The following is a 259847-nucleotide window of genomic DNA, read 5'->3' on the forward strand; positions in this document are numbered from 1 at the left end:
GTCCCAATTCCCTGGGGCCCCTGCCGTTTCTGGTGAGCGGGCTCGTTTCCGGTGCCTTCCCTGGGCTAACCCTGCTGCTCACATCTTCCCTCGCCCTTGGGCTCCCGCGTGGCCCGTGACTCAGACTCCCTGGCCGCCTCTCCACTTGCGCCTGCCGTCTTCTTGGGTAGCTCCGGCCTCTTCTGCTCACTTGCTCAGATGCCAGTGGGTTCCTGGGCAGAGCAGAGGTGTCCTCCCTTCCTCTGTCTGCTGTGTGGAAACCCCAGCTGGGCTCCCAGCGACCCCCATCTGGTGCCAGCAGAGCGCGCCATGGCCGTGGAGCCCTCTCATGGCCCCTGTGTGAGGCTCCCAGTGTGGCCAGTGCTGACCCAGCGGCCCGGGCAGCACCACAGCCACCTGCCTGGCCACCTGCGGACACTCTGCTGGCTCCTGTCTCAGCCGGCTCTTCCCTCCTCCTCAGCATCTAGAGATTTTATTGACTCTTCTCTTTCAACAGTATCAGAAGCTCACTGTAGTGTGATCTAGAAGGAAGACAGGACTTCTGGACCCAGAGGTTAGTGTTTAGGACACGGATATGTCTCCTTTTCGTTTCCTGATAGGCTGATGTCTCATTTGTAAATCGGGATCATTGAAAGATGAGATGACAGCAGAGAATTTGCTTCCTTTCTCCCCTGGGGTCTGGGTCTTGCCCTCCTGGCTGGGTTTCAGCTTGGCAGGAACCGCATAGGGTCTCTCTGAAAGCCCCCTCAGGCTGTCTTGCAGAGCTCTGGGCCCTGATCCTGGTACTCTGGGGCTATTTTCTACCGTAAATGCCACCTGGGTTTATATCTGAAGGCCACAGCATCTCCCATCTGGGTGTTGGTGGCAGATTTGGCCCTGACAGCACATCTCAGTCTGCCTTGTGGTTGCCGTTCAGGCCTCTTGGAGAGCCAGTGTTTCCTCACAGAGACTCCCGGGGCCTGGCAACAGGAGCTGCCTGGCTGCAGATACCCCTGGAATTCATATGTGGAGACTTACTCCACAGTGTGGTTGTTTTAGAAGCGGGGGACTTTTGTGAAGTGAGGAATGAGTGCCCTTCTAAGAGTCTGGCCAGAGCCTGTTGTCCACTTCCATCTTGCGAGGTCCATAGAAGCCACCAACCACAGGAGCAGGCCTCACCTGACCCGGAATCTGCTGGCGCCTTGATCTTAGGCTTCCCCGCCCTGTGAACTCTGAGCCATAGACTTGTGTACAGATGACCAGTGTAAGGAATTTTGTCACAGGAGCCTGCCCAGACCCAGACGCACCTGAAGAGAGGCCCGGCGGAGGCCTCCTAGGTGGCCAAGAGCGAAGAGGGTGAAGCGGTCAGTTCGGGCTGGCTTTCCCTGCCCATCATGCAGAGAATCTAGACTGTCATGGCCAGTACCTCTTCTGGAAGCCTCTGAGGAGCAGTGGCTGCTTGGAGGTCCTGGGACCTTCTGTCACTCTCCTCACCATGGTTACCAACTGTCCCCTGCAGCATGAATGGTTCAGGGGAGCATGGTAGGTGGACACTGCCATGTCCAGTTCACCCAGTGTCCAGTTCACCCAGTGTCCGGTCCATTCTGATAGACCCAGCGCTGCAGTTCCTAATTCTCCTTGATCTTTAATTCTCACATTTTGTTTTGGTCACTTTCTGTCTTTATAAATCAGCATGTTTTTCTTGGCTTGGGGAAACCACATCCATTTGTAATGTTTTAAAAATGCAGGAGAGACCCGGATGCCTGCCAGCAGTGGAATAGTAATCCAGATGGGAAATCACCTCGACTGTAATATCATTGTTTTTACTGTGACACTTAATCCTACATAAAATTTTGTTCAAAATAATCATAAGGGAGATTAGGATCGGATAGTGTTATTTCAGTAGAAACTTGGTTTATTCTTCAAATAACCTTTAAAACGACCCTGAACCAGAAATATCTACTTAATGCCCACCTTCTGTATGATGTGGGCAGTACCGTTCACATGTTCTTTTTAAGTGTTAGGTTTTACTGATGGGTGGACTAGGAGAGAAGACAAGTCAGACTCCCTCCCTGGGTATTTCTGCCTCTGGGCAAAAAATCCCAGCTCCCTCCAACCAAGGAGAGATGCCACCTGACAGGCGGGGGGCTCAAGCTGCAGGTTCACGCAGAAGCCAGAGCAGGATGTGACTGGGCACGCCCAGGGTGGCAGAAGACCAGGGGATGCAGGTAGGCGGGAAGGGTCTGTGAGGGTCTGGGCGGATGAGGCAGCTTGAACAGAGCCCCCAACCTGACCTGAGATGGGTTTGCAGGGGTCATCCCAGGCCCTTTAGAGGTGGTGAGGAAACTGGGGTCCATTTTTTTTGCCAGGCTCAGTCAGCTGTTTCTGCCTGACCCTGGCAGGAGGCTGGGGGGCCCTGGGTTACTAGTCTTGCCTATGTTTGGCAAGATGCAGTGTTGCAAAGGTCTAGCTCAGGACCCTCAGAGCTGAGGCTTGGGCTAGACCAAAGCCTTCAGGGACCCTCACTGGCCAGTGCTATCTCTGTATCTCTGTTTGCACGTATAGCTAGCACCAAAAACTTCATTTGCAGAGATAATTAAGGGACGCTAGTTACCTAAGCAAGCTATTAAGGGCTGCTTTGCTGAGACTTTTTATTTGTAATCTAAACTGAGTGCGTTTTTAGAGTTCGAGGGCCCTAACACAGGACACTGAAGGAATCTGGATTCCACTCAGTCACTGACGATGCTCCCAGCTCTGTCTGCCCACATGTCCCTGCAGTCGGGGGATGTGTGGGCTTTGGGAGACCCCGTTGTCTTGAGATGGTTGAAGTTTTTCCTCGCCGCTCTTCTTGCTTTAAATTCAGAAGAAATCCCCATTGGTTCAGCTCCTCTGCCGGCGCGGTTTGGTGAGGGCTGCTTGCCTTGGCCCTGTTTGCATATTTTGTCTTATCATTTGCTACAAATCGGACTGGAACCTGCATGTACGTCATTTGAACAAATCGCACTCCCACCCTCCCCCGCCCCACAGTGCACCCTGGCATGACACTTGGTCTTCACAGAGTCCTTTGTCACCTGGGTAGAGTTGGGTGACCTCAGTGCTTCCTTCGTGGACAGTGGTGTAAAAAGATAAATTAAAAAAAAAAAAAATAAGGACACAGGAACCTGTGCTCCTGATGAGAGACGGGGGGCGGGGGTAGACTCAGGAGGGAGCAGGGGCCACCGAGGAATGCGTCCCCGTTATCCACAGCCCAACGGCGTGTGTTGACGTGTGCCCTGGGCTTCTCCTCGTGCCCTCGGTAGCTCGTGTCTGGGGCCAGGTGTGTCTTGCACGGGGCGTGGGACTCGGTTCCACTTTGTCAGTTACCTGTTCTTTCCCGTGTCTCCTGGGCAGTTGGGATTCTTCTTCGTATCTGGGCGCCGGTCTGTCACGTTGGCAAAGCTAACGGGGCCTCCGGTTGGCTCCCCGGGGCTGCTGTCCCCGTGCCCCCTCCCCAGGACTTGCTAGAGCAGATGGGGTCCCGGGGTCCGGCTGTGCTGGAGGCTGCCACGCGGAGGCTGCCCTGGAGACTCGGTGGGGACCCACCTGGCAAGCCTGCAGGTGAGTCCCCGGCGCCTTTGGAGCCCTGACAGCCTTTTTCTTAGCCTGGTGAGGATCCGTAGGGTGGGAGGCGTGTGTCCGTCCTCATCGCTGGCTGTGACTGCTCAGCGTGGCACTGGGCACAGGGACCAAGCTCCGCCCCTCTTGCGGTGGGATTCACAGGGGGTTCTCCGTTGCTCTGACGTTGAGGCTGGTGTGGAATCCCTCACAGTGGATCCCCCGAAATTTGCATTTGGACCATCTGTTCTCTGGATTCCACAGTAAATGAGCCCCTCCTGCTCCTGCCTGGCTTCTGGTGGTATGGGGAGAGCCGCTGGCCACCATGAGGAGCCGCCGTCTGTGACTGATTGTGAACCATCATGGCCTGGAGTTGTTTGGGTTTCTGTCTTTGGCTGGGAGATGAATCTGAAAGGAGCCAAGTGGCTCGCTTGGCCCCTGCTCGGGAAGGAGGGGCGAGCTTCCTGCAGGGCAATAGTGCCGGAGCCCCCGGAGGAGGAGGCCCCCGACTGGCATTGAGGGGTTATTGGTCTTTATTTTTTGCAGTGTTGGGGATCAAAGCCAGGGCCTTGCACAAACCAGGCCATGCTCTGTGGCTGAGCTCCACCCAGCCCCCAAGAGGGGTGTGTGTGTTTTGAGATGGGGTCTCCTATCTTGCCAGGCTGGCCTTGAACTTCTGGGCTCAAGTGATCCTCCTGCCTCAGCCTCCCGAGTAGCTGGGATGTACTGCTAGCTGGTTTCCAAGGGGTTTCAACTGAAGCAGCAGGAAGACGCAGGGCAGGGGCAGGAAGGAGAGCCACAGGAGGAGGCTGCCCCGGGGCCTGGCACGCACCAGGCCCTGGGTCCTGGCCAGCACTGCCTGTTTCCGTTGATACCTCCTGCTCCTTTCTGAAGCCTCTCAGGTTGTTAGAAAAGGCCTTTCGGCCTCAGCTCTTTGCTTCCTGGGACCCACCAGCCTGGGGCTACTTGGACAGGTTCCCTCCCAGCCCCGCCACCTGGATCAGCCTGGGCCATCCCCTTCCTGATGCCTGCCAAGGTGGGGAGGGGATTGCTGTGGCCGTTTGGACACCCTGGGTCTCCCGCCCTTGGTGGGAATCCCAGAGAGATGGCCTGTCTAGCCTGCCTTCCCCTGGGGGTGACCCCCTCCTTCCACCCTCAACCCAAGGCCTGCTTCTGTCCCAGGGTGAGATGTTCAAGGTCACGGATGTTGATGATTTAAATCTGACGACACACTCCGTGACTGCAGCCTTTGAGGGTGATCAAGCATCCTGCTTCGGGGGATTCTGGCAAGATTTAGAATCTTAATTAACTATCGTCACAGTCTGTGTGGAGCCTTGTTAGAGGACGTTTAAATGCCAGCGCTCTCGGGCGATACCTGGGGAGAGCCTTGCTAATTTATTCAGGCTTCCGTTGATCTTAAAATGCATTTTCGGTGGTATACTCTGTTCTCTAGATGCAGTTTCTTGGGAAAAGAACCCTCTGCTGATTTCACGCACACCGAGTTAGAAATGTCATTCTGTAGGATGTGAGTTCCCATCGGCCGGCTGAGGCAGCCTAGCCTCACCTTGATCTTGACACCTGCTTAGGGCAAAGGATTTCCCATTAGGCAGGATGGATACAAGGAGCTCAGATCAGCAGCTCCCAAATCAGATCTCCCTCCTCCAACAAGGACTGAAACCCCATCTGGATAGAAGAGAATTTCCTGTTACTGTTACTTTCCAAACGCCAGGTGTCCGTCACCTAGGGAAGAAATCCACGCTTCGCAGCATTGACTTGTAAATGAAGTGTTGCCCGTATCTTGATGGAAAGCCGCCCTGTCACCTTCCGGTGCCGCTGTGAAATCCTGGAGCATCTTTGGTGATATATATGGGCCTTTATGTTGGCAACCGACTGGGCTGGAACTCGGGGGCCACCAGTGCTCTGCAGAAGGAAGGAGCAAGGGCCGTCCCTCCTCTCCTGACCCAGCACCATCTCAGGGAGAGATTGCATGGGATCAGGTGATGGAGACAATGGCAGTGGAATTTATGAGCTGCGTCAGGAGCGAGGGCTGAACACAGGCTGGAGGAACTTTGCAAGATGTGAACTTGCTTGTTGGGGATTGGAGGGTGGGCGTGGGAGGGGCAGGCGGCACCCGTGGCCATTTTAAGCGGGTACCGACATTAGAGTCGGCCATGGTCCCATCTGCAATCACGCGCCGAGCAGCCAGTCCGAAGGCAGCTGACCGGGGACAGGAGGCTCCGGGGCCTGACCGTGAGACTGCCGCTCTCCTACCCTTGACCTTGAACCCTGACCTCATTATGTGAAGCTGGCGGAGCATCAGGCAGGATAGCACTTGGCCTTGTGACGAGGTCACGTCCTGCAGCAATGGAAAGTCCATTCGCTTGGTTTCCCTCCTGGGCCCTGAAGGGCCTGGGCACGGGCTCTCCCGCCCTTGGTCTTCCCCCATCTTTCTGTGGGCAGGGTGTTTACTGAATGCAAGGTAGGACTTTGGACAGTGCTCTCGAGGCCTGGTGTGGACAAGTGACCAGAGAGTCACTGACCAGAGGAAGGAGATACCTCTTGATGTAAGGGCATCTGGGAAATGGGAGAAGGGACTGAGAAGAAATGATTCTATGGCCGCTCTGTCCACGTGATCCAGAGGAGGACCCTTGCACGGCACCCAGCAGCCCCACAGCCCAACAGCCTCGCCAGTAGGCAGAGACGGGGCGGAGCCCACAGCCCCATCCCTTGGTCTCGTAAGGAGAGGCTGAAAGCCCTGCCTTCAGAGCTGAGTTCTCCAGCAACGTTGCAGTCAAGCCCATGGGAGTGGACTGCACCCCGCTGGCTGCTGGGCTGAGCGAGGAGCTGGAGCACCAGTGTGAAATCACAGGCAGGTTTCTCAAGGAGTGTGTCAAGGTCCAGTAACAGACCAGTGCAGCTGTGCAGGGTGTGCACTGCACAGCCCTAGAGGATGCCATTCAAATCACAGATGCGGATGTCTCTCTCTCATAACAACATGCCAGCAGATGGAATCACAATGTCTTGAGGAGAATTTCTTTTCTAATTCCAAAGACTGCCAGGGCTCGTATGGCCCAAATGTAAAGACAGAGAAATAATTGCAGTACAACACGACCAGGTCCAGAACAGACATGGGTTAGAAGCACAGAACTTAAAGGGCACCTCGTGTGCTTCAGAGAGTCACGAGGGCTTTGCAAAGGGCAGCCCCTTGGAAGACCTTTGTCCTGAGCAGAGGGAGACAGGGTTACGCAGTGACAAAGAGACTGCGTTCAACACCCAGGCAGCCCGAGTTCAAATCCCAAATATGCTGCTCACTGTGTGACCTTGCAAAAGCTACCTAACTTCTCTGTGCTCTGCCTGTGCTATTTCTGTAACAGCCTGTGTTCTGCGTCTGCCCAGCAGTAGGAAGCCTCCGGTCCCAGGAGGACAGGTAGACTCTCACTCCTCCCCACAGCGCTCCAGCCTGTTCCTGGGGCCCAGACCAGACCAAGACCAGGTACACAGATGACCACCCCACACGTCCTGGTCCCCTCTGGACTCCAGTACCCATAAAAGTGAGAGAACCCTGAGACAGGTCCCCTTTCCTAGCGGAGCCACGGCGGCTATGCTTGGCCTGGCCCAGCTAAGGTGGTGGAGGGCCGCGGGGGCCCAGGCCTCTAGACCCCGCCCTCTGGGACAGGGGACTTCCCAGGAAGGAGGGAGGGTGGGACACCTGCTTCTGGGTCACTGGGGGGCAGAGGTGCCACAGGGCAATCTTGCCCGGTTGGCCTGGGCGGCGCCCACCCCTCCTGCCTCCGCGGTGGCCAAGCGCGAGTCCCTCCGTGCGCCCACGGAGCTGGCTCAGTGTGGCCTCGGAAGTGCTGTCCCAGGACTCGGGAGTCGGGGGGAACGGCCCCGCCCGGGCATCGTTCAGCACCGACTCGCCCGGCTGGCTCTCTTTCTTCTGTAGCCTGCCAGCGCGCGTGGCTGCAGGTTCTGCCCAGAACCGCCCCTCTGGCACCGTGTCCCCACCGGTCCACGCAGGCGGCGTTCCTGTGCTGGGCACCTCCTTGTCCACCAAACCGGTCCTTTCAGGGCTGTGGACATCCAGTGCTAAGAGGTAAAGCCGATGGGTCTCATTTATACTAACGTGGATCGACTGGCTGCCTTTTCTCTCTGGGAAATGATTGCATTTTTAAAGGAAAATGTTTGTACACGCTTCTCTCTGGGCTTGCAAGAGCCTCAGTTCAGCGACCGTTAGAAAGGAGTCTCGTGAATTTAAACACAAAAAGAATGTCAATTCCCCCTTTTGGAAATCTGCAAAGCACTAATTTAAAAAAACAGAACTATGAATAAATAGCAGGAAGACGAGTAGCTTGAAGAATGGGAAGGGGTTGGGGAGGGGAGGGGGCGACTGGGAGCCGCTGTGGAGCAGGTTGGATTCCGCTTGAGCGATGGTGTCAGACGACCTGATGTTAGAACAACTGTAACGCACCAATAAAACATTAGAAAAGGAAACTGATAGAACAACATCACTGTCCTTGGTGCTATGGGTCCTGTGCATGTCCGTCTCCCTGAGAAGGCAGGCCGTACTCTAGTGACCAAGTGCTGACTGGGTACAGACCCCAGCTTTACCACTTGCTGTGTGACTGGACAAGCCACCCAACTTCTCTGTGCCTTTAACTCAGCTATTGCAGGAATTTCTGCAATACTTCAGGGCTGGCATGTCTGTTCTGCCGGGCAGGCCACGTAGATTCTCTAACTGGAAGTCAGATCCCTTCCAGAGGAAGGACAGGTCCCTCTGAGGACAGGCCACCGGTGCTGTTGGTACTGGTAGCCAAGTGGCAAATCTCAGCCGTGGAGTAGAAATGATTCTGTAGGCGCCTGACCCTGCGTCTCTGAGGGCTGGGGGGAGCCATCCAGCAGGGGTCTCCAGCCGTGGGATCCAGCCGCAGGGATGGGGACACAGGGGCCCAGTGTGCACAGCTTCATGTCCACACGGGATGAGTTGGTACAAAAGCGAAGAAGGAAGTGACTTGACCGGCCCGGGACTCGGATCTGTTCCTCACTCGTTGTGGTCAGTGCCGTCTTCTGGGTTCCTTCGTTAAGGAAGCAGCCGACCCCATTATCTTCCTGATTGGCCCAGAAGAGCCAAGAGTGCAGGAGACGCCAGGTCTCCCTGGTGGCCAGCAGGTGGGTTCTTTCCCCTTTGGTCCCCGTCATTGGGCCGCCTGCCTCGGCACAATGAGGAGTGGGCCCGTGGGCTGGAGCCGGGGCCCCCCTGGCTTGTGGATGAGTCGGGCTCTATGGCTAGCGGGCTGGGTGCCCCAGGCAAGGCACGCACCCTCTCTGAACCTCAGTTTTCTCAGCTGCAAAATGGAGATGACGAGATCGCGCCTTCAGGTAGCAATTAGGATGAAGGGTGGTACTTTTCGAGGGTCAGTTCCTTCCGTCTCTGCCGGAGCGGAGCCTGCTTGACCTTCCCCTCCTTTCCACTGGGAGCAGTGCGCGGAGTGGGGAGATACGCTCACCCCCACTTTGTGACAGGCGGCTTTGCGTCTCGGGTCTGGGGGTTCAAATCTCCGCTGTTGGTGCTGCACGCATCCTTGGGGCAGGAGCTTTCTGGGAGGAAGGAGGATGCAGGAGGAGGAGCCAGGCCAGGCCTGCAGGATGACAGGTGGGCACAGGTCGGGGCTCCGCAGGCTGCCCAATGGGAGCACCGTCATTGAGGTGCTGTGTCCAGCAAGCCGGCACCAGCAACTCCAGGTGGGAAGGGGAGGCAAAGGGGAGAGGCCAGATGGGGGACCCAGGAGCTGCCCGGAGCAGAGCCCAGCGAGGGTGGAAGGCGCCAGTCACCCGGTCACAGGGGACGTCCTTCCAGGGAGCCATGCTGCCCAGTCTGTCTTGACGGTCCAGAGAAACTTTGCCGTTAGAACTTTCTACAGTACGTTCTTACAGGAAAGCACCCTTGACAGGCGTTCATGAGCTCAACACACCTGTGTCACCGGCACCCGGGTCAGGAGATGAGCGGTCACCAGCCCCGAGTGCCCTGTCTTGGGGCAGCCCCTCCCCTGACTTGGCAGCAGCAGTGAGTTCCACGAGGCCCCTGTGAGGTCAGGACTCTCCCGTGTGCTTGATCCACAGTAGACGGCACCTGCCAGCGCTGGCCTCCTCCTCACCGTCCTCTGGGTGGACCTGAGGACCAGGACAGGTGGTGTTACAGATGGCCAGAGGCACAGCCCTGCGAAGGGCCCGGCCCCAGGCCACGCTGATCAGCTTGGAGCCCGGATTTGAACTGCAGGATGGCCAGCCTCGCCTCAGCACCCCTGAGTGAAGGTCAGGGTTGGGGTCACAACTGAGAAGACAGAAGGATCCAGAGGCCAGCCAGGTTGGGAATTCAGTTAAGAACTCAGAAATTTCCCGCAGGCGAGCGTCTCTGCACTGCTAGGCTTGCACCTGGAGATCAGCCCCTCTGCACAGACCCTGAGCTCTGCCCTCGGGGAGAGCCACCTCTGGACCCAGCCTTCCCCCCAGCGGCTGAGCCAGGGCCCTGAGAGGGGCCTGGGACTCAACTCGGCACCTCTCCCAGCGGAGCCGTTCTGGTTGTTGCAGGAGACGCACACGACCCTGGGCCCCGGCCCCGTCTCACAACGCGCTTGGCTGGCGAGGACACAGGAAGCCCATGTTTCTTCAGAGTTTCCCAGAGCCCAGGTGTGGGTTCCTGGGATTTGGTGCCTTTATTCTTTTTCTTTTGTTTTGCTTCGTTTTGTCTTTATTCTTATACCAGTAATTACAGAACCTCTCCTGTGTATAGGGTCACCTTCTAGGGACAAACAAGGCAGATGCAAAAACTTTAAGCTGCCCATCAAGTAATTCTCTAAGACAGACACTGGGTCACGCACACTTCAGAGATCAAAGCCTCTGCCTGCCCACCCCACTGCCCAGCCAGGGCCTATCCTAACAGCAGCTAGACAGGTTAGGAACGTGGGTAGCAAGTGACAAAAACCTAGCCTGGAAAGGCATGAGCAGGGGAGGAGAGGTGATTGGTTCCTTCCTGAACTGAGAAGTCCGATCTGGCTTTAGGTGGGGCTGGATCCAGGTGTCAGTGGCGGCATCAGGATTGGCCCCGCTCTCTTCCTGGCTGGTTTCCTTCCCAGTCAGTCTCTCCATAAAGGGGTCCTGGAAAGTACAGACCTGCGAGGGGCCACTTTCAAGAGTAGCAGAAAGGGACCTGTGTCTGTCTGCAAAGGTCAGGCCTGTAAACTCACCTTTGAGCTGAATACTCCAGAGAACCGGGGTTTTCGGACGCTGAGCAGTCAAGAATGGAAGCTGCCAGCGGTCCACAGCCCCAGCACCGAGTGTGACTCGTGTGCCCTGGGCGCTCTCAGGACAGACTGACCTGGGCCACTGGGGCCGGACACTGTCTGCACGCACCCAGGCGACCCAGCAGCTTCTCCAGAGCTCTCCGTCCCCTCCCCCCAGTGCTGCCGTGAAGGGTCAGCACAGCCCCTTCTGTGACCCTCTGGCTAAAAACAGTGTCTATTTTTAAGTGGTTGGAGAAAGTTTTTAAAGAATGCCATTTGTGGCCCATAAAAGAGCCTAGAAGTCAGACTTCGGTGAACGTGAATGAGGCTTCCTGGGCCCCAGCTGCGCTCACGGGTCACCTGTGGATCGCGGGCGATGGCTGCTCTCACACCAGAACAGAGCTGAGTCCGGCAGAGGCCCAGTGGCCTCCAACGCCCCAGTATTTGCTGTTTGGCCCTTTCCAGGAGAAACTTTGCCAACCACTGGTGTGAAATATCCAAGCCTCCAAGTTCCGGGGCTCAGAGGTCGAGAGCTTGCTGGTGTCCTTGGAGGTGGCAGAGCCCTGATCCTGTCCCTGGAGGCTCTGCTGTCTGGGTCCCTCCTGGCTCCTTCCCCTTGCAGACTCCCTGCCCCCCACCGTCCCACCCAGCACCAGTTGACTCCTTTGCCTGGCAAGTCTCCCAGTTCCTGGGCCTCCCCGGAATCCTTGGGAGCCCAGCTCTTCCTGAGTCACCTTTGCCAAGTGGAGTGGACGCCTCCCTGTTCTGCCTCCCACCCAAGCTCTGGGTGAACCTCCCCCGCGGCACCGGGCCTGCTCCAGGCACCCGCGTCTGTCCGCCCCCAGCAGGTGGCCGACCTTGCTGGCTACCCCTCCTCTCTCTCAGCCCTGAGCGCACACTCCATCGTGCGGTGAGAGGGAAGGAAAGTCGAAGCCGGGGCTGGGAGCCCGCAGTCCCCAGGACAGATGTGCAGGCGGTTCGTGGGGACACGCGTTGAAGGGCTGCAGCTGGTGGAGTAGAGAGCTGCACCAAGGAGGGGCACAGGGCCCACGCCACTCCACATTGTCACAGCAGTTCATCTCTGCAGGCGGGAGACATGCCACAGATCGCAGCTGACGTAATGAGACTCTAAGAAGACGGGGCAGAGGGACACAGTGGGGATCAGGGAGTGTCCTTGCTGTTCCCAGCCTCCCCGTGTAGGATGGAGAGTCCTTTGAGGAATGGGAGTGTGCACTTTGACAACAGGCAGACTGAGAGAGTGAGTGCAGGTCTGCACAAGGGGGCAGAGTGAGGCAGGCATCGGTGTTCATTGGCAAGGACAGCAGCCATCATTTAAATCTGCTTTATTCCCTAGACCAGGGTTTCTGCCCCTGACCTCTATTGGCCTGTGGGGCTGGATAATTCTTTGTCACAGAGGTGCTCCTGTGCTTCGTAGGATTTTTAGCAGTGTCCCTACTCACCCTCCCCAGTTGAGACATCCAAGAAAGTCTCCAGGTGCTGCAACTGAGGCAGGACGCACTGTCGCTTCTGGCTGGGAACCATCTCCCCACGTGGCTGCTTCCCGTGCTGTTCTCTGGTAAAAGACCTGTTTCTTTCTCTGACTCATATGCTTATAAAATACTAAAGAGAACATACCTAGAAAGATGAGCATGCGCTTGGCAGTACCAGCACCTGCTTTCCCCGGGTTTAAGAGTGAGTTCTCACCCCGTCCTTTTCCCGTCTCGGGCGGGCAGTGGAAGGTCCGTAGCACAGCCCCGGATGCAGAATGAGGTCAGAGAACACCCTTCCTGGGTGGAGGTCCTGGGGTTCTTGTCCTGATCCTCTGGACATAAGGTCTTCATCATCTTCACGCGTGACTCTTCCCTGGGGGCGTGCATGCGTGTTGGAGGAGTGACTTGCATCCTGGTGGCAGGTGGGGAAGGCCACTTCCTGGTCACGTACCTCTGCGTCTTGGTGGTGCTCGGGCCCCTCCCGAGGAAGGGCTGGAGCAGAGCTACCCATCAATCTTCCTGTGATTCATTTCTCCCTCTGGTCATTCCCCAGACGGGTGGTTTTGCTTCCTCCTGCTGGAGCTGGAGGCCAGTCCTACTGGAAGGAGGTCCCCTGCCAGCCCAGACTGGACACAGAGCAGGGTATAGTGCACGTTCTGGCCCAAGAGTGCAGCCGGCTTCGGCAGTGCTGAGTGATCATCTGGGAGGTCTGACATCCGTGCCTTCTCTCCTGTGGCCCAGAATGAGCTCGGGAGTCGAGGGAGACTCGGTGGGAAGAGTGCCTGCATCCCGAACTGAGATGATGGACCCCAAAAGACATCCGGGGAGGGAAAGGCCCCTGGAGAGGTCAGCGAGCGAATGGTTCTTCTCGTGCTTCATTCCATGATGGCGATGCATCCGGCTTAGAGGTCAGGACTCTCCTCCGGCCCCAGCGCGCCTGTGGAAAGCCAGGAGCGCCAGTGTTTCCCACCAGCTCAGGGAGGAGACGCGAGGACGAGATTCAGGTGCCAGCGACTTTTCACCGGAAATGTCATCAGAGCCAAGGACCTAGAAGGAATTAGGCTCTCTCTTGTTCTGGGATTTTAGAAAAAAGGGGGTCACATGTCCACATCACACCCACGTTGTTAAGCACCTGCTGAGGGAGCATCGAGCCTGGAGCCTGCCGGTCCTTCCTTTCTACCTATTGTCTTGCTTGATCCCATTCCTGGGCCCTGGTGCCCGGATGGTCTCATTAGAACTGTAAATATTTACAGGGTTGGTGTATTTGCTCAACTGGTGATCCACCTGCTCTGCACCGGCCATTCTGCAAGGAGAGAAGCTCTTCCATCCTTTCCAGAAAGATCTCAGTGGGTCCTCCCAAAAGTAACGAGCAAACTCCACTCCTCTTTGTGCTGAATCCTGGCTGGAGACCTCTTGCCTCCAGGCTGCTCGGGGGAGAAGCAAGGCTCAGGTGTGGGAGGAGGCGGATCAGGGCTCAGGAAAGAGACAGCCAAGCAACGGGGCCAGGATGGAAGTGGGGAGGCAGGGTAAGAGCTGAGCGCCGAGGGAGGGTGGCCCTGATCCATAGAGGTGGCCTGCAGGAGGTGATGGTGGCCTGCCAGGTCCCTCCCTAAGGTGCTTGTCCCAGTGCCAGCTGGCTTCCTGGTTCTGCCTTGTCTAGGAAGTTGTGGCTTCTCATTCTTCGCATCCCAGCTCCGACTTTCCACACCTGGGTGTAACACTCAGGGTTCCAGAGAAACAATCAGTGGGAGGCACACGCACATTCACCCTATGTCTCTTTGTGGATATATAAAGCCATAAATCCATAGAATACATATGTGTGTGTGTCAGCTTTCTGTCACTATAACAAAATATCTGAGGTTATTAATTTATAAAGAGGAAAGTCTCACTTATGGCTTACAGTTTTGGAGGTGCCAGTTCAAAAAGTGGCCCTGTTGTTTTGGGTCTTTGGCAAGGCTGGGGCATCGCAGTGGGAGCTCTTGGCAGACCAAACCACTCACCGCATGAGCCAGGAAGCCAGAGAGGGAGAAAAAGAGGAAGAGACTGGGGTCCCACAGTCCCCTCCCAGGGCCTGCCTCCAGTTACCTAAGGAGCTCCCTCTAGGCACCAACCCTTCAAGGTCTGCAGCACTGCAAATACTACTACCCTGGGGACCAACCCTTTGACACGTGGACCTTTGGGTGACACTCATCCAAACCTTACCACTGTGTGTGTGCATGTATGTATCCATAGTGAGATTTATTTTTCCCAGTTCTGATTTTTAATAGCCATTTTAACATGTTTTATGAAATTCTAGAAGATAGGGATAGAGATAAATTACATGCTGGACTAGATCATTTGCATAATTGTTCATACATAAGGAGTTAATTTACACAGTCGTGGGAGGACAAGCCCGAATCTGCAGGGCAGGCAGGAGCTGACCCTGCAGTCCTGAGCAGAATCCCTTCTCCCAGAAACCCCAGTTTTGACGCTGTGGGCCTTCAACTAACTGGCGTGGAGGTGACTTCACACCCGCGCTATCATGAGCAGTCTCAGGGACCTCAGCTCAACCCGCTGGAGACGTTAAGCTCATCTATAAAACGCCTGCCCGGCACCTTCTAGGTTCCCGTCTGATTGCGTAACTGGGAGCCCCCCTCCAGCCGAGCCCAGAGGGCACGCGAAGCTCCCATCACTCTGGCCCACAGCCGGCCCTGGCCTCGGGTCAGCGCCTGTGGGAGGGAGGGGTGCCTCCAGCCCCTGTCCTGGCAGTGGGGAGCCTGGACTGCCGGCCTCTGCAGGCAGGCCCCTCCCAGCCCAGCCCCGGCTCAGCACCAGGCCTTCCCCGTGCCCTCCTGCCTTCTTGCACTTGAGGCTGCCCAGGGCAGGGAAGGACCCAGCGTCTCTGGGTCACCACTCTGAGATGATCGGTATTAACTTGTATCCAGGTCATTGTACTCCTAATGAGTCAGTGACCATGAAGTGTATTGTCCACACTCTGAGATTGGAGGGGATGCTCTTGATTAGAGTGGGCAGCAGGTGCGCGTCAGGACCTTGGCCCCATTGGTCGTAGGAGCTCATGGACGCAGGTGTTTCTGTGCCCGTGTTCTGTGACGAAGGGTTTAGTCCCGCCAACAAGACTCAGCGTGGTTCTAGGTGGAGCTGCTTCTCCAGAGACGTGAAGCTCTACCTCCCGGTACCTGTGAACGCCGCCTTACTGGAGATGGGGTCTTCGCAGATGTAACTCGTCACCACGAGGTCACACTGCATGAGGGTAGCCTTACCCCTGAGGACTGGCGTCCTTACGAGAAAGCCACATGGAGACATAGAAAAGAGAAGGGCAGAGGTGACCGTAGAGTGACGTGTCTGCCAGCCAGGAAAGGCCAGGACAGCCCGCTGTCACCTGAGGCTAGAAGAGGCGGGAGCAGTTTCTCTGTGAGCCTCAGAGGAGCCCCTGCCAGCGCCTCAGCTTTCAGACGGCCACGCCTGGGGTGGACCAGGCTTCAGGGGTTTCCGTGCGTGCGCTGTGTGACAACCATCCCAGGAGGCTTTTGTTGCAGCCTGGACCCAAGTGCTCCTTAGGCACCAGGTCTGGACCTACGTGCCGGGAAGAAACCGCTGGTTCTCATGAGTGCCCCCAAGTCCACGCCTGGGACTTTCACAGACAGCCAGCCAATGTCCTGGTCAGACCACAAATAGCCATTTCTGCGGGATCACAGGAATGAACACGTGGCCCGATGAGCTCTTGTGGCCAGCTTTGCCAGGACACATAGGACCCTGCACCACATGGGGCCCGACCCCCCAGGAGACCAGGTTCCCCCTGGCCAGACGGCTCAGGTGGTCCTGCAGTCCCGTTGTGGGGGGGGGGGCAAGACTGCCTGATGACGTGAGTGACCTGAGCGAGGCCCGTGCCAGGCACCACTGCTTCCAGGCTGCCACAGCTGCCCCAGCCCCGGTACCGAGCTCGGCAGCAGAGGACCAGGTCCAGGCCCGTCCGTCTTTACCAGGGGGTCACAGTGATGGCGGACGCACTCCACTTGGACGTGCACGAATCAGGTGCCCGATGCTCATGCATCCTCACCAGGTAGGACGAGGCTGGGGGCGAGCCCTCTGTGGTCAGGGGGACGCACCCTTTTTTCTGAGCCATGAGACAGTAGCTGTGTCAGTGAAGCACTGGTTTTTAAGTGTACGGTGTGAGTTTAGGCGAATGACCACCACCCCGTAGCTACCCCCTGGATCAAGATCTGGAACCTTCCCGTCACCCCCGGACGTTCCTGGGCCTTTCCCACCAGGTCCCTCCCCAGCCCCCGCGTCCTGGGTCATCTGGACGGTGCTGGGCGCGTCCCTCGGCTCTGTTTCTTCCGCACATTACTGTCAGGCTCAGTCTTGGGCGAATCATAGATGGACTCACATGTGTCCCCACGGGAACAGGGGAGCCCCCTGCACAGTGGCGGGTGCAGCGGGAGGCCCGTCACCCCTGGCACGGGCGGCCCCACTTCCTTCCTGTCCCTGGCATTTGCGTCTCTGTTCCCAGCAGCAGACAATCCGCAGGTGGACTTTGCGCTGCGACTCTGCGCCTGTGCTGACGTTCTTTCCACGCCCAGGGTCTCAGGTGGCCCTCTGGGTGGCATCTGTCTAACACGCCAGGAGAGCAGGGGCTGTCGCCACCTGCACGAGAGTCCCCAGAATCAGGAACGGTGCTGGGCCCTGTGGAATCTGTGTGGAAAGAGTCAAGGGAGGGATCACCACTGTGATCCTTGGCCCGGCGACGGAGTGGCTTCCGAGGTCCCAGCTAGAGGTAGCCAGCATCCCGCGTGTGGGATGACCTTAGAACAGACATGAAGAATGGTTGTGTCAAATTGTCCAGCTGAAGTTTTTGGCCCTTGACAACAGCCAGAGGCCCCTGAGGACTGGATCACCCAGATTTGAGTTGTGGCTCTGCCTCTGACTGGTTGTGTGACCTGGGGCAACTTACTTGACCTTTCTGTGCCCTAGTTTTCCCATCTGTGAAAGGAGCTGGTGAGAGCGTGGCCAAGGCTGGTTGTGAGGATTAAATGAAGTTCTATGTGAAAAGTACTGGCTCCTCAGTTTTCTATAATGAAATACCTGAGATAAGTAACGGACAAGGATAAAAGGTTTATTTTGGTTCCCCATTTTGGAGATTCCAGGTCATGATAAATTGGCCTGATGCTTTGGGGCCTGTGGCAAGGCAGCCCAAGATGGAGGGAAGAGGTGACAGGGCGGAACTGCTCACCTAGGAAGAGGAGAGAGGAAGAGACTGGGGTCCTCCAGTCCCCTTCAAGGGCACGCCCCCAATGCTCAAAAGATCCCCCGCTAGGTCCCACCTTTTAAGGCTCCATTCCCTCCCAATAGTGCCACCCTGGGGACTGAGTGTTCTTTACCCAAACCTTTGGGGGACACTTAAGATCCAAACTATAGTAAGTTCTTTGGGCATTTGGCATTTGCTAAGCCCGTGTGTGTGTTTGTGTGTGTGTGTGTGTGTGTGTGTGCTATTTATTATACACAGAACATTCTCTCATGCTAAAAACACATTGTACCTGTTTTGCAAATAGTGAGGTTTTCCTTAATAATCCTGGTCCTCTCGATAAACAACAGTGCTGTGTTGCCCATGGGTTCGGGGCTGCTGCACAGTGGGCGGGAACCTCGGTTGGTTCCCAGTTCCCTTTGGATATGAGCACATTGCATTCTATCTGATGTCCTGTGGCAAAGGTGGGAACAATGCAGGGATGAGCAAATGGTCACTGTAGCCGTCTGAGGGCACGTAACCCAGTGCGTGGGCAAAGCTGATGAACTGAAGAGCGTTGTGCATTGTGGAAATAAACAGAGGCCATCCTAAGGAAGACAAATCTAGGTGGCTAATCAGGGTCAACAGGGTCGGCTACCATCACCTATACTTGGCAGGCATTCATGGCAGGTGAGGCAGCAGGGAAGCTTCTGGTGGGTGTCATGGTTTGATATGAAGTGACCCCAAAGCTCCTGTGTCGATGCAGAAGTGTTCAGAGGTGAATGGTTAGATTATGAGAACGGTAACCTGATCAGTCCAACCTAGTTTGAATGGACTAACCCGATGATAACGAGTTTGAATGGGCTAACTGGGTGGGGCGTGCCTGGAGGAGGTTTGTCTTCCTGCAGCCCCTTCCGCTCTCTCTGCTTCCCAGCTGCCATGGAGAGAGCAGCTTCCCCCATCATGCCCATCCGCCATGATACTTGGTCTCACCTTGGGCCCAGAACTATGGAGTCAACCGACCATGACTGAACCTTTGAAACTGAACCAAAATACATATTTCCTCTTCTAAGTTGTTCTTGTTGGTTATTTTAGTCACAGAGATGAAAAGTTAACTGACGGAGGGAAAGGAGGCTTCAGGTGAGATCTGATGGGGAGCTGGGGGCGGGTGAACTAGAAGGGAGCCTTTTGTGTCCTTGGTGGTGAATGTGTTCCCTAGGCCAGTCACAGCAAAGGCCCACCAACTAGGTGGCTTGAAATAGCATAACTGATTCTTTCCCCGCTGAGGAGGCTCCGAGTTGGAGATGGGTGTTGGTACGGCAGGTCTGTTCCTCCAGGCTCTGAGGAGGACCTGACCCCGCTCTCTCCCAGCTTCTGGTGGCTCGGTGTCCTTTGGTTTATGCAACCATCACTCCAGTCTCGGCCTCTGTCATCCCGTGGCCTTGGTCTGTGTCTCTGCATTCTCTCCTCTCCTTCTGAGGCCACCTCACCAGTCCTTGCAGTTGGGGCCCACCTACTCCTCTGTGGCCTCACTCTGACTTAGCTAGCTATATCTGCTGTAGACTGGGTTGTGTCCCCCAGGTTTAGTGTTAAAGCGCTAGTCCCCAAGGTGATGGAACGTCCAGGGACATAGTTCAGGTGGAATGAAGTCATAAGGTGGGGGCAGGACTGGTGCCCTCATAAGAAGAGGAAGAGACCCCAGGAGCACTCAGAGAAGAGGCCAAGTGGGGATGCCTGAGAAGGTGCCACCCCCAGGCCAGGAAGGGGACCTCACTAGGAGCCAGCCCTGGCAGCACCTTGACCTTAGACCTGCAGCCTCCGGCACTGTGAGAAAACAGCTGTAGTTCGAGACACCCCATCTATGGAGAGCAGTGACAGAGGATGGGAGAGCAGGGACTGAGATTGGGCGTCTCTGATGATCTCATGGCTGTGGCAGGCCTGGTGCCTGGGAATGTTTCCGTGCAAGGGCACAGGATGCTCAGCTGCTGTGGCAATGCCCTGCATGAGGAGGCTCTGTGCGAGAGTCCTGCCAGCTCTGACCTTGACCTCAGGCACCCGGGAAGGAAGGAATTCTTATGCTAGACAACCATGATGTGTCACCAGCTGTGCTTCTCCTGTTCCTGCCCGCCTTACAGTAACTTTAAACAATGGACTTTCCTGAGAGCTGCACAAAGCTAACGTTGCACTTTGCAATTGTGGAAAAGCTACATAGATGTCCAAGTTTCTGTAACTTTCCTGAATATGAAGAATAATGGTTGCATAGTCTTTAAACTGATAATGAGACATGTATAAATAAAGATTGCTGGCCTAACTCCTTAGATCTGCATCTCCATCAGAGAGCAGAGCTCCACCGGATCCCACCTTAATCTTCAAGATCTGTGTCTGTGGATATTTATTTTCCAATCCCCCTTTGCCCCTCGCCGGACCTGAGAGTTTGGTAGTACTGGTCACAGCACCCGCCTGCAGGGTCTGGTCGTGGGAACCATAGCAAACGAATCCAACTGATTTACAAATCAGCTCACATTCCAAAATTCCTGGTAGACTTGAATTCGGGGAGACACTATTCAGTTCCTTACAGGGAGACTATGTATCTTTTCTGGTTGGTATGTTAGTTAACTTTCTGTCACTTTAAAAAATACCTGAGCTAATCAGCTTATAAAGAGAGCAGGTATTTTATTGGCTCATAGTTCAGAGATTCCAACCCACAACCGATAGGCCCCATGTTTGACCCAGTGCCAGGACAGGATACCACGGCAGGAGCTTGTGGAGAAGCAAAGCTCTCATCTCGTGGCCAGGGACTGGGGCCCCACAATCCCCTCCAGGGATATGCCCCTGAGGACCTGAGGACCTCCCACTGGGACCCACCTCTGAAAGACCCCACCACTTCTCAGTACTGCCACCCTCGGAACCATGCTTTAAACACATGCACCTTTTGGGGACATTCAAGATCCAACTGGCCTAGAGTTGGAAGGGAGGGAGCCTGTCTGTCACTGACCAGGCCTGGCCATTCTGGGCTGGCTGCTGCAGAGAATGGGCCAGAATCCCACTGTCCTGTCAGGTGCCACAGACCTGTGGTAACTACCTGTGGTGCTGAGCACAGCATCTGACCTCTCTGGACGTTGGTGTCTCCCTATAAAGTGGAGGTCAAGGGGTCCTTGGCGGTACAGGACAGGATCTTTGGCATCAGAGCCAGGAGAGAAATGCAGATGACCAGACCCACTTAGAAGCCACTGCCCAGGGACAGTGATGAGCCCGCTCCCCTCCAGTGTGGAGAACAACTGGGGCACATAGAATGGGGAGCTCCATCCAGTTGTAAAATCCCCTGGTGGTTGCTTCTGGAAAGAACAATCCCATGGCCGAGACCTCTGATCATATTTTTATTTTTTGCCTCACTTAATCTCTTGGAATATACAGAAAGACAGGATTTTAAACCCCTTTTTCATGCTGGTTAAGCATGATTTGATCTAATTCTATTTTCTCCTATTTGGGACAGGAGGTGATGGTCTAAACTTCAACATGCCGACTGTTGTCCACGAAAGGCATAAGATTCTTAGCAAAGTTATTTTAAACCAAAGAATTGGGGAGAGGAAAAAAAAATATCACAGTTTTTTGCTTTGGGCTCCTGGTGCTTGGGTGGTTTCTCAACCTCATACCTTATATAAGTGGAAATGATAGAAATTCGAAGCTATTGAAATGACTTCCCAGCCCTGCAGTCTTGTTTTTGTGGTTTCAGAATAAACGTCAGGGCTTCGAGTGTGAGGTTATTTTTAACCAGAGTAGAAAGCAAAGGGAGAATGACATGTTTGGAGGCAGCTTTTAAAACAAAAAAGCAACCAAAAAAAAATTCAATTCACAGTTTGTATTCCCTAAAGAGGATCGACTAATTGAACGGTTGAAGAAAGATCAGCATCTTCCAGAAAGCACAGCTCTGTCAACAGCTTTCTGTCTGCAGAGTTGTGCAGCCGCTGAGCAGCCGTCTGGAAGCCCTGCTGCCTGGGCGGCCAGTCAGACGGGCCCAGCACAGCCTTCCGGACCGAGTGGCTTCACCTGCTCTCGAGTTGCAACTGAAGGAACAAGAAGGCCAAATACTCATTTGCTCAGCCTGGCCCCACGGTGTGGTGTAGGAGGGGCCTGGGGAGGTGCTCAGCTCCCAGGTCTGCCTTCTGTCCTTACAGGAGATGCCCCAGGGCTGCCTGGCATGCGTCCCTTCCAGCATGTGCCGACACAGAGGAGGCACCTTCTCTGACCCAGAGAGCGGGGCCTTAGTCTTGGCCTCTCAGCCTCCAGAACCATGAGAAATGAATTTCCATTGTTCATAATCCACCCAGTTTGGCCTCTTTGGTTATAGCAGCCCAGATGGACCGGGACAAACAGGAAATGGAATGATCAAAGAATAAAACATTCTGCACAAACTAAGGGAGCGGGCACTGCTGCCACGGGAGCCTCCAGCCTTCTGCATAGCCCTGGTCACCAGCAGCAACTGCAGCAAGAAGAGCACTCTGCCCCTTTCCTGCCCTCAGGGTCTCCTAGGTCAGCAGACCCAGGGCTGCCAGGGAGCTGAGGGTCCTCAGAACAGGATGCAGGGCCGTGTGTGTGACTGTGCAGTGCCCAGCCCGACCCTGTAGCTATGTCCCCCATGGCAGGTTCCCATGAAGAAGTAGGAATGGCCCTTGTGTGCCTCGTGGCCCCTCTGCCCATCCCGTGGTTTCCCTCCTGCACACTGAGACGGATGTCGGCCATTGCCTGGGGCTGGGCTTCCAGTCTCTAGGATGCCAAGGAAGGATGTCCAGCGGCTGCTGGGGTTAGGTCCTGAGCTCAGCAGAGACTAAAGTTTGAGAGATGTCTGTGGAGACTAGGAGTCAGAGCCCGGAAGAGGGAGAAGAGGGCTGAGGACAAAGCCCCAGGAGCACCAGCATTCGGGGACTCTGCAGGAGACTGAGGTGAGGAAGGAGTGTTGGGGTCCCGGCAGCCAAGTGAGGACGTTTCACCAAGGTGGGCTCACACGACGCTGACGGATGTCCATGCATTTTGCTAAGTGAAAGCTGCCAACCTGGAAGGCTGCACATGATACAATTCCAGTAATAGAACCTTCTAGAAAAGGACGTGTAGAGACAGCAGACACACCGCTGGTGGCCAGGGTTGGGCAGCAGGAAGGGGTTGACCACAAAAAGTCAGCACGAGGGCATTTGGGGACCGATGGGATGATTTTGTCCTGTGCGTGTGGTGGTGGGTGTGAGGGTCCATGCAGTTCTCAAGCCCTTACAGCTGCTCACCACGAGGAGTGAAGTCTGTATGTAAAATGGATGGACAGCTGGACAGATCACAGGTCCTTTCATCCATTCGTATGTACATTCATTAATATGTAAATAGGAAGTGGTTTGTTCTGTCAGATGTTCCAAAGAGATGAAGGAAGGGGAGCGACAGGGACCCTGGAGCCAGGGAATGGCATCTTAGACCTCTGTCTGAGTGAGTCCCAGGCTGTGGGCAGAACTGAGCCAATTCCTCCCTCCAGGAACGTAGCTGCTGGCCATGTCCAGAGCTCCCAGGAAAACAGAGCCTGCCTGTGCCGGACTGGTTGCGTGACTGTGGACATTTACTTTAACCCTTCAGGAACTCTGTTTCCTCATCAGTAAAATGGGAACAATGGGCTTCTCAAGATGGCTTGAGAGATCAGGGGCTTTGAAACGTGAGTAATACAGGCTTTGGAACCAAACATGGGTGCCCTGTCTCAGGGGCTCCCTGCATGCCTCCACCTCCCCGAGTCAATAGCCACCGGCCCGGTCCACTCCTCACCATCGCAAAAAGCTTCCTGCTCTGTCCCTCATGGGTCTACTGTCCACCTGCTCCAGGCGGAGCACGTGGTGAGGTCACATCCAGGAAGCTGTACCTGGCTTAGTGCCTGGTGCATAGTAGGTGCTGAAGAAATGTGTATTGACTCCGCTCTTTCAGGACAGGGTGTCTTCCATCCTTTGGGGCAGCTTCGGTGCTCTCTGAAAGTCAAATCACCTTCCAGATGAAGCCACTGTGCTCAGGGATGCTCAGGACACAGTCTAGTACTAGTGCGGAGGGTGCTGGGGGCATTAGAGGTGCTTCTGCCCTGTCCCTGAGGGTTCCTCCTCTGATGCTGGGAAGGCAGCTGGCAGGAACCACCTGCCTGCAGTGCCCTGGGTGCTGAGCACAGTCCAGGGCCATCCTGTGGAGGGAGGCAGACTTCTGACCTAGAAGGACACCTGGGCATGTCAGGACCAAGAGCGATGGAGAAGTCCCTCTAGGCACCAAGGTACAGAGGCAAGAACCTTAACGGGGGCGGCGGGGAAGGGAGCAGCTGCCTTCCCTCCTGTCCCCTCTCCCCCCTCCCAGGGCCTGGATCATCCCTGCTTCCCTGAGCTCAGTTCCACCTGCAGACAAATCTCCCTTCCCCATCCCACCACCCCCGGATTTCTGTAGCTTAAAGGCTTAGGCGCAACCTCAAAAGCCATGTGTGCGCCCCCCTTATTCCTCCCTCCTAGGGTGGGGATCTGAGCGGCAGGGACAGGCTCCACCCCTCTCGGACCCCTCGTGTGGGGGGTGGGAGAAGTGGGAGGAGGAGGAAGGTCTCCTTGGGAACCTGGGGCCACAGGGCTCCAGCATGGCTCCTCTGTGGCTGTGGAGCCGCTCTCCTGCCCTCTGCTCCCCTGTCGTCTGCTCTCCTCCAGGCTGGTCTCTCTCTTTCCGTACACCAAAGCTGTGTCCCCTGGAGCCGTGGGGTCAGCGCGCCCTTATGAGCTAATGATCCTCTGAGTCCTTGCACTGAGTCCTCATGACACCAGGTCTGCTGTGATCCTGGCTCCTATGAAGGTGCCACCCCTGGGGTCTCAGCTGCTTGCCAAGGTCACACAGGTCGTAAGGGGCAGAAGCGCTTCCCAAAACCTAATTCTGTCTGCTTCTGCGGACAACAGACGTGCCAAACACAGAGCACATCCTCAGTCCAGAGTTATTGCTGTTAGTGGCCGGGGTGGGAGGGACAGGGATCCCCTGCCACCTTACCAGCTGCGGGAGGATTCAAGTCCTAAAGAGTGGGGTGGACTGGTCCCAGCTACCAGCCACCAGCTGGGGAGGTTGGAGTGGTCCTCTGTGGGCTTCGGTTCTTTGACATCGGGGCCAGGGCATGCTCAGTAAGGAGCAGCCGATCGCCCCTGAAGAGGAGGAGGGCGGACAGGTGAAATGGTTCAGCCGATTGAAGCCCATGGGTGGTCAAGCCAGTGATCCTCAGAGCAGCAGTGACTCCCAGTCTTGGCTTGTGTGGCTGGGAGCCCTGAGCTGGTCACGTCCCTCTCTGAGCCTTACCTGCATAGGGCCACAGTGCCGTCCTTCTGGGTTTCGGGTGTGTCAGAAGACTCGGGTGGGCACTAAGAATTGGGGGTCAGAAGTGCCCGGGCGCCCCATACCTGCTGCCCTTGGTGGTAACGTCAAGACCACCTGTGTAACCTTCCAGAAGGGAGCCGAGCAAGGCAGAGGGCTGAGTGGGAATTCTGTTCCTACCAAGGACAAAGCCACTTATAACCCACCTGTCCACCCTGCTGGAGGCCAGGTGATGTTATCGCGTTCCCTCTGGCCGCAGAGAGAGACACGACAAACGTCTGAAGCTTTGGAAGTTTATTATGCACAGTCCCTCTCCTATACTTCTCTTACTCCCAGCTTCCACGCACTCCCAGCTTCTCTTCTCTCAGCTTCTTCTCTCAGCTTCTTCTCTCAGCTTCTTCTCTCAGCTTCTGCGCACTCCCAGCTTCTTCTGCCCCCAGCTTCTTCCGCCCTCCCAGCTTCAGCTTCTGCCCTCCCAGCTTCAGCTTCTGCCTTCCTTACTCTCCCACCCACCAGGCTTATATACACTTCAACCAATCAGGGGAGAGCACACGAGGTAAACCGCGGACAGCTGCAGGCATAGAATAGGTACACGAGGGGGGCATGCTCTAATCACATCGTTAACTAGCCAATCATTGGAATTCGCTGGTTGTTTACTGTATAGCTGGCCGCTTTTGGCTCAGCGTCAGGCGCCATCTTGACCGTGCCCAAGGCTGGGGGTCCTGGAAACCCTGACAGATGTGTCCTCAGCAGTGTGACTTTATTCTGATTCTCAGAGACATCCCAGGATTGGATTAATCGCCAGCTCTCACAACACTCGTTTGCAGAATCGGGAAATGCCTCAAATTCTCATGGCAGAAATGTCTATTGATCTGCACTGAAATGTCCCGACAGCTCCATTTGTCCTGGAAAGAAGACCCAGGCAATGAGACTGCCAAATCCCTCCCTTAGTAATTCTCCACCTCCGGACAGACAAACCTTGAAGCAGATCCATGCCCTGGAACTGGCAGTGCAATTGTATTTACCAAGTTTGATTCCAAAGAGAGACAGAGAGAGAGAGAAAGAGAGAGAGAGAGACAGAGAGAGTGAGTTAAAGGAATCTATTCTTTTCTAGGTGCCTGGGAGCTGTCGTCTGTTCTTATTGGTAGAATCTGATGTTCAAATCACAAAAGTTTCCGTATAAGGGGGAAACCATGATTGTCAGAGCTTATAGCCAAATGGTATTTATAGAGAAGGAGTTTCTGTCCTAGATGTCCATTTAGCAAGCATTTATTGAGTGCCTTCTGTGAACCTGTTGTCACTCCAGGTACCTGAGGCTGGCGAGGGTGATAGCATTCTCATAGGATGAAATGACATAGATTGTTATTTTGCTTATTTAATTGATCGTTGAGGTCTATTGAGAACCTGTGTGCCAGGCCGGGCCTGGGTACTGAGGATGCAGTGGTGAACTGTCTTTTGGATTGTAGCCATCCTAGTGTTGTAAACTGTTTCATATAGTTTTCAAAATATCTCCATGATGGATTCTAAGGTGCTAGAATAGCTGGGTATAATCCAGTATCTAGCACCTTTTCCTAAGAGCACTGTTCTGCCCTGGGCTGAGAAATCACTGGCCCTCTCGCTGGTCAGCCCAAAGCCAGTGAGCTCCCCAATTCCTTGCTGGACTCCCAGGTCTCAAGTCAGGTTTTGGGGGGCCCATTAATTCCTAACACTCTGCCATCTCCTCTTGTCTTCCAGCGATCCACGAGTTCCCCACAGACCTGTTCTCCAATAAGGAACGACAGCACGGAGCTGTCCTGCTGCATATCCTCGGTGTAAGTGGCCCTTGTGGGTGCCATGTCCCTCACAGAAACCCTGCCTGCATGGTGTGGAAGAGCCATAGCACCTGCAGGATTCCATTTAGTCCTTGCAATAGCCCCAAAAGGAGAACAGATACTGGACCATTTTGCCCACTGAGAAATAATATCTCCAATGTGTTAGGCGACTCCCTCAGTGTCCTGAACCAACACAGGAAGTGGTTCAGTCCTATGTCCATTCCCTGGTTTTTAAAATAGGCACAACAGCACCTCTTCCTGATGTGCAAACACGGGTCACAGGTGTCAAATATCACATGGCCCTGTAGGTCTTCTGTAAATGCTCACTGTCTTGACGCCACAACACACAATTTGCCCACCTTTACATAACTACAGTTGAAAATCTTGCACTTCTTAAACTTCCCTCCATATGCAGATGGGCCCTGATGACACATGGTGAAGTTCAAATAGCAATTCAAAAAGAGAATAATGGGTCCAAACCGAAATCATAGGTCATGCCTCTGTGATGGGGCAGGCAAACTCCAGGCCCAGCCATACCTGGCTCACTGCCTGTTTTTATAAATAAAGTTTTATTGGAACACAAGCCCTCCCATTCATTTCTGTGCTCTCCCTGTCTGCTTTTGTGCTTCAGTGGCAGAATGGAGGTATTGCATCTGAGTCTATGTGGCCCACAAAGCCAAAAATATTTATGGCCTTTCCCAGAAACCATTGGTTGGCTCTGTGGAGTGGAGTGGTGGAGCAAAGCTGGGGAGGCCTGCTTTGGATCAGCGCGGCAAATTTCCCTCTGGTCACAGCCCACCCACCAGCATGGTCTGCTTGCATGTCTAACTCCAAGCAGGCACCAGTCTTTGAGAAAGATAATTAAGAAAGTGAAATCTGGGATTCACATAGATAGTGACAACAGAGAGTAATGAATGAGTGAAATTTTAATTAATAGGCTAAACCTCTAATGAAAATGAAGGATTAGCATGAGGATCCAGGCAGAGTTTGAATGACAGGCGTGTATATTGTTTCTGTAATAGAGTTGGTGTCTTTCTAGTGACTGGGACTCTATGCTCCTCGGAGTTTGGCTAACTGTCTCTAGGGTTCTGTGGCCCTGCCTCACAAAAGTCTTGGCATAGCTAAGACAAAACTTTTTATTGAACCTGAGCGCATCTCAGGAATTTTGCAGGGACTCTGGAACAAAGGTTACCAAACCGTGGCTGGAGGGTCAGATCTAGCCCGAGACCTGTTTTTATCAACCAAGTTTTATTAGACCATGACTGTGCCTGTTCTAGGGCCGCTTTGGTTCTCCAAGAGCAGAGCAGTTTCAATAGAGACTCTTGGATCGACAAGGTCCAAAATATTATTATCTAACCCTCTGCAGAGGAAGTTTGCCAGACTCTCCTTTAGAGCATGAACACCTCGGGCATAGGAGCCAGTTGGTCTGTAGTACTAGAAGAGTTCTCAGCCCTCCCAGCACAAGGGATGGAAATCATGGCGCCATCTTGGCCCTTCTTTCCTCCCCTGTTTCTGTGGGTGTCACAGGAGAGACACCCTGTGGCCCCACAGGTGACACTGTTGTGGGTGTGAAGTCAAGTCAGACTCCCAAGGTCTCTTGGGTCGCCCTCCCCTCTACCCACATCCCACTATTTGTTTCTTTTGCTTCTGCCCAAAGATGAGTCAAATCCAGGGACTGTCCTAGGTGGACTCCAGTAGGTAGCTGCCCAGGGGCCCTGCCCAGGGATAGCCTATCTTCTACTTTATTTTATCACTATTACTTGTGAGGTTGTTGGCTACTGGGCTGTTGGGCTGGAGCACCCTGGCTCCTCTCTTTCTGCAGAAAGGGCATCCCTGCCAGAGCAGAGAGCAGCACCCCTCCCCTCTGCCTGTGCCCTGGGCCTCGCCTCTCCCGTCCTCCGCTCCCGTTTCCTCTCTCTGTTCTGTTCACACCTTGACCTTGCCGTCCGTAGAGCTCTCAGGCCTCAGGGCTCTGTGCTTGCTGAGGTACGTCCAGGCAGCAGAGGATTTCCTGGTGCTCTTGCCACCGTATCCCTGCTGGGGGCAACCACACCTGGCACGTAGGATAAGCTCAGTTAAGCTGTGCTGGGTCCTGGAGAGCTGGGCAGGCAGGGAGAGGGTCCGGCTGGAAGACCACTCGAAGACTACCCATGTGCTCATGTTATCATTAAACAGAGAAGAAACTGAGACCCAGACCCAGACCTGTCCAAAGTCATCTGGCACATACGTCCCAGAACCAGTGTTAGGACCAGGGCTCTTTTGGCTGTGAACCTCCCCTGGCAAATGGACCGTGGATTTTAAGGTGTGCAGAGTCCAGCAGGACCCTAGGAGACGCTGGCTCACAAGTGACCAGAGTCGCCCTTTCTTTTGGCAGACAGTGGACAGTCAGCAGCCAGGACACAGCTCACCCTCCTTCTTGGTTTCTAGATTCCATCTTGCCTCTTGAGGGCAGCCTCTGCCGCTAGGAGAGACCCGCTTCTTTCAGAAGAGGTGTCTGGATTGGGAGAAGCAAAGCATGTCTCTTGGTGTGTCCCAATGTGCACACTGTCCTTCACCTCTGGTCACCAACGTGTGTGTGTTGCGGGGGGAGGGGTGGCGGTCCCCACACACCAAACAACAGACACCAGCTAGTATTCCATAATTCAACTCAGTCCCAGCACTGTCCTCCTGGGGGCGGTCAGACCCTCAGGTGGGGGGCTAGGCCAGCAGCGCGTCCTCCCTTCTGACGCTTTTCAGTCCCTGGGGGCTTCCCTGTGCTTCTGATCAATGCTATAAACAGGGGCTCCTGCGTCCTCCTGAGATTCAAATAATTTGTAAGAACGGCTCACAGAGCTCAGGGGGACACTTGGCCTATGTTTCCTGTGTGTTACGAAGGATATGCCACAGATCCAGATGGAGAGATGCAGGGAGGGGTCTGGGGAAGAGGTGGAGCTTCCGCCATCTCCCAGGTACACCACCCTCCAGACACCCCCACATGTCGGCTGTCCTGAAGCTCTCGGGACCCCGTCCTTTGGGGTTTCTGGAAGCTTGGTTACATAGGCAAGTTGATTACATCAACTCAGTCTTCCACCCCCAGGTTAGGGGAGAGGGGCTGAAGGTCCCAAATCCTCAATCCGTCCCCCACTGAGAAGTTACCTAGGCCCCCAGTCCTACCATTAGCACACAAAAGACACCACAGACCCCAGGGCTCTGGGGCTGTGTGCAGGAACCAGGGACAGAGACTGAATATTTCTTACTGTGTCACAGCATCTCAAGAGAAGAAGCCCGAGCCCACGCTCCTCCAAGCCTCAGTTTCCCCCTCTGTCAGGGAGGAGCTGGGGGTGCTGGGTTTTCCTCTGTGCCCCCTCTGCCCCTGGCCTCTGCTGGGCTGCAGGAGGGGCCCTTGCTGACCCTGTGCATCTTCTTCCCTCCGCAGGCTCTGTACATGTTCTACGCCTTGGCCATAGTGTGTGACGACTTCTTTGTTCCGTCCCTAGAGAAGATCTGTGAGGTAGGTGGCAGGGACAGGGATTAGGACACAAGGCATGTGACTGGCAGGGTGAGAAGTCCCGCACTGGGCTGGGGAACATTCTGGTGGTAAAGACCGTCACTTTAAGCAGCTGATGTTGGTGCCACGGTGACGCTTCTCTGCAGCCACCCAATCAGCGTTGGCGGAGGGCACCCTCTTCCAGAGCTTGGTGGAAGCCGCTGCTGTAGGAGGTGGGGCTGCAGGCAGCCTCGTGGGTCCCACCTGGCAGGCCAGGGCTCCCAGGCAGTCTGTGCCTGTGCTGCTCGTTCCCTGTGCGGCAAGTCCCAGGTGGGGACCTGCGCCCGGGAGGGCTCCCCGGGGACACTGGCAGGCGGGAGCACAGTTATTAGGAGCAGGCGCTTGCCCACGATGTGACCCACTACCAGGCACAGCTCGGGCAGCTTGGTGTCCCTGCAGAGCCGGGAGAGCAGAGCCTTTTCTGTGAACCCCTCCTCTTTGGCGGGGTAGAGATGCTGGGCTTCCGCCTTGGGGGTCAGCACCATGACTCCAGGCTGCATCGGGCCCAGAGTGCTGACCGCCTGAAGACCCCGCTACAGCTGGTCAGTGGGGAGGGAGCATGGCCCGGGACTGGTGTGGGGGCCCCAGAGCCCAGGACTGCCTGGGGTCCTTAGAGAGGTACTCCAGCCCCAGCCCCACATTCTAGGTCACAGGGGTCCTCCACGGCTAGAGCCTGGCCTTCCCACGCAGAGTGGGCCTCTGCAGAGCTCCCAGCCTTGTCTGGGGCCAGCTCGATCCTGGGGACAGGGCCTCTGGGTCTCTCTCTGTAAGCAACTGGGTGTCATCAAGAAGGCTTACCATGGAGACCGTGTCTCCTGACCTCGAGACCAGGCTGCGTGTCGGAGCCCCTGGTCCCAACCCCGACCTTCTCATCTGGGGCCTCAGTGACGTTTTCTAGGCTGGTGGGCTCCTGTTGAGCACCACTGCATACCCCATCCAGTTCTAGGTGCTAAGGATCCAAAGGCAACGCAGGCCAACCTCTGCCCTCCTGCTCCAGAGGGCAGGTCCCGGTGCACTGCAGACCCTCGCTGTGTGATCCACCTTTCAGTAATGGAGGGCAAACCATGCCAGAGTCTGGGGGGAAAGGCTGACTCTGGAGGTGTCAGAAAGGCTTCATCAAGGGGCAGTGCTCAGTCAGGGGCCCTGGAGATGAGCAGAAAGTAGACAGAGGGGCAGGGAGGAGGGGCTTGTGTCCTGAAGGCCTGGCAGAGGACAGAGGGCAAGTGCTTGGGACCCAGGGAGGAGAGGCTGCCAGCCGGGAGCTGGGCTCACCCCAGCACGAGTCCCCTGAGCTCCCTGTCTTTTATGTCCCAAGTTGTGTCCAGGCCCCTGTCCCACCCTGAGGGCCTGTGGTCCCTTGTGTTTCAGAAACTCCATCTGAGCGAAGATGTGGCAGGAGCCACCTTCATGGCCGCAGGGAGCTCCACGCCAGAGCTGTTTGCCTCTGTCATTGGTGAGAAATTCCTGGCAGCCCGAGAGGCAGGGTCCACAGAGCCAGGCTTGGGGCCCAGAGCAGCAGGGTCACATGCAGACCCTCGCTGTGTGACCCACCTTTCAGTAATGGAGGGCAAACCATGCCAGAGTCTGGGGGGAAAGGCTGCATTCTCATCTCTAAATCCAGAGAGCCAGAGGGACAGAAGGGAGATTGGGTTGGTGGCTCTTAGGGGTGCTGGCGGGCCTGGGCCCCCTTCTGGGGTTGAAGGAGATGTTCTAAGATTAGGCTGTGGCTGTGGCCACATCGTTCTGTGACTGTTCTGAGTCAACACATCGCCTTCTTTAAGTGGGAGGATTCCGTGGCATGTGGATCACATCTCAGTAGAGCCTCTCAAAAAGAGGGGGAGCATGGGAGCCGCTGGTCCGGGGCCTCCCCCGTGGGGCTCGGCCATGCCCACTCATGTCTGGGTGCGGCCGGGCAGTGCGATCCCTCCGCTGCCTGCGCAGACGCGGCCAGGGCTGCTCTTTCCTTCCCAGGCGTCTTCATCACCCACGGGGACGTCGGGGTGGGGACCATCGTGGGTTCCGCCGTGTTCAACATCCTGTGTATCATTGGAGTGTGTGGACTGTTCGCCGGCCAGGTTGGTGGCTTTGAGCTTGTTGGCTTCCAGATTCCCTCTCCCTTGACGCTCTGGGGCCTGGGATGTGCAGGGTCAGCGAGCAACTGTGGCTAGTCCAAGGACAACTACTCATTTAAGAAGTGCCTCCTGTATCCCTGTCCCGGAGCGAGATTCCGGAACTAGCTGGTCTCCCCGCAGGCCTGAGGCTGGCCTGCTGTTGATGCCCCATTCAGTGTCCTCAGAGTCCTGGAGGGAAGTTAGACTTGATCTTTGAGAGGGAGGCCCATGGGCAAGGCCCTGCCCTGCTGGGTGGGCACGTGATTCCCCTGAGGGGACAGGATGGCACCTCTGGTCCCCACCATGACAGATGGCTTCTGCTGTGAAATGTGCATGTCCGCTACCTCTGAGGAGGTGGTTTAGCCAACACTCCAGCACATTCCCTGGTTCCAGTCTCCTCCCCAGTGTGAGGGAGAGCGGGTGGCCTGGGAGGAGCCCCAGGGCGTGTCCTTGTGCCTGCAAGGGGCCTGGGCCCTCTTCCCCTCCAACCCCAGCCAGCAGCGGCTGAGGCCCTGTGCTCGGCAGGTGGTGCGCCTGACCTGGTGGGCCGTGTGCCGGGACTCCGTCTACTATACCCTTTCTGTCATCGTGCTCATCGCGGTAAGTCCCCCTCCTGCCCTGGTGTGGGTTGGCCAGGACCCTGCAGGGACACAGACCCCCGCCTGGCTGTCCCTGACCCAGCCATGACGTGTGCTACCCTCCCTGTCCTCATGCCTCCACCCACGTCCTCCCTCCCCAAAAACCTCATGCCTGACACTCTGGCCTTGAGCAAATCCACAGACTTTGGAAAAGCCAGAGCATGTGCCAGGGGTCCCTCGAGCCCTGCACCCTGCTGAGCCCTCGTCCCTGTTCTGTGACAGACCCCATTCTAGGAAGCAGAGCCTCTGGTTTTGTCATCACTAAGACAAAAGGAAAAGGGCCACCTGGAAGCAGAGAGGACAGGTGGGAGGCTGGGGTCCCTGGGGTCTGCCAGTGTGGCCTGACCCCTGTGTCTCCATGGGCTGGGACATGGTGCGTGATAGTGAGGTACCCTGCCGAGGAGCAAGTCCTCTGCAGAAGAGCAGTTCCCACCCAGAGCTTGGAGGTGGTAGGAGGGAAGGAACGCGCCCTCACGTGATAGTCTGCCACCCTGCCGTACCTGGAGCCAACTCTGCACGGCTACTGACCCTCGTATTAGTTATCTGTTGCTGTGAAATTTCCCCCAAGCTTGCAGCTTGAAACAGCAAGCATTTGAATCTCCGTGGGTCAAACATCTGGGAACAGCTTAGCTGGGCCCTCGGGGCCGGGGTCTCTCACCAGCCTGCAGTCCAGGTGTCAGCTGGGGTCGGAGCCTCTCAGGGCCCGTCCTCCTTCAGAGCCATGGCTCGGCCGCTGGCTGACCTGACGGGCCAGGTTCCCACAGGGCCTCCCGCAGGCTGCTTTTCCCGGAGCAGGGGGGCAGGCCCAGCGTGGAAGCCCCGTCTTCTGGTAGCCCAGTCTCGAATGTGGCACCCACCACTTCTGCCACATTCTGTTAGGGCCCACCAGGCCCAGCCCATGCTCAAGGGGAGCATGAACCTGGGGTGATGGGCTCCTCGGGGCCGTCATAGAGTCCACCTGCCACATCTTGGAAATGAAACTGATAGGTAGAATAATCTACCTACTATACACAAGTTCCAAAAAAACAGTCAACACAGGGCCTGTAACACAAAGGAGAAGTCGGAGGAATTCGTTTTAAGAGAACACAGCTTCCTACAGGCAAATGTTTTGGCGTGAAGGTGCTGGAAGAGCCAGACACCCCACATGGAGAAGCTCTGAGCCCTTCCCTGATAACCCAGGCCAACACCAATGTGCAGACCCCAGCCTGGGGGGCCCCCCGCAACCTGGCGTGCTTTCCAAATAACAAATGGTGCCTGACACAATGCTAAACAGGCCCGAATACAATCATCCTTCAGTTTCCCGAACAGTAAACTTACTAGCAAATGAATATTTACTAAAACCTTTTAAAACTACTTTGATTTATAGAATCAAGATTTATAGGTTCAAGGCTCCTTGCTTTGCTGCAGTGGCTAGAACATCTATCAGGACATTTCAGACTTGTGCCAAATAGGGGAAACTTGATCCCCTATTTGTAGAAATGTATTCCGAGTGTCCTGTTCCCTGTCCTCCCTTCCTGTCCTCCACTGCTCCTAAATGCCAGTAGCTCTCCTTCAGGCTGGAAAGACTAAAAGTGTCCTATAAATGTCCCCAAACTCCCCAGGCAGTGGTCCCATCCTGCCCTTCCTCTGTTGAGTGCCCCTTCCTTAGCACCTTGGGTTCCGAAGGCTCAGGATTGTGCCTGGCTGGGGGTGACCTCCTCAGAAATGGCTTCCTGAAGCCGGGCGTGTCTGCTGCCCACCATGATGGCTGGGAGGGAGGACGCAGTGGGCCCAAGTCTGGGCAACAGCCTCCAACCTCTCCTGGCACCATATGTAGGGACCTTTGTCCCCCAGATCAGATTTGTGGGAATATCCCATCCACTTCCTCTCCACACTGGGCCATGCTGGGGATCCCCGCCCCCCCAAACACAGAAGCAGTCTTCATTTGTGCCAGAGATTCTGGGGTGGGGGGAGGGCACCGTTGGGTGTATTAATCTGGGTTTTCTAGTGAAATATAATGAATAGGAGCCAAAGAAATGGGTAGGTGGGTGGATGGATGGACGGATGAATGGGAGATTTTTTAGGAAATTAGCTCAGGTGATTTTAGAGACTGAGACGTTCCATGATAGGCTGTCTGTAAGCAAGACCCAGGGAAATCAGTGGTGTGGCTCCATCTTGGGCCAAAGGCCTGAGAATCTAGGGAGCTGCTAGTGTGAGTCTGGAGTCTAAAAGCAGAGGAGCTGAAGTCCTGGTATCCAGAGGAAGGAGAAGGGTACCCCAGCTCTGAGAGAGGGAGAGGGTGAGGGTGAGCAGGCAAGTGCAGATTTACCTTTCTTCTGCCTTCTGTTCTCTCCAGCCCTTGGCTGATTAAATGGTGCCCGCCATGTTGAGTGAGAGTGGACCTTCCTTACTTAGTCCACTAACTCAAATGCCAGTCTCTTCCAGAAACACCCTCATAGAGATACCTAGAAATAATACCGTACCAACAATCTGTGCGTCCCTCGCCCAGTCGAGTTAACACCTAGAATCAACCTTCACATGAGTCAATGTCATCGTCCCCCACTGTCCCCCCTTAGCTGCCTTCAAAGTACACAGGCTGAACCTCTCCCTTGGAATTCTGAAAGGGTAACTCTATTTGAGTAGACAATGCCCCACCCTGTCACACACACCTTATGTGGAGACATAGATATGCAGGTAGCTTTTGGTCTTTGAAATTCTTTGACTTTAGCATTTCTGTTTGCATAATGGCGGGGAGGGGCTCCTGCCAGGTCAGCAGCTTTAGTGAAACACAGGCCACTCCTCTGGGGACAGCCACATGACCCTGGACCACATGTGTCAGCTCACCGTTGGCCCAGGTTCCAGCTAAGGCAAAGTCACCGGCTATCATGGAGACACAGGAGCAGAGCCTGCTTCCTACAGAGCACGTCACAGACCGCCGGAGTCGGCCCTGGTGTTCAGGGGTCCACAATTGTTTTTCATTTGGAATAAATACACACCCCACCTTGTTTCTTTTGCCTTCCAGTTCATATACGATGAGGAAATTGTGTGGTAAGTCTTTATTTTTCATTTTTTGGGTTTTCTTTCATTTTTGTTAGTTTCCCATATCCTCATTGGTTGGATTCGCTGAATCATTTTTTGAATTAATTTTACAAACCTAAGCTTGTGAAAGTCATCTTGGCTTTATCTTTCCAAAGTGAGAAAAGTTGTTTCCCTCACTATTCCCACCCTGACAGAGATCAAAATATGTTATAAAGCTAAAATAACACCACTGTGGTGGTTTGCCCCAGGACAAGCTCTGGCTGGTTTGGAGACCCGTGTCGGGGGTGGGCATGTGACAGAGGTGTCATGGCAGCGAGTGAGGGGTAGTGCCTTAAGTGGCAGTACCCACGACCACACATGAAATCTTCCCTCTCACCTCAGGCAAATTCAAAATCTTACTATAAAAAGCAAAATTTTTAAAATGAATTCAGAAGAAAATATTGGAACTCGTCCTTGTGACACGGAGGCAGGAATTGATTCCTCCACTGGGATGCGCAAGGCACCAAAGTCCTAAGGAGCAGGATTTCTGCTCCACTCCGTAGGCACGGTCCCTCCTGGGTCATAGCCCTGCCTTTGCCGGCTCCTTGGTGGGATCGGAATCTGCACACTCTCTGTGTGGGGGGTGTCCTCAGATAATCAGCCTCGGGGTATCCGCGTCCTGACGAGAGCAGCTGTGTGCTGTGGGTCCAGAGAAACCGGCGGCCAGTCCCCTCCTGGCCCCAGCCCACCGTGCAGCCCTGGAGAGTCTCTCCACTGCTGGGTCTCGTTTTCCTCAAGTGTGGAAGGAGCTGGGTACGTGGTCGGGTGGTCTGCAAGTCCCTTTCTGGCTCCTTTGGCCTGTGGTCTCCATGTCTGCAAAGGAAGTTCCCCAAATGACAGCAGCCCACGCCTGGCTCACAGGGGGCTACAGCTTCTCAGGGTCTCAGGGTCAGAGGTTCAAAAACCACCCCAGCCCCTGGGTTTGGACCATCTCTAAAGAGGGCAGCGATAGGGCATTCCAGAAAGACTCCCCCACTACCACACCACGTGCCCAGTGGGTGGCCCACCCCTGCCCTGGGGACTTGAGGCCCTTCTTCCTAGGGTCCCTGACCAGGCTCTCGAGTGACCGTAGGTTCTCTCAGAGCAGAGTCCAGGCCACTAGCTCCTGACTCCTAAGATGGCGGTCCTGGACCTCCTCTTCCCAGGGCGCTAGGAGGTGGGCTCCGGCGGGATCCTGTAGACCCCTGTGCTGGAGATGATCCCTCAGGCTTCTCTCGTTCCTTCATGAGGACCCCCCCCCCCCCCCGGCAGGGCAGCCTCAGGTGGGGACGTCCCCCCTGTGCACCCGAGTCCCGGGTGGGCCCTGGGGATGGGGAGGGAAGGACTCTCCGTTCCCTGGCTGCCCGTCCGTTCCGTCCCGGGCTCCCGCGTGGCCTCCGCTCTGATGGCATTCTCCTTGTCTCTTTGAGGTGGGAAGGCTTGGTGCTCATCGTCTTGTATGGGTTTTACATTCTGATCATGAAGTAAGTACCCTCTCTCCTCCTTTGGGCTGTGGGCACCTCCTTCCAATCCTGCTCCCCGTTTGCTTAGAGCAGGGGACAATCTCCCTCCACTCTTTCAGTACCTATGGGGTAGCCAGAATGAGGGGAGGATGCTCGGGCGCTGTTCTGGGGGTGCCATACTCACCCCGGCCAGGGCAGTCACGCTGGGCGGCTGGCGTATGGACGGTGACGCTGCTTCCAGAATGGGTTGCCAGCAGGCACCTCTGTCCTGCCCACTCCTCAGTTCCCCGTGGGCCCTGGGCTTCATGAAGCACTGCCTCTCAGGCCACTGCTCTGCACATCTGCAGGGCCCCCATATTCTGGGGGTGCAAGAGCCATGTTCTGGGTTATGCCACCCTGAGCCCCTCTGGAAGCAGCCTGGGCCCGAACCACCTCCCAGCTGCCCATGAGGGCCACTAGTCAGCCCTCAAGAGGACGTTCTGATCCACGCTCAGCACGGAGGTACCCCCACGCTAAGCGGAAGAGGACAGCACAGCAGGACTGATGTTTGATTCCGTGAGCACGAGGGACCTAGAAGATTCAAGTTCATAGCCACAGACGAAGAGCAGGGTTCCGGGAGGGGCTGGGGCTGGAGAGATGGGCTCGTTGATGACGAGGATAGAGGGCTGTTCAGGATGACGAAGAAGTTTCAGGATACTGATGGTGGCTGCATAATGATGTGACTAATTAATGCCACCGAAGGGCACCCTTAAAAATGACAAATGGTTATGGTGACAACTTTCATTATGTATGGTTTTTCCCACCAACATAGAAAAATGAACCCCCAAACTGTGAATGAGCTGAACCACCTTCAGTTTGTCTCCCCCCTCACGCCTCCGTGGGTGTGCTTTGAGAATCCTCACATTTATATGAAGCATTCGTGACGTTTTATGAAGTGGGAGATTGACTGTCAGACTCAGGAGCGTCTCCTCGAGTTGTCTCTTCAGTTAGTGCTGAAGAGGACCCAGCCTGGGGACTTGGAGATGGAGAGAGACTCCTCTCTCAGGGGATGGTACTGCTGGCTCCAAGTGACGTGGCATATGTGAGCAAGAAGGGACAGACGTGGCAGTGCCTCCATTGAGCCTGTCCCATAGGCTGGGCCGGAAGTCTTTCGCTGGGGCAGGCTTGTAACGTACAGCTAGGAGCACTCAGTCCTTTTCTTGGGCAGGAGGTCTCTGACATGCCAGGAAGCCCCCCTCAACAGGAACAGGGGCTCCCAACCTGCACATCGTTCCAAGGTCCTCCCGGGGATCCCCATCAGTTTGGGTGAAGCGCCTCCCGAGCTGCCCACCATGGCCAGCACTGTGCTGACCACAGCAGAAGTCCACCCACCTGGTCAGTGGGACTCCCCTCTGCTGCTCTGACCTCCTGTCTTCCCCCACCTCCAGGTACAACGTGAAGATGCAGGCCTTTTTCACAACCAAGCAAAAGAGCATTGCCAACGGCAACCCGGTCAGCAACGAGCTGGAAGATGGTAATGACTTCTATGACGGTAGCTATGATGACCCTTCCGTGCCATTGCTGAGGCAAGGTAAGGCTGAGCAGACAGGAGCGGAGGAGCTCGTCACCCAAGCGCGCGCACGCACGCACACACACTCACACACACTCACACACACACACACACACACACACACACACACACACTCACACACACACACACACACGTCCCCAATACCAGCACCCTCTTACCTTTGGTCACGTGTACCCGACGCGAGGAGGGACAGTCAGCATTTGAGATGTCGTTCAGATGTCCGTTTGCGTAGATGGGAGAAGGATGGAGGGGAAAGTGGACCAGGAAGGGAAAGTCAGGAGCCACAGCCACAGTGTTTTCCCAGCTTCCTGCGGCAGGTGGGAGCCTCCTTGGCCTTTCCGACAGGCCACAGTGTCCCGACCGATGTCAGGGCCTATGACAGGAAGCGGAGGCCTTGGAGTGCAGAGGCTGGGCCTCCCTGGGTTTCTCCGGCGCCAGGCCCAGGCCTGCAGAAATCTGTTCCCGAGACACGGCCAACTCTCGGCCCAGGGACAGTTGCCCAGAGGGAGAGCAAGGCTGGGGCAAGGGCAGCCCCTGGCCAGCCCCGGAGAGCCCTTGGGGGCCCTTTCCCCAGGGCAGCAGCCTGGCCACCTTTGACTCCCCCCTTTTCTGGAGCCTGGGGGTTCTGGACCCAGCCCCAGTCATCTTGGTCAAGTCCTCCAGACTGTCTGAAACTTGTCTCGGGGATCTTGTCTCCGTCTTAATAACCCTGCAGTTGCCAGGGTCTGCCCAGCTGTGGGGTAGCCTCCGCGAAGGCCCCACTCAGAACAGTGCGGGGCCTGGTACCAGGTTCCTGCCATTGGGATAAGGAAAGACAAGGCTCAGGGGTCTCTGGCACCGCCCTCGCTATGAAAGGCGCCTTGACCAGGTGCCGGAGCCCTGCCCCTGGGGTCTGCCCCCGCCCTTTCCACGGGTTTTCATCCAGCAGAATACCCCAGGGGAGCCCGTCTGCAGGATGCGTCCTCAGCGGGCAGGACCATGTGGGCGGCTGCTCGGGAGTTCAGCTCCACAGTCACGGTGGCCCTGAGCTGCCTGTCACAGCCTCCACGGTCTGGCAGCACAGGCTGGCCCCTGCCCAGCACGTCCATGGTGATTCCTGGTCCCCTAGACCTTTGTGGCAAAGAGAAAAACCACATGGAGAGTCGCTCAGATCCGCGGAACGCGCCCACTTCCTCGGGTGCCAGGCCCCCGGGGCTGCCCGCTGGTCCTGGGGCTGACGGTAGAGGCCTCCCTGCGCCCTGTGAGAGCCTCCTCAGTTGCAATGCCCAGGAGATCCAGGCTCCCTAGACTGTCACCCACTCACGGGGTGCCTCTCCTGCAGCCCGGTCATGACCGTCTTGACCACTTTCATATCTGGAGCAGTAGGGCTTCCCCATAATCTTATTTCCCCCAAGTCTCTCCAAGTTCAGGGTAATTTCCAGGAAATTGGGAGACTGGTCATAGGACTACCCTCAAGCTCTGGGGAGCAGGGAGGACTGGGTCTCAGTAAGGCCAAGGGGATGAGGTCCTGGCCCCCCGGTGCAGGCCTGCACCCCTGTAACTGAAGAGGGAAGGCTGGAGATGCCGACTCTGGGCTGGTCTTAGCCCATAAAGTGTCCCTGGGCCCCTCTGGGGGAGGCTGCTGACCAAAGAGAGGGCAGGTGCCTCCACGCCAGGGGGACCAAGGATCTCAAGGACTGCCAGCTGGTGGCTTTTCTCCAGAAGACCTCTTGGGCTGGGGTGCAGCTTGGTGGGAGAGCACGTGGCCAGCACCCCGGAAGCCCTGGGTTCCATCCCAGCCCACAGGAAGCAGGCACGAGCCCACTCTCTCAACCCTGACTCTGCTCTTCTCCACTGAGCGTTTCCCATATAGGATCAAAACCTAGCCCCAGGGGAGATTTTCCCGCCACTCTTGCAAAAAACCATTTTGCACTTGTTTTTAGAGGTCAAGCAGGTCAGCACACTGGGTCAGTGTCCTGCTGGTTGTCAGGTGACCTTGCTCACAGCCTGAGAGCCAGGGCCACCTGCCTCCCGGCTGTCGTGCTGTGCCAAGCCGGCCTTGCTCAGAGAGCTCTCCAGGGACCTTCCAGGCTGCCCCAGCTCAGGCATAGCTTGGGCTTGGACCAGGAAACGGGAGGCAATACCTGTGCTTCTGAGCTGCCAGGAAAACAGCTTAAATGGAGTTACCTCCATTTTTGGCTTAGCCATGCCACCTCGTGCTATCACTCGGTGGTGGCCCCAGGATGAGGTGTCCCAGGGACCAGGGTCGTGCCTCCTGCCTCACAAGTCTCCATGGTCTCCCCTCTGAGCCCCGTCCTCTCCCAGCAGTGCCAGGGCAGGGCTGGTTCTGCAGAGGGAGCCTGGAGCCGGCAGTGTTCTGGGTGACCCCTGCCTCTGGGAGGGCAGCCCGAGCCCCAAGGCTCCCTGTGTAAGGAGCCTGCTACTAACACCTTCCTTCAAATAACCCCCTGGCATCTCCGCCGCCATCGAGTGCCGCCCCAGACTCCACCGCGCGCTTATCACCTCTGCCCATCTCTTGGCCTCTGCTCCCTAACTCTCCTGAACTGTAAGTAACCTGCTGCCCCCACGCAGTAACACGTGCCTCTAAACACCAGTAAAACCCTCGCCAGCCCACCGCACGCCCCTCGGAGGCCAGTGTCCGTCACCACGACGACGTCTGGGCCTCACGGCTGTTTTCTAACCCACACGCCTCCTGTCTGCTGAGCCTTGCTGCCTCTCTGCGCGTGCGTGTGCGTGTGTGTGTGCGGGGGGCTGGTGTGCACTTGGTGTGTTTTTGTGCACTGACTTGCATGCTGGTGCTCACCACCTGCTCCCTGGAGCGCCACAGGGTGTGGTACCAGTGCAGGTGACAGCTGCCCATGTCACAGTCCCTCAGAGGGGACAGTGCTGCTGCTTCTGCATGCTGTGCTCATGAGCGGTCCCTCCCAGGGACCTGGAGCCCAGGGTCCGCTGCCCCAGGATTCTGGCACCGAGCATATCTGCAAAGGTGGCAGGAAGAAGCCCAACTGGGGAGCTTTGTTCAACCCCGAAGTGGACGGAAAGGGTCAGAGAAAGGGAGTGTCAGGCTTCGCCCGAGAACGGGGCCGGCCAGCAGCTCGTGGTGGGAGCTCCTCCCGTCAGCCTCTGCGCCTGGTCTAGGATCTGGAATCCCGTCCTTGACCTCACAGCTTCCCCGTGGGAACAAAGTTAGAAGCACCCTGGACAGTTTGTCAGTCTCCTCTGGGCAGGAAAAGACGGGAGGAAGGTCCTGCCGTGGTTATGGTGGCAGGCACCGGGACCTGTCTACTGCAGGCGGGCGGCCCCAGTGAGGCTCAGCGGGGCCCGAAAGACCCTTGCACTTGGCCAAGGCCGGGCCCAGAGGGCGGGGAGACAGGCCTCCACGGACTGCCCCAAGCGTCCCCTCCAGGGCCCAGCTGGGTGCCATCAAACCCGCTGAGTGGCTCTTTGAGAACCAGTGACCCACCTTGACTCATGGGAGGAGCTGCAGCCAGGCCCCCAGACCTCAGGTGCCGGACCCCAGCCCCAGGAAGACCTCGGGCGAGAGGGAGTGGGTGGCCCCAGCACCTAGCTGTCGTCCTGCGGGAGGTCAGCACTGATCCTGGCGTTGTGTCCATAGTGAAGGAGAAGCCACAGTACGGCAAGAGCCCCGTGGTGATGGTGGACGAGATCCTGAGCTCCAGCCCCCCCAAGTTCAGCTTCCCCGAGGCGGGCTTGCGCATCATGATCACCAACAAGTTCGGGCCCAGGACCCGGCTGCGGATGGCCAGCAGGATCATCATCAACGAGGTGCGTTCTCCTGACGCAGGCCCTGGCCCCCGGGACCCTCCCCTTCAGCCGCACCTGTTCTGGGAAGGAAGCCTGGGGCCTCCAGAGGCCCAGTGCCCCAGGCAGCCAAGGGTCCCTCGGCAATCCAGGAGGGCCCAGGGCACGTCACCAAGTGCTTCTGGAGGGATCCACAGAACAAGAGGGACAAAGGGCCATCTGAGGACCCATCAAAAGGTCACTTAGAGGAAAACAGCCTAGGAGAGGACCCAGGACAATGGCCAACGGCCCCTGAGGGCTTCCTTGGTGCACCTTGTGCACTTGGGTTTTGTGTTTTGTCTTCTCGTTTGAAAAAACATTTTTAAAAAATATTACTTAACTGGTGTTTTAGAAACAGCAGACAAGGGTCTGACCGGCGTCTGCAGGCCTTTGCTCTCTGTGCGCGTGGGAATTCAGGTCCTTACTCGGAGGCGGTGGCAGGGCTGAGATGAGCCCCCAGAGCCACCTGCACGGCGATCGGAGGTTCTGTGCTCAACGCTGTGTTTTGATGGAATACCTAGTGGCCCTCTCTGCGCAGAGTGTGTTAAGAAAGGAAAACACTTTGCCAAGCTTTGAATCATTTGATCCAAATCAGTAAAATGCGTATGGCATCGTGCCCGTTCTTCATGAGCACGGGGGTGCAAGTTAACCAACTCTTCAGGGTTTGGGGATTTGTGTTTGTAGCATTTCCTTATGACACATGTAGCCAGGGAAATCGTAGGTCTTGATGAGCTGGTAAATTTCGGTCACCCCGCAGTTAGAGGCTGCTGGGGAATGTTCTTTCCCCTTGCTGGGATTGGCCAGCCTGGGATTGGCTTGGGAGGAGGGAATTCTGAGTTTTAATCTCACATTGGCCGCAAACTCAAGCTGCCTGGGCCTGGGTGCCTGTCGGGGCTGTTGGACAGGAGGCTTCCAGCTCTGAGGATTTCGGGGTACACGCTTGGCAGAGCACACCTGCCGCCTAAGCTGAGACTTCTGGGATTCATGGTGGCCTGGCGGGAGGGAGAATAAGAACCCCACGTGCCGGTTTCAAAGTTGTGTATGAGACACTCTGGGCTCATTTCTTCTTCAGTCACTTTACTTCCAGAACATCCCGGAGAGGTTTGCAAAGCTCACATCATTAGTGGCAGCAATGCCTACGGGACGCAGGGAGGGGACACCAGGAGTGTCCTTTACTTACTCACAGAGGGTGGGTACTCAGGGCGCAGGGAAGGAGGGCTTCTTCCAAGGCCATTCTGGTCTGGCTGTCCTGGCCAAGGCCACTGAGATGAGCTACCGAGGGGCCAGAGGCCCACTCGCCCTGGTGTCTCCTCCCTCCTGTGAACCAGCCGTCTGGTCACCTCCTTCACCCCACAGTGCCACACCTGGATGCTGACCATCTCTAGTAAGGCTGGCCGTAGTTTACTGGGCCCCTGCTCTGTGCCAGGGAGGTGCTGGTCATTCCACCTGTGACGGAGCTTTGGTCTTGCCGCCAGCCATGACGGAGGCTCCGGCGGTTCCGGGGTGTCTGTCAGGTGACGTGATCTGCCCAGGCCCTCAGGAGTAAGGAGCCTGCAGGGATTCCAGTCCAGTCCCAGTCTCACCGAGAGAGGGACCTGCCTGGGTTCCTCAGGTCAGCCCAGGCCCAGCCTCTCCTTCCTCCATCTCTTTCTAGAACTTTCTCTTTTAGTAAGATGGACAGAATGCCTCCACGTGCTTATGTTACGTGGTGCTGAGGATCAAACCAGTGCTGCGCACATGCCGGGCCAGCGCGCTGCCACCGAGCCTCAGCCCTGCCCCTTCCTATATCTTTATTCTCTCCCAACACCTAGACCTTTCTCCAGTTGTCTGTTATGGTCTCTTCCATGTGGCTGCCCTCCAGGCACCCTGCAGCCGTTGCCACCCCTGATTCTCTCCTTGAGTTCCACCATCCTTACCTACCCTCCCTGCCAGAGCAAACTCCCTCTCCTCCCCTTCTCATTTCTCTGCTGTGGAAACCTGGTTTGTCTCTCTCAATATGTGGATGTATCACCTCCCTTGTATTGTAATTTGTGCCTTTTTTTTAATACGACCTTAGCTATCTTTAGATGTTTTTTCCAACTACAACCCTCTGCTGGTTCCTTTTAAGCGAGAGCTATGACCCTCCTGATTAACACCGTTCACATTGCTGTTAAGCGACGCCCCACTCGTTATAATTCTGTGTGGCTAGGTTTTTCTTTTTCTATTTTAGCTCCAAGGATGACCTTCCATGTAACCTCCTGGAGTAGCAATTCTTGTGCCTGCGTGGGCCTGACCCTCTGACATAGATCCCTTCGCCCTTTTTGGTGGTCTTTGTAGAAGAACATTTGAAAATCCCCACCCACCCTAGCGTGATGATTTAGTAGCCCCGGCACCGAGGGGCCGGCAGCCCGGCACAGGGCTCAGTAGCATCAGGGCCGGGGAAAAGCAGAGCGTGATGGGAAACCAGGGCGCACACTCCAGAGCTGAAGGCAGAGCCCGGCTGACAGCGGGACGCCCCGGGGGGGCCGGGTGTGCCTGGGGCCCCAGCGAGTGTGCCCCTCTGTGTCACCTGCCTCCACGTCTCCTTGCCTTCCTTCTGCCCACACAGCGGCAGAGACTCATCAACTCGGCCAACGGGGTGAGCAGCAAGCCGCTTCAAAACGGGAGGCACGAGAACATCGAGAACGGGAATGTTCCCGTGGAAAACCCCGGAGACCCTCCGCAGGACCAGGAGCAGCAGCCGCCGCCCCAGCCACCACCCCCGGAGCCAGAGCCGGTGGAGACCGTCTTCCTGTCCCCCTTCTCCATGCCTGGTAAGCTTGGAAGGGAGCCGGCACTCAAGCCTGGCTTCTGTGAGCTCCATCGGGACCCAGCCGGGGGCTCCTGCAAAGGCCTGGACCACAGAGGGAGGCAGAGGGCTGTGCCAAGGGCCATGTTGGGTCACCAGCATGCATTGGAGGTCCTCCAGAAATACGTCATTGCCTTGTGGCACACTGGTCTTCTGGCTGCCATTCCTGGCACACTGGTTGTGTTGCTGCCTCAGGGCCTTTGCACTGCACTGCGCTAAGATGGACCATCCCCAGTTGCCCACGGCTCATCCCGCCCCTTCTTTAGGTCTGTACTTAAATGTGATCCTGTCACTGTGGCCTTCGCAGGCCACCTTATTTTAAATACTTTATTTTTTCTTGTGTGTCTCCCCCACTAAAAGGCTGGCTCCACAGGGGCAGGCACCTTTGTCTGGGTTGCTCACTGCTGAATCCGTGTCACCACGCTTGCCGCAGTAGGTGCCGAGTGGCTCTCTGTGGACGAGTGGACTCGGGAGCTCACGTGCAAGAGGACCCCCGCAGCCACCCCTCACCCTCACTCTGCCCGGCCTTCTGTGAGGGCCTCTGCACTGAGATGGGAAGTGGAGGCCAGAGCTCTCAGCCCCTTCTTGGAGGCTCTTTCTTGGTGTCTTCCATCCCGAGAGGCAGCAGAATTCCAGAACTTCCAAAACCAGAGCTTGATGGGGTTTTTTCTGGAAAGAATTCTGTTTAACATCAGGTGCTCCCCGCACCTGGTTCAGGAGGTGCCCTGGAGGGACAGGGGCTGCCCTGCCCCACCCGTGGGGGAACATTCCTGCCTCCGAGTAGACGGCCCAAGCCCCCCAGGCTGGGTCACTCTGCCGCAGCTGCGCCTGGAAGTTGCAGGCTCCCCCGGATGGCGAGGTCCCAGGGTCTGCACCTCGTAGCCACTGGAAGCTCTTCCCAAAACCCAGGCCCGGCTCTGAGTGGGCACATTCAGGGATTGGTGCAGGGGCCTGGGAACCATCTCACTTTTTTTTAAATTTTAAATTTTAAAAAATTTGTCCTAATTAGCTATACGTAACAGTAGAAGGCATTTTGACACATCATACATAAATGGAGCGTAACTCCTCCTTCGTCTGGTTCTGCACCATGTAGAGTTACTCAGGCCAGGTAATCATACATGCACACAGGGTAATAGCGTCCGGTTCATTCTACTATCCCTCCTACCCCCTCGCCCCTCCCCTTCCTTCACTCCCTGTCTAGTCCAAAGTACCTCTATTCTCCTCCCTCTGATTATCCATTAACATTTGCATATCAGAAAACACTCAGCCTTTGGTTCTTTGGGATTGGCTTATTTCACTTAGCATGATGCTCTCCAGTTCCATCCACTTACCAGCAAATAACTTCATTCTTCTTTAAGACTGAGTAATACTCCATTGCATCTAAGTACCACAGTTTCTTTATCCATTCATCTGCTGAAGGACACCTAGGTTGGTTCCATAGTTTAGCTACTGTGAACTGAGCTGCTATAAACGTTGATGTGGCTGTGTCACTGTAGTATGCTGATTTTAAGTCCTTTGGGTATAAACTGAAGAGTGGGATAGCTGGGTCAAATGGTGGGTCCATTCCAAGTTTTCTGAGGAATCTCGATATTGCTTTCCATAATAGTTGCACCAATTTGTATTCCCACCAGCAATGTATGCGTGTGCCTTTTTCCCCACATCCTTACCAACTTTCATTGTTACTTATATTTTTGATGATTGCCCTTCCGACTGGAGTGAGATGAAATCTCAGTGTGATTTCAATTTTCATTTCTCTAATTACCAGTGATGCCGAATGTTTTTTCATGTATGTGTTTTCCATTCGTACTTCTTCTGTGAAGTGTCCGTTCAGTTCCTTTGCCATCTGTTGACTGGGTTGCTTGTTCTTTGGTGTTAGGTTGTTTGAGTTCTTTATATAACCTGGAGATCAGTGCTCCCTCTGAGCTGCAGGTGGTAAAGATCTGCTCGCGCTCTGCAGGCTCTCTTCACGTTCTTGATCGTTTCCTTTGCAGTGAAGCTTTTCAGTTTGATTCCATCCTGTTTACTGGGAATCTTCATTTTCAATGCTTTTCCAGGTGATCCCTGGAATCAGCTGAGTTAGGGATTGTCGTCAGCACCTCCCGCCTTCCCTAGGAGGTCTGGCCTTGGGGTTCAGCCTCCTGAGGCCCCTGGGCCTGGCACCTCACCCACCCCAGGTGCATCCTGCAGCCAGCACACCTGTCAGGGAGCCCTGTGAGGACCAGGGCCAGCCTCACCCACCTCGTCTGGTGGAGTGAAGGCCACGCTGGACTTGGGTAGACGTGGCCCTGGGGCCATTGGGACCCTGTGCGCTGCATGGGGTGGTCTTCTCCAGATCCTGCGTCCCTGTACCCAGTGCCCTGTCTGGGCACACCAGGTGAAGGGAGAGTTCCACATGGAGGGTCTGGGAGGGCAGCATGTCCACCCGCTGAGGCAGGAAGGGCCTGGGTTCCTGGCAGGTGCAGACATGGCCTCGAGCGCCCCCCTGGCTACCCCTGGCAGCCCTGGCTTGTCGTGCCGGCCGCCAGTCCCTCTGTGTCTGTGGGGCTGACGACAGGCACCCGGGCCTCAGTGCCCAGAGGAGTGTCCATTCCTCTGGGCCTGGACACCAGTGCCGAGGAGGGCCGTGGCCACTGCTGTGGAGACGCAGCTGCAGGCAGACCCCAGGGCTGGGGAGGCCCCCAGCCCGGCCCCTGCTCTCCCACGTCCTCGTCCTGGGACCTGGGGCTCCTCAGAGACACCGCCATGGAGTCTTGGACGAGTTGCTTCCCAGGGCAGAGTCGGAAAGAGCCGTCCCCGGAGGGCTGGGACCCCACCCCCAGGCTGGGCCTCCTGCCCCAGGTCCTCTGCCTGCCCATCCTCCGGGGAGAGCAGCCCTTCCTGCTGGACTTGACCCACGGACACTTCCGTCCTCAAGCCGGAGGCTCCAGACGTTCCCCTGGCCCGTGCTCTTCAGTGAGCCCCAGGCGGGGGCTTTAGGCCCTGCCTGACCCCCTGCCCTCAGGACCAGGCCTGGCTTCCTGGGCCCCCATCCATGTGTCTCCAGGCTTGTCCTTGGAGACCCCAGGTCATTCCTCCTCCTCTCCCTGCCTAGTGCCGAGCAGGGAGCAGGGGCTGCGTTGCTGCCTGAGCAAGGCTGCTGCTGATCCGGGTGCCGACAGAAGCCAGGGGACGGGGACGCCAGCCTGGGCAGGGGGATACAGGCACCAGAGCCAGCCAGCGAGACCCCAGGCCCAGGGGAGCCCGCATGTCCGACTCAGGACTCCCCAGCCCCGTCTCTAGCTCGCCTATTCCACCTGCACAGCGGCCTGGGCCTCCGCGTGTCCACGGGCAGGCGGAGCTGGGTGCTCCAGGTGGGGCCTCAGAGGAATCCCGGGACCGGGAAGGAAAACCAGGCAAAGGGGAAGCTGCACCCTCTGGGCCAGCTGGGAGCCTGTGCAGCATCAGGGGACCGAGGGACAGACCACAGCCAGACCGGCGTCAGCTCTCCTGTGCATTTGGGGACAGGCGAGGGCAGGCGGGGACAGGCTCCGAGGTCACGCATCCTGGATTTGAATCTCAGTTCTGCCTCTCACCCCATGTGACCCTGGGCAGCAGCGTCATCTCCCTGAACCCCTGTTTCTCATCCAGAGGGGGTGATGTCGCCTAGGGCCCCAGTGGACCTGAGCGGCGGGTGCGATGACGTAGCTGAGGTCACTGTGCACCGTTGCGTGACAGGCGCTCAGCAGGTGCCCACTCAGACCACAGTGGGCCTTAGCCACTGCTCAGCTTCTTGTCACTGCCCTGCGTGGGCCACAGGCTGTGTTCCAGAAAGGTCACAGGGGCCAGACCCCGGGGCCCTAGGTCAGCTGGGCCTTCCAGGCTGGGGAGGGGATTCAGCACGTGCCAGGCACCTGGGACGAGCCAGGTCCAGGCGCCTTGCCGACAGCGACCCTCAGGGGCGAATGTGTGGGTACAGCCTCCTACAGACCCAGGTGGGGGCAGCGTGGCTGGGTCCCTGTCCTGTGGAGCTTCCAGGCCTGGGAGGCAGGTGGGGCAGGTGACTGCGTGACATGCTCTGTCACGTCCCCGGCCCTTGCAGGTGGAGGAGGTGGCAGGCCACGCCTGGGGCTCTGTCTCTCCGTCCACCTGGACACACGCCATTCCTGGGGCAGACCCGGGGCACCCAGGGCTCTCTGGCTTGGGGACCACCTGGCCTGAGGCTGGATTGCTCTTCCCCCATGGGACCCTGGAGGCTGGGAGTCAGGCCTCCTGGGGAGGAGGAGGCACCTGTCCCCAAGGAAGCCCCGGTCTCAGCCCCGGTTCTGCCTGTCGGGGGAAAGCCCTCTGCAAGTTGCTTGGAGGCCCGTCCTCTGGAATATCCTACAAGCCCGTGGTGGCCACACCCTGGCCTCCTGCAGGACCTTCCTCTCCTGTCCTGGTGGAGGGAAGCAAGCCTCGTCCTGCCTACCAGGATGCTGGCCGTCCTGTCCCCGGCTGTGACAGAAGCCAGCGTCTTGGGGACTTGTCACATGCCAGGTGCCAAGCAAAACCCGATTCTTTAGAGCGTGTGGCTCAGCCGGGGCTGCCATGGCAACAGCACGGTCCAGGTGCCGTCACTTTCTCATGGTTCCAAAGCCAAAGGCCCGGGACCGTGCTGCACGGTCAGGCTCTGGGTGGCTCAGCCGACAGGCAGCTGCCATCTCACCGCGGGCTGGCGCAACCTGGCCTTGGCGCGTGCGTGTGGAGACAGCAGGTGGATCTCGCTTCCTTCACTCTCAGCATCTCATTTAACCTTAATTTCTCCCAAAGGTCTCTCTCACACTTGGGGTTCCAGCTTCAACATAGGAATTAAAGTGGCAGGGGACACGATTCAGCCCGTAGCACGATCTCTCCGGGTTTCTGTAGGCCATGTGCTATTCCAAGAGTTTCATGTGTGTTCCCTCATTTAAGCGTCCTCCCAACACAAGGCAGGATGATTATTAGCTGTATTTTATAGAGAAGGAAAGTAAGCACAGAGAGGTTAAGTGATTCATGCTTGGACACCCAGCAGCTGAATGGTTTTTCCCCAAGCAGCTCACGCTAACCACTGTGCGGCCTGTCTCTAAGAGCGGAATGCTTCCATATGATCTTCGCAGCTGCCCTGTGCGAGCACTTGCTGTCATTATCCCTGCATTCAGAGAAGGGAACCGAGGCTCAGAGAGGTCATAGGGCACCCCAAGTCACACAGCCATCACGTGGGAAGCCTTTCTCCCACTCTGCACTTCCCAAACTGTGAATACTGCCAGGGGCTGGCCCAGAGGGAGAAGGACCCAGGTCACAGGGCCCGGGACCGTTGCACAGTGTGGAGAGGCCTCGAGATGCACCCGGGGTCCGTGGTGCAGTGCGGCTCATTTCAGAGGAGAAACCCAGGCCCGTGGCGGTTCCTTGGGTGGTAACGCGCGGTGACACATTGAGTGCTTGCTCGGGCCAGGCAGGTGCTTGACTCGTGTTAAGCTGTCCCCTCTCACAATGGCCCTGGGAGTGGCTGTTGTCATTCTTCCCGTTTCCCAGGTGAGGCTTCCCAATGCCACAGGGCAGGAGGGGGCAGGGCTGGGATTACCCCTGGCACTCCGACCCGGGCAGGCCTAGCAGCAACCTGCGCCCCAGCAGTGGGTCCTTTGGCTTGCCCCCATCGCAGCCTTAGGGAGTGGGTGGCGCTGCCCAGGATGCAGCCTCGCCCAGCCGCGCGGGGACCAGAGAGCAGGCGTCTTGCCGCGTGCCGTGGTGAACTGAGTGGGACTTGCCCACCCTCCCGAGTCTTGTGTGGCACCACACAGCCTTGCTTCTGAATTACCATAAACTCCAGGACAGGTAAATAGAAGATGTGCTCATCCGCCTCACCTTCCTCAGAGGCGGATGGCTCCTGAGAGCCGTGCTGGCTGGCAGGAGAGGGTCTTTGGTCCTTCTGAGCCCAGGAAGCTGCAGGCTCCGTCCACGAGCCCGTTCCTTCCTCCCACCAGGGAGAACCTGTGTGTTCCACCCTGGCTCCGCCTGGCCCGGGCCCCAGAGTCCGCTTGGTGGACAGGATCTTGTTCCTGCCCTGCTCAGGGGAGCCACCAGAGAAAGCGCGCCTCCAGCAGACAGCCCGTGCGTAAGTCAAGGTCAGGATTCCACAGAGGATCCTCTCCGTCCTGAGCCCGGAGGGGGCGGGTCACGAGGCAGCTGGCACAGTGGCCAAGCCATCTTTGCGTTTCCGTTTCGTGGCTTCATTGAGATGCTAGTTACTTATGATCATGTTCATACCTTCAAGTGCACAAGTGGTGGCTTTTAGGGTACCCACCACGTCGTGCAACCACCTCCACAATCAATTTTAGGACATTTTTATCATCCCCCCAAAGAAACCCTGTAACAGCAGTTACTGTCCTTCCATTCAGCCCCTGGTCGCTACCGATCAGCTTCCTGTCTTGTTGGATTTATCTTTTCTGAATATTTCATCTGAACAGAATCATGTGACAAGTGGCATTTGGTGACCGATGTCTTTCAGTGGCGTGCTTGCCGGGTTTTCCCACAGTGTGGCGCTGTCGAACTTTGATCCCGCATAGCTGTGTACCCTCCCGGCCCTGGGCGGGCCACCCCTGGTGGGTTCCTCCGTGGGTGCCTTTGTTCCACTCTTTCTTTGGCTGTGAGTAGTTTTTGAAAGAGCCAACAGGGCGTCCTGGAGAAGGGGGTTCAGTGTCTTGTCTCAACGGGAGCAGTGTTTCTCCAGGGTCCCTGTGCTTGGCAGTGTCTGTGAATATTTAAGTCAACTTTGAGAGCTTTGGGAACATTGAGACTGGTCGCCTCCTATTCCAAAGTGGGAGCTGAGGCCTAGAGAAGGCCCCAGCTGGCCCCACCCACAGACCCAGGCGTCCCGGCCACCTGCCCTGGACGTGGGCTCCAAGAGGCCCCTGCAGCCAGGCCAGCCCGGGACTGTGTCCAGAGCCACCAAGCCTCTTCGGTGCCCCAGCAGAAGCCACACAAGTGCCTTTGTGCCAAGGGGGACAGTTATGTTTTTCAGGGCTGTCAGAAAGCCCAGCTTGCTGCCATCCTTCACGGTAATGCAACCAGAGCCACAGGATGGCGGCCCTGCCTCGTCCCAGTTCCCCTTTTCAAATTCGGGAACCTTCTTTGGATCTGCAAATGCTGCCTTTAGCTTTCCTGGCGGCCTCTGCAGACGCCCGGGAAGAAGCTGCACAGGGTGCTGCTGAGGGCCAGTGCGCAGACCCCAGGGCCTCCAGAGCCCACCAAGGCCAGGAGAGGCCGCTCCACGGCGGCACGGACGCAGCTTCCTCGTGCCCGCTGCCCGCAGCCCTGGTCAGCACCTACATCTGAACTTCAAGCCTGCAGAAAGCCCGTTTCTGAATGAGGGAAGCGCAGCCCAGATGAGACCCCCGCAGGGTCCGCCTGTCTCCCGCTGGCTGTGGTCACGAGGTCAGGTCCTGAGCAGGACCAGGTCGGAACATGAGGGGCAGCCAGAAGGGAGGGTGGGTGAGGCCAGGAACACCAGCACCCCAGGCCTTCCCTGCCGCCCAGGGCCTCCAAGTTCAAGGTGAGCCTGCAGAGGTGCTGGTGTGCTCTGGATGTTTAGCTCTTGATCTGCCTCAGGTTTCTTGAGGTGGGACAGTCATGTCCCCAAGATGAGGCTGTGGAGGTGGAAGGTCCACTCAGTGCCACAGTCAGGAATGACAGGCCAGGACAGCTGTCTTCACCAGAGCCCTGAGGTCCCTGTGGTGTGGTGTAGAGCTGGCCCTAACCTGGGGTCATCTTAGGATGGAGACACTTCCAGCTTGGGGACTGTGTCCCTCCAGTCCCGAGTGGACCATGGAGCCTCAGGGTGGGGTCTCTGGGAACATCTGCAGGGTTGGTCAAGGGTCTCTGGGATGGACACCAGCTGAAAGTACTCGGGACCTGACTTCTCTATGACTGGGAAATCCTGGTCTGCAGGCCTGGGTTGTCCTCCCTGAGGACAGTGGCTTCCGTGAGAATGGACCGAGTCCCAGAGGCCTGTCAGAGTTCCCTCACTGTGTGAGGGGAGACCAGGCCGAGGCTGCCTCTTTCCAGAAGGTCTTCACAATCCCCAGAGTTCTCCCAAACTCTGTGCTGGGCTACAGGGGAAGGGCTTTTCCTGGGCTTTGTGTCCCTGCCCACCAGCCCGACTCCCTGTGTGTGTGCGGCCTCTCTGTGGTGCATGCCTCTGCTGGTGCCTGGAGCCTCCTGTAATCCTCCCTCAGTGCCTCCTCCAGCTCGGGCCTCAACTTGGTTCCATCATAGATCCCAACCTCCTCTGCTCCCTCTGGGCCCCTCTTCTGCACCTGGTGCCCTCAGGATCACAACCCACCTCTTAGGCCCCAACCCGGTGCTGGGCAGTAGTAGGCCCTCGGTAAGTGAAGGCTAATGGGGTTGACATCAGCAGGGTCTCTAAATTTATTCGTTGATGTCAAGACCTTGAATGCATAGACAATACTAAGGAACACACACACACACACACACACACACACACACACACACCTATTAGAATTAGCAAACTTTCAGTGTACAAGATCAATATACAAAATTACATTTTATTTCTATATCTTATCAGTTAATCTGAAGATGAAATTAAGAAAATTTCATTTATAATAGCATCAAAAAGAATGAAACAGGAGTAAATTTAACGAAAGTAGTAGACTTGTACACTGAAAACTACAAAATATTGTTGAAAGAAATTAAAGAAGATATAAATAAATGGAAAGATATCCCATGTTCATGGATTGGAAGACTTAACATTTTTAAGATGATAATAGTCAAATTGATCTAAGATTTAATGCAGTCCCTAAAAACCCAACTTGTTTTTTTTCCCCCAGAAGCTGACAAAGTGATCCTAAAATTCACAAGGAAACACAAGGGACCCAGTCTTGCTAAAGGACAATGTCGAGGACTCACATTTCCTGACTTTAAAACTTACTGCAAAGATACCATGATCAAAACTGTGTGGCACTAGCATAAGCATAGGCATATGGATTAATGGAATAGGTGGATCTTGAAACACACCCATATATTTAAGGTTGATTGATTTTTGGCAAAGACACCAAGACTATTCAATGGGGCCAGAATCGTCTTTTTAACAAATGATACTAGGACAACGGGATAGGTGCTTTTTAAAAAAGAAAGGAGATTGACCCCCCAGTTTTTACCACAAACAAAAGTTAATATGAAAATATAAGAGCTTCAAGGTAATAGCTTAAATTGAATGGCTGAAAATATAAAACTCTTAGAAGAAAACGTAGGGATAGATATTCATGGCTTTGAATTAGTGGAGTTTTAAGCGTCACCATAAACAAGCAATAAAAGAAGAAATAGGTAAGTCATACTTTACCAAAATTTAAAACTATTGTGATTCATAGGACATTTTCGAGAAAGTGAAAAAAAAATCCTACACAAAATGGGAGAAGAAAACATGTGCAATTTATCTGAGAAGAGTCAGTATCTAGGACAGAGACACAGGTCTTCCAAGTTAACAATAAAAAGACAAACTGGTTTGAGCTGTGCCTGGCAGCACACACCTGGAATCCCAGCAACTCGGGAAGCTGAGGCAGGAGGATCACAAGTTCAAGGCCAGTCTCAGCAATTTAGGCAGGCCCTGAGCAATTTAGCAAGAGCCTGTCTTAAAATATGCAGCTCAGTGGGAAAGTGTCCCTGGGTTCAATCCCCAACCCAATTTGAAAATGAACAAAGGGTTTGAACAGACGTTTCTCCCAGGATGTATGAATGGTTAGCAGCCCTTAAAAGATGCTCAGCATGTTTGATAATGAGGAAAATTCTAATTAAAAACAGTGAGATATCCACTAGAATGGCTATAATCAAAATAGATGAACAATATCAAGTATTGACCAAGAGGTGGGAAGACAGGAACCCTTGTCCACTGCCCTTCTGGACATAAGACCTTATGGCCACTTTGGAAAACAGACAGTTCCACATGGAGTTCAGCAGGACACTACAGGACCCTCAGTCCTACCCCATTACATATGTGGGAAAATGAGAACATGCGTCCACACCCTCACTTGTATTCAGTTAACAGCAGCACTGTCTGCAATGGCCAGAGTGGAAACAACCCAGATCCACTAAGTGGGGTGTGGCCAAGCCTGACGAGGTGCACCCAGGGCTAGGGTGGGGCTCCCCGGGAGACCGCTGCCCAGCACGCACCGGGCCCTGGGTTGAATTTCCAGCACCACACACACACACACACACACACACACACACACACACACACAAGCACACATGCACAGTCACACAATGGAAGGTTTTCCAGATATAAAAGGAAAGTACTCTCACGGGCTACACCACGAGTAGGCTTTGGAAACGCTGCTAAGGGAGGAAGCCAGAGGCTGAAGGCCACTCCTTGCGATGGCCTTTCTGTGGAATGCCCAGGGCAGACCAATCGGTGGGGCCGGAAAGTCAGTCAGTGGTTTGCGGAGGCTGGAGGGGTGAGCGATGTCTACTGCTAAGTGCTGGGTTTTCACTGGGGGTAATGAAGTCATCTAGAATTTCCTAGTGGTGATGGTCACACCACTTTTGAATGTACTGAAAGCCACCAAACTGCACATTTCCAATGTGTGAGTGTTATGCTATGGCAATTATATCTCAGCTCTTTCAAACGGAGCCCACCTAGAGCTGCACTTCTTAAAGTGTGGTCCAGGGCCCAGCAGCCTCAGGAGCCCCTGGGAACTTGCTGGAAATGTGAATTCTCTAGCCGAGTGTGGTGGCATGTGCCTGGGGTCCTAGCTACTCAGGAAACTGAGGCCTGAGGAGCCCAGGAGCTCAAAACCAACAAACCGAGACTGTCTCCTTAGACATAAGTAAGTGCCAATTCCTGGAGTCCTGTTCCAGGCCTGCGAGTCGCCAGCCCTGGGGGTCTAACCCCTCCGGGGGGCTCTGATTCCAGGGGCTGTACTCTAGGTGGTGCAGCTTCTCTCCCGGACCTACGGGCACCTCCGCCTCACCTGATGGCATCAACACCCCACGTGCCACAGGGCAACCCTGCCTTGGTTGGAGTGTCTAATCTGTTAACTATCCAGATTAATTTGAGGTTTTCCATCAGCAACTACGTCTGTTCTTACTTTTTTCCTCCAATGTGATCAGCCATCTGCTTTGTCATTTTAAGTACTTTCTGTCACGTAATCACATTGTAATGTTCTGCTTCTAAAGAGAATTCCGAGCGCTTAGGGAAGGTACCCTCACGCTTCCCTCTGTGCCAGGAGTCTGGGATGAGCCTTTCTCTCTTATGCTGCGTCTGAAGATATGGAATGGAGGACCAAGGGGCTTCCAGGAGCACCAGGGGGCTGTCCCCTGAGGTGGACATTGTCCCTTACCCCTGTGGCCCTATAACACTTCTATCACACATGTGTCGGCCAGACTCTTCTAGGGTTGGGGAAACCCAATTCAGGCCGCTTTAAGCCAGAGCCCCCATCACGGTGGGACACACGGGCTCAGACGCGGTTGCGAGACGCTTGTCGTCTCCTACCTTGCAGGTTGGCTTCTTCCCCAGCAGCTTGCCAAGATGGCTTCCGTCCCGCTGGGTCAGCCCGGTGCACAGACGGCACCTGTGTGAGAGAAGGAGCCCATTCAGCCGCGTACCTCAGGAAGCTCCCAGGCCAGAGCCTGAAGCTCAAGAGACTTATTTTCCTCATAATAAGGAGCCCTGGATCAGAGGGTCTCACAGCTCTGGCCACATGCACCTCGGCCATCTGCCGCAGGTAGCTTTGTCTCGGGGGGTTTGCAGGGGTTCCTGAGGCTCCAGTGTGTCTCAGTGCCAGGGAGGAACAAGGACAAAGGGCAGGAGGTGAGACCCAGACTGGCGTCCGACCCTCTGCCTACAGGAAGATGCTTCCTGGAAGCTCCACCAAGTGGTCTTGTATCAACCCATTGTCCTGAACCGTCTGTCACCATCCCTACCTGCATGGAGACCTAGAAAATTAAGAACTTCAGATAGGGACCCGCTGTCCCAAGCGAAATCGTGTTCTGTTGGCGAGGAGGAAGGGCCCTGGGTAGGAGAAGCGCTGGTCCCCAGCAGAATGCCCAGGACGGACTTGTGGAGTCAGGTGCCCAGCCCAGAACCTGGGTACACCCGCAAGGGCAGGTCAGGGTGCCCTCTGCTGGCTGTCGGAGCCCCAGTACCGAGAACAGGGTTCAGGACGGAGACTGAAGGCGCTCGGTGTTTCTGGGGCTCGTGGTCAGTCAAGCGTGAGGCTTCCACCCACGGGAGGGTCAGTGTGCCTAGCCCACGTGGCAGGGGGATGGAGGGCTGGTTCCCTGATGGGAAACAAGCAAGGTGAGGGGTAACCGTGCTGCTGGCCAGACAAGAACGGCAAATGCCCTCTGCAACCTGGAGTTGCTTGAATCCTCGACGGAGCAACTTGCGTTAGCAAAACTCCAGGAGCTGATGAAAAGACTCAAAGCCATTTTATGAAGTTAGCGGCACGTGATCCCTGACGTAGTTCCTTATTTTCCGATTGCTTCAGGCTTTGACATCCGAGGCCTCTCTCTCTGGGAGGCTGCCCCTCCCGGGTCTGGCTGGTCCTCAGAGCCAGTGACCGGCTCCCCGGAGCCTGCCTTCCATCTGCAAACCCACCACACAGCCTCCTCTGCTGAGCCTCCACCCCTGTCTGGCGGTTGCCTGCAGGGATGACAATCCTCTGTCCTCATCATCCCAGGGAAAGGTACCAACCGGAGGCCCAGCCTCTCACAGAAACCACTCAACCCTAAGCCTCCTGGCTTACTCTGTGCTGCCATGGAGACCACCAAGGCCAAAGCCGAAGCTGTCCCCTGCCACCCGCCTCCTGGCCTGCACTGGGGCTTCCCCTCGTGGCCCTGCCTGGTGCCCCATGCCCCCTGCTTCTAGAGACCAGGGGCATAAACCCGTTTTCCTTCACGACAGCCACTCCTGTGTCCACGTGTCTTGCCTGATCAAGACAAATTAGAAGACAGGTGTGGGTTTGGCAAGACAATGTGCCTTTGAGCGTAACTGTGGAACTCGAGGACTTGGAAGCAGACACCTTCGAATCCCAATAGGGCTGGGAAATCTACGTTAGCAAGCCCCCAGCCTCACGGTCAAGCCAGGAGGCCAAATCCTGGGGCAGGACCTTGCGTGGGGAGTCAACCTGGAATTAAAGCAAACAGGAAGTTTTCAGCCGGGTGGCAGATGGAAATGCCCCTCTCTGCTGTCTCTGTTCTTCGTAACTCTTTGGCTTGGGACCCTTCGGTTACCAGGGATAAAAGCCAGCCAGAGTTGGCCTGAGCAGAAAAGGGGACCTTAGGAAGGTGTTTCCTGGAGCCTGTGAAGGTGGGTGTCAGCATGAGCTGGAACCAGGAAACATCCGGGTCCCTGCCCCTCGTTCCTCTCTTGCCCCTTAGACCTGCTGCTTCTGCTCCTCCGCTCCTGACTTCACAGTCCGAGACGCGCACACTGAAACTGGTCCCAGACTGGTTGACCCAGTCTGACGATAAGCCCCCTGTGCCGTTCACGTAGAAGACGCCCCTCATCCGGGGCTGGGCACGTGCTGCCTGAAGTGTCCAAGATACTCCCAGACCCAGATGGCCTGAACTGGCACCAGCGAGACCTGAGGCAGAGTTTCCAGGCTGCCCTGCCTCTCGCTCGGTCAGGTGTAACTAGGTTCGCTAATTTTTCCATTTCAGTAATGTTTCCTGCTGATGTTCTGGTCTCTTGGCACAAGTTTAAGGAATATCTGATTTCATCCATCTAGTATGTGGAAATTCTTTGCCCGGAATGGGCTTTCAAATGGCGACTCTCTCATCCATTATGTGTGATGTTTTTTAAATTTGCTTCTATTTCCGATGATCTCTTCCTGATCTCGTCCTCACTTCCTGGAGGCCCTGACAGACTCCCTTGCATTTAATTAATGTTGAGTTCTGCTGGGGCTGGACCAGGGGCTGTGTGCTCTCTCACAGCTGTGGAAGAATCCAACAGGTTCCTGTCTGTGAAGGGCTGACCATCTAGCCTCAAAACTTGTACAAAAACCGTGTTCGTCAGCTTTCCATCACTGTGACAAAATACCTGAGAAAATCAACTTAAAGGAGGAAAGATTTAGTCTCATGGTTTAGGAGGTTTCAGTCCACGGTCACTTGGCTCCATTGTTTCTGGGCCATGGCAGGGCAGAACATCATGGCAGGCACCTGTAGGGGAGCAAGGCTGCTCCCCTCATGGCAGCCAGGAAGGGGGAGGCAGGGCCTGGAGAAAAGATGCACCCTTCAGGGCTGGGCCCCAGGGACCCGCCTCCTCCATCTTGGCCCCACCCTCTGAAGTCTCTCCCAGGGAGGGACCAAGCCTTCAGCCCGTGAGCCTTTGGGGGACGTTCCAGATCCAAACTATAACAAACTCAGAGAGCCACGGGCTGACAGCCCCGCTTGAAACGGTCTGTGTTAGCACGCTGCCTCAACAGCAGCATGAGGTCGACAAGGGGCGTCTCCCCGCAAGCCCCAGTGTGTTATCATCACCCTATTATAAGGTAAGAAAATGAGGCCCGGAAACTGCTTGCCCAGTGTCCCCAGCTGAGGAATCGCTCAGCTGAACTCAGACAGAGGCAGACACCAGAATTTTGCCATTACTTGTGCCGCCCTTGGCCTCTGACCACTGAACGTCAATGTTTAGAGCAATTAGGTCACAAAACAGCCAATGAAGTGCCAAATTATGCAGAGCAGACTCTTAGAGAGCAGGACAGTGTATTGCCTCCTAGTCGTGTGGCCAGGCTGGTGCAGTAGCCCCGGGAGCTGTTACCAGCTGTGTCTGCACCCAGCAGGGAGGGTAGGTTCATAGCTTCCAGAAGAATCGGAACAACGGGGAGGCTGAGGGTTTGCCAGATGAATGGAAGTGGGGCCCAACCTGAGCAGCCCAGCCCACAGCACCATGACCCACACCCTGACCATGACCCACAGCAATCTCTCTCTCTCTCTCTCTCTCTCTATAGCTATAAAAAGAAAACAAGTTTCATGGAATAATAATCAATTTTCACTGCATATGACAACCCTGATATTTTCCATTTCTTTTTAAGAAAATGCTGGTTGCCATCCACTAATTGTTTTCACAGTCCACCAAGAGATCTCATTCAACACAGCATTAGAAAGGGTCCATTGAGCCAGGCGCCGTGGCTCATGCCTATAATCCCAGAGGCTCGGGAGGCTGAGGCAGGAGGATCACAAGTGAGAGGCCAGCCTCAGCAACTTGGCGAGATCCTCAGCAACTCAGCAAGACCCTGTCTTAAAATATGGAAAAGGCTAAAGATGCGGCTCAGTGGTGAAGCACCCTGGGTTCAATCCCCACTACACCTCTGCCCCCCACAAAAAAGTGTCCATTCACTGATTGGAACATTGTTTCTTGGGAAGCAGGGGTGGGCTGTGGTGCTGGCCCCTGGCAGGGCCAAGATGGTGGTGCACGTCAATACCAGATGCAAAACCCTCCCCAGGCAAAGGGACAAACACCTGATGCACTTCGGTGTCTGTGAAATGAGAAACTTGGCTGTGTTATTGTGTCCATCTGCAGAGAGGCCATTGAGGGGCCCAGGGTCACGGTTCCCCAAGGCGAGTCCTACCCCTGTGTTCAGAGTCTAGGTCAATTCTAGAAACGCCTTAGGCCTCGCAGCCCAGAGGAGCTGCACTGTGGGCTACGAGGGCCTGAAACACGGCTCAGGCCAGTCAGGCAGGGAACTGCCTGTGCTGGGATTGGAAGGTGCAGAGCAGGGTGTGCAGAGGAAGATCCAGGCAGGCCAGCGTGTCCGAGATGCCCGCTCTAGAACAGGTTCACTGACCCTCTGCTGAATTCAAACTGACCATGTTCTCTTGGCTTATTATTATAAGCCAGCTGGGGGTTTTCTTACTAACGTATTTTTAATGATTTAGAAAGATTAAAAAGCACAGGTGTTCAGAGCTGAAGCAGCCTCTGCCAGTCCACTTCGCCATTTTAAAAATTAAGATATAATTCAGATACCATAAAATTCACCCTTACACATTTAGGGGTTTTCTTGCTATTTTCACAAAGTTGTGCAACCATCACCCATGTATGATTCCAGAACACTTTGATGATTCCAAAAAGAAATCCCACACCCACAACCAGTGACCCCCACTCCCTCCTCCTCCCTGTCCCTGGCAACCACTGATCTATATTCTGTCTCCTCGGAGTTGCCTATTCTGGACTTTCCTAACAATAGGCAGACTTTTGTGTCTGGCTTCTTCCCTTTAATAATGATTTCAAGGTTCATTCTTACAGCATGTGTCTGTACTTCATTCCTTTTCCTGGGTCAGTAATATTCCATTAGATTTACATACCACATTTTGTTTATCCATTCATCACTTGAACTATTAGGGCTGTTCCATTTTAGGCTCTTGTGAGTAATTCTTCTGTGAACACTTGAGTACAAGTTTTCATGTCAACATTTTGTTTTCATTCCTCTTGGATATATAGGAGTAGAATTGCTGAGTTACATAGCAATGCTCTGGTTAATGCTTTGAGGAACTATCAGACTGTTTTCTAAAAAGACTGTACTATTTTACATTCCCACCAGTATTGCGTGAGGGTTCTTATTTTTCCATATCATTGGTAATATTTGTTATTTATCTTCTTTGTGTGTGTGTGTGCCAGGGATTGAACCCAAGGGCCCTTAACCACTGAGCCACATCTTCAGCTCCCTCTGCCTTTTTTTTTTGAGACAGGGTCTCCCTAAGTTGCTTTGGGCCCCGATAAGTTGCTGAGACTGGCCTCAAACTTGTGATCCTCCTGCCTCAGCCTCTGGAGTGGCTGAGATTGCAACTGTGCACCAATATACGCACCCCGCTGTTACTTAGTTTTCTTTTATCATAGTTATACTTGTGAAATTGTTTTGAATTGCATTTTCCTGATGACTAACGATGGCAAGCATTTTTAATAGGCTTATTGGCCATTTATGTCTTTGAAGAACTGTCTGTTCAAACCCTTCTGCCTGTTTTTTTTTAAATTAGGAGATTATATTATTTTGTTTTGGTCATTGATGAGTTGTAAGAGTTCTTTATATATTGTGGATACTACGTCCTTATCTGATGTATGAGTTACAAGTTGTGTATTGGGGGGGGATCTCTCGCTTCTTTGTTATCATCCTATAAATCACCAAAGTTTTTAATTTTGATACATCCAATTTATTTTTTCTTTCATTGCTTGTGATTTTGGTGTCATTTAAGAAACCATTGACTAATCTTACAGCATAAAGAGCTGTGCCCAGGTTTTCTTCTAAATGTTTTATAGTTGTAGTTCTTATATTTAGGTCATTTTTTTTAGTTGTACATGGACACAAAAGCTTTATCTTATTTTTAGTGGTGCTGAGGATCAAATCCAGGGCCTCATGCATGCTAGGTGAGCTCTCTACCACTGAACCACAATTATAGCCCCTTGAGTCTTTAAAAAAACAAACTGAATTTTATGTATGGCGTGAGGTAGGGAACCAGTTTCATCTTTTGCATATGGAGATTCAGTTTTCTCTGCAGCATTTGTTGAAGACTAACCTTCCCCTATTGAAATGCCTTTTTTTGTTGTTCTTTTTAGTCATACACAACGGTAGAGCGTATTTTGACATGTCATACGTTCATGGAGGGTAACTTCCCATTCTTGTGGTTGTACATGATGTGGAGTTTCACTGGTGGCGTGTTTCATATATGAACACAGGAAAGTCAGGCCCCATTCATCCACTGTCATCCCTGTTCCTACGCCCCCTCCCCTTCCTTCATTCCCCTTTGTCTCATCCAAAGAGCTTCTATTCTCCCCACCCCGCCTCATGGTGTGTTAGCATCCGCATATCAGAGAGAACATTCAGCCTTTGGTTTGCGGGGACTGGCTTATTTCATTTAGCATAAGAGTCTCCAGTTCCATCCATTTACCAGAAAATGCCGTAACTATGGAAACATCTTGACACCCTTGCTGAGTGTCAGTTGACCTTAAATGTAGGGCTGATTTCTAGACTTGAAATTCTAGTCCCCCCTCACTCACGCCAGCAGCTCGCTCTTGGTTTCTGCAGCTTGGTAGTGAGTTTTAGAATCCGAGTGTGTACATTCTCCAGTTTCGTTCTTTTTTTCAAGTTTGTTTTGGCCCTTCAGAGTCCTTTGCATTTCCATGTGAATTTTAGGATCAGTTTGACAATTTCTGTAGAAAAACTGGTTGGGCTTCTAACAGGGATTGCGCTGCCTCTGTAAATCAGTTTGGGGAATATTGCTTTCTTAGCAATGTTAAGCTGTCCAATCCACAAACAGGATGTTTCCCCATTTATTTAGGTCTTTAATTCTTTTCAATGATGTTTGGTAGTTCTCAACTTATAAACCTTGTGTTTTTGTTAGACACATATAAGTAGTATTTTTTTTTCTTTTTGGTGTTGCTATCTGTGGAATGGTTTTCTTAATTTCATACCTGGATTATTCCTTGTTAGTGTATGGGAGTACAGCTGAATTTGATAGGTTGAGCTCATTTCTTTCCACTTGTCTGAGCTTGTTAATTCTAATAAGTGTGTGATTGTGTATTCCTTACAGTTTTCTAGATACAAGCCACATCACCTATAAGGATAGTGTTATTTCTTACTTTCCAATCTGAAGAACCCTCACTTCTTTTTCTTGCCTAGTTTTCTTGGCTAAAACCTCAATGTTATGATGTGGTGTCCCCCAAAAGCTCACTAGGGAGAAGTGATTGGGGTATAGCCTTAACCTAACCAGTGAATTGATCCCTGATGGGATTAAGTGGAGGCAGGTGGGGTGGGTGGGGTGTGGCCAGAGAAGTGATTCACTGGGGGGCGTGGCTGTGGGTATTTATTTTGTATCCGGAGAGTGGAGTCTCTCTCTGCCTCCTGATCACCGTGTGAGCTGCTTCCCTCCACCACACGCTTCTACCATGATGTTCAGCCTCACCTGAGGAATGGAGGCGGCTGTCTATGGACTAAGACTGAAACCATGGGCCCTCCCATTCACTTTTCCTCCTCTAAAATCATTCTGGTCCAGTCCTTAAGTCACAGTTACCATGCTAAAGAAATGGTAAGGGCAGAACTTTTGTTTTTGTTTGACCTAAAGTATTTTTTAATTGCCCTTGTGATTTCTTCTTCCAGCCACAGTGATTCAGGAGTGCGCTATTTTCCTCCCACACATGTGTGAATCTTCCGATCACTGGTCCGTTCCACAGTGGCTGGAGAACATGCTCCGCATGGTGTCAGACCAGATGCATTGGATCTTGTCTTGCAACCTGACATCTGGACTGGCTGCAGAATGTTCTGTGTGCATTTGAAGGAGAAGTTTCTGGAGACTGTTTCAAATGCATATATTAATGTTCTCCCTCAGATTTGGGAGTTCTCAGATGGGAGTTCTCCAAGTTTCTTCCTGTCATTTCTCCCTCTCCCATTGGCCACCCAAGATGTGTGTTTAGTCTGGTTGGTGGTGTTCACAGGTCTGAAGCTCTGGTCATTTTTCTTCTTTCTTTTTTCTCTCTGATCCTCAGGCTAGATTATTTTAAGGGACCTGTCTTCAAGGTTGTTGACTATTCCACTTGCTTAAGCTGCTACAGAATCCCTCGAGTGAATTTTTCATTTTAGTTACTGTACTTCTCAATTCCAGAATTTCTATTTGTTTTTTAAGTCACTTTGACCTCTTTATTCATATTTTCTAGTAATAAATCATTCTCATACTTTTCTTTAGTTGCAGTAGACATAAAAAACTTCTTTATATATATTTTAGAATAGCAAGCTAAGTTTTTGTCTAATAAACCCAACCTTGGACTTCCTCTCTGAATGTTTATATTGGCTCTTTTGTTCTGTGTATGGGCTATATTATTTTGCAAGTCTCATAAGTTTCATTATTGTTGTTAGAAACAACATATTGTCATCTATTTAAAATAACATAATGTGAAAACTCTAGAGATCCTAGGCTTCCTGCTTCCCAGGGCGTGGTATTGTTTTTGCTACTGTTATTGTTGTAATTTGTTTATTTAGTGATTCTTCTAAACTAATTCTGTAAAATCTGTATTCTTTGCTGCGTGTGGCCACCCAAGCCTGTGCTTGGTCACTCGAGAGGCCAGTAACCAGACAGACTTCTTAGATGCCTGAATCCCGCCGTCCTCCGTCTTAGCCGAGGGGCTCGCATGCATCTGGGGTAGCCTTCAACTTTTAGACAGGAAGTTGGTGGCTCTGCCTGAGCCTCTGCTTCTCCCTGTCACAGAGCCTCGGGGTCAGGCAGAAGTGAGAGCTCAGGGCGTCTGAGTCTCCTGACCATGGGACAGCCCAGTGCATGCCCTGGTCCTTTAGGTCTCCAGGAACATGCAGGAGCTTTGCAAAGCCCCAGTCAAGAGCTCATTCCCAGATTTTCCTTTTAAGATTTTTGCTTAGGCTGCTGTTTTCCTCACTGGGATCTACCACTTCAGGCGCACGATTTGATCATGGCATCTTACTGTTTTCAACGAATACCCCAAGGAAAAGGCCCTTCGCGCTGGGTGAGCTCTGGTTCAGAAAACGTAGACGTCTTCAAAGTGGCGACTTCCAGGAAGTTCCAGAGAAGTCAATGACAACACTTCTGCGGGAGAGGACTTCCCAAGTGCTCCACAGAGGTTTCCTCACAGGACACCTGTGGGCTCTTGGGAGACCCTTTCGACAGGTTCGGAAACATCGTTCACAACCTGCCCCCTCTGGTGGCCATGAGGCGGGACTGCAGGTGACTGGTTGGCAAGGCCACAGGGACCTTGGAAGCCCGCGCAGTTCTTCCATGATCCCGCTGATTTCTTCAACAGACTTCCGGGTCTATTTTTGCTACGAGCCCTTGATTGAATTCCAGAATTCCGAAGAAGATCATGACCATTTTTGCCATTGTTCCTACTGCTTTTACAGAGAAGAGGATTTTCAAAGTCCCTCTTGCACAGCCATCGACGTCCCTAGCCGGCCACTCTCAACCCGTGCTGGGTGTCTTATGAAGGACCCTGCTTGCACTTGGTGACTTACTGAGGCCACTTTTCCTTGGCTGAATTCCTCGGCAGGGTCCAGAGCGAAGGGGCTGCCAGCCAGGCAGCAGGCTGACTATCCGACCTCGGGCAAAGAGGCTGAGATTCACAGAGCACCGACCGCGCTGGGCCGTGGGCCGAGGTTGTGGATGGACTGTGTCACATCGTCCTTGCAACAACCAAGAAAGAGATATTGTTCCTATTTAACAGATGAAGAAATGAGTCTCCCACCAAACGGCCGGCTCTGTGCCTGCTGCCTGTGGCAGGCGCCCCGTGCTGACTGCTGCCACGTTGTCGAATCAGCACGACTGCTGTCGTCAGAGCAGGACGCGGTGCCCAGGGGACCACTCACAGCGGGCTGAATGGCAGCCCGCCTGTGGGATTCCAGAGCTCCTCCGTGTGCACGTCCCCAGCCCAGCTCCCTGGGCCTGGTTCCTCCTGCTCTGCGTCCCACCTCCCAGATCCTAACAACCCAAAGTTGTCCTACTTCCAGAGTGACATTATAGACGTCTGTGATTCTCTGAGGCCAGTTGCTTGGTGGCGTTCTTTGGTTTGGGTTGAGAAAAATAAACCAGCGGGTGGCTAGCAGGCGTCTAACCCGTGTCTCTCTCCCCTCCCTCCTTGCTGTCCCCGCCCCCTACAGAGACACGAGGGGACAAGGCCAAGTGGGTGTTCACCTGGCCGCTCATCTTCCTCCTGTGCATCACCATCCCCAACTGCAGCAAGCCCCGCTGGGAGAAGCTGTTCATGGTCACCTTCATCACGGCCACGCTGTGGATCGCCGTCTTCTCCTACTTCATGGTGTGGCTGGTGAGTGGGGGGCGCGGCGGGTGGACTGGATGGCCCCTGCCCAGCAGAGGAGGAGGGCCTGGGCTCAAGGCCACCTCGGGGTCAGTGGCTCAGTGCTCAGTAGGAGAGCGTCTTCACGCAGGTGCAGGGTGCCGTGCTGTGTGCCGGGGGCTGGCCACAGCCTGAGCTCGCCTCTGAGGCTGTGTGCAGGAGGGACAGGAACGTCACACAGGTGAAGGGCGGGATGGCAGACTCTGACAGGGGCTGCTGATCACAGCCCCCTCACTTCCAGGGTCCCCAGGGGAGCGTGAAGGAAGGAGGCCGGGTCCATGGGACATGAGGTTAGATGCAGGTGACTCTCCCCAAGCCTGTCCCTGTGCTCCTCTTCCCGTCCCTTGTGCCCACCTCTGCTGTCAGTGCCTCATGTGAGTTCACTTCTGTCCTCATGACCAGGTCATGGGACAAGTACTTTTATTGTCCCTATAGTACAGATGGGGAAACTGAGGCACAGAGAGATTGAGGGTCTCGCCCCAGGTCACACAATAGCGAGCGAGTGCTGGAGGTGGGATTAGAGCCCCGTCGTTGACCCCCACCGCATCCTGGACCACCTCTCAGCTGTGCCTGGAGTTCTCCCATGCCAGGGGAGGGACACTCTGCAGGCCTGGCATCTCACCTCGGGCCACAGGTGACAGCTCCTCGTACAGGCCCTTCGCTGGCTGGGCCAGGCTATGCAGGAGCCCAAGGTGTTCCTGGTGCGTGTGTCCCAGCCGGAGGGCCCCCTCCTCCTCGGTCTCAGTGGAAGCCCAGGAGCGTGGAGAGCAGTAGTTTCAGTGTGGCCACTTCCCACAGGTGGTGAAGCTCACCTGTTGACCACTCGTGCCTTGGTGGCCTTCTGGGGTCACTGCATTCTCCTCCTAACCCCCACTGCCAGGGTGGAGGAAAGCAGGGCTTGACTGAGCGATAGCAGAGCCCGGTGCCCACCGGGCCCCCTCCCTCATTCCAGAGGAGCCAGGTGGCAGTGGGAGAGAAGGCCCTGGGGTCACTCGAGAGCAGCTCTGAACGCCAGTCCTACCTCTGAGGGTCCCTGGCCTGAGCAAGTGACAGCGCCCGGGGCCAAGGTGGCCCCTTCTGGGAAGGCAGTGGCCCCCACTGTCTTATTGGGTTACTGGAGCCTGTTTTAGTCAGCTGCTGTGACCAAAAACCCTGACAAGAACAGTCGTAGAGGAGGAAAAGTTTATTCGATGCTCACGGTTTCAGAGGTCTAGTCCTAGACGGCTGACTCCATTGCTCTGGCCCAGGGTGAGGCAGAACATCATGGGAAGGGTGTGGAGGAGGAAAGCCGCTCAGGATGTGGCCCCCAGGAGGGAGAGAGAGCGTGCCACTCACCAGCAAGGAAATGCAAACCCAGGGACCTACCACCTCCAGCCACACCCTGCCCGCCTAGTTACCACCCAGTTAATCCCCATCAGTGGATTAAGGCCCTGATTAGGGTAAAACTCAAAACCCAGTCAGTTCACCCTTGAGCCTCCTTGCATTGTCTCAGGAATGAGCTTTGGGGGCCACCTCACCTCTAAACCGTACAGAGCCTGCCGCTCACAGGCCTGCGGGCAATCCTGGTTCTGCTCCCGCCAACCCCAACCACACCCTCTGTGTCCTCCCCAAGCACAGTGCAAGCCCAGGCAGAAGTCAGGATTCTGAACTGTGTGCGGGCGCCCTTTTGCAGGACAGGAGAAGGGGACTTTCCTGTGTTGGTTTGGGGAAAGAGCTGGAAAGAGCTACTCTGCAAACCCCCCAGGACAAGGTGACAGAGATAATAAACACTATTCCTTGAGTTTGCACATCTTAATTTTTCAGAAGCAAAATTACCCGCCAGCCCATCTTTACTTTTTAAATCCAGCACAGCATCACAGGTAAAAGCAGTCTTCCATGGCATTTGGGCAGATTTGAGAATTTGGAAGATCAAATTAAAGAAGGTGTGAAAATCTTCCTTCTCTAGTTACAGGAAAGAGCAGCCTAGTTGGGTCCCCTCTACTTAGCCACGGGCTGGCCCTCCCACCCTCACATCCTTGACCTACTAATCCCACTGCTGTTTCTTAAGCCAGAGACGTGGCAGCTTGGCTGGGGGCCAGGGAGCCACCCTCTTACCTGTGGTTTGAACTTCGGATGGCCTGGTTGGGGGGCACAAAGAAAGCATCACCGTGATTCTGCCTAAGCAAGGTTGCTGGCCTTGGTGCGATGCACTTGCCCTTCTGTGTCCTGGTGAGGGCGCCAGGGAGCAGGGAAGTCCCCTCCCCGCCTTTTCCCTCTCTGGCCTCCAAGGCTTCAGGGAAAACAATTCTTGACTGTCAGCATCCAAAGGGAAGGGCCTCAGCAGTGGATCGCCCTTCTCCCCAGCACAGTTGGGGATACTGAGGACGAAGGTCACGCAGGCGATCAGGGGCAGAGTTGGGACCTGTCCCTGGGCTCTAGACATGGCTCTTCTTCCCTTTCCGAAGCCTAAGCGTCAGAAGACTCAGAGGGCGCAGGGCCGGAGCTCAGGGTAAAGCCAGGCTCGGCAGCAGCCTTGATCCTGAACGTGCTGGGTGATGTGTCACACCGCAAAGCCTGCCTTCCTTCCACCCCTCTGTCCTTCGACATCGTAGCCACATAGTTCAGTGGTTAAGGAAAAAAAGAAAAAAGCAACAACCAGCCCTAGGAATTCCAAGGTAACCCAGTTTCTGCACTTACCACGTCTGGAGTCACCAGTTCAAAACTGGTCAGCGACTGTCCGGTCTGGATTGCAAAGACCCCCTTTGCGGCCCACATGGATTAAGCACCGACGGATCATTCCTCCTCTTTGTCCCCTACTCTCCCTCCTGCATGGCTGAGAGCAATCTTGTCAGCACGGGGTGATCTGAGAAAATGACATCTCGCTCAGGATTCGGGAGGGCTGCCTGCCGGGTGGTGCTGAGCTGGGCCTCCTTGGTGGGCTCTGGCATCTGCAGACACCTCAGCAAAGCTTCCTCCTAACAGGGATCTCTCTCTAGTCCAGACACTGGCTGCAGGTCGGGCCGAGCTTTGCACTGGAAAGCGGGCCCAGTCCAGGGCTCTCGGAGCCCGTGGAGCCTAGACCCTCAGCCTCTGCCCCCAAAGATAGCAACCAATGACTGAACCAGAGGGAAGCATGCCACAGCCAGGCACTGTGGCCTCGCGTCTTCTCATTTCATCCTTGTCAACAAGCCCGTTTGACAGGTGAGGGGCTGAGGCTCAGAGGAGCAAGCTAGCATACCCAGGGTCACACAGCCACTGGCTGGGAGTGGGACCAGCAGCTGAGACGTGAATGGCTCTCAGGGGCACCACTGTTCCTGATCTCCAGATGGAGAGGCAGAGCAGAGCTGAGGGCTGTTGTGGGCCAAGGTGGTCCACATGCTTCCAGAATTTTCCATCTGAGCGCTACTCAAGACCCCAGCCATCTCCTGAGAGTCCGACACTCATTAGTAGAGCACACGACTGTGCACCAAGAGCGTTAAGAGCCCGTTGAGCCTTTCCTCCAGAAGTTTTAGCTCTTGGAAGTTACCCTAAGGTGGTAAAAAGCCAAAGATGCTGCAGAGGACATCATGATGGAAAGGCCGGGGCTCCATCTGTGGGGTCAGAAACCCTTGGCTTGGAACCCCTGCTCCATGGGTAATCAGCTGTGCGTCCATGGCGATGTGGCTTAACCACTCTCACCCACAGTTAGCGTATCAGTAATGCTTCCCTCATCGGTGGTGGTGAATACAGAGTATGTGAGATTATGCAAACACCTTGTAGCACACCCAGTACCCAGTAAGTGCTCAGTAAATACTGTCACATGCAGTGATATGGTAAGAACCAGAAAGGGACCAGCTAAATACCCAGCGGTGGAAATTGGCTAATGTTTCACAGCCATACAGTGAAAGGTAAGCATCAGTTCAAATGTGTTACGGATGAAGATTCCAATGGAAAGGGGTTCTCGATGGTTCTTATGTGAAAGTCACAAAATAGATGCTGATATTATCATTTGAATTCTTTCTTCCTAACATGTATACACACCAAAAACAAGATCCTGGATACCTTTTTAAGCACGCGTGGTTCCCAGACCAGCAGCCTCAGGGTGCTAACACGAGGTGGGGGAGGTTTCTGGGGTGTCCGGTGGGCTCATTTCCCGTCTCTCCTGCAGGTGACTATCATCGGGTACACACTGGGGATCCCCGACGTCATCATGGGTATCACCTTCCTGGCCGCGGGCACCAGCGTCCCCGACTGCATGGCCAGCTTAATCGTGGCGAGACAAGGTATGGATGGAGCGCGGTCCCCACAGCCACCAGCAGCACCTTGCTGGCCCCGACTTCTGCCCACACAGAGTTGGCCAGGTTGCGGCTCTGAGGGCGGCCGCTGTCCAGTGCTGCTATGAGGGGACTGTCACATCCAGGAGCACCACATATTAGCTGCCGTCGTGGGGAGAGTCTCCAGGAGGAGCTCCTCGGGTGTTCGGAAGCAAACACTCTGTGGTTTTCAAAAAGTGAATCCAGCCTTGCCCTCCACAGTGAGGTGGAGCCCAAGCCAGCCTTCCACAGCAGTGAGCCAGCCAGGGGCTGTGTCCCAGGGCCAGGAAGGGAAAGTGAGCATCCTGCTGGGCGCAGCGGCACACGCCTATAATCTCAGTGACTCGGGAGGCTGGGGCAGGAGGATTCCAAGTTCAAAGCCAGCCTCAGCAAAAGCGAGGCACTAAGCAACTCAGTGAGACCCTGTACAAAATAGGGCAGGGGATGTGGCTCAGTGACCCAGTGCCCAATCCTGGTACCTTCCCCACAAAAGAAAAGAAAATGAGCACCCTCTCCATTCAACTGGCTCCCCCTTCCTCTTCCAGCTTTAGAAGATGCGTAGCGTTTTGCTTCGGTGGTTTTCCTTGTAAGCAGACTGAGCGGCTGGGTCGGGCAGGGTGAGGAGTGGCCGTGTGGCTTTGAGGGCGGAACCAAAGAACTGAGAAGAGCCTGGCTTTTATCTTCTCCTTTTCTGCCAGTGAGTTGACCTCCTAGAGTGGACATCGAGTTGATCTGGTGGACTTAGTGGGAGGTCAAGAAGGCAAGAGAATGTGCATTTTAAACAACTGGCCCTGGGGTTCATGCTAGCGAGCGATGGGTCATGATGCTAGAAACTTAAGGGTCTGAGTGAGAGTCCCGGTGAAGTCACTGAGGGTCCCCTTTAGAAACTAGGGACAGATGGGGTTCTGAGGCAGGGCACCATCACAGAGTAGCTACAGGGGACTGTAGGAGTATATAAAAGGGGGCAGCCTGAGGCTCGGGCTGGGGTACATTGTCATAGGGTAACACCGCTGTGATTGACAGAGAATTCAACAGACATGGTAAGATTAGGTAGCTTCTCAACAACAAAGGGCGTAGAAGCCATGTTCAGCGTGTACTGCACCATGCAGGAGGCAAGCCACGCGTTTGGAAGGGGAGATTCTGCACCCCGAGCTCCCTGCAGGCTCCCAGCTCAAATTGTGGACCTCTGACATCAACCCAGCTTGGGAGACGTAGGGACGCTTGGGCCTGCCTCTACTCGACGGGATCTGCATGTTAACAGAACCTCCTTCCACCCCGGGCCACATGCATGCTCATTAAAGTCAGAGTCATTGCCCTAAGAGTCCTCAAGCAGTCCCTCCAGAGGCCGCAGATACCCATGCAGCCCCGGGACTCCACCTGCCCGGAGAAGCACCTGTCTCCTCCTGGCCAAACTCAGGGATCTTTTCTCCTCCCGACCTGTCTGGAGAGTGCCTGCACCCTCACCAGGTGTAAGTAGCTAGTCCAGAACAGTCCTGCATGTTCCTAAGTTTTGCCAGACTCCGATCCTGGAAGGCCAGGTTCCCAGACGTGGCCCCTCCCAGCCTTGAGCTGCCAAGACTCTGAGGTCACTCAGCACAGCACCCGGCAGGAAGGAGCAGCAGTGTAGCCCAACCCCGCAGGCCTAAAGGAGGCCTTGAGTGCTGGAGTCGGCAGGTGACAACACAGGATGAGGAGATGGCCCTCGTCCAGCTGTTGCTCAGTTTCTGCCACCAACTGACTCTATGGAGTAGGCACTGTGTGCCAGGCTTGCTCCTGCAGAGCTCGCATTGTGCCAGGTGATGACAGTCACATCAAGTTAGGGCTGACTGGGAAGTGGGAACCGACTGCAGCCAGCATGGGTCTTCTTTAGAAATTTACTCTCTGCCTTTTAAGACCCCTCAAGGGGCTGAGCCCCTCGGCCTGTGTCGCTGGTATGAGTCCGGACAGTCGGCAAGGAGGGGCAGACCGAAGGCACAGCCGCCAGCCTCTGAGACGCTTCCGGTCTCTTTGGAGAAAGAAAGTTTACCCTTTAGGAACTACCTGGACACGAGATCCGATGCCCGGTTATCCTGGCCAAGGCCATGGGGGTCACTGCCTGGGCCACAAGCAAGATCTTGATGGCTTGTTATAAAGGATGCTGGACCAGGGGTCGCGAGAGTGGGCCACTCACAGACTGTGCCCTTCGTCATCTGCCACGTGAGATGCTCTTGTCCCCCAACTTCCCAGCACAACTAGGCTCCTTAAGTGAGGAAAGCTCATGCTGGGGCCTCAGAGAAGGTCCACTGAAGGCCAGAAGTTCAAGGTCAAGTTGTGGGCAGGGTTGATCCTGAAGCTGAGGGGCATCCTGCCCGGGGCCCTGTCCTGAGGCTCCTGGGCTGCCTTCGTCCTCAGGCCTTCTCCCGGTGCTGTCTGGGGCCAGAGTTCTCCAGTTCCATTGGATTCAGCTCTCCCTAATGACCTCATCTTAACCTCTCACCTTGTCAAAGCCCTGCCTCCATTTAAGGTCACACCCTGAAGACCTGGGGTTAGGACTTCGAGGTGGGAGCTCTGAGGGCCACAGTTCAACCCAGGACAGGGTCCTCTCAATTTCTTGAGGGGAGAAGATCTTAAACCTCACAGTAACGGGCTTAGAACACAGGGTCTCTGAGGAAGGGGTTCCCTTCTAAGGAACGGCCCTGAGGGTGTTGGGACTAATGACACGTTAACTAACTCAGGGTGACTCCTTACTCCCTGGGAGTGAGCAAGATCAAGGCTCAAAGGCGGTTTCAATAGTTAATGACGATAAACGGGACCACCGTCAGGGATTGGTTAACAACAGTTCTGCGAACGTGATCAGCTCGTGCTTGCCATATAGTCCAATGGGACTCTCGCCTGCGTGAACACCCCTGCCTTGCTGACCTTTAAGCCGATTGGTTCCCACCTAGCCCCCACCCTACATAAAAGCTGTGGGATTTCCTCAATAAACGAGTTCCTGCTGTGACGGGTCTCCCTGACGCGTCTGATTGTCCTCCGCCTGGAGGGCTGGGAGCAGGCGATCAGTCGGCCCTACCTATCCTGATCTGACCTTGTTGGGGAGGGTCCCCTTCCCTTGCCGCTGATCGAGAAGGGCAAGGGGGCTTAAGACCCCGGCATGAGGGAACAATTATGAGAGAGAAGGTGGGTTTCTGGAGACCTGCTCTTGATGACAGAAACGTGTTGGTGTCCCCAGGCCTTGGAGACATGGCGGTCTCTAACACCATAGGAAGCAACGTGTTCGACATCCTGGTGGGGCTCGGCATCCCGTGGGGCCTGCAGACCATGGTCATTAGTTATGGATCCACAGTAAGTTCCTGCTGTGCCCAGGGGGACGAGGTGGGTGTGTTTAGGCCCAGAAGCGCTGCTCTCTCCCTTTGCCACCTTGGCACCTTAACATCCACCTTCTTTTTCCTTTCCGTCCACGTTTTCCTCCCGGTGCCTTACAGTCGTACGTAACCATGGGATTTGTTGTTACACATTCGTATTTGCACACGATTTGGCCAGCATCACCCAGCACTGCCCCCTCCCGCTTCCCTCCCCAGGTCCCTGTCCTCTGCTGACCTCTCTCTGATTTTCAGGAGATCCCCACCACCCACACCTTTCTCTTCCCTTTTCCTCTCTAGCTTCCACACGAGAGAAAACATACAACCTTTAACCTTCTGAGTTCGACTTATTTATCATAACAGAGTCTAGTTCCATCAGTTTTCTTACAAATGACAATTTCGTTTTTTTCTTTATGGATGAATAAAACTCCATTGTGTATATTGATCACGTTTTCTTTATCTGTTCATCCATTGATGGATCCCGAGGCTGGCTCCATAGTTTGGCTGTTAGGAATTATGCTGCTCTAAACATGGGTATGCAGGTATCGCTGTAGTAAGATGACTTCAGTTCTTTAGAGTAAACGATGAGGAGTGGTATAGCTGTGTCAGATGGTGGTTCCATTCCTTGTCTTTGGAGGAACCCGCATACCAAATTCCATAGTGCTTGTACTAATTTATATCCCACCAACAGTAAAAGTTCTCCTTTTTATCCACATGCTCTCCAGAATTTATTACTTGTATCCTTGATGACAGCCGTTCTGAGTGGTGTGAGATGAAATCTCAGCGTAGTTTTGATTGACATTTCCCTGGTCGCTAATGATGTTGAACATTTTTTCACATATTTGTTGGCCATTTCTATTTCTCCTTTTGAGAAATGTCTTTAATTCATTTGCCCATTTAGTAACTGGGTTGTTTGATTTTTTTGAGTTCTTCATATATTCTAGATATTAATCCTCTGTCAGAAGAGTAACTAGCGAAGATTTTCTCCCATTCTGTGGGTTCTCTCTTCACATTCCTAATTGTTTCCTTTCTTATGCAGAAGCTTTTTAATTTGATGCTGTCCCATTTATCAACTCTAAGCTTCAGGGGTCCTTTTGGGAAAGTCATTGCCTGTGACTAAAAGCTGGAGTGTTGACCCTACGTTTCTTCTGGGAATTGCATAGTTTCTGATCTAATTCCTAGGTCTTTGATCCCTTTTGAGTTGATTTTTGTGCAGGGTGAGACATAAGGGTCTAATTTCATTTTTCTACATTAGGACAACCAGTTTTCCCAGCCTCATTTGTTAAAAAGGTTGACTTTTCTCCACTGTATGTTTTTGGCACCTTTGTAGATGTGTGAGTTTGTCTCTGTGTCTTCTATGCTGTACCATTGGTCTGTGTGTCTGTTTCTATGCAGTGCCATGCAGGTTTTGCTACTATAGCTCTGTAATATAGTTTGAAGTCAGGAATTGTGATGCCTACAGTGTTGCTCTTTGGCTTAGAATTGCCTTAACTACTCTGGGTCTTTCATTCTTCCAAATGAATTTTATTTCCATTTTTTTTCTAGTTTTGTGAAGAATGTCATTGGTATTTTGATGGGGATTGCATTGACTCTGTATTACTTTTGGTGGTATGGACATTTAACAAAATCAGTTGTGCCTATCCATGAACATGGGAGATCTTTCTGTCTTCTGAGATCTTCAGTTCCCTTATTGGATGTTCTACAGTTTTCATTGTTGAGGTTTTTCACCTCCATGGTTAGATTTTTTTATTTTTGGAGGCTGTTGCAAATGGAATTGATTTCCTGATTTCTTTCTCAGCAGCTTCATTGTTGATATATAGGAAAGCTATTGCTTTTTGTATGTTGGTTTTATAACCCCCTATTTTGCCAAATTTATTTATTAGCTCAAGTAGTTTTTTGGTGGAGTTTTTTGCATCTTCTAGTAAACAGTGATCATTTGACTTCTTCCTTTACTGTTTTTATCCCTTTTATTTCCCTCTTACCTAATTGTTCTGGCTAGAATTTCTAGCACTATATTAAACAGGAGTGGTGAGAGTGGACGTCCTTGTCTTGTCCTGGGTTTTAAAGGAAATGCTTTCAGTTTTTGCCCGTTTACTCTGAGGTCGGCTTTGGGTTTTTCATGTGTAGCCTTTGTGACGTTGAGGTGGGTTCCTTCTATTCCTAGTGTCCTCAGTGTTTTTATCATGAATGGGGCACCCACCTTTTCTGATGGCTTCCAGAACAGCCTGGAGGGCTCTGAATAAGGAGGCCTAAGTTTGCCAGGGCTGTTCAATGCCTCAACCTCTTTCCTCAGCCTGTCCCCTCCCAGGCCCCCTTGAACCCACATTGTCTAGACTCCCCAAGGCCATGCGCTTACCGGAGGACCCCTGTGTTTTCCTGACCAGTGAATGACGAAACCAGAGCACCTGGGCATTCACAATGGATTGCCACACAACCAAGAGGTTCAGGGCACATGTGTTTGGTTTTCCAGGTCAAGATCAACAGCCGGGGTCTGGTCTATTCTGTGGTGCTGCTGCTGGGCTCCGTGGCACTCACCGTGAGTTTTTACACTTCCCAAAGAGAAGCCTCACGCAGGCCTCATTCCATCTGCTTTGCCTTGTCACTTGCATGACTCCAGACACCTCCCTGTCACCTGCCCTGGCGTAAGACAAGTGGAGGGAAGGTGTACACACACACATCCTCCAAACCCCGTTTTTCCCAAGAGCATCTACCAACGTGCTACACGTTTTCCTGAGCAGATGAGATGTCACAGGGGAATACATTTCCTTTCTTTGTACTGCATTGTCCAGTGTCCTCTCTAGTGCCAGAGGGACAGAAATTCTTCCCTGCCTGGCTGAGCTGACAAGAGGGGGTACTGCAGGCCTCGGGGCGACACTTGGTAGCCAGGGCTTCCCTATTCCGTGTGCTAGCTGAGCTGAGCACTGTACTCCTGCCTGACTTCTCTGAGCTTTGCCATTACCTGATGAGGGGAATGTAGTTACCATTCCCGTTTTGCAGAAGAAATCAGGGCTCATGGGCTAAGTAATTTTCCCAAGGTCACAGAGTGAGGAAACAGCAAATCTAAGATTTGAACAGGTTGGTCTGATTTACAGAGCTCTACGCTCCTCAGAGGTAACTGTGGTCCAGCCCTTGGAAGCCTCGATTCAGTCATCAGAGGGAAGAGAGTGGGGGGAAGCGTGCCCCACCCCCACACGCAGTGGGGGGACACAGGCACGCAGATGTGGATGGCCCAGGCTGCAGTTTGCCAAGAATGGTTCCCTGGGAGCCTTGGGAAATATGCCAAGGAAGAAAGACAAGGCCGAGTTCTGAGGCCAAGACAAAGACCTGCTTGTCTCTAGAGAAGGCCTGGGCTGGGCGGGGGGGGGGGGGGACTGGTGCACCCAAGGAAGTGGCCCGCCTGCCTGGGGAGGTCAGTGCCACGAGGGTGGCTGCTGTGTATCTCGGAGTCAGCAAGACCAGGCCATAGACTCACCCTGGCTTGGGATAGGTCTACACCAAGGACAAGCCCAGCCGGGTCCATTTGCCCTTGTCTCTGTTCTGCAGCTGCAGGGTTTGTGACTTATGCATTAATTTTTGGTAACAATGCTTTCCATGTTCCTGTTCCCCGAGCCCAACTCTTACCTTCTGCCCCCTCAGGTCCTCGGCATTCACCTCAACAAATGGCAGCTGGACCGGAAGCTGGGCATCTACGTGTTGGTTCTCTACGCCATCTTCCTGTGCTTCTCCATAATGATAGAGTTTAATGTCTTTACCTTCGTCAACTTGCCCATGTGTCAAGAAGACGATTAAAGCTGAGCCACCACCCGCAAGCCGTCCTGGCCACCCGCCATGCTGGCATCCTCCTCTCTCTCTCCCTCTCCCACCACAGGTCTCTCCTGCCTCGGCCACCACCATCTGTCCTTTCATGAGCTGGAAGGAAGGGCCACCATGGTCTTTGTCTGGTCCCAGGCCAGGCTGTGAGACTACTCCTTAGAGTCAGCCCGCAAGGCAGGGTCCCAGCGTGACTTGAGTTGAGCAGCTCTGCAGACCCCTGAGCTGCCAGTCACGGGGACATGAAGCCTCTCATCTCTTGCACACTTCACTCAAAAGGACTTCTGCATGCAGTTTGTCTTTCTCTTCCACAAGCAGCCTCAGAAATGAGGCGGTCGTTGCACGTGAGGTCTCCCTGGGCAAGTGCAAAACCAAAGTGCCACTCTCCAGCATCAGCTCTGGGCCGGAGGGGAGAGAGCCTCAGGCAGCCTGTGCCACCAGGAGCTTCTGACTTCTGCCAGAAGCACTCACGGTTTGGAAGAGGCAAGGTGTCACCCTGCTGGGGGTTTGAGACCATGACAGCAGACATTCCACTCCTTTTTTCTGGAAAAATTTGAAGAATGGAAACTTTTCTTTCACAGCAGAAGAGAAAAAAGCAAGCAAATACTCTTATCCTTTTTATTGATGTGGAGAATGAGCAATGAAATATTAAAACATAAAGCATCATACAGATCATCATACTTGAAAAATATCATTCTACACAAAAGGATCATAATGGGGACCAAAAGGTCACCCCTGTACAAAAAAGAGCCCTCTGTGTACCATCTTGCATTGACTCTAAGATGTTTGGTTTGGAATATAGAAAAAGGTGAAGGACCAACGTGGAAACAGGTGCTAACTCAGACACGGTGAGGACTGTAGTTTATAGCTCGACATTCCAGACCTTCTGTATGAGGCAATGCACTGTCCGTTCAGGTTTGTCATTTCTTTGTTAATGTTTTAGCTTCAGAACCCCTCTTTCGAAAGCCCAATTGTTAAAATGCCCAGTCAATTTCAGAACTGATGGTTAGTGACAAGAAGAGGAATTTCCTTAAAAACAATGAATTGCTTTCTGGTTAACAGGAGGCAAGTGTGAAAACCGAATCTTGGAATTTTTAGAGCTAATTTTCTTGAAACGTACAGCTTACTACACACGAAAGACTGGGGATAGGAGACTGATTAAAAAATAGAAAAGTAGGAAATAATGTTCAACTGCTTCCTAGCTCTAAAATAGATATTGAAAAGATTTATGAACACAAACCTCTCCTGGGTTCTCAAAAGCAAGCACAAATTAATTTTATATAGAGTGTTCTTTTATTTTTTTAATGTTTCTATTGCAAAGTCTATCAACTCTGATGCACTTTTAATATGGTGATATTTTGCACGGGAGAAGATGTGGGAATGACCCATGTCGATGTCAGAGGAAAGATTTTTAGCGATTCACCAGAAATCGCTTTAAACTTGGCAGTGAATTTAAAACCAGTAGTTAGCCCCTTCCTGAGACTCAAAGCTCATGACCCACATTGGAATTTGTGACTGTGCTCTTTAAGGCCTCCTGAATTCCAAAAAGAGGAAGTGTTCAAGCCTGCCTCCCCACCCCCAGTTCCCTTAAGCATGAACCTGTGGTGGGACTTGGCTCCCGTCCCCAGTGTCCATTCAGGACTCACGTCAGTATTAGGACGACACCACATCAACGCTTCTCTTTCTGTTTCTCTGCCTAGAAACTGGGCTCAGTGGTCTTCAGATCGAAACCAGAAGGCTTTTCCTAAGAAACTGGCTAAGCAGGATGGAGCCTGTGGGTTCAGCAGTAGAAACTTAGCTGTGAGAGTTTTCAGAGCCCCTGGGGACCCCTCTGGGCCTGAACAGCTTAGTTCACCTAACACACACACACACACACACACACACACATGCACACACCAACTCAGCCCAGGTTCCAAGTGCTTCCGTCTCTGTTTTGATTCTTCTAACTGCCCTGTGATAGGTAGGGATAATTCTTCCCACATATTAGACAGTTTAGTCTTGGGCAGGTCAACTGACTAGAGATTAGTGGCCAGTGAGCATCAGCGCCTGTCCAAGCGCCAGCCCATGGCCCCTCCCCAGCTGAGCCAGTGCACGTGGGTTGGCCAGCCTGGGGCTGCAGGCGTGGGTATGACTTTGCACTTGTGGTTGGTTCTTTTTGTTTAAGTCAAAACCTCAGCAAATATTTAATTGACTCCTGATTCCCCAGGTCATATCCTAATACCTGTTCTTATCTGATGTCCCTGTTTTGTTTTGTTTTTTCCTAAAACAGACCAAAAATTATTTTCAGATATGACAAGACCCAGGGCACATGGCCCCTGAAGATGTCCCTACTGGCTTTCAAATTCTCCGAGTCCTTGTGTAACTTTCAGAGAATATATCCTAATTGCCCTCCTCTTCTCTGCAGAATCCATTGGAGGTTATAAAGTATACTGCAGCTGCAGTTAGAGACTATGAAATTATGTTTTTAATATGTAGTATGCTCCTCTTGGCTAGTGTTCTTTGGACTTTAATGTGCCAATGTAATGTCCTTAAAAGGCTCTATGCATTGTCATACCTAGGATACTTTATGTACAGTGTAGGTGAAGAATTCTTGTTTTTTAAACTACATATATTTCCATCACAAGTTTAAGAATTGCTTGATAATTTAGGCCTCCGTTTTTTTAATTATGCTTTCAGCCCATGCAGGATCTCTCCCTTTATTTTATCTCCAAAGCTAATTAGCATGAGGTAATTATTTCTGCTACAAAAAGAGACAAATAAAAAATACATTAAGCTCTTCTCTTGGGGACAGAAAAGCAAAAGGAACCATTGCACTCAGGTAGAAAATGTCTTCAGAAGCAGGTGCAGCTGAGTCCTGCTTCTGGTTTGGAATTTGTCCTTACTGGCCAAAGGATAAGGATGGACAGTGTGAAGCATCTTGGGAACCTGGCCCTGGAGGAAGGTTCTGGGTCAGCTGCTGTGAGAGACGGAAGATTAAGGGCACTCTGGGCAGTTGCTGTGGTCCCCTTGCTCCTATAACACGGTCTCCGGCCTGGCAGCCTCTGCGTCTCCCCCTGTGGCCCGCCTCCCCCTTGTGCGCACACCTGGCTACGTGTGTGCGCGCCTGCTCATTCCCCTCCTCGCCTGTTCCGGCTTTTGCCCAACCGCCCCTGCCTTTACAGACCCAAGCAGCAGCTAGGCACTCACCTTCCTTGAGCCAGGTTGAGCCAGGTGAGATTTGCACATCAGCCAAGCGCAGTCCTGCAGAGGGGGATCAAAGGCCCCAGCCTGGGCTGCTCGGGGTCTAGTTTCTTCTACCTGCTCTTCCCGTAAGGGGGATTTGCCAGCTCAATCGCTGCTGCAGCAGCCCACCCTCAGAGGACCCTGGACTCCCCAGCAGGCAGGAACTTGGAAATGAGCTGGGGTTGGGGCTCAAGGCACATAGATGATCAGTGGGGGCTTTTTGCCACCTCATGGGAACTTCCCCCTGGGGGTCAGCAGTTGTCAGTAGTTGACATCTCTTCCCTGGCTGGATGTCTGTGCTGTGAACACAATAGACAGTCAGCACATGCTTTTGCTTGAATAGCAAAGGGCTTGCTTCTGAGGGTTGAAATCGTCAGGAGATGAGCCATGCTCTGAATATGTATCCAGCTCTCTCAAGTGCCCTCCACAGTTTCCGTGGGAGTCCCCCTTCCCTGGGGGCAGTTAGCAGATGCCTCCAGGATACCTGAGGTGGTTCATGTCTAGGGCAGCTCTGTTGTCACATCGTGTCCTTAGAAACTTCTAGAAATTCCTAAAAATGCTCTCTGGTTAGCTCTTGGGTGGCAAGAAGTCCCTCATCCCCCATGCCTTGGACCCATGGCCCTCTCTCTCCACATGGACCCATCCAGAGCATCCGTGCACCCTTTGCAGCTCCTCATGTGGGCCCCTCATGTGAGGTCTCTCCAAGCGTGGGGGAGGGGCCCTTCCTGTTCTTTGGGTAGCTTGGCCGTTGTCAGTTGTGTGAGAACGAGAGGGAGGCTGTTTCACAGGCCAGCTCTACCGGTCGGAGAACAGGCTCCCGCCAGGTCCGTCATGGGGAGCCCTGACCTCGTGCAGGGCGCTCCTCCCTGAAGGGCTTGCTCCGTGGGGTACTGACTTTTTAAAGGCATTTTTATTTAGGTTGTTGTAGTTGCTTGCTAATAAAGAAAACTAAAACCGGACACTAGCTGTGTGCTTCACCTGGAAACTGGCAGCTAGCGAGTAAATTTGGGGCTGTCACAGTGCCACCCAGCTCCAGCTAGTGAGTGCCCACGTGAGACCAGTAGGAGGGCCGTTCTTCCCAGTCTGCCACCGGGTGGAGCAGTCTTTTCCAGAAAGCCAGCTGAGTGGTATCTGAGCTTCGATTCTTTCATGGGAGTTTTAAAAAATCCAAACTTTTCAACCACGAATGACTTCCAGGTTCTACTCATTGTGGCCAAGTCCCCAAACACCCTAGGCAAGTACTGCTAGGGACAGGTGGCCCTGCCTGTGTCCTCCTTGACCTTCGTGCTTCTAGGGCATTGTGTCCACTCTTAGGGAGTCAGTATCCAGCTGTCCAAGTTGTGTATCTTCATCCTGCTTCGTGCCAGGGGCTGAAATCCCAGTCTCTCCCAGGCTCAATGCTGTGGCTGGGTACTGGGGGCTCCCTGGGGCATCTCTGGAGGGCAAACCTTGACCGTGTGGCTTTTCCATCCATTGGATTTGCGGGGCTGGAGTTGGTTACTCCTTAGCTAAAGCCTGGGTGTGGCATGATCCACCCCTGTCCCACACAGTTGTCAGAGTTCAAGCTGCTGTCCTTCTGCACTTTGCTGGTTGGGACTTTTCCCACGTCTAAGGCCAACAAAATCCTTAATCCTGGAGGGAGTACGTACCCTCCCCACCCAGTCACTGGAAAACAAAATTTTAAAGCTACCAGAGGGAACGTGCAGCCTTTGGTTTCTAGATGCAGGACTTGGTATGACCCGCGTTTGTGTACAGAGGGAGGGACGCAGACAGCACACCAAATTCCCAACAGGGGAGTTCCCCAGTCCCTCCCCAAGGGGACAGGAAGGCCTCTCCTCCCCCTGAAAATGCAAGGCCGTTCTGTTTTTCCAAATAAAATCTCCTAGGGTTTTTTTTTCCTGACCACTGGGCCTCCTGCCTCACCTTTCATCCCTGTCCCTCTACGTTGTAGACCCTGTGACCACACTGTCCGCACTGCCCAGGGATTGTGTCAGGGCATTTGGGGACCCAGAGCTGTGACTGAGCTGCTGTGGGGGATCCCTGTGGGGGGCTGCTAGTCTATGAGTCCAGTTCAGAGCGCTGGCTCCCTGGCAGCGTGCCCGCTGCCTGGATCTCCCTTCCAGCTGAGAGTAGCTGCCGGCATCTGAACACAAAGAGAGCTTTGATTACCTAGAGAGGAGGAGGGCAGCTGGCCACTTGAGGCCCAGCCCGTGGGCAGATGCAGGGTCGCCAAGGCAAGGACCCAGCCTGCAGGGGCCAGGCGCATACAAGATGCCAAGAGGTGGGCAGGGCATGGCTTCCTGGGGTATTTGGATCTTCCTAGGGCACAACCCTGACTTACCAAGTAGCAGGGAGATTGATCAGGGTCATCTTGTGTCCTGAAAGAACCTCGTTAAAAACAGCCCAAACCAAGAACGTCTGGGGCAGTCCACGTGTGGCCTGAGTCCCCCAGGGGATCCTTCGAGCATGCTGGGCTGCACCCTCGTCTTCGTTCATTCTCTCAGAGCAGGAGCAACGGGTTGGAAAATTGTAAATAATAAATATATTTATGCCGCTATTTATTTTTTCAGTAACTGTGACCTCCTGCACTGTGAATGCTCTGTGACATGAGATTCTTAGTTGAATAAAACTGTCATTAAATTTGAATGAATTGACATTCTTGGTTCCTAAACACTGGCATGAGTTTACTATTGTTGTAAAGAACAATCTAGAGTAAATACAAACTGAACCTTTATGAGAAATCTAGCGGTCAGTATTGTAATGCAATATATCAAAAGTCTGTACACTGTCAATAAAACAAATGACCACGAGTTGTCTTTCCCTACATAGAACTTCCATTCATGTTTTCATAGACATGCATATTTGTATTTTTTTGAAAGAATTACACTGGAATAAGAGCCATTGAAAACCATTTCTATTTGCATATGGAGAAAAAAATAAATGTCAAAAAAGGATGAGAGGTTGGAGCTTTTAATTACAATGGTTGGAAATGAATAAAGCAAATGACGGATCTGGCTAGCATGGCTGGGTCCAGAATGACCTTTTCTACCTCATCAGCTTCATGAGCACGGGACCTATTCGGTCCCTCCCACCCCTGTCAGAAGGACTCCCACTCGCTTGCCACCATCTTGAAATTCTTAAGACCTTTTAAAAAGGGACCCACATTTGCATTTTGCACTGGGCTCTGCAAGTTATGTAGCCGGTCCTGCTCACTGGGAAGAGTTCCGTCATCAGCTCTTGTCATAGGTGATGGAGGCTGGGAGATGGAAGCTCTGACTGATTCCTTCACCCTACAAAACTTTCCTGAGTCCCAGCCACCCTGGGTGCCACCATAAACCTTAACATACCTGTGAATCACTTGGGCAATCTTGTGAAAAAGCAGACTCTGGGTCAGCAGGAGAGGGGTGGGGCCAAGGGGCTGCAGTTCTAGCAAGTTCCCAGGATGCCAGTGCAGCTGGTTCACGCCAAGTAGTGAAGAGAGAGGTCGGATGGTGGCGGGAACGTGCAGCAGAGGAGGCAGCTAAGAAGATGAGAGAGGGAGAGGAAGGGGTAGGGGACAAGACATGCCCTTCTGGGACACGCCTCCAGTGACCTCTTCTTCCAGGTGGGTCTCACCTCCCAGAAGTTCCCTCAGCCATCAGTGGATTCACCCACTGAAGAGGTCAGAGCCCTCGCGGTCCAACCACTTCCCCAAAACCCACCTCTGAACCCATGAGACATTGGGGGACATTCAAGGTCCAAACAGCATTTGTAAACAGTCTCTAGCAAATTTTTTTTTTCCAGAGCTTTCCCGTGGTTGGTTTGAGAAGTTCTCTGAGAGTTAGAATCCTCTTTCTTTTTCACTCATTTCCTGCTTAGAGTCAGTCTGTGATGTATGAAGGACTTTGGTGATTCCAGTCATTGTTAACTTTTGGGATCTGCTGGTTCAAAAGTCTGCACGCCCCAGCGTCCCTCAGTCTCTCTAACTCTTCGTGGTTTATAAGAGCAGTGAAATGCAGGAGGGGTGTTGTCCCCACTGCTCAGATGAGGATGATGGGGCAGATGGAGGCGGCGACTTTGGGGACCAGCCCCAGGGGTCAGGTCTCCTCCCGTGACCTGGGCTGCCCAGCCCTGACCAGGGGACGGAGTTTGACTGAATGTGACCGGCCTGGGTGTTCAGTCCCTATTGGTTTGTTGGTGATGTTGTTCCAGTCAGTCGGTTCCAGGTTCACCAGGGTTCCTGGCGCAGGTAGACTGTGGTCCACTGGCTCGAGAAACAGGCCTTCACCAGGGTTTTTGTCACCCACCTCTGGTAGCAAGTGTCCACCAGGAAGAGCAAAGGGCAGCATCCAGGTCTGGGTTCTGACCTCCCTCTGTCCCCACCAGTGAGGTCTCTCCTGAGACCCCAGCACACTTGCTGCCTGTGAGTCCTCACGTTCTGCCCCCACCCTGCTGTGTCCTCGGGCGTGCTGGCCCTGGGCTCTTGTTCCCGGCCCCTTGCAGGCTTCACTGCTGTGGGTGTGGTCCTCCACCATGAGCACGCTCCCTCTCCTGGTTCTCTTCCCCTCCTCGATGTCTCCATCTCCCGCTTCCTCTCTGCCTGCTCCTTAAAAGCACGTGCAATCTGCCCCGAGCCTCTTTCTCCCACCCAGTAGTTCTCAGTCTTGGCTGCCACAGGCGTCCTCGGCAGAGCTTTGAAACAGAGACACCCAGGCCCCACCCTGGAGGTGACCAGTGGGCCTGGACATCCAGATCTTTGAAAGTTCCCTAGGTGATTCTAACGCACGCTGAGGTCAGGAACCAGTGACCAGTTCAGCACACCCCGGAACCCCCCAAGTGGAGCAAGGCCCAGCCCAACTGCCGCTGTCCCCCAAATTGATACTTCTAGCCCCAAGGTTCAGAGTCCCTCCGGAGACACTCCCTACCCGTCTAACCTCCGGGCTCTTCAGCTAGAGGCCTCCCACGCCCTGCTAAGTCAGCATCATCAGAAATAAACTTGTACAAACTGATTTTTTTTATGAGAAAATGTTCTCAAGAGCTTATTCAAAATATCCAAAATTTTAAAACTACTCGAATGGTCAAAGGTGAATGGAATGAAAGAGAACAAATTCTAACAAATGCTCACATTATCAGGAAAAATAAACACCACCTTAAAAGACAAGTCTTGATGAGCTCTAGTTAGTGAAAAAGCCCTTAGGGGTGGAGCATCCGGGTGCCTGCGACTTACTCTGAAATGCATTATTACCATGGATGGGTGCAGATGGAGACAGATGTGTGGGGAGGCAGGTCGATTGCGTCTCACTAGAAGAGCGGGAGAGGAGACGGGGGTTCATTGTGCAATTTTCTTCGACTTGATGTTTAGAAATTTTCACTTCGTACTGGGGAGAAGTTGATTCAAGCTCCCAGCCCAGACCCACTCCTGTTGTACGTCATGGAGTCATTGCACAGCAAGACGTCAAGCCTCCCCCGCCCCAGCATCGGGCGTGCTCCGTCCTCCTGTGTCTTCCCCTGTGTCTTTTTTGCAATCTCTCACCTTCTGCTCCTGCATCGCTGTCCCCGTTAGTGCTTGCTGAGTCTGTGCTGTCGGTTCCTGGCTGGCCTCCCTGCCTCCACTCTCCTGGTTCTCCCAATCTATCCTCCACCCAGCCAGAGGGATCTTCAAAGCAGGCAACCCATTTGTCCCTCTCCTGCTCAGAAACATCAATAGCTCCCAGTTGCCTCAAAGGCCACTGAGGCCTCAATGTCACCTCCCCATGCCATCTGCATTCTGCACCAGGTGTCCTCATGCCATTCCCTCTGCTTGCGACCCCTGTCCCTGTCCACGTGTTTGGGGGGCCTCCCTAGACCCCAGACCAGAATGAACCACTTCCTCTGTTCTTGTCACCACCATCAGCAGCAGCACCACCATCGGTTTGTAAGCTTCTAGTATTTTTAGGCAATTACTCATTCAGAATGTTCTAGAAGAGTCGCAGTTTGAACTGTACTCATTCAGGTGCCTCTGCCAGCTACAGCAGGGCATCAGCTGAAACTTAGACGCAGCATCACATACCTTGCCACTCACTGATTCATGCAAGGAACACTGAAGGCCTACTGCATTCCAAGCATTATAATAACCGCTGGCTGGGGAGATGGAGCGAGCGGGAGCCCCCGAGACCTGGAGGCAGTGAGCTCAGGAGGCTGCGGGAGGCTGCCCAGAGAAAGAGCACCTGCCCTTCCTGGAGCTCAGGAGAGACAGCAGCTCAAACTGGCTTCCAGAAGGAAGGGGTGGACAGGTCAGGGACAGGGAGTGAGGCATGCGGAAGGCATGAGCCATGATAAGGAAACACACTGAAATCACACCAAATATTTTGGGATTGAAAAATAGACCATGAATAACCAAGAAAACACAATGGACATAGTCAATGACTTCCAAGCAGCTCAAACCGGAAGACCCATGGTGCCTACAGCAGGCAGGAGAATGGCCCCCAAAGTTGTCCATGTCCTGGTCAGTAGAAGCATGAATACTGTCTTGTGTGGCAAAGGGGAATTTGCAGATGTGATAAGGGAGGGATCCTGGGCCATCTGGATGGGTTCCGTGGAATCACGGGGGGAGCAGGGGGCCTGAGGAAGCAGAGGTGAGGGGGCAGGGCTGCTGGTCAAGGGGTGCAGGCAGTTCTGGAGGCTGGCAGAGGCCGGAAGTGGATCCAACTCAGGTCCCAGAAGGAAGGCAGCCCCACCAACACCCCAGCCTTAGCCCTCTGGAGCCCATTTGGGACTCCTGGCCTCCAGAACCATAAGCTCATAAATTTGTGTTTTAAGCCACCAACTTCTTGGTGATTTATTACTTCAGCCACAGAAATGAACACAAGAGCCCGGGAATGAGAGTGGCAAGAGGTGAAGTGGAGGATGTGGGTGAGCGGGAGGGCCTCGGGGACTGCTGCAGGGTGATCCCGGATTCTGAACTGTCACTCTGACCGCAGTGTGCAGAGGTGACTGGGATGTGGCAGTGGCCATCAACCGGAGGTCCAAAGCCCAGAAAAGAACTGCAGGGGTTTGCAGAGGAGAGACGGGCCAGGGTGGGTGCCCAGTGTTTGTCCAGTGACTTTGGGGCTCATGGTCCGGTGCTGTGGCCACAGGACTTGGGAACCGATGGTCAAGATAACAGAGACAGAGGAGGAGAGGAAGTCCCCTCACTCTGACACTGAAGCTGGGACAAGAGCAAGTTTGGGGCCTGGGGTTTAATTCAGAACCTGTGGATCTGGGATTTGGGCTGCTCAGGGTAGCCTCTCAGAGACCCTGTCCCGTCCTCTGAAAAGCAGGACGCTAACCCTCCTGCACAGCGTTGTTGAACCTGGAGATCCAGAAAGGAAGGGGGTCTCTCAAACTGCCTGCTCTGGGATTTTGCATGAGATAAAGTTATGAGGAAAAGAGGGTCCAGGGCTCTTGTCACACTCTGCCGTGGGGTCCAGTTGGAGCCAGCAGGGCTAACCCACAGAGGTGGCCAGCATGCCGGACGCACAGGAGGCTGCCCCAGTGAGCAGAACTCAGCCTCTGCGGGGCTGCTGATCTGCACGTGGGCTGATGAGGATCTTCCAGAGGTGGCAGAGGCTGAGGGGCCTGTGGGACCAGCAGGGGACCCTGGAGGCCGAGCTGGTACCGTGCAGCTGCTGGGCTGTGACCAAGGTGGCCCTGGACCATGGGCTGCTGAGAAACCCCTCAGACTGGGCAAAGCGAGAGGCTGGAGGGCCCAGGCCAGGCTCTGCAAGCAGGGGGCCCCAGGCCGGAAGGGCCTCGCAGGCAGCCCAGCGCTGACCGGCCGCTGTCCTGGCATGCGTTCACCTCTGGAGCGAGACCTTGCGCATTTTCAGTTTGCACTGGCCCCTGGAAATTATGTAGCTGTTGGCCAAGGTCATTGCCAGGACCACGCCCCACAGCGTCAGCCTCTGCGGCTCCAACAGGGACACCTCGGAGGCAGGGCTGTCCCGTGGTCCTCTCTGCTCCTCGCCACGCCTTCTCAATGGCAGTTGAATTGAACCCCAACCCCCCAAACACACCTCTTGGCCCACCTATGAGGAATAGGGCACCAGGGAACCAAAGAGACCACAGAACTGGACATCTGCTCTCCATGGGTTGATTTCCCTGCACTGATTTTTGCAATTCATGAATTTTTCTCTCTTACCAGTTTTATCATGAGCCTGCAACTTCACAGGCAGTTAGTGACCTTCCATTAAATCCTTCCAAGCAGTGGGGTAGGGTACGTCTACAGCCATCTTCCAAAAGAGGACTAGAACACTTGTGTGTGGTTCCAAAGCAGCCAGACCATCCGTCCCCCCACCACGGCTGCCCTCGCAGCTCTTTAAGGAGGGGAGCCCCAGTTGGGAATGTTCTTACCTCCTACTAAGTGCACAGCTGTCTGTAGACTCTCACCTGAGATGCAACAGAAGCACAGGCGGGGGCCTGGAGGAGACCAGTGTGGGACCAGATTTGCCCTCAAGTGACCGGCCTGTTGCTGCACCGTGGTTTCAAATGAGAACCCTGATTTCTGATTTTTCTCACGTGGAAGACGTTTTGTGGACACCACACTTGATTTCCAGGGGAAGTAGTTACTCCAGAGGGAGAAGTGAGACTGAACCAAACCACGTCCTCACCAAGGAGTGGAGCCCAGGCGTTGGAGTGGCTCTTGCAAGAATCAGTAATCATTGTGCCTCTCAAGCAGGCACGTGAGCTTCTGTCCCCCGACCACTAGTTTGAGAAAGAAGCAAGGTCCTGCTTCTGGGTCTTTCCTTACACTAGCTCCTCCCACTAGGATGACCTGCCCTTATTTCTACCTGTTAGAATCCTACACCAGGAAAACCTCTAAATAACAGGGGCTGGAACGGACTAGGACTTCATTTCTTCCTCTCAAGAAGATGAGGATGCTGGGTCCAGGGCTGGGGCAACGCTCCAGGGGGCCAGTGGCCCGCCTCCCCTGCTGCTCTGCCTTCCTCAGCAAATAACTTCTGCCTCACGGTCCAGAATAGCTGCCTAGCTTCATTTTGACTGCAACCTCATGACAGACCCTGAACCAGGACCAATCCCATATTCTACTACCAAGACCTGACCCATAGAAACTATTAAGATTAAATAAGCAAAAAAAAAAAAAAAAAAAAAAAAAAAAATTACAAATTAGGACAAAACCTCATTGTTATTTAAAGTAGTTAAGTTAGGGGTCATTTATTATGCATCATTGCTAACTAAGGCTGCGTGTGCGGTTTTGTCTTCTTCCACATATTCGAGTCCTCAGTCCCATCCTAGGTGTTCTGGGATGAATCCCTATTGTTGAAGATTGTCCCTCGGGATCCCAGTCCTTACCTTCGCAGTGGGCAGGGCTCTCAGTAGGACCAGGGTGCCCCTTACACAGTGAGCTCTGCTTCCAGAGAAAAGCCCGAACTCCCGCCTCTCCTTCTGGTAGACGAGCCTGCTTCAAGATGATGAGCTGCTGAGGCTTCATCACTGGCCTCTCGTCAAAAATGTGGCTGTTTCCCAGAGGTCACCGTTGCAAAGCCTCTTTCCATTCCCTCACTCCTGGCTCTGCCAAGAGCAAGGACAGACGCCAAGCAGCAAGGCTGACCCAGTGCCTCCCACCTGCGGGGGGGCTGGGGATGCCTCCAAGCCCACTCCAGGGCCTCACCTGCTGGCTTCCCTGATCGTCCTCCATGGGGAGGGAGGGGGCAAAGGACGGAAACTTCTAGAAAGGTATCTCCTCATGTCCAACTTTTTTACAAACGTTGTCAGAGCAACTTGAGTTACACCTCTCACTCAGGCCCGTTGGGAACCAGGATGCTACTCACTTCAAGTTTGTTGAATAAATGAATAAAACATATGCCCCACAAGTGCCCTCCTGAGACCCTCCCGGCTCTGCTCCTGGGGTCTCTACCAAGGCAGAATCTGAAATGGAGACACTGCATCGGCAGGTGCGGGTCTAACGCCATGCTGCGCAGGCTGCTGGCTGCACAAATCTCCCAGAATGCCCGCATTGGTAGCCTCCTCCCCCACCCAAGGGCGACCTTGTTTGTGTGAGATCCCGTGAGGCGGGCTCAGTGGACTTGGGGAAACCTGCAGATAATGAAAAAATGGCTTCCCCGGGGACACAGGGATCCTCCACCAGGGAGCTGCAGCAGAGTGTGAGGTGGGGATGGTGCACCGTGCAGCTGGTCCCCGGCAGTGGAGCAAGGGGCTCTGTCCAGCAACTTCAAGCCCAAGCCTCTTCCAAACTCCCGTGGAACCAGCCCTGGCTGCAGGTGACAAAGATGTGCTGTAAAGGAACACATTTTAATTTACACAAAACGGGCACAAGCCCAGCGAAATACCAAGGACGCGAGTCATAACTCCACCCACACATCAGCCATGTGAATGTCTTTGCCGTGGAGTCAGATGCGTTTTTGAAAACTGGAAGAGCAATTGTTTAGGTTTTGTGCTTTCATAGCGTCATGGCTACAGATATGGTAAACTTTTAAAAACAACTTTACTGAAGTATGATTGACAAATAAGAATTATACAGTTTAAAGTGTACAATTTGAGAAGTCTTGACATCTATGCTCATAGGCACAGGAGACCATCACGCTGAACCTATTACCAACACCCTGAACTATTGCCAACCCCAAAGTCTCCTTGTGTGGCCTTGAGTTTGTGATCCTCTCTACCTGGTGGGAGAATGTTCTAGTCTCCTTTCGATATCCATTCTTTTCTTCCTTCCTGAAAAAGTCTTGATTTTTTGATCAGGTTTCAATCCCTTCCCAACATGATCCAGGAGAAAGGCAACCCGGAATCCTAGAGCCACGTGTGGATCCTTGTGAACCTAAGCTGATCGGTGCATAATATTTTCCTGGTGACTCGGGTGGGCTTGTGACCCAAGTTGACCAATCGCACTCTACAACTTCTATTCCCTGGATAGGAGGGAGGCTGTTCCCCTTTCCTGCAGAATGAAACCAGGGAGCAGGATCCCAGCTGCCAGTGGAAGCTATCTTGGAACCATAGGAGAACTGAGGTCAGAGCAGAGATTGGAGCCAACCTCAGTGACTGAGGACAACACCAAGTCCCTATTACTCTGCATGCAGAGCCTGCCCTTAGCAGATGGCATCCAAGATGGCTGCCGAGGAGTCCTGCTTCCCGCTCTTCATGTTCCCATGAGCATGAAGTGGTTTGCTTCTAACCAGCAGAACAGGGCAGGGTGCAGTGATGTCACTGCCGTGATTTACTTCTACAAGGCAGGGACTTCTGTCTTGCAATGCAAATGCACTCAGCTGGCTTCACGGCTGCGCACTCTGAGGAATCCAGGGCCTTGTTGGAGAGGCACTGAGGGCACCTCCAGCCAACAACCAGCAAGCCATGGGGGGCTCCTCTCAACAGCCCTCAAGCAACTGAATCCTGCAACAACCATGTTTGGAAGCAGATTGGTCCCCAGTTGGGCATTCAGATGAGAACCCTGCAGGCCCTTTAAAGTGTGGGTTCGGGGAAACCACACAGGGGCTCTCATCATGTCACTATGGAAGCCTTCTGTGGTCCACTGCTCACCTCTGAGAAGCCCAAATTCCTCAGATAGACACCAGATGAAGACCTAAGGCAACCTGGTGCTGACAACAGCCAAGATCCCAGAATCTGAGCAGCCGCTGTTGGGGTGGTCTCTGGGGCACCCTGAGGTGACATCAACCCATGCTTGTCCTTGGCCCTCTTCCTGGATCCCCAATTTCCTTCCCAGGTCCTCACATCCCCATCCTCCTCCCATCGTGGGTCTCAGGACTCCTGCGCAGAAGCGAGAACCTGGTGTTGTTTGGGTCCACAAGCTCCTTCCCCTCTACCCTCACCTCTTGGGTTACAGAACCCAGTTTCCCTTTAAGGACTGGCCCTTCCCCTCCTCCACACTCATCTGTAAGGTCAGGTGGAGGTGACCACCCCCCACTGCCATTTTAAAGCAAGCACTGATTCTTAGTGGACCAATCAGAGCCCTAGGTTTATCAGTCATGAGGGTCGCTTTGTGGATGAGCACAAGACTCCACTGGACCAAGAAGGTCCCTCCCTGGGACTTTTTCTGGCACTGTCAGGGAATACCCCAGTCTCCTCTCACCCGGAGTTGGCAATAAACTGGGAGAGTACAAACTTGGGGTAGCCAATAGCAGCCCTGGGCCACCATGTGTAAAACGGTTCTCAGGAAGGAAGCCAAGACGGAGACAAGGAAGCAGACAGAGGCTGTGGCCTGGCGCGTGCTTCGAGGATTCTGACCTGCTCAAGTCAGCTGCACTGTGGGACACTTCAGTGAAGAGCACCAGTACAGTCCTTTTAATTGTCTTTTCCTTTCTTAAAAAACTCATGCTCATCAGAGGCAGGTTTCTGTCCGTGGTCACCGACAGACTCCAGGGAGACCTAAGGATGGCTTACAGGCTTGTCTTAGGAGCAAGAGAGGGATAATGATGGCGTCCTGGGGGGGGGTCCCTCTTGCCCACCTTATCTGTACTCATCATTTCTACAGATGAACACTCTGAGGCTCTGGAAAGGGACTTGCCCAAGGTCACCCAGCTACAAGGCCTTGGATTTGAACATGGGGCTGGCCTCAAAACCCATATTCAAATAGGAAGCTACCACCCTGTTGAGGGATATGGTGGAAAAGATGCTTCCCACATAGGGAGGGGATGGGCTAGCCCACGGAGGAGAAGACAAGCCAGAGGCGTCTGGTCAAGGCCTAGCGCGGGGGTCTGCAGGGATCTGGGCTACAGAGGGGGCAGCATTGTGGGCTGGGGCAGTCAGGGTGGTCTCCTGGAGGCTATACTTTCTGTGCCTTTTAAAAAGAAAATAGTTTTATTGGAATACAATTCACATACCATACAATTTACCCACTTGGAGCGTATAATTCAATGGTTTTTAGTGTAGCCACAAAGTTGTGCAACTAACACCGCAATCAATTCCAGGCCATTTCATCACCACCCCCCAAAACAACCCTGTAACCATGACCAGTTATTCCCCACTTTCTCTTCTCCTCCCAGCTTCAGGCAACCACCAAGTGACTCTGTCTCTGTGAATCTGCCTGTTCTGAGCATTTCCTACCAACAGAATGTGCTGCTTCCTGACGGGCTCCTTGCGCTTAGTATATTTTCAAGGTTCATCCATGTTTGCATGTTATCAGTGCTTCTTTCCTTAGGATGGCCAAATAATAGCCCAACATGACGGCACCACCCTGTGCTCACTGCTCATCAGCCGAAGGACACGGGTGTCCCCAGGCTTTGGCTGCTGGGAACAAGGCTGATATAAACACCCACGTGCAAGTTCCTTCTGTGTAGATGAGCTGTTTCTCTTGGGTACAGACCTGGGAGGGAGTCGCTGGATCACAGGGCAACTCTATTTCACCTTCTGAGGAACTGCCAGGCTGTCCCCAAGGGGCTGCACCATGTCACACTGCCACCAGGAGGTTTGATTTAATGTATGCTCAGACCTGGGTTCTTCTCTGACTCTGATGGGCTGAGTTGGTGGATGCCAGGAGAGACAGGAGGAGGGGCAAGGAGAGCAGCCTGGCAGAGGGCAGAGGGGCTGGGGGCCTTCAGCAGAGTCCTGGGCCTGGGTCCTGTCTGCCTCCCTCACTGTGACGTCAGCACAGCACCTTGTCTCCCAGGCCTCAGTCTCCCTGTCTATAAAGGCCAGCGGGGTTCAACCTGGGCTTTGCCTCCTGGGGACATCTGGCAATGCCTGGAGGCATCTGGGCTGTTACAGGGGGTGGGCGTGTTGCTGGCATCTAGTGGGCAGAGGTGTAGGGCCCTGCTAAGCACCCAGCGATGCACCAGGCGGCCCAACAGCAAACCATTACCTGGCCCCTACTGTCAATAGCACTCAGGTGGAGAGAAACCCTGTCTTAGAGGGAGAAGACTTCCTAGGGTTTAGTGCGAACCGTCACTCTGCAAAATGCTCTGAGGGCACAGAGGGTTCAACAGGAGGCATTTTTTGAGTGGCTGGGCACTCGGAGGGGAGGCCTCTGGGAGCCAGCTGGGTTGCTGTGGATGTTGCCAGCTGGCCTTCTCTCCCTCTTCGGACATCTAGGTGCTCCAGGCACGGGTGAGTCTTTGCCAGCCTTGATGGGTGGGCAGATCGCCTTTAGGTAAGGAACTCGTGATCAGAGGAGGGATCCAAGACAAGGCGAGGCCACCTCTCAGAGATGCCAAGGAGCGCCTTGCCTCGGGTCTGAGGCTGTCCTTGAACGATTTCCAAAGCCGGAGGCGCAGCCCTTGCTCCCGTGGGCCCGACGAACTCGCGCTCTAGGCCTCCCCACCTGCCGGCAGAGGTCGGGGCGGGCCGGAGGGAGAGCGCCTCCTTTCCGTGCCCAGTTGGATTCATTTAAGTTTCCCTCTCTGGAGCCCCGCGGGCCGCCCGGGCTGCAGCCCCAGTGGGCGTTGGCGACACCCCGAGATTGGGCGCCCGCGCTCGGCGCCTCCGCCCGGGCACCGCCCGCCACCAGGCCCGGCCCCGGGGGCGCGGCCGCCCGGCTTCCGTGTGCCCCAGGGGGCTCCGGGCCGCGAGCCGCCGCCGAATGGCTTTTGACAAAAAACCCTTGACCACCAAGGCCAGCCTCTTCCTGAAAGCCCCGCTCGTTGCGATACAGGAAGTGGAAGGGAGCGAGCGCCCCAGAGCGCGGCGGCGGCGGCTTCCCCAGTCGGCGCGGGGCTGGCGGCGGCGCCGGCCCGGGCCCATCCCGAGGGCCAGCGCCAGGGACATGTGGGCGCCGGGGGCACCGCGTTCCGCGCCGCCCGGCGCCTGAGTCCGTCCCAGCACCGACCCCGAGCTGCCGGCGGCATGATCCGACGGGCCGGGGCGCCCGCGCGCGGGGACCCCCAGGGGTAAGTCGGGGCGGGCGCCACCTCCTCCCCGGCCGTCCGCTCGGCCTCCCACTCCACCTCTCTGTGACCGAGAGCCCTCGGAGCTCCGGAGGGACCCTGGGCCGCGGCAGCCCGGGGTGTCAGGCTGTTTGGAACCCGCGGCCCTTGTGAGTCTGCAGCAACCGACGATTTGGCTAAACTTCAAAGCGCGGACAAGGCTCGCTGGGAAACCAGCACGCGCCCCGCGGCCCGCCGGGCGGCCGGCTTTCTAGGGAGTGCGCTTCTACCTGTGGGAGCCGCGGCGCGGGTGTAGATGCGGCTCGCCCCTCTGGCTCCTGCCCGGTCTGAACTTTGCATGGAGTACGCGCGGACCCGGCTCCGCCAGCCTGCCGCACCGCAGCTCGGCCTGAGCCCCGGGGCGCGCCTTCGGTCCTCTCCGAGCGCCGGATGGGGGTCCCAGGCCCCCGCAATTTCAGACGCCCCGGATTCAACAGCTGACCCGCGTGCCCGGACAGAGGGCCCACCTTGATCCCCTCCCCCGCCCTACTGGTCCTACTGACCTGGTCTGGGGCAGTGACCTTCGAACCGGCCTTTACTGAGCTTAGTGGCTGGGGAGGGAGGGCGCACGGGGTAGGCATGATCTCCGGGGCCCTGGGGCGGAGTGCAGGATGCAGGGGGACGACCCTTGGCGTGCGTAAAGCCAAAGGTTTGGGAACTGACTTCTTAGAGGGCTTCCTAGCGTCTGGTTTCATCTCCCCCTGGCCTCCACCTCTGGATCTCATGCATTAGGGCTGCGCTCTGCAGAGAAGTTCCTGTCCCCCAGCCCAGAGGATGTCCCGGGAAACTTCAAGTTTGTTGAACCATTTCCAGGGTAAGCCTTTTGGAACCTTTCTGGGTATCACGGTGGATGGGCCGTCTCAGGGATCCATTCCCTGCTTTTCGGTTTGAAAGTCCCAGGCCTATTCCATGATGGACACCCTACCACTGCCTCCCCTGGCCCAGTGCCCTCATCTTCCAGGGCCTCAGTTCTTCGCCCTACAAAACAGAAGAGTTGGGCCAATCTTGTGCAGGCCAAGATTGTGGGGGCCAGCCAGAGGTGACGCCCCCCCCAAGTGGGAGGGACCCTTAACCTCTTCTAGATCTGGAAGCCTCCTTTCTTCCAACACCTCTTGCCCACCGCAACCCCAGCCCATCAATTCTGGACGCTGATGCTTGCTTTTCCTTGGAAGCCACCCCGTCGAAACAAATGCCATCTGTGGGAAGGACTGGGGATTCCAATGGGGAAGGGGCCCCCCAGAGGAGGCAAGTGTTGCCACACCCCAAATGGCAGGGTGGGATTGGCCAGGGTCAGTTCTCAGGGAGGAAGGGAGGGCAGGTGCTGGGGCCTGGCCTTACCTACTTCCCATTTTGCCCAGGGATGACCTAGCCCAGCCCACTTCCTCTTACCTTTCTTTGTTCATTACCTATTCAGGCCTCTCTGTGCCTCAGTTTACTTGATGAGAATGTGCAATAGTAACTGCTCTTTGCAGTTGTTTAAAGTATTAAATCCATAGAAGAGTGTAGCACCTTGGCCTACTGGGGAAAACCCTCCATAGTTACTATTATTATAATAAAAAGGTGTGACCCTCCTTTTGCTCACTTGGACTAGTGAGCCTGCCTCTGCCTCGTCTGTAAATCCAACACCAACTGCTGCACAGGTTGCTTCCGGGACCCATGATTGTGTTAAGTAGCTGCCCACAGGCAGTGCGAGGTTAAGGCGCCATTTCAGAGCTCTGCCTGGTTCATCCTAAGCACTCAGAGCGTGGCTTTGCTGCTCAACATGCTCCTCAACTGCAAAGGACCTTCTGGGTTGGAAGGGTTCTTAGGTAGCATCTTATTTAACCTTGCGCCACGCAAAGGAATGCCCTTGACACCATTCTTGAAATGCACTTGCTTAGCTCCAGTGATGGAGGGCTCGCCACCACCAGGGACAGCCCTCCAACTGGCAGGAGTCTTGGAACTTGAGCAGTGCGGTCCGTCTCTGATTTCTACCCTGTTCTCTGAGAGGAGCCTGATCATTCTTGACTATCAGTATGACCCCCACATCCCCTGCTCCTGAGTGGCACACCCCAGATGTTGCAGTACCCAAGAATCAAGAGGAGAAGACACAAGACCCTTCACCCTCAAGCTACCCCTAGTCCTGCTAACCACTCAGGGCTGGGTCCTTAGTCCTGCTAACCACTCAGGGCTGGGTCCTAAGTCCTTGGTGGAGTGTGTCCTTCTAGCCTGCTGTTCCGGAGCTCCCTCCTTCCTTCTGGGGGAGGGTGTTCAAATAACTAGGGGGTGCATCCAGCCTTGCCTCCAAGGGGCCAGGAAGGTGCCACCTGAGTATTGTTCCCTGGCGCAGGAGTCTGAGGATCTTTGCAAGTAAAACCCTGTCTACTTTTTGTTGAAAACATTGGCTAGGGAGAGAGAAAATACGGACAGGTTGCCTAGTATCCTGGGTACAGAGGCTTTTTCTCACCTTTCAGACTCTGCCATTCATTCAAGATTCATTCAACAGGCTGTGCTGGGCAGGTCAGGGCCCAGCCTTTAACCATGCCTCTGCCCCTGTGCAGCCAATGTTCTACCAAGGAGAGACAGAAAGTCAGGGTAGGAGGTATGGGGACCCCAGAGGGACATTCTGGACAGGTGGGCTGAGGAGGCCACTGTGTGGACAGGACATTTGGCAGAGACCTGGAGCAAGAGTGATCCCAGGGGGTGTGGCTGGCTGGGGAACAGCCAGGCGTGGGGCATAGAGACAGGACAGAGGAAGGTGGGGCCCCAGGCGGGCCGGAAGGGCTTAGCTGGGTGCTGAGTGAACCAGGGCCACAGGACAGGTTTGCACGGGTTGGGGGTGGGGGACAGACTGTAGGTAGAACGGAAGCAGGGAGACCTGTGATAGTCCCTGCAGGGCTAGGAGTGGCCAGGACAGGGTGGGCAGTGGTAGTACAAGACAGCAGACGCACTGGACTTGCTGATGGTTTAGAGGTGACATGGAGGGAAAGAAGAGGCAGGAATGACTGGTGAGATGGGGACAGCCAAGGGGCCAGCGCTTTAGGGCACAGATGCCCAGTGGGTGGGGAAGTCACCTGAGAATGTCTTCCTCAGAGGGCATTAGAGCCAGTGGTCTGGGGGCTCAGGGGAGGCCTGGCACTCACCCCTGCTGCCCCCCCCCGGGCATGCAGGCCAGTACATTTCCACAGGTTTGCTGTCCTGAGGGTTCTGCATAAGATTCTTTTGAAACAGAATCTACTTTAGGAAGAAATGTGGCCATCACTGACCTAATCCAGTCCCCCAGTGTAACGCTCAGGGAACGGAGATCCAGGAGAGGAAGCGGTGGAACTCAGGTCCAGGCCTGATGTAATGTAGGGGTCCTGCTGAAGCCCTGCAAGAGCCCATCTGTCACTCCGGCCTCCCAGATAGGGAGCTGTCCCTGGGCAGGCCCAGTGACCATTGGTGTCTGAACCCTTGGCTCAGCTCTGCACCTCTCCTGGGCCTCCTGGCTTTTAGGGGCTGGTGTTCTCCTGGGGTCCTTCCAGACCTTAACAGACTCTGGCCACAAGCAGTGAAGGCTCCTCACGAGCTCTGGCCTCCCTCCTGTGCCCCGAGAACCCCCAGCACATCCTCCAGGAAGCCGCTGAGAGGGCAGGGGAGGCAGGCGAGCCTGCTTGGGATGAGGGGACCCAGCACAGTTCCCCCGTCCCCCGCCCCTTGATGCCCCTGTCCTGGGCCTGGGCTCTATGTGGTGATCTTCACTGAAGCAACAAGTGTTAAAAGCTTAATATTCTCCCCACCTCAGGACCCCTTCCTGTTACCCAGGAGATCCAAACTCCAGAGTGGAGGCACCAGGAGCCGGCGTCCTGGAGGCAGGAGGGGGCGTCCGGAGGTCGGAGCCCTCGCCATGCCCTCTGGCCTCCCTGTAGCACCACATGGCAGACGGGAGCCTGACCCACCTGCAGGGCCTACCAGCCACAGGGCAGAGCAGAGAGGAGTAAGAAACGAGTGACAGATGACCACAGAGTCCCCCCGACACCCATGGTGGCTAGTGAGTCATCCGTTAGAGCCTGTCCTCTAGACAATGACAACTGCCGTGGGCAGCCAGGAGGAGGAGGGAGGGCAGGAGAGCTCGCCCCCCAAGGCCTGCAGATGGGACAGTGGAGGGCAGGGCCCGTAGGAGGGAACCTGCATCATGGACCCAGAGCTGGGTGACAGGTTGCTTCCCAGAGGGACTTTCAGGGGGAAGGGAAGGAGAACCTGGGCTGGGAGGAGATGGGTGGAGGGGGCCAGGGCATGCCGGGGGCCACCCTCAGCAGGGTCCTGGTCACTCCAAAGAGGTGGGGCTATGGGCCCAGTAAGATGCTCAGGGAGGGAAGTGACCAGCCCAGCCCCTTGCCTCTGCTTTGCCTCCTCTGCCTGCTCTCTGCCCCTATAGGGGGTCGCCTTTGTGGTGGTCACTCATCATCTTGTTCTTGGGGAGTCACTCCATGCTGATCTGACGACTAGTTCTAGAATGTGCGGTGATGTTGCCGTTACCCTGACCCCCTGAGCCCACCTTCTTACCTGAAGAATGGGAAGTTGCTCTGCTCCTGTCCCTAGAGGCATCTGGAACATGGAGGGTCCCCAGGAGAGCAGCTGAGGTGAGAATGACAACTTCCACACTTGCTCCAACAACTGGTCCCCACCTGCTCCCTGCAATGAGCCCTTTTGGTGACAGGGTTCTCACTGGTAGAGACAGAAGGTGTTCATGCCAGGCCGTGGGGGGCAGTGGTCACCCTGAGGTGCCTCGAGGGGCCCTGTCCCACTTGGAGCCAGTGCACAGTTCACCTCTTCTGTCCTCCCTAATGAGTCATCTCATGCCTTTGCCCATGAAGGTCCTGTGGGCAGAGTGACCTCTCTGCTCTTTCTACCCCTTTTAAAGGGCCCACTCCTCCATGAAGACTTCCACCCAGGCAGGCTCCCAGGATTCCTCCTTTTGGAACCCACGGGATCTTTTTGGCATGAACCACTTTTTACCTAGGAAATCTAAGGGAGCCAAACCCTTCAAAATCTTGTCTTCCTACTTAGATTATAAAATTCCATGGACGAGTCAGACCTTCCAAGTTCCTATCCTTGTGTCCTGCACACAGTTGGCACTCAGTAAGTGCTTGTGAACTGTGGTGTCCTGAAGGGGATTCTAAAAATCTCTGTGCAGGTTTCTCTTTTGCGTCCCGAGGCACCTGACCTCTGCAGGGATTTGTAAGGCTGCCCGGATCACAGGTGGGAGAGGGGAGCCGGGCTCCCCTCTGCGGCAGGTGGTGACCCTCCAAGGCCACTTCACCCCTCCCTGCAACCTGGAAGGAGGAAGATGGCTGGTCACCCAGGGAATTGATTGGGGACCCTGCTCAGCCCCTTCTCCCTCCCCCAAATGCGGGTCTGTGGACCACTGAGAAACCCGAAGTGTGTGTGTGTGTGTGTGTGTGTGTGTGTGTGCAAGTGCCCACACTCTCCTTTCCTGGAACTGTCCTTTGCTGATGTGGAAGATGCTTGGGGACCTGAATGCTGAAGGACAGTCAGTAGTGGCTGGAGGCTATTCCAGGGTCCCGTGCCCTCTGGTGTTTGGGATTCTTTTAGGAAGTCATTCCCTTATTCTCTCTGGCCTCAGTTTCCCCATGTGGGAAGGGAGCTCATGCTCTCCAAGGTCCCTGCTCTGCCTGACCCTCAGCAATTCCCTGGAGTCCTGGCCCACAGGCAGTCGAAGCAGGATCCTGGGGTCATATCAGGTTCCGGGGTTGAAGTGCCCGCTGCAGATGAGGCAGCGCCTCTTCCCACCCCTGCTGGGAGCACGGCCTGTGCGACAGTCTGGAACACCTAGGTGCACTTTCCTCAGAAACAAAGACCCAGGAAGGAGACTTCTGGGTCGTCTCCCAGACCAAGAGCCTGGAAGGAAGGGTCTTCACGGCTGTGGGTTTATTCTGAAAAGCTCTTTTAAAAAGTACGTCTGGTTTGGTAGCCTACTTTGGGGCAAGGCCCATGGCTTCCTGGAAGATCCTCGGGCTGGACGTGGGTTGGGAGGTCTCTTGGGGAAAGAGCCTGGCGTTGAGGTGGCCTGGCGTCGAGGTGGCCTGGCGTTGGGGTGGCCTGGCGTTGAGGTGGCCTGGCGTCGAGGTGGCCTGGAGCGGTGAGTGGAGCCCCAGGGGCCACACTGAGTGGGAGCCGTGGAGACGGGGACAGAGCAGTGGCCTCAGGCCTCCTGAAGTTCTCTCTGGAGGCTGCCCAGAGGCCAGGTGCAGCCAGGCTGGGGGAAGGGGCTCCCGCCAGTCACAGCCTCCCCTCTGGCTGCCCCGTGCAGGTGGGGGCTGGTGACACTGGACCTCACTGCCACATGGTGTCACCCGAGGAAACCCAGGGTGGCCCCTGAGGGGAGGCTGTCCCCAGAGCAGCAATGAGGCTAGTGTTCAGGAGAGCCCCTTGTCCCACCTTGCGGGTGGTTCCTGGGGGCTCAGGACCCCATCGGCAGTGTTTGAAGGATGAACAGATCCGCAGCACAGGGTCACCTCCTTCATACACTGTGGGCCGGAGCGGCTGTGGGTGAGGCCTATGTACATTGGAAAGGGTGGCGCACGCCCTCAGGCCACATCCTATGGGGTGACAGCCCCAGCCTCTAGGACACAGCCCCCATCCTCCCTCCTGTCCAGGGACCAGGCCAGGCCAGAGGTCCCAGAGCTGGCTTTGTCCACAAGCTTGGAACCCGTCAGCGAGGATTCAAGGAGAGGGTGGCAGGAGCGGGGACATGAACCAACCAGGAGGGACACCCAAGGGGGCTCTTTTGTGGGAGACGTCCCCCCCTTACCACTGATTCTGGAATCTTCAGCAAAGCCAAGAACTTCCTATTCTGTAGTAAAGAGACAAGACTTTAGATGCCCTACACCACCCAGCTCCCGACTGACCAACGGAGTTGTCGGGACGGAGGGCGGAGCCTGTTCCCAAAGACAGCTGGGGCGGGGACCCCAGAGCAGGGAGGGGCGGCAGCGGCAGAGAAGCCTGCCCTCCTCCACAGGCCCCAGGGCTCCCCCGCCAAGGGTGAGGACGGAGGAAACCAAGGACCTTGGGTCTGAATTCCCAGCCCGACGGCCTCTTGCAAAGGTCAGGCTGTCGAGGAAGAACTCACCGAGAACCTCTTTCCCGGTCTCTGGGTCCTCAGTTTCCTTCTCTCAGTCAGTGTCACAGAGGGACCAGGTAGACATCTATCTCTAGGATGGTGCCGTTCAAGGCAAGGACTTGGTTTCTGCCGATGGCATCTGAGGACATTGCTTATGCTTCTGTCTTTCTGTTCTTGACTTTTGGACAGCGTCGATTTAAATTCATCAGGCATTTTCTTCCTCATCTAACCTCCTATCCATCCATCCACCCACCACCTGTCTATCCATATATCCATCTACCCACCATCCATCCACCCACCACCTGTCTATCCATATATCCATCTACCCACCATCCATCCACCCACCACCTGTCTATCCATATATCCATCGACCCACCATCCATCCACCTACCACCTGTCTATCCACCTATCTGTCTGTCCGTCCGTCCATCCGTCCATCCATCCATCCATCCACCCACCCACCCATCTATCCATCCATCCCTCCATCCATTTACTGAACACTTGGACTTTCAGGAGTTTCCACTTTACCAGGGAAAGTAGGAGGCAGATGCACGCGACTAAAGGACAGGCACCCTGCAGAGCAGCTGAGCTCTGTCGCACTCTGTCGCTGTGGTGAGCAGGGAGGACTCCCCGCAGAGGTGGCATTTGCAGAGATATCACGCATGTGCAGAGGAGGGGTTTCGGGGAGGAGGAGGACACTGAGGGAAAGTGGGTGGGACAGGCATGTGGGACCCTGGCCAGCCTGACCGGTGTAGGGCAGGGTGCTGTGTGTGAGGGACCTGGCCACGTGGAAGAGTCTCTTATTTACCTTGGTGACAGAGCCCACAGGCCCGTGCCTCACTAGGTAGCTGGGTGACCCTCAGCTCGACACTGCATTTGAACCTGCCGCAGACGCTGCCTCCGCTAGGCAGGGTGATGACCGCTACCTCCCAGGGCCGTTGCCAGGGCACCTGAGATGGTTGCCCTGAGCTCTTTGGTGCTGCAGCCACTGAGGCCTGGGTTGCCTCTGTGTGTGCGTGTGTGTGTGTGTGTGCGCACACACACTCTTGATTTTAAAAACAAAAGTTTTGTTCTATACTTGAAAGCGTTCAACCACAGAGACACAAAGTGAAATTGAAAGCACTGAGCGCTTTTATCTCTGAATCCGTGTCCAGTCCGAGGGCACATCCGTGTTTTGGGTCCGTGCGTGTGTGCTCGTTGGTAGGCTTCTCTGGGCCAAGGGTTGCTTCCTGCCCTCCTTTCTCTGTGTGTTTTGGGCACGCTGCCCACCCCAGCCTCATGGCCCATCCTGCTGTGGTCATGTCGGTGGGCGGAGCTGCCTGGTCCCGTGCTGGTGTGGACTTGTTGACTTCTTTCCAAGTCCCCTGTTTTAAATGAAGCTCCTAAAAATGTCTGTGGGTCTAGGGTTGGGGGATCCCTTCCTTGGGATTGGTCACCATCCTGGAGTCTTTGAGCTGGAGGGTGAAGCAGAGCCTGTGCATTGGCCCCTGAATCTTAGCCAGGTATAAGTTTTAGCCAAACAGTTCCTTGAAGCTAGGTGTGGCCTGTGATTAGTTTCAGGAGAGTGAGCTATAAGAAGGGAGTGCAGTTTGCTTGAAGATGCCCTTTAAATGGAAGGGTTTGTCTTTCCTATTGACTTGAATGCAGATGTAATGGCGGGACCTGAAGCAGCCATATTAGACTCTGAGGTAAACTTAAGAGTAGAATCTGTACAGAGTGGGATAACAATATAGTAAGGGTCCTAAACAAGTTGGAACATCATTCTACCCAGGATTTTAGATAGGAGAGGAATGCATATGTATCTTGCTTAAGTCACTGTTATTTTAGGTTTTCTGTCACTTCCAGATGAACTTAAGTCTAATTAACAGAATGGTTTATCTCTTGTCCATAGCACCAGACCCTGTGCCAGAAATACCAAGCTGCTCTACAGGCTGTCCGTAAGCCCTCATTTCCTAGCAGAGGTGGGAAGGAGGGACAGGAAGAGAGAAGAGAGGTAGTGTTGCATTGACTTAGACTTTTGTTTCAGGGATAAGACTGCAAACATGTTTTTCATGTTGCATGTTTGCGAGTTTTAGATTTCACTAGAACCTTCCGCCTGTTCATTCTGGTTTGTGTTTTGTCTCCCAGATCCTTGTGCTTTGATGAGCTCAATGTTGCTGTTCAAGGTAGCCCTGCTCTCGCCCAGCCTCAGCTTCCCTATCTGTGCTTGGAGTCCAGAGCTCCCCTCGGCCATCCCCTCTGGTGTGGACCTTCTGCACCTCTTGGGAGTGGATCTTGGACGCTCCTGGGGGTCTGAATGGGGTCTGCATCCTTGTTGGCTGCTCCCATTCACTCAGCACCCTCTGAGCATTGCTGGGGGCCAGACTGGCTTTAGGCCGACGTCTGGCCACTGGGGTCTTCAGGGGCCACCTCACCCCTTGGCCCAGACTTGGGAAAGGCTTGTCCTGACCCGGCTGGGACTTGACTTCCCCTTTCCAGGTTTAGTGGTCTCATTCTGAGCCTGGAAGAGCCTCTGTGTGCTCTGGGAAGAGCGAGGGCTGTCTGAGAGGCCCAGGTGTAGCCTGGGATCGGGCAGGGCGGCTGCGTCACAGGCTGGGCCCTCGCCTGGCTTGAAGGACAGGCGGGCTCTTGTTTCTGCTGGCTAACGCAGCGCCCACCCTGGCCTGTTGGGACCAGCACGCTGCTAATTCAGAAGCTGGCAAGGTGTAATGGGGGGTTAAGAAAAGACACACAGGCACACAGGGAAATCTCTGGGACCAGGTGGGGCTCATCCCCTGATGGAGCAGCAGTGATGCAGAGCTTGCGCAGCACCTTTATTATATAGGTTTTGTCATCAGAAGGTTTTGTTTGAGAAAGTTTCTTGAAGGACCCAGTGAAACTTGCGAGATATCCAGGCATCTTGTCATGCCCAGAGTTCTCCGTCCCCAGTAACTGGTGTCTGAGCCCCAGGTCCCGACTGATGCAGCTCTACACCTTTGCACTGAGCGCCCTCGGGGCATCACCGTAGCTACTGGGCCATTTGCCCTGCACCTTTGCACAGGAAGTTCCCAGCACACACGCAGCCATGAGGTCATCAGAAACCATGACTCAGGTCACCGCTCTCCCCACTTGCTGCAGCATCACCAGGCACCAGAGTGCTTTGTTCCAGAGACCCCCTGACCAGCCCCTGCTTACAGACGCATCTATGGCTCAGAGATGGGAAGTGACTTCCCGGAGGCCTCGGGGCTGAACCCAGGCTCTGTGAAGCCCTGGGTGGACTGCTCCTTTGTGCGAGGCCCCAGGGACCAGAGCCTTCACTGGCTGCCACTACCCAGCCTCTGGAAGGGGCTGAGCTCTTTCCTTCCTCAGGCCCCACCTCCACCTCCTGCAAGAAGCCGTCCAGGCTATGTCAGGCCTCTGGGGCTGTCGGATACCACGGTTCAGGTTGTTCACTGCTCAAATGCACCTGGCGGAGAAAAAGGCAGGTGGGGAGTGAAATTCCATTCTCTTGCAGAGCCTGAGTCCTGACAGCTGTTGGGAGAGGGACCGGAGTTGACCCACACGGGGGGTGAGGGGGCACAAGGAGCACCTTCCTCCCAAGGAGCACCCTTGAGCCGTCAGGGACCCTGGCCCTCGGGAGACCCGGTCACCAGCATGCTCTGCCTCACTGCTGGTGCTGGTAGTAGCTGGCTCGCTGTCTGTGGCTGGTTAGATTGTGAGCCCCCTCGGCAGGGCAGTGGCTCCGGGTGGAGAGTGGGGTGTCCCTGCTGGATCAGCCCCGCGCAGGGGCAGATGCTGCCCCAGAGGCCAGGAAAGAGCGCCCAGAGCAGGGCAGGCAGGTGCTTGTTGAATGAACGTAGGGCAGGTTAGTGCCCAGGACAGAGCGAGGAGGAACTGCCTCAGGCCAGAGGGCCCGGTGGCCTGAGAAGCAGGGTGGGCCCAGAGGCCCTGTGAGCAGGGGTGACTGAGAAGCCCGAGGGGCACCTGGCCCGGCCCTCCCGCCCGCCTCTGAGTGCCAGGGCAGAGCTGAGCACTGCCGGGCGTGGCCAGCTTCTTCTCCCAGCCCTCGGGCTCGGTGTCCCGGGTACCCCCTCTCGCCTGCCTGGTGCTGCCAGCCATGACCCAGGACCCCCAACCCCCTGGGAGAGAGCAGGCCTCTCCCATTCAGAGTGGGCAGCTCGACCAGCTCAGACGCGTCCTCCTCCCAGCTGGGGGCAGGAAGCCCAGGGTCAAGGTGAAGGCGGCCACTTCCTGGCTCAGGGTCAGCCCTCCCCTTGCCGTGTCCACACATGGCAGGAAGGGCAAGGGGCGCTCGGGCCTCCTTCCTCGGGGCACGGATCCGTTCATGAGGCTCCACCTCAGGCCCTGGCCGCCTCCCAAGGGCCCCACCTCCTAATTCCTCACCCTGGGGACGACGTCCTACACGTTAGGGACACAGACCTTCAGCCAGGGTCTTCAGCTTCCTCCCCTCCCAAACCCCGCCAAGGTGGACCTCATGCCTGGCCGCCAGGAGCCGGGCAGACTTGACGGGGCAGGTGGGCATGCGGGTCAATGGGGAACAGGAGCCCAGTGGCGGGCTTCGGGCCAGGGGAGGCAGTGGGCAGAGGGTCCCGTGAGGTGGGCCTGGGCCGGGAGGCCCCCGCAGTCGGTCTGAGGCACGCACAGGTCACACTGATCCCCGGCAGAGGGAAACGCGGTCACAGCAACGGTTAGGAGGGTTGTGGGTGGCTCAGCATACAGACTGGGGAGGTGTCATGCTGCAGTAGCTTCCTGCAGGGACACCAGCCCTGACCTGCACCCTTCCGATGCTGGCAGTGTCCCCTGGGCAGGCATCTGTGGAGATCCCACTGTGCTCCAGCCCCTCTTCACCTCCCACCCCACACGCTCCCTTTCACCCTCCCAGCCCCCTGAAGGAGGTGGGGACAGGTAACCTTTCTCTTATTTCACTGCTGAGAAAAGTGAGAGCCAGAGAGGGAGGGAGACTTGACGAAGGTCACACAGCAAGCCTGTCCTGTGTGTGCTCCTGGAGTAGGGTGGCTGTGGGGACTGAGGACCCCCAGCTGTCTGAGCCCCAAGGCTTCTTGCTCCCGTTTTCCCAGCTTGGTCCATCCCTAGAGAGCAGAAGGCCACAGAAGCAAGGTTGGCACAGGAGCTGGGTCTCTGGAAGCCAGGGGACTGCAGATGAGGGTCTGTGCAAAGCCACTGTGACGTGCAGTGAGCCTCGTGGAGCCACTCCCAAGAGCAGGGGCGGTCAGACACCGGGACAGATGACCCAGGGCTGGAATTTCCTTTCCGAAGAATGTTCCGAATATAGCAACGGCTGATGGGGATAACACCCGGCCTGCGTGTCGTTTGAAGGTCATTTCTTTTCTTTCTAGTTGAACACGAACCTTGCAAGTCACACACACACACACACACACACACACACACACACACACACTGAAAGATTGGAAGGGCGGAGAAGCCTGGACCTGCGGTGTCCAGGGTGGGAGTCGGCTGCCACTTGTGGCTGTTTTACACATCGAATGAAATCGAGCACAGTGAAGTAGCAGCCATGAGGGTCAGTGGCACCGGTGAGAGGGCCACTGCACTGGTCATCTCCACCACTGCACGGCGAGGCCGTGAACTCGGAGAACCTGCCACCCGCCGAACACAAGTTTGGAATGTTTCATCCCTCTGGTCTCCTGCACGCCTGGGGTCTCTCCACGGAGACGGCGTTCCTCCTCTGTAAAACCTCCCGTGTGCAGGATTCTGTCTGGTCCGTGAGCTTCTCGGGCCTGTGAACGTGAGAACATTTCCCTTCTGTTTGTACAGATGAGGAAACTGAGGCCAGAGGAGACGAACGGGTCCCCGTTGGGGCAGGCGGGGAGGGTTTGTTCCAGGGTGAGGTGGTCCCCTTGTTTGTCCAGGGCATCCAGGCAGCGGGGCTATGGTGTCCTCTCCACCCCTGCTCGCCTCTCTGGGTCGTGGCAGATGCCCCTGAAATCTCGCTCCTGGGCAACTAGTCTTCCCTTTTTATTGTGTCCCCTGAAATTTCCGCCTGTTACTTTCTGATAACGATAATTAATGATGATCTGAGCGCAGGCTCGTGGCTCAGGTTTGGTCTCTACAGTGTAGAGGAGAGCGCACTCTGCTCTCGGCCCCTGGAGCCGCCACCCTTCCCGCACGTCCTCCTGGTCCTCGGCTCCTCTTTCCCTCGACTCCCTTCACGGTCTCTCGTGGGAGCGTTGAGATTCCCTGACTCCCCGAGCTGCTGAGAGTCTTTCGGGGGCTCGGGGGCTTCGGACAACCCAATAATTATGATAAACTTCAGGAAGTAACACAGGATAAAACTGAAAACGTGTGAGGCGGCGGGCCAAGCCTCCCGCCTGCCCTGCCGTGGACGTGGGCAGGGCCAGGGCGGAGCCTGGGCTCCTGCGTGGACAGACGCCACCCCGCTCCACATCCCTCTCCCTGCGTCCCGCTGCACTTGACTTAGGCGTGGCTTCTGTTAAGGTTGGGGATGTGTGGGTGTGTGAGCGAGTGTGTGCATGAGTGTGCGAGTGGGAGTCTGGGTGCGTGCGTCCAAGAGTGTGGCTGAGTGGGCGTCTGAATATGAGTGCGTGAGTGCCTGAGCGTGAGCTGTGTGTGTGTCTGTGTGTGAGCGAGCCCATGAGTGTGCGCGTGACTGTGTGCACGAGTGTGCGAGTGGGAGTCTAGGTAGTGCATGAGTGTGTGTGTGTGTGTGTGAGTGTGTGTGTGTAAGTGCATACTGGTGAGTGTGCGTGCTGGAGTCTGAATGCATGAGTGTATGTGAGTGTGCATGTGTGTGAGTGTGCGTGTGTGAGTGCATACAGTCAAGTGTGCATGTACACATGCTGTTTGTAAGTCTCTCCATCATCAGATGGTGAAGGCGTCCCTCTGTACCTTCTGGAAGCTTCTTTGCTCTGCGTCCCCCTTTCCGCATGGTTCTTTGCACAGTCTGCTAGAGAGGCCACGGGCCTCGTGTTCCCCACGTGGACACCCGGTCATCCTCTCCTCTGGTGCAGTTCAGAAGCCACGTGGCTGACTCTGTGGGTCTGTTTCTAGACTCTTCCATCCCTCCAACCGACGACTCTCTGGCCCGGCCCACCCATCGTCCTCGCTAGCTGCGCAGCCAGCCTCCACCCCCCGCAGGGTGGCTCGTCTTAGCCCTTTGACCCCTTGTCTGTCCTCAGACACCTCTGGGATCCTCTGGGATGGCATTGCCTGTGTGGGTCGATTTGTGTAGATACTTTGATAGTTTTGAGTCCTCTCCCACCTGGGGACAGGATGGCTCCTCCCAGTCTGTCCTCACATGAGGTTTGATGTTGAATCACCAGCGGGCGCCAGAGGGAGAGCAACAGAGAGCACAGGATGCAAACCGGAGACGGCCAGTTTGCAGCAGCCCGCTGCTGGCTGCCTCTGCCGCTTAGCGCGGGGCACACATCCCGACTCAGTTTCTTCCTCTAGAACAGGAATGACGCGGGGTCACCCTCTGGGTTCTTCTGAAGGATCACCTGAGATCCTGCGTGCCCAGCAGCTGGAACAGTGTGTGGCACCCAGCAGAGTACGCTGTGGAAGCGTGATTTATTTTCATAGGGTTCAAAATAAGAGTATATAAAGGAAAAGACGTACGGGGAGAGACCATCCCCACCTCTGCCCGCCCTGCCTCACGACTAGTTTCCTGTGTCTTCTAGGTTGTTTTTTTTTTTTTTTTTTAATGCAAATGCAAACAATTCCGCTTTATACTTTTTTCTGGAAAGGGGCACAGTGTGTGCGCTGTTCCCTGATCTGCACTTTGCTTCTGTCACTCGCACACATCCTGGAACTCTTTCCATATCAATGCACAGAGCTTCCTCCTTCTTTGCAGTTGCATAATCTTCCATTTGTTTACCTGGTCCCCAGCTGGTGGACATTTAGGTTGTTTCCAATCATTTCTCCATTATGGACAGGGCTGCCGCAAGTCCTGTGAGCACCACGTGTAATTTTGCACACATAGGGCTCTATCTGTAAAGATAAGTTTCCACAATCGCCGGGTCAAAGGGCTTGTGTGTTTGCAGTCCTGGTAGAAGTTACTGATTAGCTCTCAAGGAAGGCTGCGCTAATTAATGGCATGAGAGTGCTCTCGGGGACATTAGTAATGTCTAGGTATTATTTCAGTATTTGGAGTAAGTTGAATATCTAAAATTGCCTCCTCCGTAGACCAGAGATGGATGAACATTGCAACCTCCTATGGCACTAATATTTTCTTACCGCTCAGTCACTCAATGTCTTTCTCTTGGACTCCTGCCTTGCTCTGGGCCTGAGCGCACAACTGCAGACAGCCGGACGCTGGAACACGGAGCCTGGGGCGGGCGCTTTCCCCGTCTGATGGGCTCGGTTTTTCATCGTGTAAATCCCACGGCAGAGGACATCTTTGTCCATGAGGCTTTATTTGCATGTTTGCAGTGTCTCTTTGAGGCGAGGTCTAGGAGGAAGGTGCCTGTGGAGTCCTCGCCCTACGGGAGTGCAGCGTTCCCAGGGAGCCAGCTCAGCTGCCCACGGAAATCCTCCTGAGGAGAACTTTCCTTTTTCAGAGTTTCAGGGCATTTTCATTGTTCTTTGAACTGGCAGCGTAGTTACACGGTTCGAATGCACAGAGCACACACAGGTACGGGGAAGAGTCTCTGTCTCACCCATCGCCCAGTCTCCCTGTCCCTCTGGGAAGCCCTTTGTCCTTGCTCATCCCAAGAGGTCTGTGTGACGGATGTGCACAGGGCCTCTCATTGCCCTCGGTGGTTCCTGTGCCCCGAGCCCTTCTTTGTCCCTCACATCTGTCTTCAGTGACGTTGCAGGGATCCTGGAGGAGGGTGGGCAGGATGTGAGCTGCCCCTCTCTGGTGTGGTGGTTATTTTAACTGTAGGATGATGAACTCAACTGGGATCTGCTCTGTGGCGGGTGTCCTAATGGCACCGATGTCATTGAATGTTGCTGGTCACCCGTGTCCTGAGCACTTTGTGGCACCCACATTAGGTGGTCACGTTTATGTTCCCCACTGCAAATATAAGCAAACTGAGGCAGGGAGGTGAGGTCTCTTGCGAGGGCCACCATGGGGAGACTCTGATTTAGGCTTCCTGGTTTTCCAGCCCTCGCTTAAACCACTAGGCAACACAGCCTTGTCATACTGAAGGCCTAATTGCACACAGCACTGGGGACAGAATCGGCACTGCCCTCTGTGAGCTGGGCCCCAACACGAGTGGACAGTCCTACCCAGGGTTGTCAGCAGGACTGACTGAATCAGCCAGGTGTGGGCAGGGAGAGGCTTGAACCTGTGATCCAGAGGTTCTAGAGGAGTGGAAGAACTTGGCTCAGGTTCCCAGGATGCTGTGGGCACCGAGGCTCTCCAGCAGAGATCCAGGTGGAGACAGCAGCCAGGAAGAGGCCACGAGGGCCCTGAGGCTGTGTGCCCCCCGCCAGAGCCTCTGAGAATCAGGTCCCAGACAGGTGTGGCACAGTGGACCAGCTGCCAGAGGGTTCCTCGCTGAACCAGCTCTGCTGGCAGGGCTCAGGAAGAGCAGAGCACCCGGCTGGGTCAGAGAGGCCAGGCTGGGTGCGCACTCTGAGCAGCAGAAGGCCTGCGGCACACAGACGTGGAAATTTCGGAGGCCTTTGACCTGCCAGCCCCTTGATGTGGGCTGTGACGTGTGAACCGAGACAGGCTGACCTGCCCTCAGCACTTCCGGGCCCGGAAGACCTGTTCAGACCGACTTCCGCTCTGAGGGGCTATGTGGGCAGGGCCGCCAAGCGGTCCCAGGTTCCTGCGCCCACCCACCAAGGACGGGGCCTCACTGTGCACCTGGGCCCACTCATCATGGAAGGCATTTGGGTTTTCTCACGAGGAGAAATGCAGGGAACAATCTCAGAATCGGGTTTTCCCAAATAGTGTACAAGGAGCCCCAAGCGCCCGTGGGAACGGCCAAGGCCTCGTGCCCTGAGACTGCACTGCAGGCATTTGACGAACGTTTGTGAGAGGGTCTCTCAAGTGGCTACTTCTCTTCCATCCCATGGACCTCTGTGGTCAGCCTGGAGCTGTGCCGTGGGTCCTGTGTGCACCAGAGCCTGGGTTAGGGGTGGGAGGGGACAGCGGCTGAGCCTCAGCGTCACACACGTTCAGGAAAAAGGATCTGGCAGAGAGGAAGCCACAGAGAAGCTGCCTGGCTGCCTGCCTCCTCAGGCTGCACGGGGCAGGGCCAGCCTGGCTTGGAAGAGGAGACTTCAGGTGGCCGCTGGCCAAGGGTCTGCTGAGTCACAGAGTCGTGGAATTCACAGTGCTAGAAGGAGCCTCAGCCCCGCCTGACGCAGGCCCAGTGAATTCACAGCACAGCTGCCCCGGCCGCCCTTCCCTGCAGAGCCTGCGACACCGCTGGCAGATCCCCACGTCCTGTCTCTCCAGTGTGACCGACTCGGCGGTACCGCCAAGAAACGAGTTCACGTGGGAGTTCAACCTACTTGCCTCCTGGATCCAGGTCAACCTTCTCGTCTTACAGAGGTGGCTGCGGAGAGTTGCGCAAAGGCACATGGAGAACGAGAGAAGCAGCCTGTGATCTCCCGACTCCAGGCATGGAGCCACTTCCCCTATGTCGTCCCTGGGCTCCTTCAGCGTTGGCTCTGCTCATCTCACACGCCCCCTCATCCCCTTTGTCTCCACGGTGTGATCCCCTCCTTAGAACACCATTCAATTTTCCCTGCTAGGGATGAGCAGGTAGCTCAGTGGCAGAGGGCTTACTTCGTACGTGTGGGGTCCTGGGTTCAGTCCCCAGCACTGCCAAAAAAAAAAAGGAAAGAAAACAAAAATGCCCCAAAGTATTGTGTAGCTATAGAAAACCCATCTCTGTCTTAAAGGAAGAGACCAAGAAGCGATGGCTATGAGTCTTTCCTGTGTTCATGGCCCACCCAGGAGACTGGTCACTGCCCTGTCCTGCATCTCCATGCTTCAGAGATGCAAAGACAGAATGATACACAGCATAGTCAGAAGTTCAAGAACTGTACAATGAAGAGACCCAAAACTACTCCGTAACTTGTGGTCAGTTGATTTTGAAAAATCTGACGAGAAAATTCAATGGAGAAAGAATTGTCTTTTCCATAAACAGCGCTGGGACAACTTGATATCCATTTGCAAAAGAATGGAGTTGGACCCCTACCTCACACCGTACATGCAGATTAACTCAACATGGAACAAAGACCCAAATGTAAGAGCTAAAGCTATAAACTTCTAGAAGTAAATTTCCACAACGTCAAAGTAGGTAATGGATTCTTATATGTGGCCCCCAAACTCTAAGTGACCAAAGGAAAAAGGCAAACTGGACTTTGCCAAGATTTAAAACTTTTATGCTTCAAAGGATACTCCCAGGAAAGTGAAAGGACAAACCACCATGGTGGCCCACACCTGTAATCCCAGTGACTCCAGAGGCTGAGACAGAAGGATCAAACATTAAAGGCTAGCCTCTGTAAGTTAGTGAAACCCTGAGCAACTTCAGGAGATCCTGTCTCAAAATTAAAGATACCACTTTAATGTGGATGTGGCTGGGTAGCAAAGCACTCCTGGGTTCAGTCCTCAGTATCCAAAAAAAAAAAAAATACATATATTATCAGAATGGAAGAAAATATTTTTTAATTATATATCCGAGAAGGTCTTTGTATTCAGAATATATAATGAATTTACAACTCAGGAATAAACAACCCAGTTCAAAAATAGACAAAGAAGCTGAATAAACGTTTTGTCCAAAGATGTACAAATGGCCAATCTTGAAAAGGCACTCGACATCAATAGCCATCAGGGAACTGCAAATCAAAGCTACATCACACCCAATGGAGTGGCTACCATAAAAGACACAACAATAAGATTCGGAAGGTGTGAGGACCTTAGAGCCCTCAGCTACGGCCGGTGTCAGGGTCAATGACATGCTACTTTGGAAAACAGGAAGTCGGTCACCACATGACCTGGCAATTCCATGCTGGATGTATTCTCAAGGGAACTGAAAACATCGTCCATGCAGAAACTTGCACATGAATGTCACCAGCATTATTTGTAATGTCCCCAAAGTGGAAGCAACACACATGGCCATCAACAACTGAATGGATACCTAAAACAGTCTGATTTGTCAACTAAACAGAAATGACCTTGATACAGAAGTACTGATCAATTCTGCTGCCCCTACCACATGGACGGACCTCGGCAGCATTCTCTCAGGTGAAAGAAACCAAACACGGGAGACCATGTATGTACCGTTCCACGTAGAAGAAACACCCGGGATGGGCAAACCTGTAAAGGCAGACATCAGATTCCCGGCCTGGAGTGGGGGGAGGTGGGGAGGGACCGGCAGGAGGAAACGGGGCCCCTGCCTGGGAGCCAGCAGTTTCTTTCTGCATGTTCTAAATCAACTGGGCAATGGCTGCACAATTCCACAGCTATGTTAAGAATCACTGAAGTAGACATTCGAGTGCTATTAAAAAAGAAAGCATCTGTCAATTCCTGGGGACAGTGTGTGGCCACGCCCAGCCCAGTGTCCCTCAGGGAGGCGGTTGACAAACCTTACCTGTCTGGGAGAGGGGGCTGTTCAACCTGGATGGCAGGAGACTCCTAGGTGGGACGTTCACATGCCCTCTCCATCTGGGTGAGGGGTTTGTGGGGACAGCAGATTGTCCCTAGGGCCCAATGAAGTGTAGGAAAAGCGCCATGAGGAAAGATTTTGGGGGAACTGACTTCATCTCAGAAGAAACAGAATCACTTCTCAGAGTGGGCCACCCCAGAAGTAGCGGGCTTGTGTCCTTAGAGGCCTTCGATCAGATGACCGGGTGGCTCAGAGGGGAGCTTAATGTCCACATTTGCACCTTGGAACCTGGCAAGGCTTAGCCACCAGGGCTTTGGCTTTCAATCGATGGATCGAAGGATTGATTGTCCCAGACGGGAGCCTTTGCACACCCTGACGCCAGCCATGGGTCTCTCTGGGGGCTTCCCCTCCACCTCCATCCCCAAGGGAATTCCTGCCCTGCTCTGCCCAGTGTCCCTTAGCCTTATCCTCCTCCCATAACTGTCCCCAACCCACCATCCCACTTGGCAGTTGCCCCCGTTACGCGTCAGCTGTGAGCTAATTCTTTTATTTGCTCTGTCCCTTTTGACTCCCACTCGACCATTGAAGCAGGTGGCATGGTCTCCATGTTTCATGGAGGAGGACACCGAGGCTCACCGGGGGAGCATGGCTCCCTGGGACCCTCAGCCTCCCACCCAAAACCCGTATGTATTATTCTTCACTGTGCAGCTTTGGAGCAAGGGGCTGGCCCACCCCATGTGCCGGCAGCCCGGGTGTGGTCATCCTCTGGCATCTTTGGCTGGAACCAGGAATTTCAGGGCACGGTGTCCTCTGGCATCAGCTGCTCCTCTTTGGCCTGAGTGCCGTGCCTGCCACAGAGAAGAGAAACCGTCCCCAGGGACCTTCCCTGGCTTCTGCCCTGAGAGCACTGTGCCAGCATCCAGGGTTTCCCTCAGTCTCCCAGGGCCTGAGTGACCAGGTAGATCCATCACAGGCGGGAGGTCCCAGCACAGGCCTGTGGACACAAAGGCAGCGTGGGTGTCCTGGAGATTGTCCCGGCAGAAGGAATAGGCCCAGGTGCCTGGGTGTCACCTCCCCTCAGCAGGTGACGCCCGGCCTTGGGAGGGAGAGCTGGCGGAAAGCGAGGCAAGGCCCCTGCAGCTGGTTGGGGCGGATCTTGCAGAGCTGATCAGGGCCTCCCTCCGGTTCTCAGCCCTGGGGAGCAACTGAGCATTTTCACACGTTGTATAAATGTTTTCATTCCTTCTTTAACTTGCTTGTTGCACTCAACATTGTGGTTTTGTTTGTTTGTTTGTTTGATTTTAGGAGTTTCTTACTTCCTCTTTTGGCATGTTTTCAAACTCCCAAGAAAGTTACAGGAGCAGAAGAAGGAATCCCCTGTGGCTGCTCAGGCTCCGGGGTAACAGGGGTAACACTGTGTCGGTTAGCTTGCTAGCCTTCCCCACTCCCCCTCTCCCCCTCCCCCTCCCCCCTCCCCCTCTTCATTTTTTTCTGAACTGTTGGGGAGTAAGTTGCAGACATTGTACCCCCTTGCCTGCCCCTCCCTGTGCTTCTCCACTCCAAGGCCATTTTAACCTCAGCAGGACAACAGAAATCAGGGAATTAACATCCACACAAGCATCAGGATGCCGAGGCTTAATCAATGGCTCTTGTCACAGCTGTGTGATGTGACGGTGCAGGGCTGACTGTCACCACTTCCTTATACAGTCCCGTATGGCTCTCCCATCGTCTCCTTTTGCATGTGTGTCCAGCAGGAGTGTTGCTAGGATGTGACGCTGGCATCTCCCTCCTTTTAGGTTTTTTTTTTTTTTTGGCACCCTGGGGATTGAAACCAGGGGTGCTTAACCACTGAGCCACATCCCCAGCCCTTTTTTTTTTTTTTTTTTTTTTTTATTTAGACAGCATCTGGCTAAGTTGCTTAGGGCCTCACTAAGTTGCTGAGGCTGGCCTCACACTTGTGATCCTCCTGCCTCAGCCTCCCAAGCCACTGGGATCACAGGCATGCACCACTGTGCCCAGCCTCTTTTTAGATTTGATGGATTGTCGGGGACCAGGACAGTCATTCTCATTCTCGGGGGGGGGGTTTTCCCCTTGGTGCTGTAGGGCTCTTGGGGGACTGAGCGATGGCTCTCACCAACCTCAGGCCATTTGCTGTGTTGCTTGCTGCCACAGCACAGTAGGTGTGAGCAGGGCCCAGGGGGCTGCGGTTGGCAGGTGTCCCCGCGCAGACAGGACCACAGATGTGGTTTCCCGGCCAGGCCTGGTTGAGGTGTTCTGGGCCAGGCATCACCAGCCCCCTGTTCAGGTGAGAAGGGACTGGAGGATGAGTTTTTATCCCAGAAGTCGCACAGAGCCATCCAGATTGGAAGCAGACTTCTCAGAAACAACTCCCTTTAATGATGTGTTGCAAGACCTCCCGGAAGTTACTTCTATGTGTATCTTTACATGTCTCTGGGTATGTTTGCATCTCTTCCCAAATGGGATTAAAAAAAAAATGATTGGACTTTGTGTTCTGGGTACTCCAGGATAGGTAAACATGGAAACTTGTTTCAGTAAACTCTCATCTTAAAGATTAAAGTTTTGAAACTTGTCTAGAGCAGTGGTTAGGAGCAGATTTAGAGACAGATCACCCAGGTTTGAATCCCAGCTCTGGAATGACCCTCACTGACTGTGTGACCTTGGGTGAGCTATTGACCTCTCTGTGCCTCACTGACCTTGTCTTTACATGGGACTTGCAGGAATACTTGTTTCCTAGGGCTGTGTGACAAGTAGTGACTGATTTTTCTCACCGTTCTAAGTAACACAAATCCAAAATCAAGGTGTCCGCAGGGGGTTCCCCAGAGGCTCGGGAGGATGCTTGCCATGTCTCTGTCCTGGCTCCTGGTGGGATGTCGACCCTTGGCACCCCTTGGCCTGGCGCATCCTGACCAGCTTCCTCTGCTTCACACAGACGTGGTCTGTGTCCGTCTCTCCTCCTTTTTTGTAAGGACGCCTCTCATTGGCTCCGCGGCCCGCCCTAACCCCGGGGTGACCTCATCTCAGCATCCTTGACCTCATTACATCTGCAGAGATCCTTTTTCCAAGTCGTACCCGGTACCAGGGGTAAGGATTTGTGTGCACCTTTGGGGGACACGATTCGACCTAGTGCTGGTGTGAGAATGACCAACCTCACAGAAGAGGCTGGGACAGACACGGCCTCCCACCCAGGAGCCCAGCTGGTCCCTCCCCGCCCTACCTGGGGAGAAAACCCCCTGAGCTGGACACTGAGTCCCGGTGGCACCTGCCTCCCAGGCTGCATGTGGTCCTCCTGAGTGTCTGCCCACATGTGCAGGGGCACCGCGGGGCAGGCTGGTGCCCTCGGACAGCTGTGGACAGGGAAGGCTCTCGGGTCGGATCCACTGGACGTTCCAGGCCTGTGTGTGGAAGGAGGTCCCGCGGGGGTAATTCCTGTCTGCAGCAGTGTTGCCGTGGGACGCAGAGGTTCGTTATTTTGCATTGACGGTGCTATTTGTGACCCGGCCTCCCTGTCACTCGGCCTGGGCTGGCTGGAGCGTGGCCAGGGAGAGGAGGCCGTGGATGTCAGAGTCCCTGCTCAGCCTGCAGATGATGAACCTGAAGCCTTGTGGGCTCAGTGACAGGCCTTGGCGGTTGGGGCTGCTGTGGCTGGGCCAGCTGACAGCAGTGATCTCAGCCATAAAGCCACGCCTGGTGCAGGGCCAGCTCAGTGATTCCGCAGCTCCCGCTGGGCCCGGCCATTTGATGGCCCGGGTGTCCTCAGGCGGCGCCTGCCCTGACCTTTCTCTAGCCTGCACAGAGCAGGTGCCCACACAGCTTGGTCCCTTAAGGCTCTTGGAGGGCAAGGTCCTGACCTCCCAGCCTCAGCGGCTCCTGCTCTAACTGACCTTGCTCGAGGTTGGGGGCTGCAGATTCCGCTGGGTTGGAGATTCTTGCTCTGCAGACCCAGCCTGGGGGGCTCCGGCCAGCTTCCATGGAGGGCCTCCTGCCTGGCCTGCCTGGCAAAGGGGGACCCGGCGGGCGTTGTTCCTGGAAGTAGCACTTGAGGACCCTCTGCAGCCAAGGTCGCCCTTTGGCGCTTGTCCCTGCCAGGCGTCTGGGAGGAGCCGACTCCGATTCGTCTTTACGCTGCTGCTAGCTGGGCTCAGGGTGTCCAGGGAGTCTCCCTGTGGTTGGTCACTCTGCCAAGAAAAGTGGGTTTTCTTGGCAACTGTGCCTGTGTTCTTGTCAAGCCATGTGTTTTCCAAACACTTGAACTTGTGGGTTACCACTGCGGCCAGAGGTTGTCTTGGGCACAGAACAAGCAACACAGAGATGTGGACCCAGTCACTCCGATCCAGGTGCTGGGTCCTCAGATGGAGGCAGAGCGGGAGGATTCTCGCAGGAAGGGACGATGTCAAGCTGGGGAGTTGGAGGGTTAGGAAAATCATAGCCAAGGTTCGTTGACTTCCGTGCCAGGCTCTGGGCCAAGTACTTCACAGACATCTCACTGAATTCTCACAGCAACCTACTAAGCAAAGATCATTTTGTTTCCAGTCAGCTGAAGCCTCGAGAGGTAGAGCAACTAGCCAGAGGTCACACAGCCCGAATTCAACCCTTGGGCTTCTGGTGTGGCCGGCAGGCGGTATCCGAATGGGCCTTAGTGGACGGGGAGAACTGGGTTCCCACAGTTTCCTAGGAGAGAATGTTAAACATACAGAAGTCCAGGGATTTCCGGGGGGAGTCCAGGTGCCCACCGCTGCCCTGAGTGTTTTTCCCTATCCGCTTTATCGCACATCTGTGTCCAAAATGTACCTTAGTCACAGACCCCCTAATATATACGCACAGCAGACCAGAGTGCAGTGTTTAGTTAGGGTTCCTTTTTTGTTATTTTGGTGTAAAATTTACATATGAACTAAGTAAATATACGTGCCTTTGAACTTCGTGAAATTGGTTCACAGCATAGGGACTATTTTGCAGCCGGCTCCTTTGTCACAGCGTGATGTCCTGTGGCTTATCTGTGTGGGTGTGTCCAGTAGCTCCTTTGATCCCTGACTGCTGTTTTATTGGGCAGGCGTACCTCATCCTGCCTGTCCTTCTTCCTTTCATGGACACCTGGATCGGCTCTGAGCTATTATAAGTAAAGCTTTTCCTGGGGACTGGGGTTGCGGCTCAGTGGCAGAGCTCTGGCCTGGCATGCGTGGGGCGTTGGGTTCAATCCTCAGCACCAAAGAAATAAATTAAATAAATAAAAATAAAGGTATTGTGTCCATCTACAACTAAAAAATTTTTTTTAAAAAAAGCTTCTACGGCCATATACACATAAGTCTCTTATGGGCACCTACCTTGGTTTCTCTTGGGGACATATCTAGAGGTGACTGGGCCACACAGTGGGTGTATGTTTAGGTTTATTTAAAAAAAAAAAAAACACCTACCGAATCGTTTTCCAAAGTAATTGTACCAGTTTGCATCTCCCCGCAGGATAAGCAAGGCTGCTGATTGTTTCCCAAGCTCTTCGACACGTGCTGGTGTCTGTCTTTAATATTAGCCACTCTAGTGGTCCGGCCGCGGCATCACCTGTCACCTGTGGTTTTCATTTGCGTGTCCCCGCTGACTAGGACTTGGAGCGCTCTTTCATCTGTTTGTTGGGCCTTTTGTCTTTTCCTTTGAGGAATCTGTTCGGTTCCTTCGGGAACCCGCCTTCCTAGCCGCCTTTGCGGTGCTCCGATGTGTGCCTTGCAGACATTTCCTCTCCGTGTTAGGCTCGCTGCCCTCTGTGTTACCTGCCTTTTCTTTCGCGGTCGCTGCTTTCTGGTCTAACGCCTTTGCCTTCCTGCTGGAGAGAATCTGGAGACCCTGCGGAGGCTGCCGGCCAACAGAGGAGCTGGCCACGGGGCAGGGAGGGAAGCTCAGTCTCCGCTGGGCGATGGAGAGCAGCCCCTGGAGAGGGGTCCCGGGATGTGGAGCCCAGAAAGAGAAAGCCCTAAGAGTCAGGGGACTGGCCTGGATTCTTGGCGGGGGAGCCGTGGAAGCACTTTTGCAGGGAGTGCGAGGGCCCAGTCCCCGTGACTCACACCGGAACCTGGGGCAGGATGTCCATCTGGTCACCCTGAGAGCCGTGGTCTTGCACCTCAGGATGCAGCTGGGACCACAGGAAGAGGGAGTAGATTCGTCCCTGTGGATCCTCGAAGACCCACCAGGTCCCAGCGCGTCTCGTTTCTTCTTCCCCAGGAAACCCAAAGGCAGCTGTGAGCCGGAGGCCCAGCCCTTCCTTCCTCTGGCCCTGGGAACAGTCATGCTATGAACTCAGAGCAGTGCTCCGGTGGCCCCAGAGTCCTCATGGGGTCTCACTCTGACTCCTGCCAGCCCCTAGAAGAGACGACTCCAAGCCATAGAGTTAGGAAAATAATAGCTGAATAAAGCAATAGCTCCTCTGGGAGCAGCTCAAGGCTCTGGTCCTCAGAAAATATTCGTGGCATGAATGAGAGGAGACTCTCATTTCTCCAGAGCCTGTTTGATGGGAATGCAGCCAGGGTCCACCCAGGGCCACACAGCAAATGGAGGCATCTTCTAGCCACCTACCTCCATCATACAGATGAGGAAACTGAGGCGTGAGAGGGAAGGACTTGGTCAGTGGCAGAGGGAATGGGGACAGGTTGGGCTGATTCCCAACTGCATGGAGAGTCCTCATCCACCCTGGGAGAGGCCCAGAGCCCCACCAGATGTTCCAGGAAGATTGTAAAGTGTTTTGGTGCCGGAAGACTCTGTCATGTTTCCAAGTGGGTCTGGAGGAACGTGTGAGCCCTGAATACTTCCTTGCTGAGTAATTCTGGCCCCACCACTTCAGCTTCCTTCCCAGAGAGGATGCTGGGACTGGAAAGTAATACCTCATTGTCAGTCAGCCACCCTGGCCTTGAGCTCCAGATGAGACTCGTGGTCCCCAGTGCCACAGGCTTGGGCATCCGCAGGGCTGCTCCCCACCCCACCTGGTCCCTGCTTCCTGCCACTTCCCAGGACACGCGTGTCTTCCTGGCAACCTGGCCTCTCTCTGCTCAGGCTGTAGGCTGTGACCAGAAGGCAGATCCACACACAGCTTCTGCACACCGGCCCCTCGGAGTTCTGGGAGGGGAGGCAGAGGAGGGAACCTCATACGCTCTGCAGAGACTGCTCCGGGGCCCTCGTCCTGAACTTCACGCATCTCTCCTCTTGACACACCTTCCCAGTCCGGTCCCTGCAAGACCCGCTGTGTCAACAACAGGCTGGATCTGTAGAACCCAGTCCCCTGAACTCCCTCCCCTGCGGGAACCCTTGTCCCTCCTCAGCTCTCCTGGTCCTGCCAGCCTCTGCCCCCAGGAGTCAGGAGTGCTTCCACTTTCCTGTGTCCTCTGAAGGGCCCATCTGGCCTCACCCCCTCCCCTCACCAAATAGGCCCTCACAGCAAATGCCCTGGATGCTTCTAGAAGGAATGCCAACACCGCTCACCGCATTGAGCAGCACGTCAGAGACAAGAGACACAGGGCAAGCTGAGAGGCACTGTCCCCTCCTCCCAGGCTTGTGAGTGCCCTCCTCTGCCTGAGTGAGGTCTCCACCCCGCAGATGCCTGAGAGCGTCCACAGGTAGAATGTGCAGGCGCTCCCGCCACCCGCCTCGGGGTTCGCGGCACCGATGTACCGTTCCTCCTTCCCTGGAGTCAAAACTAGCTGTGCGCGTCAGGCATGGTGGGAGTGGGGTGCCGGGGTGGGTCCCAGGTCTCCTGAACCAGGCAGAATGACGGACATGGGCCGTGCCTGTTCCCCAGCAGGCCCTCGGTGTGGTCTGGTTGTTCTCTGGTTCTGTGATCCTCTTCCCTCCCCTACGCCATGTTAACACATCCTCATGGCGGGGCGTGGGGGATACTGAGTGGGAGGGGCACAAAGGAACCTTCTAGAAACCTTCCGTATTGGCACTGTTCAACAGAACTAGAATGCAAACCACATAACCACATAGTAATTAAAAATTTTCTAGTAAGAAAGAAACTGGTAAAGGGAACCATGTTTTATGTCCCCAACATCCCTAAAGCATTATTATTATTTCAACATGGCATCGTACAAAATAGCGTCAATGAGCTGTTCTTTTCTACCTATTAAGTCTTTGAATCTTGTGTGTATTTTACACTCACAGCCTGTCTCAACGTGGACTGGCCACTTTCAAGAGCTCCATAGCTCCCTGTGCTGAGTGGCTGTGTCAATGGACAGCACGGGTCTCTCCCCGAGTCTGGGGGAAGGACAGGTGGAGCGTGTGCATGAAGCAGGGCAGCCGAGCGCTAGAGAGAGTGCATCTCCCCGCCCGGGGTTGTGCTTCAAGTAAAAGCATTTGAACGGGCGGGGATGTGGCTCAGTGGTGGAGCCTGGCACGCACCGGCTCCGGTGCTCCCCAGAGCCCTCCGGGGTACACAGAGAATCTGTTACGTTGTCCCTCCTCGTGCTGGGCTGGCTGTTGCTGTGTTTGTCTCACCCACTTTGTCACGAGCTCCTGAAGGAGAGACCATGGTCTGCTCCTTTGGTAACTCCCCCAAGGTCCCAGCCAGTCGATGCTACCCGAGCCCAGCTAGATTTAGCCCCGTTTGCTGGACGCCCTGCCGGCCGGGCTGCAGGACCGTCAGTCATGTGCTTCTGTTTCTCAGTCCTTCTCCAGATGTCGGCAAAGGAGAGGAAGAGGGGAAGGAGGGCCGAGCCGGGCTTTGTCCGCCAGCCGTCCCCAAGAACTGCCTTCCTCGCCGCGGCATCAGCGTCCTGGAGAAGCTGGTCAAAACGTGCCCCGTGTGGCTGCAGCTGGGGCTGGCCAGGTCAGAGGCGGCCAGGATCCTGCACCGGGAGGTGGCGGGGGTGAGTCTGGTCCCACCTCGCGGCCTGGGGGGGGACACAGGTGTGAGGGGCCTGGGAGGCTCCACCCAGAGGCAGCTGTGCCTTGGCTGTCCCTACTTTCTTCAATCTGCGGTTCCCAAACTCAGGGGTAGGGACTCGATTCTGCTTTGGGGAGCAGGGCACGGGGCTTGGCCAGGCTCTCTGGGCATTCACGCTGGCGTGGACAGGAGGGCCACACTGGGTGGCCCTGGCTGGAGAGCTCACCTGGTGGCCAGGGACCAGAGTCAGAGCCAAACTGTTGTAGACCCCTTTAATTCACAGATGAAAACAAGGGACTGGGGCGGGGGCCTGTGAATTGAGCACGTGGCTAAAGTTTATTTTAATTTAATTTTTGACCTGTTCTTCTTAGTTATGCATGACAGTAGAGTGCATCTTGACACATCATACATACATGGAGCGTAACTTCCCATTCTTTTGGTTGTACCTGATGTGGCGTTTCCCTGGTCATGTATCATATATGAATGTAGGAAAGTTATGTCTGATTCATTCTGCTGTCCTTCCTATGCCCTTCCCTCTCCCTTCACTTCATTCCCCTTTGTCTAAACCAAAGTACTTCTATTCTCCCTCCTGCCTTGTTGTGAGTCAGCATTCACATATCAGAGAGAAAAATTTGGCCTTTGAGTTTGGGGGACTGGCTTATTTCATTTAGCATGGTAGTCTCCAGTTCTATCCATTTACTGACAAATGCCACAATTTCATTCTTCTTTATGGCTGTGTAATATTCCATTGTGTATACATATACCACATTTTCTTTATCAAATGGCTTAAGTTGTCTGAGCCCCATTTTAGTCACTTTGAAATGGGGCATTCAAACCCCACCTAGAGGTCCTATTCCTATCTTATGGGAGGAGAGGAAGACAGATGATAGACAAATGGATGGGTGGATGAATTCTTTTAATTTAATTGCATTGAAATTCTTATCACATAAAATATTTCTAAATCCAGGAGGTTTGTGTCCAGGGCATGTGTGCAGATGGGGGTGGGCCAAATGGTGAGGGACAGTCCCAGGAAGACACAGTGTGTTTCTAGGGCAGGCTGGGGTGGGCATATGTCGTGATCACTTTGTCAAAAGACGCAGTGTTAGAGCACATGCGTAGCAGGCATGAGGCCCTGGGTTCAAGCCCCAGGGCCAAAAGAAAAAAAAAAGTCCCAAAGAGCAAAAGGATATAGTTCTCTCTTTAGAAAGTTTGAAATAAACACAACCAAAATGGCAGAGGTGGTTTTGTTTGGGATTCTTATTAACTGTGTCCCTGTGCTCCACAGATGTCATCTCGCCATAGTCCTGTGCCCTGGGCTCTGCTCTTGTGCCCGTCTTACGGATAGTGAAAGTGAGGCTGAGAGGGGCCTTAGTTCGGGTTCCCTAAGAAGCAGACTTCAGACAGGGATGTGAGAGCTGGTGGTTTGTTGGGAGGTGGCCCCAGGGAGCGGCTGTGGGAAGAGGCCGGGCCCGGAAGGCAGCGAAGCCCCGCAGGTGTCCTGCCAGTCACCTGGGCCACGGCAGCGGAGTCCTGCTGGGGAACCCCGGGCGCCAGCGTGGGACACACACCTCAGGGTCACCCCACCGAGGGCCCAGGAGCTGTGCCTGTCCTACTCCTGACAGTCCTGGGCCAAAGGCTGCCAGGTGGAGGATCTTCCTCCCAGCCCTGCTCTGGCCCCGAGTGTGAGAACTGACGCAGCCAGAAGCGGCCACGGGCCAGGAGAGGCGGAGCTGGCGGTGGGACTGCGGGCTGCTGCGTCCGTGGGGAGATGAGGCCCCAGGCGTGTGGGCGGGACACCCACTGGCCCCTGTGCTGGAAGCACAGTCAGCTGCCCACGTCACCCGGCTAGTGAGGAGCAGGGCTGAGGTGCCAGCCCATGACGGCGAGGCCACCGCACAGCCCTGCTCCAGGACAGAAGCAGAGCAGGCCTCTGCGTCCCTGGCTCTGCACCTGCAGATTCAGCCAACGTGGGTGGAAAACGGGGAGCCGATCGCACCAGGACTGGACGTGTGCGACCCGCGTCCCCCACACGGTACGGGTGATGAGCTTGCAGGGTGTTTACCCGTGGTAGACGCTGTGAGTGATCTAGAGATGATTCACCGTGCGCCGGAGGACAGGCACAGTCACAGGCAGGAACAGTTGTGGGTCACTTAAGGGCAGGGATATGTTCTGAGAAATGCATCTTTGGGCTCTTGGCCACTGTCCTACCAGCACGAGAGTGTGGCCTTGCACAAACCAAGATGGCCATTTGCAGTTCGATCCACCACGTAGCATAATTAGTATCCCCATTTCCAAATGAGGAAATGGAGCACAGAGATGTTGACTCACTGACTTGAGGCCACACAGCTCTGAGGAGTAGAGTCCTATCGGATGCCAGGAAAGCCCTTTGCTGCAGAGCATCCCCGCCTCAGAACTGGGACACTCCACGGCTGTGTGACTTCATCGTTTTCAAAGCCACCGACACCATGGGTGGTCCCCGGGCTGCGATGGCTCTCAGAGGCCACCTGGTCCACCCCTTGCAGAACCAGAGGGAGGCCGTGCTCTGTCCCGCCTGGAGCCAGGGCTCTCGTCCCCAGCTGCAGGACCCCGAGCACATCCCACGGCCTCCCCGTCCCCGTCCCTCCTCAGCCTGTGTCTGGTAAGGCGTGGGACATGAGACAGTCGAGGAGCCGCCTTTGTTTATTCTGCGAGCTGCTTTTTAAATTTAGGACCGTTGAGACCGACCGAGAAGCGGCAGCACGGGGAGTCCCGGGTGCTCGGCGCCCACTTCTCCTGCAGGCGGCTGACGTGGCGCGGCCCGTGGCCCTGCCGAGCCCGGGCCTGGCCCGCCAGCGTGGACCGAGCCCTCCTTCGTGTCCCGCGGCTCTCATCCAGCGTCTTGTCTGTCCCTGGTCCCGGGCGGGACGCCACCCACGTGCGTGGTCATCAGGTCTCCTCGGGCTCCTCTCCGCGACAGTTCCTCTGACTGTTTTCGGTGAGGTCTGGTCGGGTACCGGCTGAGGTCCCCCTGGTGGCGTTTGTCTAAGCCTGGACCTGGCTTGGGGCCTGGGGAGGGAGACCGCAGAGGCGAAGCCCCGTCGCACCGCCACACGGGGGCCCAGACCGTCAGCACGCCCTGCCCGGCCACGCGGCCCTTGACCACCGCAGAGGCCGTGTTTGCCGGGCCTCCACTTCAGAGGGCCCCCGCCTCTCCGCGCCCCTTGGAAGAGGTCACTGGCTCCACCTTCTCCTGAGGACAGGGACACTGTGCTGGGCCTCCCTGGCCGAGTGCCTCGTAGTTGGAAATCTGCAGGAGAGGCCTGCCTCGCCCCCTGTGTGTTCACTGAATCCCTTACCAGAGCAGAGAGGAGTTCCGGAGTCGTGTTTTCTGCTTTGGGTCACAAAACGATTCCACTTCAGTCACTTCGTTGCTCAGGTTGTTCAGCCCTGGCCACTGGGAATCTTCCCGTTGGTTCCGGTGTCTGCTTGGTGCCTGCATTAGCGTGTGTGTGCATGTGTGCGTGTGTGTGTGCATGTGTGTGTGCATGTGCGTGTGTGCATGTGTGTGTGTGCACTGGTGTGTATGTGCATGTGTGTGTGTGCGTGTGTGTGCGTGTATGCACTGGTGTGTATGTGCATATGTGTGCATGTGTGCGTGTGGTGTGTGTGCGCGTGCATGTGTGCATGTGTGTGTGCATGTGTGTGCATGTATGCACTGGTGTGTATGTGCATATGTGTGCATGTGTGTGTGTGGTGTGTGTGCGCGTGCATGTGTGTGAGTGTGCATGTGTGTGCATGTGTGTGTGCGTGTGTGTGTGCATGTGTGCGTGTGTGTGCCTGTGTGCATGTGTGTGTGTGTGCTTGTGCATGTGTGTGAGTGTGCGTGTGTGTGCATGTGTGTGTGCGTGTGTGTGCGCATGTGTGCGTGTGTGTGCCTGTGTGCATGTGTGTGTGCGTGTGTGTGCGCATGTGTGCGTGTGTGTGCGTGCGTGTGTGTGCACATGTGTGCATGTGTGTGTGCGTGTGCACGTGTGTGTGTGCACGTGTCTGTTGGAGCCCTTCTTACTGTGCAGCCATAAAAGATGCCACAGCCTGGCCTCCATCCTGGGACCTGCATTTCTCCAAGGAGCGCGGCCTCCTCCTCCTGGAGACTGATTGCCCTAGAACCCAAGCTCCCGGCCATGTGTCCCTTGCTGCCTGAGCGTCACGGCTTCTGGGCCAGAGGGTGGTTTTTAGGGAGAGAAACCTCCTGTGAGCTGCCTTTGGCTCTGAGGGGCTGGTTCCGAGCTGCAGGGGCCCAGGGGTGGTATGGATCCGTCGTCGGTTCCGAGCTGCAGGGGCCCAGGGGTGGTATGGATCCGTCGTCGGTTCCGAGCTGCAGGGGCCCAGGGGTGGTATGGATCCGTCGTCGGTTCCGAGCTGCAGGGGCCCAGGGGTGGTATGGATCCGTCGTCGGTTCCGAGCTGCAGGGGCCCAGGGGTGGTATGGATCCGTCGTCGGTTCCCAGCACCCTCCCAGCAGGAGTCCAGGAGCCCTAGTCCACTCACTATGAACTTGGCAGAAACCTTCTGGTGCGGAGGCCGGGGAAGGCCGTCTTCAGCCCTTGCAGGACCTCTGTGGGCTGAGCCCATCTCCATCTGCGTGATCTGTTCCACAGTGGGAAACTCAGCTCTGCGGTGCAAAGGGCCCATCCTGAGCAGCGTGGCCGCTGAACAGTGGGGCCTGACTTGGAGACACGACCGGTCACCTTCGAAGGCCTCAAAAACTCAGCGCCTCTGCCCTCCAACCTGAAATGCATCCTTCTCTGGTTTGGAGAGGGGCCTTGGCTGTCGGCATGGTTTCGAAGCTTCCCGGGTGGTTCTGGTCTGCAGCCACATTGAGAAGGATGCCCTGTGTCAAGCTGTGGTCCAGTGGGAGTCACGGGAAGGGTGGCCTCAGTTTCCCCAGGTGTAAAGCAGAAGCGTCAGGCCATTGGAAGCACACGCCCCAGCTCTCCTGGGGCGGGGCCGGGGACACGAGGACTTGGCTGCTGGTTTGCCCACCCCTGTCCCATGTCCAGGATGGGCTCTGGCCACTGCAGTGCCTGCCTCCCTGCAGCTGTGGCCTCAGAAGAACCAGCCACTTCTCTTCCTGCCCGAAGGGGCATGACTGGAAAATTTCCACTTGCAACTGGAAAATAATCCTAAAATAACAAAATGGAAAAGCAGACAGATCCATATTGGCCGGCAGAGATGGACAGTGAAGACCATTTGTGGGGATTTGGCTCTGGACCCTTGCCCTGTGGGGGCAGCTCAGCACTGGGCAGTTCTCTCCTGTGTGAGCTCCTTCCCAGGGCCAGCTGTGCCGACCGTCGTCCTGGGGGTCATGAATCTCCCAGGAAACTAACTCTCTGGCAAGCCTTTCGGGCACTAGGCAAGACCCCAGGGGCACTGAACACTGGTAGAGCATTTTATAGGAGAAAGGAGCTCTGGGGTCCTTCAGTCTACCCCTCACTACAGACAGGGAAATGCCAGCTCAGAGAGGGCAAGCGACCTGCCAAGGTATGCAGAGCAAAACCAGGAAGGATGCAGTGTCCCGACTCACTGACCAGGGCTCTGCCTCTGCCCCACTGGTGTTTGGAGAAGTCTCTGATGGGGAACCCACACTTTTCAAAGGAAATTGGACCTCCAGAGTGGCACCCAGCAGTCTGTACAGATGAACGGAGAGGAAGCTTCTGCTTTCTGAGAGTTCCTAACCCGGCACGGTAGGGGAGCTGAGAACAGGAGAAAAGGGAGAAAGAGGGAGCCGAGCAGCTGACTCAGACGTCAGCTCAGCAGGGACGGCCGTGCGTGACCCCGAGAGGAGAGGAGGTGTGAGGACTCTAGTGGTTTGTGGGTCTGGAGTGTCTCTCGGGGGCAGACGGAGCGTCCCACCAGGATCGACTGTGAGCTGCTCCCTGCACAGCACCCCAGGCCAGAGCCCACCCCGCCTGGCCCTCCCTGGCTGGCCCTGGCTCCTCCTCCCGCTCGGGGCTGAGACCTGGAGTTTGCTGTTGGCCTGGCCCTGGTATCTTGTGCCTTTCTGACTCTTGAACAGACAAGCGCAGGAACGTAGGGGCTCTCTGCCATTTGTCCTCGGGGCTGGGGAGCTGGGGAAGGAAACGCCATGTGCTGAGTGCTGATGACACAGCAGGCACCTTCGGAAGTCACCGTGCAGCTGTTTAAATGATCCTCTAAAGCCTGGGCCAGGGGTTTGCTTTTGGCTTCAAGTGACATCTTGCCTGCTTCAGCCACAGGGTATGATTATCTGCCTGGTGAGAGTCTGGAGGTCGGGTCCAGGGCCAGTCTAGTGACTCAGCAGTATCTTCGGGTTCCAGCTTCTTTCCAGTTTCTTTCTCCCATCTTCAGGGTATTGGCTTTTGGTCTGCAGGTTTGTTACCTCATGGTTGCAAAATGGCAGCGGCAGTCCCAGGCGTCTCACCATTCTGAGGCAGGAGGTCAGAGGTAAATGACTTTTTCTCCGAGACTCTGACTTTTTGTGAGGGCATGAATGTTTTTTTCTTGGTGGCCTTATTGGCCACCCCTCTCTGAGGAAGGTTGGGGAGAAGGGTGAGCCGCAAAGGGGAGCGGTAGAACCACGATTAGCTTTGACCCAGCATGATGCACCTCCTGAGTCAGAGCAGAGAGACACCAGGTCAGAATTAGGGTCTGTTATCAGAGGACGGGAGAGGACTGTTTCCTGGTGAGCTAACTCACAGGGACGGTCACAGGAACTGTCAATGATCCCATCCTGCAGGGGACGAGCAGCCTTGAGGGCAAGTGGCTTGGTGTGGCCCACTGGGCACAGAGCCAGCAGGCTGAAGTCTTCCACGAAGGGGTCCCAAGGACTGATGTTCCGGGCCTTCCCCTTGGACGTCCGTCCCTGTCCGTGTCTGCGTACAGCAGCCGTGATATTCCGAGCCTTGAGGCAGGAGTGGTCACCAGCTGTCCACTTCAGCCTGGTGCCCGGTGTGGAAGACGTGCTCACGGAACCCTGGAGGGCCAGCTGGGTTGGGGGTGTGTACTATGGTGGTCACCGCCCTGTCCTGCTTCTGCCCCTAACAAGCCATGCGACCTGAGGAGGTCTTTTTCCTTCTCTGGGTCTTGGTTTCTTTGGCTGTAAAGGGAGGGCCTGGGCCTCCACTGAGCTGTGTCCCTCGGCAGCCCCTGCAGGAGGAGAGAGGAGGGATCCCCAGAGGCTGCGGCCCCGTGTCCACATGCCGTGGCCGGATTGTTACGATGGCATAGCACACTGTGCCGTCCGGGACTTGAACCGGTCACCGTTTTAACTTGTTCACCATTCTGTGGGTGGACAGTGCTCCCCTGGTGTCCTGGGATCAGCTGTGCATCCTCAGTCCTCTGGCAGTCCCTCTGGAGCCGGAAGGTCTCTGGTGGCCTTGCTTACGTGGCTTGGGGTGGGTACGGCTGTTGACTGGGCCGCCCGACTCCAGCAGGACAGCGCGGGCTTCTCCACATGACGGCCACAGTCCACAGGACCAAGCGTGGGAGTGCCGCACCCTCAGCACTCAGAACGCCACCTCCCCCAGTTGTGTTTGGGTTCATGCCAGGCTCAAGGCCACGCTCATGGCTGGGAAAGTAGTTTCTACCTGTGGAAGAAAGGAGCCAGCCATAGGTTAGACTTGGAGGCCATTTTTAATTTACCCTTTGGGCGGCTGAGGCCTGAGTCATTTTTCCCATCTCCTTTTGGTCCAGCCTCAAGCATAGTGGTAGTCTCATTGGTAGTTATTTATTTACCCGATGAGATTATGCACTTAAACATCTTAGCACATGGCCGAGCGCTCAGCCAATGGTAGCGGTCTGTGGTGAGAGAGCTGTCATTATTTGAAGTGCAGCACTTTGTGTACACGATCGGGATTCTCTCAGCAACCCCACAGGATGGGTATCCCTACGCCCATGTTCAGATGAGGAAAGTTAGACCCCAAGAAGTGGAAGTGATTTGCCGGGGGACCCGCAGCTCATGGGGCTGCAGGCAGAGGAAGAGAAGTGAAGGGCTGGCGGATCTGCACGCGGACGCTCCAGGGTGTCGGAGGAAGAGCTCGGGGTGCCCTGTGTACTCACCTGCAGCCACCACCACGGTGACTCTTCCCCGAGTATCGTCAGAGCTCACCAGGCTGCGGGGCAAAGGGCTCGCCGGCATGGTTTGCATGGCACTGACTTGGGCTGGACTCTGCCAGGTTCTCTGCACAATCTAGAATGTTCTTCAGGGTCACAGTACAGTGATGCTATTTTCAAGGCGCTGTCTGTGCACGCCTCCCAGAAAGGTCACAGCAAGGAGCTCAGTAGCTAATTGTCTACAGCAGACAGTGACTGGACAGTGACAGAGGACCTCTGTCAGCATGGCCCTCACCCCTACCACCTGGGCAGGAGACATCAGAGGACAACCTCTAGCCAGGCCAGCCTCAGACTCCCTCCCTGGCCCCCAGGAACTCACAACCTCTTCCGTCCCCCCATCAACACTGTGTCATGGTTTTTAGATAAGAGCCCCGTGACTTGCCAGGCGGAAGAGACACGCAGAGCGAGAGCTTTGTGGCTGTGCTGCAGGGCGGGTGATGGCCCTCGTCCCTCGTCCCTCGTCCCTCGTCCCTCAGTGAGCAGATGCCAGGAGCAGAGGTAGAGACCCGAGACGCCTCGAGGCACGGTTCTGATACCTGACCTGAGTCCGGCTTCTGCCCTTGTCCCCCGCGTGACCTGGGGTCTCCATCCTTCAAAGGGAAGCGCTACAGGCCGGCCTGAGGGCCGTGGCAGGAGCCTGGGGGGCCGCTGGCCGGCTGTGAGCGCTCCCAGCCCAGGCAGGCAGGGTCGGCTTCGCTTTCTTTCTGCTGGTGGCGGCAGGTGTTATGCCCGCTTACGGATCAGAGCACTGAGGCTCAGGGCAGCCACACTGCTACCCGGGGTCATGGAGGTGATCTAGCGGCTCAGGGCTGCCCGGGAGCTGAGAAGGAAGGCAGGTGGCACCCTCCCCGTTGGAGGACCTCCCGTCCTGCCCTGTCCCGTCCTGCCCGGTCCTGTCCTTTCTGAGGCCTCCTCTCTTCTTTCTCTCCCTCTGTGCAACCTGAGGGCGAAGAGCAGGGTCCGTGTGGGAGCAATGTGGAAAAGTCTAGAAGCGCCTGGGGCCCAAGTGCAAGAGACCTAGACTCCAGGGCAGGGTGGAGCGGAGGGCGGCTGGGACAGTGACCAAGTCCTTCCCATCCCTGGGGAGGCTGTGCCCCAGGAGCCGGAGAAGATTCCCAAAAGTGTCACCTGGGAAGGAGGGATGAGCTTGGGGAGGGGCAGCTGAACCTGAAATGGACTTTGTAAGGCAGCAGAGAGGCCCCTCCCCATGACTGCCCGGGGGAGGCCACTGCCCGCAGAGACCCTCCTGGAGTGGAGCCCTTGCCTGAGCAGGAGATGTCAACGAATTCGCTGGTGTGGTGCAGGCCTCAGCTGCGCTGGGTACTCACAGATCCGCCCTCCGGGCCCGAGCAGAGGCAGGGTTCTAGTCCATGGAGAGAATCGTGGCAGGAGAGAGTCCGGTCAGGGGCCTTGAGGTGTGTGGAGAGGCCCCATGTCACGGGGTCCTGAGCACCAGCGCCTGCTCTGTCCCCACCGCTGGGAAGCCTGGGCGGGCTGACGGTCCTGCGTGTCCTGTGGCCAGCCCTTACTGTAGCTCAGTCAGCTGTCACCCAGCCCGAGGGAGCAGGACCTGTGCTGGTCAGAGGGAGCCACGTCCTTCACCTATAAAGTCAGGACAATAAGGAAAGTGGCACCCTGGGACCAGTGGAGACAGACCAGTTAACATGTGCAAAGTGTCGTGACGGGAACGTTCCTCGTTAACGTCAGCTGTCTGTTTTGGCATGGAAAATGTTTGAGTGGCGGATGCCTGTGTGTTCCCAACAGCCTGTGCCAGATCCACGTGCTGGGGTAGGAGTGGCCCTTCAGCCTGGCTGCCGTAGAGCAGGGCACCTCTGTGTCACCGTGCCCCCACTACAGAGCCAGCTGCACAGGGTTCAGGGGCCAGGAATTTCAACCCCTGGAGCCCGCGACTCTGAGTCTCTAACATCTTAGGGAAACATCCACCTGGTGGGCAAATGAGAAAGTGGCACTAAAGGAGACTCAGCTGGGACGTGGGCCAAAGCCCAGTTCTCTGGAGGGATGACTGACCGCCTCACCCTGCCTCCTTGTTTCGGGAACCCGCCAGATGACTCGCGGTTCCCTGTTGTCTTTCTGGCCTCCGCCAACTTTGATTGACGGAGCTGCCTCTTCTTCTGGGTTTCAGATGTTCCTGGTCCGCAGGGACAGCAGCTTGAAGCGCCTGGTGCTCTGTGTCCACTTTCCTTCCCTGAATGACAGCTCCTCCCAGGTGCTCGAGTACACCATCAAAGAAGAGAAATCGCGTAAGTACCTGGCTTCTTGCTCTCGATGCGACCCGCGGCAGCAGCGGCAGCAGCAGCAGCAGCAGCAGCACCTGCTAACCACAGCTCTCCTCTCTGCGCCCACAGTGTTTAAAATTAGAAGGGGACAAACTTGCAGTCTGCTGATGCTGCCTGGCCAGGCTTGTTCTGAACTCAGCTTGTCACTCAAAAGTCGACGTTAATTTCCAGTTACCCTCATCAGGGCTGTTGACTTGGCTTCCTTGTGGCCACAGAGAAGTCTCCCCGGGTTCATTGACCATGAAGATGCCAGAGAAGGGGGGTAAAGGGAGGAAGGAAAGTGCCTGGGCTTTCAGAACCCGCTGGGCACACTGTCAAGCCATGAGCTGAGACCAGATGTTTAGCCTCTCCGAGCCTCAGTGGTCTCTTCTACTAACTGGACACAGTAGTCATTTCCTACTTGGATCACAGAACTTCGTGAGGGTCCAACAGGCAAGCCCATTGAAAGTCAAAAACCCAGTGTGTGTGCAAGGCTACCCAAAGCAGGCCTGGGCCTCATCCTGGTTCCAGTGTCCTAGTTCAGGGTAAGTTTGTAGGGACGGAATACATTTTCAGGCCTGGGCCTCATCCTGGTTCCAGGGTCCTAGTTCAGGGTAGGTTTGTAGGGACGGAACACATTTTCAGGCCTGGGCCTCATCCTGGTTCCAGGGTCCTAGTTCAGGGTAGGTTTGTAGGGACGGAACACATTTTCAGGCCTGGGCCTCTTCTGAACCTCTGACCCAGCTACCTTAAAGGGCTTCCCCTCATCTGTGAGTCATGTGTGCACACATCAGGTGGGCATTAAAATCCAAAAAATGTTTATTAAAAGAATCCATGGAATATTCCAGACTCTCTGGTCTACATCCTCTCAGAAATGGAACCTTTTTACCCTTCGTCAGCCTCCGAATGACTACAAAGAAGGGGCCATGAATATTCTCGAGTGCTTGTTTCTCAAGAAACTTTTGTGCTGACAGAAGGAAATGCCAAGAGGAATAAGGCAGATTCCCAGCCGGGGGTCTCCAGTCAGCTGAGGGAGGGACTCCCCGGGGCAGGAGAGACAGCCTCGCCTGCTGTGTGGTGTGGCAGGTGTTCCGCAGAGGGGCCCCTGGCAGGGGTGTGGCAGGGGCAGGTCACTGTGGGGAGGACTCAGAGAGGGCGTCTGTTAGAAGGACCCAGGCGCATGCTCAGAAGTGGGTCAGCAAGGCAAAGCCAATCCTGCAGCAAACCTGGGCATGCAGGCCACCTGCTGTCATCCCTCACGTAGTACTGCCCCTTGTCTGATAGGAGGAACTCACGGTACAATCTACATGATTAGCTCACTTAAAATTGGGGAAGGTACGGGAAACGGGCTACTTGTGATTGGCTACCTGTTGGGGAATTTTAAAATGGCTACATTCCCTGGTGCAGTGGTGCATGCCTGTCATCTCAGAGGGAGGCCAAGGCAGGAGGTTCAGGAGTTCAAAGTCAGCCTCAGCAACTTAGCAAGGTCCCAAGCAACTTAGTGAGACCCTACCTCTGAGTAAAATACAAAAAAAGGCTGAGGATGTGGCTCAGTGGTTAAGCACCCCTGGGTTCAATCACTTCTACCAAAAAAAAAAAGACTACATTCTCACTACGTGGTTTCCTAATTTAAAACGGCTCCAGTATACATTCTGAAATTTGCTACAGTAAACATGTCTGTGTGTTACATTACAGGTTCAACTCTAATAGAAAAGAAAGCATTAATTTTACAGTGTCCAAGACAAGGGAGCATTTGGGCTGGGTCCCAAAGATATATTAGTTCACTTACAGGCTAATTTTCTAGAAAGCAAAAGAAGTGGGTTTCTTTTCCTGTTAGGTAGGGTCTCTCCATAGAGACCCAGGCCGCGCAGCATGGGTAGAGCACATCTCACTCACTTGTGTGTTTGACACTTGGTTATGGGGGGTCAGGCTCTGCTCCACTTTTGGGGACACAGCAGAAAAAAGAATTCCTTGCCTCACAGCATATCACTCATGTGGAGGAAGAAGACAGTAAGCAGTAAGGACACAGGGTGACTGTCAGGTGGAGAGTCACAAGTGCAGTGACTTACACCTGGAGGGATCTTGTTTCTGTCACACACAGGAGTGCTTGTGCTTCAGGGACCCCAGCTAAGTGCCTCTGCCACCTTTGGCCCTCAGCCTCCAGTTTCTCAGGGTTGGGTCCAGGGTCCCACAGGCTGGAAAGGGAGGGAGCATGTGGGAGGCTTGGGGCAGGGTCTTACTACCAAGCCCTGGAAGTGGGTCTGCCCCTGTGACTGCGTTTCATTGGCTAGAATTCAGTCACATGACTACTCTTTACTGCAAGGGAGCCTGGGAAATACAGTCCCACCATGTGGTGCCCAGGAAAAAGTATCCTGGATGAAGTGCTAGGATCCTGTAGGGGGATAGGGAGTGTGGGATGGGGAAGAGGCACTTCATTTATATAGGTGACCTAAATAACTCCATCCTGTGGAGTCCAGGAGGGGGAAAGTGCTGGGTGTTATGGTTTTTCCATGACTGCAGGGGGTGGGGTCCCTCTCTTACTGAGAGTAGCCAGGCTTTCTGGGACTAGGTTTCCAGATGCTAGGTACCTACAGTCCTTCTGGAACCCAGGAGCCTACTGTGCCTTGAATTTCAGCAACAGCATGGGACAGGTGACTGAGAGTGGGGTGTGGTGGGGCTCTAGGAGCCTGACAAGAAAGAGACGTTCAGGGGCAGGGGACAGGCCTCTCAGGGGAAGGCAGGACCCGCAGCCTGTCTGGGGTGCTGCTCTTCCCTGCCCACCCCAGCAGGCTAGGTCTAGGTCTCCCAGCTCCGATGCAGTGAGCTCCCTGGAACCAGCCGTCAGATCTGATTCCATGTCTCATTTTCAGTGAGGAACCTGTCAAAGGAAAACCAGGGTGGACTGTTTCGGGGCAATGACAACTTTTGTTGAGAACTATTGCAAGTGGGAGAAGAGACCTCAGGGTAGGACCGGCCCAGCCCTGAGTTCAGCACGGGCAAGTGGGAATTTGTAACCAAGGAACAGGGGAGGGATCAGCAGTTGGAAAGTAACTCAGAGGACGTGAAGGGTGAAGAATGAGTCTGGCTATCCTGACCTAACAGGATCCTCCATTCTTCAAGATGTCACCTGAGGAAGGGTGGGGGTTGAGGAACCTGCTCCCGCCCTGGGGTTCCCGGTTAGTGAGTGCGGGAGCTCCTGCTAACTTGACCTAGCAGAGTTCCTGCTAAAGCTGGATTTTCTAAGGAAGGACTCAGATGGAACTAGGAGAAGGTCCAGGAGCCCAATTCGAGTTTGGTGGAGTAAATAAGTTTTGTCATGCCCATGGGACAAGCCAGGGTATTCAGGGGTGGAAAGAGCTTACCTCCCTGGTACGGTAAGAACCAGCCTCCCTGGTTCTGGTCTGTCTCCAGGGCATGTGGTAGAATCTCATTTTTCATTTTAAAACTTTTAAAAATGCAATGCACAACTTTGCTGGAAAGACAGAGCCTCCCCCGCAGGTCTCCGCCGCAGAGTCCTGGGAGGAGTGAGCATGTCCAGCATGCCTTGAACTTGAGACACTGTGGCTCTGGTGGCTGCATGGGGGTGGCCTGAGGAGGAAGTGGGCGAGGGAAAGACCCAGGCCTGGAACTGGTGCTGGTGTTGGGGTTCCCCACCCGGAGCAGAGGAGAGGGAAGGAGACAGGGGATGTCCCGAAAGTGAGTGGTCAGCGACCTCTGTGACCCCACTCTGTTTTCTCGGAATACCCGTTTGGGCCACTTCTGTGCTTCCCTGGGCTCAGAGTGTCCTCTTGTGTCTTGTGAAGAGTGTCTTTGAAAGACCCCGAGACAAACGGCATGGGCCAGTCTTGCTGTGGTGACATGGACAACCCTAACCCCTGTGGCCTTGCACACAGAGTAGCAGAGATGTCCAAGTGTGCCTGGGTGTGCATGACATGCATGCCCGTGGGGGGATTCCCTCGCTTGTGTGACTGCTGGGGTCTTCACGGGAACCTTCCCACACTGCAGCGCAGCTGAAGGACCAGCGCCCATCTGGGGCAGCAGGGAAGGAGAGAGGTCAGAATCCCAGGACGGCTCTGGAAGGCTCACAGACGACAGCCATCTGTGGCCACCTGTGGATATCTCGTCCACCGGAGCAGGTCTCAGGGCCGGCCGGCCGGTCAGCAGATGGGCAGGGGAATCGCTGCATGTTGAGTATCCCTTATCCAAAGTGCTTGGGACCAGAAGTGTCTCAGACTTTGGATTTTTTGGCAGATTTTGGAATATTTGCATATGCGGAATGAGCTATCTTGGGGCTGGGACCCAAGTCTAAACACAGTTCATTTGTTTCATATTCACCTGATGAACAACCTGCAGGTCATTTTCTTGGATGTATTTAGTCTGTTTCGCCTGCCACCCATCCCAGGAGGCCAGGCCTGGGATTTTCCAGCTGTGGCATCACGTCATCGCTTCCAAAGTTTGAGATTCTAGAGCGTTTTGATTTTTGGTTTAGGAAAACTCAACCTATACCTACTTTTTCATGAATGGGCTTTAAAAATGGTGGCAATGACATTCATGGGATGCTCTTTTTCTGCTGACTGATAAAGAAAGAAGAGAAGCGCTCTGCCCTGTCTCTGGAAGGGGAGCGATGAGGCGGTGGTGTGGCCTGCGGAGGGCGCGGCGCGAGCCACGGCCCCTCCCCCCGCTGCCTCGGGCTGTAGCAGGGCCTGCCGTCTGGCTCAGCTGGGATGTCTCCCCCTGCACCAGTCTGCCTCTCTCAGACATGGGGTTTTAGTGAGTGGACACCTGTGCAGCTGGGAAGGCACCGTGTCCAGCAAGAGCGGTGGTGAAGCCCGGTGCTGATCCAAGCTGGTGATCATCGCCCGAGGACTGGGGGGACCTTTAGCCAAGGGAGAGAGAGACTCCAGGTCAGTCTTCCTGGGCAGCAGAGATCTGAACGTATGGGCGGGACCGAGTGCCAGCTCGGGTGCCTTTGGCTTCTCCCTTGCTCTTGGATTTGACTTGCCACCAACTGACTCTTCATCCTAGAAGGAGATTTAGTCTGTATTCGAATCTAGATACACTAAGGCCATTACAAGAGGGAAGTGATTATGATCATCCAAAGTGTGAAGAAGGCAGCCTCTTGGTATTTCAGCAGGGAGGCGGTACTGACGCCTCATGGTGGGTCTTGCTGTCCTGTCCCTGACAACCCCCTTTGAGAGCGTGACATTAGGCTGTCAGTTCCTGGTTTTATTCTTGTGACCTCAGGCTACTTAAGTTACTCAACCTCCCTTGCTTCATTTTCCCGAATGGTCAAGTGAGAGGACCTCCCACGCCCTCTCGGAGGCTGGAGGAGAGATTCCATCAGTAAGCACACGCGGGGCCTTGGGACGGTGCCACTGGCAAGCAGGAAGCACACAACAGCCTCGTCTCCAATTGAAGACACTTATGGGAAAAAGCTGTCACCGTGCCCATGGTGATAAGCACACGTGGTGAGCCCACAGTGCCCACGGGGCAACGCTCAGCGAGTCCCAGCAGCTGCGTCAGCTCTGGGGCCCAAGCAGCCTGCCGCTCGCACCTCCAACCCCTCATTTCCGGGTGCCTGGCCCCGGGAGAGCTCCCCCAGGAGCTGGTGCTTCTCACTGTGGTTAGAACCCATGGAGGTTTGGGTTAAAATAACCATGGTTCGTTTCTTCCTGTTTTCAGCTGTCCCCTTTTCAGCATCCAAAACTGGGGTTTGACCCCTCCCCCCCAAAAAAAAAAACAAATTGTAGGACAGTTTAACTCCAAGAACTTTATTGTCAGCTTTGGTGAATTCCTTTATTTTTGAATCATAGGTCGCATTTCTTTTTTCATCTAGGCATAGTATTGTAAGTTTTCTCTGTATTGTTACACATTTCGAAGACTTTGCAGCCACTTAAACATGTGCTGAATGGCTTCTGAGGGGAGAGACTTGCACAGGCTCTCTAGATAGAGCCCCTGAGACAGGGTGGCTGATGAAGAAGAGTTGGACCAGCAGGGAGACAGACAGACGCAGGTCACCAACGCACAGCCAGGCCGTCCTAACAGCTGGAATGTGAGTCTCACGACCGAAGTATCAGAGCTGATTCCTGTTGCCTGAGGGAATCAACCCAAGCCTCCCTTGGGTCTTGGAGGCTGAGAAATAATTATGAGAAAGAGCAGGTAGCACCCAGGTTTGGGAAGTTGCGGTCACAGCCTGGCATCAGAGCTCAGAGGCAGGAAGACAAGCTGGACACTCGGGCTAGGTGAGGTGACGGCAAGGGGAGGCACCAAGGAGTGAGGGATTTGGTGTGTCGTGTCCTAAGAAGCCACACAAAGATTTTGAGCAGGAAGTGACCCTAGGAGACTGACACTTCAGAAGTGCTGGGTGTGTGGGAGCTAGAAGGGGCTGTGACCAGGCCAGGCCAGAGAAAGATGAGGGAGGGGCTTGAGAAACCTGCCACAGGCCATAATAGCCTTGATGGCTGCCCAGGAAAGAGGCTGGAGAGCCAAGAAAAGGGGCGGCCCTGGAAGAGACACTGCCACAGAGGGCCCAGGTGCAGCAGCGTCTCCAGGAAACGCAAATATGGGAACTGGGCAAAGTTGGTTTTGCACTGAGAGAGTTGGATGCAGGGAGGGGTTTTGGCAAAGATGGAGAAGGATACAGAGCACAGAGCCTCAGAGGCAAGAGAAAGGGAAGATAAGGGAACGGGTTGGTGTCATGGGGGACTGTGGACTGCCACCGTCAGGGACTCCGCAGCTTCAGAACATCCATCCAAGGGAAAGCAGCTTGACTCAACTCTTTTGGGGGACCAGAGACCCCTGCACGGCCACCGCTCTTACAGGGGTGACTAGAGGAGGTGTTAGGGACCAGGCCTCAGTGCTTTCTGGGCTTCCTGTCACAGAAGATCCCGGGTGTGGGTTATCAGGACTCAGCATATGTCTGAGTTCTTTGTGCAGCTCTAACACAATGCCTGAGACAGGGTGGCTGATGAAGAACAGAACTTTATTCCTCACAGTTCTGGAGACCGGATGTCCAGGGTGAAGTCATCAGGAGGTCCCCCTCTCTGGGGAGGACTGCTGTCTGCTCCCAAGATGGTGCCCCACTGCTGCGCCTCTGCGGTGGAGGAGCGGTGTCCTCACGTGGCAGAAGGCGGAAGGGCAAGTGGGCTGCAGGTCACGTGCAGTCTCTGCTCTGAGGGCCGCAGGCGGGGTGCAGCTCCGAGGTGGAGCCTTGCCCAGCACGCACAAGGCCACACAAATAAGCAAGGAACAGCCTCAGTGCCGTCACAAGGGAGGAGCCCAGGGCTGGGAACCTCCAAAGACCCCCTCTTTTGGTTTACGTCACTTTGTTCATGAAGTTTCCACCCTGAATCTGGGAGGGGACACGTTCAAACCATGATACTCTGTAAGGTTCCAGTCCCGAGTGTGAGGGTGGCCCTCAGGACGTGGACCCACCTCCTCACCCTATTGCATTGGGTTTAGGTTTCCACATATGGAGATTGGGCTGATTCCAATATTCAGACATAGCAACGCGTAAAGGAGGCAAACTCTGCATCTAGGGCACCCACCTGCCTCTCGGGCTGTCTCTGCCTCCCTCCAGCATCCTCCCCAAAACTGACACTCTGGAAATTCTCTACTTGGTAAATAGATTTATACTAGCATGTGAAAGACTAGCACCACCAGAAAGTATTGTTCCCTGCCAGGGGAGCGTGCATCCAACAGGAATGAAAGAGAGTTCTGACGTGAGGAGCGAGGGGTGCCAGGCAGGGCGGGGTGCCTGTCCTGTGCTTTCTGGGCTTCCTGTCTCAGAAAATCCCTGGGTGGGGGTTATCTGGACTCTGACTGACAGCACCCTCCCCGTGCACCCACCCTCTTCCCCACGGGCTCCTGAGGTGGAGTTTCGTGGACCATTTCTGCATGTTCTTGCCTGTCCCGAGCAATTCCTCCCCGGTTATCACAGCACAAGAGGCCCTGGAGGAGCAGCTCCTCATCTGGAACCATGGGCCTTCTTCCTGCTCCTTCCTTGTATCACTTGTTCCGGCCCCTGTGCCTCTCAGGAGCGCTTCCTCGGCTGGGCTTGCTCTCTCCACTCCTCTCGGTCTGTCAGGGCTTTCTCACCCTTGGTTGTGTGTTTCACATTTTCACATCTTTCCCTGGCTGGCCTGGAAGTTTCTGGGAGGGTTTGTGTCTGACAATACCTATGGCCCCCACAGCCCAGCAGAGGGTGAGGCACATTGCGGGCATTTGGTAAGCACTGGGTCTTTGATCAACTGGTTAATAATGCCTTGCTGCTGTGTAGAGACAGTCTGGTCTGGAAGGACTGAGAGGGCAGAACCCACTGGACCCAAATTCAGATCCTACCCCTTTGCTTTCATCTGTTGGGAGATGTTGGTAGTTGCTGCTCAATTCTCTGTCTCAATCTTGCCTTTCCCATCTGTGAAATGGACTCATAATCAAAGTGATAATTAACTAAACATGGACTCCATAGTGCCTGGCACATAATAGGTGCTCAGAGAACATTTGTATGGACTGGAGTGGAGCTCAGTGGTGGAGTATGTGCTTAGCATGTGCAAGACTCTGGGTTCTGTCCCCAGCATATGATCTCCCCACAAGTTACTTGTCTCTCCTCCATCCCTAACCTTTCTATTCCCATGGACGTGGGTCTCAGGGTTAGAAAACCTGGGTTTGGCCCTGCGTGGCTTATAAGAAGCTGAGAGTAGCCATTCTATCCTAACAAGAAGTAAAAATCTGAACAAATAGAAACATCAACAATCCTAGATTCCTCAGAGCTGGAATCCAGCTGATCCCAGGTGGGATCCCTGCCCCCAGGATGGAAGAGATGACAAGCAAATGCAGAGTCACCACTTCCCAGAGCAGAAGCCAGCAAGCACGCACTTCCTCTGGGATCCAAGCTGGGGAAATGTGCTGTCCCTGACAGACCACTGGAGGCTCGTGTGAGGAGTCTGAGAGGTGGACCTGTCCTCACCTTTGAGAGTTTATCCCCCTGAGCTTGACCAGATGCTCACAGTGAATATCACAGAAAGACCCCCTTGTGTTTCAGCAGGGGAGGAGAACTGTTTCTGTGTGGCTCGGGGCATTCTGTTCCTTAACAAGAGAAAGTTTTTAAATAGAGCCCTAACTTCCTGGGTTTTATCAGAGAGTGACCTATCTGAGGATGGGAAGTACCTGTCCTGGCCATCCTGGCCCACAGAGAGGAGGAAGACACTGGGCAGCACCTGAGACGCTCACAGCCCAGAGGCTCGCTGAAAGATAGATACTCCCGGGACGCAGAGCTCTCCCCAGCATCAGAAAAGATCTGTTCACAGCAGTTCTTTTTATCCTTCTATCTAGTACAATGTGTTTGGCCATCAGGAAAAAATTGCAACAGTCTGAAGAGACAAAGTTAAGACTTTGAACATACTCAAATATGGCCAAGAGGTAGGAATTATCAGACTGAGAATTCAACACAACTGTGATTAAGATGCTCAGGGCTCTGATGGATACAGTAGGCATCTAGGAGAACAAATGGGCACTGTGAGCAGAGAAATGGAAGCTCTAAGAAAGAACCAAAGGAGGTGCCAGAGCACAAGTGAAGAATGTCTTGGATGGCTTAGACACAACTGAGGAAAGACTCTGAGCTTCAGAATATCACAGTAGAAGCCACCTGCATTGAGAAGCAAAGAGGGCAAAGCAGAACAGCCTATGTAAGAACTGAGGACAACTACAACATCACACATACCACGGGAATACCAGAAGGAGAAGAAAGTGAGGAAGGAACAGGAGAGAGATTTAATGGCTAGAATTCACCCAAATTAATATCAAACACCAGACCACAAATCCTAGAAGTTCAGAAAATTCTGAGCAGGTTACATGCCCCCAAACAAAAACAAAAACTGACCTAGCCATATCATTTTCAAACTGTAGGAAATCATAAATAAGGGGGAAAAAAATCCTGAAAGAAGCCAGATAGAAAAAAATTAAGAGTTACAACTAACTTCTCAAAAACCATGCAATAAGTAAGAAAGTGGAAAGAAATATTTAAACTGTTGAGAGGGGGAAAAACAACAAATGAGAATTCTAAACCCTGTGAAATTATTCTCTAAAAGTAAAGAAGAAATACTTGCTCTGGCAAAAAAAAAAAAAAAAAAAAGGAGAGAGAGAGAGAGAATTTGTTGCCAGTAGACCTGACTTGCAAATGTTAGGATTTCTCTAGAGTGAAGGAAAATGATAAAGGTCAGAGACTCAGAGCTGCATGAAGGAAGAAAAGTCATCAGAGAAGGAATAAATGAAGGTGAAGTTAAAATTTTTATTTTTATTGATATAACAGTTTATCCAAAATAATATCAGCAATGATGTATGTGACTGTATGTGCATGTATGTTTATGTATAAGCAAAATGAGTGACAGCAATAAGGGACGACCAGGAGGAACTAGAATTATTTTATTAATACTTGTGAAGCAGTAAAGTGTTATTTGAAAGTGGACTTAGTCTACTTGTAAATTGCAAGCTCTAGGATGATCACACACACACACAAAAAAAAAGTTTAAAAAGAAGTATTGCTGATACTAATAAGGGAGGTAAGGTGGAATCATATAAAATGATCAGTTAAAATTACAAATGCAGAAAAGGAGAAGAAGACAAAAATAGGACAATAAATAGAAAGCAGTTGCAGCTATGGTAGATCTTAATCCAACTATGTTAATAATGACTTTGGATGTCAATGGTCCAAATTACCAACTAAAAGATTGTCAGAATGAATCAAGCAACAAGGCCCAACTGTATGTTGTCTTTAAGAAACCCACTTCAATTATAAAGATGAGTACATTAAAGGTAAATGGGTGCGAAGGGTATACCACACTAACACTAATCAAAAGAAAGCAGGAGTAACTCTAGTAATTTTAGACAGAGCAGACATCAGACTAAGGAATGTTATCAGGGATACAGAGGGATGTTTTATAATGATAAAGGTCAGTTCTCCAAGAAGACACAACAATCCTTATTGTGTATGTGCCCAACAAAAGAACATCAGAATACTTGAGGCAAAACCAATTTCAAAGAGAAATGAATCCACTTTCACAGTCAGAAACTGTAACACCCTGTATCAGAGGTGGGCAGATCCAGAAGGCTGAAAATCAATAAGGCCCTCGATGTACTCAATACCACCATTTATCAACTTATAGACCTCTATAGACCACTTCAACTCAACAAGAGCAGTGTGTACATTCTTCTCAAGTTCACGTGGAACATTCACCAAATAGACCACATTCTGGGTCATAAGATGCACCTTAACCAATCTGAAAAATAGAAATCATACAATGTCTGCTCTCAGACTACAATGGCATTTAACTAGAAATCAGTAACAGAAAGATTGTTGGCAAATCCCAAAGTACTTGGAGATTAAGCAACAGGTTTCCGAATAACTTGTGGGTCAGAAGAAATCTCAAGAGAAATTAAAAATACTTTAACATGAATGAAAATGAAAACACAGTTTTTTAAAATTTGTAGGATAAAGTGAAAGCAATGACCAGAGGGAAATTCACAGCATTGAATGCCTGTGTTAGAAAAGGAGAAAACCTGGCTTCCTATTCAGTTCTCTCACTTAACTAGCTCTGGGAACTAAAGCAAGTGATTTGACTTCTGATCCTCATGTCCAGCACCATGCAGTGGGGTTCACGGTTCCTCCAAGGAAGTTGTTAGGAGAACAAGCACATACCTGAAGCCTGGCTGAAATGCGTGAGTGTTCTGACGGCAGCTGCGTGCGTGCGTGCGTGCGTGCCTGCGGCATTCGTGAATATGTGTGCCCAGCCTCTCTTGAGCCCTGATGCATGGTAAGACAGGGTTCCTTCTATGAAAAAGCTCAAGTCTGGCCAGTGAGGCGGAGCAGAACCTTACAGCACAATAAGAGGGTAAGAGAGGGCTGCCGGGTGGCTCCACGGGCAGAGGTCCCTGCTCACAGGAGGTTCTCCTGGGTAGCTGAGTGGACAGGGTAGGAGTGGAAGAAGGTGGCAAAGTGCCTTCGAAGTGCTCTGTAGGTCCCATGGCATCCCTGTGGGGAGGCTCAGCTCGCGCTGGAGATCACCCTATATGGAGAACTCAGATGTTCCTAGGGGACTCAGCTCTGGGGAAGTTGTCCCGAAAGGGAAGTTGTTACCTCTGAGCACCGCTGGCCCACTTCCCAGCTTTGCCTTGCTCTGGGAGTTCCCAGGCAGCTCCACCCTAGGGAATATAGGCTGTGTTAGAGCCAGTTTGTGCTTGAGCCTAGTCCTGGGTGGGTGTCAGTGAACTGGGTTTTCATGGTAACTTCCTATGTGACCTTAGGCAAGTTACTCAATGTCTCTGGGCCTCTTGAGAGAAGGCACCCCAACCTTACCTGGCAAGAGGTAGATACTAAACTCCTTGGAAGGATAATGCCCATACATTTGCCTGACCCCCAATGTCTCCTCCACCTAGATTAGAAAGCCTCACCCAGCCGAGGAAAATCCCGGGTCTGGACAGCCCCGCTGACCTCTTGTTATGCCTGTCCCATTAACTTCTCCTTTCTTCCCAGACTTTAAGAAAGAGATTGGAAATGAAACCTCCTGGAAAGTTCTGCAGAACTGGACTTGTGGTTCCCTGACCCTTTGCGCCTCTCTCCCTCACCCGTCCAGGCTTGCGGAACGGTTGGCCCCGCGTCCACCAGCAGGACTGATCCACCCCCATGTTTCATGGTGCTGGTTGTGGTCTCCATCTTGGCTTTCTCAGAAGAAACTTTTAGAGAACTTGCCCCAGAGAAATTTCCCCTTCTGGAATTTTCCTTTGATACAGTTCCTTCTCTGAGGCTGCCCTCGGCACCTACAGAAGCAGGGTCTTCCAGGTGAAACCCAGCTCTGCCATAGCCAGACCCTGAAACCTCAGGGCACCTTCTGTGTGGCAGGAACTGGGTGGCTTCCAGCCCTCTGTCTGCACCACCCAGGAGCGGGTTCTATTTTGCAGCTGAGAAAAATTACACCCCAGGAGTAACTGGGATTCACCCTGGATCTGTAGATGCCACAGCCAAAGCTCTTTCACCAGAACCAGTGTTTGGGGTCTTATCTCCCATATTCCTCATCTGGGGGACTCTCCAAGGGTGTAGACAACAGAAGGGAACAGAGCAGGTCATAATCGAGTCATGAAGCTTGCTGCATGGTTGTGTCTTAGCCTTGTCTTTTTTTTTTTTTTTTCCGGTACCAGGGATTAGGTCTCCTGGGTTGTGACAACCAGAAGTGTCTGCACCTCACTTCTGGGAGATCGGTTTGCTCCTGATTGAGAGCTGTGGCTTTAGACAACCCTTCCAAAGGGGTAGCCATGAGCCCATGTGGTCACAGGCACTTGAAAAGTGGCTTGTCTGTGTTGAGATGGACTCTGAGTGTCAGACACCCCAGATTTTGAGAACTCATATCAAAAAAAAAGAATGCAAAATATCTCACCAGTGATTTCTTGGCATATTCATGGTATTTGCAACAATACTATTTGGGGTATATAGTTATGCACATTGGGGGTACACATGTCCGATGTCCGGGTCAATGACAGACCACACAGGCAGCACCCACCACAGCCCCCAGTGTACAGCAGGCTACCCCACCTAGGTTCACTGTGGTATTTATACAACAGAATCGACTAAGGATACATTGCTCAGAATATCCCCATTGTTAAGCAACACACAACTGTATTGGCTTAAATAAAATATATATTTTTTTAAGATAAAGCTTTCTTTAAAAATATTTTTTAGTCATCAGTGGACCTTTATTTAATTTGTTTATCTATATGTGGTGCTAAGAATCCAACCCAGGGCCTCACACATGCTAGGCAAGTGCTCTACCACTGAACCACAACCCCAGCCCCAAAATATATTATCAAGATTAATTTTACCTGCTGCTGTTTACTATTTCTAATGAGGTTATGAGATGGTTTTTTTCCTGGGCTGGACATGGAACCCAGGGCCTCATGTGTGCTAGGCAAAAGCTGTGCCCCTGAGCCCCAGCCTCAGCCTGAGTCACAGTCAAACTGCGCATGTGCCTCACATTCTATTCCCGGTGGATGGCGGGTCTCGACACCTGCCAGCCGGGGGCACACCCTGGAGAACTGGACTTGACCACATCCTGGCTCTCTGACTTCCCGGCTCTGTGACCCTCAGCACAACACAGAACCTCTCTGGGTCTCAGTTCTTCTGTCTGATGGTCAGTTCTTCTAGACCTTGGATCTGAGTTCCCCGGTCCTGGGATGGACTTTGTTAGGTCCTGAAGTTGAAGCTGGTGTTTTATGGGCGTTCTTGATGGGCCCTTCTATGGTACTCGGTTCTGTTCCTCCTATCAGGGTGGTGCCCAGGGCCACCTTCCTGCCCTCCCCCACCTCTCTCCCAGAGGGAGCAAAGTGTTCTTTCATAACAGGCCAAAGACCTCTCCACGTCCCCGCGGCATGGGCAGGAGCAGGGGGCTTCTCTCCCGGGTCTGCAGTTTTCCTGGGACAGCTACTTCTGCTCAGTGTCTCCCCTCTGCCCTCCCGCTTGCTCCTCCCAAAGACCCCCCGACTCTCCTCTCAGTTTGGTCTTCCCTAATGCTTGGCAATTTGCGAATCTGTCCAATGCCCCTCTTCTTTTTTGCATCTGGACTTATTAACAGAGCCCCGGTGAAACCCTGCCTGCCCTGTGCGGCTTCCAGGGAGAGGGATCTTGTATTTTGGCATGGACGGTGTGGCAAGGGGTCATCCCAGTGTGGCTGTCCACAGGGGCTCAGATTGTGCTTTCAGTAAACACAAACCCTGTGAATCGTGGGATTGGCACAAAAGTGCCCCGGACTCAGGACGGTGAAAAGAAATAAGTTCTGGGCCAGGGCCAGGCCTGTGAGCTCATCATGCTGTGGTGCATTGTGCTCTGGGGTACGAGCTGTTCCCAGCCAGGGCCAGGGGCAGGGCCAGCAGCACTGGCCGGGAAGTCCTCCCCAGGGGTGGTTGGAGCCTACCTGGTGACAGGAGGAGATCGTGGCCCACAGGACAGGTGTCTCACTGACAGTGAGGCCGGGACAGTGGAGTACCTTCCAGCAGGGACCCTGGACACCCTCCCTATGCCCACATCACCCCTGAACAGAAGACACCTACTGTGCTGGCTGATGGCACCTGGTCACAACTTGGGCACAACGTTGGGCCAGTGACAACCTCTCTGAGCCTTAGTTTCATCACCTTTAAAATGTAGATAATGGATTTGCCATGATGATAAGAAATACAGAGGTTGGCACACAGCAGGAGCCTAATAAATGGCAGATGGATTCCTCGCCACCACCATCATCATTGTCATCACCATCAAAACCTGGAACACCGAAACCCTCCACTGCTACCCAGAAGGCGCAGATCTACGCTCCAGGGTGCTGGCAAGTTGGGAGAAGAGGTCAAACGGCAGCAGACTGTGGAATCAGAGTCTGGAAGTAGGATCCAGAAAGCAGCCAGCCCGGCCCTCACTAGACGGCGATATGGCTTCCCGGGACCTCAGCTCCCGCTCCATGCAGTGGTGGAAGGGTGGGGCCAGAGCTGTCTCTAAGGGCCCTTCCTTTCTGACTTTCAGTGCTTCCCTGTTCCTCGGCGACGTGGGGCATTTGGAAGGGGCCCCACTTGGACCCCTGGCCAGGGCTGCTGGGTTCTCCCAGTCTGCCAACACATTGCTGAGCCAGCATCCTCTCCAGCTGCCTGAGCCCTTGCTGGGCCCCGCCCCCGCCCACCACCCCAGGTGTCCTGTGTGACTGCTGTCCTCCCCCCACTGAGCCTCTGCTGGGGACCACGCTGGCCTTTGCAGTGACAGACTGGGCTAGGTAGCCTAAGGACTGGAAGGCTTCAGCCTCATGGGACGTGGTTGGTGGAGTCAGGAGGCCACCACTGGCCACCGCTGTCCAGATTGGGGCCTCGCCATGCTCCAGTTCTCACCTGGAAGACAGGGTGGCCATGCTGGGCAGCCTGGGAGTGTTTGGTCTGCTCATGGCCCTGGCAGTGTCCGCCTTCTGCTTGTACAGCAACACCAGCAGCTCGGCCTCATGACACCTTCCTGCAGGCAGAGAGGGCTGTCCTCCCAACTCACAGGCCGGTGGTCCCCAGGAGTCCAGGAGAGTTGCTGCCCTCCCCTTCCGCTCCTGGGGAAGCAGTCTCCATCTGCTTCAGTAAACTGGACCTTTGGATAGACCCAGTAACAGCGGCAAGCAGTGCTTCCTCCACCTTAGCTGCAAACGGTTCCCAGGGCAACTGCAGTGTTACTGGGCACAGTGGCCCCACCAAAAGGCAACCATGACCTTCAAAATGAGGAAGCAGCCCGCTCCTTGCAGTGGCCTGTAAGGGGCCCGTATGACGGCCGGGGGTGGGAGCAGCCCCTGGAAGAGCATGCACTTCCTCCTTCCCCGCCCACAGGTCCCCGACCCGAGCCTTCCTATCCTCGGGGTTTGCACTCCTGGCCTTTCCTGTCAGGACCCAGCTCAGAGATCAGGGGCCCTTCTAGGAAAGTGGGTCCACATCCGTCAGGACTGTGAGGCAGGAGGATTCAGGGGAGGCTGGTGCAGTGTGTCACATGAGGACCTATGGGTAAGGCACTTCCTGGGCCCCTCCAAGTCCCTCCACCCTGCGTGATGGGGTCCTCTTCTCCAGCCCACAAGCCTCTCAGAGGTCAGCGACACTGCCTATCCCGCAGGAGTAGCACCGGCCTTCCCTGAGTCCCTCTGGTGACAGTTTCCTCCCGGGGCAGTTGTCATCCATTCCCTGCTCATCCCATAGATGGGCACGGTGAGGCTGTGACAGGCAAGCGTCTCTTAGAGAAGACCAGTAAACACCTCTCCCTCCACACAACCAGGTCTTCAGCTTTCCAGAGAGAAGGAGTAGGTGGATTTGAATCTCTACCCGAAGGAAGCAATTTCAGTTTGGTCCCCTGGGCCAAGCCGTTAGCAAAGCCCCTGCCACCCTTGTAACTATGAGGCTTCTTAAAGGACCATATCGTATGATTCCATTTACAAGAGATGCCCAGCAGGATAAATGCATAAAGACAGAAGTCCATTAGTGGTCGCCAGAGCTGAGAGGAGGGGAGAATAGGAGGTGGTGCAGGGATTGAACTCAGGGGCACTCAACCCCTGAGCCACATCCCCAGCCCTATTTCATATTTTATTTAGAGACAGGTTCTCACTGAGTTGCTTAACGCCTCGCCATTGCTAAGACTGGCTTTGAACGCGCTATCCTTCTGTCTCGGCCTTCTGAGCCGCTGGGATTACAGGTGTGTGCCACCACACCCGGCCCAGGGTTTCTTTTGGGGATGATGAAAATATCCTAAAATCGATTGTGGTGATGGTTCACAATTCTGTGAATTATACTAAAAAACCATTAAATTGTGCACTGTAAGTTGGTAAATTGTATGGTATTGAATTGTATTTAATAGTGACCAAAAAAAGAAAAAACCCTCAACATTAAAAACAAAAAACAATCCAATTCAAAAGTGAGCAAAAAATAGGACAATAGAATGAATCAGACTTAACTTTCCTATGTTCATATGTGAATGTACGACCAGTGAAACTCCACATCATGTTCAACCACAAGAATGGGAAGTCACACCCCACGTGTGTCAAAATGCATCCTACTGTCATGTGTAACTTAAAAGGACAAATTTAAAAAATCCAAAAAAAGGTCTGGGGTTGTGTCTCAGTGGTAGAGCGCTTGCCTGGCATGTGTGAGTCCCTGGGTTCAACCCTCAGCACCAGGTATAAGTAAATAAAATAAAAGATCCATTGACAACTAAAAAATATTTTTAAAAAACTCCAAAAAAATCAATGAGAATATATGTCCTTGTACACATGCACACAAAAATCAGACATTTTACTAAGAGGACATACAGATAGCAAGTTACCATATCAAAAGAGGGTCACCATCATTAACTGCCAAACTGAAACCATCACGAGTTATCACTCCACACCTACAGGACTGGCTAAAGTAAAAGATAGGCCCCACACTAAAGGCCGTAGAAATGGGAGAAATGACCACCCCCACCCTGCTGGTGGGGTGTGAATGGTCTGGACCTTCCAGAGAGCAGACCAGTGGCTCAGACCAAAGATGACTCACCATGTACTCGACAGTCCCACTTTTGGGCACATATCCCAAAGAAGTGGAAACACACTGTCACACGGAAAACTATACACACGTGTTCGTGGCAGCTTTACTAGAGGGACTGAAAACGGGAATCAACCCAAATGTCCTTCAGCAGGAATGTTGTTCAACAAGAAGCGGGAGCCGGCTGTCAACACAGCTGGGTCGAAACTTCAGGAAAAGATGCCGAGTGAAAGAAAACTTCTCAAGATGTATTCTTTGTGTGTCCATCTACCTAACGGTCATAAAATGACACAATCCCAGAGACCAGGGACAGAGGAGAGGTGGCCTGGTGCTATGGTTGGAATACGGCTTGTGCCCTTGAAGCCTACGTTGACATTTGGTCCCCACTGGGAGTGAAGAGGTTGGGAACTTCTGAGGCATGAGGCGATGGGATTAGAGAAGGTCCTCAGGGTGGCACCCCTGGCTGAATCCTGGTGGCTTCGTGAAGAGACACGTGAATGTGCTCCCTGTTCCCCAGCTGGGACTCTGCCATCAGGAAGGTCTCACCAGGTGTCGCCCCTTCACCTTGACCTCCAGAACCATGAGCCACATTAAGCCTCTTTATAACGTACCCGTTGTGTGGTGGTGTGTTATTAGCAACAGAAGATGGACCAGGATACTGGGGTTGGCAGTGGCAGGAGGGCAGATGTGGCTACAGAGGGGTGGCAGGCAGAAGCTTCGTGGGGATAATACTGGCAAAAATGGTGGCCCATGTGATCAAACTGCAGAGGAGCACACACGTGCATGCTCACGTGTGTGTGCAAATGTAAGCATGCTACACTGGTGACGTCTGAATAAGCTCTGTGGATTGTACCAAGGTCGGTTTCCTGGGTTTGTACTCAATTATACACAATTACTCACCACGGGGAGGAACAGGAGGAAGGCTCACTGGACTTCCCTGTGCGCCGCTTTGCAACTTCCTGAGAATCTATAAGCAGTTCAGAGTGAGGCATTTTATTTATAAAGAACTAGGTAAGGATTTGAGAACTGGCAATGGGCCAGACCATGCTGGGTGTTGGAGGTTCCGTGGAGAAGAAAAAAGCACACACGGTCTCTGCCCTGGGCAGAGTGACGAAACAATGTCAAAAAGAAAAAAGAGAACTTCTCACACCTGTCAGTTTCTCAGGAGTGTGCCATTCTGATGTTGAAGTTGTGAATTCCAGGAGCCAGGCTGCTTCTCCCCCATGCCGACTCAGCCTCGTTGGTCCTGGGGTGGCAGATCTAGGTCCCCCTGCCTGTGGCTGGAGGCCGTGATCCACTCCCGGGGCACCTGCCTCGGCTGGCTGGTGCTGGTGCTCCAGCCTCACCCTCGGGAATGGGTTAAGTGGTACCTGGCACACTCCCACTGAGGCTTTCGGAGACCCTGGGATCCCACGCAGAGTGGCGGGTCACAGGAGACCTGCTGGACCCCCTGGGTTGGGAGGGGTGGCTGGCAACCTCTGCTGCAGGGGGTTGGCAAGGGCAGAGGCAGACGCTGGGCATCTCTCAGACTTGGCCAAAAGGCAGAGTGGCAAAGCAAGGGGTGACGTGGTCCCCTTGGCAGCAGGTGGCACAGGGACTTGTCAACCATGTCCTGTGAGGCTGAGCGACTTCTGAGAGGACACTTGTCACAAGCGGCTGACGAGGCGTGAGAGCCGGGCAGTCCCCCAGTGCTGGCTTACCCACGCGCACGCTCACACCCCTGGAGCTCACGCTGCTCTCAGCCTGACTCTAGCCTCACACCGACACCCCGGGCTCGCCAGGGGGCGTGTCTGAGGCCGGCCACCCAGAGTCCACCCACCCGGAGGGCGTGTGGAGGACTCACCCCGAGGAGGCGGAGGCTGGCGGCCTTCTCCGTCATCTCGTCAGGCTTGCGGCTCAGCTCGGCCAGGTCTCAGCTCTCTGGTGTCCTCAGCTCTCTGATGTCCGGTCCCCTGCTCTCTGACTGGTCTTCTAGTTCTTGTGTCGGCCGTGGCTCCGTAAGGTGGACGGCACTGGGTGTGGGGTGGTTGTTCTAGACTGTCTCTCTTTGGTCACAGCTTTTCGGGGTTACGTCACTGGGTTTTGCACAGTCACACATGACACCGCGTCGTTCACATAACATTCCATATAGTAAAGTGAAGCAAAGCCAAGCCAGGTCGCCCCTCGTAACAGCTCTGGAACCCATTCGGCTCTGGAGGAAAGCCTTCACCAGATCTCTGCAGGCAGGGTGGGTGCTCATTACAAAATTCCCAGGAAAACCTAGTGCAGGAAGGAAAATTGGCGGATCTTTGTGGGGTGTGTGTGTGTGTGTGTGTGTGTGTGTTTCTTTTTAGATAACAGCTTTCTTTCAGATGTGTTTGTTTAATGTCTTTAATACGGTGCACTTTGCTTATTTGAAGTACGTCATCTGGTGGCTTTTGGTGTACTCACAGAGTTACACAACCATCGCCAGTCAGTTTAAGAACATTTTTATCACCCCAAAGAAGGAGACCTTGTGTCACATAATGGCGTGAGTGTACCTAATGCCACTGAACTGTACTCTTAAAATTGGCCCAAATGCTGAACATTACTCATAGTTCCCCACAATTTAAAGCCCTTTAGTTACCACCCCTTATCTCCTCCCCCCAACCCTAAGCAGCCCCATGTCTCTTCTGTGCCTTTAGACCTGGTCCCCCCTCCACCTCAACACCAGAACCTGTTCGCCCCACTGTCCTTTGCAGGCCCTCTCTGGGCTCCACACAGGGGACAGGAAAAGTGAGACCCGGTCCCATCCTCTGCCGGTCCCCCACCTCGTGGTCTGAGGAGCCGGCCCCGTGCTCCCCACTTACACACGCACTGCGGAACTTGCCGTGGGGACTGAGGCCCTGCCCGGGGCTTTTCCAGAGGGCAGGATCCAGAAACGAAGGCCTTGGGGCAGAAGGTGGACTTAGAACTGAGCCAAAAAGCAGAGAAGGGCAGAGAAACAGTAGGAGCCCAGGCGAAGGAGGAGAGGGTCCAGCCCAGGGCAAGGTGTCCAAGCCGGAGCCAGATGGGAGGCAACGGCGCCCACCTCCAACCCCTCCCACACGAGGTCCTCCACTCTGAACCGCAACCAGAGAGGTATTACTGCCGATGGAGCGTGGGCTGTTCCCAGCAGCTCCTGGGGATGCGTTAGGTCATGCCTATGAGGTGGCGTATTAGATTCCCAGGACTGCTGTGACAAAGGACCACAAACTGGGTGACCTTAAACAGTGGGTGTGTGTTCTTCTGCAGTTCTGGAAGCCAGAAATCTGAAACCAAGGCACCAACAGTGTTGGTTCCTTCTGGACCCCAGAGGGAAGGGCCATGAGCCACATGGTGGGCCCTGGCCAAGGACCTCTGCCCATCTGGGGGCTCCCTCCCAGACACCCTTACTGTAAGCATCCTCTAGTCTCCCAAACTATGCCCCATGCACTCTCTGCTGGGTGCCCAGGGAGACCCCAAGATGCACAAGGCTCCACCCAGCCTGCAGGCACTGCTGCTGTGTGGGCTTGGTGTGGACGCTGTTTACATGGCCAGGCAGGGGCCTGGGGCTGGAGGAAAAGAGGTCTGATGGTGAAGAGCGGGGCCCAGAGAGCAACTGGCACCAAGTAAGTGCTCAGGAAACAATCAGGCACCTTCTCACTAATGTAATAGATGAGGAAACTGAGGCTGGGGTGTGGCTGGCCTGGGGCGGCACAGAGATGTTCTGAGCTGGGTCTGAACAAAACCTGGCGGCTCTGCTGCTGATCTTACAAACCTACAGTTCTTACACCAACACCGTGAGCGGGCCTCTGTGTCCAGAACCGTGCCGGGTGACAAAAGCAAATGAGCCCTGGTCTGCGCGTGAGAGCTGAGACCAGAGCAGAGGGCTAGGCAATCAAGTCAAAAGCCACTGGACACTGCCGGTTTAGACAGGGGTGCAGGCTCTGTGTAAAGTGCCAGGGGTCCCAGAAGTGGGGTGGCTGGCTCTGTCTTGGAGGTGTGATCAGTTCTGTGAAGGTCAGCCTTGGCTCACGGCCAGGGAGAGCTGCTAACTGTGGGCCAAGCTGGGCGCGTGAGGCGGGGCTTTTCAAAGTGGGCGTGACCCCCAGGCCCCTGGAGGGGTTCCCGAGGAGGGGCCTTCTCATCCCGCCTTCTAGATGGAGCATCCTCTCCACCTCCTGCAGCTACAGGGGGTCTTTTCACCCCAGCTTTCCTCAGCCACCTTGGAGAGGATTGGTGAGGTACCAGATGCAGGCACTAGGTGGTGCTGGGTCCCCTGGGGCCACCTCCACGTCCCCAACAGTGAGAATTCACAAAGTGTGGAAATACCATGAGCTGGAGTTTCTCAGACTTAGGTCATCTGTAGTCATCCTTCAAAGCCTTCCTGTACCGTGCAGTTCTTGAAACTGTCTTTTTAAATGTTATGTCTAACCCAGTGGAAAAACATGATCTCTTTGCCATAAATAAATACGTGTAAATTTTTTTTTAATCATGTGAATTGCCAGGCTCGGTGGTACATACTTGTAAGCCCAGCTGCTTGGGAGGCTGAGGCAGGAAGATTGCAAATTTGAGGTCAGTCTCAGCAACTAAGTGCAGCCCTAAGCAACTTAGTGAGACTCTGTCTCAAAATAAAAAACAAAAAGGCCTGGGGATGTGGCTCAGTGGTAAAGCACACCTGGGTTCAATCCCTAGTACCCACCTGCAAAATCTCAACCTGTTGGGAGTAGTGCTTAGTATATAGAAAGAAAGCAAATACAGAAATGAAGCCATTCAAACAGAATATGCTGGTGTGCGTCACCCATCACCACCTCTAGACCTCCCACAGCCTGCGTGCTGTCCCGGGGGTCGAGAACCCGACTGCAGACTGGCATCACCTGGATGTGTGTGTCCTTGGAAGGGCTCCCCTTTGCAGGAGGAGGAGCTGAGGCCCTGAGAGGTAAAGGGACACGTGGAGCCGCAGTGTCAGGTCCAAGGTCAGAGGCCGGCCTGCAAGCTGGGTCCTTCCCTCCATTTCACCGAAGCTGGAAGGGTCTTGGAATTGGAACTCGCACGTGACATTGGTGTGTTCCTTCAACCCTACGTATGTCCAGAGAAGTTCACGTCACCATGGAGCGTGGGTGGGTTAGGTGTTCCAGGGCCAGCGTTGCTGGCACCACCAGTGGCCCATGAGAACTCCAACCACCCACTGAGCTTCCCTGGGCCCCCTGCCTGTGGCTCGGAAGCAGGGCCTGACAGGGTCCCTGTTCTCCACCGGTCAGCCCACCCCCAGTTGCAGGCACCTCTGCCACGCCCGAGCCCCCTGTCCTCCTCCGATCACAGGTCAAGCGTTGCCATCCCTCTTCCCAGTCAGAGCTGTGAAAGCCCAGCTGGCCCTCGCCCTGGGTTACCCGTGCAGTCCAATCAGGCTAGGCGGTAACAGGTGCTGGGGACCTCCTGTGAAAGGCCAGCGGCCCCACTTCAGCACTCCTGACCATGGCACCTCCCGGGGCAGAACTGGGCAGCGTCCCTCCCGCTCACCTAACCCCCCATGTCCTCAGTTGCCAGCTCGAGACCGTTCCTTGGCATGGCTCTCATCAGTTACATGCTTAATTCTGCTCTTGCAATCTAGAAACTTCTGTGTTATTTTGCCAAAAATGATGTGTGTGTGTATTAACACCCGAACCCTTGAATCCCACCTCTCACGAAGGTCAGTTAGCAGCTGCTCTGGATGGAGCTCTCGGGCCAGGCACCCTGGGAGGCACCCGGACCCGTCACGAACATGGCGGATGCACGCCGCCCCTCCAGCCCTGGAGGAGCCGCCACCTCCGTCCCCCTTATCTTTGGTGGATACTCACCTGGGCCTTTCTTTCTCCTCTCTCCCCAGTATTATACCTGGAAGGCTCCGTGCTTGTGTTTGAGGACATCTTCAGACTGATTGCATTCTACTGTGTCAGTAGGTGAGTAGACCTGGCCTCACACAGAGGTCGTGAGGAAGGTCTGTTCATCCCCATTTTAAGGGTAGAGTGTCACAATGTCCACCTGTTGCAACATCTGTCTGGTTGCCAGAGACAGCCCAGGCAGCCTTGGTGTAGGGGGATCAAGGGTGTGGCCCAGAGGATGCAGAGGGAGGGGACAGTCCCTAGGCTTTGCCCTGATAACCACACGGGGGGTGTGAGCTCTGATGCTTTCTTGGACCGGTTGGTAAGAGCGCCCCTTACCACCCTTGTCCTTGGGTTCCCAACCCCCAGAGTCACCAGGGTCCAGGCAGCGTGGAGTCCTGCGTGGCCCCGACCCAGTAAGAGGGGCCACAGCCTCTGCGAAGGAGGGAGCGTTGGTTCCTAAGCAGGTCAGCACCCTCAGTCCGGCTCCATCCGTTCAGAGCTGGTTTCAGATCGCCGAGAACCTAAAGATACATTTGAGTGCGGCAAGCCAGTGGCTAAAGCTGCAGACCCGGACAGGGACTGACTGGAGGCTGGGCTGGATTGGTGTCCGAAAGCAGCCGGCGACTCCAGGCTGCGTCCCCTGAAACCCGTGCTCAGCCTGTGCTCGACTGGCCCCTCCCACCAGCTAGGACCTGTCCCTCTGGGCCAGCCCTGCCATGCTGACCATAGTAGCTGGTGTCAACAGCTGCCACATGGGGGCGCTCGCCAGGCATCCAGCGCTGCACTAAGGGCGTCTTAGACTGGTCTCTTACATCTTGCCAGGATCCCGAGGGGCCCCACGAGTGTTCCTCTTCCCCCCATTTCACAGCAGGGCAACCCCAGCCTCCGCCTGACCCCCTGGGCAGCTCCAGAGCAGACCTCGGGATGGTCCCACCTTAAGACAACAGAGCTGGGTGTTTACTCCCAAGCCTCCCTGCCAGTCCCCGGTAGGTTGGGGCTATTCTCAGGCAATCACGAGGCTCTGGAATGCCAAACTGAGCCCCAGGTGCCAGGTCTCAGGAGCCAGCCCCACAGTGGCTGGCCCGTAGGTGTGCAGAGCTGGTGAAAGGATCCCGGGCGGGGGAGGATCCCAGCAGGACTCCCAGCCCCCAGTCACTGGGTCACATCTGGCTAGGTGCTGGGCAGTGCCCACAGACGTCTTTCTACCCTACAACTGCAGTACTCCCTGAGGCTAGTGGCTTCTGCTCAGGAGGGGCAGCAGAGCAACTGGCACCAAGTAAGTGCTCAGGAAACAATCAGGCACGTTCTCACTAATGTCATAGATGAGGAAACTGAGGCTGGGGTGTGGCTGGCCTGGAGCGGCGCAGAGACGTTCTGAGCTGGGTCTGAACAGAACCTGGCGGCTCCTGAGCCCCAGCTGCTCCTATGAACAGAACCTGCCGCATCAGGGTCACAGCGAAAGGACGCATGTGCTACTCCCCTGCAGCTTCTCCCTCCCTGCTGTGGAAGAGAGGCCGTGGGAGGCCAGCAAGGAAGGCCGGAGGAGGCTTCTGGGCAGGGGAGACGGTGTGGGGGCCTCAGGAGGGATGCGGGTGATAAGGTGCCAGGCCCCGGGTCCAGGGGCTTCCTTCTGCAGGTGTGGGAGCCATGTCGCTGCCCACGGTCAGACCGCCCTTGCGACGTGGCTGCTGTGAGCAGCCGGACGGACGCCAAGAGGGAGCGGAGGCAGCTAGGGCCACTGTGGCCGTCGGGCCGACACGGAGACGCCGACCAAGAGGGGCGGGCAGAGAGGAGGCCCAGGGGAGACCGGGAGATGGGGGTTCCCTGGTGCCAGCCACTCCGCTAAGCCCCTCACCAGGACACAGGCCTGATCCTCCTGGACAGAGGGCTCTTTGGCCTCAAGATGAGGGCGCCCTTATCCAGAATGGAGCAGAAAGGGAGGAGCCCCTTGGGCCTGCCTCCTAGGACAAGTCCAGTGCCATGGCTAAGCGGCCACCATCCTCGCCGGGAGGAGAAGGGGCAGAGGAGGCCGCTCGCCGGCCACCTTCGCCTTGGGAGAGAGCTGCTGTCACTGTCTGGAAACCTCTGGTGACAAGCAGTTGCTCACAAGTGCTGGGGGCCCAGGATGTGAGCACGGCATCAGCAATTGGGGCTGGGGTCTCCTGGGCCAAGCCCTGAAATCCGCAGTCTGACTTTAGCCCAGGTAAGGAGCATCAGCGCCAACGGACCTGGCGCGCTCAGGTGGCGCTGAGAACCGAGATCAGGAGGCTGGTGCTGGAAACCTCTAAGGGGCACCACCCGTCCAGGGGCACGGCGGGCTGGTTCAGTGAGAGTAAACCCGACCAGGACGTCGGAGGCGCCTCGTCCAGTGGGGACAGGGCTCGGGAGTGCACAAGGGCGTGTGGGGTGGAGGACACGTTGCTTTGTGACATCCAGTGTGCCCCCTACCCACAGTCCTGGTCAAATGTGAGAAGCGCCAGCTGGAACTGGGGTCTCCGTGGCGGGGTGTTGGCACCCAGAGGTGCACAAGCCGACCCACACCGCGGGTCTGAAAATCCTGCCTTTCAGTTTCTATTTTCACGAGTGCCTCTTGGTGGACTCGCTAGTTTATGAGGAAACACTCGCCCCTGGAAGTGTGCTTGTGCTGACCTTTTCTGACAGCCTTTGCCTTGCGGGTCCGGGACTCCCACCCACGTCACCCCCACCCGAGGCAGTGTCCTCAGGATGCCCTCGGGAGCTGTTCAGAGAAGTGGACTCAGAGGCCGGAGGGGCAGCTCAGTGGCCAAGCGCTTGCCGGGCATGCAGAGGTCCTGGTGTGAGCCCTGGCACCACACCCACATCCACACCCACACACACACACCCAACCACACACACACACACACACACATACACACACGTGCGCACACACACACACATATGCACACACATACACACACATACACATGCACACACACACATACACACACCCACACCCACACCCACACATACACATACACACACGTGCGCACACACACATACACACACCCACACCCACACCCACACATACACATACACACACGTGCACACACACACATACACACACCCACACCCACACCCCCACACACATACACATACACACACGTGCACACACACACACATATGCACACACATACACACACATACACATGCACACACACACACCCACACCCACACATACACATACACACACACGTGCGCACACACACATACACACACCCACCCACACCCACACACACACATACACACACGTGCGCGCACACACATACACACACCCACACCCACACCCACACACACACATACACATACACACACGTGCGCGCACACACACATATGCACACACATACACACACACATACACACACGCACACTCACACCCCCACACCCCCCACACACACACATACGCACACCCACACACACACACCCCCACACACATACACATACACACACACATACACACATGCACACCCACACACCTACACACCCCCCACACACACACATACGCACACACACACGCACACCCCCCACACACACACATACACCTACCACACCCACACATACACACAGACACAGACACACACCCACCCCCCCCACACACACATACGCACACCCACACACACACACCCCCACACACATACACATACACACACACATACACACATGCACACCCACACACCTACACACCCCCCACACACACACATACGCACACACACACGCACACCCCCCCCACACACACATACACCTACCACACCCACACATACACACAGACACAGACACACACCCACACCCCCCCACACACACCCACACATACGCACACCCCCACACACACACGCACACCCCCCCCACACACACATACACCTACCACACCCACACATACACACAGACACAGACACACACACACCCCCCCCACACACACACCTGATGCTCGCACCCTCAGGCTCAGGTGTGGGAATCCGCGATTTCGGCAGCTCCTTGGGGAATTCCGATGCTGCTCATCTGTGGCTCTAGGGCACAGCAGGGTCCCTCCCAATGGTCTAGGTCCTTTGGGTTTTCGGCTGTCAATAGGTGTTCAGCTGGACACTGCTGCTCCTAGCATCCTGTCTGCAGGACTTTCCTGGAACTTTCCAAGGCCAGAGGACTTAGATTCGGGGTGAACACGCCGGGCATCTTGTCCAAGTTAGGCTGCCCTTCCCTGCCACGCCCTGCTAAGGGTGCCCAGGCAGCCTCAGGTACCACCCAGACACCAGCGGGGCAATGTGACCTTCACCCTGGGGCCGAGGTGGCAGATTGGGGTCTGGTCAGAATTGGGGAGGGAGGAGCCTGCTGTCCGGTTAGCCTGGGCCGTTTCTGTTGAAGTGTGAATTGGTACAGGCTTGAGGAAAGGCCTCAGTTTAGCAAATGCTGTGCTTCCTTAAATGCATATGTGTGGCAGCAGGCCCGCCCCCGGGGGCCCACCAACAGAAGCACTGGCCTTGGGCAGAACGGCCATGTGTGAGTTGCTCTTCCCTGCGTTGCATGGCGCTTAGAACATTTGGAAATTATTTTTATGCTAAAAGCCAGTGGAGTCTGGGGGCTGTGAGCTGGATCCTGGAGCCAGTCTGCCTGCATTCAAGTTCAGGTATTGTCACTCACAAGCTGTGGGATGGTGGCAAGGACTAAGCCTTTCTGGGCCTCAGTCTTCTTAGCTATGAAATGGGTATAGGGAGCCACTTCATGGAGCTGTTGAGAATATTTGAAGAACTAATCTACGTAAAGTGCTTAGAACAGACCAGGGTGCAGAGCAAGTGCAGTGTTAGCATTAATGAGAGATTTAAAAAGTAAAAGCTTAGATGGCCGTCAAAAGAGGAAAATACCAATCACCATATTGGAATACTCTACAGCACAAAAAAAGAAAGGTCAGTATACATATATGGACTTGTGAAATATTCTCTTGCTATAGCTTTGTCATTGTGAAAGAGAGCTTCAGAGAAATATGTATAACAATGCCATTTTTTATTTTAGAATGCATGCGCACGTGTGCGTGTGCACATGTGTGTAAATGCACAGAGAAGGGCAGAGGAGGGCACAGGTATGCACCAGTGTTGATATTGAGACTGATGAGGGGATGTCCTGCTCATTTTACTGGAAACACTTTGGTATTATTTAACTTTTAACTGTTACAATGAATATGTTTCCTTCCTAATTTAAAAAAAAAAATCTAGGTCAGGGGTGTAGCTCAGCGATGGAGCATTTGCTTGGCAGGAGCAGGGCTCTGGGTTCTGTCCCTTGCACTGCAAGACAAAACCAAAACCTAACACTTTAAAAAGTGAGAAGTGAGCCAGGCGTGATTCACACACCTGTAATCCCAGCAATTGGGGGCCGAGGCAGGAGGATTGCAAGTTAGAGGCCAGCCTCAGCAACTTAAGATCCTGTCTCAAAATTTAAAAAAATAAAAAGAGCTGGGACTGTAGCTCAGTGATAGAGCATCCTTGGGTTCCATCCCCAGTACTGCCAAAAATGAACATATATATATACAGTAGTCCCTGCCTCACAGGATTGCATAAGGATGAGATGGGATAACACACGTAAGCGCCATGAATGATAGGTCCTTTTCTCCAAAAAAAGATGTGATCAAGATGTGTAAAAAGATGTGACTTGAAGGCTGTGCCCTGGCTGGGTGGTTTGGGGCAAGTCTCTTAACCTCTCTGAGCCTCTGCATCCTCAGCTGCCACAGGTGCGGCCTTCCTGTCGGGTCGCTGTGGCATGGTACAACAGTGCCATTGGGTATGGGGCTGCCAGGCGCCTGCCCTCAGTGGATGCCCAGCAGACGCCTCTGCCTGTGCTCCTCCTGGGGTGGGACCAGGTGCCCGGGGCGGTGCCCGGTTGGGTGGTGCGCGCGGAAGCAGAGGGATCAAACCCTCGAGGGCCAGTCGCACGGGAGGAAGAGACCCTGTGTGGCCTTGAAGGACATGTGGAATCTGAGATGTGGGTGGCGGGAACCGCTGGCCACTCCCGAGCTCAGAAGTGGGAAGCGGCCAGACGCCCTCTGCGGCCCCAGGCGCTGATATCCTGGGAGGCGGCCGGGCCCCTGCAGACGCTCCCTGCAGGGAGCGAGCTGGAGAAGCAGGCGGGGACCCGATGGGAGGCTCCGGGCGCGGGGTTCATGGCACTGCTGCCACCGGGCAGCCGACGAGCGGGGTGACCTCTGCTGACCGCCTGGGCGATAGTGGCGCCACCGGGCCCGCGGGATCCAGAATGGGCCTCAGACGGGGCCCCAGTGGCCTCGGGCTCTTGGGAGGGGCACACCAGGTGACAGTGAAGGAGCTGCAAGGATCTGCTGGCGGCCTGTCCCGCGGGATGCGCCATGACCTCGAGGGAGGGCCCGGCCCTCGGCCAGCTCCCCTCCGCCCCTCCACAGCATGGACTCCCCGCGCAAGGGCTTCCGGGGCCGGGCCACGCCCACCGGGCAGGCGCAGGGGTGACTGGGGACCTGCCACGCCTCCCCGTCTCTGTGGCCTCTCTCCCGTTCAGTTCCTGAGTTTGAATGGGGCCCAGGACGGACACCTTGCCGTGGGGGGGACCTGAGCCGCTGCCCCACCCTGCTGGGAGCCACCAGCAGGTTCTCGGTGGACAAGGGAGGATGGGATTTCAGTGAAGGCGGACAGGGCTTGAGCAAGGATGGGGAGCAGGGGCTGACCATCCCGGTGGCTGCCGGGTGTCCAGGTCCTGTTCCTTCCTCAGTTCCCATCTTCCTGGGGAGGAAGCGGCCTCAGAGGCCAGGGCAGCGGCAGGACATCAGGAGGAGCAGGAGATGCTCTGGAGAGAGGCCCGTGGGGCCCAGGGCCACAGAGGCAGCTGCAGAGGTGGCCCCACCCGCCTGGCCCCGGCAGTGCCACAGCCCCCACCCTGACCCTGGGGGACAGCCCTGGGCTGAAGGCTGCAGTGTGGGGTCCACCTTGCGACCTCCACATCCTTTTCCCTCTCCAGGCCTCGGTCTCCCCATCTGTCTGGTTCACTTCAGGAGATCTTGGGTGGGATCCCCTTTCGGACCACGGACGTGGGAGAGCCGTGCACTGGGCGGGGCCCCTGGCTGTGCCCACAGCGTGACCCCAGTGGGTGGGGCATCCCTTTCCCCTGAGTGGCCCTTCAGAGGAGTCTCGACCAGGAAAAGCAGGGAGAAGCTGTCCCCACCGCCCTGCGGCTCTCCCACACCTCCAGGTCCTGGTGCTGGCTGGGACCTGGCTCTGACTGGACGTCCCCTCGGCCTCAGCCTGTCCCTCAGCTCAGGGAGGTTTCCAGTCTGTATGGAGAACCCAGCAGCTGTGGGACGCAGGGCTCCTCCTACGTGGAAGGCAGGTGTGGCTGAGAAAGCTGGGGGCCCCTCCCCAGAGGTGACCTGCGCCCTCCTGTCTCCACAGAGATTTACTGCCCTTCCCACTGCGGCTGCCCCAGGCCATCCTTGAGGCCAGCAGCTTCACGGACCTCGAGACCATCTCCAACCTGGGCCTGGGTAAGTCCTCCCTGCGGGACCCGGGAGCAGGTGGGACCAGAGGACATGGGCCTGAGGATGTCCCTCAGGGCCCCTTGGCGAGACCACACTGGACCTGGAGTCCCCTCTCCTGGGACCACCCCCCATCCGGACCGCCCAGCCCCCATAGCAGAGAGTCTCCAGTTTCCACGACAGTTGGCCAGGAAGACCCAGTGCACAGCCTGAGAGACTGGCCACATCAGGCCACGGCCCCAGGGGAGCTGGACCAACACCAAGGCCTTTCTGAGTGGTGGCCAGAGAGTAGTCGGCCCAGCCGTCACCGGGCCCTGGCCTCTGACCGCAGCATCTGGCATCTCTTGTACTGCCGTCCAGAGGCTTCTTTGAGTGGACAGCAGCCTGGCCTGGGAACATAGGGTTGTCTATGGTCTGGCCGCTCCTCCCTCACACGGGACCTGCCCTGTCATCGGGCTGATGTCCAGTCAGCGTCAACTGTGTCCCTGTCTCTCTAGCTGCCTTGACTCATCCCAGTTCCAAGCAGCCTGATAAAGACCGAAGTCATCATCCCCGTTTTTATGGCCGAGGAGACTCCGGCTCCAGAGGTCACAGGCACATCCAGTGTCACACCGGTGGTGGAGCAGGGGCCTGAACCCGGCACCTCCCTCCGTCTCCTGCTGCCAGCCACTCTCAGGGCTGGCCAGGCCGAGTCACCCAGTTTATCAGTTGACACTGGAAATCGACCCTGAAGTCCACGCCTGCCCCGCCCCCACGGGTGTCTGTTGTTGGACTCCTGCCCTCCCGGGAGCTTGGACAGATGACAGTTTTGCAGTTCGCACGGTCCAAATGACCTACCGAGGCCTCGCGCGGCATCGTCGATGCTTTCTGACCACTGCCGCACACTGGCTCTGTGTCATCCTTGCGTATTTTAAAGACAGAAAATTCATTTTAAAGATAGAAGGGCAAGTTTGAGCCCAGCTGAGACCCTTGCCCCTGGTGGCCCGGGAAGGAAAGAGCAGAGCTGGGTGGCCCTGGGAGCTCTGTGCCCATGTCACGGTGCCCCTCACCACCTCCTCAGTGGCCACGTTGGAGCGGCATGTCCTCCACTGTGGGTTCAGGCGGGCGACCCTGGGCCTGCGTGCCTGGGGCTCCCTGCAGTTCCTCTCTACCTGCAAGAGCCTGGTTGCCCCAGGCCTTCGGAACACGCTGGATTTGAAGCGAGCTGCTTCTCTTGGGAGGACCCTGTTCCCACTGGTGCAGATGAGTGTCTCCTGACAGCATGTGGGAGTGGGGGCGGGGGCCCAGCAGAGGCCAAGGGCAGCCCAGGTGCCCTGGGCACTTGCTTCCTGGAGGACGGGAGTTACGTGAAACCCGAGTGTGTTGCAGCTTAGGACCTGGAGGGCTCTGTTCTGACCTGGTGTCCCCAAGTGCTGAAGGACATAGTGTCCCCACGTGCGGAGAGCTGGCCCAGATTCAGAGCCAAGGAAAGGCTGATTTTCCAGTCTGTGCCCTGAGTGGAAGGGAAGCCAGAGCCACCTGGTGTCAGGACTGGCCCTGGCTCTGGCCCATGCAGGCTCCAGCCTCACCAGCCCTTGTGGGTGGCAGGGTTGACAAATATGCAGAACCTGCATCTGCTAAGGGCCAGGCACCCTGGGGGGTTGTGCCAAGCATGTCATACATTATTCTAGGCAAGGAACTCTCACAGCAGGGAACCAAAACCCACTAGCATGGATAAAAAGAGAGAAGGAATCCCACGGAATCACCAAGAAATGAAGATGGAGAGTCATCTGGGCTTGGGGACAACAGCCACGGCCCTTGCTCTCTGCATGTGGCCCACTGGTCTGCTCAGTCCTGCTCCTTGGCTCCTCTGACTGGCCAGGCCCCGACCCCAGCCCCATCTGGCCAGTGCTCTTCATGCAGGTTCTCCAGGGAGAATTCAGATGACCAGTGGCCAGCCACCTGATGTGAAGGGAAGAAGGGACCGTTCCCCTGGTACAGTCAGCATTTCAGGGAAAATCAAAAAGACAGTGGGAGGCCTATTCGCTGACAGAGGCGCGCCCATACGCTATTTCTTTCATTCACGGGAAAACCCATTTTACCCGTGAGGCAATGGGCACTCCAAGAGTCTACAGGGCTGCTTCATCTGGGAGAAGAAGGGAGAGCCTGGCCACGGCTTGGGTGAACCTTGACGCCATCGTGCCTGCTGAAGGAAGCCGCACGCGGCGGCCTGTGTCTGGCTCTGCTCTGTGAAGCATTCGGGACGGGCAAACCCACAGGGACAGGAGCAGCTCCGTGGCTGCCAGGGGAGGGGGACTGAGTGCTGGCGAGTAGGGGGGCTCCTTGGGGGGTGGTTAAAATGCTCTGAGATGAATTGTGGTGACAGTTGCTTGGCCCTGTGAATATACTGAAAGCCACTGGGGAGTTCTTTTTAATGGACGACTTTTGTGAATGACCCTTCAGTAAAGCCCTTAAGGAGAGACATAGAAATCCACAGAAGGTCTCCACGCCCGGACGAGGCAGGAGCTGGACTCACCCAGGGCTTTCTGAGCAGGACCTCAAGCTGTGTCTGACCCCTGCCGTCCGTCCCTGCCAGGCCTGCTCGCCCTCCACTCCTCAGCACTGCCCTCTCTGGCTTTGCCCCAGCGGAAAGCAACATGGCGGCCTGTGCAGAAGGGCCTGGATGTGGCACCGGGAGGGAGAGAGGCGAGCCCAGCCCTCTGCATCAGAACCTGTCCACACTGCCTTTTTACTCCACCACTGTCCCATGATAAAAGTCTAGCATGCTGTGCTTGCTTTTAACTGACAACCCCAGATAAATCTGACAACGAAAACCTTTCAACTGTTGCAGAAAGTACGGTTTCGCGTCTTGCTTTTTGATTTTGTTTTGTTGGAACGTACTTGTGACTTTCAGGTTCACTTTTTTCCTAGCAGCCTGTGTCAGGGAGTGTTCAGTTCAGGGTAGAGATCTGCTGGACTTTCAGCGCACCCAGTGATCTTGGGATTATAGGTTTTTAGGCAAATGTCTTTCTTGTTCTTAGTATCGGTGATTTTCTCTTTGGCATTTGACTCATTTATTTAGATGGGTAGAGAGAGCCCTGCTGTTTCAACAGGGATGATGTGACTGAAATAGAGCTATTTGCTGGCAGGCTCAGCTTCACGGAATGGCTCAGAATGTTTGTTCATGAGTGGACGTAAGGAAGTCCAAGTTTGGACTTGGAAAAGCCAGCATTCAACAGTGCAGGCTATATAAGGTGTAATCTTGGACTTCAAGAGCTGCAGGTTAGCTGGGGCCACAGAAGTCACACAGGGAGTAACTCAGCACTGAACTCTACACAGTTGATTCTAAGTGCAAAAGGAACTCAGGGAATAAAGGTTAGAGGCAGTGGTTCTCAAACATATTTGCAATATATATGCTTAATACTTAAAAATGTGCTCAGGAGAAGCATTCTGTTCTACAACTCTCCAAGCTGGCTTTCAACCTGCTTTTTCCTTTACATAATACAATGAGAATTTTCCTAGTCGTTAAAGATTCTTTGGAAACTTTAATGACTATCCTACCAACCATCTTTGAGAGGCCCCCAAAATATGCATTCCCTGAACTCACTGGACTTTGGGGCTGTTTCGATGGCATCTGGGGTGCACTGCTGCATTTATTCATCTCCTGTCCTGCTGCTTGCTCAGGGGTCCCTGGGGGTGAAGCCTTAGTTTGCCTCAGGACCTCAACCTGGCACCTGGCACAGCCAGCCTCTCTGAGAAGTATGGACACCTCACAAGAGCTGTCCCCCGCTGAGGCTCAGGAGGCCTCGGGCCAGCAGAATGGTGGCCTCAGCTGGAGGGCTGAACAGAGCCAGCAGGGGATGGGCCCTTTCTGGAACTCGGGCAGCTGAGCCAAAGCTTGGCGCAGTGCCAGGGTACTGGCACACAGTGCTGCCAGCCACTAGGACTGCACGGCATGGTGTTCCTCTTCTCTGGCCTTGGCATTTTGCAGGTTGCAGAGAAAGTTACTACTTCTTTCTTTTTTTTTCCTTTTTGAGCATAAACCCCTGGACTGCTGCTGCGCTTCCCTAGCAGGGTCCTGATCTTACAGTGCCGCTCCCAGCTTCCTGCCTCTCCTGGAGCAACAATGGCTTGGAGGCCTATGCCCTGCCGTTTGCAACCACCAGGCCTGCCTGGGGCAGGAGAGCAGCCCCCTGGGCCCCAGCCCCTCCCCTGAAGCCCTCCTGGGATCCAGGTGAACCCTGGGAAGCATGTTCTGTACACTCCGGGCCCTCCTTTTGGCCTCCCTCCCCCACCATCTCACCTCCTTGTCCCCTATACCTCAGGCCGTCCCCACCTTGCCATCAGAGCTGACCCTGCCTGTGTCCCCTCCCTCTGGACCCTACCTCCACTCTGGCTGAGCTAGACCCCTTGCATGCTTGGGCTGAGGCTGGGCCCTTGCTCTGCTCTGTGCTGAGCCCTGCCTTGGGCACTGGAGATGGGCAGGTGGGCCAGGTGTTGGTGCTGCCTTCTCAGAGTCTGGGGGGCACCAGGCAAGAGCAGAACCGCAGCTTCATTGGTCACTGCAGAGCACACTCCAGAGCTGGGAGACACAGGAGCCGGGGTGAGGCTTGAATGCATCCGGAAGCCTCCACCAAATAGGTGCCTTGTGACCTGAGCCGTGAAGGATGAGCAAGGGCTCGTCAGGTGGAGAGGGTGGCAACAGAATTCCAAGCAGCATAGGAACAGAATTGGCCAAGACCTGTGGGGCCACACGTGGCCTGTCCGTGACACTCCAGCAGATGGAGTGGGGTGAAGACTCAGCACATAATTCCAGAAGAGAGGTACAGGGGCCAGAACCACAACCCACTCACAGGGCTTGAAGGATCTCGGTAAGCAATGATGGGAGGGTCCAGGTCCTGGCCCGCGGTTCCGAGCATTGTCTAGCCCACATCCACCTTCACCAAAGGAAGGGTCTTGGGGGACCTCGGGCTGCTGCCCCAGTTACCTTTGAGTCAGGCTGGCCACCTGCTGCTTGGCCCTGGGGGAAACTTCCAAGGAGACCCCTCTATTGGGCTTGTGCAGAAGTGCTCACCCCATGGGGCCAGAGCATCCATGTGCTCAACACAAGGCACCCGGAGAGTGAGTCCACCGAGCAGGGGTCAGCAGCTGCCCAGGAAAGCAGAGCAAGGACCCGGCAGTCATGGAGGGTAGCTGGCCCCAGTCACAGGACAGCCTGCTGTGGACACACATATCCTGTGGCCATGATGTGCAGAGCTTTGCATGTTGGAGAGACACATGAAAGTCTGTCATCTTGTTATTGTGGTGACTGCTGGCCTTCTTGGTTGGTGGACAGACACAGGGTCTCTGCCCAGGGCAGGGCTGAGTGGAGGACCCCTCTCCCCTCCAGTAAGGGGTGCCCACGCCTGGGCGGAGGCAGCTGACTTCTGGTCCTGGAGTGCACGCTGCTCACCTTGACCCTGACCAGCGAGATGGTCAGTGCCCACGTCCCTGACATGCCCGTACCTGAAAGCAGGCACACAGGGCGCCCCTCCCCCACCTGCCGTCCTGCGATGTGTCCTTGCAGTCGTGTCAAGAGCCCGTTGTGCTCTTACCACATCCCCAGCTCTGGGGTGCAAGCGCTTGCCACTCACCAGCACTGGGAGAGCAATGGGGAAGGGGAAGTGTCGCAAGTTCCTATGAAGAAAGGCTGTGTGACAGGGTGGCTGAGCAGGAGCCGCGGAGCCGCGGAGCTGGCCGACCCCATTCCCATCCCAGCTCCCTCCCTCACCAACCCTCTGATCTCAGCCAAGAGCTCTGGTCTGAGGTTCTCATCTTCATCTGTAAAATGGGAACAAGGCCTATGAGCAGGGAGGGGGACCCAGGGAAAGCCAGCCGCCCCCTCCGGCGCGGCACCAGCTCTGGGCGCGACTGCCTCTTCATTCCCCGTGGGGTCGTGATGCGTGTTCGTGGGGTGTTCTTTCTTTCTTTCTTTTCCTTTTTTAACATTAAACTTATTTAACTGACACATAAAAGCGTAAAAATCGTACCTATCAGTGGGGTACCACGCGATGCTTCAGCTACACAGCTATCCCCTGTGTAAGGTTTAAATCAGATGAAACGTACCTGTTTCCTCGTGGATCATTTCTTTATGGTGAAAACTCAAATTCCTTGCTGGCTTTTTGGAATATACTTCCATCATCATTATCTGTCACCCTGTGGTTCTGCAGCAGCACACCTGAACTTCCACGCCTGGTTTTCTTCCTAATGAATCCCTCCCAGAAGCAAGATGCCCCGTGCGAGGCCAGCCCGGCATTCACAAGGAATTCTGGTCTCCCTGGCCGACCCCTGACCCCCTGTCTGCTCCTACAGTTTGCAGGGTGACCAGGACCCGAGCTCCACGTTCCTCTCCAGGAGGAACAGCTTGAGTGAGCTCAGAGTGACTTGTCCACTACCTGAAATTGTTCTCAAGATGTGTCCCCGAGCCCTTCTGGGGAGAGTTCTGAGCGTTCCTGGACACTTGTCAGGGTGTGGCACCCAGAGGTCAAGAACTCCCCAGCCAGGCCTGCCTAGATGGCGGCAGGTGCTGGAGGAACCCGCGGGGCCTCGCCAGTCCAGTGGTGCTGGGCTCACTCAGCACAGGAGCCTCTGCCAGCTGGCCGAACTGCTCCCTGCCAGGCCTCGTCCCAGCTTCTGGGTTAACTTCAAGATCCCCAAGTTGGGCGGGTTTGCAGCATCAGGCCCTCCCCCATGAGCTGAGCCTGATTTATGGGCAAGATCCCTGGGTTCACTCTTCCCAAGTCTGTCAACCACAGTGGCCGAAACAGGCCAGGTCCTCTCCCAGGACCTCCTGTGCTCCCGGGACATGGCTCCTGCTGAGATCCACTTTAGAGGTGACTAGGTGGAGACCCCAGAGAGCCAGCGACCTGCCCCAGAGCTCCCAGCTGGGCACCCACAGGGACTCCAGGCCCTCTGCCCCTCGTCTGCACCACGCCTCCCCCACACACTGCGAGCGTGGCCGTTGTCACCCCCACCTGGGTCATGCTGCCCTCTGTGTGGGCTGTTAGGGGACGGAACTGAAGCTGGGCCTGTCACCTCCCCCAGCCCCACCCAGCCCTGCTGGGGAGGGTGGCGCGGGGCTTCCCCTCTGAGGCAGGAAGTGGTGGGAGAAGCTTGAGTCCAGGAGAGGAAGAAGCCAGCCCCGCGAGGCGGCAGCTTTGATGGCCTCTGGGCCCTGCCCCCCGCGCCTGCAAATGCCACCCGCCCAGAGCCCTGACGGCCTCCCCCTCTCTGCTTCCCACAGGCTTCTGGGACTCCTCGCTGAACCCCAGGCGAGGACGCAGGAGCCCCGCCGAGCCCCCCAGAGAGCCGGCCCCCGGGGCCCCCACGGCCCCCAGCCTCAGGTCCCCGGCCCGCTACGAGAACTGTTCCTGCGAAATCGAGCTGTCCTCGGGGAGCGACCGACTGTGGCTGGTGAACCCCATGTTCATCGAGGACTGCGGCAGCACCCTGCCCACCGACCCGCCGCTGGGCAGCTGCCCCTTGCGCCCTCTGCCTGGCGCCCCTGACACCGCCTCGCCCACCTGCAAGTGGGCCCCGTGCCGCCCGCCGCCCCCGCCCCCCACCGGCCCAGCCCGGCCACCTGCGCTCCCGGGCCCTGCCTGTCCCCCGCCCGCTTCTCCCGCAGCACCAGCCCCCCACCCTGCACCCCAGCCCCCAGGCCCCCCGGACCATCCGAGCCAGCCGCCAATGGCCGCCTGCGAGAGGCTCCCACGGCCTGCGGCCAGCCTGGGCCCCCTCAGGGAGGAAGAGGCGAAGCCGAGGACAGCCCCCAGCCCCTTGCAGCCGGCCCAGGCCCCTCCGCTGCCCCTGAAGAAGAGCCTCCCGGCTGCCCCTCCCAGACGGCGCATCTCTGAGCGGGCGTCCCTGGAAGGCCAGAGTGCAGGGCTGGCAGAGGGGGACCCGCCAGGCCTCTCCAGGGCAGCCCCACTCAGCCCACCTGCCCAGGGGACATCAGACAGCCCTGGAGACAGGCCTCAGAGGACCACAGAGCAAGGCCAAGAGGCAGAGGCCAAAGCCAGTGAGCCGGGCAGCAAGCCAGAACCTCCCAGGAAGGCCCGACAACCCCCGGTCCCGCCCCCCAGGAAGAAACGCATCTCCAGGCAGCTGGCCTCAGGCCTCCCGAGTCCCCTGGAGAGTGCGGAGCATCCCTCGCAGGAGGCGGCCCCGGAGAAACCCACGCCCAGTGCCCCCAGAGAAGGCCAGAGTCCGGCCCCGCCGGCTGGGACACAGCACCTCCATGCGCAGACCAGCGCCTATCCCCAGAGCCCTTCAGAGTTCAAGGGCTCCCTGGCCTCCCTCTCGGAGAACCCCGGGACGCCTCTTTCGGCCGCCGACCAGGACTCCTACTCCACCAGCAGCGCCGAGGAGGAGCTGGAGTTCGGCAGCCCCAGCGTGAAGAAGAAGCCCTCCATGATCCTGGACAAGGCCCGGCACCGGCTGAGCTTCGCCAGCTTCACCAGCGTCTTCCACGCCTTCCTGTCCAGCGACCGCAAGCTGTACAAGAAGGTGGTGGAGCTGGCGCAGGACAAGGGCTCGTACTTCGGCAGCCTGGTGCAGGACTACAAGGTGTACAGCCTGGAGATGATGGCGCGGCAGACCTCCAGCACCGAGATGCTGCAGGAGATCCGCACCATGATGACGCAGCTCAAGAGCTACCTGCTGCAGAGCACCGAGCTCAAGGCCCTGGTGGACCCCAGCCTGCACTCCGAGGAGCAGCTCGGTCAGTGCTCGGGCGGGGCTGGGAGCTGGCGGGAGAGGGGAAGGACGGTGTGGCACAGGCTCCAGGGCCCTCAGGACAGAGGCCTGTGTAGGGGGCACACTCGGGTCCTCCCCTTTCCTGGGTGCGGGCACCTGTCTGCAGCCACTGCTCAGAGTGGCTCCTAGTGGCATCCACCCACCACCTTTTCCAGAGCACCGGCCGCAGCCGCGTAGGGATCATAGGGCCTGTCCCCTCCTGCCATCAGCAGCCAACAGCCACTATCTGCCACGGGGGGAGCACTGGGCCCTTCCCTCGGGCAGGACCACCATGCAGTGCTGTCGAGGCCCCCAGGCACCCTGTGGGCTCAGGCTAGGGCTGAGACCTCCTCCTCTCTGCCCCGCTTCCTTCTGTCCCTCAGAACATCTTGTGTGCCCAGATCCCTCTCTTGGGCTCTGCTTCTAGGGCACCAGCCCGAGACAGCTCGCTGCTCAACACCCCCGGCCTCCCAGCCCCGCCAGCCTCTAGTGCAGGAGCTCAGTCCTTCTGTTGATTGTGACTTGCAGTGAGAAGTACATGTGTCTTCCCAGTCAACCCACTAGCTGGTCATGGTCACTTCCCAACCGTCCAAGCGTCACCTCCCCCAGGCGCCGCGGCCCTCTCCACCCCCTCCAGTAATGGAAGGGTCAGAACTGGGCACCGGAAGGGGCACAGGGGGCTCTGTGCACAGTGGATGCATTGTGAGGTGTCTTGATAACGAAGCCCAGGCTGGAGGCCTCCTGGGCTGGCTTTGCTGGCCGACTCCTGGGAACCGATACGCTCTCCAGGCCACAGACTGGGCCTTGCCAGCGTGGGGGTGGAAGTCAGGGTGTCACCATGTTTACACTTGCCCAGGGGCCCTGGGGGGAAGGGTCGCTCGGGCAGGAGGCTCTGGGCAGGAGGCTCTGCAGCCTGGGCAAGGCCCCCATGGCAGCCTCGCAGAAAAGCCAGGCGCCCTCCTGCCCTCAAGGAGCTTGCAGGCCAGCAGGGTGGCCGGCCATCAGCAGGAAACCTGAGGAATGGGTAGAGGAGGCTGACACGGGGCTGGGGAATGTGGCGGGCAGGGGGCAGGAGGCACCAGGGGAGGCAGGTCACACAGGACCTGGACGCCTCCCGAGGACTCGGCTTCCCCCAGAGAGGCATCTGCCCAGGGTCAAAGCCGGGAGCGACGTGGTCTCACACACACCGCATCGCTGGCCCTCGTGCCCAGTGAGAGCAGACTGCTGGCTCCAAGGTTACTGTCACTGTCCAGGTGCACACTGAGGGCGGCCGGGAGCGGGCAGGGCCTGGGCAGGTGGATCGGGGAGCCTGGATTTGGCTCTGCTGTGAAAGGGGAGCAGGACCAGCTGACTTGGGAGTGGGGACAAGGGAGGAGGAGGGCGGAGGGCGCACTGGCGTCCCTGGGGGCCGCTTCCTGTGCAGGCGGGAGAAGTCCAGGAGCCCAGTGTGGGACATGCGACCTTGGAGACGCTTATTGTCCAAGGGCGGGTGCCGCAGAGGCCCTGGAGCGCTGAGTCTGCAGCTCTGGGGAGAAGTGTGGGCTGAAGATAGACGTTTAGGAACCGTCAGCATAGAAAGAGCCAGGCGGCTGGTGAGATCACCCCAGGTCCCCAGGCTGTGTGCTGACCAGGGCATGGAGGGCTCCAGGCCACCCAGAGGTCAGAGGGAGGAGGAGGGGGAGGGGGAGGGGGAGGAGGAGGGGGTGGAGGAGGAGGGGGAGGAGGGTGCCCAGCTATGGAGAAATGGTGGGGCTTCCTTCCTGGGAGGGACAGCCAGGTGACGGGCGGAGAGGTGGGGCAGGAGGATGGCGGGCCCCTGGAGCCAGGCTGTGACATCAGGCCACGGTCCAGCCTGCAGGGCACGTGCCCCGAGGGTGGTGTGGAGGGCGCAGAGGAGGAGATGAAGTGGGAGGCGAGTCAGGGCTGACCCAGGGGCTGGGGCCGGGCCAGCAGCCTGCATGCCAGGCCCCGAGGAAACCGCTGGGATGTGATGACCCTGCCGAAGGCGCCGCACTGCCCCACACGTCAGAACCACGGGGCCTGACCACTGGGCTGGCCTGGTGGCGGGGTCCCCCGGCCAGTCTCCTCACCCTCCGCCCCGCCACCCGCAGAGGCCATCGTGGAGTCGGCCTTGTCCAAGTGCGTGCTGAAGCCCCTGAAGGAGGCCGTCAACGCCAGCCTGCACGAGATCCACACCCGGGACGGCTCGCTGCAGCAGCTCAAGGACAACCAGCTGGTGATCCTGTCCACCACCACCACGGACCTGGGCGTGACCACCAGCGTGCCCGAGGTGCCCGTCATGGAGAAGATCCTGCAGAAGCTGTGCAGCATGCACAAGGCCTACTCGCCCGAGAAGAAGATCTCCATCCTCCTCAAGACCTGCAAGCTCATCTACGACTCCATGGCCCTCGGCAACCCAGGTAGGTCCGGCCTGCAGAGCCCTGGAGGCCACCCAGAGCCACAGGCCCCCAGAGGGGCGGGCTGGGCAGGGGGCTGGCGTGCACCTGGGGCTGGGCATCCGGCACCTCCCAGGGGTGACCTGGGACAGGGAAGCCGTGATGGGCTGCTGCCCTGGAGGCGGGCGAGAGAGCCAGGCCGGAGGGGCTTTGCGGGCATTAGTGTGCTGGGGCTGGTGAAGCACGGACCACAGCCAGCGCTGTGCCCGGAACAGCAGAAACGGATCGTCTGTCCCCGCAGTGCTGGGGGCTAGAAGGCCGAGGTCAAGGCGGGCAGGGCTGTGCCCCCTCTAAGGCCAGGGAGCCGTCTGCACCCGCCTCCCTCCTGCTTGCTCTGCCTCTGCACTTGCGTCCCCTGTAGGGGTGTCTGTGCCCAGATTTCCCCTTGGCCAGGACACGGGTCACGTTGCATGAGGGGCTTCTCTGCTCCACCATGACCACATCCCAGCTAAGTGTGTCTGCAACAGCCCTGTGTCCAAGTGCGGCCCGGTTCCTGTCGAGGGCTAGCTCCTCCACCTGAGTTTGGAAGGGACACGATCCCACCGTGACAGGTGCCCTCTGTGGTCAGTGTTGAAGGACTCACAGGCCAGTGATGCTGGCCTGCTCGGGCACGCCACGCTCCGCTGCACTGCTGGGGGTCTGTGTTCAGAGGTGGTCAGTTGAAGGCCCGCGTTTGGGCACAGCAGTGCCCGTCTGCTGGCGGTGGGCTGGCAGCTAACAGGCTTCCCAGGTTTGCGCCTGTGGCCGCGGCCGGGTCCAGTACAGCAAGGGAAGCCCATGGAGACCAGGCCTGCACAGGCGCACTGACACATTTCTCCGGCTTGTTTACTCACAAGATGAGCCGGATTCGAGGGGTGAGGAACACTTCCCCTCTCAGTGACAAGATCTGCGAAACCACAGCGCCAGGGGTGCAGAGGGGGAGGAGAGTCACTGGGATGGTTTCTATCCGGCCCCAGCACTGCTCCAGGCAGACGAGCAGGCGGGCGCACCTGAGTAAACAGGGCGCTGGGGGGGCCCCAGTCACTCCCTCAGCTGCATTCCCTTGTGCAGTGAGCGACAAGTCTAACTGTACATGGCAGCCATGGTAATGGAGAATGCAAAGATTGTCGCCTCTACAACCACATAGAACTGGGTTCAAATTCCTGCTCTGGAGCTGAGAAGTAGATAGGTGGCAGAGTGCTTGCCCGCAGATGTCACCTTCCCTTACATGGTGTCTAATGAGGGGTGACATTCACTGCTGGACCTTGGCTGCCTGGCATTGGGAGTCAAGGCCAAGGGCACCGCAGACCCTCAGACATGATCAGGGAGTCAGATGGCTGCAACCGGGAAAGGGCTCCATGCCCAGTGATTCCTGGTTTACCTCAGGCTTCCTGGAATTCTGTTAAAAACCCTGTCACAGGATAAGGACCTTCTAATGACCGAGGTTTCTAACCACAGAGGAGCAGGCGCTGGGGGAGGGAGTGGCCTATTTTGAAGAGAAAAGAAAGGGATCTGGGGCAGGGGGAGCTGAGGGGCAGGAGCTGAGGGGACAGGAGCTGAGGGGCAGGAGCTGAGGGGCAGGAGCTGAGGGGACAGGAGCTGAGGGGCAGGAGCTGAGGGGCAGGAGCTGAGGGGACAGGAGCTGAGGGGCAGGAGCTGAGGGGCCAGGAGCTGAGGGGACAGGAGCTGAGGGGCAGGAGCTGAGGGGACAGGAGCTGAGGGGACAGGAGCTGAGGGGCAGGAGCTGAGGGGCAGGAGCTGAGGGGACAGGAACTGAGGGGCCAGGAGCTGAGGGGCAGGAGCTGAGGGGCAGGAGCTGAGGGGACAGGAGCTGAGGGGCAGGAGCTGAGGGGACAGGAGCTGAGGGGCAGGAGGTGAGGGGACAGGAGCTGAGGGGCAGGAGCTGAGGGGACAGGAGCTGAGGGGCAGGAGCTGAGGGACAGGAGCTGAGGGGCAGGAGCTGAGGGGACAGGAGCTGAGGGGCAGGAGCTGAGGGGACAGGAGCTGAGGGGCAGGAGCTGAGGGGACAGGAGCTGAGGGGCAGGAGCTGAGGGGCAGGAACTGAGGGGACAGGAGCTGAGGGGCAGGAGCTGAGGGGCAGGAGCTGAGGGGACAGGAGCTGAGGGGCAGGAGGTGAGGGGACAGGAGCTGAGGGGCCAGGAGCTGAGGGGACAGGAGCTGAGGGGACAGGAGCTGAGGGGACAGGAGCTGAGGGGGCAGGAGCTGAGGGGCAGGAGCTGAGGGGACAGGAGCTGAGGGGCAGGAGCTGAGGGGACAGGAGCTGAGGGGACAGGAGCTGAGGGGACAGGAGCTGAGGGGCAGGAGCTGAGGGGACAGGAGCTGAGGGGCAGGAGCTGAGGGGCAGGAGCTGAGGGGACAGGAGCTGAGGGGCCAGGAGCTGAGGGGCCAGGAGCTGAGGGGCAGGAGCTGAGGGGACAGGAGCTGAGGGGACAGGAGCTGAGGGGCAGGAGCTGAGGGGACAGGAGCTGAGGGGACAGGAGCTGAGGGGCAGGAGCTGAGGGGACAGGAGCTGAGGGGCAGGAGGTGAGGGGACAGGAGCTGAGGGGCAGGAGCTGAGGGGCAGGAGCTGAGGGGACAGGAGCTGAGGGGCAGGAGCTGAGGGGCAGGAACTGAGGGGACAGGAGCTGAGGGGCAGGAGCTGAGGGGACAGGAGCTGAGGGGACAGGAGCTGAGGGGACAGGAGCTGAGGGACAGGAGCTGAGGGAACAGGAGCTGAGGGGCAGGAGCTGAGGGGCAGACTGGGGCAGCAGGTAGAGCAGCTGCCTGTGGGGAACAGAGGCTGGAAACAGGGATTGGGGGTCACCCCAGGACGTCACTGCTAGTGAGGAGGTCAGGCCAGGATCAGGCCTGGTGTGAGGGTCCTCAGCAAGCATCTCCCGTGGGGGGACAGTGCGCTCCCCTCCTGCTGCTGGCTGAGCCCTGGATGGGGTGCCCAGTGGTTCCCAATTTCTTCTCCGCCTCAGCAGGCCAGGGTCACCCGCTCAAGCCTGGGAGGAAGCTCCCTGAGAAGAGCCGGGGCTTTGGGGTTCACCCACAGGCCTGGGTTTGAGCCTCAGCCTTGGCGGCATCTCAGCAGCCTCTGCAGGTGCGTCCAGCACATGAGACCCCTCAGGTGCTGCTTGAGGGCAGAGGGTGGGCAGCCCGGGAAGCACTGGGCGCCAGGGCACTCGGGACGTGCCTCCCAGGCCTCAGTCTTCCCACCCATGAAATGGGCTCAGAACGCCCCTCCGGCGTGTGTGTACGCGTTGAGATGCAGGATGCAGGAACCGCCACGTCCCCACGTCCCCAGACACACGGAGGCAGAGCCGCTTCGTGGTTTCCAAGCCAGGTTCCACGAGGCGCCCCGGAGGCGGGGCACCAGAGGGACAGAAGACAGCTGGGCCCCAGGCGGGCTCACCACAGACAGATCTGCTGGGACCCGTTTTACACACAGGCTTCCACGTGGGGTTTTGTTTGAAATAAATAGTTCTGTGGCTTTTTAAAAAAAAAAAAAAACAACAACTTTCATTTGGAAACGATGTCGAACTTGAAACTCTGCGAGCATGTTGGTAACGCATTGAGAGAGGGACACCCCCGTCCCCAGGAATTACCTGGCCGGCTGTGCGCTCTGCGCAGACATGGCTTTCCCTGAATCACACCAGGGCAGGTGACACACTTCGGGGCCTTGACCCCGCGCGCCTTCCCGGGTGTCATGAAGCACCGGCCGTCCTGCGTGGCCTGCGCGGTTGTCTGTGCTGCAGTTCAGGTTGAGCCTTGTCTGCAGTTCCAGGTTGTCACTTGGCTGCACCAGGGCCGTTCTCCTTCCCCACCAGGTCCCGAGAGGCTCGGTGCGCCCGCATGTGGCCGCCTGTCACCCGGGCTATTTCCACAGCCGTCTCTTTGTGCTGTATGGTGCTGGCGTGTTGAGACTGAAGCAGGACGTCCGTCCCTGTCCCCAGCTTTCCTTAAAACGGAAGCTCCACCTCGGAGCCCCGCAGGTGTTTCCTCGGGATCAGGTGGAGGTCCTGGCTCTGGAGGACTCACACCGCCCGCAGGTCCCGGGGGCCTTGCCACGCAGACCCCTGCTGAGCCCCGGAGCCCTGGACGGGGTGCCCAGCCCCAGGCCCGCCTCCCCCACAGGACGCCTTCCCAGAGCTCGCCCGCCCGCCCCACTCTGCCTCCGCCTCCCGGCCCTCCCTCCCAGGGCCGCCCTCCCTCGGCCTGTCCCCTGCCTTGGTGCGGGAGGAGCGCCTCAATGCAGCAGCTGCGGGGAATAAAGCAGGGTCTGGCTGCTGGTGGCCTGCTGGAACAGGGAGGAGGGGACTGGGACACAGGAGCTCGAGTAGCGGCCACCTGTCCTCTCAGGAAGATGGCAGCTCTCAGGCCTCAGTGCTGGTGGGCCAGGATCCAAACCCTGAGTCGCCAGGCTCCAAGCATCTGCTTCTATATCTTTGCACCAACACACCAGCCTGGGAATGAACCCCAAGTTTGAGAATCACAGCCAAGTGCGTTTTCCACTACGGCAGGCTTAGGGGCCTGGGTCCGGCAGGTTGGGGAGACGGGGGGCTCCCTCTGTACCCAGGAGCTCGCTGGGTTCCTGTGGGCCGCACAAGGCTGGCGGAGACGGGGTGGGTCTTCAGATTCATCCCTCCTCTCACGTTGATGAACAAGCCACTCCCAGCCTGGGCGGGTAGGAGGGAGGTGGGGGCCGGCCCTGTCCTAAGGAGGATAAAGAGCAGGGGACACCGAGAGGCTGTGGAAGGCCCAAGTCCACCTTTGGTGCCCTCGGGACCTTGATGCTGCAGAACTTGGGGGTGCCACCTGACTCCGGCCCCGGGGGATGGAGCGTCCCAGCCGGTGGTGGGATGTGGGCCAGCGGGGGTGCAGAGCCTGCATCCAGGGCACCCACCACCCAGCAGAGACCAGAAGCCCGGAGTCTGCAGCTGCTTCAGGCGGGGGACAGTGGCTGGGGGAGTGCCTGGGGCAGGGCTCTCGATGGGGACTCCAGGGGTCTGTGACACTGACCACGGGTGGGGACTCAGCATAAAAATCTATGCTAAAAAACACGTATTTCTGATGGCCAGTCACCTACTGTTGAAAGGTCAGCCCAGCGTTTGGGAGCCTTTCTTCCCGGGCTTTCTGAGGTCGACATCCCAGGCAGGTGGACAGTCGGCTGCGGACACACCGGCTCCCCGCCAGGTGTGCCTCGTCTGCACCGGGAGAGGTGGGTTTCTGGTTCGCGTCTGGCCAGCCCCATGGTGCAGGGGTGTTCCCTGTGGTGGTAGCTCAGGAATCCATGGCCAGGGAGGCGTCTCTGTGCCCCTGGGCATTGTCATCCCAAGATGACAAGAGGGAGCACCCAGGCCTGGAAGGTCCCAACCTTGCCTTCCTTCCTCACACCTGAAACAGTCCAGGCGATTATGGGACGCCTTACCCTCCCGTCTTTGATGACGATCAGGTCAAGGGTCCCACCCGTCACACCGTGCTGCCACCGTGCTGGGGAGACCCTATTATCATCCCCAGTTTAGAGTCAAGGAAACTGAGGCTCGGGGGTCAGCACACTCAGGGTCACTGCTGAGCAGCGAGTGGTGGGCTAGGGACTTGGACCCAGCCCCAAGCTCAGCGCCGTGCCTCCTAGGCTGGCCTCCTCAGGGTGCCCAGAGGTCAGAGATGGCCCCAGGAGAGGCAGGCCCAGCTACAGGCGGAGTTTGGCTGCCCCTGCCGCCTCTTGCCTTTCAAACCCTGCTGGAACTTGCGGCTCCAGGTCCCTGAGCCCTCAGCCTGCAGAGCTGCCCGGCTGGCGGGAGGAGCTCTCCAGGGAAGGCCCAGGGACCTGGGTGACGGCCTCAGGGATGCCGCGTGCAGAGCAGAACTTAGACTCCACCAGCATCTGTGCAACCGGCAGGCGGGGCGCTCGGCGGGGGGGAGGGGCTGCGTGCACTTGTGCAGCTGAGAGTTCAGCCCAGACCCACCGTTTGCAAACTGGTCCTGGAAGACTGTCCGGAGGTCAGAGACATGGTTGGGAGTCGCCTTGAAGTGAAGGAGGGACAGTCAGGAGGAAGCAGGCAACCAACCCTGCTGCCCCCACCCTGGGTCAAGCAGAGAAGCCGAGAAGCAGAGGAGTCGTGCACACGATGCCCGGTAACACGGGCCCTTCGCGGCGAACTGAGTTCAAAACCCCCTGGGCCAGACGCTGCGTTCTACCATCCACGTGCTCATCAGAGAAGGTCATTCTCAACGTTCAACAAACATTCGTTGATACAGATGTTAATGCAGAACCCAGGAGGGCCCAGTCCCTGTCTGGAGGATGGTCCCAGTGGAGGCAAAAAACGGAGCATCAAACAGCAGTCGTGGCGCGAGCACTTAGGCTCCGTCATTTGATTAGCAAATGTATTTCTGAAACGCCAGTGGTGGGCAGGCACCGCCCAGGCCTGGGTTACAAACACAGCAAGGCAAAGTCCAGACGACCCTGCAGGGGGACAGAGAGTCAACAGGGAGCGGAAACCGGAAGGCATAAAGCTTGGTGAGGGCTCTGGGAAGCCGGTGGAGTTGCTCTCTGGGCCCAGTGGCGCCACGCGGAGTTAATGTCTGCTAGTTAATTTTGCACTCCACAATGACAGGACCCAGGAAACCCATTATGAGAGCATCAAGCCTCATTGGTGGGGGTCTTCAGGAAAGATTTCTGGGAGAAAGGGAGTTGCTTTAAGCTGGAGGCAAGGTGCAGGGCAAAGGTCAAAGCAGATCAGTCCTGCACCTGGTGCTGCCCCAGGACTGTTGCACCAGCCACCTGCTTTCAGTAGGAGCCCGGTCAGCAAAACTAGGGGCGAAGGTACTTATGACAAGATGATAAGTCCTCTCCTGTAGATCAGGGGTCTGCAGGCTCTGGCCCACCACCTGACTTTATAAACAAATTTTTATTGAAACACAGCCGCATTTGTTCATTTACACAGTATCTAGGGCTATTGCTGTGACATCGGCTCAGTTTTAACCATTGGGATAGAGACCGTGTGCTGTGTGAAACTAAAAATTCTTACCTGGCCCTTTGCAGAAAGCATTTGCTAACACTTCTTTAGATAATGCTTCCCAAGCAACCAGACCTCATTTCCGCTCTCATCTGATGCTCTAACAGCTCTGCATAATGCCATGAATGTACTAATTGCCAGTTTTCAAGTGGGGAAACTGAGGCTCTGAGTGGCTTGGCGAGAAACCCTCAGTCACACAGCACCTTGGCTGGCAGTCAGGGCCTCCTAATCCCCATGGTCTGCATGACCAGGCTGCGCACTCTCCAACTCAGTCTTATCGGCAAGAGAGCTCTCCTCCTCCACGAGCTCCCCACCCAGGAAACATGGGGAGGCCCCGCCAGCCCTTTCCAGCGTGGTCCCCCTGCCTACAGATGGCAACCAGATGGAACGTGGCAGAAAAGAAAGAAATCACCAGGAAACGCAGACTGCGGCCAGCAGGGTTTGAGATGCACGGCCAGCGGGTGTGAGCTCAGATCCACATGACACGGCCGTCAGACCACGGGAGATCATGCTGCCACCCTGTCCCAGCAGCCCACTGTGCGAAGGCTGAGTCCGAGCCTTGGGCTCCAGGCTTCCCGGGAAGCCCTAGCTGCTCCCTGAGGGTGGGCTCAAGCCCTGGTGTGAGGACGTCTCTCACTGTCCCACAGCACGTCACGGGGAGAAGACCCAGATTCCAGTCCCAGCTCCACGGGGACCAGCTTGGGGCTCAGAGCAACCGCCACCAGCTCCGGACCTCAGCTGTCTTGTGGTCAGGTCGGACCTGTTGACTCTGAGGCCGCTGGTGTGCAGGAATGGACCCGTACCGGTTTATGGGAGCTCACCACGTGGTTTTCTTCCATCCGTGTTCAAGGTGGCACCTCGAGACTGGCCTTTGTGGAAATTGGCAAACACAGCCAATCGGAGTTCTTGTTTTTATTTTTCTTCCAAAAGCCAACTGTGAAGCATCTTCCGGCACAGCGTGTGGAAGGTCCACCACAGACCCCAGCATCTATGACTGTGACCCCAACCTTGGGCCCAACGACAGAGGGCCCCCAAGGAAGACGGAGGCCACCCAGCTTTGCCTCTAGGGACTGAGGGAAGCCGGCTCCTTGATGGCATGGGGGGGTCCCGGGAAGGGCCGCTGATGGGCAGGGACGCCCTGGGGCTCTGCAGAGGCCTGGCCCAGTCAGGGCTCTGGGGTCTTGCTGGGAGCCCAGCATTCATTCACACGATGACCCCGTACTACTTCCTGTGCTCCTGCATGTGCTGGGCAGGCTGTGGCCTGGGGAGATGGGGATGCAGTGTTTGTGGGTAACTGGAGAGACAGATGTGGGAATGGGGGTGTCCCCCATAGCAGGCAGCTGAACACACTGGGCAGAAACAAGGATGCCGGCCCCAGGCCCTGTGGGAGGGTCAGCGGGATTCCTCAAGGAGGGGGAGGACAGAAGATGAGGGCGAAGGACATTCTGTCCCCAGGGGCACAAAGCCCATCTCGAGAGAGACTTCTTCTCGACCTGTCTCCAGGGTACCACCTGACCCAGCCTCTCGGTCCCTCACTCTGGGACTCAAGTCCCTAGTCCTGGAGCCTGTCTGGCCCTACGGGACCCTAGCTGGACCATCCTGGGGCTGAAAGTCACTGTGAGATTTGGGGACGGGTAATTCCCTGTTACGGAGCTGTCCTGAGCATTAGAGGACAGTTCTCAGCACCCCTGACCTGGAACCCAAGAGGCCTTGCCAGGTGCCCCATAGGGGGCAGCAAAACAGCTTGTCTGGTCATGGAAAGTTCTTAAAGGCGCAGGACTGTCATGGCTGCACAGCGGCCCCCGCCTTGTCCCCTGTCCCGCAAGTCAAAACAGAATCAAGATCTGCACACCACCAGTTAATAATCAGATAAACCAAGCACTGAACCATCTTTCCTGGGAGCCTCAGTCGTGCCTCAGGCTCATGAAGGAGACTCATGCTGCAGAGTGGGGAGGACACAGAGGCTGGAAGAGGCCAGGGCTGGAACTCAGAGCCAGAGGAACCAGTGTTCCCCTGTTCCCCTCGGCAGGGGCTTCCCTGGGGACATGGGGGCAACACCCCACACACCTCCTGCTGTATAATCCTCACCGAAAGTCCACAGGATGGTCTGTAGCTTGGGCCACTGGCAACGCCTAAGCACATGGCGGGGATTGAAACGGAGCTTCATTTTCCTCTCCGACACCCCTGCAGTGTTCAGGCCCCACCCCGTCCTCAGGGACCCAGGCTCCTTCTACCTGGCCGCGCCACCCTCCTCCCAGCTTTCCTCCACCCACGTGCTCCTCCCCCTTAAGGGCAAACCTGGAAGTTGGATGCCCACCTCCCTCTGAACCCTTAAGCTAGGACTTCCGAGCAAGGCCGCACCTAGCTGCAAGGGAAGCTGGGAAATGTAGTCTTTATGTTGGGAGGCCATGTCCCAGTTAGCCAGGAGTCCTCTCACCGCGAAATTCAGAGACCGGATGATACAGGAGGAAGGGAGCAGTCCAGAGTCTCCAGCACTCCCGCCGGCCTGAAGCTGGACTGAGCTGGCCAGGAACCCAAAGCCCTCCTTGGCCCGCCGTCCGTGACCCCGAGGTCACAGCCCCTGGCTTTAGGCTTGGGAGGGCCTGAAGGCAGGCCAGCTCTGGCCCTCTCCTCCTGCCTCACTGTGCACAGGCCCCACACAGTACCTCATCGGGCTGCCAGACACCAGTGCTGGTCGAATGCCAGCTCCCGCCCGGACCCCTCCCACCAGGCCAGGACTTGGGTGAAGGGGGTGAGATTCTCACCTTAGGTACAGACTGTAAGGGGCCCCCAAGAGCTCAGCAGTGGAGATGCATTGTGTGTGTGTGTGTGCGTGTCGCAGGTGTTTGAAAGCAATCTGGTGGTTCTCATGTGTGCCTGAGGTCATGTGACCAAGACGTCTGTAATTCCCGACTTTCTCCTCCCTAGGGGCAGCTGGGTACCCACTCACCGTCACTCTCCCTTCCGGCTGCCCCAGCCCAGCCCCTGGCAGCCACAAATCTGCTTTCCGTCTTGCCCATCTGGCTGTTCTGGACATTGCTCATACACAGCACGGACAGCGCGTAGGCTTTGGTGACCACTTCTTTCACGAAGGAGGTTTTCAAGGCCTCTGCCTCCTCGCATGTGTGTCATTATCTGGTTCCTTTTTTTTTTTAGTTATTTTTAAAAAAATGTTTTACAGGCTGCATTTTGATTCATTGTACACAAATGGGGTACAACGTTTCATTTCTATGATTGTGCTCAATGTAGATTCACAGTATTCCTCTAACTATACATGTACATAGGATAGTGCTATCTGTCTCATTCCACCACTTTTAAACCCCCGCCTCCTCCTCCCTCTCATATTCCTCTATGTAATCTAAAGTTCCTCCATTCTTCTCTCACCCCCCATCCCCCCACCCCCATTGTATATCATCATCCACTTACCAGGGAAAACATTTGGCCTTTGGTTTCTTGGGATTGACTTATTTCACTTAGCATGATATTCTCCAATTCCATCCATTTACCTGCAAATGCCATAATATTATTCTTCTTTATGGCTGAATAATATTCCATTGTGTATATATACCAGCTTCTTTATCCATTCATCTGTTGAAGGGCATCTAGGTTGGTTCCACAATCTAGCTACTGTGAATTGAGCTGCCATGAACATTGATGTGGTTGCATTACTATAGTATGCGAGACCGTGCACTAAATAGAAGACAGAGTAGGCCTGAATCTTCATCAAGCGTTGGCTTAGGATCAGACTTCCTTAACAAGACTCCCAAAGCACAAGAAATCAAAGTAAGAATCAATAAATGGGATGGATTCAAATTAAAAAGCTTTTTCTCAGCAAAGGATACAATCTATAATGTGAAAAGAGAGCCTACAGAGTGGGAGAAAATCTTTTCCACACGCACTTCAGATAGAGCACTAATCTCCTAAATTTATAAAGAACTTACAATTTTACACCAAAAATACAAAGAACCCAATCAATAAATGGGCCAAGGAACTGGACAGACACTTTACAGAAGAAGATATACAGGCGATTAACAAATATATGAAAAAGTGTTCAACATCTCTAGTAATTAGCAAAATGCAAATTAAAACAACCCTGAGATTTCATCTCACTCCAATTAGAATGACTGTTATTAAGAACACAAGCAATAGGTGTTGGTGTGGATGTGGGGAAAAGGTACACTCGTACATTACTGGTGAAGTTGCAGATTGGTGCAGCCACTCTGGAAAGCAGTGTGGAGATTCCTCAGAAACCTTGGAACGGACCCACCTTTTGACCCAGTAATCCTACTCCTTGGTTTATACCCAAAGGACTTAAAATTAGAATATTTGGTTCCTTTGTATTTCCAAGCGGTGTCCCACTGTATGGCTGTACCACATTGTATCTGTTCATTAACCAGCACTAAACATCTGGGCAATCTCTGCTTTGGGGCTATTATAAATAATTCTGCCGTGAACACGTTTGTACAAGTCATCGTGTGGATATCATGTTTTCATTTCTCTCAGATATGTAACTAGGAATGGAATTTGGGGGTCGTGTGGCAAGATAAGTAATTTTTAACGTAATATTTCACTTTTTCGTGCCCGTGTGTGTGTGTGTGCTGGGATGGAACCCAGGGCCTCGTGCATGCTAGGCAAGTGCTCTACCCCTGAACTGCACCTGCAGACCTTAATTCAAGTATTTTAAAACATAATAATTCATGCAAAAATCCACAATCAACAAAATATCAAACTTTTAAATAAACAGGCTGCTGCATGTTTCATGCCACTGGAACAGTCATTTCCAATCCGCCGTGGCTGCCAGGCCATGTGACTGTACGAGGGCGGGTGACGGTGTACGGACCAGTCGGGGACACGGGATTTTGCATACAGTGTTTGGGTAGTGTTTGGTTTGGTTTGGTTTTAAATGTAGATCATCCGTTAACTTTTTCTACTGGGTTCAAAATATGAGCAGCCACTTTGACTCGGGCCACTCTATGTCCATGGACCCGCCAACTGTGCCATTTCAGTCTACTCTCTGGGCACCGCATCTCAACCTCTCTGCCAAGGTTACAGGAGGCAAGGAACTTCTCCTGGCCCGCTGCTACTGAGTGGTAGAGTTGGGATTTGAACCCAGGCCCAGGCCTAAGGCTAGAGGCCGACCCTTCACACTCAGGATTCCAGAATAGGGTAGGCCAAGGGACAGTCCCTGGAGCCCCGAAATCTGGCTCCCAGGAACTGGCAATCACTGAGAGATTGTTCCATATGGCCTAGAGTATGTGGTTTCCGTGCAGTGGCTCCCCGCCAGAACATTCAGGTCCTGCTGGGATGACCGGCTAGAGCAGAGTGGCTTCCTCAACTCCACCCCATCCCGCCTCTCATGGAAGGAGCTCCTCCCAGCACCCCTGTTACCATAGGACTATGAACGAAGGACAGGTGGCTCTTCCATCTTTGTTAGAGCCAGATCTTAGCGTGGCTTAATCCCTCACACCCCCTGATTCAAAAGAGATCGTTGTCTCCTGTGTTTTTTTCTATTAAATAAGTGTCTTAGCGATTCATTTACAGCCGGCCCATCCCTCCAACAGAAACCCTTTCCCTCACCCACACTGGACGTGTGGCGAGACTTGCCCTCGACTGCAGCTTGACATAGTGACATGAAAATCCCTGTGAAATGTTCCCGTGTGTGCCACAGGGACTTGCTGATCACGGCACATGGCCTCCAGATGAAGCCCCATGCGAAAATTTTATTTTAGAGCTAAGGGTTAGAAAAATAATTTGGTTCCCCCAAGACACAGCTCTGTCTTCTCTTGAGCAATGAGAAAAATAGAACAGATGATCTTTTCCTCCTCACCTTGGCCACCAGGAAACTCAAAGCCAGATTTACAACTCTAAAGGAGCAACTGCCTAGGTCCTTGTTTATTTGGGTTTTATTTTTCCTGGAATTCTTCTCATACTTGACATTAGTCTTGATATTTAAATTATTATTTTGATTTTCATGTTGTGAGTTGTATTTCCCTAAATCCTTCGTAAAATGTGTCGAGTGGAAATAAATCTTTCGAAAGAAGCGTAAGTTGTTTAGTAAGTGTTCAGGCTGATTATTGTCTCCCCAAAACACAGAAGGCCGCTGCACTGCTGAAGACCTTTCTGGGTCACAGGCTGCCCTGTGGCCTCTGGCTGAGCCCAGGCCTCTGCCGACTTCCTTCGGTTAGAGGAAGCCGGGAAGCTGGACTTGACCCACAAGGCCACACCCACTGTCCAGAGCCTCGCTGTCGGGCTTCTTTCCCAGGTGTGCTCCAGAGGCAGGCTGGCTGCCAGGAAGGACCCCAGGGCCTTCTGTCCCTGTGTGAACTCACGTCCAAACTACGGTTTTCTGTTGCCACAGGGAAAGTCCTCAGAGGCAGCCCAGGGACAAACTGGGGCAGTCCCTTTTGGTCCCAGCTTCCACCCTCCTTTCTGCCTCTGTTCCTTACTGGGGACCTTCCTCCTGCCTTGTGAGGGATCCCTGGCAGCTGGGCTGCTCTGAGCCCGGGAGCATCTCCCCCAAAGGCACAGCCAGTCCTTGCTGGGCTTGCAGGGAAGGCCCCTCGGGAAAGGCTGAAGCTTTCGGGGTGACAGTGCAAGGTGAGCTCACAGGCCTCGGCATCTGGCTGACTAAGGTTTCTCTTTTGCAGGTGGGGAGGGAGCTGCATGGTTAGCAGGGACGGGGACCTTCCCAGAAATCTTGGGTGTGAGGCAGACAGCTGCCTCTGGGCGGGTCCGTGAATAAGTGTGTTGTGATCTTGGGGTGACAGTTTGATGTAAGTGGTTCCGTGAGGTTTTTTTTAAAAGTTTTTATTATAGTTATGCAAAATGGTGGGGTTCATCTTGACACAATCATACATATGTGGAATATAATTTGCCCCATTTCAGTCCCCAGAAAGGGGAAGGGGCTGGGTTTTTGCTCACCTCCCACGAGAGCACTTTCTCAGTTCCTTATTCCCAGACCTGCCCTGGGCCTCGGGCCTCCTGAGGAGGCTGAGCCCAGGGACAGAGCGGGCACGTTCCCCTCCCAGGGCTGACCACCCCATCAGCAAGCCACGACCCCTCACCCAGCAGGGAGGGCTGCCGGGCCCTGGTCTCACTGATTCCTTCTTGCTCCCCAGGGAAGCCCTACGGCGCGGACGACTTCCTGCCGGTGCTCATGTACGTGCTGGCCCGCAGCAACCTGACGGAGATGCTGCTCAGCGTGGAGTACATGATGGAGCTCATGGACCCCGCCCTGCAGCTGGGGGAGGGTGAGTCCACAGCCGCCCACCTCACGCCCAGGCCCTGGGGACGGGAAGGTGCAGGCCATGCCTGGGTGAGCTCACAGGCCAGGAGGGGAGAGGAGATGGTCAGAGAAGATGTCCTCGTCACTCAAGAGAGCTTGAACGGAGGGGAGCCCAGAAGGGACCAGAGCACATGTCCCAGACGGGCAGTCAGGGAGTGCTTCCTGGAGAAGGTGATGCTGAGCAGAGCGTTGGAGGATGAACAGCACTCGGCAGATAAAAGTGGGGAGAGGCATTCCTCCCAGAGGGGACAACAGAGGTAGCATAAAAGCCGGGCAGTGCCCACATGAGGAACCTGACAGGGAGTGATTAGCTCTTCCAGTGGCCCAGGGGACACTCGGCCCTACTCACCCAGCCCTACTCAGGACCTCTGTTGGGGGGCGGCATTACTGAACTGGCAAGGGCCCTGCACCCACCCACAATCCCCCTTCCCCTCGCCTCCTTCCCCCGTCTTCCTCCCACCCACGGAGCCTCAGCCACCCTGCAACCAAGAATCCCTTGAAGTGCAGCTGAGACTCTGAGACTCAGCCACAAAGAACTGAGCGGGACACCCAGGCCCCCGTGTCCCTTTGGGCTTTGTGGTTCTTGAGATTAGCTCACTCTCTTTGCATCTATTTGCATTTTTAGCATGTCCCTGGGGTGACAGTTTGATGTAAGTGGTTCTGTGAGTTTTTTAAAATGTTTTTGTTATAGTTATGCAAAATAACTGTAATGGGGGTTCGTCTTGACATAATCATACATGCATGGAATATAATCTGCCCCATTGCAGTCCCCCGTACCTCCACTTTCCTCCCTCCTGTCTCCCTCAATTCTGTGAGTTCTCAAAAGATCAGGGAGCCATGAACTTTACTGTCTGTCCTATGTAACTGTGGCTCGTGGCTCTGGAGTCTCTGCAGCTACTTTCCCCTCTTCTAGTTAAATGTTTGCTGCAGGTGGAGCAACTTGTCATTCAGGAGGTCTAGGAACTCAGGAGAAGCCAAATTTTTTTAGTCCATCCATCCACCCAACCACCCACCCATCTATCCATTCACCCATCCACTCATCTAATCATCCATCCATCCATCAAGTCATCTATCCACCCACCCATCCATACATACATCCATTCATCCAATCATCCATCCATCCACATAAACATCCATCTACCCATCCGATCATCAATCCATCCATCTATTCATCAACTCACCCATCCACACATCTATCCATCCATCCATTCATCAACTCATCCATCCATCCACACATCCATCCATCCATCCATCCATCCATCCATTCATCAACTCATCCATCCATTGACATATCCATCCATCCATCCATCCACTCATTCATCCATCCACACATCCATCCATCCACTCATTCATCCATCCACACATCCATCCATCCACCCATCCAATCACCCCATCTATCCATTCATCAATTCATCCATTTATCCACTTATCCATCCATCCATCCACTCATTCAACCACCTACTCATCCAATCACCCATCCATCCATCTATTCATCAACTCATCCATTCACACATCCAGCCAGCCAGCCAGCCAGCCATCCACTCATCCATCCCTCCATCCACACATCCATTTGCCCATCCAGTCATCCATACCAGACACTGGGCTGTAGTGCAGGGCTGATAGCCTTGTGAGAATGAGTGAGCACCTCATTCATCCTACACTTAGGGACCTCCGCCTCCTCTGGTCTTCCACTTAGATTTCAGCAACCCCAAGCATGCACATGGAAGCACTGTAGGCTGGGGAGGTTGGGAGGAGTCTCCAGGCAATACTGACGTGTCTCCCACAGGCCCCACCAGCTTGAGGTAAAGAATGGAAGGGTCAGAGACTGTGAGCCCAACTGGGCTTACAGTCCCTAAGAGGAACAGCAGCCTGCCCAGTGCTTCTAGCAGGAATCTTCACCATGGCCTTGGGCTGCCCTATGTGTGACCTCTGAACGTCAAGACTTTTACATGTCAAAAATGACAATAATAGAAGATAACAATAAACCAGGAAAAAGTGTTCCTTCAAATCAGTAAAACAAGAATTAACAGCCTCAATATGTAAAAGACTCTTAGACATCAACAAGAAATGCATTAAGACTCTTAATAAGAGCCATTGATTCATTCATTCAAGAGATGTTACTGAGCTTCTTCTACTTTGTAGGATTTCTCATAGTTTCCCTCCAGGGGAGGATCAAACCTCAAACAGGTTAAACCAATGAGGAAACCAGATAATTTCACACCCAATCCCATGTGATGAATACTGAGAAGAGATGAAGTGGCCGGTGGGACAGAGGCTGGGTCAGAGGGACACCGTAACCAAGGAAAGTCCTGAGTGCAGAGACTTAGCAACTTCTCTCAACATTTTTTCCATTTTCTAAATTTTCCACAGTGGCCACGTGCTGCTGACATGCCTCAGGAAAAGTCATATAAAAGTCCTGCCTAAAGAGTGACACAGACCCTCCAGGGTTGGGACATCTGAGACAATGTCTGTGGAAGTTCCTGCAGGGTGGAAGGGTAGAAGGAGGTCCTAGGCTCAGGGCGGATGTCTGGGTGGCTGGCCGTCCAGGAGTGGTGGCCACCAGGACTCCTACTCTGGCCTCAGCCTGAATCCTTGTGGCCACGCAGGGCTCCGGCTGGGGCAGGCAGGACCACAGCCTTCTCCGCAGACCTGAATCTCCCTCCCCACCCTGCCGTGGCCTCAAGGGCTCCTTCTTCCCATTTCCAGGAGCCTAACAGGATTGGGTGGAGAAGACAAGGCCCCTTAGATCGGAGATCTGGACTGTTCTGGGCTACCTTAGGCACCTTTGAGACCCAGCGAAGTCCACATCCTCCATAAAGGTCTGAAAGCGTCCACAGGTTCTGACCCGAGGCTCCTGAAGACCCTGCAGCCTGCCTCTGTCAGACCTGGGCAGTCAGAGCCTTCGCTCACCTCTTGTCCTGCAGGTTGGCCTCCAGGGCACCCGCAAGGTGTTCGCCAGGATGAAGGTGCAGGCAGGGCACAGCCCAGCCACCCACAGCAGTGTCAGAACCACCCTTGGCAGCTCCAAGGGCCAGAGGACAGAGTTCATGAACACCAAGCGCAGCGGTGACTCTCTGATCCTCCCTCTGCCCCATTCCAGAATCCAGGGTGTGGGAGGTCACGCCCAGGACAGGCCCAGCCTCTGGTACCAAGATGGCTGTGGGGGCCTCCAGCATGGGCAGGGATTTCCACCTTTCAACAGCCTCCACCCTCCCAAGGTCCAGAAGTTTCTGGGCCCAAGGAGAGAAGGACAGCGGGAGGGGGTAGATTTCTGAGTGTCCCCTGCTTAGCCCTCATCTCAGCTGGGCAGTGGTGCAAAGGACCTCCATCACCTCTGTCCTGAGAAGCAGGTGAGAAGAGGGTCCCACCCTTGGGAACAGGAAAAGGGTGAGAGAGGAGACAGAGCCCCCATGGGTGCAGGGTCCTGTACTTCTTGCTCAGAGATGCTTGGGACAGGGACAGGCCCTCCAGACCCCAGGCCTGGGAATTAAGTTGCTTGAACCTAAACAAACTAAGAGGGTGGTGTCTACAGAGCAGTCTGGAGGCTGGTTCTGGAGCCCAGTTCCACCTCTGACTGGCTGGAGGACCTGGGCAGGTCACCTAACCTCTCTGACTGGGCACAGAGAAGGTGTTGGCTAGATTGGGCGCCCCAGCCTTCTGCCAGGGTAGCTAAGCGTTGTGCCTGTGGGCTGCCAAGACAGAAACCACAAACGGGGCAACCTCTGAACCACAGAAACTCGTTTCTGACGTGCCAGAGGCTGGAAGCCCAAGATCCAGGGATCAGCAGATTCTGTGTCTGGTGAGGGCCCTTCCTCCTCGATGCTGTGTCCTTGAACGGTGAAAGGGACGTGGCAGCTCTCGGGCCTCTTTTATAGGGCACTACTCTGATTCAGGAGGACTCCCCCTTGTGACCTAGTCACCTCTGACTCCTAATGTCATCCACTGCAGGGGTGCGGTGGGGAGTGGAGGACGGTGCCACGTGGGCCTTGCCAGTCCAGACCAGAGCCCCGAGCCGGCTCCCGCTTCCTGAGTTGTGTGTCCTGTGAACAGAACGCCTGCCAGCCAGACTGTGCTCTGGAGGTTCTTTCGAGCCTGTTCCAGGGGACGTCATTTAGCAAAGGCCAGCCACTGCCCGGCCGTTTGCAGTAGGCCTTGGAGGCAGAGGCGATCAGAGGCTTCCCCTAGGCTGAGCGGGGTGGTGGGACCCGGCCCTTCTAGATCTTCCACTGCTCCCAACACTCGGAAATAAGTCGGGGGCAGACAGGAGACCCGGGCACTGGCTGGGCATCTGGATGGAGCCACCCAGAATTCAAGCCTGCCCCACAAGTGCCCTCAGGGACTCCTTTGCCCAGGTCCCCTCCACAAGCTGAGTTGCTGAGTTTTCCGACCAAGGGACGGACACACCCAAGTCCCCAGAACGCACACTGGTGTCACCCACCACCTAGTGGTCCCAGCAGGTACTGCATGGCTCCCCGCCAAGGAAAGATGACTTACAGGGCTGCGCTGGGAGAAGGCAGAGCTCCAGGGGGCAAGAGGGCCTGGAGGGGCCTGGAGTTCCTCCCCTTCCCCCTGAAGGGCGAGGAGTCTCCCAACACTCTGAGGTCACACAGCCACACGCGCTGCCCACAGGTCACTAAGTCCTGCGCCTCACACGCTTCATTCATCTCACTGGCTCTTCACAATGATGTGGGATTTGCAGATGAGGAAACCGAGGCATAGAGAAGATAGTGGCTGGGTGGCTGGCCCAGGATTACAGGACTGGGTGCCAAAGGGCAGGGGCCGCGCCCTGTTCCCTGACTCCAGACTGACATCTTCAACCAGGCCACTGCACTCTGCAGGACAGAGTCCCGGACAGGAAGAGGGCTATGTACCTAGGGACATGGACTCAAGGCAGCAAGGGCTGGTGGCACCGGAGACACTTGGCCACTCAGGCTCGGAGCCCAGGTGGAAGGGAGGCATGAGTGGCTTCGTGGCTGTGCTCCGATTAGTCACCGAGCTAATTTCCACGTTAGTCTTCATGTACTTATCTCAGAAAGTGGCCCTGTTTCCTACACCGCTATGAAAGTGTGGGTGATTCTGTGGCCACAGACTCCTTTATCATGCCCCCCGCCCTCCCTGGCCCAGGTGTGGACTTGGCCCAACTGGTTGTAGAATCTGCAAGAATGATAGGCAGCACCATCCAGGGGGGCAGCTGGGAGGCTTGGGCTGGGAATAACTTGCAGTGTGACTCATAGCGGTTTAATCAGAGCAAGAGGTTAGTCTGTGTTCTTGATCAAGAAGTTCGGGGCATGCGGTTTATAAGGATGGCCATTTGTAGCCCTGCCTCTGGGAATCTGGACCCAGCTCTTCTCGTCTTTCCTTAGCGTGTGGGCCTTTGTCTTTGTGCCTATCACTTCTGATCACAAGACAGCTGCTGTGCCTCCAGACTCATCTCTGTATTCCAGGCAGGAGGAAGGGGGACAGACAAAAACCCAGAGGGATATATCAACCAAGTCTGTCCCTTTCAAAGTCTTTCCTGGAAGCCTCAGGGCTCCTGTGCATACCTCCCTGGGAGTCTGGGAAATGCATATTTCAGTCTGGTAATAATTCCCCAAATAATAGTGGGGTTCAATAATTGGGAAGATGAGATTTGGGTCACAATCACAATCAAAAATCATTGTGCTGGCACTAAAAGGGTCAGGGAGAGAGGTCTGGTGAAGGGCAGGGAAGCCAGGGTCTTGGAAGTAACAACACTGAGACTCAGAAGACAGCAAGTGCTGAGACCCCCCTTCCCCTCCAGGCCCTGACCACTGTGTGCCCTCAGCCAAGTCACCCTCCCTCTCTGGGGCTCAGCAAGGTTAATATTTCTCAGACTCTTTAACCACAGGCCCCTAATAAGCTAAGGACAACGAACTAAGCGTCCATGCACAACGTTATCTTGTATCTTAAAACAGTATGAAATTTTGCAGTCCAAAGTATCACAAAACTTTACTTCAGAAAACATTAGGGATGAAGAAGATGCATGAATTACTTAAGAAGGTAATATATGATGGAATATTACTCAGCTTTAAAGAAAAATGAATTATGGCATTTGCTGGTAAATGGATGGAGTTGGAGAATATCATGTTAAGCGAAATAAGCCAGTCCCAAAAAACCAAAGACCAAATGTTTTCTCTGATATGTGGATGCTAATTAACAATAAGGAGGGGTGGGTAGGGAAGAATATAGTTACTGTAGGTAGAGGGGAGAGAAGGGAGGGGAAGAGGTCTGGGGTAAGGAATGAACAGACATTATTACCCCATGTACATGCATGACTGATGTTATCCTACAATGTGCACATTCAGAAGAATGAGAAATTATACTCCATTTATGTATGATTTATCAAAATGCATAAATGCATTCTACTGTCACATATAACTAATTAGAACAAATTTTTTTAAAAAGTTAAAAAGAAGGTAAGAAATGAAGAACTGGGTAATTCCAAATGTTTGCTTGTTTTAAATCATTAAAAAATACACAGGAGGCTGGGGTTGTGGCTCAGTGGTAGAGCGCTCACCTAGCACACGTGAGGCCCTGGGTTCAATTCTCAGCACCACATCAAAATAAAATTAAGGTATTGTGTCCACCTGCAATGAAAACAAAGTATTTTTTTTAAAAACTACACTGAATAATTAAAAAGTCCCCTACATCTTTTAAAGATATTTTTAGAATAACTAGCCACCTGGCTCAGGCAGTGTGATACGGGAGACGCTCCCAGTCCCTCCTAGCCCACTTTAAAGGCATCCATGCTTCTGTTTCTTGCCCGTTCTTCACATTTTAAAATATTTTAAAAATAAGCAAGCGTTTCATTCTGCAGGGGAACCAGTGAAAGGTTTTGGGCAGAGCTGGGCTTGGGGGCGCGCGACCGGCTCAGCCTTTGAAGCAGAAGCTGCGATGCGGGCGCCCCCTGGCGGCGGGGTGGAGCCTGGAGGAGTGGGCGGGGCCTGGAGGAGTGGGCGGGGCCCGGCGGACTCGGACCAACTCCCTCCTGCCCTAGCTCAACCTCCGCACCCTCGACCCGCAGGTTCCTACTATCTGACCACCACCTACGGGGCCCTAGAGCACATCAAGAACTACGACAAGATCACGGTGACCCGGCAGCTGAGTGTGGAGGTGCAGGACTCCATCCACCGCTGGGAGCGAAGGCGCACGCTCAACAAGGCCCGGGCCTCGCGCTCCTCAGTGCAGGTGAGCCTGCGGCGGGTGGTGGGAGATGGCCGCAGGACCCTGCCCAGACACCATCCTCTCTGCTCAGCTGGCTCAGTAGCTGTGACAGCGACTGGCCGCTCCTTCTGGGCAACCCCGCCCTCAAGGAAGCAGCAGGGCTCCCGCCAGGAGAAGGAACCCCAGCCCTGGCCTGCTAGTTATGTCCAGTCCCCTGCCAGGAACATGGGTAGGCCTGGAAGGGTCCTACCAGCCATGGGTGTTCTGATGGGGCAGATGAGATGACTGTAGCCCCTGGTGTGCACCAGGGCCCTGCTAGGGCTGGAGATGTGGACCCAAGCTGACCTACAGCCTTGTCCCTGGGTCCCCGGACCAATGCAGAAGCTGCCAAGTTCCCTGTTTCCCCTTCCTGTCCCCACTGACCAGTGCCCACCCCTCTATCTATACAGACTACATTCAGGCCATTTGAGGCCGGAGCCCTGCCTCCTCTGCTCCGGTCACACCCAAGCTGCAACAAACCCAGCCGCCCGCAGCTCCTAAACACTGAGCTCAGCTCCCTGGCTGATCAGCCTCCACCGGCTGCTGTCTCCCCTCTCACCAGCTGTCACGCCCAGCCCTCAAGACAATCCAGGGTCTAACAGCCGGAGGCTTTCCTGATTCCCCCCACAAGCTGGGCGATGCCCTACTCTGTGCCTCCCCATTACAGTACATATTGCAGCACGTTGTAACCCTCCATGTATATGCATTACCTCTGGGACGGCAGCACACATGGTTCACATGTCTCAGGGGCCCCAAGTCCAGGACCTGGGACAGAACAGACTGTGGTGTGTGGAAAATGGAGAGGGTTAGGCTAACAAGCCAGGCAGCAAGCCCAAGCTGTCCATAGCTGTGCAGACACTCCCCTAGCTCCCAGAGCTCGCCAGTCCTGCCTGAATCCCACTCCTGGTTTTCCAGATGGTCCATCTATAAGAGTCAGAGCCCAGGCCTGGGAGGCAGGAGGCTGGACCCGCTCTGTGCTAGCCCGCCGCATGACCCTGAGCGATCCCTACCTCTCTAGGACTCAGTTGCCCCATTCACACAGCCAACTGTGAAGCAGAGGAGCTCTGCCAACCTAGCACATGTCTGGACTGCCAAGCTAATGTCCCTACTCCTTCCTCTAATCCACAGCACCTTGTAACTGGCTCTCTATGAAGAAGAAGAAAAAGGCTGTGCATTTAGTTTCTGTCAGTCTTCATGGTGTAAATACTCCCACCATGACCGACTTGGGCTCGCACCCCTGATCTTAGAGTTGGAGAGAGAAGCGTGCTGTCCCAAGCTGTAGGAGCTCCTGGCAGGCTCCACCCACCGGCTCTGGGGGTGTGGATGCTCTCGGTCCAAGCCTGGCCCCGCCACCCCTTCCTTCTTACTTCTACCCAGTGGGTTCCTGATGCTGTGCCAGGCAGAGGGTTAGAGAGACAGACTCCCTACCACTGGGAAGATGGGAGCTTGGGAGAGAGCCTGGAATGGGGACCGGGAGCCCCTCCACACGATTTCTGGGACCTGGACAGGGCACATTCTCTGTCCCCTCCCAGCACTTCCGCTGCTCCTCTGCATTTCCCTGGGGAATGAAAACCCAGAGCTCAAAGGTCACTGGTAGGAGTCAAAGGCCCTTCGGAGGCCTAACTGGGGGAGGCAAGGGCAGCCCTGTAACACCAGGAGAGCGGGTGGGGCAGCAGCAGTGAAGCCCTGACCCAGCCTGGGCCTCACAGGCACTGACTACTGTGGCAGTCCTTGTCATCTCCCTGGGCCGACAGCTGTGGAGCCACCCGTGCTTGCTGTTACCACTGTGTCCACCAGGGGGCAGCTCCGCACACGGCTTCACACCTGCTTTCAGGGTCCTGGGTGAAGCAGAGGCCGTTACAGGCTGCATCTGACTTTGGGTACTTCCTCACAGCCTGTCATGACTGATGTACTCAGTGGACAGTGGAGGAAACAGGCTTCGATAGGTCAAGGTCACAGCAAATGAGAGCAGATTCAAAACCAGGCTTGGGACTCTGGGGCCACACTGTCCTCTTTCCGGGACTGATGGAGGGTTGCATGAGTGTGCTGGCCAGGTACTTGCCCACCTTGCTCACTCAGTGCTCTTTCCACCTGTCCTAAACCCTCTGTTCTTCCTCCAGCTCCTCTCCCTCTTTCCCCAAGCCTTCTCCTCAACCCTCCTGTCCCTGCCTGGCCTTGAGCCCCAGAGGCAATTCCAGCCCTGAGGGCCTGAACTGTTCCACCTGTCTGAACTGTGGGGTGTTGGGGGTGAGGTCCAGACCCCTGGTTTTATTTACACAACCCTCCAGCATTGCTTCTGGGGCAGGGGCACTCTGGAAAAGATCAGGAAGCCACGGAATGATGAGCGGGTGAGGAAGACCAGCAAGCCTCTGGACTGACCACCAGGGGGCGCACTGGCTCCTCGTTGCCAGAACTCAAAAGTTAATTACCCAGACCGGTCAGCCCAGTGGGGAGGCCAGGCAGAGGGAAGGGTCACCCAGCAGGCCCAGTTGCAGGACAGGGGAGGGATGCGGGGGCCCTGACCCCCAGCTCCACACCTGCTCCTGCCACCCCTCCAGTCGCACAGCTCCTCACTGCTGGCCCCAGCCCCTGGTGTTGGGGTGGGGGCCACGCGGGATGCTTGCTTGGCCCTGCCGGTGACCAGAGCCCCCTCCTTCTCACCCCGCAGGACTTCATCTGTGTGTCATACCTGGAGCCTGAGCAGCAGTCGCGGACGCTGGCGTCCCGGGCAGACACGGTGGCCCAGGCGCTGTGCGCACAGTGTGCCGAGAAGTTCGAGGTGGCCCAGCCCCAGGAGCACCGGCTCTTCGTGCTGGTGGACGGGCGCTGCTTCCAGCTGGCCGACGAGGCACTGCCACACCGCATCAAGGGCTACCTGCTGCGAAGCGAGCCCAAGCGCGACTTCCACTTCGTGTACCGGCCCCTGGACGGTGGCGGGGACAGCGGGAACCCACCCTTCCTGGTGGTGCGGGAGCCCAACTTCCTGTGAGGCCTGGCCTCCAGGGCCCTCGCCGTGGCACTATTTCCTGAGACTGGTGGGACGGGGGGCAGGGACGGGGCCCTCACTCACCCTACCGCCCAGCTGCACCCGCTCATTCACACATGTGCCCCCACCTCTGGACACACGAGACCCCCGACAGGGCGCCTCCTGTGTGCGTGCACACCGCCCACTGAACAGGGTGACCCAAAGCACAAAATAACTGTAAGAATGACATGAAGCAGGAGCCAAGGGCACTTCCTGAGGTGGGGTCATAGCAGAGAGGCCATGCTCGTCAATAGAAAGGGAAACCGAGGCTCGGAGAGGGAAGAGGCTGTCCAGCCAGCTGCAGCTAACGGGCCACCCCCTGCTCACACATGGCCCCTCGGGTCATTTCCGCTGCCTCGTCGTGCTCACCCCATCCTTGGCCTTTCCAGGGCTCGTCGTCCAGGGCTACCTGGCCACAGCCGCTCCTCTGCCACTCAGGACGGAGCTGGGATGTTCTGGAAACACCCAGCATCTCAGGAGCATCTCTCAGGGTGTGTGTTGAAGGACAGGCCCCTGCCCCTGCCACGGAGCCTGGCCTCAGCCCCAGTGCCCACAGTCCCCGACAGCACCTGAGCCCCTCCCGAGGCAGCAGACGCCAGGAGCACCAAGCGAGGCCACAGATGCACACACAAGCCCCACGGCCTCCAGGGGAAGCTGATGGGCGTCCCCTGGTGGACACGCGGCTGTGACAGCGGTAGGGGAGGCACTGGGGGAGCTTAATAAAAGCCCTTTTGGAACCGATGTTTCCTTCTCTGGAGGAACTGGAGCCCTGAGGTCCATCCCAGGTCCCTGCCCACCCCAACCCTCCCGGGCAGGGCTCAAAAGGCCCTGCCCCCTGCCAGAGCCTGTGGCCCTCAGGGCTCTGGCTCCTGTCCGGCCCTCGACCGGCATCTTCCGCACTCCCACCGTCCTTGGGTCTTACTGTCCAGCTGCAGATGACGTCCAGAACCGTCTCCCCTTCCTGCTGCTGCTGCCTCCCCGGCACACCGTCCCGTGATCTTCAGCTGGTCCGCTCCTACACATCCTTCAAAGCCCACCTCCGCCAGGAAGCCTTCCCTGACTCCCCCGTTTGGACCAGACAGTCCTTTTCCATGTTCCACAGCCCCCTGGCTGGTCTTATCCTCCGCTTTCCTCGAGAGATCTGTACTGTTCCTGTCTGTCCTTGGCACCAATTAAAGATGGGTGTTTGTTGGGTGCTGCTTAATGTCAGCTCTTCTAGGTCCTGGGATGGCAGAGGAAGCATGGGGGAGCCCAGGGGCCTCCGCGTGAAGGGCGGGCATCCGGGGACGGCAGCCGGGCCTCCTGAATTAAACCCAGCCGCGGGCTCGCTCAGTGAGTGCCTGAGGCAGGGGCCTCCAGGGGCCTCCAGCACGAGCCAACAGGCCCCGGGACACCCAGGGCAGCCGGGCACGACCCCACCTGCCAGATGCAGACCCTGATCCCAGCCGGAGTCAGCGTGGCTCCAGCTGAGCTCTGGGCTGCCCGTGTCGGCGCACAACTCCCCTACTTTATTCCAGGTACTCCCCGCAGCTGCCCCTGGGGGAGACCACCAAGAAAGGGGTGTCCAAGTGGCTTGGGGTGCTGGACCGAGGCACCACCCCCTGGGGGGCTGGAAGTCCCTGATGGGACGGTGGCTCCTGAGGCGCCTCTCCTCAGCTTGCCACGGCGGGCGTGGGTGCTGTCCATCACATAAAGCCCTAACCTGGCCCCAAAGATGCCGGCCCGTGGCGGCCCCCCACACCTGAATGGAGTGCGTGGAATCTGCCCTGGCTGTCACTGCTTCTCACTGGGGGCCCGGCCACGAGGAGCAGGAGCCCAGGAGCGTCCTCTGGGTGTAGCGGGGACTCCACACACAGGAGCCTGTCCTCCCCCGCAGCAGCCCCAAGCCAGTCTGGAAGGCTGACCCACGTCAGCTGAAACCCTTGCTGTGCGCACACAGTGGCCGGAAGCCAACACGGGGCCACCAGCTGCTGGGCAGGGTCATCTTGGGAGGGGAAGAGGGAACAGCAGAGACAGGAAGCAGCCCCACCTTCACATGGAGCAGGGCTTGGGGGAGAGAAGTGCCCACTCAGCGGTGGCTTTTTCTGGTCCCTGTTGCCACACCATTTGCTGGGAAATGTCCCCTGAGGAGAGCTCTCAGGAAGCGCCTCTGTGCAGCCCCCGCAGCCTGTGACCACAGGGAACCAGGAGTCTGTGGTTTCAATGCCAGAAACCCACCCAGCAGTCTGGTGGATAAACCTGGCCTGGGGTCAGGGGACCTGTGCTCCAGGCTGGCTGTGAGGCCTCACAAGTCACTTCACGGCTCTGTGCCTCGGTCTCCCCATTCTGATTACACCCTGACGTCCCAGGCTTGTTGCCGGGATCACCCCATATCCTGAGTGAGGGCAGGCAGGAGACATCCCCAGTCTTTTAGTAAAGGCAAACAAATGCAGGGCTAGCACAGTCACAGGGGTCGTTCACTGCCAAAGTCGCACAGCTGGGAGGAAGTGTGGGAAATACAGGCTCCACCGTCAGGGCCACAGCCTGTCTGCCCAGAGGAGGGGACATCTCTCCAAAAGCTGTACTCAGGAAGTATGTCTCCAGTGAGCACGGGGGACACGCTCTGGAGCTGGCTAAGGCTTGGGGATGTTTTCAGTTTGAAGTGGCCTGGGTGAGGACAGCAGCAGGCACAGCATGCTGTAGGGGCGGGCAGCATGAAGGCTGCAAGCAAAGAGGGCTTCCTGGAGCCAGGGGGCTGAGCTGTGCTTGAAGCACAAGGACCTGGCCAGGGCACAAGGACCAAGAAGTCCCAAGAGGCTGCTGGGAGCCCTCTACATGGGTCTCTTGCATTTCTGGATCCTGGGTACAGTTGATGACATGTTCCAACTCTCTCCCCCTCTCTCCCCCCCCAACTCCCTCTCTCTTTTCATTTTTTGGTGCCAGGGATTGAACCCAGGGGCACTTCATCACTGAGCCACATCCTCACCCCCCCCCTTTTTTTTTTTGAAACAGGGTCTCTCTAAGTTGCTGAGGCTGCCTTTGAACTTTGGATCCTCCTGCCTCAGCCTCCAGGGCTGCTGGGATTACAGGTGTGGGCCTCCATACCCAACCCAACTCTTTTTTTTTTTTTTCCCCAGTTGTAAATGGACACAATACCTTTATTTGATTATTTTGTGCGGTGTCGAGGATCGAACCCAGTGCCTCACATAAGCTAGGCAAGTCCTCTACCACTTAGGCGCAACCATAGCCCCCAGACTCTTTTTTTAAGAGCCTTTGAAGTAATCTTGGAAGAGCCTGATCATTTCTTCCTTCTGGAAAAAGGGTCGATTTCTTCCCCCAGTCTCTCACCTTGGAAGACATTGCTTCCCCGCAGGGTAAACTTCCCTCAAGTTTGCTAGTGGCTTTCTTGAAAAGCTGGAGTCTCCTGAGTTCGAGGTTTCCGAGTGTGGCATGTGTCCACTGGGTGCCCAGCACTCACCTGGGCCCGGCTCTGCAGCACACTCAGGGGACATGACAGAGGAGAAGCTGCTGCAAATGTGAAGTTCATGCCACCCGCCCTGCCATGCATAGTAAGTCCTTTGTCTTTGACCCAGGAGTCTCGTGTCTGCAGCACCTGTGAACCTGTGACAGATTAGCCTGCAACCTGAGTGAGGTCCAACCTCAGCCTCGTGACAGTGCTTGACAAGGAAGAGGGAAGACAAGTGAAAAACTCACAGAAAAGATCAATACGACAGTTCTGTTCGAGGAACAGACCATTTTAAGATGACTTGAATGTGAATCCCGAAGCGGGAAGTAAGAGATGAGGCTGAATTAGAAAGTTGGACCCGTGGCCTTGGGTTGGCAGCACAGGAACCTAGAGATTCTCCATCCACATAGAGCTGGATTAGAGGGGTCCGGGGTTGGAGGCAGGGGTTCTGCTGTCCCACTGTGGCAACCCAGAGGGGAGGCAGGGAGGGCTGAGCTGGGGCAGGGTGCAGGGATGGAAGGAAGGGTTATCTCTGAGAAATGTGGAGGATGTAAAAGCAGCAGAATGTGGTGGTTGACTGGCAGGTGTGAAGGAGAGGCTGGATCCTAGAAACTTCCGGCATTCCAGCATGATGCTGCGGTGGAGCGCTTGACATCAGCTGAGGTTCAGACGTAAGCTGCAGGCTTAGGAAGAAACAGGTGCATCGCTCTGTGTGTGTGGAGTGGGAGCGACACACAGGACACCCAGCAGCAGTGGAGGCAGGGACTCGGGGGCCATCAGCTTCTCCCAGCCTGACTCAGAAATGGCCTCAGTCCCTCCCAAGGACCACAGAGGGAAGGGTTCCACTGCCTCATGGTGAGCACCCAGGCCCACTTCCTGTCCTCCCACTGACCTGGAGACCGTGGCCCATGAAAGGCTGCGGCCACATCAGCTGACTTAATTACTCCTTAAAGCTGAAATGGGGCAACCAGTTCTCCTGGTGACCATGAAACCACACAAGAAAAGTGTGTCCCCAAACAGCTTTTAAAAATGTAACACACTGTTTCAAAAAGAACTAAGAAACATGAAAAAATGTTACAAGACATGAAAGAACAACCTAAGCCAGGAGACAACAAATGTGTTAGTTAGCTTTCCATCACTATAACAAATACCTGAGCTAATCAACTTATAAAGAAGAAAGGTTTACTTTGGCTCACAGTTTTGGATGTTTCAGTTCATTGACCAATGGGCACAGGATATCATGGCAAGAGTGTGTGGTGGAGGAAGCCCAGACATTCCATGGCCAGGTGGGAGAGAAAGAGGAAAGGGATGGGTTCCATTACCCACTTCGAGGGCCTGCCCGCAGTGACCTGAGACCCCCATAGCCCCCACCTCTTAAATCACCACCTCCTGATGGGTCCCCTGGGGACCAAGCCTTTAATGGGTACGCACATGGGCACACTCACAATTCAAGCAACACACCTCTCAAAAGGACTAAAATCCAAACTGCCAAATGCTGGTGAGAACGTGAAGCAAGAAGAGCCCCCTGTCATGGCTTGGGGGAGCAGGGAACAGGGCAGGTGCTTCAGAAGATGTTCCATTTCTCACAAAGCTAAATGGTTTTTATCACATGATCCTAAATTATGATCCCATAATTGACACAACTGAATTTACAAGCTAGGTTCACACAAAGACCTACGTGTGAATGCTTCTAGCACTTTCACTTATAGCCACCGAAACCTGGAAACAACCAAGATATCCTCCAGCAGGGGAATAAGCAAATTATGATCTATCCACATAGTAGAGTTCAGCAAGGCCGAGAAGAGCCCTCAGCCATGAAGAACACGTGGAAGACACCGAAACGCACAGTGAGGGAGGAAGCCAATTGGAAAAGGCTGTACTTCACGTGATCGAAATTTTATAACATTCTGGAAAAGGCAGTAAGAGCAGTGGTTGCCAGGGGTTGGGGGAAGGAGGGCTGAGTAGCTGAAAAGCAGGGGACTTTGACGGCACTGAAACTGTTCTCTGTGAAAATGTCATGGTGGGTACTCGACAGAATGCATTTATCAAAATAGAAATCTACAGCGCCAAGAGTGAATGTTAATGCGTTCAAATCTTAAAACATCGCTTAGGAGGTCAGGAGGCCCCCAGAATGGACTGTAGTCTGCTGTGAATGGATCTAGCTGTAGTACAGGGGAGGGCGCCCACCTGAGGGATTTTGGAAGTGAGCCTGAAGAAGTAGAGGTTCCTCGGGAGTAATTGTGCACGAGCTCCCCAGGAGGAGCCATCCCAGCGCTGCTACACGTGTGCGCTGAAACCAGACAGCTCTGCAACCGGGTGGCAGATGGAGAGTGGGCATCCACAGATAAGAGAGGGCAGGAAGCTGGAACAGTCCAGGTGGGGTGGAGTTGGAGACGTCAGTAGGGACCCGCGTGCAGCTCAATATAGACACATGGTCACCGTGGACTCGCTCACAGGTACGTGCACACACCTGGGCTCGTATTCACACACGCCTCCTGCTAGGCCCCAGAGGACCTAGAGGTGACACCACCCCAGGAGTAACACACACATCTAGTACCCAGGTCTTAGCTTCTAAAAAGATCCCAACAAGAGGAACCAGGGCCCCTTGGAGGAATGGCTGATGCTAAGCCTGGGACAGGAAATACACAAGATAAACCTAGAGCATCTTGTCACCACAGAAGGTAAGGACGTCCTCAAACAGAAACAAGACACCTGTATCAATGGGGTGTGGCGTGTTTAAAAGACACAGGAGCCAACTGAAAGAGCTCCCAAGACCAACACTGGAGTAATTTGAGCAACAAAGTATTGAATTATAACCCAAGTGGAAAATAAATTTCCAGGTGTCCACACAGACCTGTGCCTTGATTTGGGACTCCTCAGCCTTGGGAACTGTGAGGAGGAAATTATTGTTTCTAACTTACTTGGTTAATGTATTTAATTATAACAAAATAATTCTTGTCCACAGACAGAAAGCTAACAGAAATGGCTTAATGCAATGGAGGGAAGGCCCGTTTCCCCTAGGGTCCTAGGAACCCCACCAGGAGGAGAAAGGCCACAGCTGCCTGACTTGTGAAATTGAGCTGCTTTTCACTCTTAGGACCACAAGTGATCATGTGTCTTATTTATTAAGTAGTTAAGCGTACTTTTGTTCCAGAGGGGAACAAATAAAGGAGGAGCGGGTCCTCACGGCAGCGGGCAGTTCTGGAAGGCAGAGGGACTGAGGTCTTGGCGCTGCATCTCGAGTCGTCTCCCTTTAACCGCCCCGGCCTTGTCCTCCCGTGGCCACCCTCCAGCCCTGGGTTCGCTCTGTTGAGCATCGGCAGCAACAAATGCACAGGTTTTTTTTTTTACTTGTTACATGAAACCTCAGAGCCCACTCCCCATTCTTGCTGCCTTGTGGGATTCCACCCTGTAGGAGGCCACCCTATTCCCTCGCATCCCTAACAAACGCCATGTAGCTCTGAGTGCACGTGCGCATGCGTGTGTGCGTGTGTGCGCGTGTGTGCATGTGTGCGCGTGTGTGCGTGTGCACGGGGTCAGGAGAAGCAGATGAGTGGCTCTGCCCTGGAGGAGGGCATGCTCTCCATTGGGATGTCCCCTCCCCGCCCTGCAGCTGGTGCAGGGACCGACCCTGACATTACTGTCCTTGGGCCCGAGGAGATGGTACTTGCAAAGAGCAGGGAGGCAGTTCAAGGACGGGCACTTGGAGGTACAGCTCCGGGGTCTGGAGGAGGGAAAGCACTCCTGGCAGGAGCGCGGAGGCACGGGAGCCGACAGGGCTGCGCTGGGCCTGCAGGGGCGGAACGGCAGAGTCGGGGGAGGCAGAGGCCCGCGGGCCCACCACGAGCGAGGGCCAGGAGCACGAACCCCCAAGCCGTGGCCAGAAATTCATACTCAGCTTCAGTTATAAATCTTTATTTTTTAAGACTCATCCATTATTACAGAATAAAATACAAAAGCAATCAAAAATTATATAATTTTTTTCTAAAAATAATTTTCCATTTTGGATTTACTTTCCTCAATGAAATCATTCTGAAGACTTAAAAGAGTTTCCAGCTTCAACTTCTCAGAACAAAGATCCGTTCACAGGTCTGGCAGCCCCAGCGAACGGCTTGCTCCTGAAAACTACGGGGTAAAAAACCCAAAAAACTCCTAAAAAGCGAACGTCCCTTTCTCAACACAGTCTGACATCAGTTTGCAGTTATTTCAGAGTGTGCCCTGTCCTTGCGGAAGACAGGAATATAGGTGAGTGAGGTCTTGTGACGGGAAGGCCTGGGGAGAGGCCCAGAGTGTCCGCCAGCACGCCCAGGGGCCCCGGCAGCTGGCGCCCCTCTGGCTCCACTTCAGTCTCTGGTTAGTACAGCACCCGAGGACGGTGCTCACGGGAGAAGCATGGAGAGGGCAGCTGTTCAGTAGTAACCAAGGCACACCTTGTCCATGGACAGTTTTATCCTGTAAGACAGGAAACGCGTCACTGAGCCAGCTCAGCTCTGAAGAAAGCCAGACAGTCCCCACGGAGCAGGGGTCATCCATGACAGACGCCCAGCCACCACCGAGAACACAGTTACCCTGGACTCCACTGGCAAAAGTCTCCAGAAAGAAGCCGGGCAGCGGGCAGCAGAGGCGAAATGGCCCCTGCAGTGCCCTCCCCGCCACCCTGGGACGACACCCATGGCCAGTGCCTGTGCACATTACCTGTCGATGGGGTACGGCTTTTCACAAAGGTTGGCCAGCACGTAGAGGTGCCTCAGAGCGTACTCATACTAGAAGACAAAAGAACCAAGCATCACCATCGCCGCACAGCGGACGCAGCTTGGGAGGTGCCACCGCTGCAGTCAGAGGCGAGGCATCTCGGCCAGGGGCTCAGGGCCTTCTTTGGGTCATGGACCCCTCTGTCCCTTTTGAGAGCATGGCATTATTTACAGACTGAGGCATGTACACAGGGGTCCACAGACACTGCAGGGGTGGCAGGCCTCCTGTGCTCTCAAGCCAAGGGGAGGAGTCCTGATGGGGACCTCCCGATGGCCCTGCTCCCCTGTGTGTGGGGACTTCCCCTAGAAGTCTGCCTTTTGATTCTGGGAACCTCATTCTGGGAGATGCACTGAGGAGGGAAGTGGGGTGTGTGAATGTCCAACGGGCTGACCAGGAACCGCGAGTGACTGGGCTGTTTACAAAAACTCCAGGGGGGCCTGGGAACACCCTTGAGGGAGCAGGGAGATTCCCTTTGATGACAGTGCAAAACAGCAGGACCAGAGGGTGAAGTCCCCTTGCTGCTCCACTGCACAGCACGGAGGCAGTGTGCACAGCCGGCAACCTCACAGAGTGTGGCCACGTGACAGCAAATCCTCACATTTAGAAACAGGCTGTGTGGGGCTGGGCTGTGGCTCAGTGTTAGAGCACCTGCCTAGCATGTGTGAGGCCCTGGGTTCGACTCTCAGCACCGCATATAAATAAATAAAATAAAAGTCCATTGACAACTAAAAATTAAAATTAAAAAAAAAAAGAAAAGAAACCAGCTGTGGGTCGGGCGCAGTGGCCACACCACGAGATCCCAGGACTTGGGAGACTGAGGCAGCAGGAGGCTGGCAAGTTCAAGGCCAGACTCAGCAACTTGATGAGAGTCTGTCTCAAAGCAAAGAAAACAAAACAAAAACCAGACTGTGGACGGGGTTGGTCTTCGGCCAGCTTGCCGACCTCTCTAGCAGGCCAGCAGCCTCCGTGTTGACCAGGCTTCTCAGGTCTGACATCCTACAGCTGCAGGAACGTCATTCTTCCTGCTCCTCCAGGACCAGGGTGTGACCACCATGCATCTTAGGAGGGGTCAGAAGAACCCCAGGAAGAACCCGCGGGGCTGATGGGCAGCAACAGGTGAGGAGGAGAAAGCACTTGGAAGACAGGCGGGAGTGTCGCCTGTGCCTCTGGAGACTCCCACCCACGGAGGGCAAGATCATGGCCAGGGGGCGTGGGACCTCCTTCCTCTCTTCTCCACCTAAGGACCCTCAGCCGGGATGGAACCTTCCTGGAGGCAATGAAGGGAATTCAGCTTTGGGGTGTCAGATGCAGCGGCAGTGGCCCCAGCTCACCGTGGAGGAGTGCCAGTTGAAGCAGTGCGTGCGGAAGTGCGTCACAGCCTCCTGGTAGCAGCTGTGCTCGGTGAGCGGGGCTCTCTCGGACAGCAGCCTCTCCCCCACAGCCTCGGAGGCCGTCAGCAGAGAGACGATCTTGCGCACCGACTTCTCGATAATGTGCCTGGCCTGGGGAGAAGCGAGTGCTTGAGCTGCGTCTGGCGGCACTGCCTCTGGGACCCGCGGAACAGATGCCAGCACAGGTGTCCTGAAGGAGACGGAGTGTGCGAGGCGCCCACCCCGGCTGGGAATGGCACCTGCGAAGGATCCCTCGGCGCTACTTACATCCTGATGCTGCTGGATCTGCTTGATGAGACTCTGGGACTCCTGCTTATCATTGGTCTTCATCAGTTTCCTTTGCAGGATCACCAGGGGCACCTCCGGGCTGGGAGTGAGGTCAAGGTGTGTGACAGGAGGCAGAGAGATAGGGGAACTGGCTTTGTGCTTCACACCCTGAAACTGCATCACTTTCATGGCAGAGATGGACTGGAGAGGGGGAGGGAGAGAGAATATTAGTTTAAGCGGACAGTCCCTCCCTAGGAGGCTCCCGTCTTCCCAGTTTTAGGGCCAGCCAAGGGCCCTGAGTGCAGACTGAAAAGCCGCGGTCAGGCGCGGGGAGCGGGAGCGGGAGCGGGAGGCCCCTCACTTTGTTTCCGTACTGCATGACGTGGCTGGTGTTGGTGTGGGACTTCACCAGCTGGTACTGCCTGTGGAGGGTCTCTTTGGTCAGGTCCTCCTGCAGAAGGGAAAACGTGAATGTCCTTCGGGCCCAGAGCCTGACTGCTCACCCCGAGCCGGCCGGCCCCCAGGGGCTCACCACGTCCGAGTCCTCCATCCAGTTGACACTGTACCAGTCGCCCAGGTAGGTGCTTCTCTCCTCGTCGTAGTAGCAGGCGTAGGACGACTCCTTGGGGTTGGCAGCAGTCGTCGCATAAACTGCGAGGAATCAAAGGAGCCGTGGAGTGGCATTTCCTCCTCGCCTAGGGCCACACCCGGAGCGTGGAGGCTCCCACCTCCCCTGTGAGGGCGAAGCCTGCCACCTCCTCGGCCCAGGGTGGGTGACCAGCCCTGTCCACTCAGGTAGATTTACTAGCATTTGGGGGGTGCAGGGATGGAACCTACGGCCTCACAATGGCAGGCAAGCATTCGACCACTGAGCTGCGCTCCAGCCCCGTCCGCTCAGTCGGATCTCCTGTCTAAAATTAAACGTGGAAGAAAGAGAAGCCACTAGACGGACTCCCCGCAGCGACACAGGGGCACACGGAGCGTGTCCGCCGTTCTGCTCGCAGAGCCCAGTGGCATGTCACTCAGCGCATACGGGACTAACCTGGTTTCTAGAGAGTCGACACTTACTTATTAAAAAGGCATTCGCAAGGGGCCTGGGCGTAGCTCAGTGGCCGAGCACTTGTCTAGCCTGTGCAAGGCCCTGGATTCCATCCCCAGCAAAGAAAAACAATAATCAATCAATTAAACGTAGAAAGAAAGGGAAGCACTCAGCTGGAGCAGACCTCCCAATAGATGCCGTTCAGCCTCCGTCCGCCTGGGCGCAGAAGAGCGCGGGGCACACGTAGTGATTAAAACATTAGCCCAACACGCAGGCCCTGCTGCACATCCACTCACACATGAGGATAACTGAGGACCAAAGGGGTGAGTCACCTGCCCGGGATCAGAAAGCGCGACCAACCTGCGGCAAAAGACCCTGGCTGGTCCAGACCCCCGGCTTTGGACTCGGGTAGCTTCCTAGAACCTGGAGGTGCACCGTGAAGCTCGCAGAGTCCTCATTCCCTGACTGATCCTTGGGGAGCAGTGGTGACAGCTGCCAGCCCAAAGCCCCCATGTCTGCACACCAGGCTGCCCTGGTGGCCCCTGCTGTGTGGAGCGCGTGGTTCCACCTGGGCCACGAGGAGGAGGCCGATGGTCCTGCTGAGTGCCCTGCCGCACCGCGCTCTCCACCTACCATTGATGTCACTGGGCAGGTGGTTCATCATGGAGCCGGACTCACAGGCCTCGATGTAGAACACCATCTGCAGGCAGACAGGACGTTTGCCCGCCAGCCCGGCAAGTGCCACCGGGCTCTGCCGCCCGCCCCTGCCTGGTCCTTGCTCACGGGAGTCTTTCCTTTGGCTGTTGCAGAGGCCACGGGAGCCATCTGACAAGGGGTCAATTTGATCAGTGCTAATAATTAAATGATGGGCTGGGGCTGGGGAGATAGCTCAGTTGGTAGAGTGTTTGCCTCGCAAGCACAAGGCCCTGGGTTCAATCCCCAGCACCGCAAAAAAAAAAAAAATGATGGACTGGCCGACATAACATGGGGAAGGGGAGCCACACGATGCTAGGGAAACGGTCGCCCAGATATGGGGAGCAGCCTCCAAGAGCAGACCCGTGGGGAGGCCGTCTTTCTGTACCACCACACGCGCCCTGCCCTCCGCAGTCCTAAAGGGTGCTAGAGAGGCAAGAGGGCCAGAGTGGAAATAAAACAAGATGGTGGTATGTTCCTCTCCCTCGGTTCAACCCTGGGGACAGTCCCAGGGACAGCTGACCTCGAACTGTGTCCCCAGACCTGCACCTGGAAACTGAGCGAGGCGAATCAGCGCCCACACTGCTGCTGGCCAGACCTGGCGCGAGGGCCACACTCGGGTCCTCAGCACCCTCCAGCGCTTCTGACGGAGGAGCCACAGCCCCAGGATCACGAAAGGATCACGGAAACCAGTGGTCAAAGCACAGGAGGGACCCTTTCCAGAAACAGCCACCCAGTCACAGGGCAGGTCATGCTGCGGTGGCCTCTGCTTCCCTGCCTTCTCCAAGCTCTTCCCCCAAGGCCACCCCAGGGCTGACGTCACCTTTTGGTACATTTTGTGTTTGTGCATGTAGTGGATGGTCTCGTTCAGGTCCTTCACGTGAAGCTGAAAGGTAAGGACACTGGCGTCAGGCAGCACACCAGAGAGGCCCCTGCTGGTGACCCACCTGCAGAGGTAACCGCGGCCAACGGTCAGACCCGCAGAAGGGAACCTCAACCGTGTTCAGGACATATTTAAACGGGGCAGAGAACACGTTTCTTCACTCGGTTTGTCCCAGGTGTCCAGGGACTTCACCCTGACACGTCGTGTGTGATACTCTCCTCCTAAGACGGCCACTGAGGCCGGGACAGGAGGACTGTGTGCAAAACCAGATGGGAGAGGTGTCCTTAGACAGACCGCGAGCTGCCAGCTCGTCCCCAAGTTCAGCTGCCACAGGAGTTAAGCAGCACGCGGGGGCGTCAGGAAACACGCCACAGGCTGCACCTTGACGCCGCCTTGGTTTCCATTTTCCCAGTGTGTCTGTGGATGTGAGGAGGATGCCGGAGAAGGCGCAGCACCAGGGAGGCAGCCCCGCACCCAGGCCGGGTGCACGCCTGCGCCAGTCAGCACAAATCAAAAGCCTCCCAAGATCCAACGTGAAGGAACACTCACGTCGTCACTAGGAAAAACCAGTATTCCGGTAGCTCCGTGGTCAGTGAAGTAGACGAACACATGATCCCGGGGGCCACTGCCAAGGGAAGAGCCGCCATGAGGCCCCAGGGCCGCGGTTCCCATTTCTATTTTTAATTCATTTCTCTGAACAGTTGCCCTAATCAAAAAGCTAAGGAGCTTGAGGATCAGCGTTGCCAATAGGTCAAGGAGGAACACAGGTTCTGTGTGGCCTCCCCTCTGCTCCCGAGGGCCCATCTGAGCCACAGCCCTGTCCTGGAGCCGCACTCTGCACCTGAGGGGCCTGCAGGGACTCACACCCGGCTCAGCGTGCTCCATCAGGCACTGGGCGGACAGCGCTACAACCCACAGACGACAACACAGTGGGTTTAAGGAACAGGGAACGTTTATCCAGAGCAGCGAGGGACCTGGGATCACAGGGCTCACTGGGCACAGAAACGGGCCATAAGAGAAGTCACTGAAAATCAGCCCTGTGCAGCTGTCCTAGGAGAAGACAAAGCTCCCCTCTGGAGTCTCTCACAGCTGGACAGGAGCCCCTGTGCTGGGGCTCCAGCTCCAGAGAGGAGCGCGATGTCCACGGAAAGACGTTACCTCTTCAGGACCTTTCCAGAGCCTTTGCCCTTCACTGCTTCCGCATCGCCTCTCAACACAGCGAGGAAGTTCTGAGGGGTGACGTCCTGCGAGGAGACAGGAGTCAAGGCCAGAGGCAGCTACCAGCCCAACCAGACAGCTGGAGGAGCCCAGACCCCAGCCACAGCCCTGAGACTCGAGCAAACACGCCAAAACCAGGAAGACCCCCAGGCGGTGCTCTGGGGCCCGAGTGCGACCCAGGGGAGTCCATCTCAGCCTCTGCAGACCGCAGCTCCACAGGCCTGCTGCTCCTTCCCCGCCACCATAGAGTGTGCGGAGAAATTCAAAGACGCTGACGGGCAGGGAACAACAGGAGAGGAAGAAACACCCTCGGGGACTGAGGCAGCCCTCCCTCTGCATCCAGCTGGCTACCCAAGAGGCTGAGTCCCAGGCGGGGACAGAGTCCTCAGGGGGAGTCTGTAAAACTAATACTGGTCATTAAATGCAATACAGAAAAGGACAAAAGAAAAACAATCACCGAAAATCCTGACACCCCGGTTCCAAACATCCCTTCTCTAACCACGCAGAAACAATTTCACCAAAATGGAATCAGCTGTGTTATATATGTGATATTAAACTGAACTATATTTGAATTTAAAAGAAAAAAATGAAACTGAAATACTAGACTTCAGATGAAATGTTTCTTTTTTTTATTTTTCTATTAGTTGTACATGGACACAATGTCTCTATTTTACTTATTTACGTGGTGCTGAGGATCGAACCCAGTGCCCCACACGTGCAAGGCAAGCGCTCTACCACTGAGCCACCACCCCAGCCCAGACGTATGTTTCTTTATCACAAAGAAAATCTCCCAAGAGATCCCTCTGAAGTTACGAAAGAGAGATGACAAAAACCAGACTGAGGTCATTACAGTGTTGTTAAACTTGCCACTTTATAAATGCTCCATCAAGAGGGGGGAACATAAAAATGTTTGAAAGTGATAATTACCAAAAACCTGTCCTCAGGAAAATTCCAAGATACTCTGCACTAGGCCTAGGGCGGAGAAAATTGATTTTCATAAAAGAGCACAGATAATCCAAAATCAGATCAACATCAATACCTGAAGAGAATCAGGTCACCACTGAAGGAAATGTATTATTAAACTTAAGGTATGCAAAGACCTGAAATGGATCGATGACAGATTGCAATTTATTAGAAACTGTCTTTTTTTCCTTTTTTCTGCTTTTCTTTCAAAACTCTCATAATTGAGCTGGGTGCAGTGGCACACACCTAAGCCCCAGCCACTCGGGAGGCTGAGGCAGGAGGATGGCCTGAGCCCAGGAGTTCAAGGCCAGGCTGGGCAGCATGGTGAGACCCAGACTCAAATAAATAAAATAAAATAAAATAGGGCTGGGGATATAGCTTGGTGGTAGACCACTTGTCTAGCACGCAAGAAGCCCTGGGTCCACACCCAGCACATGAATGCACATGCAAACTCTCTCTCTCTCTCTCTCTCTCATGATTTACTCCTCAGACACTAATAGAAACATGGAACACAGACAAGAAATCGGTCTGGCAAGGTTCTGGTTCTAGAAATGCAAGAAATAAGGAAAATCATCAATGAAATGCAATGAAACCCGCTGCCCCGCAGTGGCCTCACCTCCCCGGTGTAATCCTTCGGGACACCCTTGTACACGTCCGTGCCGTTGGGCCTGTTGATCACAATACCTGGAGTGGGGTTCCTGGAATCAAAGGACAAGACTGAAACGAGAGTGACCGTCTGAAACCTCTCTTCAAAACCTGCCCCGCTACACGAAGGGGCGGTCACCACTGCTTGTGCGAGACATTTCTCACTGCCTGTGGGTCCCCACTCTGTTGGTGGTTTGGGCAGGTGGCCACCTCAGGTCACACCACCCAAGAGCTCGGGGCAGTAGCAGCAGGGGCAGGACCAGAGCCCACCAAGGTCCCTCAAACAGAAGACAGAAAGCAGGACTCTGAGCACCCTGGGACAGCGATGGAGGGCGGTGCCCTTCAGGACCACTGCAGGGTGACCCCAGCGGGGAGCAGGAACAGCGAGCTCAGCGCCCACCCTGCTCATCCTCGTTCCTCAGGAAACTAAGTGCAATAAGCCACAAAGGTGCAGACGGAGGGCCATGGGAGCCAGCGCCCAAGCAAGAGCCTCCCAGAAACAGGCCCCTGTGCTGGGCTCCGCCGTGGTGCAGGAATAGGCAGGCACCAGGGACCCTGCAGACCCCGCGGACCCCACGGGACAGCTCTCCAGGGTGAGAAGGAATCTACGCTTTAGCCGCTCAAAGGGCCTCTGCTGCCTTCCTGTCCCCGCCCTGCCTAGGCCCAGGATGCACTGGGAGCTGGGCGAGAGCCCGCGGCCTTCTGCCTGCCGCTGGTGGTGACCCGTGGCCCACGCCCCGGGCCCTGAGCTCCACCACCCGTTGCGAGCAGCCCACTTACTCCGAGGAGTTGGCGATGTCGTCGTACATCATCACCACGATCTGCTCGTCGGGAATGCCGTTGCGGTGGATGATCTGGTAGGCATGGCACGCGTCGGCCTGTGAGGAGAGACCGGCACCCTTGGGCCTGAGGAGGAGGCAGTGGGGCTCCTGGCGGCCAGCCGCCTGCCTCCTGGGAGACGTGCTGCCGATCGCTGCCTACTGGTCAGGTTCTGAAGTCCTTGCTTTTAAAAATACACGTTTATGTTTTTCACCTCCATTTTAAAAGCTCCCACCCACCCCAGGTATGCGGATTCTGGTGTGCGGGGAAGCCGGCACGCGTGCGGGCCACACACTGCAGCGAGGGGACGCAGGGGCCGTGGTCGGGCCTGAAAGTCCATTCTCATGTTTTAGGCCACACAAGACTCCTGAGAGCAGGGACTGAGGTCTCAAAAACGAAACGGCTCAGAATGGCGGACAGACAGGTTGAAAGTTTTAGGTCGGAAATTTAGGCGACTGTAGGGTGCAGAGCTGAGCAGCTGGAACAAAGGCCAGCCCACCAAAGGTGACCATCAAGTGGGCCAGAAAATTCCACTGACTCTTCACATCCACCTGTCACTCAGCAGGACCCCCTCTCATCCTGGTCTACAAAAACCCTGGGTAGCCAGGGCCACACGCAATTTTCTCCAGGTCCCTACTTGAGCTGTACCCTGGGGGGCTGGGAATTTCACCTGAGAGCCAAATTCCAATAAAGCTTGCTCTGGCCACTTTCCGTCCGATTTTATTTGGCCACTAACTGTGCCCGCTGAGCCCACCAAGCTTACAGAAAGCTCAGCGGTAGCTCCGACCAGAGGGCTTCACCTGCCACGGCCTCCATCCTGAGAGGCGGGGAAGACAAGCTTAGCAGGGGAACTGAACTAGAAGTACACTGCTCAGTTTAAAGCTGTGACAACTCAAAAGCAGGCAGCTCCAAGGCCACAGGAAGCTTCTCGCGTGCCATTCCACCACGCCGGGGGAGACACGCAGCTTGCTTACTGCAGCTGACTCACACCAGGCTCCGATGTGGAAATCACTTGCAGGCAGAAGGGAGAATGCTGCCTGACTTTCTGCTTGTGGCTAACTATGTCCTTCCTGGAACAAGACGGAAGTAAGCGGGGAACGGGAAGACCGGGGTCCCTGCGGGTCCCCTGCTACATAGCACCAGCATCTCAGTGAACGTGAAGCTTGCCCCGGCCCTGGGCACAGTGGTGCAAGCACACCTGTCATCCCAGCAGCTCGGGAGGCTGAGGCAGGAGGATCTCGAGTTCAAAGCCAACCTCGGCAACTCAGCGAGGACCTAAGCAACTCAGAGAGACCCTATCTCTAAGTAAACTATAAAACAGGGCTGGGGATGTGGCTCAGTGGTTAAGCGCCCCTGGTTTCAAGCCCATGTACCAAAAATAAATAAATAAAAATAAAGCTTGCCAAAGGTTAAGTCTGGCGTCAGGTCTGCAGGCTCCAAGCAGACACGGACTCATTTCATGGCAAAGACGGTGCTGGGGTACAGCTGCTGAACAGTGAATGGGCAGGCCTGGCCAGGCACACGAGAGACTACTGAGGGAAGCCACTAACGGACATGTCCCCTGGCCGTCTTCCACCATCCAGCCCTGTGCTGGGGCTTCCTGCACGTTATCTCACTTGGCTTCACAGTGACACCAGGTGATGAAGGTCACACCCCACTTCGCAGAAGGGGAAAGAGCAACCTGGCAAGGGGAGGTGCCTGCCCAAGTCACACTCGGGTCATGGCAAAGACCCTGGGCATTCTGACTCCAGAGCTGGGGAGGGCCTCCTGTGGAGCGACACAGAAATCACTAAAATCACAAAGGTCCAAGGAGAGAGCAAGAGGCAGGAAGTCTGAACAGAGACCAGCTCGTGGGTCACCTGACAATGGGGACGTGCTCTGAGAAATGCGTCATCAGCTGGTTCTGTTGTGCAGACATCATATATTTTCACAAACTAGCTGGCTACCATGTCACCAGGCCATCTAATCTTAGGGGACCATGGTCATGCATGAAGTCACTGTTGACCAAAACGTCATCATGCAGTGCACGACACACACACACAAACCACAACATGCCTAAGTCCCCTGTCTATAGGGTTCCGAGGACCTTCACGTACAACTGTGGAAGGCAGAAAGTAGTCCCCCAAGACGTGCACACCCGATGCCCAGAACCCTGAGCGAGTCACAGTGCACGCAAGGGGGAGGCGACACCGCTTGGGGACTTAAGGAGCTGATTAGCTGGCCCTTCTTCCTCCATTAATCGTGGCCCAAGTTAGTCACAGGTCTTTGTGGAGGGGGCAGGGGTCTGCCTCTGCGTGACACAGGAAGGACTCCCCGATGCCTGCTGACTTGAGGAGGGAAGAAGGGCCAGTCCTGGGAGGAGGCAGGCGGCTCTGAAAGCTGGGGAGGTGGGAAGAGAGCCTCCCCCAAGGCTGCCAAGGAACAGGCCAGGCCTTGGCGGCCGCCCGTGGATCCACCTCAGACTCTCAGCTGCAGAAGTGCGAGAGGAAAGTCTGCGGCCCTTTGTTACATCAGCAACAGGAAGCTAACCAGCTACGGCAGAAGCCTGGGCAACCGGCACTGCGCTCTGAAAACACCTGACGCTGTCAATCAGGCTGACACATGCGCCCTCCTACCAGGCGACTCTGCCGCCTACAGCTAGTGAAGTCTCGCCAAGGCACAACGGGAGATGCTTCCCCGCGTCACCCAAAGGCACAACCCCAGGGACCATCGACAGCTGGAAAGATAAACTGCCTTTTGCTTACATGGGGGATACCTGCAAATGAGTGAAATACAGCCCAGGCTTCAAACAGAGGAATCTCAGGAACGTAATGGGAAAAAGAACACCTGGTGGAAAACACCTTCACTACAATCACGCTTTATACAACCGTCAAAACAAGATAACGCAGACATCATGTCGTTTACAATTAAATATACACAGAAAGCAATACAAGGGAGACTGGCAAAACACTCAAGAGCCTGGTGCCCAGGGGAAAGTGAGGGGGCTCCATCAGACAGAGACAGTACTAGGCATTTTATTTTCTTTTAGCTGGGTGCGAGGAACACAGGTATTCACCTCATTATTGTCACTTTAAATTGTCCACTTGCGTTGTAGACACATTATTTAATTTGCTATTCCATAAGAAAAACATCGAATAACTATAACGTCAGTTTCAACCTACCCCTAAATTGAAATGGAATTGGGCAGATTCGCTCACCCCTGTGAAAAGCCCCCCTGTGTTTCTTTCTCCTGTCCGATGTCAAAAGGAAGGTTCAACCAAAACTCAACAGGAGTCAACTTAATGAAAGCAGCATGAGCTGCGCACAGTGGTGATCATACAATGCTGCAGAGGGATTAAAGAGCTGCTGTGGTTTGGAAGCCGGATGTCGCCCCAAGGCCCACGTGTAAAAGGCCTGGGCCGGGGTGGGCGCTGGGAGGTGCCAGGGCCTAAGGGGGCGGAGCCCACTGGAGGGTCTTGGCTTGCTGGGGGCCTTCCTTTGAAGGGCACTGCCAGCTCCTGTTCTCTCCTTTGTTTCCGGGCCCTGAGGTAAGAAGTCTGCTCCAGCATGCCCCACCACTGCCACCCAGCACCCCGACCAGAGGCCTCAAAGCACTGGCGACCTGGTCATAAACTGGAACATTTAAAACCATGAGCCTAAACTAGCCTTCTCTCTTTATAAGTTAATTGTCTCAGATCTTTTGTTATAGTGACAGAAGCTGACCATCACATGATCCACAGATGGAGGGGTATCTCATGGTCATGAGTCAGAAGCTTTGAAACCATGAAACTAATCTTTAAAGAGATCAGCAGGTTTCTTTTGCAGAAACGGACAAGATAATCCTGAAATTTACACAGAATTGCAAAAGACCTAAAATAGTGGGAAGAATGGAAGTGAAGGGCATTCACTTTCTGATTTCAAAACTGCATTAGAAAAAGAACGGACTTCAGAAACTGTTGCTACAATTTAGATTTCCACACAAAAAAGTGGAACTGGAGACCCTTGTCTCATCCCACACATAAAAATTAACTCAGAATGCAACACAGACTTAAACGTAAGAGCTGGAATAAAGCTTTTTTTTTTAGTAGTGGGATTGAACCTAACAGAACTGTACCACCGAGCCACTTCCCCAGTCCTTTTTATTTTGTATTTTGAGACCAGGTCTCACTAAGTTGCTGAGGCTGGACTTGAACTTGTGAGCCTCCTGCCTCAGCCTCCAAGTTGCTGGGTTTACAGATGTGTGCCACCATGCCCGGCTTGGAATAAAACTTTTAGAAGACAACAGAAAAGTTCTGGGACCTTGAGTTACAGCTACCAGGATGCCACACGTGACGCCAAAAGCACTGGTCTGTGAAAGAAAAAGGTTAGAAATCGGACCTCATGAGAGTTTTAGATGCCGGGACTTCAAAGGACAGCCAGGTGGAGGACAGTGCTGCTGAGGAGCAGAGGGGCAGGAAGCGCCACACCCGGCCTGTGGGAAGCTAGGTGGCACAGCCACTTTGGAAAACAGCTTAACAGCTTCCTAAAAGTGCTTCTGTATGACTGACAGCCGCAGCAGGCATCTGCCCTGAGAAACAAAAGCGTTCACCCAGATGCGCACCAACCCTTCGCAGGTGGTGCCCAAGAGCCAACGCCTGGACACAGCCCAACATCCACTCGAGCATAGACCAGCGCATGCGGTCTACCACGTGGCGGGCACCATTTGGTGACAGAGAGGAATGAGGCTCCTAAGAGTGCTACACCACGGAGAGAACCCAGGGACACCCCGCCAGGAGCAGGCAAGAGGACCTCACATCTCTAGTTCTACCTATACAGATGTCCAGCAAAGGCCAACGTCACTGCAGTGGCCGTGATCGGTGGTGGCCGGGGCTAGAAGTGGGACATCACTGGAGTGACCGACCATCCTGAAACTGGTTTGTGCTGATGTTCTCACAACTTGGTGAACTTACTCAAGTATCACTGAGCTGCATACTTGACATGGGTGGATTACAGATGAACGTAAACTCTGCCTCGATGTGGACTTTTAAAGGGGCAGGTGCAGGAGTGTCCTGTGTTGGAGCCCTGCTGGCCACAGCACCTTGAAAGCATGCACTTTTATCTCCATATTACAGACGGGGACAAGCTGGGGGGCAAAGCTTGCTCGGATGCAAACCCAGGTCTCCTGCCCCACCCTGTCTTGGGCCCCTTCTTCCACACGGCGGACTCCAAGGCGGACCAGGCTTCTCTCCGTGGCCCTTGGAGGGAGTGGTTGCCTCTACCCATGTGAACTCAAAAGGGTTCCCTGTTGGAGTCATATATGAAATAAAAGTAAGGTTCCAGACACTCAAAAAATTTAGAAGTGGTTTTACAGGCCACGTGAATCACTCCCCTGGAACACATCTAGTCTATAAGCATTTTTCCCTCATAAAGCAGAAAAGCCACATGAAGTAACACTGGAGGGCTGTTGAGCAAGACTTCGTGAAAAAGGCAGAGCCTTCTGGAATGCCGAGCAGGGATTGCTGTGACTCAGCGGGTTTCAAGCCTGCGTTGGGAGTTCCGCCAGCTTACTTACTAAGGCACCTCGTGACTTCCTGATTCAGGCTCTGTCCTCACGCTGGCTGCCCAGGTGCTCAGTCACCCACCCGGTCAACTGTGAGCTCAGTAAGGCAAACATTGGGAACAAAGGCCAGTACAGCTGCCATGCCCAGTCACCAGGAAGGGGTCCACTTTCCAGTCAGCTCTGCTCACCTGACAGGTGTCCACGGCTCCTCGCTTCCTGCCACACATCCCAGAGGCGGAAGCAGAGGTTCAAAGTGAGATGATGTCATTTGTTCAAAACAACAGACAGGTAAGCAAGCAGCAGTTGCACCTGAGGCCTGTCCAAGTCCAAGGCCACCTTCTTTCTAGGGTCCTGTGTGCTCTGGCCTAACGAGGACAGTCCTGCGGCTCCAGCGGCCCTTGCCTGTGCTCAGCACCCTCTCAGCCGCTCTGCACCCACTAGGCCCTCCCCACTTGCCCACGTTTCTTTTTTAAATGTTAAGTGACACTTTGCACCAACTTGGACTAACCTCAGAGACTTCGTACCGAGGGAAGCGACCGCCTGAAGACCAGACTGCCCAGGGTCACCACTGCCCCGGGCACTCCCTGCGCCCTGGTCTCCGCTCGTCAGTCCGGCTTCCATCCCTGCATCCCTGATGTTGCCTCTCACCCCACAAAGCGTCAAATATTTACTCTTTGGTCCTTTAAGAAAAGCGTGTGCAGAGCCCCAGGCTTGAGGCCCCGACGGGGACGCAGCCTGCCGGGGCACGCGGTGCAGGGCCCCTCCTGGCTCTTGGTTATCACCAGGCGTGGGGCCAGCCCGGCTTCTCTGTCTAGCTCTGAGTCAGTCAGTGGAAGGCAGAACTGGCCCGTCCACTCCTCGCCCCTCACCATGTCCTCACTGGGCTTTCCAGCCTCCTCCTGGTTCCCCGGTCCTGCCTATCTGACCACGTGCCAACCTTGCTTACCCTCTGGTCACCTTCTTCCTTCCTATCAGGTCAGGAGCTTCCCTGAGTAAGAACCGGAAAGCCTTTTTCCCTCAGAAGGAACTGATATGAACATGGCCAGGCAGACATGAGGCAAAGTCTGCCCATAGCTCCTGGAAAAAGCTTATGCTGATGAAGGAAGAGACAGGCAGACAAGACGCACAGACGGCCTCTTCTCCAGGGTTTTGTTTTGTTTGGATGTGACACCTGGTACTGCTGCAGCCACCTTATGAACATGAGGAGAAATTTCCTGAGGACAGGTTATCACAACAATGATGGCAGAGGGGAAAATGGAAGGCCTGTGTTTGAGACAACAGTATGGAACTGCTTACTGGGCCAACTGTGGAGTCCCCACACTCTGACCTTCAAACCACCGTGGGGGCTGTGGCCATGTGCACGCGCCGCGCCCTAACACGCTGGCCACTCACCGCTCCATGGCTGTTCCCCCTGCAGCCATGCTCTTCCCTCCAGATGGGCCACTCATTCTTTCTCCCAGCTCTGCCCACAGAAGTCCCATCGCCCTTCATGCCCACCTCCAGACTCAATCCAGACTGTCCTCTAGAAGCGTCCTCCTGTCCCTCCCTGACCAGCCACCTGCTCCTGACCCAGACCTGGAACCTGAGGTACTGGCCTTTCTCAGCCTGGTGTTCAGGTATTTGTGCACCTGCCCTCCCAGGCCGGGGGCTCCTGACCGGATAGCACCAGGATCGCCATTCCTCGTCCCCTGCCACCCCACCACACACCCTCTGCAAACCACAGGCCTCCAGTGGTGAACCAACAGGGACATTCTGCCTGGAGACAGTCAGAAAACACCACCACAAACGCTGATTCTGAGCGGCACAATTGACCCACTTTCTTTTGCGTACCTGTTTTTTTCCTAAGTTTTCTACAATAAGCCTTAACGTGTTGATTTTTTTTAAATAAAAGAGAAACTATTTTAAAACAAAAGGTGATAAACTGTCATCGACCAGAGGAGGGGTCATGAGCAGGGGCTGCAGAGCCACACCACCTGGATTCAAATCCTCTCCACCCAGTACTATCCGTGTGACCTGAGCCAAGCTACCTACCCTTTCTGTGCCTCAGTTTCCCAGTCTGGGACTGAGTTATAACAGGACCTATCCTCTTCCAGTGTCTGAGGGCAAATGAGATAGTACATGCCAGTGCTTGGAGCTGAGCCTGGCACGTAGCCAGCTCTGTGAGAGAACGTTCTTTCAGCAGGATGCTGCCCCCAGCACCTGACGCCAACAGGGCCAGGGAGGGCCACTTCCTGTTAGTGCTGCTCCTGGCCACTTGCTGCCACTCAGCCCCTCTGTGGCTTATGCTGGGATGGCGCGCTCCCTCCTGAGAGCCAGCACTCTCTCCCCGCCAGGCCCTCTCCAGGTGGAGAGCACAGATGTCTCTGCGTGAGCTCCCGGTGTCCACTTCCCTTTCTGCAGGGCCACCCGGCTCCCTCTCCAGCTCCTCCCGCCCTCAGCTCGCTCGCTCTGCCTCCATTCTCAGGACCAGGGCTCTCTCCTTCCTCCCCCAAGGCAGGACGCTGGACACCGAGTGTCCTCCCAGCATCACTGAGACCAGCCCCCGCGTCATCCCTTCCAAAATGAGAAACAGAGAAAACCAATCTGGTCAAGACAAAGCAGCGTTGAAACCACCGCCACGGAGCAGAGGAAAGCGCTTGCCGATGACGCAGTGGTGCCTGGCATGTTGATCTTCCCAGGACAAGAGGGACTCTCGGTAAGGGGTGCCGTGTTCATTCAAGGAAAACGGAAACCTCTGTGTACATGTCAACTCAAAAACCTGCGCAGGCCGTGACGGGGACAGACAGACACAAGTGGTGGACGTGAGGGTCAGGGGATGATTCTATAAACCGGGTCCACTGTGCTGACCCCCTCGTGCCTCACGTTTAAAAAGCAATTCACCTGCAGCCCTGTCTGGCTGAAGTCCACATTCCTCAGCAAACCACCTGCCACCTACAGAAGCGCAGGCCCCCAAGTGCCGATAAGAAGAACGCGAGTTACCCCGAAGGGGACTATTGGCATAAGATCTGCTATTTTGCTGCCGCCATTATTCTGCCTCCCCTCAACCTTACAACCCAGATTGTTAGCCCGGGAACCTCCCTACCAGCCACTGGCCCATTGTTATTAGCCCATCCTCCTTGCTTTCACGCTCTCCCCCTCCCGGCTCTCTCTCTCTCTTTTTCTCTCTCTCTCTCTCTTTCACCCTGCAGGGAGACACTCTGCCTGCTCCCTTAATAAAATCTCTTGCGTGAGTTCCCGGGTCCAGAGTGGTTTCTGGGTGCTTTCAGGGAGAATTCTGTGACCCTCGCACAGACCAGATCCCAGAACTCTGGGAGATAAGGGTAATTCTCCCCAGCCATAAAATCTGTAAGAACAAGTTCCAGTGGGAACTGGTCAGCTTGCACCAAAATGACCTTGAGTTGTCACGGCAGGGGGACTTCAGAGTCTGGTGGCATCCTGCTGTTAGTCAAAAGTGAAGAGGTGGACTTGGGCAGGGCTTTCTGGAAACTTCCCCAATAAAACTGGATGACGGGAGGGGCACACCATCCCTCTCCTCTCTGAGAGGACCCCTCTCTCCCTTGAGCGTGTCCCCCTTTCCCCTTTCCTATCCCTTCTAATAAACTCACACTGTCACTCTGAGTGACGTGCCTGAAATCTTTCTGGCATGACTGCAAGAATCAGGTGTGGCAGGGTCTCCAAGCTGCCTGGGTTTCCTGGAAGACCCTGGCCCTGGAACAGTCCTGGGGAACAGTTCTTTGAAGTGTCCTTTTGCTGTAACCTCCACAGTTTGGAAGCACACGTCGGTGGCTGGTTGGGGACAGAGGCAGGGATGCAGCTGAGGTGGGGCTGACCGGGCACAGTTTATCTCCACACAGCCTCACTGCTGTGGACAGACTGTGGTCTGCGGCTACGACTTTTCCCCTGCCTCCCGAACTAGCAACACTTTTTCAAAAAAACGTTCCTGGGAGCAAAGCGGAGCTAGATAACTCCCACGTAATGTTTAACCAATGTTTTTTTTTTTTTTTAAAGTCGGTTGTATGAAAACCAGCGTGGCTGATGAATCAGCATGTGTGACCTGCTCTTATTATCTTTCTGACTCGTGGTTAGTCAGGGAGGGGAAACCTGAGAGTGACATGTCGCGGGCGGCTCTTTCCCTGGTCAGGTCAGTGGGTAGGTAAGGAAAAGAGATCGAGCTGCCAAGATAAGAACTTTCTCATCAAGCCAAATTTCCTATTTGGCTAGCACACAAAACCCACTCACGAAATGAGTCATGACTTCATCTAGACCAAACCTCTACTCCATGGCTCTCAAAACAGACACGGTGGCCGGTCTATTAGCCCGGTTCTCACCGACGGTCAACAGTCAAGGACACAGCTCTGCAGCTGGGCTGTCCAACACAGCAGCCACTGGCCACATGTGGCTACCAAGCTCCTGAGGTAGCTAGTCCAAAATGAGCGGCACGGCTTGTGAGTGCACACTGGATTCCAGAGACTTGGTACGAAGGAAACAGTGGAAGGCATTTCATCCACTTTTAATACGGTGACTACAGTAATGGTTTGGGTATACTGGTTTAAATAAGATATTTAGATTAATTTCACTTATTTTCAAAAATATTTTCTAAACATGGCAGCTAGAAGATTTACAACCCATGTGGCTCTCCTACTGGATGAAGCCGCTCTAGAGCCAGAGGCCTTGGTTTGAATCCTGGCCCAACCTCATGGGCCAGCTGTACCATGCTGGGCAAATGGCTGATCCAGCCCCAGAGAGGGAACAGGAAGCAGACCTCCTACACACAGGGTACCGCGCTCCCGAGGAAGAGCCCACGTGCAGGTTCCCACAGTCTAGGCGGCTCGTTCCTGAAAAGACTGCATTTTTTTAAAATAACGGCTTTACTGTGATATAAGTCACAGGATAGAAGCCAAACTCTTCATATCGTAATTCAGTGGTTCTAGTACATTCACCACAACCACTATCCAACCCCACAACAACTGCACTGCCCCCCAAAGACCCCATCTCCATTAGCAGTCGCTCCTAACCCCTCCTTGACCAGCCCTGGCAACCACTATCTACCTTCCATTCCTGCCGATTTCCTTAACTTGGACTTTCATTTAAATGGAACCAAAAACACGTGTTCTCCGTGCCTGACTTCCTTTACTTAGCACAATGCGTTTAAGGCTCGTCCATGTTGAAGAATGTGCACATATTCCCTGACATGCCGGCACCATCCTGTGCTCACCGCTCATCATCCGAGGGACACCAGGCTTTGGCTGCTGGGAACAAGGCTGATAAAAACACCCACGTGCAAGTTCCTTCTGTGTAGATGAGCTGTTTCTCTTGGGTACAGACCTGGGAGGGAGTCGCTGGATCACAGGGCAACTCTATTTCACCTTCTGAGGAACTGCCGGGCTGTCCCCAAGGGGCTGCGCCGTGTCACACTGCCACCAGGAGGTTCGATTTAATGTATGCTCAGACCTGGGTTCTTCTCTGACTCTGATGGGCTGAGTTGGTGGATGCCAGAAGAGACAGGAGGAGGGGCAAGGAGAGCAGCCTGGCAGAGGGCAGAGGGGCTGGGGGCCTTCAGCAGAGTCCTGGGCCTGGGTCCTGTCTGCCTCCCTCACTGTGACGTCAGCACGGCACCTTGTCTCCCAGGCCTCAGTTTCCCTGTCTATAAAGGCCAGCGGGGTTCAACCTGGGCTTTGCCTCCTGGGGACATCTGGCAATGCCTGGAGGCATCTGGGCTGTTACAGGGGGTGGGCGTGTTGCTGGCATCTAGTGGGCAGAGGTGCAGGGCCCTGCTAAGCACCCAGCGTTGCACCAGGCGGCCCAACAGCAAAGCGTTATCAGTAAGGCCCAGGTGAGACACCTTGCATCAGACTCGAGTGGCTCCAGGGGACTTCTGAGGGGCTGCCAAACTGTTTTCCTAATGGTTGCACATTTTATAGACCCACGCCTGACGCAGGAGGGTCCCTTTCCCCACATCCTGTCCACACGCACACTGTAGGCACCTAATGGAGTGTAAATGGCTTCCCACCACCACCACCCAGGACTGTTCCCAGGGCTCGTCTTAAAGGAAAAGCAGCATCGCTGTCTCACCTGGTGCCTGTAGTTGTACCAGCCATTTGAGCCGGCCACGATCACCACCCAGTGCTTGCCGCCATCCTCAGGGTCGTCCACACCAGTGGGAGCAGCAGTGACACCCAGGGCCAGGCTGAGCAGTACGGTGAGCTTCCAAGTCATTCTGCACCGTGGCATTCAACTGCAGGAACCAGAGAAGCAAGCGGCAGAGTCGATTAAGGAGGAACGACAAGAACAGTGGACCCTGCAGCACCCACAGCGAGTGAACCAAAGACAAGAACACTGGGCCCCACACGCTGAGGAGGACACAGGCAGAGCGCTTCTGCTCCGTCTGCGTGGCCCCTTCCACTGCATGGAGAAGGGGCTGCCCCAGGCCTCTCTGCCCAGCCTCCGGAGGAGCAGAAGTTATGCCTATGACCAGAGAACATCCAGAAGGCACTTTGGGGACCTTTTAAAGTTTTTGTCACAACCCGAAAGAGAGCAGATATAATTCATCAACAAAATTCATTGTGTGGGCAAAATATCTACCACATACTAGAAACAAGAAAATATACAAGGCCAGGCGTGGTGCAGCCTGTAATGCCAGCGGCTCAGAGGCTGAGGCAGGAGGATCACAAGTTCAAAGCCAGCCTCAGCAACAGCTAGGCCCTAAGCAACTCAGTGAGACCCTGTCTCTAAATAAAATACAAAATAGGGTTGGGGATGGGATTCAGTGGCCAAGTGCCCCTGAGTTCAATCCCTGGTACCCAAAAAAGAAAAAAGAAAAGAATATGCAAGTAATATAAACTGCATAGAAAAAATGTGAAAAGCAGACAATTTAATAGCAGTTACTGCTGGTTGGTAGGTGGGATTAAGATTGAACTTTTTCAGTTTTTTTTCCCTTTTTGGTAATGGTCATCTTTATCTTTAATAGTTATCTTTATCTTCTTTATCTTTATTAGGAATAGTTTTCAAATATGTTTACAACCAAGTGTGATCTTTTTCCTATTTGCCTCTTTTTTATAGTTCATGTATATTACTTAAAAAGCCTGTAAGCATTCAGTACATGTTCAGCATTAACAACAGTGAGGGACAACTTATGTTTATGGGTGAATTATCGGGATAAGCTACCATCAAATGTGAATCCACGTCTGTGCGTAAGACTTAACAGAACATGTACGTGTGCTCCGTGGAACAGGTGGGGCAAATATTTTCGCTCCGGCTTTACGGGGGCAAGAGCAAGTGACCTGTCCAAAGTCCACGAAGTTGACCTGGCCAGAGGAAAAACCTTTTGCTCAAGATCCCTGCCCCAGCACTCTGCTATGTGGCTCTGCATCTCTAGACTTAATTCTTAATGAAATACAACCTTATTTTATACTTCAATGTCAAAACTTCTTTATTTAAGAACAGAGTCTCCCTACATTGCCCAGCCTGGTCTAGAATCCTGGGCTCAAGCAATCCTCCTGCCTTGGCCCCTGAGAAGTCGGGACTACAGGCACTGCTACCATGCCAGCTAATGCCAACGCTGTAAAGTTTTAAGCACAAAAGGTGGGCACACGGCCTGGTTCTGGTCACCCTGCAGTACGAGATGAGACCTCTCCTGTGTCCTGGCTATGCTGTTCTAAATAACTGCCTTCCTGTTGGAGAAAACACAGCCAGGCCTGTGACTCTGTGATAAGAGGAAGACACTGCATTTGAGACGTGGGGACTGAGAGCAGAAGGGAGGCTGCGAGGCCGACCTCCGCCTCCACCTGTCCACTCATTCACCACTCGGCCAGGCTCCTGCCCGGCTCTGCAGGACAACGCCCTAGGTACTGTGCACCCAGCTGAACAGCAACAAAGCCTCTGCCCTCACGGAGCACGCAGTCAGCTGACAGGTGACCCACCTCTGCGGGGAAGAAATCGTCCTCAGCGTTCTGTTCCTCGTACTCCAAGCACAGAGTGAAGCCCTGGTGCTCTTGTGCAGGTGCCAAGAACTCAGGGCTTCCACAATGCAGGTGAGCACCCAGCTCACCCGGGATCTTGGAGGATGCAGATTCTGATGGTCAGGCCTGGGGAGGGCCTGGGACTGCATGGGGCCGGTTTCCCATGACCCGAATGCTGCCAGCCTCAGCCTGCACTCCCAGATGCCTCTGCACGCACCCTGCAGGCTCCAGGCCTCCTCGGGCCCAGCCCTGCCCGACCCGCCACCCGCCAAGGCCCTGCAGCTCCACCACCGAGGGATGTCTCCCACCCAGGAACCCGGCTCGCATCTGTAAGCCCACATCGTCTGAAGTCCGGTTTCTGCAGCAACACTGTCGCTCTGTGAAGGCGTAACTAGGGCAAGGTGCTCCCGATTTGCCTTTTTTGGTTGTTTTTGGGAGGAAAGAAGTTTAGTATGACCATAAGAGATGAGGTCCGTGGACTGACGGGTCCCCCAACCCCTGAGAAGGCTCCTCCAGGTCCCACTACCCGCCCGGGGCACAAGTATACAAACGTACAAGGAACCAAGAGGGAGATCAGCCCAGAGAGGGAAAACCTATGTCCCCAGAGCTCCCCAGGGCCCCGGAGGGTAAGAGAGGGGCCACTGAGGTGGCCAAGTGGCAGCTCTTACCCAATTCCAAGCCCACCCAGTAGCCCCGTGGCTGCAACCAGGGCTCGCTGGGAAGCCTTCCCTGGGGGGGGTCAGTAACATCTCTCTGGAAAATGAAAGACTGAACACTTTTGGTTTTTCCAGTTAGGCCATCTCTGTGGTGACCAATCAATTCAATTCAATACGTAAAGCAATTCAATACGTTTCAATAGAACTTCAGCTATTTAAAAAAAAAAAAGCAGTAGTGGGCACAGTGGCACACGCCTGGAATCCTGGCCACGCGGGAGGCTGGGGCAGGAGGATGGCAAGTGCAAGGTCAGCTCTGGGCAACTTAGCAAGACCCTGTCTCAAAATAAAAACATAAAGCGCTGGGCCGCAGCGGCAGAACCCTCCGCCGTTCAATCCCTAGAACCACAAAAGCAAACACAAAGCCAGGCAGTGTGTTTGGCCCATGGCCGCAGTTGCTGACCTTGCCCGGTGGAGAGGAAATGTTCCCCCAGGCCACACCCGGGGACAGTCCCGCTGGCTACTATAATCTCATCAGCAATCACCAATCGGCTCTCCATCTGCATTTCATTCTGCTGAGTCTGGTTTGTGCAATAGTCCTGAAGGGGCTCACTCCTCGGGAGGCACTGACGAGCCACTCCCCTCTCGGGTGCAGGGTTAAAAGGAATAAATAAAACTCAGTCAGGCCCTCCATATCCAAGGGTCCCATATCTGTGGACCCAACCTCGAATCAACAATATGTGGGGGAACAGCTACTCGGGAGGCTGAGGCAAGAGAATTGCAAGTCTGAGGCCAGCGTGGGCAACGACATCCTGTCTCCAAATGAAAAATAGAAAGTGCTGGGGACGTAGCTCAGGTAGAGCATCCCGGGTTCAATCCCAGGGAGGAAGGGAGAGAGGAAGAGAGGGTGGGAGGGAGGGAGGGAGGGAGGAAAGGAAGAAGAAATGAAGGGAGGAAGGGAGGAAGGGAGAGAAGACGAAAGAAGGGAGGAAGGGAAGAAGGGGGGACAGAGGCAGGGAGGGAAGAAAGGAAGGGAGGAAGGGAAGGAGGGAGGGAGGGAGGGAGGGAAGGGAGGAAGGGAAGGAGGATGGAAAGGAAGAAGAAAGGAAGGCGGGGAAAGGAAAGCATGTATTTGTTCTAGCACATACACATGAGGGGAAACCCCAGCAAGGCAGGTATATATATTTGGGGGGAAGAGCTGCATCTACACTGAACGGGTACAGACATTTTTCTTGTCATTATTCCCTGAACATCACAATATAACAAGTATTTACACAGTATTTACATTTATATAAGGGACCTGAGCATCCAGATTCTAGTTATCCGAGGGGACCCTGGAAGCAATCCCCAAGGACCAAGGGATGACTGTCCTCACGTCAGTGGTCGACCTGACTGTGAAGAGAGTGGACCCCACCAGCTTAACTGCTCACATTGACCAATGGTGCAGCAGCCACAAAGAGCACCTCTTGGTTCTTTTACAAAATCAAGTTCCTTCATTCTTCTAATACACCAGCAAGTCACCCCACAGGGAAGAAGAGTGCCTTGTTAATACAATGGCAGCCGCACAGTGAATAGCTGATGGTGGCTCCCTCTGTCATGTTTTTTGTCATTCCTTAAACACAACACTAAGTTAAAAGCCACACGGTAGGCCACTGAACAGAAATGACACTCAAAAAACACATACACTAATGCTATTCTGGGAACCAATTTGAGGCCTGAGTGAAGAGGAAACATGAAACTAATATCACCATCTCCACAACCCTCAGCTGCCCACCGTCTCAAGTGGCCAGCCTTTGATGGCAATTTCCTGATGGACATTGTTGCATTATTACTGGCAAAGTCATAAACAATCTTGCAGCATCCATTAATTCTTGCTTTATCAAAGTGAAAAGTGACAAAGAATGTATGAATGATCCCTGCTGCACTAGCTCCTGCAACTCTGCTATTCTCAGTCATGCCCTCCATGGTCCCCGCACACAGGCTACACTGTCCACTCCCTCCGTCTGCCCTCACAGCCACCCCGTCCATCCAACAAATAGGGCCCAAGCACCCACAAGCTGCTCATGGGCACACACAGGGAAGCAACCAGACCAAACCCTTCTCTGAGCTGACATCCTAACAAAGACACAGCCCTGAAACACTCAGGCCGTCAGATGGCGATGAGAGCTCCGGAGAAAAATAAGGCGGGCAGGGAGAGAGCCCCTGGAGAAGGGGGGCATCGTTTCTCAAAAGGAGAAGACTTTGAGGAGGTGAGGGAGCTGACCCACTGGGAAAGCAAAGCTCTGGAAGCCCCATAAATGGCCACCCCCAGGAGACTGTCCAGGTAGCTCAGCCATGTCACATCCTTTAAATGGGAAACTGTGGACTCCTGAAAAACAGCAGGCAGCTCTTAATGCCAAGAGTGGACACATCTCCATGGTACACTGCCAGGTGACACGTTTACCTGCTAACCACGTGCAGGGAGAAGATAACAGAGGAGGCGGCAAGGGGCGCCCGGAAGAAGAACACGCATCTATCCCTGTGTGTCGCCCTGTGAAGGCCCTCTACCTACTCCATCCGCACGACAGCCTGCGAGCGAGTATCACTCCGTTCAGATGGGGGGGGGAGTGCTGAGGCTCAGAGGCAGAGAGACCCGCTGGTGAGTGGCACCACTGTGACCCACACACGAACCTGACTGTAAAGACTAGGCTTGCTCCCTGTGCCATCTGCTTCACACACACTCAGTTACCTGTGAAATTCTCCAGGCCCAGTAACCACACACGCACCCTGGGGCTCAGGTCCAAGTACAGAGGCGGCCCTCAATGCTCCCTCCACAACAGGCCACCCACGGGGCTCCTCCCACATACTGGGTGGGCCTCTGAATAAAGAGCTCCGGTCGGCCCATCGGTGGAGAACCTGACCACACAAGGTCACACTCAATGGGCAACATTGCGAATGTCACCAGTGACCAGTCCTCTGCCATCCCTCATGTCCCTGCTCCGGTGATGGGGCTATCCTAGGTTATCCATGCGAATGACTTGACTCCATTTCGAGGAACATACCACCTAGTGCATTTAATCCATTTGGGAAGTTTGGGACCAAGTGCCCCTTCTAGATAAACTGTCAGGAACAATAAAGATAATAAGGCCGAGGTCACAGAGCCCCTAAGTACTGACTCAAGTTCAAACCCACTCTGAAATCAAGGCCATGTCACACCTCAAGCATCACCAAGGGTGACCGCTCCTTGGCAGCCCTCATTCGCCAGGCCCTGGGTACAAAGAAGAAACCATCAAAGCCAGATGAAGCAGCCAGTTAGACAAGGACAGGTATAAAGAGCCTTCTGAACTGAAGAGTCTTCTCCCGGAGTTTTGTGGGGTTTGCTGACAACATGCAAGAGAAACACGGACAGGGATGAGGACCTGTCTTCCTGAGCACGTGTGGGTCAGACTCCTCGGAGCTCTCTTCTCCTCGGGGCCTTGGCCTGGCGAGTCCAGTTTTAGCAAGATCGCTACAAGAATTCCCTCACCTTTGCTAGCCAATCAAGTTCCTCTTGGTAATCTTCCACTGACAGAGTTCAGGACTCAACCCTAAATATGGCATCTGAGCATACTAAGTATTTCAAACTGAAGGAATTCCACCAACCCCCTCACCTGGCCCACAGTCCTAAATTCCAGCAGACCCCTGCTGTACTTGAAGTTGTATTCTGAAGTCTCTCTTTCCTGCTGCAGTAACTAGAAGAAAATCTGTCTTGCTTTAAAAAAAAAAAAAAAAAAAAAATCCAGTATAATTCCTTTTTGAAGACACACAATTACCAAGGCAGGGGAGACCCTTCCCTTCCCTCCTCTGGGCCTCGACAGTGCATCGATGAAATGAGATGGTGGAACTAAATTACCAAGGGTCTATTCAGTTCTCAAATCCTTTGATTTTCTAGCTAAAAAAGATTAAAACAAAATTCAACTAGATCTTACCTCAAATAAAAAAATGTACTTTATTCAGCTTAGCTTATCATTTCTTTTCCTATAGGGAAAATCTATAATTCAGTGGCAAACTAGATTCTAGATTAGATAATCCTTCAATGCTAATTATGATTCTAGCAAAGTTATTTTCTAACTCTGTATATTGGGGGTAACAGCAATGCAAATATTTGTCCATAGACATGCAAATAAATTCTATAAATGGAGGTTCCACTGACCCCCCCCCCCCCCCCCCCCCCGCCAAGGCCACTTCCACCTCCCTTTGTACATTCACTTCAATACTTCTAAGCTTCAGATGCGACTTTATTTTGAAGTTTCCTTTTGACTAGCTGTAGCTCCTCACCAACTCTCCTCATTACTAAGTTTCAATAAATCCTCAGTATGTGTTCAGTTTTATATTTGTGCAGCAATAACTATCTTTTTAAATATACATATGTTAACATTATAGAAAGCACAAGCAACTAATATATTTCAAAACACAAAGATATTTTTATGAATTTACTAGTGACCAGAAGATTTTTAGGTATCTAGCAAAGTAAATTCTGATCAGTGGTGACTAGTCACTTCATTGTTGTGTTCAGTGCTTATTTTTACCCAAATTACTATTTTTGAAATTTGGTGTCAGTGCAGTTTGTGGTCTTTTCCCAAAATTACTGAACATGACTTTTATAGCTACATGTCAATTCTTGGGTTAAATTTTTACTTTAATGTTTTTACTTTAAGAAATTTAGGAGTAAATATTAAACTATAGAAACATTTTTAAAAAACATAAATCACTCATTTCCTACCAACTAGACCATCAGCTATTAATATTTTATACCTCTATTAGGTCTTCTGCTCCAGCATAAAATAAAAATTACAGATGAAATTTTCCCCTATACAGTATCATCCTCCACACACCAAAGGTAACCACTATCCTAAATAAGCATTTCTTTCCAACTGATTTGTTACAATTTTTTTTTTTTTAATATACTGGGGACTGAACCCAGGGGCTTTCTACCACTGAGTACTCCCCAGTCCTTTTTCAGTGAGTCAGGGTCTCACTAAATTGCCCAGGCTGACACTGAACTTGCAAATCTCCTGCCTCAACTTCTCAAATCCCTGGATTCTGGGATTACAGGCATGCTACCACCTCACCTCGGGACTCATTATACTTTTAAAAAAGATACATATCCACTCCATCCAGGGATTCCTTATACTTTTTTAAAGATACATATCTACTCTATAAACATTTCTCACTGAATAGACTTTTACGTTGTTTCAAAAACATTTTTTTTAACCATTATAAAAAATGTTGCAACAAACATCCAAACATCCCTCTCTTTGTATACAAATGTCTAGGGTATTTTCTAAAAGTTGAACCGTTGGGCCTTAGGATGCCCATTTTGCTATGGCTATACTGTTGTAAGACACACCTATACCAGCAGTCGATGACAATCTCATTTTCTCCAAACATCTATCACCTCTTGATATCATCAAACTTCACAATTCCTAATCTGATGGATACAAAGTGATCTAATTATAGTTTTGATGTGTGCTTCCTGTATTACAAAATAAATCTTATCATATGTTTATTTAATCATTCATATTTCAACACCCTCAAAACACATGACAACTTCCCTATCATTTCATGGAACTTGAATTATCATCTACTAAGCAACTTCTGCAGTTACACAAAAAAGAAACAAACAGAAAACCTTGGAATTTCTTCAAAAGATAGTCACAGGGTCAGGCACAGCACACATGCCTGTAACCCCAGCTACTCAGGAAACTGAGGCAGGAGGATTGCAAGATGGAGGCCAGCCTGGGCAACTTAGTGAGACCCTGTCCCAAAGTAAAACGAAAAAAGGGACTGGGGATGCAGTTCAGTGGTAGAGCACCCCTGGGCTCAATTCCCAGAATCCCCCCACCCAAAGAAAAGGTCAGTCAAAGGTAGGAAAACTCAAAAGAGACAAAGCTCACTTCGATATACACTCGGCACCACTTAATGATGCTTAGGTCACTAACTGCACGTGCAACTGTGGTTCTGTAAGATTACAATGAGATGGAAAATTCCTATTACCAATGACATCGCAGCCATCGTAGCACAGCCATCAGAGTAAAGTGGCTTTACTCCTGAGTCTGCAGTGATGCTCATGTGAACAGATCAGTCATATGAAAGTAGAACACATACTACTATGTCCAGTATGTGATACTTGGTAAGGATAGTAAGCTACTTTGTTATGGTCTACGAACTTACTATACTATATTTTTATCATTATTTAAGAGTGTACTCCTAGTTTCATAAAAGAAAAAGCTTACTGTAAAACAGTAGGCCACGTGACACTGACAGCAGTCGCAGACATCTCCATGTACTGCATCCTCTGCAGGCATCAACAGGCCATGTCCAGTGACTGACCTATACCATCTGGCTCCGTGTTCAAACACTCCATAATGCACAGCAATGAAAGCACCTAATGACACATTTCTCAGAACATACCCCCATCATTAAGCAACGCATGGCTGTATTTTCCTGAGCCATATGTGGTACAGCGTATTCTACTTCCTTAACAGCTCTCAAATCTTTTTTTCCTTTCCTCTCCCTTCCCACTGCAACGGTCTTTAAAACTCTCTGTAATTCTTTGTGGGACTAAAGCAATGACCTACCTGTCTTTAATGTGACCTCTCTCCAACACTTCCCTATCTGCAACACTTTCCCACCCTACAGAACACCAAAGAAACAGATCGCCTTAAAGTGCAGCTTCCTGGACATTCAGGATAACATCCAAATCTGTCACAGCAACACAAGACCTGTAAGATGTACTTTCTATTCACATGGCTCAGAAAACTCACCACCCACAAGAAATTCGTTGCTCTAACCAGGTTCCATGGCACCAGGTCCAAAAGCTTCCCTCCTTCTGTGCCTCCACCACGCTCCTTTCCTGATGACACGCTGTCCTCCTCCTCCATCTCACCAGCTTCTGCCCTTCCCTATATCTTCACTCAAGCATCCCCTTCTCTGTGAAGTCCCTACTCCTTACCCCAAGTCAGGGTCAATGTTGTCCCTGTGCAGATCTCTATTCGTGCCTCTCTAACACTGGAATTGTTCACTAGAGGCTTGTCTCTTCCCTCCCACCTCAAAAAGCTTCACAAAGTTTGTAGGCAGCCCTAAATAAAGAAGCCGGGGTCTTCCAATAGATACACTCCACAGGGCGTGTCTCAAACCTTGTGTGCTTATTTTCATCTATAAAACAAAGCACATGCCACAAAGGTCCTTCTTCCAGTCCCGACTGCACAGTGCCCGACCTAGAATAATCCTAAATCTAACAGAGGCTATGGACCACACGCGGCTAACTTTCACTTTCCGGTTGATGTTGGGTGGTCCTGAAACTCACCAGCTCAGCTCCAGAAACCAAGGCTCCCTTGACATCTCCGAAGGGCTATTTGGGGCATTTTTGTTTGGGTGTTTTGTTGTTGTCTTCGTTCACAGACCTCCCCATGGATGTACTCCCCCACACCAAAAGCATCAGCAGCCTCCACTGTTACTAGATGGTGAAAGTCGGAATCCAGCCCTGGACCCAGGCGGGCACTCACTCAGCAAATCCCGTCTCCTCTGGCGCCTCAGTTTCCCCTGCAGGGCAACGCGCCGTTCCAGCCCGAGCACGCGCGACCAGAGGGCTCCGCTCCACCCAGCACCCCTCGCAAGCAGCCCGGCTGAGCGGCCGCAGCCTGTCCCTCGGGATTCACCGTCTCCCGAAAGTCCTCCTTGCGGGACGAGAAACGGAATACCCACAAAAGGTCAGGGAAAGAAAAGCCCGGCCATGAGGCCGAGAGCCGCTGGTGCCCGGCTTAGACTTGGTGACCTGTGGTGTGATCCCTGGCCTGTTCCCCGGGGCCGGCGGTTACCTGCGGCGGGAGATCGCGGCAGTGGCAGCCGAGACAGCAGCACCGTGGGAACTCCTGGCGGCGCGCAGGCTCAGACCAGACCCTCGGTCGTCTGCCCCGCTGTGATTGCGCCGCCGCGCCGCCGCTCCCAGGGCTAAAGCCCCACCGGACTTTAGCGGTGATTGGTGGAGCCTTGGGGCGGGGCGTCTGCAAAAACCAATAGAAGAGGACAATGAAGCCGGCTAGTCGGAGGGACTACAAGTTCCAGCGTGCATGGGCGGGGGCTCCGAGCTGCGGTTGCGCAATGCCCCAGGACTGGGGGACCCCGGGCACGCAGGCGAGCCTCAGTGATTACCGGTGTCCACTAAGCCTTTAGTTCGAAATTGTCCGCGCATTGACCCACTCAGAGAAGCTTCAAGAATTCTGATGCTTCCTTGTGGTCCCCAGAGATTGTAATTTCACTGGTCTTCGTGTGGCCTGGGTTTTGGAATTTGTAAGGAGTCCCAAGTGATTTGGAGACACAGACCCTTTTAATTCTCATCATACGCCTGTGAAAGATGGAAACGGTTATTTTCACCCCAACTTTGGGGAAACAGGGAGTTTAGTTAAGGCAAGGAGATAAAGTTAATTGTCCAAGTTCACAATAAATGTTACCTGGCTGGAGAGAACTGGAACCCAAACAGTCGGGTATCTGAATCCTGTGCTTTTAATCCCTAAACAGTGTTATTTCTCAAAAGGTTTGTATTATCTCAGAGCCAACTGGAGAGAAAAATAAAATACCGTACATAGGAGCGCCATGTGGTGGCGCTCAGTGAATGGAGTTGGATGGAACTCCAAGATTCTGGACTACAGTCATGGCTTGTCTCCTTTGATCTTCTTTATAATTTTTTTATAGTATGTCTTAGGTCAGCATACTTCTCTGGGCCTGCCACCCAGGCTTATGAAAATACAGTCACACCTTTTGATTTAGGTATTATCTCTGGTTATTTTTGCAAACAAGGCAGACTTGAATAGCTATGTGAGAGACTGCATGACCCATAAGGTTGAGAAGATCTGCTCTGTGTAACTGGGTGACCCAAGGTCACAGCTTGGAAGTGTTGTTTAGCTTCAGCCAGAGTCTAAGTCCATAGCCACTTTTCATGACTGAAAATGTTTTCAGTATTCTGCGTCGGAGAGCTTTATTAGAACTTCATTCTCCCATTTACTCAACACATTTAGTAGGTGTCCCTTATTGACAGGTGAAGTTGAACATTGAAAGTAGGATTTCATTTCTTACCTCCTTGTGAATTTGTTGTTACGTAAGAAACAGAAATATGTTCTTAACCCCCCACTAATTCATGCAAAATAAATGGTGGCCTGATGCCTGGCACGTTTAAACAAACAAAGGGACAGGAATAACCTCTTTGGTTTCCCTCAGCAACAGTGTGGGACCAAGAGCTCAGAGTGCAGGACAAGAGAAGGTGACTGGATATTGAAAGTCAATGGGAAGAACTGCTGGAGGGTGTCATGGAAGTGTTTAAGAACCCCAGAAGAGGCTAAAAGGTGGCTGCCCAGCCCAGTCACAAGAGGGAAGCTGAGAGGAGGGAGGCCTGACGTGGGGCCTAAATGCACGTGGGGGATTCTGCACTCGAGCTCTCTGGATTCAAATCCCAAATCTACCACTTACATGCTGTGTGACCTGAGCAAGTTCCTTAGCTTCTCTGAACCTGAATTTTCCCAAATAAGAAGTGGAGAAAACAATACCTACCTCATAAGGTCTCTCTGAGCATTCGATTTGTTAGCACAGTGCCCCATAAATATCAGCTGCTGCCTGGGATCAGGGGATCCCTGTGGCAGGTGGGTTATAACTTGAGAATTATGGTGAGGAAAGTGAGGTGGGAATCTGTGACGGGAAGTGCTCGTGCCCCTGATGCCCAGGAGGGCTGATGGCCAAGTAGGAAGCACTGAGCTAATGAGAAGCACCGTCGGCTCAAGTGGGCACCTCAATAGCCCCGGAGCGGGGAAGCAGGGGGCAGGCAGGCCCAGGCTCCCTGGGGACATACACATGACCAGGACTGGTGCTGCCCTACGGTGCAACCGAGATTAGCGAGGCCAGAAATGAGCGAGCAAGACCACAGAGTGGGTCAGATAGCCGGATCACAGAGCTAACAGCCCTGAGGAGTCATTTCAAGAAAGGTCTGTTTTTGTTTAATAGTGGGAGATGGAGCGATCAAGAGTAGGAAGCAACCAGAGTTGCGGAGAGCAGGGTTCTCTTCTCAGTGTCACTGACTGTGGGGTGGGCAATTCTGGCAGGAAGCTGTCCCGTGCGATGCAAGATGTGTAGCAGTATCCCCGGCCTTTGCCCACCTAATGCGGTAGCAGCTCCCCCCTACCTCGCCCAAAGTTTTGACAACCAAAAATGTCTTTGTAGATATTGCCCAGAATCCCCTGGGGTGGGCAAATGTGCACTCACACCCATGTTGAGAACCAGTGATTCGGAGAGAGGGTTGGACAGGTTCATTCATTCATTCTGTTTGATGTGATGCTTAAAGGCATGGACTCCAGATCCAACTTCCTGAGTTTGAATTCCAGCTCCGGTACTTCCTTGCTGAGCAACTTTGAACAATCGTCTCACCTCTCTGTGCTCCAGGTTCTTCTTCTGTAAAATAGGGAATGAGAGCCCTGTGCTCTATTTCTAGGGTGACTGTAAAGATGAAATGAATCAATACATCTGCTGTGGTCTGCATGCATCCCCCAAGTTCACACAGTGGAAGTTTAATCCCTAATGCAATAGTGTTGAGATGTGGGCTCTTTAAAAGACCAGAGCCCTCATGACCTAATGGATTAATGCTGTCATTGCAGGAGTGAGGTAGGTGCCAAGGGAATAGGTTGCCCAGAAAGGACTGAGCATGCCCCTTCTCTTACTCTTTCACTCTGTGGCATTTTCCATCATACTGTGACACAAGGCCCTTACCAGATGTCGCCCCTTGATCTTGAACTCCCCAGCCTCTACCACTGTGAACCAAATAAACTCCCATTGTTTATAAATTAACCAGTCTGTGGAATTCTGTTATAGCAGCACAGAGAAAGACATTGTGTAACGAAAAACGTAGAAGACAGTCAAGCCATGTGTTGACTATTTACCAACTGCATGTCAAATGCCAGGCACTAGCCTGAGCCCTTGGCAACCCTCTGGTCAATTCTTCCCACCAAGGATGGAGGGGATGCTGTGGTTGAATGTGTCCCCCAAAGTTCATGCATTAAACCTTCACTCCCAGTGCAACAATACTGGGAGGCAATGGAACCTTTAAGAGGTGCCTGGGTCATGGGGCTGCGACAGGGGATTAATGCCTTGTGGGAATGATGAGCTCTTGTGAGAGGGAGAGAGTTACCTCTCAGCAGGTTGTTGTAAAAGCTTGTTTGATCTCCTCTCCTCTCTCTTGCTTCCTCTCTCACCACGTGACCCCTCTGCCCTTCCACCGTGTCATATTGCTGCACAGGCCCTTCACCAGAATCCAGGCAGGTGCTGGGGGTGTTCTTGGATTTTCCCAACTCCTCCAGAACCATGAGCCTCTATGCCTTATAACTCACCCAGTCTCAGGTGTTTTGTTATAGCAAATAGACTAAGACAGTGACCTTTCTAAAAAACGGAAACAGCTCCATTAAAGTAAAATATACGTAGAAAAAGCACACTTTTTTGTGTGTGGTGTTGGGGGTTGAACCCAAGGCCTTGTGCATGCAAGACAAGCACTCTACCAACTGAGCTGTATCCCCAGTCCCTAAAAAGTACATATTATAAATGTACAGCTCAATAAACTTTCACAAAGTGAACACAGCCAGGTATCCAGCACTCAGATAAAATCTGAGCTTGGCCAGCACCCCAAATCCTCCTTTGGACCCTTTTTAGGTGATTGTTTCTTCTTTTAATGTTAATTCCCTCCCTTCTCCTGGCTTTGAATTATGCTGTTTCCTCCCAACTTCCTTCATTTTTATTCTGATCAAGCACCTTATTCTTTCTCTTTCTTCTTAATTTTTAAACAATGGCAACTACATATAACATAAAATGTGCCGTGTTAGTCATTTAAACTGTACAATTAGTGGCATCAATTATGTTCAAATTGTGGTGCGGTGGTCACCATCATTTCCAAAAGTTTGCATCCCAATCCCCAGCTCAAAGACCCTTCTAGAATGACATCCTCCAGTGTCAGTATCTCCTGCAACCCGCCTCTACCCACGACCTCATTTCCTGCCTCCTCACCTACCTAGCTCAGCCTCAGGACCCTTCTTGCCTTTACATTTGAAGCTCTCGGTTCCTGCAATGCCCTTACCCTTCCAGGCACACGGCTGGCTCCTGCCCCAGTGCTGGCTCTTCCTCAGAAAGAGCACACGAACCTCCCCCAGCCCAGCCTTCCACCTGGCTTCACTCTTTCTAAATGCTTCTTCATTTCCTAGATGCAAATAAAATATAAGCAGCGTGAGAGCAAGGTTCCGGCTTACCTTATTTACTTTCTATACTCCCCATTGCCAAAAGAGTAGCTGTCACATAGTAGATGCTCAGTCACTGAACCAAATGGCATAATAAAGGTACATATGGTTTGCCGTGCTCCTGCGCACAGGAGAGTTCCCCAAGGATATCCATTTGACTGATCAGCACGTGTAACTCTGGGCTAGGTAGTATTCTAAGAGTGACCCTCCAGTAACCTCCCGAGTGTATAATCTCTTCCCCTTTGAGACTGTGGGGAAACCTCTAATGGTGATGAGCTTTACTCCTGGGATTTGCGTCATGTTATATGGCAAAAGGGAGATTTGCAGGGCAGTTGTGAGTCCTGTAGAAGCCAGGAGTTTTCTCTGGCTGATGGTAAAGGGGTTCATTGCTAGTGTGAACATGCAGGGGCCATAGGTACATGGGCAACCTTAAGTTGCTAAGGGAAGCCCCCAACCGACAGCCAGCAAGGCAATGGGGCTGTGGGCCCTACAACAACCCGAAGCGGGTAGGAGGGGTTCTTCCCAGAGCCTACAGGGAGAAGCCCAGACTGCCCGTTTGTGGATTACATTTTACAGGTTATTATTGACTTGAAATGATTTCTTTTACAGATAAGTAAGGGAAGCAATTTTCTTTAACTCTTAAAGTTGATGTAAGGGAGACAGATGGAAACCCAGGTCACGTGACATGCAGCCCAGCGAAGGGCACCTCCAGCACGAGCTCACAAGCTCTGGTCCTCATGTTAGGATCTGGGTTTGCATCCTGGCCCCATTACTTACCAGCTAGATGCTTCTGTCTATAAAATGGAAATAACTGTTAGCTTTTGTAAATTATGGGAGGAAGAAGAGACTTAGGAATAGTTTGATAATTGTTCATTTTCCATTTTCTTTTTCCTTCATCACGCATAGCTCTTTCTAGACAGTTTCCCAACCATCCTGAAATTCTACACAGTAGACAGAGCCACATTATCAGACCTTACATTTTAAGACCTCGGCCCTGATCAGAGCTTACCATGCCTATGTGACCTCCATGGCTTGGTTTCCAGACCCTTCTCTGACCACTACCTGTCCCCTGACTCCTTCTGGCCAGTCACATTGTCTTCCATTCCTGCCTAGGGCCTTCCTTGGGCTTTTTCCTCTGTCTGAAATATTCTTACCACCAAATTTCTGAGATTTATTTGTTTATTTATTTGTACTGTGAAATACAACAAGAACACAGAGAAATGCATTAAAACATGGTTGTAGAGTTGAATGGATAATTATAAAGCAAAATAACCCATGAACTCACCACCCAGGTCAAGAAACAAACCCCCGCCAGTGCTGCAAAGACCCCCCATGGGCCCCAGTCTGATCACAATCCTGCCCCACCCCCCAGGGGCTGGCCTCCGTGACTAAGAGGATTATTTTTTTCTTGCATTTCTTTATAAGTTTGGCACCCACATTTGTGCCCCTGAACAAGAGTTTGGCTTTGTCTGTGCTGGGGTTGGATGTGGTCTGAGCATGTCCCCCAGGGTTCATGTGTCAGAGGCTTGGTTCCCCATGTGGTGGTGCTGAGGCAGTAGGACCTTTAAGGGGCAGGGCCTCGTGGGAGGTTCTTAGGTCACTGGGGATGCTGCTCTAGGAAGGAGATGCTGTAGTTCTCATGGGACCCTGGCTAGTTCTCAAGAGAGGAAGGTGCTGTAAAAGCCTGAGCCTCACCCTGAATCACTCTCTGGCTTCCTGTCTCCCTCCTTCATCCACTCCCACCATGACCTCATCTGGCATGAGGTGATGCAGCCAGGGCGGGTCCCTCACCAGGGCCAGCACTATGTACTTGAACTTTCAGCCTCTACAACTGTAAGCTAAATAAACCTTTTTCCTTTTTAAGTACCCAGCCCCAGGTATTTCCTTCTAGTAATGAGAAACAAACTAATACAACCTGTGTTTGAACTTTATTTGCGTGACTCATACTGTTCTTCTGTGTCTACTTCGCATAATAAATGTCAGGTTCATGACCGTCTTCCACGTGTCTGCTCGCAGGAGTAGTTCATTTTCTTCACCTCATCTTACATGGTATGATCATATCAAAATTTGTCTTTCGATTATTCATGAACATCTGGGTTACTTCCAGGTTTAAAGTGACACTGATGTGGCTGTGATTATTCTTGTATCCTGGTGGATTTTTGTATGAGTTTCTCTTGAGTAAAAGCCTCAGAATACAATCGCTGCATCTCACAGGAAGTAATTTCCAACTTTTCTTTGTAACTTCAAAACTGTTTCCAACTGGGCTGTTCCACTTTGCATTCCCAAAAGCTGTGTTTGCGAATTCCACTTTCTCTACAACTTCCCCAATGCTTGGTATTGCCAGACTTCGGACTTCTCGCCAAGCCAATATGATTATAATGGCACCTTGTTTGGGTTCTTACTCCACCTGAAACTGACTTTGGGGTCTTGAATAAAGTATTTCCTCACTTCCTTCAGTCCAGGCTCAAATGTCATTTTCTCAAGGAAGTTTCCTTGAATATTCTACAGAAGAAGCGTCTCTAGGCTCTCTTCTATCACTCCCTACCCCCTCACCCTGCTTTATTTTTATTAGCTCCTGACACTGTATCTATTTCTCTTATAGCATGCTATTCTATGTTTATTTGGTTATTTTTATTTTTGTAACAGATACCCTCCATAGTCTAAAGGATTTGCCTGTGTTAGTTGTTTTAATCTTCATAGCAATTCTATGAGAAAGTTCTGTGTAGTGCGTGCTATGATAAGCCTGATTTTATAGATGAAGAAACTGAACTCAGAGAGACTAACAAACATACTTGAGGTCACACAGTTGACAAGCGCAGAGCTGTACTATATAGCGGGTTTGTTTTGTGTCTTTTCACGAATTGCAGCAGGTCTAACAGCATCCCTGACTGCCACCCACTAAAGGCCAGTAGCAAATCTCTTCTCTCCAGTCGCAATGTTCCACAGTGTCTCCAGACATGGCCCCTGGGAGACAAAATCCTCCACGCCAGTTGAGACCACTGAGCTAAGTCTTGAAGTTTATTCTGGGGGTGGATGACCTGGAGATGCTGCATCCAACAGGAAGAAGCAGCTCGGGTTGGGTGTGGAAGCATCTGCAGTGTCAGTCGCTTGGGAGACTGAGGAAGGAGGATCACTTGGCCCATGTACTGGAGACCAGCTTGGACCACATAGCAAGAGCCTGACTCAGGAGGAAGAGGAGGGACAGCAGGAACAGGAGAAGGAAGAGAAGGAAAAACTATTCCAAGTCTCTCCAGAGAGGAAGAGAGCACCCTCGCCCTCTTCTCCACCCAAGTTCCATCGGTGGAAGGAAGAGACTGTGGGATTCAGAGGCATCCTCTCCCCTGCATCCAGTCTGGGACTGTGCAGCCCCTGTGGCAAAGGCCTACATTCAGAGCGTAGTTTAGAAAGGGCGAAGGAGAGTGTCTGAGTGGGTGTGCGGGGTGTCAGAGGGCAGCCAGAGGCATCTGTGTACCCCAGAGGATGTGGAGAAACAGACAAGAGTTTGCAGACCGCCACTGGGCACAGAAGTGCAGAAGGAACCTGTGACCGGCGGCAGCCTGCAGCAGCAAGGCCCACTCAGCACCTGACGGCCCAGTGTGACCAGCCAACAGGCACCAGGACTGTGTGCCCAAGGACTACGGCAGGCAGGCTGCAAGGCTCACCAGACCATAAGCCTAGAGGACAGCAAGGGAAAGGGCCCTCTCTCCCCTGCCATGGGGCTGTAGGTGCCCGCACTGTCTGCAGACACCATCCTGAAAGAGAGAAGAGGAAACAGGATGTGCATCAGAACACACAGCCAGCTGCTAGAGCAAAGGCCAAAGCGAAGGCGACATAAACAAGACAGTTTCTCCCTTGTAAAGAAAGCCAAGTATTAGCAGTCCAGAGCCATTAAGGAAGCCCCTGGGACTGTGGACGCAGCACTTTGCTCTTAAGCGCTTCCATGCCTGGACCCTTGGCTTCATCTGATCAAAGCTGGCTCCACACCGTACAGGGCAGAGGCCTTCCGGGAAACCGAGGCAGCACAAAGGCCTCCCTCCACACCCCAATTCTAGCAGTCATGCCAGAAAGACTTCAGGCACATCACTCAGAGTGACAGCGTGAGTTTATTAGAAGGGATAGGAATAGGAATTAGAAGGGAGAGAGGGATCCTCTTAGAGAGAAGAGGCATGGTGTGCCCCTCCCATTGTACAGTTTTTTGGGGGGTCCCAGGGAAGTTTCCAGAAAGCCCTGCCCATTTCCACCTCTTCACTTTTGACAGACAGCAAGATGCCACCAGACTTTCAGGTCCCCACCCATGACTCGAGCTCATTTTGGTCCATGCTGACCAGTTCTCATTGGAACCTGTTCTTACAGATTTTATGGTTGGGGGGAATTACCCTTATCTCCCTGAGTTCTGGGATCTGGTCTGTGCAAAGATCACAGAATTCGCCCCTTCGGGGTAACTCGCATTCTTCTTATCGGCACTTGGGGGCCTGTCCTTCTGTGGGTAGCAGGTAGTTTGCTGAGGAATGTGGACTTTAGCCAGGCAGGGCTGCAGATGAATTGCTTTTTAAAAATGAGGCACGTGGGGGTCAGCACAGTGGACTGGTTTATAGAATCATTCCCTTAAACTCATGTTCCACTGACCATGTCGGTCTGTCCTGTCATGTACCATGACACGTTCCAGGCAGCTGGATGGAGATCGTAGGTGATATTATGCCATTGGCCAGAACTGGGTCACAGGGCTGCACCTGCCTCCCAGGGCAGTGGAGAAATACAGGCTTAAGTTAGGTAGCCAAGGCTGAGGCTCAGGGATTCTGTTGCTAAAAGAAATAAGACAGAAAGGATATTTGGGGACAACCAGCTATCCCTGCTACCAGGAGAAAGCCTGAAAGGCTAATACACGTTCCCAAAAGAACCTGCAAGGAAGTGATTTAAACCAGAAGGACGCATGAGGTCCCTCACCGGCTACTTTAAGTCATATCCTCCCTCCCTCGCCCCCTCTCTTATAGCATGGGAGCTGTGGACCCAGATAGCTGTTAACAAAACAGGGACAAAAATATTCTCTACATAATCAAGAATACTGCATACATTTGTCCCCCTGCCGAACCAGAAAACAGAGGACTGTTTGAACTCTATCTACTCTGTTCCAGAGCTCCCAGGCAGGCCTCCAGCTGACTCTTGTACAGGGGGAGATGGTTCTGTGGCCATGTGCTCACTGCTATAGTTTGAATGTGTCCCCCAAAGTTCCCATGATGGAAACACCGTCCCCAAAGCACCAGTGCTGGAAATGGAGCTTCATAAGAGGTTACTAGGTCACGAGGGCTCTGCCCTCATGAAAGGATTAATGTCATTGTCACAGCAATGGGTCAGTTATAACAAGACAGGGCTTGTTACAACGGGAGCCCTGGCTGGCTCTCTTGGGCTCTGGAATGTGCTCTCCTGCCCTTCTGCCCTCCACCAAGGAAGCTCAAAAGCCCTCGACAGAGGCCAGTGCTGAGCCCTCAGACTGCCCAGCCTCCAGAACAATGAGCCAAACAAATCTCTGCTCATCATAAATCCTAAATTACCCAGCCTCAGACATTCTGATATGGCAACAGAAAATGGACGAGGGAGCGTGGTCACTGTTATGGGGCCCAACTTAAGAACAGACCGATCACCACTGAGAAGTCCAAATTTAAGAGTCTTTATTAAGCCGGCCAGCTGACTGTCTCACACAATGCCCCAAAAAATGGCTATTGGGAGAACAGCCCCGACCACAGGGTTGTAGGGGTTCTTATACCAAAAATCACATCAATCATAAGTGTCTGTTGCTATGATTCGAAATTACACATTAACATCATGAGATCATCGACAGAGGGGGAAGTGGGTCAAAATGACCCTTACCTAGGTACAAACTAAAGAATGGGTACTAACATCCACACAATCACTGTTCACATGGTACATTGTTTAGGAGCAATAGAATCAAAAGAGAGCAATTCTTTACTACATAGGAGTTGCCATGTATATTATTAAACATGTCACACCACGTAACTGATGATGGGCACAGAGGCGGGGTGTTCCCATGGGAGAAGCTTATTTCCTACATAACATGGAGTCTCAGAGCAAAATGGAGTCTGTTTAGTCATTTCCCTTAGAGTCTGGCCTGTAACATTCTCATGGAGCCAGATCTGTCAGCCCATCACAGTCACCCCAAAGCAGGTGTAAGGAGAGGCATGTCCACCTTCTGCAGAGGTCCCCCGAGGATTCGGCAAGTGCCCCATGATGACAGAGGAGGAGGCAGTTGTAGATTGAGAGGGAACAGGCCTGAAGCCAAGGCCTCCGTGAGCCTAATTTTAACCACTCTGACCCTTTAGTGTTATAGGAAGACCACTCTCCTCATCGTCATTGCTGAACATGTTGTTTTATCATTTAATTTTTGAAACATATCAATAAAGCATTACTACTCTCACTTTACAGATAAGAAAGCTAAGACTCAGGGAAATTAGTGGGGAGTCATTCCTGCAGGCAGCAGCCAGGGATGGAGCTGGCTTGGGATTTTCTCCCCCAGGGATGCAATCAAGGATGACTTTCATTACCTGGTGGAAGAGGTTATTCAGAGGAACAGAACAGTCAGAAATTTCTGACTGGTCTTAATATAGTCGGTTCCTAAAGGAGAGACACCATGAATTGTGCACACACACACACACACACACACACACACACACACACGTTGAAATACAAGACGTATTGAAAAATCTGAGGCCCAGTCAAAGGAAGCCCAACCCATAGTATTCAGGCTTATTTCTGCCCACATCGTATGTCACTACCACGGTTTCTTCTTTCATTTCCGCTTTTTTTCCCAAAGACACTCTTATTATAAAAACTTGTTATTGGAAGAGAGAGAGAGAGAGATCCCACAAGGAGCTCCAGAAAGTGGCTTCTCTCATGCAGATTGTTCTACCCAGAGGCAAGAAAGCTGGCCTGCTACAGACCCCACGTCAGTCAGTCATTGGCCACTAAGCAGGGCTGTAAGCTCCCAGTCGTCTCCGGCGGGGGTCTGCTTCCCACAACCAATGGCAGAGTGGGCGCTACCCTGAGAAGGATGAAGAGGACCACAGCATGCAAGAGATGGTGGCTGGACCCCATAAAGGGACCTGGGCAGGGCACGAAGAGCTTCCACTACACTGGGTCATTGTCCCTTAAGCATGACACTGGAGTCAGGTATACATGATTGCATTGTTTATTCATTTTTCGTTTTTAATAGACTATTTTAAAAGTGGTTTTAGGCTCACGGCAGCTTTGAACAAAAAGTTCAGTGCATGGGAACTCTGTTAAATTCATAGATCCTCCGCTCTCGGCCAAAAGATGTGGCGTCAACTTCCCACACCAGAGAGGCACGCTTGTTAGCATCCGTGAACCTGCGTGGACCTTCATCATCCGGCTCAAGGCAGCAGCTTAAAGTAGAGCATTGGGGTCACTCTTGGTGTTGTGCATTCTATGGGTTTGGGGAAACACATGACATGTGTCCACTATTATAGGATGGTACAGAGCAGTTCACTGCCCACTAAGTCCCCTGTACTCTGCCTGTGTACCTCTCCCAACCCTGGCACTGCTGACCTATTCACTGTCTCCAGAGTGTTGCTTTTGTAGAATGTCTTAAAGTTGGGGTCCCATAGCATGCAAACTTTTCAGATTGGTTTCTCTTATTGATTTAGTAAGATACATGTAAGTTGCCGCCATGACTTTTTATGGCATGACAGCTCGTTTCTTTCCCTTTTAGCTCTGCATACTATTCCTTCCTCCGGATGCACCACAGTTTATTAACTCATTCACCTGCTGAAAGCCGCGTCGGTTGCTTCTAGGTTGGGGCTGCTATGAGTAAAACTTCACATGCAGATCTCCTGAAGGGACATAAGTTCTCAACTCCTTTGAGTGAATATCAAGGAGTGCAATCATTGGATCGTGTAGTACAAGGATGTTTAGTGTTCTAAGAAACCCGTGAAGTGGCTGTGCCATTTTTCACCAGCATTGAGTGAGAGTCCCTGTCACTCCACATCATCACCAGCATTTGGTGGCATCAGTGTTTAGGAATTTGGTCATTCTAATGAGTATGCAGTGGAATCTCGTTGCTGTTTTCATTTGCATTTCCCTGACATGACAGGGGATGCCTTCTCTTATGCTTACTTCCCATTTGCATGTCTTCCTGGGTGATGTGTGTTCTGGTATTTTGCCCATTGTTTAATTGGATTGCTTGCTTGCTTGTTTGTTTTTTAATTGTTGAGTTTAAGAGTTGTTGATATATTTTGAATAATAGTTCCTTATTGTCTTTGCAAATATTCTCCCTTCATCTCTGCCTTTCCTCTCACTCTACTTTTTGTCCCATGGATGTAGATGAGATTTGGAGACCATTTTAAGCATAATAAGTAGGCAGCCACAGAAGGCCATATATTGTATGGTTCCATTTTTAAGAAGAGTCCACTAGACAAATCTGTATAGTTGGAAAGCAGATCAGTGACTGCAGGGCTGGGAGAGAATCGGAGGTGACTGATGATGGGTACAGAGTTCTTTATATGGCACTAAAAATGTTCCAAAATTAGACAGTGGTGATGGGTGTACTTCTAATATATTAAAACCCCTCAGGTATACTTTAAAGGAGTGAATTTCATGGTCTGTGAATCAGATCTTGATAAGGTTTTTTTAAAAACTTTGTATTATAGAACTACAAATTGTATAACAATAAAAACCTTAGTTGAATACTTGCCATAGACAATTTTACTAAAAAATCGGGGTATGAATCAGGAAAATGTCTTGGTCAGTATTTACATGACTCCAGTATTACTCTCCCTTTTAACTTAGGCTCTTTATCTGATGCATTCTTGAAAGCTGTCTTCAGTCCTTTCCCCACAAGACTGGGTGATACAGACATCAATGGCTGATCCATCTTTGCTGTCCCCAACTACCATGACCCTTGAGTGCCCAGGAGTTTTCCCAGCAGCCTTTGCAGCCTATTTTGAACAGTGAGAGTGAAACAGGGAATGTGGCACCAGGTCCAACCCCAGGGGTTGCAAGTCACATGTCCACTCTGCTGAGTCTTGGGGAAGGGCCCTCAGTTACCAGCTGACACGTGGACATCTGCTCCTTTGGGCTAATAGGCACTTCCTGGTCGCTGGCAGATGCATTTCTTAGACTTTGGCTGTCATGTGATGGTGTGGCTGACCCGGGTCAGGTGATTCATCCAGATCAGTTCGATTCAGCCGAGCCAAGCATTTCCCCTAGGTCCTGGATGAAGTAACTCTTTAACATTCTGACCTGCTGCAAATGTCATTCCTTAGGGGGATTGATAGGCAGGTTGATAAAAAGTTCTCAAATCTTAGAATCGAAAGCACCTTGGGGCCACAGATTGTGACAAAGGAAACAGAGAAACAGAGTGGGCCACCCAGAGTCTGGATGGGTAACTTTGGATGGGCAGCTCCACTCCATAGACTTCCAACTCAGCTCCTCTTGAAAATGAGTGGGTTGGACTTGGTGATCCATAAGACCTCTCCCAGCCTTGACAGAGAAGCAGGCCAGGGCCTCCCAAACTTGGATTTTACCAAATAGGACAGTTTTCATCAACTTTCAGGAACTTACATCAGGTGTTTACTTTCCAAGGAAGGACAATAAAAAAAAAAACACTACTGTGGCCATTTTCTATCACACCATTTCCAGAAATAAGGGACTCATGAACTTAAAAAAACAAACAAACAACAACAACAACAAAAAACCCAGGAAATAATTTCAAAACAAAAGACAGCCCTTGCTAGAAAAAGGGGATTGGCAACAATACTTAAAAAAATGCTTTAGGGTTGGGGCTGTGGCTCAGTGGTAGAGCACTTGCCCAGCACGTGCAAGGCACTGGGTTTGATTCTCAGTACCACTTATGAATAAATGAATAAAATAAAGGTCTATTGTTGTGCCCAAAGGCTCGAGACCCCACAAAGACCACCAGAGACCACGATCAATGCAAGCAACAAAGAGTCATTTATTAGTAAGCTCGAGCCTGGTCCTCCGCACCCCCGGTGACCGGTGACGCTAAGAGGCCCCGAGTCCTCGTTTAGCAGGGTTTTTATAATGAAAGGCAAGCAGTTTTACGGTGTTCTTTTAATTGGTTAACATTTGAACAGCTAAACATTAGTCCTCCTCTGGTTGGGTCCTGCCAATCTATTTGATTCTCATTGGGTCCTGCCAGAACTGAACGGTCCTAGTGGAAGAAGGGAGGAGGGAAGGGGTGAACTATGCAGGAGATGAGTCGGGGCTAAGCCCCCCCCGTCCTTGATAGATAAGGTTTCCAGGCAACCACACATTCCTCGGACAAATATCTCTTAACAACCTTGGTAAGCACAGGGGCCCAGCAGTCCTGTTTGTCCTGTATTGCCTGCATCTGGGTGATTGAGACAGTTAGCAGCACAGATATCACCCTGTTCTCAACACTATCAACATCTAAAAAACATATTTTAAAAATGCTTTAATGAATCTATGTACCTTACACTTCACTCATTTTAAGTGTACAACCCAATAATTTACAGTGAATTTACACAGTCGTGAAATCACCCTTAGAGTTTATATATAGAACATTCCATCACCCCCAAAGTCACCTTATGCCCATTTGCTATCACTCCCTATTCCCACCTGCCAGGTCCAGGGAAACACTAACCTGCTTTTCGTTTCTCTAGATTTGCCTTTTCTGGACATTTCATGTAATGGAGTCATGCGTTACACAGCCTTCTGTGTCTGACTTCTTTCATTTGGCATAATGTTTTCCAGGGTCTTCCGTGTTGCAGCATGCATCAGTACTTGATTCCTTTCTCAGGTTCAACAATCAGTTATTGCAAGGATATTACATTTTGTTAATCACCTGTTGACAGATACATGCTTGTTTATTCATTAATGGACATTTGGACTGTTTCCATTTGTTGGCTATTATAAGTGAGATTGCTGTGAACATCCACATGCAGGTTTTTGCACAGACCATACATTTTCAATGACACATAATGTCGTGCCACATAATGTTGTGTCTGTCAATGATGGACGGCATGTACGATGGCGTTCCCATAGATTAGGTTGCCTACTGACAATACGGCTGTCCTACTTTGTGAAATGCATTCTGTGATGTCCACCAACAATGAAATTGCCTAATGACACATTCCTCAAAATGTATTTCCATCATTAAACGACCTGACCTTTGATCTGTGGGTGGTACTGCTGGGTGTGGCTGGCAGAACAATAGCTCTCTGAGGATGTCCAAATCCTAATCCTTGGAATGTGTGAATGTCACCTATATGCAAAAGGGATTTTGCAGATGAGAAGCTCTTGGATGCTCAAGGCAGGCCCAGTGTAGCCACAGGATCATTCTAAAGGAAAGGGGCAAAGCAGGATAAATGTCAGAGGGAAGCGGCGTGAGAAAGACTCATCTGGCCACCGCTGGCTGGGAAGATGGAGGGAGGCCAGAACCAAAGAACATGGACACCCTGTGGAAACTGGAAAAGGCAAGGAAACAGATTCCCTATGGAGCCTCTGGAAGGAACACAGCCCTGTCCAGTTTTCAGACTTCGGCCCTCCAGAACTGTAAGAGAGCACACCTGTGTTGTTTTAAGCCATCCACCTAGTTACATTTGTTACACTGCTATAAGAAGCTATTGCACTGGGTCTTAGAGTGACCTCAGTTTCATTTCTGCATCACTAACAGACCCATTGAAGAAGGCATCCCTGATTGGAATTAGGAGCACAGTCTGACCTGTGTAGGCCAGCTCAGTTACTGACTGTGAGATCTTGGGTAGATTGTTTAACTTTTCTGTACCTCAGTTTCCCCATCTGCAAAATGGGGCTAATATACTACCTCCCTCACACTCTGTTGTAAGGATGAAATGAGTTGCTGTACATTGAATGAGGCTTAGAACAATGCCTGACAAATGGATAGAGAATCATTTGCTCTTATCATTGATTCGCGTGGTCTTCCAAGAAAGGCACAGTAATAGCCTGCACCAGAGATGAAATAAAAAGTCTGCTGAAGTCTTTCAAAAGACATTTTCTTCTTTCCATCAGCCCCATTCAAATCTCAAAGTCCTTAAGAACAGGCTTCCCCTAGATCTCAAGCTAAGTGTTTCAAGGAAGTTCCCTCCCTGGGGAATTATCTGCGGGGAACACATTTCCCCACGCTCCTGGCTGAGAAAAACAGAGGGGCTCTGCCAAAATCCCTTGACCAGTTTTCTGGTTCCCACACCACATCTTACTCAGAGACCACTGTTTGGTCCATGAGCCAGGGGCTGTTGTGTGCTTTATCCAGTTCCTCAAAACATCGTAAGCACTCAGCAAATCCTGGCTGAATACCAAATCAACGAGTTGACCAGAAGTGGCCTCTAGCTCCAACTTCACATGACTTTCTAGAATATATGAAGCCCCTTTCTGACTTTCAGCTATAGAATTTTAGAACTGAAATAACTTTGGCAATGATACAGCCTAGGTCCCTGATTTTGCAAATAAAGAAACCGAGACACTGAAGGCTACACATTGCCCAAGATCAGGCAGCACATAAAGCAGGGCAGCTCTTCAGGTTTCCAGCTCAGTGGCCTCTGATGAGTGAAAGGGTCTAAAATCCCGGCTGAATCTGGAACCTCCACTCCAGGCCCCAGAAAACCTCCAGACATGCCTGGAGAGTTCCTGGTTGAATCAAGTTCCTGTTATCACTTTGTCTCGCTTTCTTGTGTTTCTCTCCCAATAAAACATCTTTTTAAAATTCAGACTTCACTAAATCAGGTAAATACAACACCATCTTTCATCACATCTTCAGCCCTTAACAAGTGTGGAAGGTCATTGGCAAAATCCCCTACTACTTCCCGTTGGAACCCTGGAACACCTGATTTTCCAAACCAGGGCTGAATTGTTAAAAAAAGTGAAACTGGCTTTCATGTTCGACAACACAATAACTAGCATTAGTTCAAAAATAAAAATAGGTAACATGAGAACAGAGTTCCTCTTTTTTCTTTTTTCTCTATGACAAAACATTTGGTTAAAAGTCAGATCACTGATGGAGGAAATTAAAAAATAGAAACAGGAAGCAATAAATGGCTAGCAAAGCACTAGTTCAACAATAGACTCCTGAGGAACGTCAAGTTCTCATAAATGAGTAGCAGATCCTGAATCAATGAAAAGGTTACACAGACCGTGTGGCGGGCTCAACATCCACCCTGACAGGATAGGGAGGCTCGATGCTAGAAACCCCCGTGGCCTCTCGCCTTTCCTGTCGCTCAGGGAGGAGGTCTGAGTCTTTTTTTTTTTTAATCTAGATTTTTTAAAAAATGTTTAGTTGTCAATGGATCTATATTTATTTATATGCAGTGCTAAGAATGGAACCCAGGGCCTCACACGTGCTAGGCATGTGCTCTACCACTGAGCCCCAGCCCCAGCCCAAGGCCTGAGTCTTTATACTGCTCCTACTCCTGAGCAAATGCTATTCAAACCACAAATACTATAGAACCTACAGGACCCACTGGTGGCTTTCCCAAGTCCTACATAATGTCCTATTTACTTCTGATTCTTAAAAAATATTGATCAATTGAATAATTTGCCGCCATTCACAGCTCAGCCTGGCTCTGCCACTCCCTCCGAGTCATGGACCAAGTGTGGTCACGTTTGGCCCCCTCCAGGTTTCCAGCACGCTCAGGCCCACCCCGCTGACCCCCACTTCTGTTTGTGTCACCTCTTGTAGGACTTACCCAAATCATCAAGTCCTGTTGGAACAAATACAAAACCAAGTGTGTGACCTCGAGAGGAGTTCCTTGTAATATATATGTTGGATTCTTATTTGGTGAAATTTAGGTGCAACCATCAATTTGGAAACTACACTTTAATTTTCCTTTTACTTCATATATCAAAACAATTTCCAGTTAACTAATATGATGCTTTGACTTTCAGTTCTACTCAGTCTTCAGATAAATATCCCAGGACAAATTCTTTAATTGAATACATCTGAGAGACAAACTTTTCCATTAATCAAAAACATTATATACTTATAATTTAATAATATAACAAAGACCCCTCTTTCCCTGCTTCCTCCATTTAGAAATAAGTAGCATCATAAATTAACATTTACTATTCTGGAAAATTTTGTGCTCTTAAAATTAATTTCCATATCTATAAAATTACATGTATCGCTTTATGGATTTAGAATTTTTAAATAAAATTATTCTGCCATAACTATCCTTCTGCAACTTTCTGTCCATTCTTTTTTTTTTTTTTTTTTTTTTTT

At 54.3% G+C, this 259847-nt stretch overlaps 3 protein-coding genes across 7 annotated transcripts; 2 read left to right on the forward strand and 1 right to left on the reverse strand.

Annotated features, from left to right (window-relative positions):
• Window positions 1-8855: 8855 nt before the first annotated feature.
• Window positions 8856-85057, forward strand: Slc24a4 (solute carrier family 24 member 4). The gene is made up of 16 exons (XM_047539411.1): window positions 8856-8952; window positions 26640-26716; window positions 30132-30206; window positions 31611-31695; window positions 32214-32317; window positions 32879-32953; window positions 35993-36018; window positions 37458-37511; window positions 38918-39060; window positions 42677-42846; window positions 45449-45653; window positions 67303-67469; window positions 71626-71740; window positions 74979-75091; window positions 77579-77644; window positions 78745-85057. Exons 1-16 carry the CDS (start codon window positions 8856-8858, stop codon window positions 78895-78897), a joined length of 1725 nt encoding a protein of 574 aa, XP_047395367.1. The 3' UTR covers window positions 78898-85057.
• An 11337-nt stretch (window positions 85058-96394) lies between these two features.
• On the forward strand, window positions 96395-204287 carry Rin3 (Ras and Rab interactor 3). 4 transcript variants are annotated; one of them, XM_047539188.1, is made up of 10 exons: window positions 96395-96953; window positions 125317-125518; window positions 135808-135925; window positions 159843-159915; window positions 167253-167344; window positions 174597-176075; window positions 178201-178509; window positions 192665-192796; window positions 199874-200037; window positions 202721-204287. In XM_047539188.1, exons 1-10 carry the CDS (start codon window positions 96910-96912, stop codon window positions 203039-203041), a joined length of 2934 nt encoding a protein of 977 aa, XP_047395144.1. In that variant the 5' UTR covers window positions 96395-96909; the 3' UTR covers window positions 203042-204287. The 4 variants fall into 4 exon arrangements, with proteins under 4 accessions (XP_047395144.1, XP_047395146.1, XP_047395147.1 ...); XM_047539191.1 differs by lacking the exon at window positions 96395-96953 and adding an exon at window positions 97705-97803; XM_047539190.1 differs by lacking the exon at window positions 125317-125518 and having other exon boundaries at window positions 96403-96953.
• Window positions 204288-210421: 6134 nt separating this feature from the next.
• Lgmn (legumain) lies at window positions 210422-241287 on the reverse strand. 2 transcript variants are annotated; one of them, XM_047539179.1, is made up of 14 exons: window positions 241160-241287; window positions 230783-230945; window positions 219154-219251; window positions 218345-218426; window positions 216706-216791; window positions 216097-216172; window positions 215488-215550; window positions 214605-214671; window positions 213465-213583; window positions 213294-213383; window positions 212933-213133; window positions 212606-212776; window positions 211218-211285; window positions 210422-210974 (listed from the first exon to the last, which is right to left on the reverse strand). In XM_047539179.1, the coding sequence occupies exons 2-14, from the start codon at window positions 230939-230941 to the stop codon at window positions 210932-210934; spliced, it is 1323 nt and encodes a 440-aa protein (XP_047395135.1). In that variant the 5' UTR covers window positions 230942-230945; window positions 241160-241287; the 3' UTR covers window positions 210422-210931. The 2 variants fall into 2 exon arrangements, with proteins under 2 accessions (XP_047395135.1, XP_047395134.1); XM_047539178.1 differs by lacking the exon at window positions 241160-241287 and adding an exon at window positions 240649-240671.
• Between the last annotated feature and the right edge of the window lie 18560 nt (window positions 241288-259847).

The sequence above is a fragment of the Sciurus carolinensis genome, chromosome 2 (genome assembly GCF_902686445.1).
Source record: "Sciurus carolinensis chromosome 2, mSciCar1.2, whole genome shotgun sequence".
Classification (NCBI taxonomy): Eukaryota; Metazoa; Chordata; class Mammalia; order Rodentia; family Sciuridae; genus Sciurus; species Sciurus carolinensis.

Excerpts from the sequence above, each read along its gene's own strand:
- Slc24a4 (XM_047539411.1), top strand. The coding sequence starts at position 8,856 with ATGGCTAGCGGGCTGGGTGCCCCAGGCAAGGCACGCACCCTCTCTGAA. Across the intron at positions 8,953-26,639 it reads TGACGAGATCGCGCCTTCAG|CGATCCACGAGTTCCCCACA; the intron begins GTAGCAATTAGG and ends CTTGTCTTCCAG. Across the intron at positions 36,019-37,457 it reads TACGATGAGGAAATTGTGTG|GTGGGAAGGCTTGGTGCTCA; the intron begins GTAAGTCTTTAT and ends TGTCTCTTTGAG.
- Rin3 (XM_047539188.1), top strand. The coding sequence starts at position 96,910 with ATGATCCGACGGGCCGGGGCGCCCGCGCGCGGGGACCCCCAGGG. Across the intron at positions 159,916-167,252 it reads GCATTCTACTGTGTCAGTAG|AGATTTACTGCCCTTCCCAC; the intron begins GTGAGTAGACCT and ends CTGTCTCCACAG. Across the intron at positions 192,797-199,873 it reads CGCCCTGCAGCTGGGGGAGG|GTTCCTACTATCTGACCACC; the intron begins GTGAGTCCACAG and ends CTCGACCCGCAG.
- Lgmn (XM_047539179.1), bottom strand. The coding sequence starts at position 230,941 with ATGCCACGGTGCAGAATGACTTGGAAGCTCACCGTACTGCTCAGCCTG. Across the intron at positions 218,427-219,153 it reads GACATCGCCAACTCCTCGGA|GAACCCCACTCCAGGTATTG; the intron begins GTAAGTGGGCTG and ends CTTTGATTCCAG. Across the intron at positions 213,384-213,464 it reads GGATGGAGGACTCGGACGTG|GAGGACCTGACCAAAGAGAC; the intron begins GTGAGCCCCTGG and ends TCCCTTCTGCAG.